The 288,358-nt window shown below is 37.1% G+C and overlaps 1 protein-coding gene across 1 annotated transcript; it reads right to left on the reverse strand.

Moving 5' to 3' along the window:
• Positions 1–46,784: 46,784 nt before the first annotated feature.
• Positions 46,785–186,212, reverse strand: ADGRL4 (adhesion G protein-coupled receptor L4). The gene is made up of 15 exons (XM_004002105.6): positions 186,103–186,212; positions 184,583–184,732; positions 111,312–111,464; positions 99,773–99,843; positions 98,815–98,988; positions 98,527–98,710; positions 96,657–96,773; positions 92,863–93,065; positions 86,208–86,381; positions 84,749–84,952; positions 81,784–82,004; positions 81,588–81,654; positions 50,068–50,159; positions 48,544–48,712; positions 46,785–48,183 (listed from the first exon to the last, which is right to left on the reverse strand). The coding sequence occupies exons 1-15, from the start codon at positions 186,122–186,124 to the stop codon at positions 48,121–48,123; spliced, it is 2,064 nt and encodes a 687-aa protein (XP_004002154.1). The 5' UTR covers positions 186,125–186,212; the 3' UTR covers positions 46,785–48,120.
• Between the last annotated feature and the right edge of the window lie 102,146 nt (positions 186,213–288,358).

Consider the following 288,358-nt stretch of genomic DNA (forward strand, 5'->3'; position numbering starts at 1 on the left):
GTCCCCAAAACAAAACTAAGAGACTTTTGACAAACTGGAAACATCTACAAAACAATTTTACTGTATTTAGAGCTCTATTTACACACACACACACACATACACACACACACACACATGCACACACACACATCACCTACAATTTGGTAAGAGGACACCTGACCTTCCTAAGGCAGATATCACTAGTGGCCCATCCATTCGTCTTTCTTCCTTCTCATTTCCTCTATGCCAGTGTAGTCAAGTTCCCACCACAGAGGCTGAAATCTTCCCCAAACCATTCTTAAAAGCATCCCTACAGCAAGACTAAAAGAATGTGACTCAGGTCTGGTCAGTGGGATTTGAGTTGATACCTTGTAACTTCCTAAGATTTGCTTTTCCCTGGAAAAGAGGCTCAGAATAAGAAACACCCCTTTCATTTTTAGCTAAACATTGTTATGTCTGCCTTGGAGCAGGACTTTGCTACATATGAGGGGTAAGCCAAAAGTTTCAAATCTGAAGACTAAGTTTATATGCTAAGAAATTCAACTTCATATTTTGTTTTTGTTTTTATTGGAAGATAATTGTGTTATAATATTGTGCTAATTTCTGCCATACATCAGCATGAACCAGTCACAGGTATACATATGTCCCCTCCTTCCTGAATCTCCCTCCCATCTCCCACCCCATCCCACCCTCCTGGGTTGTCACAGAGCACTGGGTCACAGGGCAAATTCCCACTTGCTGTCTATTTTGCATATGGTAATGTATACATTTCCATGCTATTCTCCCAATTCATCCCACACTCTCCTTCCCTCACTCTGTCCATGAGCCTGTTCTCTATATCTGTGTCTCCACTTTGAAAAGTAACTAATCATGCCAAAAATAGAACATAATTTCATAATTTATCATTTTCTTAAATGTCCACATCACCTTTCTTCTTTAATCTAGAAGCCTAGGCAAGTACCCCCCTGGAGAAGGGCATAGCAACCCACTCCAGTATTCTTGCTGGAGAATCCAATGGAGAGAGGAGCCTGTTGGGTTACAGTCCATGGGGTCACAAAGAGTGGGACATGACTGAGTGACTAACACACACACAGGCAAATACATCTACCAATAACCGCTGACATCTTTTTAAAGCATGAATCTGCCAAATATTTGAATTAACTATCATTCTGAAAGCATAGAGACTGAACTGACTGTCTGTGGGTCTATACATTGTGTACAGTTGACAGGCTTAGTGTTTTCTAACAGTCAAACCACATGATATGCAGTATTCCAGGCATCTGAGACTCTTATTAGCCAGTTGTTATTGTTGCTCAGATGTCAAGTTCTGTCCCACTCTTCACCATCCCATGCAGCATGCCAGGCTTCTCTGTCCCTCACCATCTCCTGGAGTTTGCCCATGTCCATTGAATGATGTCCATTGAATCAGTAATGCCATCCAACCATCTCATCCTTTGTTCCCTTCTTCTCCTTCTGCCTTCAATCTCTCCAAGCATCAAGGTCTTTTCCAATGAGTCAGCTGTTCACATCAGGTGGCCAAAGTATTGGAGCTTTAGCTTCAGCATCAGTCCTCCCAAAGAGTATTCAGGGTTGTTTTCCTTTAGGATTGACTGGTTTGATCTCCCTGCTTTCCAAGGGACTCTCAAGAGTCTTCTCTAGGACCACAGTTTGAAAGCATCAAAGGAGAATTGATGTTTTCCTATTAGCCAAGGCAGATGATAAAATAACATTATTTTTCTTCAACAAGATTGTTGTGTCTAACTCTGCACATTTCTGATCTCTGTTTTCATCAGGTAAAGACCCCAGCCCACTGTTTCTCTGGTCGATTTGTTCTCTGATGTTCCATGTTCTTTGTAATACTCTACACTACTTTGCCTTTGGGCTGTGATTTTGCACCTTCTAAACCATCCACATCCTCTGGAGTTCTCTCCCATAATAGGCAAACTCTACTGTATCCTCCTCTGTCCATGGGATTCTTTGAGCAAGAATAATAGAGTGGGTTGCTATGCCCTCCTCCAGGGGATCTTCCTGACCCAGGTCAGGTATCAAACCTGTATCTCCTATGTCTCCTGCATTGGCAGAGGGGTTCCTTACCACTAGCGCCTACAGTCCATAGGGTCACAAAGAGTTGGACATGACTGAAGTGACATGTAGGCATGCAAGCACTGTATCCTCAGTGGACATCTTGATGTTCACTCCAATGTCATGTCTTAACAGAGTACTGCGTCCCCGCAGACATCACTTCTGCCCTTGGCTGTTTGCTCTTGGTCATAATTCATGACCAAGAATTAGGCTTTGATATCCCTTTTTATCTCCATTATTACATCCTGCCCATTACTCTGCTCATCTCTTGTAATAAATTCTTTTTCCCCAAGTCAGTGTATTGAAAACTGTTGACCAGTTTACTATTGTCACTTTGTATATTTTTCACTGCTCACGAGAGGAACCCTTCAGTGTCCTGGATTCCCAGTGCTTTGATTTTTTTAACTCCAGTGACTTTTTCTTGTACTTCACTTTAACTCCTGTGATTGTCCCTAACATCATGCCATCATCCCTGATATCTTTTCCTCTAAAACAAGTAACCTAAACCTCACATTTTTTGTCATGTCATTTTATGTGTGTGTGCTCAGTCACCCAATTGTGCCTGACTCTTTTTGACCTCATGGACTGCAGCCTGCCAGGCTCCTCTGTCCATGGAATTTTCCAGGCATGAATACTGGATTGGGTTGCCATTTCCTATTCCAGGGGATATTCCCAACTCAGGGATCAAATCGCCGTCTCTTGCATCTCCTGCATTGTCAGGCGGCTTCTTTACCACTGCACCACCTCATGTGCTCATATATGAGCTTGTATGCTCATATATGTTCAGCTAACTTATTCCACAGTTCTTTCTCAGCTATTCAGTACACTGTCTATATCACTTATTCATTCTTACCCATTCATTACTTTCTTTGTCAGATACGTTTCATACCTTGTCATCCAGTTTAAATTTTATGATCCATCATTTCAACAACACTCTTAACTAACATCTTAAACTTTTTATGTTTTTTTCCTTATCGCATTGACCTGGAAATGTCCCCAATTCATATCAGCTTGACTGTTTAATTTTTTCCTGTTCTCACTGCATTAACCATTACCTGCTTCTAGCTTCATGCCCTCTCCCACTTACCATCCTAAAAGTTTATTATCTAAATTTCTCAACATAATTGCCTAAAATTTTCCATTTCCTTCCCTCTAATTTACTCACTTATTTAGTCCTGTCAGCATTTTCACCTCATCTTTCCACCAAAACAATACATGTTAAGACTGCAAATATCCAAATCTTTCTAAATTTTTCAGACAATTATCAGTAATTTACTTGAACTTCCATTAGGATTCACCCTTCCTAAAATAACTCTCTCTCTTTTTTTTTTTTTTTTTGCTTCCATATCATAATATGCTTTACTTCATTCTTCTCAGGTCACTTACCCTGTTTCTTTTAGGAGATTCACTCTTCTCTACTTACGCAAGGAACACTGACACTGCCAGGCTCAGTATTAAGTAAACTCCTCTAATATTACATTATACATCAAAGTCAAAGTGAAAGTGAAGTCGCTCAGTCGTGTCCAACTCTTCGCAACCCTGTGGACTGTAGCCCACCAAGCTCCTCCGTCCATGGGATTCTCCAGGCAAGAATACTGGAGTGGGTTGCCATTTCCTTCTCCAGGGGATCTTCCCGACCCAGGGATTGAACCCAGGTCTCCCACATTGGAGGCAGACGCTTTAACCTCTGAGCCACCAGGGAAGCCCAAGATCTTTAGTTGTGGCATGCAAACTCTTAGTATGACATGTGGGATCTAGTTCCCTGCCCAGGAATCAAACCCAGGTCCCCTGAGTTGGGAGCCTGGGGTTAGAGCCACTGCACCACCCGGAAAGTCCAAAGCCTTTATTATTAAAAACAATGGATTAAATTTTTCTCAATATGTGAATGATTCTGAAATATATGTCTCTAGATTTAGCTACCTTCCACAATGTCACGGTCCAGGTGTGGGTTGGAAAAGATTTTCCAGACATGAGACAGAATGAGAGGGAAATAAAGTTTACTAGAATGGGAGATGCTGTTAGAATAGCGGGCCAGCTCAAGGGAGAACTGACGTTGAACAGGGGTCCTTAGTCCACTTTTATACCCAGGGTAAAGGAGTGGGATAGGGTTTGTGGGTCATTTGCTGATTGGATGAGGCACGTATACTAGGTGGGGGAAGAGCAGGGCAAATACCTTCTTCTTATGGGGGTAGGAGGGGAGACAGGTTATACTGTTCCATTAATAGTTACAACACAGGGGAAGGAAGGACGATAAGGGTCTGTTTTTTCTGTTCCTGCATTCCAAGACCCTCCTTAGTTTTATCTGCTCTTTCATTTTTGAGTTCCCACACATAGTTGCTTACAAGTATATGCAGGTGCTAGTTAATAGTGTCTTTTAGATATAATAAAAGCACAGTAAAAGAAATATGGCTAAATTTAAACAAATGACTTCTACCTATCTCCCCAGAAAAACAACCAAAAATATGTATAACACAGGTCCTCTTCCAGTGACACATCCTGTCTGTTTAGCTGTATGCATTAGAAATGTTCCAAGTCTTGTTCATAATCAAATCCTATCAATTTCAATTTCCACAAATCTAGGATGCCAACATTTCTGTCCGGGAATATTATTCTGGTGTCATAACTTCCTCCTGCCCTTCTTCTAGCTTGTGCCTGTCCCACTCAGCATGGTTTCCACATAAACCCAAGTATGTTAACTCACTCTACAACAATGGCTTTCTCTTACTTTAATTAAAAATGGTTTAAGTGGTCTACAATTATCTTGTGTGTATATCCAATATCTCCTTTTGAGCTTCATTGTACACTTATCTTCCAAAAAGAAAGAGTCAATGGTAACTCAAAGATTTGCCCTAAAAAATATTCATGGATAACATTGATATTTCCTGAGACAGAGAAGAGAGGCAGAGGCAATTGCCATTATTTTGTGGTTGCTGTCATTGTTTGTAGCGGTGGAAATTTTTTGCAAGTACTTATTTAACATCAAAAAGATGTTAGGTAGGCAATTTAATAGATTATTTGGGCAATTAAAGAAGTGTCAATGGATCTGTTAATTTGGGAGTCATTTTATGAAATTACCTATGCTGCTGCTGCTAAGTCGCTTCAGTCGTGTCCAACTCTGTGTGACCCCATAGACGGCAGCCCACCAGGCTCCGCTGTCCCTGGGATGCTCCAGGCAAGAACACTGGAGTGGGTTGCCATTTCCTTCTCCAATGCATGAAAGTGAAAAAGTGAAAGTGAAGTCGCTCAGTCATGTCCGACTCTTAGCGACCTCATGGATTACCTATAAATGAATGTTAATAGAGAAAAGGCTCAAAGACTGAGCTCTCGCACAGTGTCCTGGCTTCTCAAGCAGGGAATCAATCTGGAATCTGGGTGAAAAGAGGGATCCAGCAAAGAAGAAAACTAGGGAGTGGTCAGTGTGAGAAGCGAGAAGAAGAGTAATGGTGTTCCAGAAACTAAGCGAAGAAAGGGTAACAGTGTCAAAAATGCTGACTATTCCATCTTTCAGTATTTAATTGTCTTTCATACGTCTTAGAAAAGGTGCAAAATATAACTTAAGAACAAATAAAACCCAACACATTTTGGAAGAGGTTTTTTTTTTTTTTTTTTTTTTTTTTTAATGTCAAGATATAAACAGGTAGAAAGCTCTTGAGATACAGCACAGAAGAGTAGAAATCAATCATTTGTTTAACTCAGTATAATAATATCCTCTTGGGACTTTGCTTACAAGGTGATGTAAAGACAAATATGAGAATCTACTTAGGATCTTCACATTTCCAGCCAATTTCAGAAATGACTATGGAAGAACTGGAAAGATATGCTACAGCTAGATGACATGGAAGAGGAGTAGAGATGGAGTTCAGACATTATCATTTAGGCTTTATCTGTTAAAGTGGCTTTGTTCACATCCATTGGCTCATAAGGCTAGGCAAAAACGTATAATCACACGCTCACACACACGAAAGACAGCATGTGTTGTTTGATGATAGAGATGTATAATGTAGACACATCCGTTAGGTGTTAAACTGCTGTTTCTTATCTTCTCTTAAACCAATTTGAACTGGTGATGGCTTGAAGGCCATCTCCTTGTTCTTCGTCCATAAAATCTGAAGACAGACCAATCTGTTTTCATGAGGTGCATTAGTGAAAATATAATCCATTTTAATGCACGGCTAAAGCACATCAGGAAAATCGTATCCTCTGTCCCTGTGTGTGGTGTGAAAGCTGCTCAGGGCTACGGGGCACTCAGGATGTGTACGTGGAGCCACCATTAGTGTTTAATAGGAGCTGGGCATGTGCATCCTGAAGATAATATTATAGTGCCTGAGAATGTGGAAAGAGCTATATAACATTAGGGCTTTTTTGTGCAATAGACATAAAAATGATTGAAATCCTGGTTTAAGGAAAAGAATGTATTCACTTTAACTGTCTTCTTTGGTGGTATTTATAGAAACAGCTTTTATTCTTCTCCAATAGCTTTCCTAACGGTGGAAAAAATAAGTCATTTCAATATGATGCAGTATAATCTATAAACCCTTAGCCCACAATTGTTCCATGTACCATTGAAGTACAAATAATCATCTGGCTGGAATCTGGAAGGCAGTTGACAGGGCCTACCTAAAAATTTGCTTTAAATTGAGGACAGAATTAAAAGATTCTTTTGCGTGTTTCTGTGCATATATGTGTGCATGTATGTGTGGAATGATTCTGCACACATTATGATATGGAAGTAAAACAATGAATGGTCTAATTCAAATAAGAAATGTTTCATTTTCTAAATGTTGATTTGCTCAAAGAGACTTTTTCAAGGTTGTTAGCTTAAAAAATTTAAAACACTGCGTGCTTCTAGCCTTTCTTCCTAAATTTCATCTTTCCAGTCATAGGAAGATAAAAATACTTTATTAAAAAAATATCCTAATAAGCCTGTGACTGATTAAAATGGGGAAATTTAAAAAGCTGTAATTATCTTTCCACAATTATTATTAAGCTTCACATGATGAGACTTACTGGCCTCCATTACATTTTTTAAATCGACTGTCCCAGATCCTAAGATTCAAATTAAATAAGCACTTCTTGTTTGAAGTAGAACTGCATTCCTGTGGACTGTTTCCTTAGGAGAGATCTCTAAATAAAAAAGGGTGTTTTCCCTTCTTTTTTGTCTTAGGAGGTGGTGGGTGGGGATGCAGGGCTGGGTGGCCTTATAAGCCACAATGTCTAGAGGCTGAACGGCTTATCAGATAGTTTATAATACTCACCTGAGAAGCATGACCTTTTGGCAATTGTGTCTTTAGATTCTCCATGCACTTTGTTAGCAGCTGTATTGTTAAATTTAGATAAATCAACACTTGCTTCTCCTGAGGACTGTGTCTTTGCATTTTGCTCTATATCAAGTTCAAGGTAATTAAATTTTTAAAATTTAATTTTCTTTCTCAAACACCATATGTGCTCTTTTGATTGTGTTTCTGTGAGAGAATTGTGTTTCTAAAAAGTCAGTCCTATTATTATTTAAAATCTATTTGAATTTTACAACTGCAGGTTACTTATATTGGAACTCTTTAGTAAATCCTAAATGAATGACCTTGTCCATTTATATTTCTGTGATTTGTAAGGTAATCCATCCTGAATACATATTTCATTCTTATGTATGCACCATAAACTGGAGTTTGGGGGGAGATTTTGTAAAATAAAAAATGTGGCCATTAAAATATGTTAAAATGTAACAACAAAAACAAAAACCACGTTTGCATCAGACTAACATCTATTCATTCTTCCTATGATTGATTCCTTCCAATTTTGTTCTCTCTTTATCCTTACAAACAACAAACAAACAAAAAACCTTTATTTTCTTCTTTTTTTTTCTTTTACTATTTGTGCATCTTTCAATATGGGAAATACATATTTACTCCATGTTCTGAGTGTAAACTATTTTAGTTACATAGTAGCCAACCAGGTGTTCCATTCGTATCTTTAAGAATGGTTACTGAGGATACATTCCAGCAATGAGTTCTGTTTAAAATAATCCCAGTTGACAGAATTTTGCTGATTATTCTAGCGTTAGAACCTTCACTGTCTGCCTAGCACTCCATGAAATCTGTGACTCACAAACACGGGCATGTTTCATAGCAGCAAAGAGCAGGTGAAGAGCTGTTCCTAGTTGTGTTCTGCAGGCCCATACAAGCCCCGTCACTCCCTTTATTTTCTTTGACCAGTTCTCTTTTCTCATTCATCTTCATTAAAAAAAAAAAAAAAAACCTTTTATTTTCCTTTGTAACTATTAGTAGACGCGCTCAGCTCATCATTTCTTGGCTTGGAAAATGTAGGTTCATTCGATGTCTGAATCTCTTGCTTTTAGAATTTTATCCAGCAGGTGGCACTAAAACACTGTAAAAAGAATCACAGCCCCCAGTATGAAACTATCACCTGAAAAAAAAAAACTTCTGATGGGTCATGAAGTTGGTACATATAAAAAACGTATGGTTGCAAACAAAGTACATTTTGCACTTGAAAAATCTTAACATTGCATGCATTTAAACTACTACCAATAATTTAGCCAAACCTTCTCCTCATCTGTACGAAAGAAATCAATATTCTTACAGAAATGATAGGAGTGTGTAGGAACTTGTTTGTCTCTGCTGGGGAGAATTAATTGAGACAGTTTTTGTCTCCAAAGAGTTGCTAAGTGTTGTATAAAATATTATGTTAAATCTGCATAAAATCAGAATTAAAAATGTATTTATTAGTATCCATATGGTTATGTTCTCATTTCAACACAAGGGAATCGGTGTGCATACTCTAACACCTATTAGTATTAATGGGAATTATATGTGTAAATCCCCAAGTCCCAGTGCACTGAGATGAAAATCTCCAAAAGGATTTTAAATTCTGTATTTGTATTGCTTTCAGTTATGAAGAAACTCAAAGTGTGGAAGTTGGTCTTATATCTTTAAACTTAGTCAGGATAAGCTGCACCTGAAATAACAGACTTTGCAATGTTATTTATTCCAGTTAAACATTCAGTTTTAGTGCAGTGATCAATTCAGAGCCAAAAACTAGAGAGGTTTCTCAGATTGCCAACCCCAAGTCTGGAACTCAGCCATTCCCAAAGAGCTACCACAGCTGTTCCCATAGTAGCAGAGGTTGCTCCTGGGTCTGGCTTCCAAGAAGAAATATCTTCCTTTCCTTGCCAGTGTGAACACATGAGAAGCAGCGAAGCTTTCTTCTCATTCCCAATGCTTATCTCTGCGGCTGCTTCTGCCTCACCCAGCAGGGATGCCCAATCTCTCTTGCACCTGCGACTCCCAGGCTCTTCAGAACAGCACCTGGATTTGTGCTGGTCCCCAGTGACCCTGTAGAAGTAGATTCTCTCCGGAATGTTCCAGGCACAGGGAGCAGAGGAGGAATGTCAGCTGCTTTGCCGCCACCAGCCCTTATTGACTGACGCTTCTGGTTTGGCGCTGAACCAGGAGAGTAAAGAGAGGGTTTTGACAGCCGGGAGATCTTCTGCCTTACAGACCTAGAAGATTCCTGTGCCAAAAAAGAAACCCTTCCTTGCAGGAATGCAGAGAGTCAGCCAGTCTTTTTCTCAACTGACTGTCTTGCCTAGCTCTGCTTTACTGAGCTTCACCCTGCCTCGATGACTAACAATAAATCCAGTCTTTGAAGAATCTGTGTGGTCTCCATCCCACTGCATTATTTTCCTCCCATGGTCCCAGAGGCTTTCTGGCCTTTGTTAAAAGCCCTTCTGCCCTTGACAATATACTTCCAGTAGCAGGAGACTTCAGGTTCTGTTACTGGATGAGTTGACTAGCCAACATTTATTGAGTACTGATGATATGGCCAGGACGATTTTATGCTGATTATATGACGGACAGGAGAAATATTCTTTTTCCATGTTTCAACCCTCTTGATTCTGACTACCTGGCTTTGAAGTAAAATATCCTCTCTTTTCTTTCCTTCTTCTAGGTGGGCTATGTCTACCATTCCTGTCTCTGCTTGCTGTATTTGCCAAGGTGATAGCTGTCACAAAGTTACTGGCCTTTTGTATTTAATGAGTGGGTTTTAAAAGAAATCATTAGAGACAATGTATGCTATGGAGAGATAATTACCTCTGGTTTTAGGAAAAGATAAAAATGAGTCTTTTATGTTAGCTTGAGAACTCACCCTCATTTATATCTTGTTGTTTTTTAATTCCTTGTGTAAAAGGAAATATTTTTTCTTCTCTATTTTTGCTCAGGACAGGATGGAGAACTCTAACATGGGTGCCGTGCATTTGGTAATAATTTGCTTCACTGATAGAGCAAATTGGTTGTTGATAATGGTTGACTGCAACTGACACTGCCTAATAGAGGAAAGAGGCATTTTATTGATTAAAAGACAAACGTACCTAAACTGGGTTTTGTCCCTTTAAAAGTATTGACTATAAAATGAAGATCTTGCACCTTTTAGATTTGAATTCAATTTGATATTGCAATTACTTTTACTATCACCCCTTTCATGTTTTCTGAAAGGGCATACACATTTACTCACAAGGAAAAAAAATACTACCCCTTAGCAGATTCCTTGCTGAGGAATATTTACACACACCCACATGCAAAGAAAAATTGAAAGCAAGAGATAAATGCACTCTAATTTTAAGGAGCAATCTGAGGTCATTGCTAAAAATGCTTGATTTGAAGTCAGTTCTTCCAAGTTGAATATAACATTATTTCTTTAGCAGAGGATCCTTCATTCATATCTCATTTACCGTATTTAAATCCTTAAACCTCTAACATCAATTAAAATAACAGTCCACTTACCAGCTTCAACTTTTGGGTCACTGTTCAATGAGAAGTGACAGGCAGTAAAACAGAAGACTTAATGGCAGGTGGGTAACAGATGTTGAAGAAAGCCTGCATGACTCGTAAATAGCCAGAGTTTATAAATTATCTATTACACAATTATTTTCTGAGCACTGTGCAAGGCAATAGGGGCAGTGGCCAAGATAATCACCATTCTTAAGAGTAATCACTGTTCTCAAGACACTCATGGTCTGGCAAGACAGACTGATATGAAGGAAACTACAGGAGCTAATAACTGCCATAAACAAGGTGATTCTAAACATGGCATACTTGCTCAGTTCATTCGCTCAGTCATGCCTGACTCTGTGACCCCATGGACCGCAGCATGGCAGGCTTCCCTTTCCATCACCAACTCCCAGAGCCTACTCAAACTCATGTCCATCAAGTCAGTGATGCCATCCAAACATCTCATCCTCTGTTGTCCTCTTTTCCTCCTGCTTCCTATCTTTCCTAGCAACAGGGTCTTTTCAAATGAGTCAATTCTTTGCATCAGGTGACCAAAGTATTGGAGTTTCAGCTTCAGTATCAGTCCTTCCAATGAATATTCAGGACTGATTTCCCTATGGCAGAAAGTGAAGAGCTAAAGAGCCTCTTGATGAAAGTGAAAGAGGAGACTGAAAAAGTTGGCTTAAAGCTCAACATTCAGAAAACTAAGATCATGACATCTGGTCCCATCACTTCATGGCAAATAGATGGGGAAACAGTGGAAACAGTGGCTGACTTTATTTTGGGGGGCTCCAGCATCACTGCAGATGGTGACTGCAGCCATGAAATTTAAAGATGCTTACTCCATGGAAGGAAAGTTATGACCAACCTAGACAGCATATTAAAATGCAGAGATATTACTTTGTCAACAAAGGTCCATCTAGTCAAGGCTATGGTTTTTCCAATGGTCATGTATGGATGTGAGAGTTGGACTATAAAGAAAGCTGAGCACCGAAGAACTGATGCTTTTGAACTGTGTTGTTGGAGAAGACTCTTGAGAGTCCCTTGGACTGCAAGGAGATCCAACCAGTCCATCCTAAAGGAGATCAGTCCTGGGTGTTCATTGGAAGGATTGATGTTGAAGCTGAAACTCCAATATTTTGGCCACCTGATGTGAAGAGCTGACTCATTGGAAAAGACCCTGATGCTGGGAAAGATTGAGGGCAGGAAGAGAAGGGGTCGACAGAGGACGAGATGGTTGGATGGCATCACCGACTCAATGGATATGAGTTTCGGTAAACTCTGGGAGTTGGTGATGGACAGGGAAGCCTGGTGTGCTGCGGTTCATGGGGTCGCCAAGAGTCAGACATGACTGAAAGACTGAACTGAACTGAACTGATTTCCTTTAGGATTGACTGGATCTCCCTGTAGTCCAAGAGACTCTCAAGAGTCTTCTCCAACACCGCAGTTCAAAAACATCAGTTCTTTAGTACTCAGCTTTCCTTGCAGTTCAGCTCTCACATCCATACATGACTACTGGAAAAACCATAGCTTTATCTAGATGGACCTTTGTTAGTAAGGTAATGCACTGTCTAGCCTGGTCATAGCTTTTCTTCCAAGGACCAAGTGTCTTTTAATTTCATGGATGCAGTCATCATCTGCAGTGATTTTGGAGCCCCTAAAAAGTCTCTCACTATTTCCTTTGTTTCCCCATCTATTTGCCATGAAGTGGTGGGACCAGATGCCATGATCTTAGTTTTCTGAATGTTGAGTTTTAAGCCAAATTTTTCACTCTCTTCTTTCACTTTCATCAAGAGGCTCTTTAGTTCTTTTTCGCTTTTTACCATCAAGGTGGTGTCATCTGTGTATCTGAGTTATTGATGTTTCTCCCTGCAATCTTGATTCCAGCATGTGTTTCATCTAGCCCAGCATTTTGCATGATGTACTCTGCATATAAATTAAATAAACAGAGTGACAATATACAATCTTGACACTGAATACATATCTTCTTGCTAATCTTCACACCCCTTTATGGAATATATTATTATCTGAATTTTACCAAAGAGATGATTAAGGCTCAAAAAGATTACATTAGATAACCAAAGTGTACCTTATTCTGTTTTCAAACTTTAAACTTTTTATTTTGTATTGGGGTATAGCCAATTAAAAATATTGCAATAGTTTCATGTGAACAGTGAGGGAACTCAGCCATAATATACATGTATCCATTCTCCCCCCAAACCCCATTCCCATCCAGGCTGGCACATAACATTGAGACGAGTTCCAGGTGCTATACAATAAGTCTTGGTTGGCTATCCATTTTGAATATACAGTGCGTACATACATGACCTTCCCAAATGTCCTAACTGTCCCTTCCCCCAGCAATCATAAGCTCGTTGTCATACTGAGTGAAGTAAGTCAGAGAGAGAAGGCAAAATATTGTAGGGCATCCCTTATATGTGGAATCTAAAAAGGAATGATACAAATGAACTTGCAAAACAGAAAGAGACTCACAGACTTAAGTGTACCTCATTAAGTGATATCATGTGAACCCAGACTTCCCAGGTGGTGCAGTGATAGGGAATCCACCTGGCAATGCAGGAGACCCAGGTTCGATGGATCCCTGGGTGGGGAAGCTACCCTGGAGAAGGAAATGGCAACCCACTCCAGTATTCTTGCCTGGAGAATCCCACGGACAGAGGAACCTGGTGGGCTACAGTCCACGGGGTGGCAAAGAATTGGACGTGACTGAACAGTTAACACACCACACACACACACACACACACATGCACACACACATGTGCGCACACATACGCGTGTGCACACATGCACACACGCACGCGCACACACACACACACATTTGAACTCAGCATTATCAGACTCCTGATGCTGAGGTCTTTCTCCCCATCTTGCTATTTCTCTCTCTTCAGAATACTCATGATCAAGGCAAATTTTCTTCCAGGAACACTGATCGTGATAAACAGGTAAGACTTCATAGAGCAGGCTTCTCTTGGGACTGCAGAATATATTTTCTTGGCACATTTCATTAGTTAATTTTAAAAAAAGTGTTGGACTGTTGCTAGGTAGTTTATATTTTATTCTATTTCAAGTTGGGAAAATACCTCACTTCAAAGCTTTGTTTTTGGTATATATTCTTTGTGGGGTGGATCACATTGTAGGCAATTTGGAGAAAATGTTTATAGCTATGCAGGCTGAGAATCTGGTCCTTCCCCAACACATATTTCAGCATATAGCAAAACAGCCACCATATAGTCCTGCTGTTCATGAAGCAAAGTTTGATTCTGGGACATATAAGCAGGAGTATAACTATAGCAAACATGAGTTAATCCTCTCACAATCCTCAGCATTTATAAAGCTTTTTTCAGAGCCTCCGGTTTAGAGCTGACCAAAGCATTTTAAGCAAATATGTGTAGCCTGGAGAGAATCCCGAGGAGGAAGTCCAGAATAATGTAAAGACTCTCCAGCCTGCCTTGTGCAAGAAAAGAAAGCAATTCGACAAACATTCCTGGGCAGGGAACCCCAGAGGGAAAGCACAGTCCAAAGAGATCCACGTCTGTTGTATTAATTAATACGTCCATGGTTCTTTGCCTCATTCTGGGTACAAAGAAGCACTTCAGTCCGTATGTGATGAATTGAATCAAGGGCCTTAGAGCTTGACTGGGATGTAAACCTGAGACCGTCAATAGAAGGAATAGGAGATAAGTGATATAATAAATGTATAAAGAAGGAGGGAAGAAAGCGATTCTCTTTGACTAGATAATCACTGAAGGCTTCATGGAGGAGGCTAGTGTTTGAGATAGGCTTTGGACTATGGGGGTGTTTTCTATAGGTTATAGAGGGAATATGCACTCGTGGGTGTAGAGTCAGTCTGTCAAAAGACATAGCAGTAAAGACTTTATGCTGTACTGATGGAATGGGGAATGTGAAACACAGGAAGCAAGACTGGAAATGGAGCCGATGTCAGGCTACCAAAGGCTCGGATTTTGCGGTAAGGATTTTGTTATTTTATTCCTTAGGCAATGGAGAAAATGAGAGTTAACATTTATTGAACTATGGTTCTCAAGTTTAATAGTGGGTAAATATACAATTTACAAACATTATCTTACTTAATCCTCAAAACCTCACTGAGACTTAGAAGAAAATTGAAGTAATATTCCCAAAGTCACCTATCTGGCTGATAGCATATCTGTCTGAATCTTGATATGACTCCAGAGCCAAGACTATTAACTATTACATTAAGCTGACTTTTGTCAAAAGCTTTTGGAGGAGGAAGTGACACGATTAGGACCATACCATCACTTTGACATATGCATTAAAGATATGAGAGAGTAGGAGTGAAACCGCTCTGGTAAAACTAGTTAGATTATTGCCACAGTCCAAGCAAACTATCAATTAAAGCATAGCTCTAGAAATGGTGGTTCAGGGAAAATGGGATATAAAAGTAACATAAAAAGTAAACTAAAAGGACTCAATTATGTTGAATTTGGAGATGTGGTTATTGTTAGTGTGCTGTGCTTAGTCCCTCAGTCGTGTCTGACTCTTTGTGACCCCCATGGACTGTAGCCCGCCAGGCTCCTTTGTCCATGGGGATTCTCCAGGCAAAAATATTGGAGTGGGTTGCCATGCCCTCCTCCAGGGGATCTTCCCAACCCAGGTCTCCTTCACTACAGGCAGATTTTTTACCATCTGAGCCACCAGGTAAGCCCTGTTATTAGTACTATTTGTCAAAAAATTCCATTCCTTTCTTTTTCCAGATGCAATAAGGGCCCTTTCTGTCTTTCTGTAGTTGGGTGGGGTCATGTGGTTAATTTGCGACAAAAAGTTTTGCATGGAAGTGAAGTGTGTAATTTCTGCCCTAATATTTAATCACCAATGTACGACCCACCCCCCACCCCACCCCCGCCAAGAGCTCTTGGTTTTCCTCTTTTCATTGTGACTTACACTATTTGAGAAGGTGATTTCTCTTTCAGCCTGGTCCTTGAATGCTTAAGAGGAGCAGAGTCTGTTGATCCATAAGAAGCATGATCTGTGAATGACAAAGAAACCTCTGTTGCTGTTAACAGCTGAGATATTAGGTTTATTTGTTACTGCAGCAAACCTAGTCTGTCTTGACTACTACAGAGGAGGCAGAAACTGCTGCTGCTGTTCAGTTGCTAAGTCGTGTTCAACTCTTGGCAATTCTATGGACTGTAGCCTGCCAGGTTCCTCTGTCCGTGGGATTTCCCAGGCAAGAATACTGGAGTGGGTTCTCATTTGCCTCTCCAGGGGATCTTCCCCGCCCCGGAACCAGGCCTTCATCTCCTGATTGGAAAATGGATTCTTTAGCACTGACATCTGGGAAGCCTGGCAACTAGCTGACATTTATCAAGCATTTACATTGTGGTATGCTCTGTTCATATTAATTACCTTATTTGGTTCTTAAAAGGAAATCTACTATAATATAAACGTAAATTTTATAATATGAAAGCAAGCTATAAAAGCAAAAAAGGTTACTGTGTTTGAAGGTGAGAAATGAGAGACAAGTACAGCAGGGAAAAAGGAGAGGAGGGATGCTCTCGAGGTAGGCAGTTGCAAATTCCAAATGAAGCCATGAACGTGAGGGCATGGACCATGTGAATATGTGGTAAGGGGCGGACAGAGTTTTTGTGTCAGGGAATACAGGCAGTGTGTGTGTATAATACACACACACACACACACACACACATATATGCATATATATATATATACATATATATATATGCATATGTATCCCCTGCCCCCCCGCCAAAGCTCCCTGGTAACAGTCCTAAGCATAAAGCCAATTGCAATGAGCAGGTTTACAGCTCACTGGAGTCACAGGGGAATTTACATGGTACACAGATCTGAAACGATACACAGATCTGAAAATTCAGCATTGAAAATAGAAAAGCACAGGCCCCCAAGCTACTCTTCAGATTTTAAGCCATTGTTGTGCTTGCCTGTGTTTAGAACCTGAGTGTTACTGTGGGTGATACACTTTTTGTTGTTGTTGTCCATTGTGAGTTAATTATTTTGAAAAACTCTTAAGCTTATGAGAAAGTCTTTCTTTGATTGCTGATAAACTGACTGTTGTTTTCCTCAGGTCAAATAGGCAAAATTATCCAAGTTAGTTTGATTGCCTGATTGAAGGCTACTGGTTCAACTAATACGTTCTTTATATTACAGAAAGGAAAGAAAGGAAAAAAGAAGGAAGGGAGGGAGGGAGGGAGGGAGGGAATCAAAAGAGGAAACCAAAGAAAACTGTCTCTCACTTTTTAAAAATTGGAACATAAGCCTTTCTTATTGTCCCCCACACAAATGTTTATCTAGTTATCTGTGGATCAATTGGAGAATTGGCTGATGATGGTCAGTTCATCACATTCATATTTCTTCCTCACTTCTATTACCTTAGTCTCGAGCTCTGCTGCTCCCCAGTCTAGCTTGCTTACATTTTGTAATATATTCCTAGTGGTTCTCTTTGCTTTTCTGTTTCTTGGGCCAAGATTCAGCAGTGCTGCCTGATAAATATTCCTCAGGTATCACTTTCATGATGCCATTGTGTTAGTTAGGCTTCCGGAGCCAAAGAATGGAGTTTTGCTCTGATTGCCTTACATACAAGGAGACTGTTGGGGGCAATTGTCCACTCTTAGGACTGTGATTTCATGATGTGATTCAGCTACAGATTTCCTCTTTATAACTCTTCTTCTCCATTGAACTGTCCCTTTTGCAATCGATCTGATTGCTTTAACTTATAATAATCATCATTATTCACACTGGGTAGATCTTTATCCCTGGGCTGGGTACCCACTCTGACTCAGGTAGTTATCAGTTCAGTGCCAAGAATTGTCTATCTTTACTTCCTGAAACAGCGCCTCTGGCTGAGGGTAACTGTAACTTTCCTGCTCAAGAACCTAAAGTGATTCTCTGCTATGACCATAAAAACGTTTGAACTTTCTCTAGATTTCAGTTCCCCTGAAAACAGGATGCTTCTCTAACTTGTCAATTTTATTGTTGACTACTCTAATGTGTGCTAACTGCCCTAGGGAGGCCAGTACTCACTTCCAAGGTGGGACTGTGTGTGGTCCCACCTTGACACCCTAGTCCAAAATGCTTATTCCACAAAAGCCATGCACCTCGTTCATTTTCCTCTGTTGACACCTTTCCCTGGTAGCTCAGATGGTAAAGAATCTGCCTGCAGTGCAGGAGACCTGGGTTTGACCCCTGGGTTGGGAAGATCTCCTGGAGGAGGGCATGACAATCCACTCCAGTATTCTTGCCTGGAGAATCCCATGGACAGAGGAGCCTGGTGGGCTTCTGTCCATGGGGTGCAAAGAGTCGGACACGACTGAGCAACTAAGCACAACACAGCACAATCATTCTACTGGCTTTCCAGGTGGCTTAGTGGTGAAGAATCCTTCTTCCTATCTGGAGACATAGGAGACACAGGTTCGATCCCTGGATTGGGAAGATCCCCTGGTGGAGGGCATGGCTATCCACTCCAGTATTCTTGTGTGGGAAATCCCATGGACAGAGGAGCCTGGCAGGTTAAGCCCATGGGATGGTGAAGAGTAGGACTTGACTTATCAACTAAACCACTACCACTACCACTCATTCTACAAGAATCATGTTCTATCACCTTTATTCAGCCTCTCTGAGAATTTGTCCTATGTTGATACTCTGTTTTTGTCATCTTTTTAAACATTATAAATATTATGTCCTATTATTTATGACTTATTATTCAGTTTCTTTATTTCATGTGTTTTTCACACAATAATTTGCTTTCTACTTGGCGTCTCTATGTTGTACTGCTTAGTACCGTCCTTCTGTTTAGTAGGGGCATATACTACTATGCTTGTGTGACATAGTGCCCAATCCGTTCTAGGCACCTAAACAGTGCTCAAATAACCATTATATAGACAATATGAAACAGAATAGGCAACTGTTAAGCAGGAAGTTCCCTAAATGATTCCTACAGGAGTGATAATTAGTCATTTTTCTCAGAAAATATCATGTATTTGGTCAACAGGAAACCTGTTTTTTCATGAATTAATCATTGATTCAGTTCAGTTTAGTCACTCAGTTGTATCCGACTCTTTGCGACCCCATGGACTGCAGCACACCAGGACTCCCTGTCCATCACCAACTCCCATTTTACTCAAACTCATGTCCATTGAGTCAGTGATCCCCTCCAACCATCTCATCCTCTGTCTACCACTTCGCCTCCTGCCTTCAATCTTTCCCAGCATCAGGGTCTTTTCCAATGAGTCCGTTTTTCACATCAGGTGGCCAAAGTGTTGGAGTTTCAGCTTCAGCATCAGTCCTTCTAATGAATATTCAGGGCTGATTTCCTTTAGGATTGACTGGTTGAATCTCCTTGCAGTCCTAGGGACTCTCAAAAGTCTTCTCCAGCACCGCAGTTCAAAAGCATCAATTCCTTAGTGCTCAGCTTTCTTTATAGTCCAAATCTCACATCCATACATGGCTACTGGAAAAACCATAGCTTTGACTAGATGGACCTTTGTCAGCAAAGTAATGTCTCTGCTTTTTAATATGCTGTGTAGGTTGGTCATAACTTTTCTTCCAAGGAGCAAATGTCTTTAATTTCATAGCTACAGTCACCATCTGCAGTGATTTTGGAGCCGCCCAAAATAAAGTCTGTCACCGTTTCTAGTGTTTCCCCATTTACTTGCCATGAAGTGATGGGACCAGATGTCATGATCTCAGTTTTCTGAATGTTGAGGGTTTTTTTTTTTTTTTACTTTACTTTATAATACTGTATTGGTTTTGTCATACATTGACATGAATCCGCCATGGGTGTATATGCACTCCCAATCCTGAACCCCTCTCCCACCTCCCACCCTATATCATCTCTCTGGATCATCCCCATGCACCAGCCCCAAGCATCCTGTATCTTGTATCAAACATAGACTGGCCCTTTGTTTCTTACATGATAGTATACATGTTTCAATGCCATTCTCCCAAATCATCCCACCCTCTCCCTCTCCCTCATAGTCCAAAAGTCCGTTCTATACATCTGTGTCTCTTTTGCTGTCTCACATACAGGGTCATCATTACCATCTTTCTAAATTCCATATATATGTGTCAGTATACTGTATTGGTGTTTTCCTTTCTGACTTACTTCACTCTGTATAATCGGCTCCAGTTTCATCCATCTCATTAGAACTGATTCAAATGTATTCTTTTTAATGGCTGAGTAATACTCCATTGTGAATGTTGAGTTTTAAGCCAGCTTTTTCACTCTCCTCTTTCACTTTCATCAAGAGGCTCTTTAGTTCTTCTTCACTTTCTGCCACTAATTAGTGATTCTTTATGTTGCTTCAGTTGTGTTTGACTCTTTGCGGCCCCATGGACTGTAACCCATCAGGCTCCTCTGTATATGGGATTTTCTAGGCAAGAATACTGGAGTGAGTTGCCATTCCCTTCTCCAAGGAATCTGTCCAACCCAAGGATGGAACCTGTGTCTCCTGTGTCTCCAGCTTTGACAGATGGGTTCTTTACCACTAGCACCACCTGGGAAGCCATTTAACTAAAGAAAGGATTTTAAAAATAGTTCTTCACCAATGAACCTCAGAAAGAAATCTTGATCTTATTCAAGTCTAGAAACTAGAAAGTTCTTTGAATGACGTTGAGAAAAGAAATAGGGAGAAAAAGGTATTAGGACATAGAACATGGCTTAAACCAAAGCATGGAAACAAAGACATTTATAATGTGATCTGGAGTTCAGTTTTACTGAAGCAGAAGTAACATCCATGCCCATCACTCCCACCTGCAGACTGGATGACGTGGAATTTACTCTGCACAACTTTGACTCTTCTGTGTTTAACACAGTAGCTGGCATATGGGATGTACTCGCTAAACATTTGTTGAAAGATTACTCAGGTTAGAATGAAGAAGTGTTGAAAGATGAAGATAAAATATGCTATAGAGCATCCTGTCTGAATGTAAAACATCCATAAAAATATAAAGGAATGTGTGCATATTGTTCAGTATTACAACCACATTGCCTAGTGAAGAAAGTGATCTGATCATTTGAAAGCAAGCAATTAAAAAGTCTCAGTAATGAGGACAGTAAAGCAAATATGGGTTCTTCTAGCACCAAATGCTATGGAGTGAAATGTCTACCCAGTATAGGAAAATTGAACAATAGGCCTGTGATATGAGTACATAAAAAGTAACCTAGGTTTAATTAATTCAAAAAAATTTTTTTCTCAATTTAAAATTTTATTGGCTTTTGGGAACAGATACAACAATGTTCAGAAAATCTTGAGTAAAAAATACTAAAATATCTACAGAGATGGGTATATGGAACATATGATTATTATTGTTTTTTACCTTACAATATTGTATTGGTTTTGCCATATCAACATGTATCTGCCACAACTGTACATGTGTTCTCCATCCTGAACCCCCTTCCCTCCTCCCTCCCTGTACCATCCCTCTAGGTCATCCCAGTGCACCAGCCCTGAGCATCCTGTATCCTGCATCGAACCTGGACTGGCGATTCATTTCACATATGAAAATATACATGTCTCAATGCCATTCTCCCAAATCATCCCACCTCTCCCTCTCCCACAGAGTCCAAAAGACTGTTCTATACATCTGTGTCTCTTTTGCTGTCTCACATACAGGGTTATCATTACCATCTTTCTAAATTCCATATATATGTGTTAGTATACTGTATTGGTGTTTTCCTTTCTGACTTACTTCACTCTGTATAATCGGCTCCAGTTTCATCCATCTCATTAGAACTGATTCAGATGTATTCTTTTTAATGGCTGAGTAATAGTCCATTGTGTATATGTACCACAGCTTTCTTATCCATTCGTCTGCTGATGGACATCTAGGTTGCTTCCATGTCCTGGCTATTATAAACAATGCTGCAATGAACATTGGGGTACATGTGTCTCTTTCAATTCTGGTTTCCTTGGTATGTATGCCCAGCAGTGGGATTGCTGGGTCATAAGGTAGTTCTATTTGCAATTTTTTAAGGAATCTCCACACTGTTCTCCATAGTGGCTGTACTAGTTTGCATTCCCACCAACAGTGTAAGAGGGTTCCCTTTTCTTCACTTGGGAAAGAAACTCAAAATTTTTCTCTTGACTTTCCTTGCCAAGATTTCTTACCAGTTTCTATGTAGACAGATTGACATTGTAATTCATGTTGTTGCATTCAAAATTGTTTTGTTAATTTGTGCCTTGGTCGTCTATATCAGAATTTCTTTTGCTCTAAGTGTTTCATTTCACATGAACATTTTCTGTTGAATGCTATTCCTTGTTAAAGATTTTCTTTCAAGTATTCTTATACATTGGGCTTCCTTGGGGGCACAGTGGTAAAGAATCTACCTGCCAATGCAGGAGACACAAGAGACTTGGGTTCAATTCATGGGTTGGGAAGATCCCCTGGAAAAAGAAATGGCAATGGACTACAATATTCTTGCCTGGGGAATCCTGTGGATGGAGTAGTCTGGCAGATTGTAGTCCATGGGTTTGCAAAAGTGTCAGACACAACTGAGTGATTAAATGCACACAGAAACACACAGACACACACAGACACACACACACACATTCTTATACATAGATTACATAGTAGGTGAACATTACTCAAATCAGCAGAGTTTTGTCAGCACAGGTCCTGGAAATTCAATTTAAATACCATAAAAAAAGTAACTTACTGGTCTGGGTAACCTAGAAATCAGGCGTAGATCTAGATTCATGCACATTAAAACCCAGGGCTCTAGTAAGGTTATCAGGCCTTTATCTTCACCCCTCAGCTCTGCTTCTTGCTGTGTGTCATTTTAATTTTTTTCTACTCATGATGAGCTTTTCACATGTGGTTTTTAAGGAGGCTTGTGGAGGGACCAGTTATCCCTGTTTCCAGTATAATAGCACTAAAGGAGGTAATTGAAAAGTGAAAGTGTTAGTCACCCAGTCTTTTCTGACTCTGTGATCCAGTGGAACCCACCAGGCTCCTCTGTTCATGGAATTCTCTAGGCAAGAATACTGGAGTGGGTTGCCATTTCCTATGCCAGAAAATCTCCTCAACCCAAGGACTGAACCCACAGCTCCCATATTGCATGCAGAGTCTTTATCATCATAGCCACCAGGGAAGCCCCATAGATATTATCTCTCTAATGTTTGTCCTCAGAAAACACTGACTGGTCCAGCAAGCCATGCAGTTCTCAGGAATGATTTGCAAAGCTGGGTTTTATGATTAGCTTGGTTTTTGGATTAGCTTGGAAGATCATGTCCCTTTCCTCTCTGACTCCCCAACTTTCAGTGGCCTAGGTGTGTTTGGCACCCTATGTAATATCACTGCAAGAATACAGGTATTGAAGGAAGAATTCTCAGATGGAAAGTGTTGTTGGACATTCAATATATGACTACAATTATGACCTAACAGTGGAGATTATGTTTCCTAGATTGGAAACAATGAGGTAAGCAGTATACATCCTGACAAGGAATGCCATCTGAATAAAATTTATTTTTGCCTTGGGATAATTTTTAATACTTTAACCTACAAAGATGGTTGAAACCAATCTACCTCACATGTTTTCTTCAATATTATCTTAACCACTTTCTGATCAAGAGGTGAGGTCTAACTCCTCCGTCTGTCCCTAAATCTGGATTGTGACTAATAAGAAATGGCAGAAGTGATGCTGCAGGGCTTCTGAAGCCAGGTTAAAAGCAGTATTGTGTTTCTGCCATGGTCTCTTGGAATACTGTGCTTGGGATGATCCCTCTTAAAGCCCAGGAGACACACTGACTTGGCTGTGTGTAGATGTTCTTACCAGCAGTTCTAGCTAAGCTCAGCCTTTGAGTCACCCCAGCCCAGGAACCAGACATGCCAGTAAATTAACTGTCTTGGAAGTATATTCTACAGCTCCAGCTGTTTCAGTTCCCAGACACTTGTATCACTCACAGAGGAGGCTGTAGACATACAGGAGGAAAGACAAGCCACACCACTATGTCCTGGTAGAATTTCTGACTCCCCAAATTAGATGGCACAATAAAGAAAAAAAATCAGGTGTTATGACCACTACTAAATTTGGTTGGTTTGTAATGAAGCCATAAACAACTAGAGCATAATCCATGCTCTCAGTGCTCAGCATGGGTTTTAGAAGAGGACAGAGAACATATTTTTTCCCTGACATGATCACTCCAGATGAAAAACGTATTCTGAAAATAAGATTGTCAGAGAGGGATTTGACTGATAGTGTAAAGACAATCAAATACATTATTTAAAAGAGGTGCATTTTGAGATCTTGAAGTTGATGAAAGATATTAATTAAGGGAGAGAAGTATGAAATAAAATCCAGGGATAGAGAGTTTAGTGATCAGCACCTACTTGGGATAATAAGAAATTGACGATTGGAATATATAGGAGGAAGTCGAGATGAATTTCAAAGCAGGATAATTTGTTGGGGTCTTGAATGGTCTGCAAAGTCTAGATTTAGATAAAGACTAATAAGAGGGTGTTAAAATGTATTCTATTTGAAAATTTTGTGCCCCAAATGGTAAATTTGTTGTCATGATCATGTTTCAGATGAAAGCATGAGTAACAATCGCATGATGCAGTGACCAGAGAGTCTGGCAGAAAACACGGAAACATGTAGAAATGGCGGAAAATAAATAGCAGAATTGTGTGACCAATTATAATCGGGGGTTAAGTGTAAATCCTTGCTTCCTATAAATGACTAATCCCCCAAATAATTCCAAAAAATGACTATAGTTTGTAGTGAGGGACAGTGGAGAAAAGAAGTTTATTTTGAGAGATTTTCAAGTGTTACTCATTAGTATAGAGATGTAGTTTTCAAAAATAACAGTGGAAAAAATCTGTTTTCATGTGGCATATTTGTGATCTAAGAATTTTCACATTAGTCTTGTCAATCATAGGTCTTAAACCAGACTAACAGAACATGTTGTACCTGCTGTGTGTACTTGTGGTTTAATACTCAAAATCTCAGTCAGTAACTGTGGGATTTAGAGCAAGTAACATTCCTAGAACTTACTTCTAACATTGGGAAACTATTATTTGACTTTGAGTTTGTGGAAGAATCAGATGAATAAATATATGTGGAAATGATTTTGTACACTATCAAATTGTACACACGTTCTTGAAATGAAACTAGAGTAGGCTGCTACTGCTGCTGCTAAGTCGCTTCAGTTGTGTCCAACTCTGTGCGACTCCATAGATGGCAGCCCATCAGGCTCCCCCATCCCTGGGATTCTCCAGGCAAGAACACTGGAGTGGGTTGCCATTTCCTTCTCCAACGCATGAAAGTGAAAAGTGAAAGTGAAGTCTCTCAGTCGTGTCCGACTCTCAGCGACCCCATGGACTACAGCCCACCAGGCTCCTCCTTCCATGGGATTTTCCAGCCAAGAGTAATGGAATGGGGTGCCAGAATGTTACAATTGTAGCAAAGGAGTACGTTATAGGGTAAAGCCCCTGAGAGGTATATACACACTGGGCTGGTGTCTTGGATTCTGTGTGCAATGTGTAATGCGCTCAGTTGCTCAGTCATGTCCTACTCTTTGTGGCCCCATAGACTGTAACCCACCCAGGACCCTCTGTCCATTAAATTTTCCAGGCAAAAATTCTGGAGTGGAGTTGCATTTTCGACTTCAGGGGATCTTCCCAACCTAAGGATTGAACCCCGGGTCTCTTGCATTTCCTACATTGGAAGATGGTTTTTTTTTTTTGTTTTTTTTTTTGTTGTTGTTTTTTACCATAGCACCACTTGGGAAACCTTTGGATTCTATATAGGGCTACAAAAGGAATAGTTCAACCCAGACTGAAGATTGGGGAACACAATTGGATACTGGGTCAGAATAGACTCATACTATAGGGCAAGGTGCCAGAAATGGGTGTGGAGGTGAGTCTGAAGGTGAGAAATGAGAAGTCAATGAGATGAATCAGAGAAACATGTTTAAATAGTCCAGGAAGTCAGAAAAATATCAAAGGGCATCCGTAGGAGGAACAGAGACATTGGTATAATCAGTTTTCTCTGTTGATGGTTCTCTTAATGTGGGGCTTCTTCCACAAGGGTTTAATGAGGGATTCTCACATAGGATTACTTAATAAGGACTGCATCCTCTTCATTCTTTCAGTTCTCAGAATTGCTATACCTAATACTTCAGCTTAGACAATTCCTATTCATGTCTCAAGCTAGACTTTGAAAGCTAAGAAATATAGGAACTGTTGTCCTAGCTGGATCAGACTCCTCATCATTGATAGTGCTCTCCAAATACAAGGGCAGGTGACACTAAAAGCACCCATAATATAGAGCCTTTATTTTGTATCTGGACTCCCAAAAGCCCCTGCTATAATTTCCCATTTCCCTTTTGAAATTCTGTTGCCTCAGAAATTGTTCTACCACCTTGCCCATCTTCTTTGATTGTTCATTCTATTAGCTTGGATCTTCATTTTTTTCCTGACCTTAGAAAACATCCAGCATCTTTTGATTCCATGCCCCAGAGCCACAAGCCACTCTTGCTCTACTCTAGCATTTTAATTTAGTGTTTGTTGTCAGGGTCAAAACCTTAAAGAGATTGGTCAGACAGGGCAATTACATATTCTGTTAGGTAGATGTTAATATGGTCAGTTTTATTTCAGGTCAAACATTGAGGTTATCTTAGGTTCTCAGAAGTTATTTGAGTGATGGTGCAGAAATTTATCAGCACCAAGTAATGCTGTGTATTGGAAAGTAAACATTTCATTGTGGGTACAGCATGTAAATTAAAAAATGCGAAGCATGTCTTTTCCACTTGCAAATATATTTTCACTTTCTGATATGAGAATTTAATTATATTTCAAGGTGAATTTTTAAACATATTAAATGTTTAAAAGACTATTTTCTATTTTCAAAGAAAATTTTTTGATTTACAGAAAAATTGTGAAGATAGTACAGAGTTCCTAAATACCCAAAGTCAATACATTTGCCACAATCAATGAACAAACTCTGATGCAATTTTATTATATAAAGTTTGTAATTCAGCTTCCTTAGTTTTTATTTAATATCCTTTTTCTATTCCAGAATTCCATTGAGGGCACCATAATTCTATTTATTTATGGTCTCCTTAGCTCCAGTAACTATGTCAATAGATCAGATTTTCCATCTTTTTGATGACTTTTTGACAGTTTTGAGGAATTTCTGTGGAACGTCTTTCACTTGGGATGTGACTATGTTCTATGTTTTCCTCATTATTAGATTGGGACTATGGGCCTCCCCTGTGGCTCAGCTGGTAAAGATCCACCTGCAATGAGGAAGACCTGAGTTTGATCCCTGGGTTGAGAAGATCCCCTGGAGAAGGGAAAGGCTACCCACTCCAGTATTCTTGCCTGGAGAATTCCATGGACTGTATAGTCCACGGGGTTGCAAGGAGTCGGACACAACTGAGCGACTTTCACTTTCACTTTTTCATGGACTTTGGAAAGGAGGATCACAGAACAAAATTGACATTCTTATTCTATCAAGACATAAGCCACACCTGGCAGCATGCTTATCACTTCAGAAGTTGGTCTAGATCATCTGACTGAGGTAGTGCTTGTCAGTTTTCTCCAGAGTTACTCACTTTTTCCTCTTTTGTATAGTGTACTCTTTGGAAAGTGGTCACATAGCTACCATCCATAATTAAGTAGGGGAAATAAGGTGCACATTCTTAAGTGATGATATTCACATGCATTGTTATTTTGTGGAAGATTGGCTTACTCTCCTCCACTTATTTATTTATTTATATCCATCTTGACCCATGGATATTTATTTTGTACTTTGGGCTATAACTCAATACTTTAAGTATTGATTTAATAAAGTTCATTTCAAAAGAAAGTTTCAGGCTCACCATAAAGTTTAATGGAAAACACAGAGTTCCCACATACCCTCTGCCCTGACGTATGCACATCCTTTCCCATGACCAACATCACCCCCCAGAGAGATACATGCGTTACAATGAACCTACACTTGCGTATGGTTGTCTCTCAAAGTCCATTCTTTACATCATGGTTCACTTTGGGTGCTGTACATTCTCTAGGTTTTTTTAAACGCTTTATTTATTTATTGACTTGACCACATGGAGTGTAGGATCCTAATTCCCTGACCAGGGATCCCTGTAGTGGAAGCTTAGAGTCCTAACCACTGGGACCACCAGGAAAGTCCCCATTTTCTTAAGTTTTTATAAATGTATTACAAAATATCTGCACTATTATGGCACCATATGAATAGTATTACTGTCCTAAAAATTCTCTCTGTTCTGCATATTCGTCCCTTCTTCCAGCTAACCCCTGGCAACCACTGATCTTCTCACTGCCTCCATAGTTTTGCCTTTTCCATAATGTGCTATAGTTGGAATCAAACTGTATGTAGTCTGATCAGATTGGTTTCTTTCATTTAGTAATTAGCATTTAAATTTCTTTCATGTATTTTCCTGACCAGATAGCTCATTTCTCTTTAGTACTGAATAATACTTCACTGTCTGTATGTACCAAAGTTTAGTTATCCAACCACCTACTGAAGGATATCTTGGTTGTTTACAAGTTTTAGCAATTATGGATAAAAATGGTATAAATACCTGTGTGCAACTGTGTTTTGTAGACATAAGCTTTCATCTTCGTTAGGTAAATACTAAGCAGTGTGATTGTAGTATTGTTTGGTAAGATTATGTTTAGCTTTGTAAAAAACTACCAAACTGTCATCCAAAGTGGATGTGCTATTTTACATTCTGACCAGCAAAGAATGAGGGCCCTCCATATCCTCACCAGCATTTTCTGTTGTCAGTCTTCTGGATGTGCACAGTCTTCATAGTGGTATCTTATTATTTTAATTTGCATTTTCCTAATGCCATATGGTATGGAGCTTCTTTTCATATGCTTTTTTGTCATATGCATATCTTTTGATGATGAATCTGTTAGGTCTTTTCTCTATCTTCAATCAAATTGTTCATTTTCTTATTGTTGAGTTTTAAGAGTTCTTTATATATTCTTTAGAAAAGTCTTTTATCAGATGTGTCTTGCAAATATTTTCCCTAAGTCTGTACATTGTATTTTTAGTCTCTTAATACTGCCTTTTTCAGAGCAGAAATTTTTAAATTTTAATAAAGTCTAGCTTACCAATTATTTCTTTCATGAATCATGCTTTTGGTATTACCTAAAAAGCCACTGGTAAACCAAAGGTCAACTCGCATTTCTCCCTTGTTGTCTTCTAGGACTTTCATGGTTTAACACTTTACATTTACATAGCTCTAGTTTGAATTTTTGTGAGGGGTAAAGGTCTGCATGTGGATTCATTCTTTTTTTTTTTTTTGCATGTGGATATAGAGTTGTTCCAGTACCATTTTCTGAAAAGACTAATTTTCCTGCAGTGTATAGCCCTAGTGTGTGTGTTAGTCACTGAGTTGTGTCCAGTTTTTTGCGACCTTGTGGATTATAGCCTGCCAAGCTTCTCTGTTCATGGAATTCTTCAGGCAAGGATATGGAGTGGGTTGCATTCCTTTCTCCAGGGGATCTTCTCAACCTAGGGACTGAACCTGGGTCTCCTGCATTGCAGGCAGATTCCTTACCAACTGAGCTACTAGGGAAGCCCAATCTCTTTGTCAAAGATTAGTTGTGTTCTAGCTTTGACTATTGGGAGTTTCTTTCCATTAACCCTTTTGGTATATTTCCATCACTTAAAAAAAAAAATTGAGCACTTCTTTACTTTCTGGCACTACAAGATAGCCCAGGCTCATCTTGTATATCTCCTGCCCCATTCCTAGAATAGTCATTCCTTCAAGAAGCCCAGTTCCTTTCATTGGAGAATAATATTCAAAATCAAGATTTGAGTGTTAGATGTGCTCATTGTTTATCAGGTTATCATTTTAAATTCTCTCAGATGATAGAGCAATTAAATAGATGATGATCTACCAACCCATGTATATAAACATGCACAGCCCATGAACACATATACACACATTTCAATATGTGATCATCTCTATGTATATTAAAGAGTTCATACTGATAACACCAACTTTAATGCATTGCCTTATATATCATTCTAACCACCCCTGCTTGTTTAACTGAAAAATTTCACTCCAAAAGTGAGACATTTGGCTGAGAGCTTCCACCTTACTTTTACTTAATTGTTCAATTCCAGTATACATGTATAATGATTTCAGAATTATTAACCCATACACTCATAAGAAACAATTTTATCAGTTAGAATAGAGTGCAGATGTACATTTCTTTTTTTTTCCCCTTTAGTCCTATAGACTACTCATTTCCAGAGTTTCTTCACTTAGCATTCTTCACCCCGCCTTCTTTCAGTGAGGATGTATCTTATGTTTGCTGTACAGTTATATTCTTTTGCCACATTTCACGTTACATTCTGGAATCCCTCAACTTTCTAAGTGATTTTTAAAAAATTTGCATACTTTAGAATTTACTTTTTTGCTGTATCTTTCTATATTTTCTGACAAATGTGCAATATCATGTATCCACTATTACAGTATCATACAGGATAGTTTCACTGCACTAAAAAATCTATTGTATTGTAATATTTCCCCATGTATAGATCTATTTCCTTGCTTCTCCTGGGCAACCACTGATCTGTTCATTTTCTTTAAAATATTGACTTTTTGAGAATGTCATATATATGAAATTATACCATATATAGTTTTTTTTACTGCTGCCTTCTTTCACTTAGTAATATTCACTTAAACTTCATCCATGTCTTCTCAGGCTTTATAGTGCATTACTTTTTTTTCTTTAATTTATTTTTACTTTTTATTTTTAAATTTTAAAATCTTTAATTCTTACATGCATTCCCAAACATGAACCCCCCCTCCCACGTCCCTCCCCATAACATCTCTCTGGGTCATCCCCATGCACCAGCCCCAAGCATGCTGTATGCTGCATTAGACATAGACTGGCGATTTGATTCTTACATGATAGTATACATGTTAGAATGCCATTCTCCCAAATCATCCCACCCTCTCCCTCTCCCTCTGAGTCCAAAAGTCCGTTATACACATCTGTGTCTTTTTTGCTGTCTTGCATACAGGGTCGTCATTGCCATCTTTCTGAATTCCATATATATGTGTTAGTATACTGTATTGGTGTTTTTCTTTCTGACTTACTTCACTTTTAATCACCAAATGGCATTTCATTTCATGGATATCCTGCTGTTTGTTTATTAATTCACCTATTGAAGGACATCTTGGTTGTTAACATTTTTAGTTTTTATGAATAAAGCTTCTATAATATGTACAGGTTTATGTAGACATTAATTTCCAAGTTAATATCTAGGCGCATGATTACTGCATCAAATGATGACAGTGTTGAGTTTGTAAGAAACTGCCAAGCTGTCTTCTGGAGTGGTGGCATTGCATTCCTACTAGCAGTGAATAAGTTTCTGTTGCCCTACGTTCTTGTCAGCAATGGATATTGTCATGTTGTTGCTGTTGTTTAGATTTCAGTCCTGCTGATCAGCCCGTGGCGCTATTTCATTGTTGATTTAATTTGTATTTCTCCAATGACAAAGGGTGTTGAGTATGTTTTCATATGCTTATTTGCCATATGTATATCTGCTTTGGTGAAGTGTCCAGATCTTTTGCCCTTTTTAAAATTTTGTTGTTTGGTTTTTACTGTTCACTTTTAGACTTCTTGTGTATTTTGGGTATAAATGCTTTAACAGATATGTGATTTGCAAATATTTTCCCCAGCGTGTGACTTGTCATTATATTCTCTTGACAGTGTCATTGCAGAAGAGTTCTTAGTTAAAAAAAAAGTGGAAGTTATCAATTTTTCTTTCATAAACTATACTTTTGTTATATTTAAACTCTAGGTTATATAGATTTTTTCCTATGTTTTCTTGCCAAAGGGCTATAATTTAGCATTTTATATTTATGTCTATGATCTTAGTTTTTTTTTTTAATGTATGTGTATGACCTTTAGTCGCTATCCTTTTCATATTTTTTCACATGGACACATTTCTATTGAAATTATTGCTTTTTCTCCATTGCATTGTCTTGTGTTCTTGTTAAAAATCAGTTGCTATATTTATGTGTCTATGGGATTCCCTGGTGGCTCAGATGGTAAAGAATTTGACTGCAGCGCAGGAGACCAGGGTTTGATCTCTGGGTCAGGAAGATCCGTGGAGAAGGGAATGGCAACCCATTCCAATATTCTTGCCTGGAAAATTCCATGGACAGAAGCTCACCAGAGCCCTTGGTGTCCAGAGGTTTTATTGGCTTGATTATGTATTTTCTGCATAGCTGACCTTTAATCTCTAGCCTCCCTCCAAGACTGAACTAACACTTTAGCCTCCAGTTCCTTTGGAGGTCACAGCTAATGTGGTGTGGCCCAAATATCCCACCATAAATCATATGGTGAAGGTCATAGCCCCTAGGCCAGCAAAGACACTCCCATTGGGTCACAGATCCCAGGGACCTTGAGACCACCTTCCAGGAGTTGAGAGCAAAGTTCAGACCTCTCTTTGGGTAAGGCTAATTCTTCATTACACATCACACAGGACATAAAATTATATGGATTTTAAAGATAAAACAGAATTTAAATATACATGGTAGTGACAATACTTATCAGATTTTTGAAGAACTTGAGGTCTTTCCTTTCCTATCAGAAAGAAGGTTGTAAATTATAATATGTTTAAGTAGTTTAAAACCAACATTTTAATAAAGAATATTAAAAGTGGTCAATTTTTATACTTAGATAACTTAATTGTTGTAGTTTTCTGTATTATTATATGTTAATCTTTATAGTATGCTGTCTGTCTTTAACAATGTAGGAACAAGAATGTTTTACATGTTCTTCCCTCAGGGACACATTCTTTCAATAAGGGAGGCAATTCTTTTAAATTTAGCTATCATCCCTTGCTTATAAATCAATATTTTTTTGTCTGGTTTTCAGTGATCAGGTTACTGTCTACAGATCTTTTCATTGGTTTCCATTAGCATACAATACTTTTGGAATGTCACCTCTTAAAAATGAGTTTAACTAAAGCCAAGATAACTTTCTTCATTTCAAATATGCTAGTACCTGTAGTGCCACCAGAAGGCAATTATTGCTCACTTTGTGATTTAGCTTATTAGAGGCAGAGTGCTAAAGGAAACAGGCTAATTTTTTGGTGGTGGTAATTTTCTCTTTAAAAATGAGAAATGTTCGCTGTGGCAAAGGCCTCGTAATGATGTGTGCAGTGTTCATGGGCTGTGTTGCTTGAGTGGTTTCAGAGAAAAACACTTTTTGAGTATCAGATTTTTCACCCTTTCCCTATTATCTTCAGCTTCCCCTTCTCGGTCTATCAGGTGATTGTGTCTGATTCAGTAGTCAGTAACACCCTCATTGCACTTGGAAGTGTTGCATACAAACCACCCATTAAAAGGGTAGACAGGGAAGATATCATTGAATGTTATTTTCAGATTCGGTAGATGCTTTTTGAATTTTGTGTAGCTTCTGGAGAAGTACCCTTGCAAATTACTTTCCTTTAAAAAAATGTCTTTAATTTCCTTTCTAATTCATAAATTCATTTTTACTTAAACACAACTTCATTACTTCTCTTTCTCTTTTGTAAACTATCATAGTGAATCAGAGACTCAAAAGTTCTTTAATGTCTTGGGTAGCACCCATTTTATTTTTGAATCTCATTTTGAAAAAGTTCCACGACTTGATCTGGGTGAGATGAAATGCAATCTTGGTGTACAATCTGTTTCAGGTCATATCTTTTTTGACTCAGGTTGTCATGGAAAGAGAAAATAGGACATAGGTTAAGTTTGGTCTCAGTAAATATATCAAATTTTTGAAATAGATTCCTTGTATATGTAAACTTTCTAATTTTTCTCATATTAAATATTTGTCTTCTTTCTAGTCAGAGAACTATGTAGAAATATTATTCTGCAAATGCCATCAACTGCCTAAAGCAGAGCCACAACTGGATATGATTATATAACCTTAAAATACTTGAATATGGATAAACAACAAGGTCCTACAGAATAGCACTGGGAACTGTATTCAATATCTTATGATAAACCGTAACAGAAAAGAATGCAAGAAGAAAATACATACATGTATAGCTGAATCACTTTCCTGTACAGCAGAAATTAACACAACATTTTAAATCAACGATGCTTTAATAAAAAATACTTGAATATGCATTCATTTACTTACTAAATATTAGTTAACTCATGTTAGTTTAGAAAATACTACATTGTAACTAGTCACACAATGATTAAATTTAGAATGATAATTGTGGCTAATAAAAAATAACATGTGCCATCTTGCAAAAAGAAAATATATTCATCTAATTTTTAGGATAATATATTTTTTGAGAACTAAATATTTTTAAGTATGTTCTAAACTTGAAACTGCTATGACAATTATCAAGTGAGTGAAAGAAATATATGTATAGGTTTCACACTGACTTTGGATTTTACACTTATAACCTTGAAATTTAGTATTACGATCAATGTATTTGTAAAGTTCATTTAGCTTGATATTTGTCTGTATATTGGCCAGGGAGAACTTTAATTCTCACTACACCACAGGTAAGGAGTTGTCTGGGCTCTCAATTACCCAATCATTTGTGACATTGCATAAATAATATATGCCATTGGTATGTTACTTAATAAAGGTACTGAGTCTTCTTTTGTTATTGCTTTCACAGAAAAACATGTGTTTATGGTCAGTCACTCCGTCATGTCCAGCTCTCTGTAGCTGCTGAACTGTAGCTCTTTGTAGCTCTTCAGGCTCCTCTGTCCATGGAGTTTTCAAGGAAAGAATACTGGAGTGGTTTGTCATTTCCTCCGCCAGGGGATCTTCCTGACCCAGGTACCAAACCCACATCTCTTGCATCTCCTGTATGACTGAAAAAGCTGGTTTAGCCATTATGGAGAACAATGTGGATAGTCCTTAAAAAATTAGAAATAGAACTGCCATATGACCCAGCAATCCCACTGCTGGGCATACACACCAAGGAAACCAGAATTGAAAGAGACACATGTACCCCAATGTTCATCACAGCACTGTTAATAGCCAGGACGTGGAAGCAACCTAGATCAGCAACCATTCGTCAGCAGATGAATGGATAAGAAAGCTGTGGTACCTATACACAATGGAGTATTACTCAGCCATTAAAAAGAATACATCTGAATCAGTTCTAATGAGGTGGATGAAACTGGAGCCTATTATACAGAGTGAAATAAGCCAGAAAGGAAAACACCAATACAGTATACTAATGCATATATATGGAATTTAGAAAGATGGTAATGATAACCCTGTATGCAAGACAGCAAAAGAGACACAGATGTATAGAACAGTCTTTTGGACTTTGCGGGAGAGGGCAAGGGTGGGATGATTTGGGAGAATGGCACTGAGACATATATATTACCATATGTGAAACAAATCACCAGTTCAGGTTCAATGCAGGATACAGGATGCTCAGGGCTGGTGCACTAGGATAACCCAGAGGGATGGGATGAGGAGGGAGGTGGGAGCGGGGTTCAGGATGGGGAATACATGTACACCTGTGGTGGATTCATATCAACATATAGCAAAACTAATACAATATTGTAAAGTAATTAGTCTCCAATTAAAATAAATAAATTTATAAAAAAAAGACGTTAAAAAATCCTTCAACATTTGGAAAAAACCCCACAAAACTATGGCATGCAGTCCCATTAGTTCAGTTCAGTTCAGTCACTCAGTCGTGTCTGACTCTTTGTGACCCCATGAATTGCAGCACGCCAGGCCTCCCTGTCCATCACCAACTCCTGGAGTTCACTCAAACACGTCCATCGAGTCGGTGATGCCATCCAGCCATCTCATCCTCTGTTGTCCCCTTCTCCTCCTGTCCCCAATCCCTCCCAGCATCAGAGTCTTTTCCAATGAGTAAACTCTTCGCATAGGGTGGCCAAAGTACTGGAGTTTCAGCTTTAGCATCAGTCCTTCCAAAGAAATCCCAGGGCTGATCTCCTTCAGAATGGACTGGTTGGATCTCCTTGCAGTCCAAGGGACTCTCAAGAGTCTTCTCCAACACCACAGTTCAAAATCCTCAATTCTTCAGCGCCCAGCTTTCTTCACAGTCCAACTCTCACATCCATACATGACCACTGGAAAAACCACAGTCCCATCACTTCATGGCAAATAGAAGGGGAAATGTGAAGAACTGACAGATTTTGTATTTTTGGGCTCCAAAATCACTTCAGACAGTGACTGCTGCCATGAAATTAAAAGATGCTTACTCCTTGGAAGGAAAGCTATGACCAACTTGGGCAGCATATTAAAAAGCAGAGGCATCAACTTGCAGCAAAGTTCCCATAGTCAAAGTTGATGGTTTTCACAGTAGTCATGTATGGATGTGAGAGTTGGACCATAAAGAAGACTGAGTGCTGAAGAATTAATGCTGTTGATTGTGATGCTGGAGAATACTCTTGAGAGTCCTTTGGACTGCAAGGAGATCAACCAGTTAGTCCTAAAGGAAGTCAAGCCTGAATATTCATTGAAAGGACTGAGTCTGAAACTTCAATACTCTGGTCACCCGATGTGAAGAGCTGGTTCGTTGGAAAACCCTAAAGCAACTCTGAATACCCTGATTTAAAAAAGAAGGTATGGGAAACTGTGTTAAGCATAAATCAACGTGTGTGTGTGTGTGTGTGTGTGTGTGTGTGTGTGTGTGTGTGTGTTTAAACAGCAGTAATTCATATATTTGAAAAGAATTGACAGGCTGACTCAGTCAGTGGTAGAGCTGGTTAGGGGTTGTAGGTGAGCCATGCAGGCTTTTACAAGAATTTTTACTTATGGAGTACCTATATTATTTTATTTTTTCAAATAGGATCCTATTAACTTTAATCAGAATACTCATTGGACTTCCTTGGTGGCTCAGACAGTAAAGTGTCTGCCTGCAATGCGGGAGACCTGGGTTCCATCCCTGGGTCGGGAAGATCCTGTTGAGAAGGAAATGGCAACCCACTCCAGTACTCTTGCCTGGAAAATTCCATGAACTGAGGAGCCTGATAGGCTATAGTCCATGGGGTAGCAAAGAGTTGGACATGACTGAGTGTCTTCACTTTCACTTTTCACTTTCTGGTTTCAGTTCAGGTCAGTTGAGTTCAGTTGCTCAGTCGTGTCTGACTCTTTGAGATCCCATGAAAGCCTGCAGCACACCAGGCTTCCCTATCCATCACCAACTCCCAGAGCTTACTCAAACTCAAGTCCATTGAGTCAGTGATGCCATCCAACCATCTCATCCTCTGTTGTCTGAAGTTATTGATGTTTCTCCCTGCAGTCTTGATTCCAGCTTGTGCTTCAGTCCAGCCCAGCATTTTGCATCATGTACTCTGCATAAAAGTTACATAAGCAGGGTGACAATATACAATCTTGATACACTCCTTTCCTGACTTGGAACCAGTCTTTTGTTCCATGTCCAGTTCTAACTGTTGCTTCTTGACCTACATACCGATTTCTCAGGAAGCAAGCAAGGTGGTATGGTAGTCCCATCTCTTGAAGAATTTTCCACAGTTTGTTGTGATCCACATATTCAAAGGTTTTGGCATAATTAATAAAGCAGAAGTGGATGTTTTTCTGGAACTCTCTTGCTTTTCAATGATCCAATGAATACTGGCAATTTGATCTCTGGTTTCTCTGCCTTTTCTAAATCCAGTTTGAACATCTGGACTTTCACGGCTCAAGTATAATATCTGGATTCAGATATAACAAAGCATAGTTATCTGAGTCATGCCATTTGGTACTTTTATGGCTTTTATTGCTCTTAATGAATTGTTGTTTGGTGTGACTTCATCAGATTATACTCTGGGATATTTCGGGAAGCAATCCTATTAAATTCATTGTTTTGTCTAATGAAAAGATATTATTGTAATACATGAAAGTAAAAGTCTCTCAGTCATGTCTAACTCTTTGTGATCCCATTGACCAACCAGTCCATGGAATTCTCCAGGCCAGAATACTGGAGTGAGTAGCCATTCCCTTCTTCAGGAAATCTTCCCAACCTGGGGATCTTCCCAACCTAGGAATTGAACCCAGGTCTCATGCATTCCAGGTGGATTCTTTATCAGCTGAGGCACCCAGGGAAGCCCAAGAAAACTGGAGTGGTTAGCCTATCCCTTCTCCACTGGATCTTCCTGACCCAGGAATTGACTGGAGTCTCCTGCACTGCAGGTGGATTCTTTACCAGCTGAGCTACCAGGGAAACTCAACACATATTAGCAAGAGCATAAAAGTCATGGCAGATTATAGTTTCCCAAAATGACCTCAATGATATTTCCCTGTTCCATATACTTTTATGCATGTGACTTTGTCACTCAATTAAAAGATGGATCGTTTTCTCCAACCCCTTAAATCTGGGTGGACCATTTTAGTAGAAGTAAACTTTATACCTTCAGAGGCCAGGTGGTAAGAAGCCTTTCAGCCTCTACCAGGGAATGTTGGATGTTTGCTTTGGAGATGCTGCCACAAGGACCCCAGAGTCCATGCTATGTGAAAAACCCAAATAACATGGAGAGACCATGAATGATGCTTGGCTGGCAGTCCTTGTGGAGATTGTAGTGAGTGGCCATGTCAGATGGCTGTAGCACCAATGAATATCTGACTGTATTTTCATGAGAAACCATGGGTGAAAGGTACCCTCTGAAGCCCAATTAACCAGCAAAAATGTGAGAAACAGTAATAAATTATTTTTCTAAGGCACCAGGTTTTGGAATGATGTGGTTACATAAGCAACAGGTAACAGGCCAGAACCTGGATGAATAAAGCACTTGAGTTTTAAGTTCATTTTATGGCTGTACCCTTATTTCTGATTTGACTCAATTCTTGTATGTGTTTTGCATTAGTAATATCTAGTTGGTATATTTATTTTGTAAGAAGGTGAATGTACATAATGCTTCGTGTATAAAATCACATTATGTCCAAGTGCAAGAGTACATATTAATCCAATTACCTTTTGTGAGATTTGTGAAGAAAACAGAAGGATACTAAGAAATAACATTATATTCTTGCTTCTCAAGAAAATAAGAGATTTGATGAGCATGAGCAAGTCTCTTACTCTACTTGTCCCAACAAGTAAAGAAAAAATGTTTGCTTATGTAGAGTTATTCAGCTTCCAAGCTATGCATGCAAATCTACTTGAGAAAAAAGATCACACAATGCTAAACATGTCTTATACTTTAGCACATAAAAGATTAAAGCACTATGTTTCTGACCTCAGAGGCATTCTTCATCAGAATGATGAGGTATGCAGGTGAAGGTGACAGATAAAACAAAATGCATGAATTCTTAAATTAGTAACTAATAGAATTTCTGGTTCATTTATCTCAAAAATTTGCAATATCTAGCTTACTAAATATGGAAACTATAAACTGCTCATATATAATAACAAAGACATCTTATTGTTCAGGAAACAATGCTGGAAACTTAAATAGGACAAAAATAGGTAAAAACAAATGCATTTTACATATAAGCAAGTCTTTATTAAAGAATATTTCTTCCTTTCTGCTGAAGATTCCTTTTTATTTTTTTCTCAAGTATTAAAATAGCTCATTTGCTTTTGCCTTTAAACAAATTAAGAGTGTGTTTTAAAAAGCATGGTTTCTATGGTTTTACATTCAGTTCAGTTCAGTTGCTCAGTCATGTCCGACTCTGCAACCCCATGGACTGCAGCACACCAGGCTTCCCTGTCCATCACCAACTCCCAGAGCTTACTCAAACTCATGTCCATCAAGTCGATGAGGCCATCCAGCCATCTCATCCTCTGTCATCCCCTTTTCCTCCCGCCTTCAATTTTTCCCAGCATCAGGTTCTTTTCCAGTGAGTCAGTTATATGCTTCAGGTGGCCAAAGTATTGGAGTTTCAGCTTCAGCATCAGTCCTGCCAGTGAATATTCGGGACTGATTTCCTTTAGGATGGATTGATTGGATCTCCTTGAGGTCCAAGGGACTCTCAAGAGTCTTCTCCAACACTACAGTTCAAAAGCATCAATTCTTCGGTGCTCAGCTTTCTTTATAGTCCAACTCTCACATCCATGGTTTTACATTAGGTAAGAGCAAATGAAATTACTACAAATTGTCCTGCACAAAGGAGATAAGTACCCAAATGATGCCAGTATGAATTTCTTGGTCTTTTGAAGGAACATATGGAAAGTTGAGAAAACCAAATTATCTTTGCTTATCAGTACTGTTTAAAGAAGAGATTATATTTTTTAAGTTCATGTAAGTGCTCATAGTTGTTGTTCAACTGCTACATCATGTCCAACTCCTTACAACCCCATAGACTGTAGGTCACCAGGCTTCTCTGTCCATGGGGTTCTCCTGGCAAGAATACTGGAGTGGGTTCCCATTTCTTTCTCCAGGGGTAGTGCTCACGGTATGTATATTTAAATAAGAGTATATCAATGCACCTTTGTGTAGGTAAACAATTTTAATTAAATTGTAGGACATTTAGCCTTACAGGGGCAGGGATTTTATTTGTTTGGAGCAGTGATGGGGCCTTGGCTGCACCCCTGCTCCAAAGGGTGTGTCAGCAGTGTTGAACATTTAACATTCTTTCTGACATTCTACTAGTTTTACAGTGGAAGGCAGTGAAATTTGACGTTTCGAATGAGGCAGGGTAGAGATGGAGTATAGGTTGGGAGGTGGTAGAAAATAAAGAAGGTGAACCTACAATTTGACTTCATGATTACTGATTTTTATTTTTACTGTTTCCTCAGCTGTTTCAGACATAAGTTGCTGATAAATCAATAACATGGAAATCCTCACTTTATACAATAAATGCTTGTCTTTTTAAAATTATTTGGATTTTTATTAGTGAATTCCACCACATACCTATAACAGTTCCTGACAATTAAGGTGTATAGTCAATAGCTGTTGACCCACATGGAAATAATCATAGCTAATCTATCACCTTTGATATCATTTGCTGTATGCTAAGCACTGTAGTAACTATCTTCCATATACTAATTGATTGAATTTTGACAGAAATGTGATGAAGTAGGTTTTGTTATCTTCTTTCGACATGAGAAACGGTTACAAGAATAACTGGCCTGAGACCGCATTTCTCCCTGTAAGTTGGAAAGATATTTCTGACTGTAGAGTGACCCACCAAACCGTGCTGCCTCTCTGAAAGTAAAGTTCTAAGATATGAGAGGTGGCTGTTTATTTACATGTTCCTTTAGGAGAACCTGAGAGATTGATCTGAGAAGGAAGATCAAATTGGGGAGCATTTAGGTGATTCTGCAGAGCAGTGGGTGGAACTTGAGGAACAAGAAGCGATGTTGTTTTGAATAATTACTTTCCTCACTCAGGTCATAGAAGGTCTTGCAGGAAAGCCTCCTGCACTAGATTGAGTGAAAGATGTAGTTGTCATGATTACCGAGTGGGCTGAAGTGACAGAATAAATGACCTCACTGGAGCAGTGCTGCTCTCCAGGAGCCTGATGCACAGAAAACCAGGGGGAATTTTAGGGTAATTTGAACAATATTTGCAGAGGTGGCAGCACAACACTCTTTCTTCACAGCAGGCAGCAGTAGTGGGGGGTCTTTTTTAGGGCTCTGTTCTTATCACCTAAAACTTGCAAAGCTTAACTGACTGCCAGGATAATTAACCCCCCTGTATACTGGAGCTTCTTTTAGACCCACTTCCGATACATTAAGGAAAAGAAAGAAAATAATCATTTTCAGGTTGAGCAGCCTGGCCCTTGGACGCTGATACACGGCAAATTGTAGCCCAATAGGAAATGAAACCATATTCCTGAAGAACAATTTTGCAAGAAACCTATTATTTTTCCCCTTATTTTTGAGTGTATAAAATTGTAATATACTTTTTAGATTTTATTATTTACAATGCCTCAAAATGTTGGTGGGGTTGATATTAGAATTGTGGTACATTGGCACCGAAAGAGATCCATTGCAACTAAACCAACCCTCTCATTTTATATTAATCATAACTACCATACAAACCTAGGATGTATAAGGTTTGAATGGAATAATAAGCAAACTGTTCTGTACTTTCAGATTGCCTACTGATCGTAATGCTTGCTCAAGCCTTCCATCTAGGGTAACTAATTCAAACCCTTTTCACTTAAATGAAAATGCTCAAGGAGCTTTGTGGATCTCAAACACATGGCATGATTTTCACCGAATAGTTGCAAGAAATAAACAACCTCTATATCAATGAAAGGCTTATAGTGCTTTGGCTTGTCAACATGGGTCCACATCCATCATAAGAAAAAAAATAACTTGACATTTGGTATTTTTAACAATAAAACCAAGCCATATAACATGGAGACCATTACTCCTGAAAGATACTGAAGTCTTCTAAAGTATTACTGCATTAATCCAGATTACATACCAGCTGTGAAATTTATGGTCCATCCTTAATATGAAATATTATTCATCATTTAAAAGGAATGAATGAAATATATACATTAGCTCTCCATGTGATAAGAGGTATTTTTTAAATGTGATTGCATACAACCATTTGAATATGATGCTATGAACAGGAAGAAAAAAATGGAAGAATATATACCAGGTAGTTAAAATAAATGGCCTGGTTGAGAGTGTAAGTGGGGATGGGAGGATAGGAATAAATGTGCAGAGAAAGGGCAGCAAAGAGAAGAGAAAAGAAGAAAAATACTTCACCTTAAAACATATCAAATAAACACTTCTAATTGCATATGTATATAGAAAATACATGTTTAAAAAGCACGCCACACTCCTCCAGACCCAAAAGAACATAATTATAAACAGGGATATTATCCTTGCACTATATGAGTCTACAGCTATGAAAGAGTGGAATATGCTCTAGACTGAGAGGCAGAAACGGGTATGAATCCAATCACTTTGACTTCCTATTTGAGGGCATCTGAACAAGTTCCTCAGAGTTTCCATGGGGAAGCAGAAGGAGCCATAACTTTCAGTTTAAACGCTAAATTTGCAATTTCCTAGCTGTGTGACTGAGAGCTTTTCACACTGAAAAATGATGACAAAATTGCATATGTTACTGTAAGAATTAAATGAGATGTGCAATTTAACAAATTGAAATCAAATTTCAAGAAAAAGTCCTTTCTTCTCCTTTCTACGCCATTTCTGAGTTAATTCTCTTATATCTGTAGTCTAAAACTTGAAGTTTTAAAGTTTGAACACAGTGATGTCTTAACAACCCCTATTAAGTGCTATGTTATTCTGTACACCTTGCAAGTGCTATAGTTGTAGTGACTGGGGAAATTAATAAGAACTAAATTAATTTATCTGAGAGGCTTCATAATAGGGGTCTTGAATGATGGGTAGAGTTTGCGTGGGTGAAGACCTTCTAGGCAGCAGAAAAATCTGAACAACAGGTACTCTTTTTGGATCAACACTGAATCAATAATTCATGCACTCCTCAAAGATTTCATGCCAGAAAAATTAGAGAATAATCTTGATACATAGAAAAAGCTCATGTTTTATATCATTAAAGATGGAGTAATAACTTTAAGTATATGGAAAATTAAGAAGTACAGGGTTAATGTTTAACTTGGGGGGCATTGAATTAAAAAGGACTGAAAAAATGATGCCATCATCAAATGAGTATATATAGTTGGTTGGTTATGCCTAGCATGAAGATTGTAGAGTATTTGCTTATAGACTTTCTCATAGATTTTTTGTTATGCTGTGTGTAAACGTATTTTTCCTGATCACAGTGTAAGCAATCAACAGATTTTTTTAATAAGGGGATTATAGTGTCTCTGGTATTGGAGAAGGAAATGGCAACCCACTCCAGTGTTCTTGCTTGGAGAACCCCAGGGACAGCAGAGCCTGGTGGGCTGCCGTCTATGCGGTCGCACAGAATCGAACACGACTGATGCGACTTAGCAGCAGCAGCAGTGTCTCTGGTTAATAGTAAGGTTTTACTCAGTCAGGGATTTTATCTTATACTTCTTTGGTGTCCATTCATCTCATTGTTTGAAGCGCATCTTAAAGTACTAATTTCTTTGATTGAATCCCCTGAAATACTATAAACATTCTATCTCCATTTGCTCATGAAGAGTTTGCAAATTAATATTTATTAATGAATTTGTGATATGTTTTAGAGGTTGAAGAGATTGAAATCTCAAATCCTAGTATTTATTCCTCTCACCATCAAGTGAAAAAGTGGTGTGTATGTGTGTGTGTGTGTGTGTGTGTGTGTGTGTGTCTTTAGCTGCTCAGTTGTGTCTGACTCTTTGCAACCCTTTGGACTGTAGCCTGCCAGGCTTGTCATTTCCTCCTCAGGAGATCTTCTAGACCCAGAGATCAAACCTGCACTGGGATCCCTGGGTGGATCCCATGCAGATTCTTTACCCACTGAGCCATCAGGGAGCCCAAATAATTAATACAGGAGAAATAATTGCCAAATGGAAAATGAAGCATTACTTAGTTGTTTGGCAAGCTTCTTACAAATTCCCAAAGATCTTCCCTGGAAAAACAGTTGAAGCTACACTGTGAACTTAGGCTATATCGATAGCCTAATTCCTCTTCACCAATTTGAGATTGCTGGGCCATTGTTTTTCACCTAATGACATTTAGAGATAGGCGTGGAGGGCTTTACCTGAGAAAGCTGGCCATCCAATGGGCTTCCAAAATAGGATAGCTAAAGCAAACCAGCCAAAGCCAGACAGTTTGGAGGGCCCAGACTCTCTTGTTCCATCAACCACGTGGTCACAAAACAGAAGAAAGCTGTACCATTGCTTCATGAAGCAAAAAAGAGAAGGTGCCTTAAAGGAAGAACAAAACTTGGTATAATAAATATCTTGAGCTTGGACTAAATAACTGCAATACAGTGAGACAGATATTAAAATAGGTAAGTGGTGGATGAGTGATCGACACAGGTGGAAGTGATAAATTCCTTGTGTGAACCCAGAAAGGCCTCATAGAGAAAGACACATGAGAGGTAAGCAGATGTTTGTCAGAATAATGATGATAACAAGGAGGAGGCTCCAGAAATTTGGGATTTGGTAAACTATAGAAAGTCTTGGGAAAACTGAAGAAACTCATAGGGCAAATGTGAGAACCAGGGAGGCAGTGTGTCTTTATCTCACAGACTTTGAGTGCTTTTAAAGTTTTTTTATGTTAATTAAGCATGTGGTGTGTGGGAATCTGGAGGCATGGGGGATGTCCACGAGATGGGACAGTGTCGCTCTGGGATAAGGGTGAGGCCTCTGACAGCGGGTCACCCTGGGTCCTGCTGAGGCTGAGCTACTGGGCCTCAGGGGACAGGGCTTCACTGCAAGTCCAAAGTGTGTTGCCAGCAGCTGTGTGTACTATTGTATGGCCTTTGTATGTCCTTTTGAATTCAGCATCTTAACACATTCCTGTCATCGTAATGTTCAAGTTTGTATTTTTAAAAACTGAGCACAGTGAAAAACTTTTTTGAATCATTTTTATTTTGGATTATAAAATCAGGGGGCAAATGCTAGGAGGCATTTAATGCAATGAACATATATGTATACATGTGCACACACCCATTTAACAAAAAAAAAGAGAGATCCTTTAGTTCAGTTCAGTTCAGTTCAGTCGTTCAGTCCTGTCCAACTCTTTGCGACCTCATGAATCACAGCACGCCAGGCCTCCCTGTCCATCACCAACTCCCGGAGTTCACTCAAACTCACGTCCATCGAGTCAGTGATGCCATCCAGCCATCTCATCCTCTGTCATCCCCTTCTCCTCCTGGCCCCAATCCCTCCCAGCATCAGAGTCTTTTCCAATGAGTCAACTCTTTGCATAAGGTGGCCAAAGTACTGGAGTTTCAGCTTTAGCATCATTCCTTCTGAAGAACACCCAGGGCTGATCTCCTTTAGAATGGACTGGTTGGATCTCCTTGCAGTCCAAGGAGAGATCCTTACTTATCTAATAAAAAGGTAAGCAAGCAGATATGAAATCTCATGCTAAAGGACAGAAGCTTCATCCAGTGATGTCTATGACAGGGTTATGAAAACAAGATACAGAATTTAAGGTTTTTCTAATGATATAAATACTTGCTTAGCTCTAAAGATGTCATCACATACATATTTCCATAATATTAGCTCCCTATAGTTGCTTTGAAAAAATTATGAAAATTATCAACAAACTTGGTGGCTTAAAATAATATACATTTATTATTTTCTTTTTATTTGATTCACAAGCAGCACATTTATTCCTAGGATATAAACAAAAATAAACCCAATGTAGACCTTCACTTTTGTTTTCCTGTTTCATAGCCTCTCTGAATTATATCTGCTCTTCATTGATGATAAATCAAGCACTTGTGACAATGGATGTTATTGAGTGGCATTTATTATTTTACAGTTCTGGAGATTAGAAGTTGGAACTGAGTTTCTCCAGGCTAAAATGAAGGTTCACCAGAGCTGCCTTCCTTCTAGAAGGTCTAGGGGAGAGTCCTTGTTCTTGCCTTTTTCAGTTTATAGGCTGCCTGCCTGCATATTGTGGCTCCTGGACTGTTTCCATTTCCCAAGCCAGCAATGTGCGGCTGAGGACGTCTCATGTTGCATTGCTTCTGCCTCTCTCTATCTTTCGTTTATAAGGAACCTTGTAATTACATGGGGCCCACTTGGATAATCCAGGATAATTTCCTCATGCCAAGATTAGCTGATAGCTATTAGCTGGTTAATTCTTCTCTCCATGTAACCTAACATATTCATGTATTCTAAAGATTAGGATGGGAGCATTTTGGGAGGGCCATTATTCTGTCCACGACACATAATTTGTATACACTGATTGAACTGATTACTTTTTCAGTATCCTATTCCAATAGCACTGTCCTATAGCGATAATTATAATGATAACAACAGGTTATAGGCTAACCATATAAGAGATCAAAAGATCAAATAAAAAGTTATTATCACAGATCTTCTAAAAATGTTTAAGACATTGGCAGGTAGCTTATCTTTCTTGAGAAATGACTCAGCCAAGCAGTAGAAGGATTCATTTAGATAACATTTTATTTGTTAGAGCAAGATTTGACAGACTTCATTTTAACAGCTGGAGAAATTAAGTTAAAATCTCAACATTTGGTGTATTGGCATACTTTTACAGGTAAGTGCAGACCAATTACATATATTTTGAAATAAAATCCCTGCTTCTATATTTTAATTTGAAGATTGGAAGGTAGAAGACTTACATTTTAGGAGATATATTTTACTAGTGGAAAACTGTCAGAAAATATATTCTTTGTGGAAGTTTATACAGTCAGTTCTCAATGATCTCTTTGTTATAAATAACATTTTTAATGTGTACTTTTCTGAACAGAAAAAAATAGCAATTCACTTTATGAATACTTTCATATTTACAGTGCCCTTTTAAAAATAGTAAGTTAAAAGGGAATATTGCAATGTGAACCATAATATTTCTAAAATATAAAGAACTCAAATATATGAGTCTAATGAGATACAGTATTTTTCACTGCACTGAAAGGTTATGGAATAGAGTACTTCAGGTTTATATACATGATTTTTACATTTACAGGCATGAACAATATTATATTCTGACACATTTATGTACTACTGAATAACCATTTGAAGTCACAATCTGTGAAATAAGTATAGAAAGAGCATATACTTCATTCTAATATTAACATAAAAACAGAACAGAAATGTTTAGTTTTTCCTTTTGTGAAGTTTTGTGTTTTCTATTGGAATAGAAAGTTGATGTAACAGGTACAAGTTGTTTCAGTAAAACTTGAAGTTCAGAACAACTCATGGAATTGTAAGATGTGCTTATTCAATTCTCATCTACTTTACAAAACACCAAGTCTGCTCAAAATACATCTCATTGTTATAACATTCACTCTCTTTTTACTGTTTCATATTCTACCCCTTCATTCTCTTATGTTTTACTTTCTGTAACAGAGCTCATTACCAAGGTGATAGAGGACTAGTTTCAAAGGCAACACGAGTCACAATAATATCAAGCCAGTGGGTTTCCTTCAGGACAGTCATACGTTTTTTTTGTGTTAGAAAGAAAATCTTTCCTTGGGTTCAGTGATATCATTCGGAAAAACTAATTACTTTCCAAATATCTGCAATACTATTTTTGACACAGCTAAGTAAGTCATGTAGAAAAGCTTACTACAGCTATATGGTACATAAATTTATTTTGTATTATCTACAGTTCCTACACAGTAAACAGAAAAATGGATTTAAAATATTTGATTATCTTGTAATTAATAATTGGACAATTTGTTTGAATCATATTTATACATTGGCCATCCACAGCTAGGCATTTTTATTTCTGCATAACAATAACCATCTATAGTTCTGTTTACCTCAAACATCCGAAACAACAAGGGACATTTTTGAATAATCTATAATATTCTTCTTGGATCTAAAAAAGAGAAAAAAATAAAGTAAGAAATGTGAAACATAATTGCAACAATCACATCAATTTATTTTCAAATCACATTAAACTTATATTTGGTTTATAAATTATTGTTGCTTTCTGATTATATGTCAGAACACACTCAAGTGAATGTAAGCTGTATTATTTATATTCCTACTAGCAAGTTTTTAAAAGCACATTTTGCTACAAACAACAGGTGTTCTGATTATTTCAATGCTAAGATGTACTGCATTTAGGCAATAAAGGCACAAGTCATAAATTTATGAAAATGAGAATTTTTATCAATTTGTTCACTGATGCTACATATCTATACTAGAAGGTTGACAAGAGTAACAAATCATTTACCTTTCTAGATAAGATACACAAGAATAAGAAGATGAACATCCCCTGGAAAGCATTGCTGACGGTGAAGAGATAAGCTGTCACCACCGATGCATGTACAACATGGAGAACGCCAAAGATCCAGGTGGTGCCAAGGAGGAAGAGGAGGGCAAGAGCTCCTCGGGCACAAGACCTAGAAGAAATTTGCAATGCTCCAGCTGAGAAAGCTGTGAAGACTTAACACATCCTCAAATCCCTTAAATTTTGTAGGCAGTTGGAATAACCCAGAAATCTTTGGTAAAGACCAACAAGAATTTTGAAACTGATAAACTGTGCCATAGTTACATGGGACAGGCTAGGGTATACTAGTGCACTGTGGCTGAGACATGTGTCCAAATTCAAGGCAGCATTATTAAAATCTGGTAGTTTTTGAGAAATTTCCTTAATCTTAAAATATGCTCATCTGGTATACTATAGTGTGTATGCTTTGATTTCAAAATCAATGTTGCAGGAACTCCTGGAGCTAAGACATATAGCTGTTAGGAAGTAGTCTCCCTAAGAAACCTTGAAAAATATACCATGTGGATTTAGGTCAGCACATAGGCAGGACATCAAAGGAAGCTTCTGCTTTCCTTTTAGGCTCAGTAGAGAAGAACATGTAAGATATAAAAGAACAATTTGGGGGGGAGGGGTTTCCAATACAGTTACTTCAAAGTAAATTCATGTTAGAATGCTGATTTCTTGAAAAACAAAACAAAACAAAACAAAACACAGGAACATACTCTCACATATTTTCAACTTACTGCCTCTGAGTTTTGGTAAAACATTCAATCCAGCTCACTGAGGATACTGCCTTGAAAATTAGGCAACTGATGCTTATTTTCTCATTCATTCTTAGTGCAATCATTCTTTACTGCAGAAGATATTTTTGCAGTGTACCACAGAAAATGAGTCATTTTCAACTTTACTAAAACCAGCAACTTACATGTTACTATGAATGGTGAGGAGTAAAAGAGTAATCAAACATTTGCTAAATTCTAACTATAAATCTTGTGCAAGATATTGAAACTACAGAAGTGTTCCCAAGCGACCCAAATGTCAGTTGTTTCTAATGTTCCCTACAGTACACTGCAGTTTTTCCTGAACAAACCACTTTCAAGATCTCAATAAATCAGTTTTAAAGGGCAGGAGGTGAGGAAAAATCATGGCAGCATGCAAACTAGGAATCACAAGAAAGAAACACAGCTACTAAGCTCTGAGAACTGCTTTGAGAAGATCTTAAGGCTGGCTTTTATCTTAAAATGTAGTCATTATCTTTTTTTTTTTTTTCCCAAAAGGGAGTATGTTCAAAAAAGATTACTTACCATTTGATCTGTGGTGATTACAGGCTTATTAAATATATTAAGTGCTATTTAGCAGTAACTATTTTAAATATGATGGGAGAAAATGTGAAAAAATAATTTAAAAACTGCCTTCCAAAAATTATTTGCACTTTAAGTTACTAAAGCTTTGAATTGCTAAAGAAAATACAATTGAAGAAATGCTTACCTTATGTTCTCATAGCAACTAACTTCTGGTTTCAACCCTGCAGTGTGACGAAAAACTTTGTATATGATAACTCCAAATGCCAAGAGATTAACCTGAGAAAATAATTTCAAGAGATAATTTTCATAACAAACTAGATACATATAAATAAAATAAACACGTGTCAAAGATATAAAATAAATAAAAACCAGCAAACCATGGCATTTTTATGTATATTAAGAAGTACAAATCCTCTGATAGACGTATGCAAACAAAGATGTGTTGATCTTTACAATACCACTGAAAATTGTCAGTACAAATCATAGTAGTACAATTCGCCAGATTGTATTAAGCACCTGTTCAAGAATTTCTTCAGATGTTACAATCATGTCTACAGATTGATGAATATCATCTTCTGCCAATAATATGGTTAATATACATATTAAGATAAATTTCGGTTTGAAAAACTTAATGTTTGAGAAATCAAATTTTTGTTCATTAAATTGTGTGCTATTTCTTTGAAATATAATATATAATAATATATAATTTTAGTGATAATTCTGTCAATCCTTTGAAAATTTTAACTGGAAAAGAGAATTTGAAAGGAAATTAGAAAAAACACTCTCAAGTTCTATCACTATAAAAAGTTTGAATAAACTTTGTTTTGTATGGTTCCTTTAGCTATCTCTTTTAATATTATGCTGAGATTTAATTTTCCTAAATTTAACCTCATAAACTTTCAAAATGAATGTTTCAATGAAATATATGTTTGTTTGAAGACATATACATTTTACTGATAAATATTTATATTCTATTATCTATATTCCCGAGTATTGGTTATACAGAATGCAGAGAATTTTTACCCCTTCTAAAATGACTTTATTATGAAAAATTTCCATTTCTTTTTTTTCCTTTTCCTGTATTCTTGGTGATTTGTAAGCCATATTTACAGTGTCAGAGGATTAATTGAGGGATATATTTTATTTTATTTTTAAAATATAAATTTATTTATACTGGATGCTTGAGGGATATATTTTAAATGTATATTTTTAAACAAAAGCATACTAATAATGTGAAATATTAAACTTACAAAAATAATTTGTAGATTAATCTTCTATTGAATATACTTTATTAACCCAAACAGATTTTTCAAAAGCATTTTATAACAGCAGTAGCAAAGTGCAATATTCTAATTTTTTGGCTAATTGTTATACTAGTATTTCAGAAACATAGAAAAATTATGTTTTTTCTTCCATATTCTAAAAATTTTACATAGCTTTTGAAAATCATAGGGGTTTCCTCGAAGGCTCAGTGGTAAAGAATCCACCTGCAATGCAGGAGCCACAGGAAGATCTCCTGGAGGAGGAAATGGCAACCCACTCCAGCATTCTTGTCTGGAAAATCTCATGGACAGAGGAGGTGGCAGGGTACAGTCCAAAGGGTCAGAAAGAGTAGGACAAAACTGAGCAACTGAGCACAAACACAGCACTGAAAATGGTATTTATTAGTTACTGATTCAAAAGCAGTATAAAATAATAGATCAGATAATTTCATATTGTCATGTCTCCATGGAGAGGTTCTTGAGAGAAACTCTTAAGAGGAATATGGATCTAGTCCCTTCTCCTGCTTCCAAATATTTATTGCTTCCAATTATATGATTAATAAATTCTTATTAAGTAAGGAGCCCATGCAAATAAAAGAATTCAGCAATTGTAGAGGAGAGATAAAATATATTTAAATTGATTCAGTTGACAAGTTTCATGCTCTGTTACATGCTCAAACAATTACACTGAATGACAATTTAATATTAATTTCATAAATAGTCTTTGCTATTTACGAAAGAGAGATGTTTAGTATTTTCTAGATTTCTATAGCTACAGCTTCTTTAAATAAATTTGGGAACAGTTGTATTTAATTTTATACATTTTTTAAAATAAGGAAAAGTATTAAAATTTGGTTAGTATAAATAATATACTCAAAACATTATTAGTTTGAAATCTTCAGAGAATTTTATGAGGTGTTTATATTGAACTTATCTCAACAAAAGAAGAGTTGTAAGATAAAATAATATTAAATTTTAAAATGATTTTTCACCAATGAAAGTTAGTGGTTAACATTTATAATCTTTATTAGAGTTTCTTAAAATTCTAATTTTGATAAAACACATTTGGAAAACAGTTGCTCTTACGGTTTCTCACAAATGCATATGCATTTTGGATATGCTTTTACATCATATGCTAAAATAATGAAGAATAAAATGGAACATTCTCTATGGGTGATCTAGTTATGGAAAGTACATGTTTTCTACATAAAAGGGAAAATGTTTACACATAAAATAGGTGCTACTATAGAAACAGGAGACTGATTCTTAGTCCATAAACATATTTTCCCAATTGTAAGATAAAACAGGTGAAAGCATTTTTATCAAAAAAGTGTTATGGTTTTATGCAATGAAAGCAATCAGAAATACATTGTATTATTCACATTTGATGACAATACCAGTTGCTCAGTGGTAAAAAATCTGCCTGCCAATATAGGAGAAACCGGAGATGTAGCTTCAATCCCTGAGTTGGAAAGACTCCTTGCAGGAGAAAATGACAACCCACTCCAGTGTTCTGGCCTGGGAAATCCCATGGACAGAGGATCCTGGTGGGCTACAGTCCATGGGGTCTCAAAAGAGTAGGACATAACTTATCGACTAATCAACAATGAAAGTATATGGAGCATTTTATTTGCATATATTTAAAACATCTTATAAAAGGTCCACTGAAACTCCAGTACTTTGGCCACCTTATGCAAAGAGTTGACTCACTGGAAAATACTCTTGATGCTGGGAGGGATTGGGGGGAGGAGGAGAAGGGGATGACAGAGGATGAGATGGCTGGATGGCATCGCTGACTCGATGGACGTTGAGTCTGAGTGAACTCCGGGAGTTGGTGATGGACAGGGAGGCCTGGCGTGCTGCGATTCATGGGGTCACAAAGAGTCGGACATGACTGAGCGACTGAACTGAACTGAAGTGTCTGGCATAGTGGTGAGGGCTGGGTACATTTAGCATTTAAACCAGGACTTGATCAGAAATGAGGGAGAAAGGCATTTCATGATAGAAAATGGCATTTTAAAAAAGCCATGAGACCTAAAAGAGTCAAGAATGTGGTATGTCTTTAAGGAAAACAAAGGGAAGAGGAGCAGGAGGCAAGACAGAAAGAGATAAAGAGTACTTAGATTTTATCTTGAAGGCAAAGGTTTTTATTCTTTCACTCAAGAATCACTTATGCACTACAGTCCCTTTCCAAAAGAAACTTGCAGTGTAATAGGGGAGATGGCCAGTCAACAGGCGTGTACAATTCTATTCAGGAAGGGCCATGCAGTTGTTTGCAGAGTAGAGAAGGACAGGGACGACACTCTAATGCATGATTTCTAGGCCAGTCTTGAGTGGCCAAAGGAGTACAACACAGAGAAAATAAGTGGTTTGTCTGGATCTCAGTCACTGGACCTATCTACGTATACTTACTTGCTCAGACTCAGTGGATTCAAATAAGATCCTTAGGCTCTGACTTTTTCACTTGGAAATCCAATGGACATGATGAATTAAAATGTCAAAAATTAAACTACTATTCTCCTAAAGAATCCATTTTCGCTGTAAACTTTACCAACTTATATCTCGTTTTTTAGCAGTAATCAAGTTTATTCATCAACAAATCTTTCATCTTTACCTTCAAAACATATTTGGAATATGACCACCGCATAACGTCTTTACATTTCCCTCTGGAAGAGGACACCGTCATCCCTCTCCTGGGCTAAAGCTTCCTAATTGGTCTCTCTGCTTGCGTCCTTGCCTTCCTACAGTCTTTTCTCGTTACAGAAGAAAGATTGACCTTTTAATAAAATGTACGTCAGATCATTTCTTTAGTCTGACCCCTCCCATAGGCTGCTATTTGAGTTAAACCTGAAAATCTCCCAACAAGGTCTGAAATGATATATTTCTTCCTTCAAATTCTACTTCTCTCTGCTTTGATCAGTTCACTCCACTCACATTGGGTTCTCTGTTCTTCCTCCAGCACACAAAGCATGCCTTCAGGTCACTGTCCTTGCAGGACCCTTAGATATCCCCTTAGCTCATTACCTCACCACCTCTGTTTAACACTACTCACCTACCTACAGACTCCCAGGGTAGCTTTGCGAAAAACTGAAACCCAAATGATAAAATCAAATCTGAGTTCAACTGCATGGAAATGCAGAGCATGATGGTATTTTTTACTGTTTTGGACAGTGCCAATTCTGTATGTTGACATGTTCTTCCCTGGCTTTCATCAGTAGGAAAGTGACAAAAACTTTCCTTAACTAAACTATAGTCAAGTTTCTATGAGCCCTCTTCTCATTCAGGCCTTGACCCTGGGCCTCAGTGCCATTTTTGCAGTGTCTAGTTTTAGCAGGAATTCTGTCGAGTCAGCTTACAGAGGATTTCCCCCTCCCCCCTTGATATGTGATCACTTTCAACGTTTAATCAAATTTTTCATCTCCCATCATTGATATCTGATCACCCTGGACTGCCATTCAGCAAGAAAGCTCTTAAAATAAGTTTAGCAAGAATTCTCCCTACATTTGATGTCTTAGTAATTTTCCATCCACAACCCCCACACATAACCTGTTCTCAGGCTATAAATCCCTGGTTGTTCTTATAGTATTCAGAGTTGTTCTTAATCCCTTATATATTGATAGTTTTGACACCTATCACAATAGTCCTGAATGAAGTCTTACTTACCATTTTAACAAGTGTTAAATATCTTTTTCCTTGACAAAACTCAAAGCCAAATCCAAGGTCATATTATAATTTTCAGCAAATTTGGGATAACTGGAAAAACCTACATTTATTCCTTTTACACTGCCTCATTCTCTTTTTATTCATAAATACATAAGCTACTTTAAATTCTTTTTCTAATAGAGTTAAGAATTAGTATCACCTAAAGGCACATGCAATGACAACCCACTCCAGTGCTCTTGCCTGGAAAATTCCATGGGCAGAGGAGCCTGGTAGGCTGCAGTCCATGGGGTCGTTAAGAGTCAGACACGACTGAGCGACTTCACTTTCACTTTTCACTTCCATGCATTGAAGAAAGAAGTGGCAACCCACTCCAGTGTTCTTGCCTGGAGAATCCCAGGGACGGGGGAGCCTGGTGGGCTGCCATCTATGGGATCACACAGAGTCGGACACGATGACTTAGCAGCAGCAGAGACATATGAGTTCATTTACTAAGAGGTGGAAATTAAGTTGAAACTCTATGCATGTTTACATGGTCCTGAAAGTATCTTCTGGGAGGGAATATTTTGTTAAATAAGCATGAACCGTGTGAGATGTGATAAAAACAATACTCAGAACAAGATTATATAGAATTAAAAAAAAAAACATTTCTAATAACAAGAAATAGTTTGCAATTATTCCAGAAGTAATTATTTTGAAAATTTATAGAGAAACATCTATATTTTAGATTAAATAATTGGAAAGATACTATTAACACTGTCAATAATAACAAACTTGAATGCTTCAGTAAAGCTTTAAAATATAATGTATTGTTCTTAGTCGCTCAGTTGTGTCTGACTCTTTGTGACCACATGGATTGTAGCCTTCCAGGCTCCTCTGTCCATGGGGATTCTCCAGAAAAGGATACTGGAGTGGGTTGCCATGCCCTCCTTCAGGGGATCTTCTCAACTCAGGCATGGAACCCAGGTCTCCTGCATTGCAGGCAGATTCTTTACCATCTGAGCCACCAGGCAAGTCTTTAAAAATATAATGGAAACAATTACTGTTAACCTTAATTAGGAAAATAGACCCTTTAAAATGATTCACACTTTTGCTCATTACTGTTTACCTATGTGTGCCGATTTTAAGAGCTGTTGTTCCTTTATTATTTATCTCTAATGCTAGCATCACAAAAGCAAAGGGGCTAATTAATGACTTGCAAATTAACAGTCATTCATTATCATTTCTGTCTCAATTTTTAAAACATAGTTTTAACTTATCAACCAGGAGTCCACAATACTTTTCTAGGAATAAACAAAACAAGGACACTACATGGTAAATATAAGAACTGTGAAATTCACTGCTATACTTTAGAATACAGAGTACAGAAAAGAATAAAAATAGCTGTGGAAAAAAATCTTTCAAAATAATTTCCTTTGCTTCATCTTAAGTGATATTTATCTATACAGATATCTGTTTCTTCAGTTTATTGATACATGCAATTAATTTAAAGTTTGGCACACATACTCTGATGTTTGACAGAAAGCATTAAATTTTTTTAAGTGGGTTAGGTTTTTTTTTTTTAACTAGAAATTTAAATAGATGCATTGGTGAGAGAGCAGCTGCTAATTCTTAAAGATTAAGGCTAACGGTACATTCAACCCAAGAGCTTCAAACTCAGACTTCAAAATGAAGCATTCCAATCAGTCATTTTTTTCTCTTTCTTAGTCTTTTTCTCAATAATTGATGAAGCCATCTATATGCTGATGTCAGATCTCACCAGAAAAAATGAGAAAATTTCTCTTACAGCACTTTTAGTCCCATGCTTTAATTTTTCACATATATCAAGTGTGATCTGGTTCATTTAAGAATGTGTCATGATCACAACCATAATATCCTTTCAGATAGTTTTATTACCTTTAAATTAACTGGACTAGAACAAAACTGCTTCTGCTATGGACGAAAGGTGCTTTTTACTGGCTTACCAAGAGGCTATAAAAAAAGAAGACCCATTCTCAATCCTTAGACCACTGCAGAGATGGCTAAGTAGTTCTTAATTTAAGCTTTAAAATGAAAAGATAATATATTAATACAAAAAATCTATTAGCTAGATTGGAATTAAGTGCTGAGAGTTTGATCTTCTGATTTTCTTTAAAAAAAAAATTTGGAATTGCTCTTTTACATGTCTTGCAGGGGGATGGGTTAGTTGCTAATTCATGTCCGACTCTTGCGACCCCATGGACTGTAGCCTGTCAGGCTCTTCTGTCCATAGGATTCTCTAGGCAAGAATACTGGAGTGGGTTGCCATTTCCTTCTACAGGGTATCTTCCTGACCCAGGAATCAAATCCAGGTCTCTGGAATTGCAGGCAGATTCTTTACCGACTGAGCTACGAGGAAGCTCATGCCTTAATTACATGCCTTAGTTACAGGATATTCACATAGTACTGGGTTATGTGATAAGTGGAATAATATGCCCCTCCAAAAAAATGTCTACACCCTAACATCTGGAACCCTGTGAGTACAGCAAAAGGGATTTTACAGATAGAATTAAGGTTATAGACTTTAGGATAAGAAAGTTATCCTGGATCAAAAAGGGCTCAATGTCAACATGTGAGCCCTTAACCAAAAAGGAAGGCAAAAGAGAGCCAGCAGAGAGATGCTGCAGAAGGCAGGAGAGATGGGGCAGAAGTGAAGGTCAGAAAGCAGAGAAGACCAAGTGGGCCATGAGGCAGGAAATGTGGGAGCCTCCACAAATAGAGTCTGCTGCTGCTGCTGTTGCTTCAATCGTGTCCGACTCTGTGCGCCCCCATAAACGGAAGCCCACCAGGCTCCCCCGTCCCTGGGATTCTCCAGGCAAGAACACTGGAGTGGGTTGCCATTTCCTTCTCCAATGCATGCAGTGAAAAGTGAAAGTGAAGTCGCTCAGTCTTGTCTGACTCTTTGTGACCCCATGGACTGCAGCCTACCAGGCTCCTCTGCCCATGGAATTTTCCAGGCAAGAGCACTGGAGTGGGTTGCCACTGCCTTCTCTGAAATGAAGTCTGACATCTGTCCAAAAGTCAGGAAAGAAATCAAATTGCATGAAGCTGAATTTGGCCAACAATCTGAATAAGCACAGAAATAAATTCTCCCCTAAAGTTTCCATGATGGCTTTTGTGTTGTTTTTAGCCCAGTGAGTCTCTGAGCAGAGGAGTCAGTTGAGCCTCTCTGTTTGCAGACCTCTGACCTCCCCTACTGTGAACTCACAGATTTGTGGCCAAGAAGTTTGTAATAATTTGTTATTACAGCATCAGTAAAACACCCTGTGTTAGTTTACTATCACTGATTACCTTGATATAGATATTAAATCCCACATAGTTACAGTATTTATTTTTAAAATAAAAATTTTAAATCCAGCTTAAAACCAATGCTAATGTATCAATAACTCATATTTATTATTGATGTTCTAGATATTTTGTGGGTAGTCAATTATATGAAAACATTTATTATTTGTGAAATCTGTCTCTGTGTTTCCTAAAGTAAAAAGATCAAGCCAAGTTATAACTTGTAAATTACTTCCTTTTCAGCAAATCATAAATGGTCTATACTTTCAAGTACTTGTCAAATTTTCTTCATTATAACATTAATACCTACCTTTATAGGTCTTTCTCGTAGTGTGGCCAGATTAGTAAATAAAAATATAGGATGCCAGTTAAATTTGAATTTCAGAAAAATGACAATGTAATTTTTTAGTGTAAGTGTATTCCATACAACATTGAGAATATACTTAAAAAATAATTTGTTGTTTATCTGAAAGTCAAAGCACATGAGCATTCTGTGGTTTGTATGACAATTCTCATTTCATAGCTTCCAAATTATTCTCTCATCTGATCCTTTTTATAATCTGAGGACACTGACTTCATAGTAGAAAACCCCAAGGACATTATCCTTTCAATGAAGGCTGATCTATAATTGTTTGAAAAGAGATCTCAAAGGAGGAGGGGGTGAATTTTCAGACATTGCAACCACTGTGGAACCTGAACATGTGTGAATGTACTGAGACTGATAAAATACCCTGATAAAATTACATTGTCATTTTTCTGAAATTCGAATTTAACTGGAATCCTATTTTTATTTACTAATCTGGCAACACTATGAGAAAGACCTGAAGGCATATAGCGGCTGAAAGCACATTTAAAATGTTTGAGCCCAGTAAAGAATACATGCAGGCTTGGCAGAACTCCCTCTGGAAATCCCAAGATCTGCGTGATGAAGCTGTGCCAGGAAGCAATTGATTGGGTTCAGATCAGTTCAGTTCAGTCGCTCGTCGTATCCGACTCTTTGCAACCCCATGAATTGCAGCACGCACCAGATAAACACCTTTTGCTAATAAAGTAATAGTCGTAAGACAAGCTGAACCCTGAGACCTTTAGTGCAGTGCAGCAAGGTATGCACCTGAACACACCCCTCCTCAAGCAACAAAATACAAAGAAACTATGTGGGACTAAAATTAAGTGTGGCCGATTCTGGACAAAAGATACAGAGAGACCAATAAACTCAACTAACACTTTTGAAGAACCTGGAGCAAAAGCAGGGCTCAGGAGCAAAAGCAGGGTACTGCACATGCCCCCTGCACACAACACCACCTAAGTGGTGGGCAAGCCACCTAAGCCATCCTTGTGGCCTGACCCCGGAACACATCCCTACCCTCACCCCATATATGGAACAAGTTCATCCTCTCAGGGAGCAAGCGGGCAAGGACACCTGTTGCTTGTTCTCGCCACCCCCCCAACCCCCCGCTGCAGCAGGGTCTCCAATAAAGCTTTGTTTGAATTTCTTGTCTGGTCTGTGATCAATTTCTACTGATTAAGGAGGCCAAGAACCCTGGTCAGTAATAGAAATGAATTTTTCAAAGTTTAGATGATAAATTGCATTAGTATAAACTTGGAGGAAACACAGAATTTGTGATGCCAATGAGTTTGTTGATCTTTTATTAGAACTGTGGAGTGGACTAACTTCCCCTACATTAGCTTCATGACACTGCTAGGAGACATTTCTTTCCCAGCATCACAAGCCTCATCTTTTTAAAATATTCCCTAGGCTCAGTATTGAGCAGCTTTGGGAATATCTAGAATATCCTCTCCTGAGGCTAACGCCTGGCACGTGAGAGAGCAAACTATGGAGAAATGGGAGTGCAGTTTATAACTATAGGAAAAGAATATTCAGCAATCTGAAATATACTGAAACATCTGCAAGAATCTGAAAATACAGTATATTTAAGTAGGTTTTAAATATCCAAAGAGGAGAGTATCCCTCACAGATTATTCTGGGATATTAACAGTGTATTAATGGACATGAACTTGAGCAAACTCCAGGAGATAGCAGAGGACAGGGAAGCCAGTCAGCCTGCTGAAGTTCATAGGGTCGCAAAGAGTCGGACATGACTTAGCAACTGAACAACATTAACAATATCCCTGATACTTGACAATCTCAAGATATACGCTTTAAAACACAGCAATACTCTCCCAACAGGCCTTTACTTCTTGGGTATACAACTGGATGAATTGTTCTACCATTTTTCATATACTCAATATCCAAAACAGAGACTCAGATCTTTAAAAAAAAATTATACTAATATTTATTGAGTGTTTTCTATGTGCCAGACACACTATTCTCAGCCTTCTTTATTTATTCATTTATTTAACCCTCATATGAACTTTATAGGATAAGTATTTATTCTTCTTAATATTATCATTACAGAGAGTCCCTCATTTTTGATTTAGGATTTCTTGACTTTACAGTGGTGGGAAAGTGATATGCATTCAGTAGAAACTGTATTTCAAATTTTGAATTTTGATTTTTCCCAGTCTTGTTATATGTGGTATGGTACTCTCTTGATGCTGGGTGGGGGGCAGCGAGCCTCAGCTCCCAGTCAGCCCCACGGTTGCCAGGGTAAACAACCAGGACACTGACAAATATCTGTACCCATACAACCACTCAGTTTTTCTCTTTCAGTATTCAAGAAATTACATGAGATATTCAATACTTTCTTACACAACAGGCTTTGTGTTAAAAGATTTGCTCAACTTTAGGCTAACATAATAATTCTGAGCATGTTTAAGGTAGGCTAGGCTTAGCTATGATGTTCTTAAAGTTAGCATTTCTACATGTATCTAATACATGGGGTTTATTTTTTTATTTTTTTAAAATTTTTACTTTATTTTACTTTACAATACTGTATTGGTTTTGCCATACATTGACGTGAATCCACCACGGGTGTACATGCATTTAGTCGAGCCATAACCCCACTGTAAGTTGAGTAAGATCTGTATCATTATATGTATTTCACATTTATGGCAACAGAAGCATAGGGAAGTTAAATACCTGGTTCAAAGTGAAACGATGTAACAGAGTCAAGATTCATATCTAGTAGACAAATTCTACAGTTAATGCTCCTAAGAACTCTGCAAAACTACCAAACTATAGATGGAGGATAAAGAGAAGTTAAACTGACATCTAAAAGTTCAAGAATTTAACTGTTCAGATGTTTATTTATTTTTGGCTGCTAACAGTAACTTTATTCTAGAAATGGTTAAAAGTAGAAAACATTAATGAGTAGCGATTTGGTTAGCTATTTGACATTGGTATTCATTGAGCTTAGTCAGTCACCAGTGACACTGAAAACGATGTAGTGTTTCACGCCAATGAACCCCTAAAGGAGACACATGCGTTCTTGATCTCTGCGGTCAAGTTTTTCCTGTGCTGCTGAACAATAGAGCTTTATATCCTTTAGAGTTCAAGTGTGGTTACTGGGTTCATGTCAGTGGTCTTATGTGGAATATAAAAATAATTTATTACTACACAGGAAGAACACATTAGAGTTCTTACTGATATTTTTCCAAGGAAAAATTGAAGTTTACTACTTAAAATATAGAGGACACTGGTGCCATCACTTTTCTGCATCACTTATTCACACGTCAAATGAAAGCCATTTGGAAAAAAATTAAAAAAAACCCATATATATATATATATATACACACAAGCCATTTGGAGAGACAAGGGACTGTTACTAAAGATAGAGAAGTCCTCCCCTCCTCCCCCAACCCTTTGTTATCTTTGAGCCTCTTGCAGGGTACAGTATGTGAGCCTGCCAGGTGGCTTTCCAGATCATATCACATAGTTTAATAAAGTAGCCCTGCCAAGTGGCTCCATGGTAAAGAATCTAACTGCCAATGCAGGAGACCCAAGAGATGCAGATTGGATTCCTGGGTTGTGAAGGTACCCTGGAGAAGGAAATAGCAACCTGCTCCAGTATTCTTGCCTGGACAATTTCCTGGATAGGGAAGTCTGGCAGGCTAGCATCCACGGGGTCACAAAGAGGCCAACACGACTGAGCACAGCAATAAATGAAAAAGTAAGACCTAAAGTCTCCAAGTGTACTTTGGATTAAACTTAATACTGATAAGTATACACGAAGAAGAAAGTGACACAACTGACTTTTCTTCCTATTCCTACACTGAGTTATCTGCCATACAAGCTGCAAGTCCTCATAAATCGGTCAAGTTAAAATCCACAAATAGATTCAAATTCCAGTTCCAGTTATTTATTTCTTTGTATTGCACTTTCCTTGTCTGTAAAATATGGATAATATTAGTACTTATTTCACAGGGTTTTTGCATGTATTAAATTACATAATAAAGTACTTGGAATAATGTTCAATATAAATGTTCCAAACAAACATCAATTATCACTAACAGTTATTGAATCATATGGAAAGACGTTCTTTCAAATTGTCTCAAATATTTGAAGTGTCTAACAATAAATAGAGTGTGTATTTATTAACAATTGGATAGACATTATTTTGTGTCATAGACTCACTGGACCTGTAAATAGCATCTTAAAATTTCAGAACTTATATCTGTCAGTCTTTATTTTAGGCAATACCTCTTCAATGTAAAATATAGATCTTTTTTTCCACTTTCAGGATTTTCCTCTAAAATAATATCAGCAAAATAAATACTTGAATAAGTTTAATTCAACAATAATTCTTTATTGTTCATCTAAACAATTTCTCATTTTTATTAAAACTTCTCTAGGGTAGAATTGAAATTTCGGGGTCAAAAATCTAACTATCTTTAAAATTTTTACAGAAAAGGAAAGAGAAACTGTATTTCAAAGAGCAATAAATATAAATAATTATTAGATATATTAATATAAGAAGAATATTCTTAATAAATGTAATATGATAATCTGGGGTATTTTATGGGAGAGGCTAGTTATCTTTTCTTACATTGCTCTAACACAGAAGAGGGATAAGCAAACTTTTTCTATCAAAGGCCAGACAGTAAATAGTTTAAACTTTGAGGACCATATGGTCTCTATCACAACTACTCAATTCTCCATACCATTAAAACAGACAATATGCAAACAAATGAATGTGTCTATCTATATTGCAAAAAATCTTTATTTATTAAAACATGCTGTGACTACTGTGGGCATCCCTAGTGGCTCAGATGGTAAGGAATCTGCCTGCAATTCGGAAGACCTGGGTTCCATCCCTAGGTTGGAAAGATCCACTGGAGGAGGGCATGGCAACCCGCTCCAGTATTCTTGCCTGGAGAATCCCCATTGATGGAGGAGTCTGCTGGGCTACAGTCCATGGGGTCACAAAGAGTCGACACGACTGAGCAACTAAGCACAGTAGTTTAGAATAAGATCCATAAAGATAAAGACTTTTTAATATTTTAGTCACTGATGTATTCCCAAGGCATAGTACAAAGTCTGACATATATTAATAAAAGATGCTTAACAAACATTTGTTGAATGACTAAGAGGATGAAGGGTGGTATATCCCAATCTTAGGTACCCTTAATGGTTTATGTAAAGGAACATTCAACTATTAAATTGACTAAACATTCTTAAATCTAAATTTTGCTTCCTCTCACATTCTGGCAATTTTGACAAAACAATATCATTCTAAATCTATTGTCTGTGGGTAGAAATACCAACGGAAACTGAAATAGTTTGCAAAATGAAATGACCCTCTAGGAATAATTTTGAGAAAAGCTATAAGAATGAAGTTTCACCTCCTTTATTTTATGAATGGATGCCTCAGGATATATGCAACATTTTGCATCTAATAGAAACCACAGACTCATGGACTTTATGATATGTATTCATTAATCAGACTTGGGCACACAAGCAGGCCACACAAAAGTCTTAATCAACAAGTGGGCAAAATACTGCCTCATTAGGAAAACATCTTCCCACATCCCCTGAGGTAATAGTTAAATAATTGCTCTATTTTATTATGGCTAAAATCCCACAGGAATATATAATCATAAATTAAAAAAATATTTGCACTTCATATTTCCACTAGGAATATTTTAATAGCTAGATTTTAATGTTTAAAAGAATAATTTACTAGCCTCCAAACAGAATTAAAAGGTGAAGAGAGCTAGAAATTTATAAACATGAACGATAAAGTGATCTCTGTGGGTGTAAGTGAATTTCAAGAGCTTATTTTTATGGTTGGTTTCAACTGTAGATGTTTATAAGCCATAGAAAGATGCTAGAAAGGGAACAAAGGTGAAGGAGGAAAACTATATGTGGAGTATTTACAACAATTATTCGATTTAATGTGACAATGAAAACTGAGTAATGAAATTTCTTTTGTTAAGATATAAGCAAGGAAAAATGTTATTTGTATGTATTTGCTGTATAAAATGAGGATAGAGATTATTAACAGTTAAATAAATTATACAAACATAAAATCATTCAATTGTTAATTAGCACTTAAGATAGAACTTGAACAATTAAATTAAAAGATATTGCTAAGGTTATCACAAATATAAAAGGTAAAAAGAGAAGAAGGACATAAGATTGTCCCCCAAATTATTGATACTTTTCCAAAATTTTAAAGAATTTAAAAAATCATTTTAATATCTTTTTTTTCTTTTTATACTAACTCTGTCTATAGGGCTGGCATCATCATCCTTATGTACATATTAGAAATCCAGGGCATAAAGAGGACACCAAATATGTGCTTTTGCTAATTATACTGCTTTGAAAAACTCTGACATTATTTGGCTAGGAACTCTGTGGCTCAGAGGATAAAGCGTCTCCTCAGTGAAGGAGGCTTGGGTTTGATCCATGGGTAGGGAAGATCCCATGGAGAAGGAAATCGCAACCCACTCCAGTATTCTTGCCTGGAGAATCCCATGGACAGAGGAGCCTGGTGGGCTACAGTCCACAGGGTTGCAAAGAGTCAGACATGACTGAGTGACTTCACTTTCACTTTCATTTTATTCAGTTAAACTGAAAATGCCAATGAAGACAGATATATAGATATAGCAATATGTCTAAGGTGAAAAGAAAGTAAAAAAAGAATGAAATAATGCTATCTGCAGCAATACACTAAGCGAAGTAAACCAGACAAATATATGATAGAAATTATGTGATGCGGAATCTAAAAAAGATACAGATGAACGTATTCACAAAACAGAAAAAGATACACATTGAAAACAAATTTATGGATAGAGGAGAATAAATTAGGAGGTTGGGATTAACCTATACACACTACTATACATAAGACAGATAATCAACAAGGGCCTACTATATAGTGCAGGGAACTATTATTTTGTGACAACCTAGAAAGGAAAAGAATCTGAATATATACATATGTGTGTGTGTGTGTGTGTGTGTGTGTGTGTAACTGAATCACTGTGCTGTAACACGGCATGTAAATCAACTATATTTCAATTAAAAAAGTGATATAGTGAATGCTTCACATGTTCTCTCTTCTGAGACATTCTTTCCGAAATAACTCATTTCCATGATGATGGTTTCTTTCTTTAAATTTCCTTTGGGGAAAAGAATGAACATTTTTGACTAACTACTGTACTTAGTGCATTATTTATTCATCCAATTGCATTACTTGAGTGTGTGTGTGCTCAGTTGCTCAGTTGTGTCCGACTCTTCCAACCCTACGGATTATAGCCTTCTTGGAAAACCTCAAGGATATAGTGAAAGAAAGTCCATAATGTTTCACTCTCAAAGGGCTTACAGTCTCCTGGAAGAGACAGATCTGAATCAGTTATGAATATGTTATTCAAATGAACATCTTTGTAATTATAAACAGAGGAAAGTCATCAACCATAAAAAAAGGCTTCTATGTAGGCATATAAAAAAATATTTTAAAAGACCAATGAGTCAAGGACAGCTTTCCTCAGAAAGTGTTTCTTGAACTGGTATCTGAAAGGAACTCACAGGATGAAGAACAGTCAGAGGAAAGCTATGAAGAGTGTTTTAGCGTAGAGGTACTGAGAAGGACAGGTTCAAAGAACTAGTGAGGAACTGTAGAGCAGTCAATGTTATTAAAACACAAAAGACGGGGCGGGGGGGAGATGAGGCTAATAGGCAGATGGAGGCCAGAACATGCCGTGCCTCCCAGGGCAAGGGTCCACTTTATTCTTATTTGCTGGGACCCAGGAGAACCCCAGGGACGGGGGAGCCTGATGGGCTGCCGTCTATAGGGTTGCACAGAGTCGGACCCGACTGAAGCAACTTAGCAGCAGCAGCAGTTGTTGTTACTTCTGTTACCAAGTGTTTTGCTCAATGTAGAATCTACTTGAGTCTTTTATTTGTTTACATTTTATTGAGATAGGCTCATACAGGTCTGGAAAGCTCCAGCTTCTGCCATGACTCCTGGGGTACCATGTGAGTCATGTGTAGTGACTCTTCTAATTGCAAATGTGCCTAAATACGGAAGATAACCAGCAACATCCTGCTTCTCTTCCCAGACCCTATCTAGAAATGATGTAAGCATCACCTTTCACTCAAATAGGTTCAGGCACAAGTGGCTAGGGAGAGCCACTCCCTTCATAACTCAGGGGTAGTGGAAGAAAGAAAAACATTTATCATTGTGAATCTATTATTACCATTCAAAAAGTCTATCAAGTGCATGGTGCTCTATTCCAAGTAAGTGTAGATACTCTGTAGAAAAAAAAAATTACTTTTGAATAGAGCTGTTTTATAGGTCCACCTTAGTCGGCAAAGTAATGTCTCTGCTTTTAAATATACTACCTAGGTTGGTCATAACTTTTCTTCCAAGGAGTAAGCGTCTTTTAATTTCATGGCTGCAATCACCATCTGCAGTGATTTTGGAGCCCCCCAAAATAAAGTCTGATGCTGTTTCCACAGTTTCCCCATCTATTTCCCATGAAGTGATGGGACCGGATGCCATGATCTTCGTTTTCTGAATGTTGAGCTTTGAGCCGGCTCTTGCAGCCGCCTGTGCTTAGTGAACCAGCTCTCGTAGCCGCCTGCACTTAGTGAGCCGGCACTCCCAGCCGCCAGATCTCTTCAAGAAAATTAGAGATACCAAGGGAACATTTCATGCAAAGATGGGCTCGATAAAGGACAGAAATGGTATGGACCTAACAGAAGCAGGAGATATTAAGAAGAGGTGGCGAGAATACACAGAAGAACTGTACAAAAAAGATCTTCACGACCCAGATAGTCATGATGATGTGATCACTAATCTAGAACGAGATATCTTGGAATGTGAAGTCAAGTGGGCCTTAGAAAGCATCACTACGAACAAAGCTAGTGGAGGTGATGGAATTCCAATTGAGCTGTTTCAAATCCTGAAGGATGATGCTGTGAAAGTGCTGCACTCAATATGCCAGCAAATTTGGAAAACTCAGCAGTGGCCACAGGACTGGAAAAGGTGTTTTCATTCCAATCCCGAAGAAAGGCAATGCCAAAGAATGCTCAAACTACCGCACAATTGCACTCATCTCACAGGCTAGTAAAGTAATGCTCAAAATTCTGCTAGCCAGGCTACAGCAATACGTGAACCATGAACTCCCTGACGTTCAAGCTGGTTTTAGAAAAGGCAGAGGAACCAGAGATCAAATTGCGAATATCCGCTGGATCATGGAAAAAGCAAGAGAGTTCCAGAAAAACATCTATTTCTGCTTTATTGACTATGCCAAAGCCTTTGACTGTGTGGATCACAATAAACTGTGGAAAATTCTGAAAGAGATGGAATACCAGACCACCTGACTTGCCTCTTGAGAAATCTGTATGCAGGTCAGGAAGCAACAGTTAAAACTGGACATGCAACAACAGACTGGTTCCAAATAGGAAAAAGAGTACGTCAAGGCTGTATATTGTCACCCTGCTTATTTAACTATATTATATGCAGAGTACATCATGAGAAACTCTGGACTGGAAGAAACACAAGCTGGTATCAAGATTACTGGGAGAAATCTCAATAACCTCAGACAGGCAGATGACACCACCCTTATGGCAGAAAGTGAAGAGGAGCTAAAAAGCCTCTTGATAAAAGTGAAAGAGGAGAGAGAAAAAGTTGGCCTAAAGCTCAACATTCAGAAAACGAAGATCACAGCATCCAGTCCCATCACTTCATGGGAAATAGATGGGGAAACAGGGGAAACAGTGGAAACAGTGTCAGACTTAATTTTTTGGGGCTCCAGAATCCCTGAAGATGGTGACTACAGCCATGAAATTAAAAGACGCTTACTCCTTGGAAGAAAAGTTATGACCAACCTAGATAGCATATTCAAAAGCAGAGACATTACTTTGCCGACTAAGGTCCGTCTAGTCAAGGCTATGGTTTTTCCAGTGGTCATGTATGGATGTAAGAGTTGGACTGTGAAGAAGGCTGAGCACTGAAGAATTGATGCTTTTGAACTGTGGTGTTGGAGAAGACTCTTGAGAGTCCCTTGGACTGCAAGGAGATCCAACCAGTCCATTCTGAAGGAGATCAACCCTGGGATTTCTTTGGAAGGAATGATGCTAAAGCTGAAGCTCCAGTACTTTGGCCACCTCATGCGAAGAGTTGACTCATTGGAAAAAACTGTGATGCTGGGAGGCATTGGGGGCAGGAAGAGAAGGGGACGACCGAGGATGAGATGGCTGGATGGCATCACTGACTCGATGGACATGAGTCTGAGTGAACTCCGGGAGATGGTGATGAATAGGGAAGCCTGGCGTACTGCGATTCATGGGGTCGCAAAGAGTCGGACATGACTGAGTGACTGAACTGAACTGAGCTTTAAGCCAACTTTTTCACTTTCCTCTTTCACTTTCATCAAGAGGCTTTTTAGTTCCTCTTCACTTTCTGCCATACGGGTGGTTCATCTGCATATCTGAGGTTATTGAAATTTCTCCCGGCAATCTTGATTCCAGCTTGTGTTACTACTTCCAGTCCAGCGTTTCTCTTGATGTACTCTGCATATAAGTTAAATAAGCAGGGTGACAATAGACAGCCTTGATGTACTCCTTTTCCTATTTGGAACCAGTCTGTTGTTCCATGTCCAGTTCTAACTGTTGCTTCCTGACCTGCATACAGATTTCTTAAGAGGCAGGTCAGGTGGACAGTATATTCAAAAGCAGAGACATTACTTTGCCAACTAAGGTCCATCTAATCAAGGCTATGGTTTTTCCTGTGGTCACGTATGGATGTGAGAGTTGGACTGTGAAGAAAGCTGATCACTGAAGAACTGATGCTTTTGAACTGTGGAGTTGGAGAAGACTCTTGAGAGTCCCTTGGACTGCAAGGAGATCCAACCAGTCCATTCTGAAGGAGATCAACCCTGGGATTTCTTTGGAAGGAATGATGCTAAAGCTGAAACTCCAGTACTTTGGCCACCTCATGCGAAGAGTTGACTCATTGGAAAAAACTCTGATGCGGGAGAGATTGGGGGCAGGAGGAGAAGGGGACGACTGAGGATGAGATGGCTGGATGGCATCACGGACTCAATGGACGTAAGTCTGGGTGAACTCCGGGAGTCGGTTATGGACAGGGAGGCCTGGCGTGCTGTGATTCATGGGGTCGCAAAGAGTCAGACATGACTGAACGACTGAACTGAACTGACTGATAGGTCCACCAATACAGTGAACTGTTCTGAAGCATTTTTATTACCTACTTTTCACTTCAAAAGGGTCCTTACTTTGACTACAGATAATCTAATTAACCTTATCATTGCCTTCCCTTAAAGCTTTAGACTTGACCCCAAGAACAATATGAAGCCAAAAAGACGTAAACGGAGTGAAGAAATGTTCTGATTTGCTTTTCCATGATTTTGTGGTGGTGGTCTAGTCACTTAGCTGTGTCAAACTCTGTGACCCCAAGGACTGTAGCCTGACAGGCTCCTCTGTCCATGGGATTTCACAGGCAAGAATACTGGAATGGTTTGCCATTTCCTTTTCCAGGGGATCTTGCTGACCCAGGGATCGAACCAGGTCTTTTGCATTCCAGGCAGATTCTTTACTGTCTGAGGTACCATGATGTTACCTCAAGCTTACAGATGTGTTGTCTTTGAGTTGTTCCTGTGTATATGTCCACCTGATACATTGTTTCGGGAGCAAGGTATTTCTATTCACACATTCTCAGTTCTTAGCACAGCCTTAGCTGGGGCTTTAATACTTGATAAAGTTTTGCCCTATTCTGAAATAGTCTAAGCATTGTACCTATTTTTTCCCAGGTTATTTGTTTCTTCCAATACTCCTTGCACTTTTATTTAGATTTAATACTACCTATATTGATAGTTTAAAAAATCATATAGATTCTTCAAAGAATTCAAAAAATCAAATTATTTTTTCTAAAGAAAACAAATCTTCTAATCGGAAGTATGGAATTGGGACTTACCTGATGATTCAGTGGTTAAGAACCCACCTTCCAATGCAGGGGACATGGGTTTGATCTCTGGTTGGGGAACTAAGATCCCACATGCCATGGGGCTACTGAGTCCCTGCATGGTTTAGAGCCTGCACTCCAACACTAGGGAAAGCCCATGTGCCACAATGGAAAAAGATCCCTCATGGTGCAACTAAGGCCCAACAGGACCAAAAAAAAACCCAAAAAACCAAAACCCATTAAAAAGAAAAAAAGAGAAGTATGGAATTAAGGACAATAAATAATGGCTGCAAGACTAAACTTACCTTTCAGCTTTTTCGAAATGTGAGAAAATGAAAAAGGAATTTGAGCAATCAGATGTCATACAGGGTACTGAAAATTGCTTACTGATGAATATCAATTAAAAGAAAAGTAAACATCCAAACTATATTCCATATACTGATCTACAGTCTGATATAGTTAGGATTTCTGGTAGGATATTTTGATTAGTTGCTAGATATGCTTGGCAAGTATTTAGAAAAAGTAATGTAAAATGGGGGAAGAGACATCTACAGTAGACAAGATTTCCCTCATTTTTGATAAGAAGAAAAGTACTTTATTTTGATATCTTCCCTATAAGAATTGAAAGCTTATGAATAATTTTTAGAAGGTCTGCGGTTGCTGGGTCTCTGACAACTCACCCTGAAACCAACTGTGGAATCTGGGAGACGGGAACAAGGTTTTCATGGATATAACAAAGATCAACCTTCAACCTCTTGGGCAAGGGAAGATGAAAGAATGTGTGATAGGGAAACAGCAGAGAATGTAAATTTGGAATCCTGAGTTTGCCTCTACCACTCAGTAGCTGGGTGATCTAAGTAAGTTGCTTAAACTCCCTTAAGATTTCACTTATTTAAAATATAGACAAAATGGTGGCTCTTACTCAAAGCGTGAATGAAACTCTAACGAAAAAAGGCTGTGCCCTAACACTGACAGACTTGGGCTCTCTTTCTCAACAGATACCATCAGGAGGCATGTTTTTTCATCAGAAGGAATTGTAAATGTTCCTTTTTTGGGAAGCCCTGAAACTAGACACAACATTTTTATGTGAGAAATAGAAATCAAGACAGAGCCACACGGAGGGTCCATTCTCTCAGAATATTTTATATTTTGCAGAGAATACTGAAGGAGACAGAGGAACATGATAAATACTTATAGGGAAGATTACACATTTTCAGATGTGTAGAACAAGAGCTCAGCAAATGCTAACAAAGATTGATTCAAAGAAGGGCTGTCTCTTGTTGCAAGCCAGCTTGGTTAAGGACTCTGTGTTACACTCAGAGGATGAGCAGAGGTAGAATGATCAGAATATGTAGTGTGCTCTTGCTAAGTTTAAGGATTTTTATGTATTCTAGTGAGTAGAAGCTTGAAGATTTCATCTGTTAGATACATAAGAATGTACATCATTTGCTTTAGTGTAATCAGTTCTTCTCAAGGCATTAGTATACTTCTTTAAAAAGCTATAAATAGCAGAATCCCCATAGGTATTTATAAATAGATAAGTCAAGATTATAGTTACTAGATCTAGCAAAAATCTAGTAATACATTATCTCTTATTACATGCTATTACTATCTTAATTTTGATATATTACTGAAGCTTTTGAGAAGATTAACTGAAATGCTAAAAGGGTTTTGTAAAGATTAAGAGATTAAACGAATGTAAAGTGAATAATAATTATAATGACTATCTTGCTGTACCAACATTCTTACTGTTTTCCTTTCACCATTTCATTACGTAATATCCCTCAATGTAAAGCTGCATTTACACAAAAGCACCAGTGATAAACTTCACTTTGGTAATTTCTAATTGGGCTTGAGAGACTCAAAGTTTTTCTTTTTCAATATTATTTTTGATCTCCAATTTTTATTCAGTTATTCAATTTTTATGAAATTTTCTAGAACAAGTAGCTAGTAGATTATCTGCAAAAGGTATTTCCGGTAAGAATATAACCCCCATGAATAGGAATACACTGAAAACTACAAATGTATTATTTATGTTGTTCTTTTAGCTCCACTTTTTCTTTTTAAAATTCTAGCTACCTGTTGTAAGAAGGTCAGAATAATACTAAAAAAATAGCTAAATGTTATAGGCTCTGAAGTTCTTAATAACACATAATATGGTGAAAATGATAGAATACTGAACCACAGAGGTCACTAAAAAATGCAGTTAACAAATATGATGCCATTAAATTAAAACATGTAATTAAAATGTTATCCCCACCATTTAAAATCTACAATGAATAGTGTTTCTAATATAGCTTCAATGGGGTCATCTAAAGGACATTGCCCAAGCTATGATTTCAATTCCTTTTCTTATATTTATGCCAATTAAAGAAAGCTGTAAATGCATTCCTATTAAAGAAACTTATAATCCAATGTAGGATAGTAGCTCCCAATCAGGAGAATGAGGAATACGGCCCTCAAAAGACATTTTGTTATTTCTGGAGACGATTTTGTTTGTCATACCTGGCTGGTATGTGAGCTGGTGCTACTGGCATCTGGTGAGTAGAAGTCAGAGATGCTACTAAACTTCTATAAAGCAAAGGCCCCAAAACAAAGATCTGGTCCTAAGTGTCAACAATGTCACTGTTACAGAATCTTGGTCTATCATAATTCATCCTTTCAGTTTATATATTCCAATATAGCCATAAAATAACCACAGTAGATAAAACGATCTAATATTGGCAAAATGTCAGAAAATGGCCATTCTTATAATTTGCCAATGAAAGTGGAATATCAATTGAAGTAAATGTTTTGGAGGCAATTTGTAACTTCAAAAATCTTCCTCTACTTGCCTTTGTACTTTTCTTTTTAACTTGAAGTTTAGCCGAATTACAATGTTACATTACTTTTGTTACAGGAAAGAACTCCGTTGGATCTGTTTCTTTTACTTTAATCTTGGCTTCTGGTTGCTTTTGTTCGCTAAAAGGATACTGTCCATACATAATGGCTTGTCTTGGGGAACCCAGTCCCTCTACGTGAATGTTAAACCAAAATGCTCTTGTATGGGACCTTGTCTACCTGTGGACGGCTACAGGAAGGAAGAAATTAACACATCCAATTCCAGAAATTGGCCATTCCAGGAGATATCTGCGAGAATAATGATCCTCTTACTTTTCTTCCTCACCCCACATCCCATACCTCTGTTCTATAAAAGAACCTGACATCCAGCACTGATAAAATAGTTATTTTGAGACATGAGTCTCCCACAGTCTCATTCAGTTGGCTTTCCAAATGAAGTCATATTCCTCGCCTTAACACTTTGTGTGTCGACTTACTGATCTGCCACGTGGCAAGCAGAGCAAGCTTGGACTCAGTAACCCTCTCAGGTGTACAACCAGCAATTTGATGATTTTGTATCTTAAGTACCATGCAAAGTTACTGTAGTATTATTGACTATATTCCTGTGCTGTACATTTTACTTCTAAGAAGCACTTCCTAACAAATTTATATAACGAGTATATGTAATTGTATTGAAATAGCCATTCTCTTGCACGAACAAGTGTTCAATAAGTAAGAAGTTAAATAAAAGAGGATACTCATAATAGGCAATGATAAAAAATGGTAGAACTGTATAGTCTAACAAGGAATGATGAATACGATATGTTACAGGTTATAAATAATTAAGGTTATATGAATTTATAATTCATATGTTTATAATTATATTTATAATCAAATTTATTACTTACATTTATACATATGTAGGTGCACATATATGTGTATATATATATATATTTATGTGTGCATGTATCCATAGCAAAAGTCAGGAAGGATAAAAAGTAAATATTAAGAAAAAGAAGAGTCAGTCATGGAGCATGTTTTGAAATGCTCACTTTTTACTTTAGAAAGTTTAATATTTACATTTCTTTCAAGTGTAGGAAATTTGTGAAATCTTAAAAAATGCAATAAGAATATATCACATAATAATAAGTACACATAGACACGGTCTATTTGTAAGGGCTATTTGAGGACTTCATTTCTGAGTAGGTTTTAATTAGTGTTTCCTCGTGAAAGGGAATTAAAGACAATCTGGAACAATTAGAGGAGACCACCACAAAAAACTGAGTGGAACTCTGGGCAACCTAAAGAGAAATGGGTAAAGTAGCAATGTAGAAACACTCAATTGTAAGAGTTGTGATTTAAATTCAAATGAAAGCTCTCTTTTTTTAAAAAAAAAGAAAATGCCTTAATTGGACACAGCTTAATTAGCATTTGCCTCAATCAAGCAAATTAAATTCTTCAATACGGAACATATCTATAGGAAACTTCAATTTCTACTTAAAAGTTAAATTATTTTACAAACTTTTTTTATATTTGTGTACTTGAATCTAATCATTTGCATAGTTTTAGTTAAAAGAATTCAGCATGAGAGATTAAAAATATTGAAGAAAGAAAATAAAATATGAAATTATCTTCAGTTTGCAGCTTGCCTTACAAAGATTTAGAAATCTCTTTCTTGTACAGCTCAGTCTTTCAAAAGCATGGCTAGGTCTTTTCATGTATAGTTATAACCTTAACATTGTAAAGGTAGCAATTCATAGATAGAATCATGGGGTCAGCAGTTCATACTTCAGAATTCTAAGATATCCTTAGTAATAATGAGTTAACACCTGAGGAAGTACATTCATCTGATCAATGCAGAAATGTTGCTGCTCAAATACCTAAGTAGTTAAAAAATAATATATCAAGGAGTAGAAAAATCCACCAGTGCTGAACTATACTTATTTACATATTGTCTTAAAGGTATTATTATTATAACCCCAAAACAGACATGCCCCAGGGCTCCATTCATAAAAATAAGCAAATATCATTTACTGGGAACCGTCTTCAGAAGAAATAAAAGCATTCCATGTAAGAATTAACGTCATTGTCAATTGTTCTATTAAAATGTTGTTTACAAGGGCAAGTTTTCCCAGATTTGTTCAGAGAAAGCTGTGAAAGCAATCTTATCTCCCATTTAAAGGCACGCACAGCCAAGTCACCACAAATTTTCTATTTAAATTTGAAGACTTCCTTATATTTTATCTTTATTCTGGAAAAAATATACTATTTATCCTATTAAATTTCTACTACTTTCTTTAAGATATTTCACATTTTATTTCATTTCAGTTATGTTTTCCAGTAGACTGTACTAGTGAATTTTAACCAAGTCCATATAACAAACACATTTATTACAATATAACATCTTGCTATAATCAGCCACTTCCCTGGTGGCTCAGAGGTTAAAGTGTCTGCCTTCAATGCGGGAGACCTGGGTTCAATCCCTGGGTTGGGAAGATCCCCTAGAGAAGGAAATGGCAATCCACTCCAGTACTCTTGCCTGGAGAATCCCATGGACGGAGAAGCCTAGTAGGTTACCGTCCACGGGGTCGCAAAGAGTCGGACACGACTGAGCGACTTCACCTTCACCTTCACCTTCAGATAATCAAACAAATGATGTCATATCTTCACCACTATTTAAAAATTAGTGGTGAATTATGCTTATCTATGGGCTTCCCTGGTGGCTCAGACAGTATAGAATTTACCTGAAATGCAGGAAAGCTGAGTTTGATCTCCAGGTCAGGAAGATCCCCTGGAGAAGGGCATGGCAACCCATTCCAGTATTTGCCTGGAGAATTCCATGGACAGAGGAGCCTGGTGGGCTATAGTCCATGGGGTTGCAAAGAGTCAGACACAACACTTTCACTTTCACATGCTTATGTATATGTATACACACACACACTATATTGGCCAAACATACATTTTGTGGCATACAGATTTTTGTTGTGCAAATGATGGTTTTAAAATCAGGGTTTTAATTTAATTTTTAATATAAAAGGTAAAGCTAAGAAAGTCCTCCAAATTATTGTGTGTTTTACTGTTTTAATTTTTAAAGAATAGATTGTTTTTCTAAAAATTTGTTTGGTATTTACTATATCTTTTTTTGTTGGACTGGCCATCATTATCTTCATTTTACATGGTAGGAATCCAGAATATATGTCTTAAGAAAGTCACAGGGTGTTTCTTCCTGCCTCTTTTATTATCATGGTCTTTATTAATGAATCAATTAAACTAGATAATTATTAAGGACTTCCTACCTTCTGTGTTCTGTAGTAACCAAAGAGAGGGCTGACAGTTTTACAGTGTAGAGTCCAATCATGCATAGAATGTAGTGTGAATGTTGCTCCCTAGAGAATTCATTTGCAACTCACTGGGCTGTGGGCCCTAAGGTCATGCAACCAGTGGCACTGATTATTGAACAAGTTATGGTTAGTGAACTAAGAGACTCACAGCTCTTTGCTTGGGTGTTTGGATGTTGGAGATGAGAAGCGTAATGCACAGAGAAAGTTACCATGTGAAATCAAACAAAGCATTAAAAGTACTCTTTAGGAACTGAGTCAAAGTTCTGTGGTATCATGTTGAAGAAAGGATCAAGCTGATTTCAGGCATCACAAGGTGGTAGGATTATTGACTGAAAAGAATCAAGGAAATAGCCAAGGAACAGTAAATATTCTAAAGAGGATAATGTTTTTATAAGAGTTGTTCAGTGGAGACATGCAGTGTGAAAAAGGACAGAATACACAGGGCTCGGCTAAACTACTGATAACATTATATACCAGTCTATGGTATTTGAAACATGTGGTGGTGGTTTAGTTGCTAAAGTCGTGTCCAACTGTTTTGCAACCCCATGGACTGTAGCCTGCCAGGCTTCTCTGTCCATTGGATTTCTCAAGCAAGAATACTGGAGTGGGTTGCCACTTCCTTCTCCAGCGGATCTTTCCAACCCAGGGATCAAACCCATGTCTCCTGCACTGCTGGCAGATTCTTTACTGCTGAGCCACAGGGAAGCCCTATTTGAACTATGCTGCTGCTTCTGCTAAGTCGCTTCAGTCGTGTCCGACTCTGCGACCCCATAGACAGCAGCCCACCAGGCTCCGAACTATAGGTCAAGGGAAACTATCGGCACTGAGATGAAGAAAGTAGGACATGGATTCAAATTCATGAACCTGAGTTCCTGCTTTATGTACTTAGTGGCTATTTGGCCAATTGTGTAACCACTCAATACTTCAATTTCTCCAACTTGAAAATAAAATGCATCACACACATGCATTTCTGAGTTGTTAAAGGATTAGACTAACACACTTATTGCCAGGAATAAATGAGCTTAATATTAATGTTCTTATTTTTCTTATTAATAGTTCCCACTATGTGACCTGAGTTTGGGCCAGTTGATTATGAATAGATTAAAATGAAATGGGACAGAATGGCATCAGAATGTCAGATTAGAAGGCAATTGCAAAAGTGGCAAGTTAAAATTAATACAGAACTAGTTTCAAGTTCTAGCCTTATTTATTTGTAGTGTCTTGGGACCAATCACTTAGCATTTTGAATCAAATTCTACTTTTCATTAACTATAAAATGGGACAATAACAATGTGGGTGGATGATTTAAGGAGACTGAATATTAAAATATTAGCTGTCTTTTTAAAGTTAGTAGCTGCTCAATAAATTGTAAATTTAAAATTCTGATTATTGTTATTAATACTATAATCTTAGGAGCAGCAGTGACTCAATAGGATAACAAATGTCTGATTATGAAAGTAGAGAAGAAATGGATAAGTTCAAGGTGGGAAATTTCATAATTAATGACACATAGACTTAAGAAGTGATGTAGCTATGAAAATATGATTATTGAATATTTTTAATAACATAATTCTGTGATTTCTGGGATTCTTTAGCAACTATTTTGTCTGTGCCCTTTGTTTTCCTTCAGAAGGAATCTGGCAAGCTTACAGGCTGCTTAGAGGACACTTAAGTTCACACTAAGAATCCAGTGTATGTAGAGTAGACTCTGTTTCTCACCCATCCACAAATGAGTTTCTCATCTCACTGATGTGGTCCAGACCATGTTGGTGTCTCTCAGATCTCACCAGTTACCACTCATATTTAATTATATGTTATGCTTTGCATTTGTTTCAACTTGCTTTCTCCTCACTGATACTATAGCGGACAGAGCATAGTTCTTATATTTCCTTTGTTTTCCCATCATGCCCAGATCACTCAATCAAGATAGCAAACTTAATGATATGGCTTGGCATCCTTTCCTACCAGAATATCCCCCAACATAGGATGATAATTTTCAATTCAGTAATTCTGTGTAGATGACTGTTAGAGTGGCATGGTTGGTTCTAGGATGTGTTCCTCCATTCATAAAGCTCAGCTTCTCTGCTGCAGGGGGCTAGAAGGGTTTGATCAGCTCTTGGTGATGGAGAGAGCTTCATGACATCACTCTGGTTTAGTTTGGTTCTTATTACTGTTGGTAGTCTTGGTGTGCTTCCCCTGTGGCTCAGGGATATAGAATCTGCCTGCCAATGCAGGAGACATGGGTTCAATCCCTGGGTCAGGAAGATCCCCTGGAGGAGGAAATGGCAACCCACTCCAGTATTCTTGCCTGGGAAATACCATGGACAGGGAGCCTGAGGGGCTACAGTCCATGGAGTCGCAGAAGAATTGGACATGACTTAGTGATTCAACAACAACAATCTTGGTTTATGTGTTGGCCTCCACTTAGATGGTAAGTTTGATCTTAGTGTTTATAGTATTTTATTTCCATTTAACCCCTTCTATTTTCAGAGTGCTAGCCATGCTACCATTCAACATTCCTGTCCTCAACCTATTCTGTTGTTGTCTGTAACTTCACTTGACCTGACAACATTCTGTGTACCCCTACAACTTTTCCTTGTCTAAATTTTCTGTACCTATAAGATAGCTGAAACCTTTGTGTGTTACCCCCATCATTTTATTTCCAGGCACACTCTACAATATCCTTTTCCTCCCTGCTGTCAAGGGAATGGACAATAAGCATGCAATCTGCAGGGAACCAAAAGCAACTCTATGTTCTATGTTCACCCTTGACCCAAAGTGAGGGGAATATGTCAAGGTGTCATAAACACTGTTCATACTCTGCTCCTGTATATCAAGGAGACATTAAAATTCCCCTGGCATTCAATCTGGGGTCAGGATGAGAGCCTTTACTCTTTCACCATTTCCAATGCCATTGTCTATAGACATTTTACAGTACTCCTCTACAACTCGTCTTCAAGGAGAACTGGGGGGAGCACTTATTTCTTTCCACTGGTAAGGTAAGGAAAATCTTTACACAAATAACAATGCCCTCCCTTACAGGCCAAAGACTCCTAATTCCAAGTCATGACTCTCTCGCCCCCACCACCCCCCAAATCTCCTTACTGGTTTATAGCTCATCCTACTCTCTTTGTAAGACCCCTGGAAAGTGTCAGGTCCAAACTATTGGGGCTCTTTTTAAAATATCTGGTGCTTAATATTTCTTTTACTCATTGAACTCAATACTATTCTAGGACAACAGGAAAAGTTTTACTTAATGTATCATACTGCTTAATAATAATATGCCAGCATTAGCACAAAAAGTGAGATAACTAAAGGAATTCACTTTCATTCAATAATTATTTAAAGAATTTCTGCTGTTTTAAATATATATAAAAGATAAACAGTATTCAGTTTTAGAGTAAAACTAAGGGGCCTTATCCATTTCTTAAATAGTTGACCCTCTAGTTAAATGGAATGATTAATATACAGAAACTGTACGGAAGACACATTGGTTCATTGATTTCAGACTAGGACAGTGTGACCCTGTTCATTTAGGTCTCTAGGAAAGTTTACAGGACTCATTTTTGGATATCCTTTCTAAAGTCCATCCATCTTACCATAAGAGAATCCAGTTATCTCTCCCCTTATAGCAGCAAGAGTAAAAATATAATTTCAGGGAACACTTTCCATTTCTTACTTTAGAGAAGCACGCTTGTTATTTTGTCCTGTTTTCAGAAAATTCCTAACTCATACGTTCCTCTAAACTCTAAGGATCACTGATCCACAGAACTTTCACGTGTACAAAACAGTATCAGAGATGGTCCACTCTGTAGAGAAGGAATAAGTACAATAAGAATATATAGATAGGGCCTACACACAAAATACCCATATCAGGGAAAGGCATGAAAATACATGGATGGGACTTATTCAACCTGTATTCTCACACAGTTGAAAATTTTGCAATTCTAAATAAACTCTGAAACTGTTTTAGCTGAAATCTTGCCAATGTTTTCTTTTTCTATTGCTAGACTCATTGTCAGAATTATAAGCAATTTTTCTGCAATGTTTAGGAAATATAGTCTCTAAATGGACTTTCAATCATGCCATTAAAAAATAAAACTTGATACAAATCCTCTGCTTTGCATTTCAAGTCTTTTTCCATTTAGCAGCTTCCTCACAACCATAAAAACACATGGGGAAAGACTGAGAGGAAAAAAATTCAAAAAGATATCTAACTTATGGTCAAAACATATGGGACAAAGTTGTCCAAAATATTGTCACAACTCCTCCATTAACAATTCATTCTATTGTAGAGCACTGTCAGACCTCCCAGATTCACTGACAGACTATTATATTCAGAATGGCTTTGAAAACTTACGGCACTTAGAAATGCTCTGGAGACATATAAAAATGTCTTTATTTAGAATGGAACATATAACAGCTGCCAAATTTGTAGGTTTGAAACCACTTCCAATAAGAATTAAAAGGCCTTCTTCCCAACTGAAATAGGGCTATCAATACATGACTTGTCTGCTCATGGGAAATAGTGGGTTCTTGTCTCTGATGTTGCAATTTAGTTTGAAATCACTTTCGTGATGACAGGGTACATAAGGATGATAAAACTATAAAGATGACAGTCTAATCTTCAAAGATCACTGATCATTGATAAAAGATTAAATAACGTAAACATCTGAAATGCCAGATTATCAGCTGGTTGGCACACTCTCAGTACTGAAGTATGCTGAGATACTACTGATAAGCGAAAAATGCTTTTCTTACAAGTAATGCAAAAATACATCCTCCCAAGAGGTGCAAGTGAACTGGAATAGCTTTGAGTTTAAGATGTCTATGTTTTCTTATTAGTGAAGCAATATTTATAGTGTTAATAAGTGATTTATAGTAAAGTGCTCAAATAAATTTTCCTCTCAAAGTAAAGACTGATTGCTGAGAATTTCAAGCACTATTAAATCAACACTTTTCCGAATTCTAACCACAGTTTTAAAATATACTTACAAGAATGATTAGACAGGCTGGTCCTATAAAACTCCAGATAAAGTTGTTTTCTGTGCTAAGCCAACATCTGAAAAGTAAATAATAGATAAAATCTATACTTATGTTTGTATGTACTTCGACAAAGCAAGAGTTTCAATGATATACACAGCTTATTCAGAATTGCATATCAAATATTTATGAGAACATCTTAACTTACACTTTGGTGGTGCCATAATATCTGTATCCTAATGATGCTGAAAATCCAACTACCACAGCTGGGCTGAGATAGCCAAAAATATAAAAATTCTTGTGCAAAAATCCTTTGTTATAGATGACTCCTACAACAATGAGATAGAGGTGGATGCCTTCAATGCACATCCATGCAAAGGCAGCTAAAAAGAAGTAGTGCAGCAGCCCAGCAACGATGGAACAGAAGAGCTAGACCATAAAGAAAGAACGAAACCATAAGCAATGCTTATTTTAACATTATTGTAGCAAAAAAAATCTTGACTTTCTCTATAAATTATACTATTTTATATAATGCTTGATCACAGTAAAATATCCTTGTCAAATGTCAAGCTTTTTAATTGTACCACTTCCACCTGATTTAAGAGAACTGTGCTTCATCAATGTGCAACACTCATCAGTCCTGTAATAGAATTAAGTTGCTAGTCTTGTCTAGAGATTTATACTTTTTATACACTTATGTGATAAACTGTGGATTGGTCACATGCAACCATGATTATCTCGGTGACTATGTTATGATTTGAGCTGATTTCTGTTCTGGAGATGTCTTTATTTTAATCGTGCTCAAAGAATGAAAACTATTGCTAACACTATGTTAAAACATAACAAATAAGAGAGAGTACTGAATTTATAAAACAAATGAATAAATGATGATATATTTTACAAAAATACCCATTATACATTCACTTTAAGTTACAAGATTAACAGGTACATTTGAGATAGATTTCAGTAAAATGTTATCTATTAGTACTGACTTCAAACTTAGAACTAGAGTTAGAAATAACAAATGCAGCAGTTACACATTTCTGTATTAACAGAACTAATATAATTGGGCTTCCCTGGTGGCTCTGATGGTAAAGAATCTGCCCGTAATGTGGAAGACCCAGGTTTGATGCCTGGGTCAGGAAGATTCCTTGGAGAAGGAAATGGCAACCCACTCCAGTATTCTTGACTGGAGAATTCCATGAACAGAGGAGCCTGGCAGGCTACAGTTTATGGGGTCACAAAGAGTCGCACATGACTGAGTGACTAACACACACACACACAACCCAATTACTGGTGAGATAACATAATAATATTTAGATACTTACTACACTTAATAGAATATAAGTCAACCATAAACAGATAACCCACTAAAATATATTTTAGAGCACTATATAAGGTTGGGGATGGTGATTAAAATCTGGGAACCACTTTAGTGCAGAAGTGAAATTTGAAATATGGCTTAAAAATGGGGAGAATTTGACAGTTGAAACACAGAACTGAAAAGAAAGACGGAAAAAAATAGTTTTGTGATGAGGATAATGATGGGATGAAGACGGGAATTATGCATTGGAGGATATTGGGGATACACAAAAATGAATGATGTTATAAATACCATTGAAAAACAAACAAAAACAGATATGGAGTTTACAATTTAGCATATATTATATTAAATAGGTGCTTTGTGGCATCTACTTCAGAAGAGAACATTGATTACTGATGGGTTACCTCCACTGTTTGGAAGATCACTAAAAAGAATGGAAATATGGAGGCAACTGAAGGTTCTGTGGTCATGTTGATGTATTTCTCTGGTCTCCTGCTGCAGAGTGGGCTTCAGCAGCTGCACAGGAAAGCCACTGATGTTCTCACGATTTCCGATGGCTGTTGTTGTTTTTCACTCGCTAAGTCATGTCAGACTTGGTGAGACCCCAAGGACTGCAGCATGTCAGGCTTCCCTTTCCTTCACTATCTCCCAGAGTTTGCTCAAATTCATATCCATTGAGTTGGTGATGCCATCCAAGCATCTCATCCTCTGCCGCCCTCTTCTCCTTTTGCCTTCAATCTTTCCTGGCATTAGAGTCTCTTACAATGAGTTGGCTCTTCACATCAGGTGGCCCAAGTATTGGGGCTTCACCTTCTGCATCAGTCCTTTCAATGAATATTCAGGGTTGATTTCCTTTAGGATTGACTGCTGGCAGCCATTGACTGAGCACAGCAAGACATTACTCTTCTTGAGAGATTTGCCATGTGACTTTGGTTGAGGGTCTTCTGAAAGGACTACTTCACAGGCAAGCTGAGCTTTCCTCAACTGCCCTGCTTTGTAATGTTTCTGTGCATGTGTGGTAAGTCACTTCAGTTGTGTCCAACTATCTGTGGCCTCATGGACTGTAATCCATCAGATTCCTCTGTGAAGGATCTCCTCCAGGGGATCTTTACCTCTCCATACCATCTCCTCCAGGGGATCTTTCCAACCCAGGGATCGAACTTGCATCTCTTAATCTCCTGCACTGCCAGGTGGGTTCTTTACCACTAGCACCACCTGGGAAGCCCGAGGTGCTTCTACGTCTACCACTAGTCCTTTCCTCTTTCTTTCCTCCTTCACTCAGGCTCAGACCTGCATCCTGGTCTGATGGCTCTCCATGTCTTTCTCTTCCCATCTTCTCTCAGAGTCATTTCACCTCATAAAGTTATTGCTTGTTTTATCTCACCTTAGGATGACCCAGTCTACATCAATATGGGAGATATTTGATAAGGCTCTAGATCATTAATGGTGGAAAATGGTTATTACAAAAGTGCAGTTACTAGGTGGAGCTAATTTATCAAATTTCAGCCTATGAATTCTAATCTCTTTTCTGTTCTGTCCCTGTCATACGATAAACATTGTTTTCTACTATTTTTCTCCCCTCCACTTTTGTTTAATGGCCATGTAGAAAGAAACCAAAACAAAACAAGGTTATTTCTTTTTACAACTCATCATGAGGGCCACTGTGGTTAATGGAATTAATCAGCAAGTTGCTAATATATGTTAGCATTTCAAACTTAGAAAAGCTTTAAGAACAAAGTATATAGTGTGCTTGCTCCACGGAGCCCTTAATGTCAACTCATGTTTCGATTACATATATATTTAGGAAAGTAAAAATTTAGAAAGCAGAGAGTAAGAGAGATCTACATACCTTATTAGAATTTGTATTTATCCCAACAAGAAAAACAAGTTCAGCAAGGAACAGGCTACAGCAGAGATTTTTGTGAATTGTTGTCCTCGTGCTTTGAATTTCACTGAAGAACCAGAAGGTAAAAATGCATAGAGCAAGGCAAATCAGTGAAATAATTATTCCTAGTTGAGTGATCCTTGTAAGAATATTATAATCTTTAATACCCTAAGGGAAAATAATAATACAGCTGTTAAGAGACTTAACTCAGTAGCTTGTCAAAGGAACTGCAACATATAATGAACTTTCTTTTTTGGTGAAACATTAATCAAACTGTTTCTAAAATGTAAAAATACAAATGTGCATTTAGATGAGAAAACTTTGTACTTCTGAATATGCTTAATAGTCACAGAAATCTGATATAAATCACATAGCACTTTAACAGTTCTGTAATTAGTGATTTTTTTTCTAAGCATAGTATATATTAGTATATGGTTTAACAATGTTACCACCATCGGTTTCTTGATATTAGCAAGGCAATTCATTATTGTAATGTGAAAATGGTTAATTAAAGCAGATTTATCAGTGACAAGAGTAAGTCTTATTTCTATGCAGTAATTCATTTAAACACATTAAATGAAGGTATCAGAAATGCTGCATAAATAGAATAACAAAATAGTATAGGTGAGAGACTTTGAAATGGGAAAGTTTGGTTTCGCTCTAACCAGATGGTTTTATATACATAACAGAGGCACCTTAGTTTATTTAACATTCAGAAAAAAATCACCTTTCATTCAGGAAAAAAAAAAAAAAAAACTTTATCACTGACATTACGGTTAGGAAGATTTATTTAGTCACAATAAGAATTTGGTGAATTCTAAGTTTTGTATAGAAATGAGACTGCAATCTAAAGATTACAAAATACAAAATAAAAAATTATACAATGTAAATGCAAGATATTATGATGTAAAATACATAATCTGAAGCTTTTCACTTTAGTGGGATTTTTCATGTCTAAAATTCTGTGGCATTCTACATTATTAAAAAACTGTATTTGTTACAGATGTGCTAACACTTATTGACCAGGTATCAGAGATTTAAATGAATCTGTCATCAATAAAATTAAACTTTCAATACAAAGGGAAAAGCCCTTAAAGTTCATGATCCTTTAAAATGTACAAATGGTTCCTAAAAGCAGCATTAAAAACTAAAGTCTGGATAGAAATCTGATATACAACCTATTAGTTATTATAGATTGGTAAGTCTTACACTAAAAACAATCAAAGATTTAAACTAGACATGTCATAGAACGCAGGTAAGAAAAGAAAGACTAAAAAAGGTAATGTTGAGATCACATCAATAAATTAAATATGCTATTTACATCCAAAGAACATATAGAAATTATTTATTCTCTTGAACAACATAAAAAACAAGAAAAAAAGCAAAGACAGATTTAGAAATATGAAGTAGGAAATTGCCTTACAATAGAAGAACCAGAGGACATCAAAATTGCAAAATGTGTCAGGTGGTTACAGCGGCACGAGGTGTGGGTATCATTCGAGTTTGTCAGCTCACAGCCCTCTGAAGACCAGCTGCCATTCATGGTGTCAGGTAAGTAGTTCCAGAATGCACATTGACTCTTATATTTATCTGTGGTCTGAAAAAGAGACGTTTTACTGATGAGAAAAGAGTCACACATACGATATCATTTCAGTTATATTTAAAATACTATTTTGCATAACAATATAATTAAAACCACGCCTAAAAGGTAAAGCATAAAATCAACACTAATAAGAGAGTGCTGCTGTTGTGTGAAAGAACTGAAGTTTATCCTACGATCATGCTATATTTTATCAATCCTGTTTCATGTAGTTGTGAGAATTATTATCAACTGAGATCATGTAGGGGCTTCCCAGGTGGCTCAGTGATAAAGAATCTGCTTGCTAATACAGGAAATGCAGGAGACCAGGGTTGAACTCCTGAGTCAGGAAGATCCCCTGGAGGAGGAAATGACAACCTATTCCAATGTTCTTACCTGGAAAATTCCATGGACTGAGGAGCCCGAAGGGCTACAGGCCATGGGGTCGCAAAGAGTCAGACACGACTGAGCACTATCATGTATCTTGTCTAGAATGGTGCAGGACTATCTTTATTATCTTCAACAAATATTTATTGAGTATGCACTAGCTGTTAGTCATTGATCCAGGGGCTAAAAATAAAACACTGAACAAAACAGAAAAAGTGTATTGCAAACAGAAAAAGTGTGTATAGAATATAAAAGTGAATTTATATTCTAATGAGAAGATGAGAAATTATTAAATAAACCAGGGAAGCAGGAACAGGATTAATCTTGAGGAGGCTTCTCACAGGAAAAGATGTTTAAGAAAATACTTCAATTAAGTGACAGTGTGAGCCCTAAAGACTTGGGAACAGAGGGTTCTGACAGTTGGAACGTAATACTGAAAAGCTCTGAAGTGAGACTCAACGAACGTTTTCCAGATATATTTAGAAGCCAATGCAGTTCCAGTAATGAATGAGGTAAAGTGTGGTGAGTGTAAGATCATAGATCACAGGGGCTGATCAAATAGACTACAGGATGATTGTTCAATATGTAGCAGAGTTCTCCTTATCATATATTAATATTAACTAATCACAGTACAATACCTGATGAATGCACTGTAAGTTTTAATAAGTTATTCATAGAATGCTATATATCTATGCTAGTTTATCTTATAGAAATAGAAACTATTTATAATTATATAACAATTTATAGTTAACCACGTGCTTTCTCACCCACTTTGTTTAATCTGATCCTCCAAAGAGCCTTGTGAAGAGGGTATTGTGTTAAGAGACTAAGATATGTCAAAATTGTATTTAAGACCTGGTGGCTCGGTGGTAAAGAATCCACCTGCCAAGCAGGAGATGTGGGTTCCATTTCTGAGTTTGGAAGATCCCCTGGAGAAGGAAAGGGCAACCCACTGCAGTATTCTTGCCTGGGAAATCCCCTGGACAGAGGAGCCTGGCAGACTATAGTCCATGGGGTTGCAAAAGAGTTGGCCATGACTTAGTGACTAAACAACAATAACAAATCATTGATAAGTGTAGTAATACAGAATCAAACATAAATCTTCAGATTAAATATTCATTAAAGAAAATATTGGTGGTGGTTTAGTCACTATTCTCTGTCCAAATCTTGCTATCCCATAGACTGAATCCCACCAGGCTCCTTTATCCTTGGGATTCTCCAGGCAAGAACACTGGAGAGGGTGGCCATTTCTTTCTCCAGAGGATCTTCCTGACCCAGGGATCAAATCCAGGTCTCCCCATTGCAGGCAGATTCTTTACTGAGTCAGTAGAGAAGCCCATATGTACACTACCATGCATGAAATAGTACTGGCTTCTCTGGTGGCTCAATCGGTAAGGAATATGCCTGCAATGCAGGAGACCCAGGTTTGATCCCTGGGTTCAGAAGAACCCCTGGAGAAGGAAATGGCAACCCCACAGTATTCTTGCCTGAGAAATCCCACAGAGGGAGGAGCCTGGCCATCTACGGTCAGGGTCACAAGAGCTGGACATGACTTAGTGACTAAACCAAACTAGCAACACATAGGCAAGAAAGAAACCAGAGATCAAATTGTCAATATGTGTTAGGTCACAGAAAACGCAAGAGAATTCCAGAAAAAAACATCTACTTCTGATTCATTGACTACACTGAAGTTTTGACTGTGTGGATCACAATAAACTGTTCAATTCAGTTCAGTTCAGTTCATTTCAGTTGATCAGTCGTGTCCGACTCTTTACGACCCCATGAACCAGGCACGCCAGGCCTCCCTGTCAATTATCAACTCCCGGAGTCTACCCAAACCCATGTCCATTGAGTAAGTGATGCCATCCAATCATCTTTCTCATCCTCTGTCATCCCCTTCTCCTCCTGCTCTCATTCTTTCCCAGCATCAGGGTGTTTTCAAACAAGTCAGCTCTTTGCATCAGGTGGCCAAAGTATTGGAGTTTCAGCTTCAACATCAGTCCTTCCAATGAACACCCAGGACTGATCTCCTTTAGTCCTGGTTGGATCTCCTTGCAGTCCAAGGACTCAAGAGTCTTCTCCAATACCAAAATTCAAAAGCATCAATTCTTCTGCGCTCAGCTTTCTTTACATGACCACTGGAAAAACCCATAGCCTTCACTAGACAGACCTTTGCTGGCAAAGTAATGTCTCTGCTTTTGAATATGCTATCTAGGTTGGTCATAACTTTCCTTCCAAGGAGTAAACGTCTTTTCATTTCATGGCTGCAATCACCATCTGCAGTGATTTTTGAGCCCAGAAAAATAAAGTCAGCCACTGTTTCCCCATCTATTTGGCATGAAGTGATGGGACTGGATACCATGATCTTAGTTTTCTGAATGATGAACTTTAAGCCAAATTTTTCAGTCTCCTCTTTCACTTTCATCAAGAGACTCTTTAGATCCTCTTCACTTTCTGCCATAAGGGTGGTGTCATCTGCATATTAGAGGCTATTGATACTTCTGGCAATCCTGATTTCAGCTTGAGTTTCCTCCAGCCCAGCGTTTCTCATGATGTACTCTGCATATAAGTTAAATAAGCAGGGTGACAATATACAGCCTTGACATACTCCTTTTCCTATTTGGAACCAATCTGTTGTTCCATGTCCAGTTCTAACTGTTGCTTCCTCACCTGCATATAGGTTTCTCGAGAGGTCTGGTATTCAGTTTATTGTGATCCACACAGGCAAAGGCTTTGGCATAGTTAATAAAGCAGAAAGAGATGTTTTTCTGGAACTCTCTTGCTTTTTCCATGATCCAGCGGATGTTGGCAATTTGATTTCTGGTTCTCTGCCTTTTCTAAAACCAGCTTGAACATCTGGAAGTTCACGGTTCACGTATTGCTGAAGCCTGTCTTGGAGAATTTTGAGCATTACTTTACTAGCCTGTGAGATGAGTGCAATTGTGCGGTAGTTTGAGCATTCTTTGGCATTGCCTTTCTTTGGGATTGGAATGAAAACTGACCTTTTCTAGTCCTGTGGCCACTGCTGAGTTTTCCAAAATGCTGGCATATTGAGTGCAGCACTTTCACAGCATCATCTTTCAGGATTTGAAATAGCTCAGCTGGAATTCCATCACCTCCACTAGCTTTGTTCATAGTGATGCTTCCTAAGGCTGTGGAAAATTCTTAAAGTGGTGGGAATATCAGACCACCTTACCTGCCTTCTGCAAAACCTGTTTGCAGGTCAAGAAGCAACAGCTGGAATCAGACATGGAACAATAGACTGGTTCCAAATTGAGAATGGAGTATGTCAATGCTGTATACTGTTACTCTGCTTATTTAACTTATATGCAGAGTATATCATGTGAAATACCGGGCTGGACAAAGCACAAGATTTCTGGGAGAAATATCAATAACCTCCAATATGCAGAAGACACCACCCTTGTGGCAGAAAATGAAGAATTAAAGAGCCTCATGATGAAGGTGAAAGAGGAGAGTAAAAGAGCTGGCTTAAAACTCAACATTCAGAAAGCTAAGATCAAGGTATCCTGTCCCATCATTTCATGACAAATAGATGGGGAAACAATGGAAATAGTGAGAGATTTTATTTTGGGGGGCTCCAAAATCACTGCAGATGGTTTTTGCAGCCATGAAATTAAAAGACGTTTGCTGCTTGGAAGAAAAGCTGAGCAACCTAGACAGCGTATTGAAAAGCAGAGACATTGCTTGGCCGACAAAGGTTCATCTCGTCAAAGCTATGGTTTTTCCAGTAGTCATTTACGATGTGAGAGTTGGACTATAAAGAAAGCTCAGTGCCGAAGAATTGATGATTTTGAACTGTGGTGTTGGTGAAGACTCTTGAGCGTCTCTTAGACAGCAAGGAGATCAAACCAGTCACTCCTAAAAGAAATAAACTCCGAATATTCATTGAAAGGACTGATACGGAAACTGAAGCTCCAGTACTTTGGCCACCTGATGTGAAGAACTCACTCATTAGAAAAGACCCTGATGCTGGGAAAAACTGAAGGCAGGCAAAGAAGGGGATGACAGCGGATGAGATGGCATCACCAACTCAATGGACATAAGTTTGAGCAAGCTCTGGGAGACAGTGAAGGACAGAGAAGCCTGTCATGATGCAGTCCATGGGGTTTCAAAGAGTCAGACATGCACCGAGTAACTGAACAATAACAACAAATATGTAAAATGGCTAGTGGGAAACCGCTGTATAGCACAGGGAGCTAAGCTGAATGCTTTGGATGACCTAGACGGGTAGGATGGGGGTGGGGTGGAAGGGAGCTTCAAGAGGGAGGGAAATTTATACACATATAGCTGATTCACTTCATTATACAGAAGAAACTAATACAATATTGTAAAGCAATTATACCCCAATTAAAACAGCATAGAAAAACCATGAGACCATGTAAAAGAACAATATTTTTTTTCCTAGGATCCAAAGGTCATTTGCATTTAGTATCTGAATATATCTAAACTTAATCCCCATTCTTAAAACATTTCACACCTTCTTTTTCCCCTCAACAGAATGCCTATCAATGTTTAGGTCTGAGCTACTAGTTATTTGGATCTTCTATACACACTTCAGTTTCTCTCCTCATTGGACATCTTTCTTTACAGTGCCACATCTGGACTGTATGTACGCATGTAGAGTGGTCCCCTGCTAGCCACAGGTGATTGATTCCAGGACTCCTGTGCATCCTGAAAACCACAGATGCTCAAGTGACTTCCGGAGAATAGTGTTTGCCTCTAATTTATGCACATCTTCTCATATATTTTAAATCATCTCTAGATTACTTATACAATAAAATGAAAATGCTATGTAAATAATTGATGGCCTGCAGTAAATTCAAGTTTTGCTTTTTGGAACTTTCTGGATTTTTTTCCCCTCACATATTTTCCATCTGTGTTTGGCTGAATTCATGGATGTGGAACCTGTGGATATGGAAGGCTGACTATATGTTCTTTGAGTCCCCTGTTTCCCATAAACATGCAAATACAATTTTCAATTTGCATGACAACCTTGCCCAGCTTCAAGGTTCTCTAAATGGAGCTTCTAAGGCACTTTAATCATGTACTAGGACTGAAATTCAATTGAAAGCCCAAGAAACCATCAACGGTATGCAGCAAACAATATGATTTCGTGTTTCCCCGTTCACTTTTAGGTCTATAAAAAACATAAATGCTTGGTTATTTTTAATCATATTTTTTTCATTGTATGGTTTTAATTATACATGGATTTGAAAAAAGATTTGGAATAATGATCAAAGAGTAAAGTGGTCTCAGATAATTTCTTTAGGAAAAAATATTATGAACTTCTCTATGATTTCACTGTAATCAAATCCCTCCAAATATTGTTTTATATGACAATTATTAACCAAACATTTCCCTCATTACAAAAGTAATATTCGTCTCTTTGATATATTTTTATAACTTATTCCTTGAAGGTACAGAGATTTCCAAAATGAACAATGTACTTTTAAAACTAAAATGTAGTTTAGTTTCAGAGATCAAATACATAAAATTCTTTGGTATTCATTAGAAAGTCTAAAAAGCACTGAAAGTACCAACCTATTTTTAGCTACACAGTTTTTTAATTGATATCATTTTATTTATTAATATTTTTGGCTGTGATGGATCTTCACTGCTGTGTGGGCTTTCTCTACTCTCAGCAAGCAGGGGCTATTCTTTAGCTGCCTTGCGTGGACTTCTCCTTGCAGTGGCTTCTTTAGTTGCAGAGCACGGGCTCTAGGATGTGGGCTTCAGTAGTTGGGAGCATGTGGGCTCAAGAGCTGCATTTCCTGGGCTCTAGAGCACAGCCTCAATAGTTGAGGTGCATGTGCTTGGGTGCTCTGTGGTATGTGGGATCTTCCCAGACCAGGGATTGAACCCTTGTCTCCTGTATTGGCAGACAAATTCTGAGCCACCGGGGGAGCCCCCAAAATATTTTATAGAAAAATTAGCTGAAGTCACTTTACTCTTTTAATTTGATTTTGAATTTGTAGGTTTAAACTCAAGAATTCACATACAATTAAAGTGACACAACCAAAAAAAAAAAAAAACACTCATTTCTTTGAATGTTTCACAATAATAATATATAGTCACTGGAATTTCAACTTACCTTTATGTGACTTAATGTAAATGTTACTTTTTCAAGTTCATATAATGTGGGTGGGTTTGAGCTAATTGAGAGTGAAATTACTGAAGAGATGACTCTTCCCTCTTCTTCAGCTTTATCATAACTTTGAGGTTCCAGTAAGTTGTCAGATGACGAAAACAGAGGACCAATGCTCTTATAATATAAAAATGCAACTGCAACACTGCCTGTCAATCAAATAAAGGTATTCAGAAAAATTCTTAAAATAAACATAAAAGAGGCAGTTATACACATTCCCACATACTGAAATGTGGGTCTTATTATATCTATGCTCACATCATCAAACGATATTAAAACAGGTTCTCTGACCTCTATGACTCTGATCATGGACTGTAGCATCTCTTTGGCACAAATTATAGATAGGAGAAATTTTGTCCTATATAAATTTACATCCAAGTGCTATGTAAGAACCAAGGTATTAAGTATACTTGAAAAATAAAATCTTGACTTATTACTTTGCTGGGCAAGTGTATGTATTAGAAAGATATTGGTAAAAAATTACAGTATAACAAAAAAGATTTATAGTGCTAAGAAAGTTTATAACTGAAGAGTTGTGAGATGCCACTGAGTTCAATCTCATGCCCACTGAAATGTTTTCTATTTAAATTGATGACATATACAGTCTCAGGGTAGGGAATTTATTGTCTTTCAAGGCAGCCATTTATCCGCACCCTCATACTCCCCAGATGCAGCACATCAGCACATAACCCAATACTAGGACTGTTACCAGATCAGTCCATACTATCTCATGACTATTTTTTCCTTAGCCTGGACTCTGTACCTACTTTACTGGATCTCAAATTGCCTCAGTTTTTGTGGCAGTTCATTATCACTGATATTAACTGTGTGAACAACTCAACATCAGCATCTATTGTCTTTTAAAATTCCTATTTTCACTTAGGTCATGTAACTTCTCTGCTGTATAGAATAATAGACAGTAAATTGAGGAATTTATATTTAGAATTTATTTATTTAGAAATAGAAGTTCTGGTTTTAGTCATTGCTTATACTTGTCTGTCCCCTGGGTAAACTTGAACATTCTCATGTAAAACATCATGAGTGAATAGTGATATTCCCCCTGGCTATTTACTTGGATAAAGTGGAGACCATGTACTGTCATTATATGAGAGAGCTGTCTGTAAAATTAAAAGATGCTATATTAAGATGATTATTGCATACTTATTAACTGGAAACATTATATGCTTGCTTTGATGCTTGAACAACTTAGGAATAACTCTATCATATTCATTTGTTTCCTCAAATTTGTGACACTAGCAAATAATCTGAAAAGCACAAAATAATCACAATCATTGATACAAATGTTGACAATGTCATAAAAAACAAAGGACTGTGATACAAAGCTGGAACTCTCCACATCACAATTTATTTAATATATTTATTAGTAAATAGTATTCTTTGGATATCATTATGTGAGCTAGAAGTTGCAAAAATATATCACTACGTTTTCTATCTCAGTCTAGAAAGGTACCAAAGACACCGCAAAGAGTCTTGCGGACATTCAGATACATTACATATTTTCCTAAACTGTCAGCTCAGAGAAATGTTAGTATACCATGTTTGAGCTAGTGAAATTGTGATGGCTCTAGGAGATTGGCAGCTAATCCAGCATTTGCTATGGACAGACCTTGATCAGAAACAGAACCTGGAAACCTCTTAGGTGAACCTGACCTAGTCCAGTTGATGAACAAGTTCATACAAAAGCAACTTCTCAGAGATTGCAGGAGGGGATGGTTCAAAATCAAATGAAGCAGCATAAAGGTAACATGGATTTAAAACTATGAATCACTCCAATCTTTTCTAAAGGAAACTATTTTTTAACATCAATTTTGAGTAAAAGAAAATGCATACCACATAGAACAGTTCAAAATACCTTTTTAATTTTTTTCTGAATATAGTTTCAATATTTGTTTATTTTTACCATTTGGAACCTATTTTAATTTTAATTTCCCACTAATTCTAGGCCTGATCTGGCTTTTAATTTTCATATCAGTTCAGCATCTATTTTTGTAAACTAGTTCATTCAGTAACGACAGACACCAAAATTCAGTACATAAAAAATACTAAAAATCCATCTGTGCCTCCTGTATTTTCCTACGGATGACATTATGCAGCTTTTAACTAACGCATGTTTTCATTAACGGATTTTGTCAATAAATGAATAATTGCATGTAGACATCATTGAATGGGTTTGATCAGTTTGTTACACTTGTCCTTCTTTTAAAGATTCAACCTTGAGGAAAACAAATTTTCTTCCTCTGCATTCTTGAGAGCCAGTATTACTGTCCCTTTCAAATGTCAGAGTTTGCATGCATGATTATGAAATGTAACAAACCTATCATACACTCAGACAGGATCTCTTTGAGATATTAATTCTATGACAATTTTATCATCTGTCACTATGATAAGTATTTTCAATGTCTTTATTCTCAGTTTCTAAATCCTACTCAAATTGTCTTTGAAAATACAACAGTTTAACACATTCTTTGGATTTGCTCCTAAATATTATGTGTGTGCTTGGTTAATTCGAATATGATATAATGGGGTAAGAACCATGGGTTCAATGGCAGTATGGCTTAGCTATTTTTGCTTTTTTATGGCCATCTGTTCCCTACTTTTGAATAAAAAATGACAAGAAAAAATTGAGAGGACAATATCAATGGATTAGAAAAACATTTCCCATTAGTGCTGTAAAAATTTTTTTTAAAGATATTTTTCTGAGAATGAAAGCACAAACTGCTTTTAAACAATAAAGACAATGTAATTTTTAAAAATAAAATGATGTCTATAAAGTGACATATGTGTATTATTACATATATTTTCCATTTTATGTATGATACTTGCTTTGAGAAAATATTATGATCATGCTTTTTTAGGTAATATATTTTGACCTATGTAAGAACAACAATATTTCTATTATCAGCAGGGTTGTTACTTTTTTTTTCTAAGTGCTTTGCACTGAGGACAGATAAATGGTTAAACTAGAATAGCAGCTGATAGCTTGTCTGGTTAGGTGACAAGGAAAACCTGTTCAGGGCTGATTTCTATGTTAACTCCTTCCCTTCAAGTTTTAGTTCTGTATTATCTGTTACATATATAGAGACAAATCCATTACCTTCTTGTGCTTTAGTTTTCTTGTCCATAAAGTGAGGATATTAGTTAGATAATTATAAAGCCATCTGCTAGTACTAGCGCTCTTGGATCACATTTCTTAAGAAACCCTGCCTTTAGTTTAGTTGAAGAGTTACTGTACAATGACTAAGAAATGAACAGAAGAGAAATTCAAGCTTAAACAATAACTTTCTGCCTTTTTTGAAAACTATTTCTATTCGTCTTCCTCACATAACCCCAAATTCAGGCTCACAGCGAGGAATATGAAGGATTTCTGAAGAAGAACTGTTAAAAGGATTTTATGAAAATTATAGCATCTACTGACTGCTGAAAAATGAGGAATAAAACGACAGTCCCTTTGTGTATTTCCACTGGGATCCTAACAATATTAGACAATTACAGATTCGGAGGGTCAAGGACAAGAAGGATCTAGATAATGAGCTAAAATCCTCCCCAGGTATTTTTATCATAATAAAAATATCAAATACAAATGCAGAATTTCTATGTATAAACATAACATATTTTTCTATAGAAAACCACACATGTTATAAGCACATATGATACAAGCAAATGTATGGTATTTATTGCAAAACATTGAAATATTGTTTATAAGCTTGTCAAAGTCCTACCATTTGAATCATATGCAGTTTTTCTCTTTGGAAATATCTTTATATTATCTCCGTCCATATTCATACAGGGCTGAATATATTTTATGTGATGTGAATCAAAAAAGAAAGTTTTGAGAGCTGAAACAAAAATATGAAAATAATAAATTCTCTGAAATTAGTTTAATTAATATATTTAGTTAGCGAGAACTTGATCTATCATTATTGTATTTCAACTCTTAATTACATCAGGTAGAATGAATGTATTCTGAACATGACGTCTAGACATTATAATTTGTATTTTAAAATTTGATTCAAGTTTATAGCTTTTTTATTACACTACAGCATTCATCGTTTAATTCTATCTCTATTAATAAAAGAAAATATGTATACAAAGGAACTATAAATCTTAATTACTAAAGCAGACAAGAAATTACAATGTATTAGAGGATTATATCTACAACATAATTTATTATATACAGAGTGACTGAATTAAATTCTTGAGTGATAATTTCCTTACCTGTGCCTAGTCACCTTTTTCATGAACAGATATAGAAATTTAAGCTTCTATATATGAGTCACAATGCTTGTTATCTTAATTTTGAGTAACTGGTAAATCCTGATGACGTAATGATTTTTGTATATCTACTACTCCACAGCAGGATGCTGCTACTGCTGCTGCTAAGTCGCTTCAGTCATGTCCGACTCTGTGCGACCCCATAGACGGCAGGCCACCAGGCTCCCCCGTCCCTGGGATTCTCCAGGCAAGTACACTGGAGTGGGTTGCCATTCCTTCTCCAATGCATGAAAATGAAAAGTGAAAGTGAAGACGCTCAGTCGTATTTGACTCTTAGCGACCCCATGGACTGCAGCCCACCAGGCTCCTCCATCCATGGGATTTTCCAGGCCAAGAGTACTGGAGTGGGGTGCCATTGCAGGATAGTATCCAGAAAATATAATAGGGGTGTATGCGATGATTATTTCAGAAAGTGTACCTTGCTGCCTCAGAACAACTTTACAGGCAACCTCATTTTGATACAGATTTTTAAAAGTGTCAAGCATGAGATTTCATAAAGCAGGTAACATTCTAATTTGCTATGTTAATTGCTTTATATTACCGAAAGGCAAAGGATTCCTAATGAGAAATTAAAATATACTATGTTCATGACAAACATATGTCCAAAGGATTTCAATGTTTAAAAATAATCAGATTATTGCAGAAATAATAAAAATTATGCTTGTGAAGTGGTGTTAGAAGTCAGGACGGCATTACCTTTAGGGGTCAGGGAGTGGTTGGCAAGGGGAGGTGAGGGATCTTCTGAGGTTCATTTTGTGAAAATTCATCAACTTATATTCATTTGATAAATACATTTGTCTTTATATGGGTTATAATTAAATAAAAGTTTGACTTTAAATTGGAGAAGGAAATGGCAACCCACTCCAGTACTCTTGCCTGGAGAATCCCATGGAGGGAGGAGCCTGGTAAGCTACAGTCCATGGGGTTGCAGAGTCGGACACGACTGAGCAACTTCACTTCACTTCACTTTGACTTTAAATATATTACATCCAGAAAATTTATTTATACTATCACTGGTCCAGACAGATCCTGCCAAGTCATGAGATGACAAGGAAGTAAGGTTCTCTGAGCATTTAAATGATAAACAGTTCAGAAATAGGAAAAGGTGAAAGTTGCAAGTAGGAGACAAATCTCATTGATTCATCCTTTTTATTCAAACTTCATTCATACCCACTCTTGTGATATGCATCATCATTCACGTCTGCACTGATAAACAACTGCCAATTTAATTAACAGCAGTTTAGATACTTTTCATCTCTTTTGAGCATGGCTTCTTTGGAAAACACTACTGCTGTGAATTTGACCTTGACTTCTTACCTATATCACTTGAATTAGTATCAAACTGAGTGGTCTTTTGAAAGTTCTGAGATATCCTTAAGGTAGCCTGCTCAGCAGTATGTATCAGTTTTGTAAGATGAGTTCTTCTCTGATTTGTAGACAACTTGTCCCAAACTGTAAATGTATCCTTTTGAACTAAATTATTCAGAGTTTTTACAAATTCCTGTTGAAAAAAAGTGTACCTTTTAAAAATGTTGGAATCTTACATTAATCACAGATGTGAGGAAACTTTTAAACTTATATTGAGTTAAAGCTCAACATACTTACAGTAAGAGTTGAATTAGAAGAGGTGTCCTTGGCTGAATTTGTGCTGTTTATGAATAATGGGGATGATTCAGCTAATACTTCTGTATATGTAATTATATCCATCGGTGAAAGATCTTTCAAAGAATTTCTATAGACTTCTCGTAGCAAAGCCACAGGTTCTTCTATGTGTCTAATCTGAACAAATACAAGTCCAGAAAAAGAAAATCAGCTTAAAGCACTACTGGATCTTTGCAAGAATAGAGGTTACACGTTAAATATACTGTTTTTCACTCCTACATGTAAGCTATCAGACTACAACCCTAACCTGAAGCAATGAAACCTGAAATTATTTACAAAGGATTAGCAAATAGCTTAAAAAGCATAGAAGTCACTTCATGAAGGCAATGTACATTTGAATTTATCATTTTAAATTAGCTTTTAAAATATATAATAAATTATGACTTAATTTGAATTAGGTTTTAGTAAACCAGAAAATTTTTTACATGATAAAATGGCAATTTGCTTTACCTGATTGCTAATGAGTCATGTTGAAACTCACTTCTAATCATAAGACAATAATTTCATGGACGTCTTCCTCTTTGAAACAGTATTACTTTGGTGTACAAAATCTATTTGCATACAACTATGTCTCCTAAAAATGTGGAAATGGCCTGTGATCAAAATGTGTTTTTACTATTTTATCCATCAAATTTCTTAACAGGTTGAAATAACTTGCCAGTGTACAGAATAGTGAAAAAGTAAGCTACATTAAATATATGTCTTCTTCAGTATTTGGGGGATTTTCAAATTAATCCTGTCTGACACCCAAACAAAATACTTGGTTCTCTGTATGTAAATATTTTCAACTCTACATGAAGATCAACTGTTTGTTACTCTTAAAAAATGTGCCTTTGGAAAGATTATAACTGAAACCAAAATGTCAAAACAGAATAAAATTTAATTCAACTCTTTTACTCACTTTTGTTAAAGTTTTATTAATATTTTCGGCAATACAGGCATTATCTAAATGGCAGTCTGGATTCACAATTTCTGTAGAAAAAAATAGTTATGTATTAAGTTTCAAAAAAATATTTTCCCTAAGATAATTATATTGATTCCAAAGATTTTGCTCACTTATTTAGACATTAATAGCACATTCTTAACATTTGAGTTTTATTTTTATTTATTCATGAAAGTTCATTTATTTAAAACATTTTTCATTATTATTTAAGTTTTACTCCTCATAAAAATTCACTTATTTTTATTTGTTAAAATGCAAACTATTTTATGGAAAATAGAAAATTATAGTTACTGAAAGGAAATAGGGTATACAGGATGAGTGGTAAAGAACCCGCCTACCAGTGCAGGAGATGGGGTTTGATTCCTGGGTTGGGAAGAGCCCTTGGAGAAAGAAATGACAACTCACTCCAGTGTTTTCACCTGGGAAACCCCATGGACAGAAGGAGTCTGGCAGGCTACAGCATGGAGTCACAAGAGTTGGACACGACTTAGTGACTAAACAACAATTACATAAAACACGTGATCTACATCTGCCATTAAATAAAACATCTTCCATTATTTCATTTTATAGATAAAGGACTATTGGCACGTTTCTTGAAAGGTGTAGCTCTTTGATACTTCACAACTATGCAGTCATATTTTATACGGTGCTTTAAGATTTTGTTTTTTGATGTGGACTATTTTTAAAGTCTTTATTGAATTTGTTACTGGTGGCTCAGCTGGTAAAGAATCCACCTACAATGCGGGAGACTTGGATTTGATCCCTCGGTTGGGAAGATCACCTGGAGAAGTGAAAGGCTACCCACTCCCGTATTCTGGCCTGGAGAATTCCATGGACTATACAGACCACGGGGTTGTAAAGAGTCAGACATGACTGAGTGACTTTCACTTTTTTGGCTGTGAGGCATGTGGGATCTTAGTTTCTCAACCAGGAATTGAACTTGCACCCCCTGTATTGGAAGGTGAAGTATTAGCCACTGGACTGCCAGAGAAGTCCCCATAGTGCTTTGATAACATATAAAATTAAGTAGTATATTTATTTTGGCAATAAATGCTATCAATAAGTGTAAACAGTGATTTCCTGTGGATGTCTGATAACCTTCCCTGCAGGAACAGTTAGAGCCACCATTAATTTTTTTACACACTGCATGATCACCACAGGCAAATGATTCACTGTCCTCATCAATATCTGGAAATATTTGAAAAATAAAGATTTTAATTTAGTGCTCATATAGTTGCTACTTTGTTGATAATAGTATTACATATTGTTAGTAATTTCATATCAAATTACATAAGAATGCAAGAAAAGTGCCATCATCTGGAAAAGGACAGGGCAAACTTAAGTTGCATATATTTTCAGCTTTCTTTTGGTCAATCCATTTTGACAGTATATTGAAAATGTTATTCATAGACCAACACTTGAATTGCTTTCTGAACAGCAAGATTCATCAGAAAAATTATTGTCATAATTTCCGTCATTGATGATGCAATGTTTATTCCTAATAAATAAAAATCTAATTTCAAAAACACATTTAGAAACAAACATTTTTTGTTTTCTAGTGTTAAACTGATTGTACAACTCAGTTTAGAATAATCTAGAGAGCAAAAAAAAAGAGTAGCCCATTTTCTTTCCAAAGCCTCATTTTTCCATATGTGCATGCTAAGTTGCTTCAGTTCAGTTCAGTCACTCAGTTGTGTCCAACTCTTTGTGACCCCATGAACCATAGCACACCAGGCCTCCCTGTCCATCACCAACTCCCGGAGTCCACCCAAACTCCATCGAGTCGGTGATGCCATTTAACCATCTTATACTCTGTTGTCCCCTTCTCTTCCTGCCCTCAATCTTTCCCCGCATCAGGGTCTTTTCCAATGAGTCAGCTCTTTGCATCAGGTGGCCAAAGTATTGGAGTTTCACCTTCAACATCAGTCCTTCCAATGAACACACAGGATTGATATCCTTTAGGATGAACTGGTTGGATTTCCTTGCAGTCCAAGGGACTCCCAAGAGTCTTCTCCAACACCACAGTTCAAAAGCATCAATTCTTTGGTGCTCAGCTTTCCTTATAGTCCAGCTCTCACATCCATACATGACCACTGGAAAAAACATAACCTTGACTAGATGGACCTTTGTTGGCAAATAAAGTCTGACACTGTTTCCACTGTTTCCCCATCTATTTACCATGAAGTGATGGGACCAGATGCCATCTTAGTTTTCTGAATATTGAGCTTTAAGCCAACTTTTTTACTCTCCTCTTTCAGTTTCATCAAGAGGTTCTTTAGTTCTTCTTCACTTTCTGCCATAAGGGTGGTGTCATCTGCATATCTGAGATTATTGATATTTCTCCTGGCAATCTTGATTCCAGCTTGTGCTTCATCCAGCCCAGCATGTCTCATGGTGTACTCTGCATATAAGTTAAATAAGCAGAGTGACAATATACAGCCTTGACATACTCCTTTTCCTATCTGAAACCAGTCTGTTGTTTCATGCCCAGTTCTAACTGTTGCTTCCTGACCTGCATACAGGTTTCTCAAGAGGCAGGTCAGGTGGTCTGGTATTCCCATCTCTTGAAGAATTTTCTACAATTTATTGTGATCCACAGAGTCAAAGGTTTTGGCATAGTTAATAAAGCAGATATAGATGGTTTTCTGGAACTCGCTTGCTTGCTTTTTCAATGATCCAGTGGATGTTGGCAATTTGATCTCTGGTTCCTCTGCCTTTTCTAAAACCAGCTTGAACATCTGGAAGTTCACAGTTCACGTATTGCTGAAGCCTGGCTTGGAGAATTTTGAGCATTACTTTACTAGCATGTGAGATGAGTGCACTTGTGTGGTTGTTTGGACATTCTTTGGCATTGCCTTTCTTTGAGATTGAAATGAAAACTGACCTTTTCCACTCCTGTGGCCACTGCTGAGTTTTCCAGATTTTTGGCATATTGAGTGCAGCACTTTCATAGCGTCATCTTTCAGGATTTGAAATAGCTCAACTGGAATTCCATCACTTCCACTAGCTTTGTTCGTAGTGATGCTTCCTAAGGCCCCTTGACTTCACATTCCAGGATGTCTGGCTCTAGGTGAGTGATCACACCATCGTGATTATCTGGGTCATGAAGATCTTTTTTGTACAGCTCTTCTGTGTATTCTTGCTACCTCTTCTTAATATCTTCTGCTTCTGTTAGGTCCCTACCATTTCTGTCCTTAATTGAGCCCACCTTTGCATGAAATGCTCCCTTGGTGTCTCTAATTTTCTTGAAGAGATCTCTAGTCTTTCCCATTCTATTGTTTTCCTCTATTTCTTTGCATTGATCTCTGAGGAAGGCTTTCTTATCTCTTCTTGCTATTCTTTGGAACTCAAAGCATTCAAATGGGTATATATTTCCTTTTCTCCTTTCTTTTCGCTTCCTTTCTTTTCACAGCTATTTGTAAGGCCTCCTCAGACAGCCATTTTGCTTTTTTGCATTCTTTTTTCTTGGGGATGGTCTTTATTCCTGTCTCCTGTACAATATCAGGTACCTCCATCCATAGTTCATCAGCCACTCTGTCTATCAGATCTAGTTCCTTAAATCTATTTCTCACTTCCACTGTATAGTCATAAGGGATTTGTGTCCAACTCTTTCCGACTCTATGGACTGCAGCCCTACAGGCTCCTCAGTCCATGGGATTCTTCAGGCTAGAATCCTGGAATGAGTTGCCATTTCATACTCCAGGAGATCTTCCCAACCCAGGGGTTGAACCCATATCTCTTATGCCTCCTGCATTGGCAAGGAGGTTTCTTTACCACTAGCATCATCTGGGAAGCCCCTCATTTTTTCCGTATAAGTTAACTGAAAAAATTAAGATGTAGCAGAATGTGTGATTCAGTGCCCTTAAAATCTTATTAAAACTTATAACTTTAGTTCAGGGTATATTTTGCCATCATTCTTAATATACAGTCATCATGGATAAAGTAACAAATTATACAGAATTAAGTCTTAGATTTTCAGTATATATCAAAGCTACAATAAAAGTGGTAGGTTATAAACTCACATAATTTATATTCTTAATTTAAAATTTTACATACTATAGTGAAGAGTGAAATATATCTTAAAATTATAAATATAGTATAAATACTCTGCTAGTAGGCAAAGTTCCAATATGGAATGATTCCAAGGGACTGAATAGTCCAGATAATTACCTTAAACTAATGCAGAAATTTCTGTGCTCCTAAGTCTAGCTCTGACATCTTAGAGCTACTCCATGTTAGAGAATAAGTCTGTAATTCTGAATATATAATTTGATTTTTTAAAAACTAATAGAGTGGCACAATACTGTTAGCCTTTTTATAAAGGGGGAGTGCTCAAGATCCAATTAAAATGTCATCTCACTAGATATATAAAATGTAGCTGATCCAAATTTTTCATTTTAAAAATGCAAAAATGGTATAAACACCACCCCCTCACCCCCATTAAACCTCACACCGCCAGGCAGTAAGTCTCGTCTGTTCTTTAAGAAATTTCCACTTGCTAAAAAGGTGATGGTACTGGATTTAAGAAGATGATTAGCGGGCCAGGAAAAGCAGTAGGAAATGCCTCTTCTGTCAAGGCCATATGGCCATGCTCTGTGTGTGCTCACTCAGTCAGTCAGGCTGACTTTTGGCAGCCACGTGGACTGTAACCCACCAAGCTCCTCTGTCCATGGAATATTCCAGATAAGAACACTGGAGTGGGTTGCCATTCCCTCCTCCAGGGGGTCTTCCAGACCTAGGGACTGACTCACATCTCCTGCATCTCCTGCTTTGGCAGGCAGCTTCTTTACCACTCTGCCACCTCAAAGTCCCCAGCCATGACCTGTATTACCCAGCTATCCAAGTCCTCTACTTTTAAAGGAATAAATGCTGCCCTAGCACCTTCACTCTCTTCCTGAATTTCTATACACATGTAATCATAAGCTGTCCCTTCACACACACACACACACACACACACACACACACACACACACACCAGAAATAAAGGAGGGAGTGACAGCTGTTGGCTCTTGAGAATCATTAGGGAAAACTTTCCAGTTTGGGCTGAAGTAAAGATGCTAGTGGACAGCAGACTAGAATTAATATTTTTCATGAAATCAAGAAGTGAGAAAAAATAAAAGAAAGCAAAAGACTAGTCTTTTTTGGAGCAGTGTTGAATAAATTACTTGCATAGCACCCAAATGAGGATAGTATCCCAATGAAGGTGTGAAAAGATTCATGAAGTATCATAAACAGAACAATTCATTTCATGGGAAAGAAAGCTATGTTCTCTGAATACCCTTATTTCACATTTTCAGATGCCATCTACGGTTAATTGGAAACAAAGTGTTGATTTCTCTCAATTTCAAAATCATTTAGAAAGACTTTTCTTGGGAACTTTATCCCAAATCCAATCTCTGAACAACATACTGATTTTAACTTTGCAAATGCCGTTTTCATCCTCCCTCATGCCTTTGGACATAAGTGTACAAAGTCTTGGAGTTCCCTGGAGGCTCAGACAGTATCATTGCTCTTGACGGTTTCAGCTTTCCCCCGTGTATTCTCTACACCCTGTGGTCCTTATTTTGGGTTCTCTGCTATGGTTTCAGCTCTCCCAGCACCCACTCAGCTGTTTGCTATCCCAGCATGTCAGCCTTGGACCAACTGAAGCATTTCAACTTCTGAATTCACCAAGTGACAGAATGTTAATCTTAAAAATAATGAGGTCATACCCTTGGAGATGAATATTTGAAGTTAGGATTATGTAAATTTTATATTCTGACTCCAAATATTCTAGAATATTAATCACCCTACCAAAGATATGTTTTTCAAACCTTCGTTACCCCATTAAAGACATTTTTTCTGAACTATTTATACTTTCCTTGTTTACATTATTGTTCCCCTAGCTTTTTACTAAAATGTAGATATTAAGTTTGCTATCCTTCTCACTCTGGGCCTCAGTAGTAGAACCTACTGAGTTTAACATAGTGATGGAGTGTGTGACCCCTACAACTGGCTGTGTGACAGGATAGTCAAGGAGCTTCCACTATCCTTAGAATATCACTCTATACCTCCTTGCTACCTAGTAGTATGAAAAGATTCACAAAATACTGAAAAAGTATCTCATGCTCAAATAGGATAAAACTGGCTTGGACAAAATAAGTGTGACTGCCATCTTACATCACGGTCCACAATAATATCTCTTGCAATTTCTTCCGGGACCTAGGATCTAATAAAACCAGTATGTATCCTCCTTCCTACAGGTAAAGGTCCTGTGGAAGACCTTAATTCAAATACTGACTCTAATATTCATTAGCTCTATGACCCTGGGTGGTACCATAAAATACCCTTAACTCAAAAGGGTTCTTTTTCGTAACAAATGAGGAAATGTATGTAAAGGTGTTTGGAGGGGTGCCTAAGATACAGTAGGTGCCTGATATTGTAACTGAGAATCAGGTTCAGTGATTCTATTCAGATTGTGCGTTTTCTTAATGGCATAAACCCTGTGAGTATGTAGGTTTAGAGAAAACACAATGATAATGACTGTCTTGTTAAATTGCCATGTTTTGGTACTCCCTAGAGCTGTAAAAGAGAAAAAGCACCCTTTCCCCCATTTTAATGAAGGATAAATTGCTGCCATATAATTATTTCAACTTGGCTAGAACTGACAAGCTGTATTTAATAAGTGATCCACGTTTTCCATTACCAAACTAACACTCAGCTTAACACCAATAACTTGATTTCACTAAATGTAAGTATGTCATAATATGCACTTGCTTGTTCTGCAAATCAAAAAATTCATTTGCTTTTTCATTAATACAATTATGCTTGTTTTTCTTGTCTACAATGAGCCAAACCAGCAGCATTTTATCATAATTGTCTTTCAAAGCATGATTGTATGATTGCTTTAATTTTCATAATTTTCATCAATACCTGAATTTTCTAATGTTGTGTAACTCACAGACTGCAAAAAAAAAGATAAAGTGTTCAATTACTGGAAGTAATCTGCAAAGACAAAATTGAATTTTAATATTATTCAAAGCCAGAAAAAAAACTATCAGAGTACCTAAGACAACAGGACATAAAAAAATGACAAGTAGTAAAAACTGCTCTTACGAACACAGAAAACATGAAGTCCTTGGGTTCTACTCATTTGGTTTTGGAAGGTCATACTACTGAATGCTTCAGCTTCCCCACTTGTCAACAATGTCTCTGGGGAACTGGGCACCAGAAGTTCTATTTTACTGTGATTCCAAGGAGAAGAAAAATAGGAATGATGCTCAATCTCACTCAAAGCCTTCTCCAACAAGATTATTCATCTGTTTAAAAAAATATTTCAAAAGACTAAAGATAAAGAATTTTGCTTGGGTAATTTTTTGTCCTGTACTGGAGGTTTTCCTTATATATTTACAGATGTTCTTAATGACTATAATTGGGCTTCCCAGGTGGCACTAGTGGTAAAGAACTCACCTACCAATGCAGGAGATGCAATCCCTGGGTCAGGAAGATCCCCTGGGGTTGGCATAGCAACCCACTCCAGTATTCTTGCCTGGAGAATCCACATGGACAGAGGAGCCTGGTGGGCTAAGAGCTGGACACAACTGAAGTGACTTAGCAAGCATGCAATCACTATAATTACCAGATATGTCAAATTCAAGGATTAGCTAAATTTTCAAATCATAAGCAATACACTACAAGGTGAAACACTAAGGTAAAAAGAAAACAGAATTATGCTTCTCTGTTCAAATTACCTGAAGATTATCATAGTTAACAATGAAAATTACTACAGGACTGGAAAAAAAAAACAGAAAAGAAACAGTTTCTTTGCTTCTGAGAAAAGCTTAATCTTTGAGGACAACAAAATTGGTGAGAATAACAATTTTGCAGAGAAAGATTTTTTTCAGAGAAAGATTTTTTTCATTGAATGATCCGTCAAACAAAACAGGTGGAAACTGGAGGACTCAATATTGGATGGCATGCATGGTAAGTTGCTTTAATTGTGTCCAACTCTGTGGCCCTATGAACTGTAGCTCACAGGATATTGGATATTGAGTTTTAATCTAAGTTATAGTGTTTACTGAGATCTTAAAAGAGCTAAAAGGAGAATTAGCAAAAATATAGGGCTCTTCCATAGTATCTCAATAAACTGAGTATTGGGAGGAAGTCTTAAATTACCAATGTATTCAGTTTAGTCACTCAGTCGTGTCCAACTCTTTGGAATCCCATGGACTGCAACATGCAGGACAGGGAAGCCTGCAGGCTCCTGGAGTTCACCCCAACTCATGTCCGTTGAGTCGGTGATGCCATCCAACTTCTCATCCTCTGTTGTCCCCTTCTCCTCCTGCCTTCAAACTTTTCCAGCATCAGGGTCTTTTCCAATGAGTTGGTTCTTCTCATCAGGTGGCCAAAGTATTGGAGTTTCAGCTTCAACATCAGTCCTTCCAATGAATATTCAGGACTGATTTCCTTTAGGATGGACTGGTTGGATCTCCTTGCAGTTCAAGGGACTCTCAAGAGTCTTCTCCAACACCACAGTTCAAAAGCATCAATTCTTTGGCACTCAGCTTTCTTCACAGTCCAAATCTCACATCCATACATGACTGCTGGAAAAATCATAGCTTTGACTATATATATGGACCTTTGTTGGCAAAGTAATGTTTCTGCTTTTTTAAAATGCTGTCTAGGTTGGTCATAACTTTTCTTCCAAGGAGCAAGCGTCCTTTAACTTCGTGGCTGTAGTCACCATCTGCAGTGATTTTGGAGCCCCCAAAAATAAAGTCTCTCACTGTTTCCATTGTTTCCCCATCTATTTGCAATGAAGTGATGGGACCGAATGCCATGATCTTAGCTTTCTGAACGTTGAGTTTTAACTTTTTCACTCTCCTCTTTCACTTTCATCAAGAGCCTCGTCAGTTCTTCTTCACTTTCTGCCATAGGGTGATGTCATCTGTGTATCTGGGGTTATTGGTATTTCTCCTGGCAATCTTGATTCCAGCCTGTGCTTCATCCATCCTGGCAGTTCGCATGATGTACTTTGCATATAAGGTAAATAACGCAGGAAGAAAATATGCAGACTTGACGTACTACTTTCCTGATTTGGAACCAGTCTGTTGTTCCATGTTCAGTTCTAACTGTTGCTTCTTGACCTGCATACGGATTTCTCAGGGTCTTAGGAAGCATTACTACAAACAAAGCTCATGGAGGTGATGGAATTCCAGTTCAGCTATTTCAAATCCTAAACGAAGATGCTGTGAAAGTGCTGCACTCAATATGCCAGCAAATTTGGAAAACTGAGCAGCAGCCACAGGACTGCGAAAGGTCAGTTTTCATTCCAATCCCAAAGAAAGGCAATGCCAAAGAATGTTCAAAGTACTGCACAATTTCATCATCTCACAGGCTAGCAAAGTAATGCTCAAAATTCACCAAGCCAGGCTTCAACAATACATGAACCATGAACTTCCAGATGTTCAAGCTGGATTTAGAAAAGGCAGAGGAACCAGAGATCAAATTGCCAACATCCACTGGATCATTGAAAAAGCAAGAGAGTTCCAGAAAAACATCTACTTTCGCTTTACTGACTACACCAAAGCCTTTGACTGTGTGGATCACAAATGTATTACTCTTCTATAAAATGTTGGCTTTCGGTCATCTTTGTGTGTGTGTTCTCTGTGCCTATGATTAATTTTTCTCTAAATAAGAATTCTTTACATTTAAGGGATACAGATAGAGAACTATATATCCCTCTGTGGACTGAGGTGTATCAAAAGTAAACATAATCAGATGAAAAGACAAATGTCTTGTAGAGACAAGAGGGAATGATAGCTCAAATTGTATTAAATTTCAGTAACTAAGGTGTTTCAAGTTAGGTTTCTTCATTAACTGAAATTTTTCTAGTTATATAGCTACAAAGTTAGAACTTTACTAAAGGTAAATATATGTACACATTATATAACATTCTAAGACTAGAAACATGAGTTTAGGTTTGAGAGGAACAAACAGCAAGGCACTATACATTTTCTGGGAGGTTTTAATTTCTTGAATATATTGTAATGATATAATCCAATAAAAATTTTTGCTGCAAACAATCCAGATAAAATTATAGTTCAACAGAAACAGAGTTATTTTCTCATATTTTACATCATTTATGGCCTTGTAAAGTTTGATTCACTATATTTGCATGATCCAGATTCATGTGTGGGATTTAAATGGTCACATTTGAGATTCCTGTGGAAATATCAGTGGCATTCTAGGTTGAAGACTGTGATTTTAACCTTCCCTTTATCCTAAATGTGTGACTCTGGAATAGCCGTTCACTTCCCTTGGTTATAATAGGAGAATATAATCTTACTTAATTAGGTAAAAGAGAAAACACTGTGAACTCTAGGTATGTAAGACAGGATAATTTCTTTGATACAGACATTTCAATGAGAAATTCTCTTTGAACATTATCTCCTGACTTATCATGTGTGTTAATAATAACATTTCTAGACTTCTCCTTAGCTCACTGATGAGAACTTTACTGGGGCTGATCTAAAGCTTTAGTGTGATTGGATGTCTCTCATTTAACTATGAAAGGTAGAAGCAGTACCTTACCCCTGCCCATGTTGCCTGTTCAGTCCTGAGCTCATCTCATATCTAGTCCCGGCTATGTGATCAAACTCTCAGGGCCTCAATTCATCCATTAATTTTATACTTAATTATCAATTATAGTCATACTAGCTACTGGTAAACTAGACAAATTTTAGAAACCATGATTAAGATAATTCATAATTTGTTTTCAAAGTTAAAGTCTTTGGTTCCAGAGAAAACTCTGTCTCTGAAAACTGTTCATCTTTTGAAATTTCTACAGTTTTCTATAATTTTTTTCTCAAACTATAGTATCTGATAAATCAAATGTGTGACCAAAATACAATAGAATGACATTAAAAAATCTAGATACTCTCTCACAATATTTTACTTAGGAATTGAACTGCAATTACTTTTATCCCTCCAGAAGACATTGTAGTTACTTCTAAATAGGTCGGGGTTCAAAAAAACTGAATGCAGATCTTAAATGTGACAAACTTTCGGTGGGCAGCAGCAGTGTTGCCTAGAGTGAACATTACTAGTGTTCACAAGCAATGCCTATCTGAACACTTTCCAGGAAAACATGGGAGCCCTCTCAGAGTGCATATTTATAAAAGCATTACTGTCTGGTGATACTAATGGTAATTTTCTGGAGTGAATATATCACTTTAAAGTGTAAGCATTTATTCTGTTATTTGCCACCTTGCTAGATCTCATAACATCACAATTTTTTTTTTTTTGTAAACTGATATTCTTCATCTTATATTCTTGGATAAATATACCATAGTAACTGATACCATATTGGAGAATTAAAAGAATTAATGAAGATTCTGAAAGTATTAACAACGGGGGTACAATCGACCGACAGAATTTGATTTGGATATTATTTAATCTGTGGAGGTATACGCAATAAACGATAGGTACAAATTTTAAGATAGGTAGCTGAACTTACCTATGCAGGTGGTTCCATCATTAGTAATAAACTTGTCCTCGTTGCTGCTGGATCTGAAACCAGGTGCACACATACAGTAATAACTTCCCTGTGTGTTCGTACAGTTAGCATTTTCACCACAGGATTGTGTTAAATTTCCACACTCATTATCATCTGTGGACATATCAATTTTAAACATTATTTTTGTAGAATTGAGATGAATTCCTAACATTTTCCATCAGTTTTGGGGAATTTTCCCTGTTAAATAGTATAAGGTATGTGATATTATTTCTAAGAAAAGTTAATAAGAATTCACATTACATACTTGATTAGTCTTGTTTAAATGTAAAACCTTTGAAGTTACAGAGCAAGGTAGAAATTCTTACTGCAAAAGCACTAAACATAGCTATTGAATTTTATTGGATTATTTTTCAAATGTTTACATAGAATTTAAATATCACAATGTTAATGAATATCTTATTGGTGAACTCACAATACTCAGTCAATAATCAGTCACAATAATACTCACAATAATCAGTCACAATAATACTCACAATAATCAGTCAAAAGCATACCATAAGTTAAAAATGAAAAATCAGAGATTAGGCATTGATTTTTTAAATCATATATCTTCTTTTTTATTTTTTTTAATTTTAATATCTTTAATTCTTATGATTTATTTTTGCTACTTACTCTCCAGAAGAATTTTGTGTTATCAGGTTTGTATCCTTTCATTTGTTAATATATGTATTTGTTACCATATACATTGTGTGATATATGAAAGAGTACACAAACAGAAAAAAATAACATCATGATCCATAGCCCTTACCCTTAGATTCTTATAATGTAATTTATCAGAGAAGATACATAGGTTCATAAACCTTTTTTTTTTAATTAGAAAGCAGATTCATATTACCTGTCCAATGAACGAAATAAAAAATAAATGGTTCTCAGAAGTAATTACGATTGGTTGGAGGAGACATTAGATCCCCTCATGTGCTGAATTGTGTGTCCCAAAAAGATATACTCAAGTCCTAATCTCCAGTATCTGTGAGTGTGACCTCACTGGGAAATGGGGCTTCTGCAGATATAATCAAGTTAAGATGAGGGTATACTAAATTAGGTGGGGCCCAAGAGTGGTGTCCTTATAATACATTATAATATAATATAATATAATGGTGTCCTTAGAAAATTCAGAAATGGTGCCACAGAGGACAAGGCTATGTGAAAACAGTGGCAGAGACTGAAGTAATGTAGATGCAAGCCAAGGACTCCCAAGGACAGCTAGCTAGAAGCTAGAAAGACATAAGCAAAGATTCTTCTCTAGGCCCTACAGAGAGTGTGGAGCTTCCAACCCCAGGATGTCAGACTTCTTTCCAGAACTAGAGAGGACAAACCTGTGTTGTTTCAAATCACGGAGTTTGTGCTAATTTCTTACTGCAGCCCTAGGGGACTAATAGACCCAAACTGGCTAGTCTCCAAGATAGATAAGTACTGATTAGACAGAGAGAAGCAAAGTAATTAAAAGGAAGGTAAAATCAGGGGCAAACATTCAAACATAAGGGTGACTGAGATATTTCTGAAGGCTGAGGGAAGCCTAATCAGTGGGCTCAGGGAGAAGTCATAGGGGAACAGTTGTATGACTTGAGTTTGGAAAATGTCTTGAATTTTTATTCTCCATTTTAATTAAACCAAGGTTAATTTGGGGGCTTCCCCGGTAACTCAGCTGGTAAAGAATCTGCCTGCAATGCAGGAGACGCCAGTTCAATTCCTGGGGCGGGAAGATCCCCTGGAGAAGGGACAGGCTACCCATGCCAATATTTTTGGGCTTCCTTGGTGGCTCAGACAGCAAAGAATCTTCCTGCAATGCAGGAGACCTGAGTTCTATCCCTAGGGTGGGAAGATCCCCTGGAGGAAGGCATGGCAACCCACTCCAGTATTCTTGCCTGGAGAATCCCCATGGACAGAGGAGCCTGGCAGGATACAGTCCATGGGGTTGCAAAGAGTCAGATTTGACTAAGCACAGCACAAGGTTAATTTATTTTTAAAGAATGATTTATATAACATTTAATTTATACACAGGTTATTGAACACATATATTGATAACTAAGAGTTGGAGATTTTCCTAAATATTTTATAAATATTACTTCACTTGTTGTTCACATACATTCCAAGAAGCAGGTGCCGTTATTACTCTCTTTAACTGATGAGGAAAATAAGCCATAGAGAAGAAATGTTAACTTGTCAAGGTCACTTTAGTTATAGCTAATTAGTTAGAGCCTAGTAGTCTGGTCCAAAGCCTGTTTGCTGCTCCATCCTGTTGCCTCTGCAAGGATAATTTTACAAAGCAAATATATAAGGCCAGAATGTATCTGACGGATTATGGGTCTATTTTGAGAGAGGACAAGATATTGAGATAGAGATTTCAGAAGAAAAATAGAAACTTTATTTGTAGTCTGTCTCTCACTTAAATTTTATTTCCACTTAGTCCTTTTCAAACATTACAGATATAAGTACAGAAGTTACCTACCATATGACAGACAACTAAATGTGAAGTCCTCTTTTTTTTTCAAAAATTACTACTATGGTCACAGCAGGTAAGATTTAGAAACCCTATTTTTTTTTTAAGATATTCAACCGATGAGGCTCTATTACACAATTTTATTTTATTATCTATATGTTTTATCACTTTGACTTAGTATATTATTTATAATAGGCCAACTGCTACAAATATACCCAAACATATAACAATTCAACACAATAAAAGATTATTTGCTGCTCTAGTCAGAAGCCAAGATTAGTGTTCCGGCTGATGGTGTAGCTTCTTCCATAATGGTTCAAGGACCCAGACTTGCTTCATCTAATGGCTCCACCACCCCCATCGGGCCTCCACACTGTCTATATTCATCCTGGTGGGGAGCTGGGTTCAAACAGAGCATAAGAGAGTAATAAGCCACAGCTATAAATGGCACCCATCACTTTTATCCACATTCTATTTACCAGAATTCATTCAAATGTCCACACCTAACCACAGGGAAGCTGATGGCTGTAGGCCAGCTGTGCAGAATAAGAAAGAAGACATTTTGAACAGCTAAAGTTCTCTGCCATACTTATTCCTTCACAACTACGTGCTTGGTTGCTTCAGTCGTGTCTGACTCCCTGTGACCCTATGGACTGTAGCCTGGTGCTTCCCTAGAGGCTCAGCAGTGAAGAATCTGCCTGCAATGCAGGAGCCACAGGAGCTGTGGGTTACATCCCTGGGTCGGGACGATCCCCTGGAGGAGGGCTCATATACACATACAACGTGCCTATGAGGCAGGCATTATTGCTATTTTCAAATAAAAAAACCTAAAGTATAAAAAGCTAGATTAACGTGATCAATGGCACACAGATCAGTGGCAAATTTTGACTAAAGCCTTAGGTATTCTGACTGTCAAAGAGATCTCATTCTTAAGTACTATCCTATAAAAAGAGTTCATAATAGCTATTATTTATCGAGTGTTTGTTGTGTGCTAGACACTGTGATCGGAGAAGGCAATGGCACCCCACTCCAGTACTCTTGCCTGGAAAATCCCATGGATGGAGAAGCCTGGAAGGCTGCAGTCCATGGGGTCGCTGAGGGTCGGGCATGACTGAGCGACTGCAGTTTCACTTTTCACTTTCATGCATTGGAGAAGGAAATGGCAACCCACTCCAGTGTTCTTGCCTGGAGAAACCCAGGGACAGGGGAGCCTGGTGGGCTGCCCTCTATGGGGTCACACAGAGTCGGACACGACTGAAGTGACTTAGCAGCAGACACTGTGATAGGAAGATTACCATAAAATGGAAATACATTGTGACCACCTCAAAAGGTTGTTAAGAGATTACAAGGAGTTCATGAGCAGACGGTGCTTACAGCAGTGCTTCGCATGTAGTATGCAATATACAGGTATACTATTTTCTATATACTGTTATTATTATTTAAGTTACTAGAAATATGATCTAGTTACACTCCACTTAAAATTCTTAATAGCTACTCAGCCTTTGATATGTAACATAAGTCCTTCATAAGTGACAGAGACTTACCCCTTCTCATGAAGAAGTGAGTTTCCAAAGTCTGGAAATAAGTTTAAGTTGCTTATCCTTAGATATGTATAATAAAAAATATATCCTTAAAGAATCTATAACAAAGATCTCAAAAAGTACAAATTCCATTAGTATATGGATAGAATATATCCATACTAAATACAAAGAAGAAAGATCAAAATTTGTTTCCTTATAACATTTTTACAAATTCCAATAATCCAGTTCACGATAATTTATTTAAAAGCCACTGGAAAAAATAAAATAAAACCTATTTGTAATTTTATTACATGAAGATAACCACTCATTCTTTGAGGCACCTCCATTTTAAAGATAATTCAGATTATGTAGACTCTCCACTTCTTTTGTATATGGCTTTATATAGTAGTTTATTTTAAAGTTTTAATATAAACTTTATTTTGCTAAAAAATATTCCATGTTCTTAAAAGTCATTCAAAACATCAATAAAATGATATTATTTCATTTTGACATAGAAAAAAATGCAATTTACTTATAATATATCTCTGAAATAGACTTTCAAATATTTGAGACCTGACCTTGACTGTTACCCATGAGGTTCCAAGCTTAACAAGTGTAACACCTTTATTACTCTGAGAATGACCTTCAATTCAGGCCTATCTCCTACAGTGAACTGTAGGACCCTGTGTCAAATTCATTTCCTAGGCCTGAGGCAGGCCTGTCTCTACAACAAAAGTGGCAGGCTCTTTGCTCCGAACATAGGCCTGAATCTCTACTTTCCTCACAGGACCATTTCATTTGTGTATAACCAGTTAATAAGAAAAACTCGTCAAGTCTATGAGAAGCAAGATCATTCTCTCCAAAGCCTAGAGAAAAGCTAGGCCAGGCCTCACACCTAGTATGTTCTTCATGTTAAGACTTCAGGCCTCTTTTAATTTCTCGATAGGCACCTCTCTGATTTTGGGTTCAATACCATTGTTTCCTTGAAAGTTCTAATTTTCAGTATGTGGTCTGATTTACTCTAAAGTGAGTAAAAAGCTAGAGTACCAAGAGAAGAGTTTTGAGCTCCCCCTAGAAGCTTCCCTGGTGGCTCAGATGATAAAGCATCTGCCTCCAATGCAGGAGACCTGGGTTTGATCCCTGGTTTGGGAAGATCCTCTGGAGAAAGAAATGGTAACCCATTTCAGTACTCTCGCCTGAAAAATCCCATGGATGGAGGAACCTGGTAGGCTGCAGTCCATGGGGTCACAAAGAGTTGGACACGACTGAGCAACTTCTCTTTCTTTCTTTCTTTAGAGGCCAACAACTTGGAGACATGTAAATACAAAGACTGAGTTCTCAGAAGCTTGGTTAGGCCAGGCAGGTGAGAGACTTAAAGTCTGACTCCATCAGGAGCCAGACAATAGAAGGAAGTATGGCTTATGATACAGGGAAGCACACAAATCTCCTAAAGGATTTAAATTTTCAAAAATTTGACAATCATATTTAAATTTTTTTTCAGATTTAGCATTTGGCTAGGCATTTGTCACCCCTAAATTAAAGCATATAAATGTTAAGGGAGTTAAGTAAATTTGCTGAAAATATGATAATAAAGTAAGAGAAATAGAAAGGCCATCATACAAAATGTTGAAGAGTTAATACTTTATTAACATGTGTGTATTAGTTATTAATTTATCTATTCTGTACACAGATGTATTGTATAACTTAAGATGACTATATGCACACATATACTCAGAAAGAAAACATATATGTCTATAAATTCATTCAAAATAAATTAGGCTAGTTTATTAAAATTACCTGAGAGCATGTCACAAATTGATATAGAAGTATCTAAATCAACTTGAAGAAAACTACTTCATACACATTGGATTTGACTCAATCATTCAGTTACTCAAATATTTATGGAACTTCCCAGTTCCCAAATGTGAATATGTCCACATTGGGAAATAAGTAAAAATTAATCAAAAAGTCAGGATCTGTGCCCTGCTGTCAGAGTTCACATTCTAAAGCAAGTTAACATAGAAGCATGTAATTGAGTTCTTATTAAAATAAAAGTTTCAATTTTTATCTCAAAATTTGACTCCTTTCACAGCATACTGGGAAAAGTTTATATTAACTTTAAAAGGAATTGTGCTCTCGGATCAGTTATTGGTAATATAGAAAATGATGAAGATTGCATCCCCTGTGGTCTATAGCTGCAAAAATGATATGCAAAAGTACAGAGGAAAAGGATTCACTAGGTCTGAGTTATTGGTCAGAGTCCAAGAAAATGAGCCACTTTATACCACCTGATTGTTTCTGAAAACAAATTAATGTACCAATATATTATTTGATTTCAATTTATTTTCAAGTTTTGGGTAACACATTAACCAGAAGAAAAAAACAAAACCAAATAAAAAACAAAGATTCACACTGATTTTTGTGTTTCTCCCTAATATGTAGTCTTGAGCACTTGACCTCTTATTCTTATCAAGAATTTGGAAATAAAAACAGTTTCTAATCTATCTCCCAATCTTCTGGGCTGGATATACGATATAGGCGAATTCCCTAAATGGTCTGATTCCAATCTTGTTCCTTGAAATACCACTTATCTGAAAGTAACCTCTTCTCTTCCCCCAAGAGAGTAGAGGTGGGCAAAAAATTATCTTTGTGAAGTAATATATAAATTTGAATTATTTAAATAGCTTTAAACTTCCAGTTGTCTAACATAACAAAAATTAAGTTTCAAGGAGAAAACTTATTTGAATGAGTATTATATAAGAAAATATACAACTGTTTCTTTTGTACTCTTATCTCCATTGTTTATATCAATATATCAGTTTAGTCACTCTCTGTGATGCTATATCTAATTTCTTGCGGGATTATAAAATAAATATTTAGGTTAGGATGTCACTTGAAAAATTCATTTTAACACCATTATAGAGAAGACACATTATATAAAAATGATAAAAAAATGTTAATAAGGAGAAATATTTGGCATTCTTTCAGCAGAAATTCTTACTGGCTCACGTTTAACACAGCAAGCTGAGCACTACAAGAACAAAGACACACACCTAACATATAACAACACGATCCATGGCTGCTGGAGCAGACAGACAAAACCTCAAATTATTAGCATGTGTTATATATAGCAAATTAACAAGGTATTTAGCCATATACTGGTAACTCAGAGGAGCAATGGTTTCCTTAGCAAGTTTTCAGGATAAAAGGGGGAAGGTTATTCTCAGAGAAGGTTTAGAAAAGCAACAGATGATTAAGCAAGGCATTGAAGTATAAGAATTAACACAAACAAAAGCGGCTCCAACAATCCATTCAGAAGAAGGAAAGAACTCACGCAAATGCCTGAAGCCTGCAGAAGAGAACAACTATCAGGCTGCCCAGGTGGCTCAGTGTTTAAAAATCTGTTTACCAATTCACGAGAATCAAGAAAGATGGGTTCGATCCCGGGTTTGGGAAAATCCCCTGGAGAAGGAAATGGCAACCCACTCCTGTATTTTTGCCTGGGAAATCCCATGGACAGAGGAGCCTGGCAGGCTACAGTCCATGGGGTTGCAAAAGGGTTGAACAGCGAATAAAGAACATATTGTGGAACACTGGGTATGATGGTAGAGACTGTAGGGCAAGATTCTATGCAGATATGTATGGTCTCAAGCAGGAAAATGCTTGCTAAATATTTTGGACTAAATTCAGTGGGTAAAGGATGAACATCAGCAGATTTTATGTGGTAGAGAAATTTTATTTGATTTGATCTCAAAACAATTTTTGAAACAAGGAAAATGAGGTAAGACCCAGGTAAATCTGCTAAAACACTGAAGATATGAAAAAAAAAAACATGGTCAAGAAGAAATTAGTAAAGTGGTTAGATCAGATACGTTTAAGTGTTAAAAGTCAGTCATCTGGGGATGGAAAGGAAAGTGGGTAGGATTCAGCTAGATTAGGCATACACTGGAAACTATCATCTGGATGACTACCATCTGATCTTCATATTCTTTTTTTTACTTATGTGACTTCAAAATTTTTCACAGTAAAATAATTTTAAACTATTAGTGCGGCTTGGAGACTAACTGGATATGAGTTAGTTGGACAGAGGAAGCAAGGATGATCCGCAGGTTCTGATTTGGAGGGATCTGGCGGGTATATTGATTCACGAGGACAGAGAGAAGCATAGGAGGAGAAGCTTTGTGGCTAAGAGCAAGTTCATTTTTGGACGGGCGAGACTGAGTTGCCATTAGGACATCTGGATGGGAGTATCCACAACTGGGTACTCAACAGTGAAGCCATAACTTGCTTAATCACAAGCTGGAGCTAAAGACTCCCTACTTTTCTTCTAGAGGATGGGTCAGAAGCAGGAGTCTGGCAATTACTGGCTCCAGCACTCTAGCCTGGAAAATCCCATGGACAGAGGAGCCTGGGAGGCTGCATGCAGTTCATGGGGTCGCTAAGAGTCGGACATGACTGAGTGACTTCACTTTCACTTTTCACTTTCATGCATTGGAGAAGGAAATGGCAACCCACTCCAGTGTTTTTGCCTGGAGAATCCCAGGGACGGGGGAGGCTGGTGGGCTGCTGTCTATGGGGTCGCACAGAGTTGGACACGACTGACGAAACTTAGCAGCAGCAGCAGCAGCAGCAGTGCAGGCAGCAAGCTTGCTGTCTCCTTTGCACTCATCTCTAGATGGATCCTTTCTCCTGACTCCTCCTGCTTTGATCTCAGTAGTTTCAATGAACTCTGCCTTGGCATTATCACACTCCCTTGTTGTCCTTTTTTCTTTCTTCTGTTGTCGCTGTTGTTGTTGCTGTGTTTTTGCATGCATCTACTTACTTGAGTTTGCTTCCTTAGGATGTGAGAGTAGGTAAAAAGGACTAAGGGAGTCCCTTAACCTGTGTTTGGTCTCAGTGTTGACTAGAAAATTCCTTGGGGTTTCACATGATTCAATCCAGCCTATCAGAAAACTACATAGGGCTTTAACATAACGGATAACCATCAACCATAGGTTAGTTGAGTGCTAACTAAGCTTCCCGAAAACATATGCCAGAAATATCTCCTCTCAATATGTTTTTGGGAAGCTTACTTAGCATTCAACTAACCTATGGTTGATGGCTAGTTACTTGTTTATTGTGGACTTATATTAAAAACTAGATCAGCATGATTTGTACCTCATAATCTTAAAGAAGAGAGAAAATGTTTTTCAAGTATTCTGTTAGATAGCTCATTTTAGTTTATTTAATAATTATAATAACACAATGATTGATATGATCCTCATTCTACGTACTAGAAAATTAAAGCTGAGATGGGTTAAATCATGCTAGTTTAGAGAATGTGCTGTACACGGTTTTTATATTAATATTTAAGATTGCCTGAATCTAAAAACCAAGCTATATCTTTGTATTGTAAGGTGAGGTGTATTTTGTAAAGTGTACTTCTAAACAAGTCATAAGTAATGGGTATCTAATTCTCTAAATTCAAGAGTGATACTGTAGGAATGACACATTTGGGGCAACAACCATACAATTATATTACTTCTGTATAATAAAGTGGAATTTTACTGGTTTTATAAGTCACTGGCATTACAGAATGTGAACAAGATTTTAGTTTATATTCCATTTTTCAATCAACTGACCATGGGGTGGGGGGTAATTTAGCAAGTGAAAATATTCCCCTTTCTTTTTCTAGCACTTGAAATATGATTGGCTGGGCTCAAATTGATTATAACAACTTGAAAGCCAGAGAACTTTTAACAGCAGCATCCCTCTTACACACATTTTCCCTCTGGACACGATTGCCAGGATTGCTCTGTAAATTTGAACACTAAAATGACTATAACCATTATGTGATTTCTTGTGAAACAGGCCCTCTAAGTCAAAGGTGGAGCAATGCAGAAGCTTTCTTCCCCCCCTATTTCTCCCAAAGGCAGCCTACTGGGCTCATTTGTTTTCAGTAACACTGGTAATTCTCTTCTCATATCTAGCACTCTCTAATGAACTTAGAAAAATCTTCCTTACGAGTCCCCTCAATTATAGACTTTCTACAGTTTATATTTTTCTGGGGAATATGAAGGTAAACATATAGTTATGAGCTAAGGGGGAGGAAAAGGTCAGAAGAAGAGAAAGGAAAAGAGCAGAGCTGCAAAGAAACTAGAATGAGTTCAGTCAGTCAAGAAAAGTAATGGAGCTATTGTTTTCACACTGGAACTGTCATTACCAACCATTCTACAAGACAAGGAAAGGGATCAAAGAAGAGACATGGAATTATACCTTTTTCCCCTCTGGGAATTTCTTCTGCACCTGAACCTTAAGTGCAGCCCAGACTACAAGTATGATATACACATAAACCACCCCTCCACATGAACATACTGATATTTGCAGAATAGTTAAGAAGACTGAGAAAAAAAATAAATTCAATACTGAAGATATACTTCAGTGCATTACTTTACCACTGTTGACTATAAAACACATAGTATAAAATGTACATTTCCCATAGTCATAAAATTAGTAAGTCTGATTTACTAAAAGGAAAGTCAGATACATCAACTTCAAAATATTAGAATTTATCATGGTAAAGACAGTAGAATTACACAAAAATAAAGTGTTCATGATGGGTATTTAGTATTAAAAACAAATATTCAGTAGAAATGTGTTTGTTAAATTGTTTGAAGCAAGAAGTATCGCTTGAAAATTTTCTGAAAGGAAAAGTGTGCCTTTGACTATGGATCATATTTTGCAAAGGCTATATAAACCAGAAAAGAAAGATATGCAGGAGGGTCTCTGTTGCTCTTTTTGCATTTACTTATTTTCTGAGGGAAAGAACTTAAGAAAATATTCTAATTTGATACTACTGTCATCTTTTCTGTCCTCTCTTTCCCAGAATTGTTAAAACACACATTTTAGAACAAACAAGCAAAACTGAGTATAAGAAGAATAGGCAAATAGGAGAAAAACAAACCATTTTATTTCTCTAGACACTGGAAACCACTTCTCTTGTTCATTTGATACAAATGGTGGGATGAAAATCCTCATACATGTATTTCAAATTATAAATCAATTATTTTGAAGTTTTTTCATTTCACTGTATCTATCAATTCTAATAGTAAAAATGAATGATACTCACATATAGTCCTTCTGGTGCAGTTGTGATGGTTATGAAACACTTTTAAAGAAAATAGCTTTATTGATTTTTGTTTCTAATCATTAAATAATATATATTCAAGGGGAAAATCAAATCCATGACAGAAATATCTTGCAAACTTGAAACTGAGTCCCCTCAAAACTGAGTTCCCCTGCAGAATTTGCAATAAATCTCTCTATCCCCCTTCTCTATAACACTGTCTTGTTCTGCCCCTGTTCTCCTTAGGATTGACATGTATAAAAGAAAAGAGGGAATGTGAACCAAGAAGGACTGTGCAGGGGGCCTTTTTAGGTATAGCAGCCCGCAGTATCCCTGTTTCTTTTTGTAGAGAGAAGGTTTTAGTCTCCTAGTTCTTCCCCAAGTTCTAAGGAGCAGATTCAAGCACTTAATGATACAACAATAAGTCATAGGACTTAGTTCCTCCAGAACGGACACAGACAATAATGTGAATCTTACCTTTGAGTGGTTCTGCAGAAACTAAGACCTTCCACCCATCGGAGGATGGTGACTGCCTGCTGACTACAGAACATAGACCCAGACTGGTTCTGACCGAAGGGCTGGTGATTAAGATTCCTGAAACATCACCCTGCCACCTCACCACCAACCAAGCAGAAGAAGGTTCATGAGCTGAGCACGCATCCCTGTTCTCCTTGGTTGGTGCCCTTCAATAAATGCTGTACTTTCTTTCACCATAAGTTAGTAGACCGGCTTTGCTGCACTTTAGGTAAGCAGATCTAAGTTTGGTTCAGTAACAAGCTCTCAGTTGCTAAAGAATTTACCAGTTTACAAAGAAAAACAATTAGAATAGCATCAGAATCTTGCTAATGTGGTTGAGAGACTGTAAAGTACTATGTGCAAGTCACTGAGATAAAATGACTGCGAGACCAGTTCTGTAATTCTCTAACCAGACAAGTAAATCTGAAAACATTTATAAAAACATGGATTCAAAGAGTAGGTCACCCACACATTCTGTGAAGAAAGCATTCAAGATACCTCCTGAATCAAATAACAATGAATTTAGAAGACAGATGTCAACAAGGGAAAGTGAGATGGAGGTGTAACAATGCCGTAGACAATGAATTCTGCAATATGTAAATTCAAATGAATGATGATCATGATTATGAATGTGTAATATAAAAGATAATAAGGATTCTTATAAAAATTTACTGAAAGAAAACCTAATAAATAGCCGGGATATAGTGGGTTCATAGAATACATATTACTTTGGTCAGATTGAGTACAATAACAAGTAAAACACCCTGTAAAAAGAAAGTTTTGTTACCTGATTTTGGTAAAGTGCAATAATGTGAGTTTGATTGTGAGTAAGAACAGGAAATGGACTGAAAATTTGCAACTGAATTTTCATAAAAGAAAAAGTAAACTGATTAAATAAAAATTAAAAGAATGAATGAAACTATAAGTAAAAATAGCTAATAGAAATAATTTTGATGACATAAAAATATCGATCAAAAATATCAACTGCTATGCTAAGTGGAAAAGACTAATATTTCCCCATTAAAAGATACAGCTTGTTAGATTAGTTTCCAGATGAAATCCAGATCTATTCTGCTAATAATAAACACACAGTTTAAAGCAACCTTGAAAATAAATCGGAGGACAAAGAAAATAGGGATGGTACTTTTAATACCCCAAATACCCACATTACTAACAGTCTAATTTAATTCTTAATGAAACCTGATTTCCTTAATTTTAAGACATCATACATTTTATAACACTTTATTGATGTAATAAAATATTTGGGGGAAAAATTATCTTATCTACACTTACTGAAAGTTCAAAGTTCATTTATCACACAGATACATAGACCTCTATCATAAAATTAGCTCTAATCCTTTTTAACATTATATTCTAATGTAATTTGTAGTCACCTTTGGAATCCAACAGTACATATGTTATGATAATGTGATGTCTTCCTTAGGTTGATCTCTGTATTTACTGCATTAACGTGGCAGAAGTTATTAAAATACAAAAGCTGTCAAGAGGTTTGTCTGCTTTTTCTTTTTAGCTAAAGTAGGCTATTTTTTGTTTCTTATTTCAATGTATTGAATAGCATTGAAAATTACATAACTTCTCAGCACTCAGCTTTGGTCTCTGACAGACAAGACTCCCCACGCCTGAGGAATATTTGTTCCTAATCCCCATGTTGGTTACATCAGCTTTCCTGAGCCTTGCTTATTTTACTATTGATTGCTAAAGATATGACTGTTACTATCTGAGCAAGAAATGGCAACAGACTTGAAATTTATTTCCCTATCAACTAGTTTATCTTGATGTCAAATTAACAATGAAAGATAGTATTTGTCTAAATTTCATGTCTATCTTACCTTTTAATTTGGGCGAAGGCAAGAGTTTAATGCTCATTTTTCAAAATTTTCAATCTAATATACTTCTCCCTTATTTTTCAATTTTTTCATGCTAAATTAGGTTTCCTTATTATTATTTTTCATAATATATAATATAAAATAGTATTGCTGACAACAGTGAATTAAATTAGTTATCAACAGCATTAAATACTAACAAAATTTTTTAATGAAAATTATCCAAAGTTTTAGAAAACAAAACAAATTAAAACCAAAAACTTATAAATAATCCATAAGACAGAAGGAACCAGAAAGTTTAAGAAAAATTTTGTACCTTTTTCATAGTGGAAATGAGTACATAATTCACAAAAGAAACTCAAAATATATGATTTCAAATAAATATTTATCCATACTAATAAAGAAACTCAAAATAGCAAATGCAAGGTCAATTATCATCTTTAAAATGTGCAAGATATCTATAAAAATTCTTACCTTTTTTTATTAAAGTTAGAGATTTGTTGTTATTTTGTGATCAATACATAGTTCTTAGTCATTGGTTATGACATTATCCCATGCTATATTCTTTATCTGTTACTAATAAAGTTTTGTAACCAGGACTGGGGCACAGGGTGGAAAAAGCAAAGACACATGAACATCTCCCATAAAATCGTACTCCAATCCTGCCTTCACTCTCACTTTAGGATATGTTTTTATCTTGGGGAAAATGTCAGAACAGTCTTTGAATTGGTGGGCAACCTGGTATCACGATTTTTTTTTTTAATCACAATTTACAGAAGTAATGGAATTCAACTGGTACTTCCTTTGATCTTATTGGTCTGAACTCATTTTGCATTACTTGAATACTTCAACTTTTAAATTTCCCGTAACTGTAAATGAGAAAATAGAGGAACTTACAAGAATTCCTAACCAGAGTTGGTTGTTATAGGAGCACTCACATATCCTGCTAATGGAAATACATTCAGTGTTAAATCAAGAGCCTGAAGAATGGCCAAATTTTTGCCTCAAGCATCTTCTTTGTAGGTGTTTATTCAAAGGTTCAAAGATACGGCTAAAGTTAGTTCAAGAATATTCACTGAAGACATATAATGGTAAGAATAAGCAAGCACCTAAACGTCAATGCAGGAGACATGAGTTTGAGACACAAGTTCAATCCCTGGGTCAGGAAGATTCCCTGGAGGGAATCTTTTCAGTATTCTTGCCTGGGAAATCCCATGGACAGAGAATCCTCGCAGGCTATAGTCCATGGGGTCATAAAAGAGTCAGATACAACTTAGCAACTAAACAGCAACAACAACAACAAAATACCCACTACAAACCTTTTGAATTATCTGATAATTTACAGCCATTCAAAATAGTGTTTAAAGAACACTGGCTAACTTTAGATAACATTCATAGTTTAGTAAGTGAACCATCCTGAAAAACACAATGATGAATCCTAACTCCTGTTGCTTATTAGTAAGTTGAAATATTTCTGATATTTTTTAAGAAAGATGCTTACCTAGAGGTATATCCTTATATGAATTATTTCACTGAAATAAAGATGTGGCTTTTTTTTTTAAGTATCTGCTTGTACCATGATTTTTTCCAAAACTTTACAAAAGTTATTCAGATTTTTTTAAAACTATACCTGTGCCCATGAGCACTTTATGATTTTACATATTATATGCTGTAAATAATATCAGAGTTTAAAATTATCACACAAATGCCATAATAAGTATTTAAATCAGGCTCCTGGAAACCATAAACCTTTGGAACAGATCATAAATCTCACAATGATACCTTGCTACTGAAACATCAGTTATTGCCCTGACACCCTTATTGAGTGATCTAACATATTTGCCTCTATCCCAGACCATATACGTTGAAAAGCCAACTATGAATGGGGTGCAGAGTTAAATTTTGATATTGTCATAACTCTTCTACTTACTACTTTCTTCTTAAATTATGCAATTTTTTTCTTTTTTTTGCAGCCACCTATCCATGACTAGATATATTTATAAATATAGCAAAACAACATTTAATTAAAAACAATTTACCCTTCTCATTTACTGTGATTTGATATTTTTAATTCTGTATGATTTCAGTATGTTTTACAAAGCTGGTCATGATCTACTCCATTGATTTTGTGGCCCTTTAACTACATAAACTACAGTCTGAAAAAGCACAGATGGCTCAAGTCACTTGATTCTGTTTAGCGTAAGTTCCACATTTCCTGACACCATGTACTGATGACCTACTGTATGCCAAAGGCCAAGCAATGTTTTTTACTGGCAGTCACAACAACCCTGGAGCCAGGCTGGGGCTGCAGATATGGCCTTTCTATGGCACCACTGTATATACACCTTTGATATGGTGCCATGGTACGTATTAGAAAGATGTGCCCTCCCCAGACAGACACATCTTGGTAGGCGTGAGAGTAGGTGAGTATCCAAACCTTTTGCAGCAATTTGTAAAAAGCATCCCCTTTCTGTATGAAAGCAGCCCTACATCTTGAACAGGGCCTGGATAGCAGAACATGGGCAGGACTTTAGATGACAGTGCAATCAACATCTAATGCATCCCTAAAGTGCCTCAGTCAGCAAGCGGCCTTTGTCCTTCTCCCTGGAAATCACATTCACTCTCTATGACATGCTTACATTTTTTTTCTCCTACATCTTTGATTCTTCTCTGAATTGTAATTCAATAGCTACTAAATAGTCCTACATCTCTCTCAGCATTTCCCTATAGTAAATATAGAATATTTTCATTCATTATCTCCTTTTTCAAAGACAAGAACCATTCTACCTCCCTCAAGTTCTTGAAATCTGCACTACTGTTTCAGAAGTGCTCCTGCAGACCTATGCTGAAGACAACTTTGATTCTTTTCTATCCCCTGTCTTCTCAATCCAAGCATAAACTTTGTCATGACAATGTCTGTCTAGATTACATTTTTTATTTAAATATTTCCATAAATCATACTGAACATTCTTCAAAAATATGTCATTTATATATACATATAAAACATATATATGTGTGTATAGTATACATAGTTTTTATTTTCTGAAAGAAAGAATATACAAATTTTATTTTAATAATATTTCCACCTTTCTGGTAACATATCCTTTCAAATCTGACTGATAACTCACTACATACAAAATAAAGTACAATAATGGTAAGGACATCATAAATCTAAGGCTAATAGAACAAATAAAATAACAAATTTTAAATAATACAAAATATGATGCCAATATATTTTTCATGGGAAAAATGCCCACTTAAGCTTACCTTTTCTAAACAAAACTTGATATGCAAAACATGGCTTACATAAAAGCTTGTTTTTATATTTTATTATTATTAAAATATGGTTTCTGTATTTTATTATTGTAAGTTGATGAACCATCTACAAATATGTTGCCTGCTTTAAACTGTAAGATTCTCAAGGAAAGAGACCATGTTTTTGATACTTATATTTTCAGTCAAGTGTACATATCTGGCGTATAGTAGACGCACATTAGACGCTTGCTCAATTAGGAGATCACAATATTGAGTCTTCTTGCTTGCTCCCAAATCAGAGTATGTCATACACCTTTTATTGGCAAACTGTTGAAAACTTAGTATGTGATTTGTAAGAGGTATAAATCACACCAGTGCCCACCCTGAAACAGATAGGTGTTGCTTGCTAGGCAACTCTTGATGCATGAGCTTTGCTCCAACCCCTCTCTGCTCCTTTGTATACCTCTGTCTGCCTTTCCTATCTGATCTCCAAATCCTAAGAGCCAGAAAAAAGGTAAGGACACTCTGCCTAGTTAGGCGTATTCTCACTCCCAGGGTGCTGCTGCCAAGATTATCTTCCTCTGCCTTTTGAAATCTCTTTAGTGAAATGGAAACCTCTAATTGAATTTGGATATTTGAAGTCTACTTTGGGATTGTGGAAAATGAACCTTGCACTCCTAGCCTTCATATTAGCAGGATTAAATATGACATTTGTTTATATTTTAAGACAAATCTGCCTTTATCCTGAAGCATGCTACAAAATGATTATCTTGTCTGGCTGGTCTCAAATCATCAGTCAGTTAACTGTTTTACAGGATTTCTTAGTAAAAATGATAAAAATAAATTTACACATGATAAAATCTAAGGCCCAAAGAAATAATTAGAGTGTCTAAAGAAACACTGTTTTATGGTGCATATGATAAACATATAGACATTTCTTCAATTCTTAAAAGAGTTCATTGATTTAAGAAATTGTTGCTATTCAAAAAAAGGTAATAGTAATTTACGGCTATTTAAGTTGAAATGATACTAGGTGTAATCAAACATCACACTTCCAACCTTAACATAAATGCCTTAAGGGTCAGTTAAAAATTGCTTTCCACCATCAGTTTTGCAGCCTGAATACCACTGTTTAGGTACACTGAGCTGTGTGAAGATGTTTTAGCTAATAGCGCAGACCCTAGGAAAAGATGTGATGCCTTATTTTCCAGACCAGTGATCTGACCCAACATGGGATGGTAAAACTGATTCTATAACTTGAGATACGAATACTTGAGAGCAAAGGAGACTGATTCAAAAACTTTGTTCTACTTGGAAATAAATGTTCAAGATCAGAGTGATCCTCATATTATTATATAATGTACATTACTTTATCCCTCTAGTGCCTTTCTCGCTCAGAGTATGCAGTTACTGAATTTTCTTAGGTTTAATAACATCTTTTTATGACAAGCCACTGAAGTCTTAGAGGTATCTTATTTTTATTTTAGACACTATTTCTGGTCAAAGTATAAAGCAGAAAAGGTTGCAACAATAACCTTAGAATTAAGTTGTTTACATCCTCTTATATGATGCAAGAGTAAATGAAAACAGGAAGGACATTCTAGGCTGTTGGGATTAGGTTGCGTCCTTACTATCTACTTAAAATGTTTGTTTTCATGTTTATTTTTCTCCTACCACTACTGTTAGCAATGCCATTTCAAAAGCTAATAAATCTTTCATTTAAGTCCCTTCTTTTCTTTCTAAAATATTTCATCAATCATAGTACAACTGTGCTCTATCATGGGGTAGTTGCAAATTGGTATGCAAAAAAAAGGATCTGCATGTTATCCCCCTTATCTCAACCTGGGGAAAAGATGACAGCCAATTTATTAGTTGAGATATTGTTAAGCTCATCAAATAAAATACTGCTTTCCGCATCTGTGATGTTTTATGTAACAGTATCAAAATTGTCTCTTTCAAAGCCCACTTAAAGATAGTTGTGATAGCAGTTAGTTATGCCTAATGCCTTTGTTGTATAGACGTTGAAAATGGGGACTGCTCAGTTCTGGCTAAATGATTCCTGCTAGATATTCTGGAAGACAAAAGACATATAATCAGAATGCAATTTTGTTTGTTGATGTTAAAAAGTATGAAGAGTTTTCGGGAAGATAGACCTTATTTACAACCAGTTGTTTATTTCAGTCAGGTCATTTAGTTCTATTTTGTGTATCCGTTTTCTCGCATGCAAGCTGGTGATATTAATATTGATCCTTTTAAAATTTCTGTAGAATATTTTCAGCAATAAATGGGAGAGTGACTGTAATGGGACTTGAATAAGTTAAACTGTGAAGCTATTTTACTTCCAGCATTTTAATCTTTGAAAATGGAAATTCACTTAAGTCATAATACAGAAACCTAATTGATGCTTATAACAGTATAGTCCAGAGTTCCAATTAAATTTAAATATATATTTTTAGACATTCCTTTTTAATGTAAGAGCAAAATTTTTAAATTTCTAAAATAATCACTCTTAAATAAGACTACAAACCCTATAATTTGAATATTGCTTTGTTATAAGAATAAAATGTAACTGAAATATTAACTGATGATTTAATTTTAACTATGCTAGTAAAGGAGATATTTGGAGACTAACTCCTTGTACTGTCTTGTTAATAGCTGGCAAAACGTGCTGGCTAACATAAAAATAAACAATATAGAACAACATGCTAACATTTCAGTTTTTATAGTATTCTTCGAGAAACCCAAAAATAAAATGTTCATTTAAGGAAAAAATGGAGCACTCCCTTATCTCACAACCCAACATTTTTATAGCAAACAATAAAATGATTCCCAAGAATAAGTATAACCAGAATTTCTCCTAAAATAATGCTCTCTAAAAACCAATAGCTGGAAAGAACAAAAGATTGTAAGCATTAAACTTACTGTACCCATTTACACCACTCTCTTCTAATAATGACAGTGTGTGTGTGTGCTAAATTGCTAAAACTCTTTGAGACCCCATGGATTGCAGCCCCTCAGGCTTCTCTGTCTGTGGGATTGTCCAAGCAAGAATACTAGAGTGGGTTACCATTTCCTCGTAAAGGGGATCTTTCCCACTCAGGGACTGAATCCATGTCTTCTGAGTCTCCTGAATTGGCACGTAGATTCTTTACCACTGAACCAAAGAATGACTACACAATGATATATATACTTGCTGCTAAGTCACTTCAGTCGTGTCCAACTCTGTGCGACCCCACAGACGGCAGCCCACCAGGCTCCCCCATTCCTGGGTTTCTCCAGGCAAGAACATTGGAGTGGGTTGCCATTTCCTTCTCTAATGCATGAAAGTAAAAAGTGAAAGTGAAGTCGCTCAGTCTGACTCTCAGCAACCCCATGGACTGCAGCCTTCCAGGCTCCTCCGTCCATGGGATTTTCCAGGCAAGAGTACCGGAGTGGGGCGGCATTGCCTTCTCCGGATATATAGTGGTTATATTCTAATAATGATATTATAATAATGATTAAGCTCTTACTGGAAGAGGTCAATTTTCATTCCAATCCCAAAGAAAGGCAATGCCAAAGAATGTTCAAACTACCGCACAATTGCACTCATCTCACATGCTAGTAAAGTAATGCTCAAAATTCTCCAAGCCAGGCTTCAGCAATATATGAACCATGAACTCCCAGATGTTCAAGCTGGTTTTAGAAAAGGCAGAGGAACCAGAGATCAAATTGCCAACATCCACTGGGTCATCGAAAAAGCAAGAGATTTTCAGAAAAAACATCTATTTCTGCTTTATTGACTATGCCAAAGCCTTTGACTGTGTGGATCACAATAAACTGTGGAAAATTCTGAAAGAGATGGGAATACCAGACCACCTAACCTGCCTCTTGAGAAACCTGTATGCAGGTCAGGAAGCAACAGTTAGAACTGGACATGGAACAACAGACTGGTTCCAAATAGGAAAAGGAGTATGTCAAGGCTGTATGTTGTCACCCGGCTAATTTAACTGATATGCAGAGTATAACATGAGATACTCTGGGCTGGATGAAGCAGAAGCTAGAATCAAGATTGCCAGAGAAATATCAATAACCTCACAAATGCAGATGACACCACCCCTATGGCAGAAAGTGAAGAAGAACTAAAGAGCCTCTTGATGAAAGTGAAAGAGGAGAGTGAATAAAGTTGGCTTAAGGCTCAACATTCAGAAAACTAAGATCATGACATCCAGTCCCATCACTTCATGGAAAATATATGGGGAAACAGTGGAAACAGTGGCTAACTTTATTTTGGGGGGCTCCAAAATCACTGCAGATGGTGACTGCAGCCATGAAATTAAAAGATGCTTACTCCTTGGAAGGAAAGTTATGACCAACCTAGACAGCATATTAAAAAGCAGAGACATTACTTTGCCAACAAAGGTCCATCTAGTCAAAGCTATGGTTTTTCCAGTAGTCATGTATGGATGTGAGAGTTGGACTATAAAGAAAGCTGAGCACTGAAAAATTGATGCTTTTGAACTGTGGTGTTGCAGAAGACTCTCAAGAGTCCCTTGAACTGCAAGGAGATTCAACCAGTCCATCCTAAAGGAGATCAGTCCTGAGTGTTCATTGGAAGGACTGATGTTGAAACTGAAACTGAAACTCCAATACTTCTGCCACCTGATGAGAGGAGCTGATTCATCTGAAAAGGCCCTGGTGCTGGGAAAGATTGAAGGCAGGATGAGAAGCAGATGACAGAGGATGAGATGGTTGGCTGACATCACCAACTTAATGGACATAAGTTTGGGTAAATTCTGGGAGTTGGTGATGGACAGGGAGGCCTGGTGTGCTCAAGTCCATGGGGTTGCAAGGAGTCAGACATGACTGAGCAACTGAACTGAAGCAGTTACCATATGCTAAGCAATTACAGTAACTGCCATTCAAATATTAAAACATCCCTTTGAAAAGTACTGTCCCCATTTTATAGATGCAAATTCTGAAAGCACAGAGAGGGTAAGAAGCAGGCTGAAGGAGACCACACTGTAGTGTCAGAACTGGGTTTTAAATATGATAGTTGAGCTGACACTCTAAAATATTAAGCAAAGTTTATATTATCAACCTGAAACCAAAAGAATTATTCTCCAATTAGAAAGTGAATTTTATTTCAGTTTAAAAGTGATGATGTGTTCATGCTCATTTATAACTTGAGTATGACTCTTCAACCCCATGGACTGTAGCCTACCAGGCTCCTCTGTCCATGGGATTTTCCAGGCAAGAATACTGGAGTAAGATGCCATTTCCTCCTCCAGTGATATTCCTGACACAGCAATTCAATCCTCTGTCTCCTGCATCTCCTGCATTGGCAAGCGGATTCTTGACCACTGAGCCACCGGGGAAGCCCCAGAAGTGATAAAAGCCCAGAGCTAAAATGAAGCTGTTAATGTATCTGGAATCTTGGCTGAAAGAGCCATCATAAGACTGAGAAAAAACACAGACTGAAGACTCAGATAGACCTAAGTTTGATTTCTATGTGACATGCCTGTATTGTAATTTCTCCATCAGCGAAACGGAATTACTAATGTCCACTGAAAGGGTTACTGTAAGCATTAAACATCCATTGCAGTTGGGAGAAGGGATGAACAGGCCAAGCACAGAGGATTTTTAGGGCAGTGAAAAGAGTCTGTATGATAATGTAGTGGTAGAGACATTTCATCATTTATGTTTTCAAACTCATAGAATAACAACGCCAAGAGTAAACCCTAGCATAAAGTCATGGACTCTGGATGACGGTGATGTGTCAGTGCAGGTTCACCAATTATAACAAACGTCCCACTCTGCTGGGGGTGTCAATAATGAAGAAAGCTATCGTAGTATTGGCTTAGGGGGTATAGAGAATATCTCTGTATCTTTCTCTCAATTTGCTATGAATCTAAAACTTCTTTAAAATAAAGACTTTAAAAATAAAACGGCAAATGCCCTCAGGGAGGACTTGGTACTTTAAAGGTGCTATACAAATACTATGTATAACAAAGCATACTAACTTCTGAGTAAACATGTAGGAAAGTAAATTATTTTTAGCCCACCACTTAGGTTATAGAATCCTATCTCTCCTTTTGTAAAGCTTGTTTTTATTACCATACTGTATATACTGTATCAACAGGATAAGAAATCTGACTGGATTTTATATCAACATGAATGCTAAGGTCAAATATTATGGTCAAATCATCATTAAGAGAGTAAACAGAAACACATTACCATGCAATTCTAAGATTAGAATCAGTAAGTTTCTTTGTAAACTTTATTGACTCTTAAGGTTTCTAACGCAGCATATTTAGAACAAATGGAGATTGCAAATATGTTAAAAGAATAAAATCCAAAACATAAGGAGCCTGCATAAAAAAATAGTTTCACTCCTATAGCAAACTTTAACATGTAAGGAATGAATATACTCACAACTAGCACATTGACAAGAGTTTGCTGAATTAGAAAGGGAACATGTTGGGAAATAAAATTTATTATTTGAAGACGAGGAGGATGGTGTTGGCTATTTGGTTTCACAAATGTAGTCTTATTGCCAAATCTTTCTCAAATTGTCTGAAACGGTTCTGTTTTTTGATTCATTTCTCAAATTGCAAGACCTTTCACATAGTTTCATGGCCAGCATACATCTGCACATGTTTCCTCCCAAATGTTTTTTGTTCCACAACGACACTCCATCTGTTGTTGCTGCTTCACTCCTGCTACACCAAAAGTGTGGGAAGTCTGGCTGAGGAGTAAGATTACCAGTGGACTCTGCTCCCACCAGGTGTGGGCCTCTCAGATTTGAATGTCAGATTGAATTCATCTGCAAAGCACATATTTCTGCGGTTTTAAAGGAATCCAGACAGGTCGCATGCATCCTTAGACTACTGCTAGCATTTGCATCTTCAGATATCCAGTTTGTTCCACTTTATTCCTTTGACTTTCAGATTTACTCTTCTTTTCCCTCCTTATGAGCTGGTTTCAAAGCATTTTTAAAAACAGCTGCTTTAATTTTGGTTCAAATCTTAGAGTTAAACCAGGAACTCTCTTTACCACGTAATTTACATGTCTTTTTAAAAATGAGTATATTTCTACTCCATGTAACAGAGCAAATGTCTAGTAACTCCTTTCATATATGTGTAGGTATTATATATCAGCTATATACAGAGAGAGACAGCCTACATTTCTAAAGAAATGAAAGATTCTGAGTGACTGTTATGCTTATAATTAAAAATATTTTAAAACCTATCGTGCAAACATACATGGCTTTATTTTTTATGCATAAATTTATTTTAATTGGAGGTTAATTACTTTACAGTATTGTATTGGTTTTGCCATACATCAACATGAATCCGCCACAGGTATACACGTGTTCCTCATCCTGAACCCCCCTTCCTCCTCCCTCCTCAAACCATCCCTTTAAAAGGTATTATGACTACGTTTGAAGTTTCAAATAAGGGATATTTTATAAGCAAGTATAACATATTGAAAATACAATTTGAATAAAATGTAACATATATCAATTTCTCCTAAGTGATGTGAGATAAAACGGTTAAATGTCAAATAGAAATAGTTAAAGAAGGAAGTCTATCTATATAATGTTAACACATTTTTCAACAAATTTTGCCATCTAAAATCTTTATGATAAATTGACCTGTTATTCTTTTCCACTTGTAAAATGTGCAAAAATATCCATTATTTCTAAAGGCTTTTTGTTTTATGTTGTTTTCCTCATGTACATTCATATTTTACAATACTCCTTTTCAACAACTGCAAGAAGGCTTCTAACTAATTTGCATAAAAATTAAGGTTAGGACAACTGAAAAAATCTTTAAGTAGTTATCCACAAGCTTTACCTTTGATTTATTATTTAATCATTGAAATACACTGACAACAATTTTTAGAGAAAAATACATCCTCTTTTTTTGATCAGTACATTGAAAACATACACATACTTTTGAGGTAAGTATTCTGATTTAAATTAGAATTTAATAATTACCTACAAGATAGGGGTAAAAATCACCACCCTGTGTTATGTCCCCCTGTGGATACAGGGGAATTTCAGTATTTTGGTGGCATGATCTATTTTCTATTTTTCCAGGTATTTCTTGACAACCCAATTGTGCTCTTTGGTTTTGAAAATTCTTTTATAGTGTCTCTTCCTGTGAGGTTAAAAAAAAGAAAAAAAAAATGTACTCATGCTTTTCACTTGTATACAATATTATACTCAAGGAAACATACTCAGTTACTGTATTAATTTCCTATTGCTGCTAGAACAAGTTACCTCATGCTTGGTGGCTGTAAACAATATGAATCTATTATCTTACAGTTTCAGTGGGAGTTTAAAATGGATCTCTCCTGGGCTAAAATGTGTTGCTGGGGCTGAATTCTCCTTAGAAAGCTCTAGCAGAGAATCTACTTTCTTGCCTTTTCTGACTTTTGGAGGCCACCAGCATTCCTTAGCTCATGGCCCACATCCACTGTCACAGCCAGAAATGGCTAGTTGAGTCTGTCTCTCATCTTATCATCATGACACTGACCCTTCTGCCTTCCTCTTACACATTTTGGGACATTTGTGAGCTCACATTGGGCCCGCTTAGATAATACAGGATAATTGTCCTACTTTAAGATCACATGATTAGCAGCCTTAATTTCACATTCCAACCTTACTTTCTTCTTGCCATGTAATATAACCTATTTACAGGTTTCAGAGGACAACAGAGGATGAGATGGTTGGAGGGTATCACTGACTCAATGGATCTGAATTTGAGCAAGCTCCAGGAGTTGGTAATGTATAGGGAAGCCTGGTGTGCTGCAGTTCATGGGGTTGCAAAGAGTCGGACATGCCTGAGCCACTGAACTGAACTGAACAGGTTTAAAGGGTAAGGGCATAGATACCTTTGTAGGCCATCATTCTAACCATATTCACCTATTTAATACGTTGAAGAAATACCAACAAGACTAGCAAAATAGACTGCAGAGGGCTACATTTGTTTTTCAGGTCCTATTATAAAAATACAATCACAGAGAGAAAAAAAATGAATAAATAGATCAACTTTTCTCTCTAGCACAAAATTGAAACTGAGAGTTCTTTTATGTGATTGTAAAGCAATACTAATTCTTAACTATTATATGTCTGGAAATCCCTTATGAATAGGACCAAAATGGTTTCTGGGTTGTAACTATGATGAAGGAACCACAAATGATTGCTTAGAATACATATCTCATGATAAATTAATGATATGACAATTATAGAAATGATGATAGTGAAACATTTTATTATATGAATATTCCTCAACTGAGTTATATACTCTACTGATGTTAGTCAGTTGGATTGTCTGCAGTTTTAAATATTAGAAATATTGCTGCTATGAGTATTTTTATGCCTTTTGGTGCATAAGTAGTAGAATTGCTGGGTTACAGGTTATGCTTATTTTCAAGTGTACTAGATAATGCCAAACTGTTTTTCAAGGTGATTATATCAATTTAATTTCATATCAGCAGTGATGAAGGTTTCCATTGTTCAAACAATCTTTAAACATTTTACCCATCCTGGTAGATGTGTAGTATTAACTTGTTTACTTTTAATATTTGTGACTATTAATAAGGATGAGCATCTTTTCTTGGGCTCACAATACATCTGAATATCTTCTTTCACAGGCTGCCCACTCAAGTCTATCGTACATTTTCTATTGGATTTTTTGCCCTATTATTATGGAGACATTCTTTACATATCTGATGTAAAAGTTACCAATAGATTACACATGTTGCATATATTTTCTCCCACTATATGGTATGCTTTTTCATTAATTAGGTCATTTGAAGGAAAAAAATAGATTTAATTTCATATAATTTCATTTACCTTTACTTTTATGGTTACTAATATTTTGTCCTGTTGAAGAACTCATTTCCTAACCTCCTCTTAATCTTCCACAAGCTGTTTCTTTTCTTATAAAGGTTAAAATTCAATTGGAGCTAATTATTATATATGATGTAAACAGAAGGTATGCATTTCGTTTTCCACATGGATATTTAATGTTTCATCACATTTTACTGAAAAGAGCATTCTTTCTTCATTTTTAGTACTATCTCTGTTACGGTAAATCAGAATATAAGTACAAAAATTAATATAAAATATAAAAGTAACTATCAAAGAAATTGAATCTTTAATTAAAAATAAACAAAACACCAGACCTGTATGGTGCACCATGTGAATAATATAATGAAATAATGCCATTTCAAAAATTCTTTCAGAGAAGAGAAGAGATGAAATAATATCCAACTAATTCTAAGAAGCCAGAAAAACATAAAAGTCTGAAAGACTGATGAGGACATTATGAGAAAGAAAAATGGTAGACCAACCTAATTTGTAAACAATAATGACAAAATGCAAATAGCAGCAATCTAATCCAGTAAAATTCAGAAATGGATAATAGGTGATAGCTAACTATGATTTATTCCCAGAATACAAAGATGGCTTAACATTTAAAAATCAATGTAATTGCCAACTAGTAGCCATGAAATTAAAAGACGCTTACTCCTTGGAAGAAAAGTTATGACCAACCTAGACAGCATATTGAAAAGTAGAGAAATTACTTTGCCAACAAAGGTCCATCTAGTCAAAGCTATGGTTTTTCCAGTGGTCATGTATGGATGTGAGAGTTGGACTGTGAAGAAAGCTGAGTGCCGAAGAACTGATGCTTTTGAACTGTGGTGTTGGAGAAGACTCTTGAGAGTCCCTTGGACTGCAAGGACATCCAACCAGTCCATTCTGAAGGAGATCAACCCTGGGATTTCTTTGTAAGGAATGATGCTAAAGCTGAAACTCCAGTACTTTGGCCACCTCATGCGAAGAGTTGACTCATTGGAAAAGACTCTGATGCTGGGAGGGATTGGGGGCAGGAGGAAAAGGGGATGACAGAGGATGAGATGGCTGGATGGCATCACTGACTCGATGGACGTGAGTCTGAGTGAACTCCGGGAGCTGGTGATGGACAGGGAGGCCTGGCATGCTGCGATTCATGGGGTCGCAAAGAGTTGGACAAGACTGAGCGACTGAACTGAACTGAACCGAATATTAAAAATAAACAAGATCATCTTAATAAAAAAGCATAACAACTTTATCAAATTCATCTATTCCTGATGAAACTTTCTGTAAATAATAAAAGGGTTAATAAAGTAAACAAAATTTAACAGCAAAAAGAAAGAGCAGAACAGAAACGAAACAAAGATGCCTGCTTTTAACGCATCTATTCATCACTCTACTGGTGATACAGCAAGGCAATTAAAATAAAAGAAAGGCCAACAAAGGTAAATATATTCAAAGCTATAGTTTTTCCAGTAATCATCTATGGATGTGAGAGTTAGATGACAAAAATGGCTGAGCACCAAAGAACTGATACTTTCAAACTGTGGTGCTGGAAAAGACTCTCGAGAGTCCCTTGGACAGCAAGGAGATCAAAACAGTCAATCCTAAAGGAAATCAATCCTGAATATTCATTGGAAGGACTGATGCTGAAGCTGAAGCTCCATTACTTTGGCCCTTTGATTCAAAGAGCTGACTCACTGGAAAAGACCCTGATGCTGGGAAAGACTGAAGGCAAAGGAGAAGAGGATGGTGGAGGATGAGAGAGTATCGCCGATCAATCGACATGAATGTGAGCAAATTCCAGGAGAGAGTGAAGGACAAAGGTACCTGGCGTGCTACAGTCCATGGGGTTGCAAAGAGCAGACACGACTTAACAACTGAACAACAGCAGCAACAACATAAATATTAAAAGAGAAACATAAAATAGTAGATGATTTGATAAGTTATCAGAAATATAGATAAATAACAGCAAGTTCAGTATAAAACATCAAGATAAAAAATCTTTGCATTTCTTTTCTATGCAAATACACAGTAAGGTCAAAATATCATTTAAAATACAAACAAGTAACAGATGTCCACAAGGTCGCAAAGAGTCGGGTGTGACTGAGTGACTGGACTGAACTGATGTCTAGAAATAAATCTAAAATATTTGCAAATCTACTACAAATATTAATCACTACTAATAAATTATTATATGGTTGGCATATACCATATCAATGGGTTGGTTACTCCAACATTACCAAAATACTCATTTCTAGGAATATTTAGAATCACTAAATCCTAAAACAAAATTCTGACCCATCTAAATCAGTTTTTGTAGAACTAGTTATGGTGTTTTTTCCAACAACACAGAAAAACACAGAAATACAGAAAATACAATACAGAAAAGCACAAAGGGCTGGATATGAATATCAGAGATTGCCTTATTCCCCTGCCAGAAATATTCAACATTAACAACACAACAACAAAAGAGAAAAAGTATATGACAAAATGATTTTCAAGACACTGGACAATGGATATCGAAATATATTAATCCCTGTGATGTGAGTAAAACAAAATGAAGTAAATTACTGCCTTGAAAATTTCTTGGCCATGACCCAAAGGCAGGCTGATGAATTTTCCGAATTGAGCAGATAGGCTAATAGGGCCAGAAGATCAAGGTGGCTAGAGTTTGCTGAACAGAAAAAAAAAAAAAAAAAAAGCTGCAGAGAGAGAATCCTAAAGAACTGCAAAGTCCCTGTTGAGGATTTAGCAAAGTACTGAAAAACGGCTGCATGTGAAGAAAGAACCATCTCAATGAATGAGAGAACAGTACTCCCTGCTCCCATGCAACAGTTCTTATGGAAATGTTGGAAGCCAGATGGAAAATAGCACATTAGGTAGAATGTTCAAAAGTGTTGGGCTTCAAAAGTTCCTCCCATATGTTCAAAAATTATGTATAGATATAGAATATCTTGAAAATTCTCAAAATAAAATCTTCAATATCTGAAGTGAAAAATACACTTCATATTTGTTTTTATTTTAATTTAGTTTTGTTTGTATTGCCCATGAGTCGAGGATAGTTTTATAATCTAAAGTGGGCACATGTTAAATAATTATATAAGTACTATTCATACATAAACGCCTTCATTTTGTCCTGTGTAATTTAAAATATTTACTTTCTGGTCATTATAAAAAGGTTTATCAAACCTTGACTTAGATAAAATGGAAAACTCACTAAGAAGATAATCTGACTAGTTTTGTATCTACTGTTGAAGTCGAGTTTATACTTAGAAGTTTTCTCAGAAAGCCAACTCCAGGCCTAAATGGCTTCAGTGTTATTCTGAAAATGTAAGAAATAAATATCAATACTATACAAAATCTATAGAAAATACTATAGAAAATGCCGGGAGCCAGTGTGAGGAATTCCACCCGTGACAAGGTCATGTGGCAGAGCTCTGATGGCAAGGCTAATCAGACCTCAGGTTTTCCCCCTGGAATTTCCTGAGCATCCACCCCCCGCCCCCCAAAATAAGAATCTGCCTGCTTTTCCACTCTTCTGATATTCTCTGGAAAAAGTCAAATTGGGGCTTTAGTCTTCTGCATTTGAAAGGGATGTTTCAGCTCAAACCCCCTCTGATAGCTCTCTAGCTTGCCTAACAGGTTCTCCGGACTTCTTCAGTTCAGTTCAGTTCGGTTCAGTCGCTCAGTCGTGCCGACTCTTTGCGACCCCATGAATTGCAGCACGCCAGGCCTCCCTGTCCATCACCATCTCCCGGAGTTCACTCAGACTCATGTCCATCGAGTCCGTGGTGCCATCCAGCCATCCCATCCTCGGTCGTCCCCTTCTCCCTCTGCCCCTAATCCCTCCCAGCATCAGAGTCTTTTCCAATGAGTCAACTCTTCACATGAGGTGGCCAAAGTACTGGAGTTTCAGCTTCAGCATCATTCCCTCCAAAGAAATCCCAGGGTTGATCTCCTTCAGAATGGACTAGTTGGATGTCCTTGCAGTCCAAGGGACTCTCAAGAGTCTTCTCCAACACCACAGTTCAAAAGCATCAATTCTTCGGCACTCAGCCTTCTTCATAGTCCAACTCTCACATCTATACATGACCACAGGAAAAGCCATAGCCTTGACGAGACAGACCTTAGTCGGCAAAGTAATGTCCCTGCTTTTGAATATGCTATCTAGGTTGGTCATAACTTTTCTTCCAAGGAGTAAGTGTCTTTTAATTTCATGGCTGCAGTCACCATCTGCGGTGATTTTGGAGCCCCCCAAAATAAAGTCTGACACTGTTTCCACTGTTTCCCCATCTATTTCCCATGAAGTGATGGGACCGGATGCCATGATCTTTGTTTTCTTTTTTTTTGGTCTTCGTTTTCTGAATGTTGAGCTTTAGCTTGTGAATTGCTTACAGCCCCCTAATCCCGAGAGGCACAAAGCTTAAAAGCATCTTAAAGATACAGAGCCCTTTCTAAAGAGCTAAAAATCATATTGGTGACAGGATTTCACTGTTGACTCAATGATTACTGCCAAGCCTCCATATTCTTTATCTTTTAGGCACCTGGGAGGATGTTAATCAATCTAAATGGGATATGGAAAAAGATCTATAATAGTTTTGATGTTAGCAACTCTAGACTTTTGAGTTAATTACTTTTCTCTTCGTAATATATCACTGCACTCCTCTTGTGTCCTTGCTATGTAAGAATGTAACTTTATTTAGTGCTTTCTGAGAGTGGCACCAGACTTTGGGAAGATCATCACAAATAAGCCTTCTGGTTGACAAACCCTTATCAGAAAAAGGCTGTAAAATGTTAATTGGCCCTTTTGGCCGGAAGATGATGTAAATCACCTAAGACTTGTGTATACAACTAGGTACGCAGAGAGAAAAGCCTGGTTTTGATAAGAGTCTGGGCTGCTAACACTGCATAATTTTGTATTACCCATTGATCTCTATGTACAATCAAAAAGGTATAAAAGGCCTTTCTAGACAATAGAGGCCGGGGCCAGTTGCTGGACTGGTTTCCCCGTGTCTCCTCTCTAATTTCTGGCTGAATTCCCATCTGGGGCATGGAGGCTCACCATGTATACTTACTTGTCCCGGCTTTTAAGATCCACACGAGGGGGAGCCCAAGGCGGGGCGATATTCAAGATATTCAAGAGGACGCCGGTGGCCTAACGTAGATGGTGCAAGCTCCTTGTCTGGAACTTTATTGGCTTCCCACGTAAACCAAGTTATTCAGCATTCTTTCTCCACTTAATTTTCCTACTACACTATTTCTTCACAATCTAATCTTATATTAATAAATAAGTTTTCCTCGCTGACTCTGTCCACCCTTTGAATTCCCTGGATCCACCGGGGCTGGACCCCGGCAAGAAAATCCAAGTAAAGGAAATCTTTTCCAATTTATCCTAGTTCACCATTACCCAGATACAAAAATCAGATAAAGGCATTACAAGAAAATTACATACCAACATACCTCATAAAAACAGATGTAAAAATTCTAAACACCATTATAGAAAATTTAATTCTAATACATACAAAGCATAATACATCATGACAGCTGAATTTATCCCAGGAATGAAAGCATTGCCTAATCTTTGAAAAACAATATTATTAACCAACTAAAAAAGAAAGAAAAAGAATCTGATTATCTCTATGAATGCAGATAAAGCATTTGACAAAATTTAAAATCTATTCCTGATAAGCTAGCCTTCAGCAAACTGGAAACTGAAGAAAGCTTCTTCAATCTCATAAAGCAGTTTACCAAAAAATTTAAAATTATAGTTAATGGTGAAAAACTGAATGGTTTTCTTTAAGGTGAATAAGAAAATAAGGATATCTGTTGTCATTACTTTTATTCAACATTAAATTACAGCTTTTAGCCAGTACAATAAGGCAGAAAAGAAAAAAAAAAAAGGCACTTAGATTGGGAATAAAAAGAAGTAAAAGGAAGTACAATAAGTGAAGAAGTCATACTTTTTAATTGCAGGGTAGTCTTTTTGAAATTGGAAGTTAGAAATATCAAGGGACTACTTCACTCAATGATGGGCACAATAAACAACAGAAACCACAGAGATTTAGTAGACACTGAAGAGATCAAAGAGATGGAAAGAACACACGGAATAACTGTACACAAAAGATCTTAATGAACCAGATTACTACAATGGTGTGGTCATTCACCCAGAGCCAGACATTCTGGAGTGCAAAGTCACATAGGCCTTAGGAAACACTGCTGTTAATAAAGATAGTGGATGTGATGGAATTGCAATAGAGCTATTTCAAAACCCTAACGGATGATGCCATCAAGGTGTTGCATTCAATATGTCAGCAAATCTGGAAGACCCAGCAGTAGCCACAGGACTGAAAAAGGTCAATCCTCATCCCAATTCCTGAGAAGGGTAGTACTTAAGAATGTGCTAACTATCAGATAATTGTACTCATCTCCCATGCAAAACCTGTATGCAGGTCAAGAAGCAACAGTTAGAACCAGATATGGAACAACGGACTGGTTCAAAATTGGGAAAGGAGTATATCAAAGCTGTATATTGTCACCCTGCTTATTTAACTTATATGCAGAGTACATCATGCAAAATGCTGAGCTGGATGAAGCACAAGGTGGAATAAAGATTTCTTGGAGAAATATCAATAACCTCAGATATGCAGATGACATCACCATTATGGCAGAAAGTGAAGAGCTTCTTGATGAAGGAGAGTGAAAGAGCTGGCTGAAAACTCAACATTCAAAAAATGAAGATCAAGGCCTCTGGTCCCATCACTTCATGGCAAATACATGGGGAAACAATGGAAACAATGACAGACTTCATTTTCATTCCAAAATCACTGTGGATGGTGACTGCAGCCATGAAATTGAAAAATGCTTGCTCCATGGAAGAAAAGCAATGAGAAACCTTGACGCGTGTTAAAAAGCAGAGACATTACTTTGCCAACAAAGGTCTGTATAGTCAAAACTATGGTTTTTCCAGTAGTCATGTATGGATGGGACAGCTAGACAATAAAAAAGGCTGAGTGCTAAAGAACTGATGTCTTCAAACTGTGGAGTTAAACAAGACTCTTGGGAGCCCCTTGGACTGTAAGGAGTTCAAACCAGTCAATCCTAAAGAAAATCAACCCTGAATATTCACTAGAAGGACTGATGCTGAAGCTGAAGTTCCAAATACTTGGGCCACCTGATGCAAAGAGCTGACTCATTGGAAAAGACCCTAATACTGGAAGAGACTGAAGACATGCTGAGAAGGGGACAACAGAGGATGAGATGGTTGGATGGCACCATCGACCCAATGGACATGAGTTAGAGCAAACTCCGGGAGATGGTGAAGAACAGGGAACCCTGGATGCTGCAGCCCATGGGGTCACAAAGAGTCAGACACAACTGAGTGACTGACCAACAACCCATGCTAGTAAGGCCATGCTTAAAGTCTTGCATGTTAAGCTTCAGCATTATGTAAACCATGAACTTCCAAATGTCCAAGCTTCATTTAAAAGAGGAAGAGGAACCAGAGATCAAATTCCCAACATTCACTAGATCATAGAGAAAGCAAGGGAATTCCAGAATATCTCCCTCTGTTTTATTGGTGACACCAAAGTCTTTGACTGTATGGATCATAAAAGACTGTGGATAGCTCTTAAAGTGATGAGAATACCAAACCAATTTACCTGTCTCCTGAGAAACCTGTACGCAGGTCAAGAAGCAACAGTTAGAACCCTATATGGAACAAGTAATTGGTTCAAGATGAGAAAGGAGTATGACAGGGCTGTCTGCTGTCACCCTGTTTGTTTAACCTATAAGCTGAGCACATCATGAGAAATGCTGGGCTGGATGAGTTACAAGCTGGAATCAAGATAGGCTAGAGAAACATCAAGAAGCTAAGACATGCAGACTGATAGCACTCTAATGGCAGAAAACGAAGAGGAACTAAAGACCCTCTCAATTATGGTGAAGGAGAAGAGTGAAAGTGCCAGCTTAAAACTAAACATTAAAAAAAACTAAGATCATGGCAACTGGCTACATTGTGCTCAGTTGCTCAGTTGTGTATGACTCTTTACAACCCCATGGACCATAACTGGCCTGGCTGTTCTGTCCATGGGGATTTTCCAGGCAAGAATACTGGAGTGCAAGAATACTGGAGTGGGTTGTCATGCCCCCCTGCAAGGGATCTTCCCAACCCAGGGATAGAACCCACATCTTCCACATTGCAGGCAGACTCTTTACTGTCTGAGCCACCACGGTAGCCCAAGAATACTGCAGTGGGTAGCCTATTCTTTCTCTAGGGTATTGTGCTGACCCAGGAATCGAATCAGGGTCTCCTGCATTGTAGGTGAATTCTACTGGCTCCCCATTACTTCATGGCAAAGAGAAGGGGAGAAGGTGGAAGTAGTGATAGATTTTCTCTTCTTGGGCTCTAAAATCACTGCAGATGATGACTGCAGCCACGGAATCAGAATACAGTTGTTTCTTGGTAGAAAAGTGATGACAAATCTAGACAGCCTATTGAAAAGCAGAGACATTACTCTGCTGACAAAGGTCCATATAGTCAGGGCAACAGTCTTCCCAGTGGTCACATATGGCTGAGAATTGGACTGTAAACAAGACAGAATGCCAAAGAACTGATGCCTTCAAACTGTGGTGCTAGAAAAGGCTCCTGAAAGTCCCTTGCATAGGAAGGAGATAAAACAAGTCAATCTTAGGAAAATCAACCCTGAATATTCACTGGAAGAACTGATGCTGAAGCTGAAGCTCCAGTATTTTGGTCAATTGATGCAAACAGTTGACTCATTGAACCAGTCCCTGATTCTGGGAAAGACTGAGGGCAGAAGGAGAAGGAGTAGAGGATGAGATGGCCAGATGTAATGGACATGAATTAATGGCTGGATGCAATGGAAACAGATGCAATGGACATGAACTTGGGCAATCTTTGGGAGATGGTGAGGGACAGGGAAGCCTAGCATGCTGCAGTCCCTGTGGTTGCAGAGTCACATGAGAGGGCAGATGAACAGAACAACTTTTGAAGAGGATAGTCTTTTTAGCAAATGTGACAGAATAGTTGAATATTGATATGTTAAAAAAAAAAAACTTTAATCCTTACCTCACAGCACATATAAAAAGTATCTCAAAGCAGACCACAGTGTAAAATATAGGCTGAATTTTTGTGGCTTGAATTATAAAATTTTTTTTTAGATACAGCACAAAGAGCAAAATCAATAAATGATCAAATTGATAAGTTCATCAAAAATTTAAACATCTGCTCTTTGAAATACACTGTTAAGATAAAGTCACAGGAGAAAATATTCCCAAAGAATATATCTTAGAAAAGACTTAATAACAATCCACAATATATTTAAAAACTCAAAATACAATAATAAGTGAAAAAAACAATAATATTACAACTAACAGACACTTGGTAAGTATATGTTTATAAGAAACTGACAAGATGTTTTCAAAATAACTGGACCATTAGCTTTCCTGTAGCTAATGTGTGAGAGGTGCAGTTGTTTCACATCTTCATCGACATTTGCTATTGGTCAATCATTTAATGTAACTTTTCTATTAGGTGGGTAATGATAGCGCATTGTGGTTTTAATTTGCATTCCTCCAGGTTACTAATGATGTTGAAGATCTTTTTATATGCTTCTTGGCAATCCCCATCTTTGCTTAAGTGTCTGTTAGTTGCAATATTATTTTTCTTCACTTATTATCGTGTTTTGAGCTTTTATAATTCAAGTCACAAAAATCCAGCCTATATCTACAGAAGTCCCATTTTTCAGGTGGTCCTAGTAAAACTTAGTTACAGACTATTTATACTACTGATTACATTTTATAGTCAGTCAGTTCAGTCGCTCAGTCGTGTCCGACCGACTCTTTGCGACCCCATGAATCGCAGCACGCCAGGCCTCCCTGTCCATCACCAACTCCTGGAGTTCACTCAGACTCACGTGCATCAAGTCAGTGATGCCGTACAACCACCTCATCCTCTGTTGTCCCCTTCTCCTCCTGCCCCCAAAACAACACAGGTATAATCTTTACTTGGAATTAATTAGCAAAGTGTAACACAATCAAAATAGTGGACAGTCACCCTTATCATGATTTGTGGTAGAAAATATTAGCAAAGAAATACAACCCACTGGACAAGAACAAAAAAATTTAATAAATCAGAAATTAACAAATAACAAATAGTATTCAGTTCAGTTCAGTAGAGTCCCTCAGTCGTGTCCCACTCTTTGCGACCCCATGAATCGCAGCACGCCAGGCCTCCCTGTTCATCACCATCTCCCGGAGTTCACTCAGACTCACGTCCATAGAGTCCGTGATACCATCCAGCCATCTGATGAGATCGTCCCCATCTCTGTCGTCCCCTTCTCCTCCTGCCCCCAATCCCTCCCAGCATCAGAGTCTTTTCCAATGAGTCAACTCTTCGCATGAGGTGGCCAAAGTACTGGAGCTTCAGCTTTAGCATCATTGGTTCCAAAGAAATCCCAGGGCTGATCTCCTTCAGAATGGACTGGTTGGATCTCCTTGCAGTTCAAGGAACTCTCAAGAGTCATCTCCAACTCCACAGTTCAAAAGCATCAATTCTTCGGCACTCAGCCTTCTTCACAGTCCAACTCTCACATCCATACATGACCACAGGAAAAACCATAGCCTTGACTAGACAGACCTTAGTCGGCAAAGTAATGTCTCTTCTTTTGAATAGGCTATCTAGGTTAGTCATAATTTTTCTTCCAAGGAGTAAGCGTCTTTTAATTTCATGGCTGCAGTCACCATCTGCAGTGATTTTGGAGCCCAAAAAAATAAAGTCTGACACTGTTTCCACAGTTTCCCCATCTATTTCCCATGAAGTGATGGGACTGGATGCCATGATCTTCGTTTTCTAAATGTTGAGCTTTAAGCCAGCTTTTTCACTCTCCTCTTGCACTTTAATCAAGAGGCTTTTTAGTTCCTCTTCACTTTCTGCCATAAGGATGGTGTCATCTGCATATCTGAGGTTATTGATATTTCTCCTGGCAATCTTGATTCCAGCTTGTGTTTCTTCCAGTCCAGCATTTCTCATGATGTACTCTTCATATAAGTTAAATAAGCAGGGTGACAATATACAGCCTCGATGTATGCCTTTTCCTGTTTGGAACCAGTCTGTTGTTCCATGTCCAATTCTAACTGTTGCTTCCTGACCTGCATACAGATTTCTCAAGAGGCAGGTCAGGTGGTCTGGTATTCCAATCTCTTTCAGAATTTTCCACAGATTATTGCGATCCACACAGTCAAAGGCTTTAGCATAGTCAATGAAGCAGAAATAGATGTTTTTCTGGAACTCTCTTGCTTTTTCCATGATCCAGCAGATGTTGGCAATTTGATCTCTGGTTCCTCTGCCTTTTCTAAAACCAGCTTGAACGTCAGGAATTTCATGGTTCACATATTGCTGAAGCCTGGCTTGGAGCATTTTGTGCATTACTTTGCTAGCATGTGAGATGAATGTAATTGTGTGGTAATCTGAGCATTCTTTACCATTGCCTTTCTTTGGGACTGGAATGAAAACTGACCTTTTCCAGTCCTGTGGCCACTGCTGAGTTTTCCAAATTTGCTGGCATATTGAGTGCATCATTTTCACAGCATCATCTTTCAGGATTTGAAACAGCTCAACTTGAATTCCATCACCTCCACTAGCTTTGTTCCTAGTGATGCTTTCTAAGGCCCACTTGACTTCACATCCCAAGATGTCTGGCTCTAGATGAGTGATCACATCATCATGATTATCTGGGTCATGAAGATCTTTTTTGTATCATTCTTCCATGTATTCTTGCCACCTCTTCTTAATATCTTCTTCTTCTGTTAGGTCCATACCACTTCTGTCCTTTATCGAGCCCATCTTTGCATGAAATGTTCTCTTAGTATCTCTAATTTTCTTGAAGAGATTTCTAGTTTTTCCCATTCTGTTGTTTTCCTCTATTCCTTTGCATTGATCACTGAGGAAGGCTTTCTTATCTCTTCTTGCTATTCTTTGGAACTCGCATTCAGATGCTTATATCTTTCCTTTTCTCCTTGGCTTTTCACCTCTCTTCTTTTCACAGCTGTTTGTAAGGCCTCCCCAGACAGCCATTTTGCTTTTTTGCTTTTCTTTTCCATGGGGATGGTCTTGATCCCTGTCTCCTGTACAATGTCATGAACCTCATTCCATAGTTCATCAGGCACTCTATCTATCAGATCTAGGCCCTTAAATCTATTTCTCACTTCTACTGTATAATCATAAGGGATTTGATTTCGGTCATATCTGAATGGTCTACTGGTTTTCCCTACTTTCTTCAATTTAAGTCTGAATTTGGCAATAAGGAGTTCATGATCTGAGCCACAGTCAGCTCCTGGTCTTGTTTTTGTTGACTGTATAGAGCTTCTCCATCTTTGGCTGCATAGAATATAATCAATCTGATTTCGGTGTTGACCATCTGGTGATGTCCATGTGTAGAGTCTTCTCTTGTGTTGTTGGAAGAGGGGGTTTGCTATGACCAGTGCATTTTCTTGGCAAAACTCTATTAGTCTTTGCCCTGCTTCATTCTGCATTCCAAGGCCAAATTTGCCTGTTACTCCAGGTGTTTCTTGACTTCCTACTTTTGCATTCCAGGCCCCTATAATGAAAAGGACATCTTTTTTGGGTATTAGTTCTAAAAGGTCTTGTAGGTCTTCATAAAACCGTTCAACTTCAGTTTCTTCAGCATTACTGGTTGGGGCATAGACTTGGGTAACTGTGATATTGAATGGTTTGCCTTGGAGATGAATAGAGATCATTCTGTCGTTTTGAGACTGCATCCAAGTACTGCATTTTGGACTCTTTTGTTGACCATGATGGCTACTCCATTTCTTCTGAGGGATTCCTGCCTGTAGTAGTAGATATAATGGTCATCTGAGTTAAATTCCCCCATTCCAGTCCATTTTAGTTTGTTGATTCCTAGAATGTTGATGTTCACCCTTGCCATCTCTTGTTTGACCACTTCCAGTTTGCCTTGATTCATGGACCTGACATTCCAGGTTCCTATGCAATATTGCTCTTTACAGCATCGGATCTTGATTCTATCACCAGTCACATCCACAACTGGGTATTGTTTTTGCTTTGGCTCCATCTCTTCATTCTTCCTGGAGTTATTTCTCCACTGCTCTCCAGTGGCATGTTGGGCACCTACTGACCTGGGGAATTCCTCTTTTGGTATCCTATCATTTTGACTTTTCATACTGTTCATTGGGTTCTCAAGGCAAGAATACTGAAGTGGTTTGTCATTCCCTTCTCCAGTAACCTCACGAAATTTTGCAACATTATAAATTTTCATAGTAAATCCCCACTCTACTCTACATTCTCTATTACAATGGCTGTGTGAAAAAGGTTGAGACCAGCTTCTTTGGTACCCAGAATAGTAAGATTTTCACTTGGCTCTTAGATCCTAAAATCACACATCAAATCATCGGCATTCCAGTTCTCTTCAAGTTTAAAAGTAGTCAATGGGATCTATATTTGTCACTCTAATCTGTGTGCCTATTATCAGGTTCTAGATTTCTGGAGCTTGGGTTACTCTGGGGAATTTTCTTGCCCTCTACAAAGGATCAGTGCAGATCATCTTCTGACACCATGGGTTCTGTTACCTACACAACTATTTTTGTTTTAAAAATGTATTCCCTTAACTACAGCTAACACTGTAAAAGTGAAAGGCACTATCTTTACCACAAGAACATGGAAGACAAAAAGCTACAATTTCCAAGGTAAAAGCTGCCTGCAATAATCAATGGTTCAGTTTCTTTCTCATGTAGTTTTTCAAGACACTCTTGCCAAATATTTCTGTCTTTATTATCATTTTTTTCTCATAACTTTACTCTTCAACATATACAATAATATATAATATAATAAATATATAATAATATAATAAATATAATAATATATAATATATAATAATGATAATTTATAAATGATTAACCTAATCCAAAAAGAAAGGCAATACCAAGAACGCTTAAAGTAACACACAATTGCACTCATCTAACATGCTAGTAAAGTAATGCTCAAAATTCTCCAAGCCAGGCTTCAGTAATATGTGAACCGTGAACTTCCTGATGTTCAAGCTGGTTTTTGAAAAGGCAGAGGAACCAGAGATCAAATTGCCAACATCTGCTGGATCATGGAAAAAGCAAGAGAGTTCCAGAAAAACATCTATTTCTGCTTTATTGACTATGCCAAAGCCTTTGACTGTGTGGATCATAATAAACTGTGGAAAATTCTGAAAGAGATGGGAATACAGACCACCTGACCTGCCTCTTGAGAAATCTGTATGCAGGTCAGGAAGCAACAGTTAGAACTGGACATGGAACAACAAATTGGTTCCAAATAGGAAAAGGCGTACATCAAGGCTGTATATTGTCACCCTGCTCATTTAACTTCTATTCAGAGTAAATCATGAGAAACACTGGACTGGGAAGAAACACAAGCTGGAATCAAGATTGCCAGGAGAAATATCAATAACCTCAGATATGCAGATGACACCATCCTTATGGCAGAAAGTGAAGAGGAACTAAAATGCCTCTTGATTAAAGTGCAAGAGGAGAGTGAAAAAGCTGGCTTAAAGCTCAACATTTAGAAAACGAAGATCATGGCATTCAGTCCCATCACTTCATGGGAAATAGATGGGGAAACTGTGGAAACAGTGTCAGACTTTATTTTTTTGGGCTCCAAAATCACTGCAGATGGTGACTGCAGCCATGAAATTAAAAGACGCTTACTCCTTGGAAGAAAAATTATGACTAACCTAGATAGCCTATTCAAAAGAAGAGACATTACTTTGCCGACTAAGGTCTGTCTAGTCAAGGCTATGGTTTTTCCTGTGGTCATGTATGGATGTGAGAGTTGGACTGTGAAGAAGGCTGAGTGCCGAAGAATTGATGCTTTTGAACTGTGGAGTTGGAGATGACTCTTGAGAGTTCCTTGAACTGCAAGGAGATCCAACCAGTCCATTCTGAAGGAGATCAGCCCTGGGATTTCTTTGGAACCAATGATGCTAAAGCTGAAACTCCAGTACTTTGGCCACCTCATGTGAAGAGTTGACTCATTGGAAAAGACTCTGATGCTGGGAGGGATTGGGGGCAGGAGGAGAAGGGGATGCCTGAGGGTGAGATGGCTGGATGGCATCACGGACTCTATGGACGTGAGTCTGAGTGAACTCCGGGAGATGGTGATGAACAGGGAGGCCTGGCGTACTGCGATTCATGGGGTTGCAAAGAGTCAGACGCAACTGAGCTACTGAACTGAACTGAATACAGACAAAGATCATTTACAATGAAGACATGATGATATCATGCCCATTCACTTCATGATGTCTCAAGAAATTATTTTGTGTCAATTAATTCTACTACTGATTCAAGTGTAAAAGTTAAACTATAACTATTTTTTCACCCATAAAATTGTTACAGTAAGAAAGCCTACTGATATTGATGATGTAAGTGAAATGAAAGCTATTGTATTAAGTGATCAGTAACTGTTAGTAGTTATTATTATTAATATTCATAGTACTATTAATCATCTTTTACTCTCTTTAAACATATGTTTAAAAATATCTAGGGATATTGTCTTAGAGAAACAAATAAAAGTCCTGGTTTCCTTGGTTTTATAAATGTGGCTATGGGAATTATTAAAATGTCTCTTTCTTGTGTTATGAATTATGTCTATATAATAATGAATATAAAACAAAAGTTAATGAAATTTAATTGTTAAACCATTGCATAAACGTTTTATGTCCTTTAATGTCCTTAATACTTTGGCCACCTCATGCAAAGAGTCGACTCATTGGAAAAGACCCTGATGCTGGGAGGAATTAGGGGCAGGAGGAGAAGGGGACGATAGAGGATGAGATGGCTGGATGGCATCACTGACTCGATGCACATGAGTTTGGGTGAACTCCGGGAGTTGGTGATGGACAGGGAGGCCTGGCATGCTGAGATTCATGGGGTCGCAAAGAGTCGGATATGACTGAGCGACTGAACTGAACTGAATGTCCTTAATGTAATTATAGAGGATTTCACTATTTTCACTTTGTATTCCAAGCATATTATAATTCATTTTGGACTCTCGTCTTTTTCCTGTTTCAGTCTTCTTTGCAATCTGCCTCATCTGTCTATTTTGCTTTCTCTTGAGTTCTGGATCTTCTAAGAAAACTATGGTATAATTTCCTTCTTTAAGCTTTATACAAAGTTTGCATTCACATAATTAAATTTTATGTTTTGAATATTTTTCTGATTTGTTTTGTAATCCTAAATATAAGCTTGAGAGTGGTTTACTGTGAAAATCTCACTTATAGTTTCCATATTTGCAAGCACCATTTCAGAATATGTGTGTCTTTCAAAATGTGTGTGCCATTTCTGTTAGAGCCAGACACCCTTTGCTTTAACATTCTTTAGTGAAAGGTAAGGCAACAGCTCATACCAATACAGCTTTACAACCAAGGCACAGGTGAGGAGGGTTGAGAAACCAAAGCAAGCAAACTGATCAAAGATCATGTAAGGTGCTTCTGACTGTAAGTATCAGAAAACCCATTTCAAAGTGACTTAGACCATAAGGTAATTAATTATCTCATAAAAGGAAAAGTACAGCAGTAGAGTGACTACAGGGTTGATTAATTTACCAGCACAGCCACGCCATCAAGGTTATTTCCTCTGTCTGTTCCATCATCCACAGTGTTAATGCTTTTCCCCCTCAGGCTAGCTTTCTTCACAGTCATAAGATGCCTTACAAAGAATTCTGAATTTTTATTCTAAATACATAAAGACTAGATAATCTTAATATCTTTCTCCAACAATAGAAATACTAGATAAACTAAATAAAATAAATGTACTCTTAAAGATAAAACTGAGCAAACTAAAAAATACAAGAAACCTTCAAAGACAAAAATAAAGAGAAAGATACAATTAGGGTGTAAAAATAAGCCTGAAAAGACTTTTTAGGTGTGATAATTTTCAATGACTTCTCTGGGAGGAAAGGACTGAACATGTGCAAGGTGAAGCAAGGACTAAAACCGTCACTTAAAGTCAGGACCATCAAAGGACTGCACACACAGTGATAGGATGGACTTACAAAGGTCTTCACCAGGGAAAAGAGGTGACACAAAAATGATCTATCTTGGCCTAGGCAATATACAGGGGTCAAAAGGCATTTCAGAATCTGTAGCTACACGCCTGTGGCTCCTGCAATGGTAACCTGACAAATTAGTGGAAAGTGACTTTGAGGTAGTTAAGCAGGCATGGTAGCTGCAAGAAGCAAATGAATATTCTTCCTCCTTAGAAAGATCTTTGACACAGGCATCACAGGATCGCCCATATAATAACTGGCTGAAATAAATTCTACAACTAAAACTAAACACACACACACACACACACCAGTTTTGAGGATCAGCAGAAACAACAAGTAAGAAATTTAGGATCTTTTACAAATGAAATTATTGAATACCTATATAAAATAACTATGTTTAAAACATTTAAGTTATGACATCTGTAGTATGTGAAAGCAAATAAAATGTTTCCATTATGGACTCTAGAATTTTAAAGAATCAGGTAGAAGTTCTAGAATTAAAAATTAATAGTTGGAGTTAATAATTTAGCAGACTGTTACAAAAGAGACTAACTACAGCTGTAAAAGTTGGCTTAAAGCTCAACATTCAGAAAACGTAGATCATGGCATCCAGTCCCATCACTTCATGGGAAATAGATGGGGAAAAAGTGGAAACAGTGTCAGACTTTATCTTTTGGGGCTCCAAAATCACTGCAGATGGTGACTGCAGCCATGAAATTAAAAGACGCTTACTCCTTGGAAGAAAAGTTATGACCAACCTAGATAGTATATTCAAAAGCAGAGACATTACTTTGCCGACTAAAGTCCGTTTAGTCAAGGCTATGGTTTTCCTGTGGTCATGTATGGATGCGAGAGTTGGACTGTGAAGAAGGCTGAGCGCCAAAGAATTGATGCTTTTGAACTGTGGTGTTGGAGAAGACTCTTGAGAGTCCCTTGGACTGCAAGGAGATCCAACCAGTCCATCCTAAAGGAAATCAGTCCTGGGTGTTCATTGGAAGGACTGATGTTGAAGCTGAAACTCCAATATTTTGGCCACCTGATGCAAAGAGCTGACTCATTTGAAAAGACCCTGATGCTCGGAAAGATTGAGGGCAGGAGGAGAAGGGGACGACGGAGGATGAGACGATTGGACGGCATCAACGACTCAATGGAAGTGGGTTTGGGTGGACTCCGGGAGTTGGTGATGGACAGGGAGGCCTGATGTGTGGTGGTCACGGGGTCGCAAAGAGTCGGACATGACTGAGCAACTGAACTGAACTGAATGATTATATTTGGCTTGTTTTGTTAATCATGCAAGCTAAAGATTAAGGATACTACTAAACAAAAATACAGAGAAATGAAAATGTTTTTCATCACAGAATTTGGACAAATTCTGAATATATGCATCTAAACAGAAAAAGCATGTCATCTATGAGAGGCTAAATATCATGCTAGCTTGAATGTTTGGCATGAGAGCAGTCAATGCCAGAAGATATAAAAAACTATACAAAGTTATAAAGAAAAGACAACCTGGCTTAAACACAATATGTCCAGACAAGATTTTCAACTATGAAAGAATCTATTAGACATTTTTAAGTATAGTGGAACATATCAAACACCGTGTTCAGAAACATTCCTTGAAAAAAAATTCAATAATAAAATTCAGCTAATCAGATAAGACATTTTTTAATTCCCAGAAATGGAGTATCAGTAGTGAAAATTACTCAGGGAAAGCACTAACTGCTTTTAAACATAAAAGTAAGACTAAACTTCTATGGGAATCATAGTAGAACAGAATTATCAACAGAATAAGCCCTGATAAATTAAAAAATAGAATAAGCAACAAAAACCAGGTTAAAAAGGAAAGGAAGGGAGAAGTTTTACTATGATAATCAATTAGTCTTTTATAGCAACAGGCAAACCAGCATTGTTTAAAATTAAAATGAGTGGTTAGAAAAATTATCTCAGTACTCTGAATCTATTTATAATTTTTCTTATCTGTACAGTTAATTTAAAATTTCTCTTGTGTTAAACAAAGAAATCTGCAATTCTTTCACTTTCATTTTCTCCTGTTAAATTCTAGTAAAGTGAAAGTCAGTATCTTTCCATATTAGTATATTATATGCTTTCAGTTATAACAGTATATTCTTTTTCTTCTGTTAAATGTAGTAAAATGAGACTGAGCATCTTTCAGTAAAATAATAACACATCTGCTACCATTATTTGTCTGTCTATCACTTGTCGATTATTTCCCTTATCTATCATGTGCTTTTATAGGTATCTATAGAAAGATCTCCAGAATAGTGTTCATTAAGTATCTAAAAGATGGCTTGGGGGGCTGGGGACTTTACTGATGTCTTGCTTTCTCCTCTTACTTTTTAAATGGCTTGACATTTTTATAATGAGTATATATATATATATATATCACTTTTATAAAACAAAATAATATTCATAAACAAAATATTAGAGCTTGTTCCTGATTTGATAAATTTAACAACAGTATCTTGTTTTTGATTTTTCAATTGTTTTGCACAACTAACATAATATGCTTCTTCCGACGGTAATTTCAGAAGGTTGACAACTATCATACAAAATGTTTCATTTCCCATGTAAACAAAGATGAAAAACAAAAATTACATATAATAAAATCCTCTTAGATGGCAGAAAACATGAGTGGCAAAGCTTAAGCATAATGTAAAAAAAAGATAGATATTTAAATTTTTATATGACAGAAATATGATTAAATGTGACTTTTTTGGCAATGAGGTCTGCAACAAAAATATTAATTTTTTAAAGTGATAGTCATCTTTTTTCTTCTGTTATTCAAACTTTGAAAAGATGTTATATGACACAACATTTGCAACTAATAAAATACAATTCAAATCTAAATTCAAACTAGGTTTCTACTCAAATTCAAATATTTTCCAAGTTGTTGACTCATCATAACTAAAAGCAGCTGGAGTCCTTTTCAAAATAATTGTAAACAATTTAAGTTAGCACCTGAAAGATTATCAAAACAGAAAAAAAATGTATTTTGCAAAAGATATTGGATAGAAAGTCTAAAAAATGTATTTGACCATAAAGGAGGTGTTCTATAGCAATAAGATGCTTTGAAGAGAATTTAATCTCAATGCATGGGTCACAGAACAAAAGTAGATAAATCATGGCATGATGGTATCATTTTAAAGGGATATTTTGGAAGGAGGTGTCAGTGCTACTTTTAATAGAAAAGTTTTCAATCTCAGATGAATTTTTTATTACCTAAAACATTAGTTAAAAGTAACTTCAAATCTCAATATCTAAATCAATCTCTAACAGAAATCACAATAATAAAGAATTTCCATGGCTGACTTCAGAGAGTTAAATACCATATATAAAATAGCTGACCATGGTATATTTGTCAAAGAGGACCTCATCAGTACCAGTTGTTTCCAAATTACAGCGGGGGAAATGTACCCCAAAGCATGTGCAAAGTAATCCACTGATATACAGGAAAAGTGTTAAAATTTCTTTATTTATTTATATTTTTTCCTTTCTGCATTTCAGTATTGATTGTAATATAGAAGGCTATAAATAAAATTTATAAATAAATGTACATATATTGGATGTGCAGTCTGAAAAACTCTAATTTACAGCATGAAAACAGAACCAAAAAAACAATAATCTCCATCATTAGTTAGAATAAGATCAATTTCTATGTCAATTTTAATTATCTAGTAGTTATTAGTACACTATTCTGAGAAAATTCCAAGGCGAATTCAGTCAATGTTGGTAAGGGATACTGCTATGGATTGAATATTTATATCTTCCCCAAAATCCATATATTGAAGCCCCAATCCCAATTTTGGGGGAGATAATTAGGTCATGAGGGTGGAGCTCTCATGAATGGGATTAATGCCTTTTTAAGTGGATGAAGGGAGAAGAGTGTTCTCTCTCTGTCCTGTACATGTACCAAGAGAAAATGGCCACCAGTAAAGCAGGAAGAGTGTTCTCTTCAGCCATCTACTCTGCTGGCACACTGATGTTGGATTTTCCAGGCTCCAGAACTATGTGACATAAATGTTTGATGTTTAAGTCACTCAGTGTATGGTATTTGTTACAGCACCAGAATTGATTAAGACAGAAATCATATATATGGGAGAAGACAGAAAACATGACATTGTTGAAACAGTAATCTGGCATCTTGCTCCAGGTCTGGCAAACAATACTGCTTATTTATTTTATCTGGATGATTTATTTGTTTCTATCTTTTCCAATATTTCAAGACTCCTGTCATTTTCCTAGACAAGCCACATTTATTCCCTGTTGTGTCCCCCAGCACTCAAGGATTTGAAATGACATGTGGGGATGCTCTAGATAATAAACCTGTGCCTGTGTGAATAAGTAAACTAGAATTCCCTGTTCTAAACCCTCACTTAGCCTCACTTTTCCTGTGTTCAAAATCCTATCCACTTTGCCTTCATTGAACTTATACTTTCTTCTAAACTTTTCTCTCATTTTCTACTTGATTCTTTCTATAACCTTTATAGTTGGTCAATTTCCACACTGACTTTTTTGTTTACTTTCCTAGCTCTACCACTTAAAACAATCTCTTTACTTTTCAGGCTCTACTCAACCCATTCTAGATTGGATTTAGTCACCAAAATTTCACCAAAGTAGTTCTTGCCAATGCCACCACTGATCTCTATATTAAAACAGCTATTGATTGTTTTTTGATTTTTCTGGGCCTTTCAGTAGCATTTGAAACTTGAACTCTTCTTTCTTGAAAAATGCATTCCCTTAGCTTTAATGATAACACACAAGTTCTCCCTTCATGTAAGGCCACATTTCTAAATCCTTTATGTCAATTTTCCTTTCTCTGAAGATTTGAGCTTAGTTCTTCATTTTCATTCTATGATCTCTTTTTACATAGTCACTATAGGTAAGCATGTCTGCTTCCATGGTTTCCATTAACACCAATATTCTGCTGATGACTCAAAAATTTTTCTCTCTATTCAAGACTTCTCTCAGTTCCAGATCAACATGCAGTGTTATCACCACTTATATATATGAATGGCATGACAATGACACCATATCCAAAACAGAGCTAATGACTTCTCCATCTATATTTCCTTTTTTTCCATCAAATGCACCAGTATCCACCTATTAGTTCACACTACAGATCTAAGAGATATCCTTCACATCTTCCTGTCTCTTACTTGTAACATCATCCAATCATCATTAAGACGTATAAATCTCTACATTTTATATGTCATTCCCTTCTAATTTCTTCCATCTTTTTGGTCACTAATCTTGACTAAGCCAACATTCACTCTCCGTGACTCATGAGACAGCATCCACCTGATGAACCTGTATCCATACTTTGTTGGCCTTCAATTTATTTACTTTGTATAGAATAAAAAGTGAATTTCTGAAAGCAGAATTATTTTTTTTTCCTATGGATAACATCAGTACTTTACATAGCATGGCTACTGACCTATGTTTTAGATACATGTTCTACAATTGCAGCGTTTCACTTCAGCAACTTATTTTGGTTGTTAGAATTTGTATTTCTTTCTCATTCATTAGTGCTTTCATAAGTACATATGATGATCATTCCTACCTGCCATATCTATCCTCAAGCATATGCTTCATTAAGCAAATTTCCAGCTCAACCATCACTTTAAACATTGTCTCCTTATGAAGTTTCCATGATTACTTGGGCTGCTCAAAGGATTACTCATTTGTGTAATTGTGATTTAAATGTTTCTTTGTCCTTCTAGAATCCACAACAGCCACGTATACTTATCCAGTACTTTATATTTAATTCTACAAAGAAGAACCTGATCACAACATAGGTGCTCAACAAGTTTTTGAGTGAATGAATACATGAATCAAAATAAACGCTAAATTATGCAAAAGAGCCCCTGATCTGATTCAAAATTATTGCTCTATTGTTAAAAAATAATCTATACTAATTACAGAATGGATTTTTAAGTGTATTATAAGCTATTATTTCTTGCATTATTTAAAATATTTTCAATAGCAGCTTATTTTTGTGTCTCTGTAATTTAGGAATATTGAAAAATTAGAATGAAAGTTGTAAAATATGTTAGAATTTAAAATTTAAAACTTTACATATAGCTAATTCATGTTGCCATACATCAGAAATTAACAAACATTTTAAAGCAATTATACTCCAATTAAAAATAATAAATAAAATTCTAAAATTGAAGAAATATAAGACATAACCTAGTATTTTCTTGCCCAGTTATAAAATAAATCAAAAAGCAAATGCTATTATACTAAGGGTTTAAGGATTATCTTTCCTTGATAGTAATTTTGAAATGACAAGTTGAAAAGAATAGAGAGGAGCAAATTTAGAGTCTGATATGGATTTTCACCACTGGCCTAGTGCTAAGAAGTTCGTTTTGACTTTAAAAAATGTTTAGTTGAGATTTAGTTTCAAAACAATGATTTTTTATTCTTCATCAAATGAATTTATATTTATCTTTCTTTTCATTTACCAGAAAGTTTTCCAAGAAGTACAGATGGTTCAAATGCAGTGAATAAATATTTGATCATCTTGCGGTGACATGAGTTAAACCATAACTCAGAAATGTTGCTGAACTGAATAAAGGTGTCGATATATTTCCACTCAAATCTATCCTTATTCAGAATGTACTATTACATTGATGAATGCTTGAACAACCACAGAAGAGCAGAATCATGACAGAGTAATTCCAATCATTACTCTCAACCAGTTCTTGTCAATGAACATATGTTGTTTCTCCAAGGCACTGAAAATCCTGATAGGTGCTTTCCAGGAGGTTATTCTATGGACCTGTGATTGGTGGCTAGGGCAGTAAAGCATCTGTCTGCAATGCAGGAGACCCGGGGTTCGATTCCTGGGTTGGGAAGGTACCCTGGAGAAGGAAATGGCAGCCCACTCCAGTATTCTGACCTGGAAAATCCCATGGATGGCAGAGCCTGGTAGGCTACTGTGCATGGGGTCGCAAAGAGTCAGACATGACTGAGTGACTTCACTTTCACTTTCTAGAGATTATACTGAAATTCTCATCCTTGAAACAAAGTTGTACCAAATACTCATCTTTTCACTCTGCAAAATTATTGTATTTATATTTTTCTCAGAATGGTCTCATTCAACGGCAAATGAATTGCATTATCATATATAAGCATATATGGGTTTCCAAAGAGCTACAGTGATAAAGAATCCACCTGCTTAGAGACAAAAGATATGCAGGTTCAATCCCTGGGTTGGAAAGATCCCTTGCAGAAGAAAACGGCAACCCGCTCCAGCATTCTTGTCTGAAAAATTCCATGGAAAGAGGAGCCAGGTGTCTACAATCCACAGGGCTGCAAAGAGTCGGACATGACTGAGCCACAGCACACACACAGAGAAGCATTTATATGGTAATCTTGTATATAATGATCTTATTATTTATACACACACAAACACATACATATGTGTGTATATACATATACTTCTCTGTTCTAAGTTTATGTCAAAGTATCTTGCAGGTCTTTTTTTAAAAATTGCATAATAATAATTTTAAAAACCTCATATAGAGAAATATATATCTGTTTTTTGTATATCTATCAATCTTCATTTTGTTTTGTTAATTTTTATTGAGATATAGTTGATGTATAATCTTTGCATACTTTTAAATAGCTAATTTCAATAGGAGATTTGCCAAAGAAAATTATTAGTTTCATAATATGTAGATTTTATCCAAGGTTTCTTATAACTCCTGTGTTTTCAAGCAATATTAATATATTTATTAATAAATTATGATAAATATTCATAGTAAGTGGAATAAACTGTTTTCTGAGAATTTGCATTCTTTAAAGGTGTCCTACTGTACTCTATATCCTCCACTAGGTACCACATCTTCGATGCTAAATATTAAAAAAAAAAACTCACTGGCATATATATATGTGTGTGTATAAAATCTGGAACCAGTTAGTTCCTAAATATTCTTTTTAAATATGCTTCCTTTTTTAATTTTTATTTTTACTTTATTTTACTTTACAATACTGTATTGGTTTTGTCTAAATATGCTTCTTTAAATTCAGCTTCCACCAAGCTAATCAGGTGACTGGAACAAAGGTAATTAAATGAAAATCAGTCTTCAAAGAAAGATTAGGAGTAAGTGAGTGATTAATTTTTTTTTTCCTTCAGACACAGGAAGCCTAAAATTTCAGTTAAGGATTAATAAACTATTAACAAGTGAGGGGTAATCTACCTATATTCTAGGTGTATGACTAAGTGCTTATATGTGTTGCTGTTCATGGAATTTGGTAAAAGCAGAAGAGCACTTCATTGTTATAACCTAGCTGCCTACATGATCTTAATCTGATTTTCCGGATGGTTGGGAAAGTAGACAAAGAATGAACCTACCAAAAAAAAAATTTGGCAGAAAGTGACTGACAGATTTACATTAGTAATAGTTCAATAGAAATAGTAATAGTTACCGAGGCCTCTCTATATGGCCAGTATCATACTTAAGTGCTATACTTTTATTATCTTCTTGTATCTGCATAAGATATTTTGAGGTTGATAAGACTATTTATAAACTAAAGACATAGAAACTGGTCCAAATATGACAGCTAGTAAATGACAGAACCAGGATTTGATCCCAAGTGAGGCTTCCTCAGCACCTCTGCTTCTTCTATAGCCCTGTTTCCCCAAATAAGCTGTAAATCACATTTGATCAATCTTGGTCTAAACTGTTAATACTATCTGATTCTAAAACGCTGAGGTACAGATTTTCAAAGCGGGTCTCCATTAAAATGCTTCCTGTGCTGAAATCTACTTTGAAACAAACAATACCCATTTTTCCCTTCTATATTTATTATTTGTACTCAGTATTCTAGATTTGAATACTAACCATATGTCAAATTTTAATTTAAATTATATTCTCTAAGCGTTTCATATTTCTACATGGGTCCTTCAGTTTTAATACTGTCATAAGGGCAATTTCTTTTCAATTATAAAGGAATTGATCTCCAAATATTAAGGTATCATTTAGTAGAAAGTCCTTTGATCACAATGTATGAATTGATGGATTCTTTTTTAAAAGTTGTATCTCCAATAATTGATAAAACTTAAGTTTTCTCAACAGAGTAAGGAAAGTGTATTATGAGTTATAATCTAAAACTTTGCTTAAATTCAGATTAACTTCACAATTCTTTATTCTTAAATTGGCCATCAGACTGTTTAAAAGGATAAGTAGAAAGAGATTATTGACTATAAACCAATTAATGCCTCTATTGAAAATTTTCTGATATATTTATTTACTAATAAACTGAAATCAAAGTCAAAAACATATTTAAAAACATTCTTCTCCACATGGTATTCCATTATGAAACTGCTGCAGTGAGTATTACATTTGTTGAACAAACATAGCACTATAATCAAGCATCTGCTTGCTTTCCTGCATTGTATATACAACAGAGATTTGCTGCACTTTTTTAGTATTCTCAATAGGTTTCTGTGTTTATAAAGGTCCAGAAATGATCTTTAGAACATATCCTCCATATGGCACCAGGAAACCTAGCATAAGAACCTTTCCTACACAAAGGATATAGAATTGTCTCATTTCAAAATATCAACATTTTTCTAGAAACACAAAGCTACCAAGTAAGTGTTAGAACCATCTCAACTTCTGTTCAACTTTGTTCAAATTGATTTAGTCATCTGCACATGCCAACTTTAATTATCAAAAATACACAAATAAACAGCAGATTCCTTTCGCAAGTTCTAAATGTTAACTATAACTCTAATGAAATTTTTAATAATAAATTCTTTAATACTCAGAATGTGTTTTTCATCAGCAGAGGGCCATTTCAGCATGATGTCACTAAAGAACCATGACCTAAATTTTAGTTCTGAGGTTTTATCCACAAAAGAGAAATAAAGTAGAGATGCTCACTTTTCTGGATAATTATTGCATATATAACTGATTTGATTAGTCAAGCCAAATAATCTCAAAACATTTTGGTGTTCTTTGGGAAGACTACAAATTTTACAATTTGTTTTAACTCTCCTCTGCAATTCAGGTTTTCCTCTGTAAACACATCTTAATATCTGCTAAATAAGCTAAGATTTAAGACACGCAGAACACTGATAACCACCTTCATTCTACTGTAACTTTTTAAAAACTACATTTTAAAATTTAACAAATAATTTAAATAATAGTCTTTATGTCTAAGTGGGCTAATGTATGCACACTTTAATATTTTTTGTTTTATAAATATAACCTTTAAGATAATCGAGAATACAAAATACCATACTGCTCAGTAAGAATAACACTATTAAAGGACTCCACCTTCAATATCGTGAAACAACTAAATATAATGTCAATTACATAAATCCCACTTATTATGCCAGAGAGGGAGATTATTCAGACCTCACATGAAAATTAGTTTCTTTCTTTATAATGGTAACAGTGATTAACTAGTAAGTTTAACATGAAGAAATGATGTAATTCCAAGTGTCTACAGTTCCTTAAACCACTTCAAGATATACTGGCGGATGTTTCAATTAATGTGTAGCAAGGTCACAAAATCAATTTCTTATCAGCTAAAAACACTCATACAGTAAATTTTATTTTCAAACCATAATCTCTAAATTAAATCTGTGTCCCTAAAAAATACAGTTCAAAAAATCAGTCATTGGGTTTTCTCCCTGATAACGTTTTCACAAATGGCACAAGGCTTTGTATGCTATATATAGCCTACAATGTTTGGTTAGATTCTAATCTTCCTAGAGAATGTCATTATCTTTTTCCATGGCAAATAAAGGACCAAAGTGTTAATTTCCTCCTTAAACTAAGTACAAGGTTTGAACACATCTGGAATTCTATCTTCTAGCAATTTGTTCAGGAACTTTTAAACAATTATAAAGAGAATCTCTGAAACTGTATACTAATCTGGATTTCTTGGTAATATAAATTATCTGAACATAAAATTGCGGGAAAAATCAAGTTAACATGGAAAATAGCATAACCATGCGGTAAATTCCGTGTAAAAGGACTTAGCAGGAATTGAACTTTGCAGACCAATGACACTCAAGATAATCACATTTTTAATGCAAATTCATTGACTTGAATGTAAACTACCATCATGTATTATATTCACGTGCTGGAGTTGTTTCTCTATATTCTAATTTCTTTAAAAAAAAATGTTTTTCCTCCTAATAACTGATTCTCATCCTACTCACAACTCCACACGAAACGACACTAATGTAAGTCTTTGTACCTTTTCTCTCAATGGCAATGGACTAAACAGTTAAAGGAGCTGAAACATATCAATAATATTGCCTTAATGTTTAATATTCATAAAATTACAATTTTCATGGTAGACAAAAATTATTTGTTCATTTTTTAACATTCAAAATGCATGATCATGATACCTTTATACAAATGCTGTATAATGTACATTACCAGTGGTATCATCTCATACAGCCACTAACAAATTATAAAAATTTATTTATTGTAAATTCAGATTCTTGAGACCAGTTTGGTAGTTGATAAAATATGGGATATAAAATCATATCTCAAGAAGACAGGAAGAAAAAATTATCTGAGATAATACATTAGAGCTTTTCAAAGCATTTTTTCCACATACTCCTAAACATATACTATTTTAGTTGATTTCACCACTGCTAGACAGAATGAAAAGAATGTTTTCTAAAGCAAGAAGGTGAATAACTCTGAGGAAGGGTTAAAACACATTTACAAAAATTAAACACAACTTTTTTGTGGATGAAGACAATATTTCCTTCATAATCTTTATATATTACAAGTATTAAAATTGTAATAAAGTATTGTACAGAGAGTATTTTATTTCTTCCCACTTCATTCATGTTATAATCTATTCAATTTTAATCAAATTTAGAGCTTGATTAATAAACAAAGCAAAATTTGTTTTAATAACAGTCTTACTTTGTACATATTAATGCAAAAAGGACAAAAGTTCATCCTAAGTAGGTAACTGAAGAATACATACAGCTTTGTGTAATGCTGTACTTAGAAAGATTAGTTCATTGTAAAAAGTGATAAATGTGAGACAGATATTTTCAATGACAGAAAAATTATTTTCTGAAATTAAAGAACAATTGTTATGATTAGAAGTGAAAATAGTTTTTTGAAGTGCCAAAAATTTCACAATTCCTATGATTTCTATGAAAACAGCATATTTTACACATAAGATGCAGAAAAAAATACCACAGTTAATGTGACAACTGGGACTCTGAAGATTAGGGCCAGAGTGCTTCAAAAACAGGAGGTCATCACAAAGCATTATTGCCATTATGGGAAACAACCCTGCCTTAGGACATACTGCTTCTTAATTCATGAAAATGTTCAAAAGAGCAACAGATAAGTTAATGGAAATTCAGTCCTGCATAGCTGATCACTCAAAATGAAACAGGGAAAGGCATTTTGGAGAAAACCAATGTAAAGTTTATTAAGCGAACTGATCATTCATATACATTTTCCATCTGGTTATAATGGATCGTCTTTATTTATAGAAAAATACTTGGGATGGGATTATGCATAAGGTAATCTTGCTGTATGGGTCTTGTTACAATGTAGAGAATTCAAGCAAACCTGAGTGTGGATCCATGCAAGCAGGAATATCATACATAATATCTTAGTAAATTTAGCACAGACATGGAATAGTAAGAATAGGGCACCAACCAATCAGAATAACCACTCAAAAAACAATCCATGTATTTTACAGACTGTATCCAGGAATTTTGATAGTTTCCAAGGATGCAGTCAAAAATAAGAATTAGTCACTGTTTTCAAACAGCAGTCACTGTTGGGATTCCCCAAGCACCATTAAAAAGCAGGCAGATTCCATCAACACTTATTCCAATATTAATGAATTAATACAAAAATAAAAAGGAATTAGGAAAAGATGAAAAAGCAAACAATCATTCTGAACATATAAGAATAAAAAAGGCCTTGCAAACTGATGTAAGTATTGAGTCTTAGACATTAAGTCAAAGCTTATAATAGTCCCAACATTTAAAGTGCCTTATTTCTCTCCTGAGCACCCACACAATTGATTATTCCGTCCCATTTATTGTCTGACAAAGTATTTTGATGCCTGGAAATACATGAAATCCTCAGAACGGAGAAATTTACATATAGGTTTCCAGCTGAGAAGACTGCCCCTCTGATCAAGTCTACTCTCAAACTCCCTGGCTCATTACACTTATAAATAAACGATTATCAATGTTCCTTTGAAGTTGCAACACAAGGACAAGTTCCATTTTGTAGCATTTTGTTCCAGATTGTTCGTTAAATGGTACTTATAAATTCACACGAATCATAACCCTCCTCTCCACAAAATGAATACGTGTACTATTTTATTCAAAAGGGGTACTCTCAACCACATACAACAGTGACTAAACCTTTCCCAGAAGGGAGCAACTATAAAAATCAAGGTTTATAGCCTTTTTGTTTCTTCCGAATGGTTCAAGTGACTCTGATACAGCACTTCTCTTGCTGATCATATTAGATAATATTTAATTCCCTACTTTTTAGCACTGTAATACAGGGGGTTCACTGAAGATTGGCCCAGAATTTTTTTTTTTCCACAGGAGAAAGTCACTCAGGAAACAGGTTTTCATGCTGGAAATAATGGAAAATACGTTTTGTTTATTTGGTGACCTCTATGGATGTGTAATGTATGTCTGAAGAACTTTGACGTCACATCTTGGTTTAGTAGGAAAAAAAATATATCATCATAGTGTTATGGCCATGAACAGGGAGAAGTGAGCACAAGCAGTAGATGGAAAGCCTCACCTGCACTGGTCAGCTCCAGAGATCAGGGTAAAAAGCAGTGTGGTACAGTGGAAAGAGCACTAGTTTAGAGACAAGAGACAAAAATCCATATCTGGTTTGCTTTCATGTTCCAAACTGAGCTGAAAATCCATTAGTTACTAAAAAAGATGACATTTAAATTGACAAAAGTTCAAATAAAAGTCTCACAATAACAGAATCAGAAGTTTAAAGCTGAGAGAGACATTAACAACCATTATCATAAGAGTCTCAGTTGAACAGGACGTGTGTGTGTGCGTGTGTGTGTGCGCGTGTGTATGTGCGTGTGTGTGCGTGCGTGCGTGTGTGTGTGCGTGTGTGTGCGTGTGCGTGTGTGTGCACGTGCGTGTGTGTGCACGTGCGTGCGTGTGTGTGCGTGCGTGTGTGTGCGTGTGTGCGTGTGTGCGTGCGTGTGTGTGCGTGTGTGTGTGCGTGTGTGTATGCACGTGCATGCACACACACACACGTGTGAAGTGAAAGTTGCTTAGTCAAGTCCGACTCTTTCCGACTCCATGGACTGGGGCCTATAAGGCTCCTCTGTCCATGGAGTTCTCCAGGCAAGAATACTGGAGTGGGTGGCCATTCCCCTTCTCCAGAGGACCTTCCCAATCCATGGAACCCAGATCTCTCACATTGCAGGAAGATTGTATATACTAGTCCATATAAATAATAAGAGAGACCTTAGATATCTTGGCACAGTTATATGAGATATTATCAAAGAATCTAGTTACTAGGGCATGACATACTAGGAGAGGTTAAGTTACAAGGCTGGGTCTTAGTTAGTAATAAGGATATAAAAAAAGGATCTAATAATGGAATACTTAGGCCACCTGATGCGAAGAACTGACTCATTTGAAAAGACCCTGATGCTGGGAAAGAGCGAAGGCGGGAGGAGAAGGGGATGGCAGAGGATGAGATGGTTGGATGGTATCACCGACTCAGTGGACATGAGTTTGAGTAAACTCCAGGAGTTGGTGATGGACAGGGAGGCCTGGTGTGCTGCAGTCTATGGGGTCACAAAGAGTTGGACATCACTGAGTGACTGAAATGAACTGAACTGAACTGAATAATGGAAACCTGGAAGACAAAACTTTGGAGTAGTAATTATTTTAAGATGACAGGGTAATACTGCAAGATTTCTAAAACATACCCTTCCTCTCTTAAGCTATAATTAGTATTAGAAATGGAGAAGGCAATGGCACCCCACTCCAGTACTCTTGCCTGGAAAATCCCATGGACGGAGGAGCCTGGTATGCTGCAATCCATGGGGTCACTAAGAGTCAGACACGACTAAGCGACTTCACTTTGACTTTTCACTTTCATGCATCAGAGAAGGAAATGGCAACTCACTCCAGTATTCTTGCCTGGAGACTTCCAGGGATGGGGGAGCCTGGTGGGCTGCCATCTATGGGGTCGCACAGAGTCAGACACGACTGAAGCGACTTAGCAGCAGCAGCAGCAGTATCAGAAAAGGGCTTAAATGAAGTAGAAGTTAAGTGGAAGTAGATGAATATAGACACGGCGGCCTAAAGGACTGACAGAAAAGCTTCTTGTAGTGGTCATGGATACATCTTGGCTGCTTGGCCTCTGCTCACTCTCCCGATTGTAAGAGTCACTCAAATGTCATTTTGTAAAGCACTTTTTGTCACTATAATTTGAGTAGGTTTTCAACTATGCTATATGAATGAAGAAGCCTACATATTCTATTATTTAGGTGCATAGAGGTAATAAACATCTTGCCTGTATAAATAAAAATGACAGATCATAAAGTAAACTATACTCCTCTTTTATAGCAAGATATCAACAGAGGTATTCCTTAAACAAAAGCTGAAATGTTTGGCACAAACATATTGTGCAAAAGACAGGTGAATATTGGAGGATACTTTAAATGAAGACTCCTGTGTTTCTTAAGCTTTAGGAAATTGTCTTATATCTTTTATTTCTTTTGCTAAATCTTGCCTGACCCCTCTTCAATAAGACTTTGATTGGATGGGTATTCGGTTCTCTGTGTTTGGTTTCTCAGTTTTGTTCTCATAGTTTCCATCTTTGCCTTTTAGTTTTTCAGTCTCTGAGTATTATTTTTCTGCTCCTCTATTGTATATTATTGCCTTAATCTGGGAATAATATAGATCAGAAGATAAATATATTTCATTGGAGCAGAAAAATAGATTTTTTTTGGGTAGTAACTATCAAGTATATTAGCCAGTGAATTCAGGAAATCACTCAAGGAAAACAAACAACATAGGTTGGAAACTGCAGGTAATTGCACTATTATAACCACAGAAGTTATAAGTGGATCAAAAATAAATCTTGAGTTCAGTTAAATGGAGCAGGGACTTTTCAACAATGCTTGGAGAAGGAAATGGCAACCCACTCCAGCATTCTTGCCAGGGACAGAGGAGCCTGGTGGGCTGCCATCTATGGGGTCTCACAGAGTCAGACACCACTGAAGCGACTTAGCGGCAACAGCAGCAGCACTTTTCTTAGGTACCAAGTATGGGCTCTATCCCAATACTAGTGATATCACAATGTGAAAAGTCATCAGTAGGTCATGGAATTAGGATCAGAAAACATACTGACTACCCTGTTTCACCTTTAGGATAAAGTAGGGAAGGGATTTGGGAGAGATGTAGCAAGGGGATGAAAGTGGGCTATTATAAAAAGGCAGATTGTATTGAACTGATGAATTTAAGAATATTTTGACTTACGCAGTCCACAGGTATCCTCAACTGATGTGTAAGCAAATTTGAAATTTGTAGCTTCCCTGTTCTATGTGTGATCATTTCTATAGGAGAGAAAACCCAAGAATAGAGACTTCTGTCTCAATCTTCTCTTTTTAAGAATTGCTTGCATTACTGACAATTTTACCAGCTTAATGTCTTGAGGGATTGCTACAAAAGGAGATGAAGAAAAGGAAAAACAAAGCACAAGGAATTGAGTAGCACAAAGGTTATAGAATACACTAAAGAAGAAAGTGTTTTTTGGTATGACACCTTTTTCATACACACAAGCATATTTTATTTGTTTTGTTTGGATGTAAACTTTCTGAGAATCTCTTTGAGGGTATCAACTAGAATTTTTCCTTCAACCTCATTCCTCTCCTCAGAAAGTATCTTTCTTAGGCCAGTTGTTCTGTTTATTTATCTTTGTGTTTGTATTTTTGGCTTTTCTCCAATGATTGGTTATCCTTAAATGACTGTCATGTTTATAACTAAAGAACAATGTTGATTATCACAGGTATTTTGGCCTACATTCTGTCTGCCAGACAATTGCAAATTCTTCAGCACTAGAGCTCTGAGTTTCCTGTATATGTGGGTGTGCCATAGGAAGTTTCCAGCATCATTCCAGTTAGCATAGGTGGGGAATGGGCAGAAAGATGGCATTAATTTTCAACTTCAGTGATGGCAGGCAGGTGAAAAAGTTTTCTTTGAGAGTATTTTCTTGGCTTCATTTGGGAGCAAACATCAGTGGGTAAGAGACCAATCTGCATAGCCTTAGGAAAATAATGTCAACCAATCACTTAAGTTTCTACTCCTTTTCTGGGCAAGAGAAAGAAGATGACTACCACAGGGAAAAGACACCATCTTCACTGAAGCCTGCTCTGTGTACACTGAACTATTCCACTTGTAGCACAAGATTCTGCTTTGAGAAGTTTGTTCTTAATTTGTAGACTTCTCATGAATCCTCTCTGATTTCACTTATTGTCAATTCACTGGGCTTTAAAGCCATAGATAAACAGGAGTCAAATAACTGTTCCTGGTCTACAAATTTCATCAAATATTAAAGCTTGTAGATAGTTTTAACTTCCCTGCACTTATTCCTAAAGTGTCATAAATGTATACCCCTCACATTTTTTTAAATTTTTATCAGTAGTTTTGATAATGTTGCGAGAAAAAAAGCAGAATCAAGGTGGGAGGGGAAAAACCACAATAATTCATTTTTTATTAATGAGATTCAATTTCATTATTTGCAGATTTACCTCACACAGTAGTTTGAGGATCATACGAGGCGACTGTTTGAATGTGTTTCCTCTGGGAAAATTACTTAATCTATAAATTGAGGATAATATGAGCTTTTATTTCAGAGTTGTTATGAAGATTAAATTTATAAATTCATGTAAAGTGCTTAGAATAGAAGGTGGCTCAGAGAAAGCACTCAAATTAACATCAGTATTATTACTCTTTTTGTGAATAAGCTGTAAATCTGAAGTTACTTATTGAAGCACTAAAGAGACCAAATAAGGAAGAAGAGAAATAATGGGAAAATGGATAATCTGGTTAATTTGCTTCCAAATGACTGGGATTTGGCCATAATGTGTGCTGGGGCCTTATTAAAACTGGGACTGTAGAAAATTGACATTCCAAGAACAAAAGAAATATCATCAATTTTGCAAAATGAAATTGGCAATTTAAAAATACTGACAAATAGGGAACTATAATAAACAAAACAAAAAAATTGAGACTCAGTCAGTCACTTTGTGATGTTAAGGGTGCTAACTCCAAATTTCTTAGTTCTTTACACTAATATTTTCTTGAAAAGCAAAAGAAGTTTACAATATATGAAAATCCCACATCTAGAGTACAATTTTCACTTAAATTTCCTGTGGGTATGTGTACTAAGTTGCTCTAATCATGTCCAACTCTTTGTGACCCTATGGACAGTAGTCTGCCAGGCTCCTCTGTCCATGGGATTCTCCAGGCAAGAATACTGGAGTGGGTTGCTGTTTCCCCCTCCAGGGGATCTTCCCTATCCAGGTATCAAACTCTTATCTCTTATGTCTCCTGCACTGGAGGACAGTTTCTTTACTACTAGCATCACCTGCAAAGCCCTTTAAATTTCTTCTGCCATGCTCAGTCACTCAGTTGTGTCCAACTCTTTGTGATCCCACGGACTATGGCCCATCAAGCTCCTCTGTCCATGGAGGCTAGAATACTGGAGTGGGTTGCCATGCCCTTCTCAAAGATCTCTTTTTAACCCGTGGATTAAACCCAGGTCTTCTTCATTGCATGTGGATTCTTCATTGTCTGAGCCACCTTAAATTTCCTAGAATTTCCTAAAGATATAACTGAACAGAAAGTATAAGATGGTAGAACTGTCTTATTCACTTAGCATGCAAAAAATGAATACTGATCTAATTTTATTGCTGTTGATGCTTTATCATCAGTAGCACATATTATAAGAGCATGTGTGTGTGTGTGTGCATGTGTGCATATGCTCAGTTGCTCACTGAGTGTCTGACTCTTTGTGACCCCATGAAATGTAGCCTGCCAGGCTCCTCTGTCCATGGGATTCTCCAGGCAAGAATACTGGAGTGGGTTGCCATTTACTCCTCCAGAGGATCTTCTCAACCCAGGGATTGAACTCAGTCTCCTGTGTCTCCTGCAATGGAAGGTGGACATATTATGGCTGACCCACCTAGGAAGTCAGTAAGTCATTGTGTATATATATATATATATATATATATATATATATATATATATATTTCACAGGTAAATACCACGTAGGATTCGAAGCTGAGTGGGGAGACCCCAGTGGATTTCTAGTCCATCTCCTTAACCACTCGGCCACAACTACACTAAGAAGGAATTATTTCACAGGTAACTACCCTGCTTATTTAACTTCTATGCAGAGTACATCATGAGAAACGCTGGGCTGGAAGAAGCACAACCTGGAGTCAAAATTGCCAGGAGAAATATAAATAACCTCAGATATGCAGATGACATTACCCTTATGGCAGAAAGTGAAGAGAAACTGAAGAGCCTCTTGATGAAAGTGAAAGAGGAGACTGAAAAAGTTGGCTTAAAGCTCAACATTCAGAAAACTAAGATCATGGCATCTGGTCCCATCACTTCACGGGAAATAGAGGGGGAAATAGTGGAAACAGTGTGACTTTATTACTGGGGGCTCCAAAATCACTTCAGATGATGACTGCAGCCATTAAATTAAAAGATGCTTACTCCTTGGAAGGAAAGTTATGACAAACCTAGACAGCATATTAAGAAGCAAAGACATTACTTTGTCAACAAAGGTCTGTCTAGTCAAGGCTAGTTTTTCCAGTAGTCATGTATGGATGTGAGAGTGGAACTATAAAGAAAGCTGAGTGCCAAAGAATTGATGCTTTTGAACTGTGGTGTTGGAGAAGACTCTTGAGAGTCCCTTGGACTGCAAGGAGATCCAACTAGTCCATCCTAAAGAGATCAGTCCTGGATGTTCACTGGAATGACTGATGCCAAAGCTGAACCTCCAATACTCTGGCCACCTCATGTGAAGAGCTGACTCATTTGAAAAGACCATGATGTTGGTAAAGATTGAGGGCAGGAGGAGAAGGGGACAACAGAGGATGAGATGATTGGATGGCAGCACCAACTCAATGGACATGAGTTTGGGTGGACTCCAGGATTTGGTGATGGACAGGGAGGCCTGGTGTGCTGCGATTCATGGGGTCGCAAAGAGTCGGACATTATTGAGTGACTGAACTGAACTGATATATATATATATATATATAAAGAATCAACATTTTAACCTGCAGTAAGAACAAAGAAAATGATAGTCTTCACTTGGAAAAAAAAGTCAATACTTTGATAATGTTAACTCAGATAGTAAGTCTTATCTAGGATTGATTTAACATAGAAATCTGAATAAGTCTTTTTGATTACTAATATTCAAACTCAGAAGTTCTGCCTTGACTTTTACTATTTCTGTTTAATTCTCTGTGCCATTAGTTATCTGATATTACTTTTCTGATTCTAAATATGCAATGAATCCATCTAGCTAATACCGATTAAAAAGTAATTAAAAACAAATGAGTCTTCTACATGAAGAAACATTTTCATATTTCATTATAAATTGGTCGGGAAAATCCAAAATCATATATCCATGTTAAACTCTTCTTTAAGGTCTCAGATTACTTCTTAGTTTGTGTCTCATTCATTCTCATAATTGTCCTCTGAGATAAACATGAAACAGGATGACGTAGAAAAATGATTCCTGAACAATGACACTGTCAAATTAGACTAGAGAACTTTTCAGATTTAAAACTGTGGAGCTGATCAGCAAAACTCAAGTGACATAAGTCCTTTTTTCCTTCTCTTTTTAAAAATAAAATATTAGCTTAAAGTTTTTATAATGGTTTATTCCTTTATTTTTCTCTTTTTATACAGTAAAAGAATTTGTAATCTTGGAGAGTGGATGTTTTAAGGACATTCTACCTAATTATCGTGCTTGAGTTGTTTTCTCTATCGTGTGACCTTACTTGACACCAGATGAAAGAGGTCATACTTCTAGTTACAAGGAAAAGAATTTCTGAAATTGGCAAAGGTGTTTTATTTATTTGGATGAAGTTCACAGAAAGCATGCATCCTGGAATGTAAGCCTTGGGTTAATTTAGACCCTCAGTTTTTAATAGGTTACATTTTCCATTTAGCACAAGAAGTCACAAGGAAATAGGCACCTCATTTTAAAAAAACTTGTTGCACAGCTATCTAGAAGCACAGTAGAGTTCATACATTTTCAATTTTGCATTATTATTCATTTCCTAAGAAATTTCTTTGGAGTGTATAAAAGTATATTTGTTTTACAAAAATTTTACTTCCTCAAAAATTTTTAGTAATATTTTACATATGAAAGAAAATGTGGATGTAATATTATTGAGACATAGATTTCTAAATCTTCAAATATTCTTTAAATATTACTTAAAAGCCGTACCGGAGATCAAACTGCCAACATTTAATGGATCATAGAGAGCTAGGGAATTCCAGAAAAACATCTACCCGTTACATTGACTATGCCAAAGCCTTTGACTGTGTGGATCATAATAAACTGTGGAAAGCTCTTAAAGAGATGGGACAGACCATCTTACCTTTCTTCTGAGAAACCTGTGTGCAGGTCAAGAAGCAACAGTTGGAACTCTGTATGGAACAAACGACTGGTTCAAGATCAAGAAAGGAGTACTTCAGGGCTGTCTGCTGTCACCCTGTTTGTTTAATCTATACACTGAGTGCATCATGAGAAAGGCCAGACTGGATGAGTTACAGGCTGGAATCAAGATAGGCAGGAGAAACATCAACAACCTCAGATATGCAGATGATACCACTCTAACGGTAGGAAGCAGAGAAACTAAAGAGCCTCTTGATGAGTGTGAAGGAGGACAGTGAAAGAGCTGGCTTAAAAGTGAATATTAAAAAAATGAAGATCATGGCACCCGGCCCCATTACTGCATGGCAAATAGAAGGAGCAAATGTGAAAGCAGTAATAGATTTCCTCTTCTTTGGGCTCTAAAATCACCGCAGATGGTGACTGCAGCCATAAAATAAGAAGACGTTTGCTTCTTGTCTGGAAAGCAATGACAAACCTAGACAGTGTGTTGAAAAGCAGAGCCATTCTTCTGCTGACAAAGGTTTGTATAGTCAAGATTATGGTCTTCCTAATGGTCACATACAGTTGTGTGAACTGGACCATAAATAACACGGACCACCAAAGAATTGATACCTTTGACCTGTGGTGCTGGAGAAGACTCCTGAGAGTCCCTTGTACAGCAAGGAGATTAAACCAATCAATCTTAAGGGAGATCAACTCTGAATACTCAGTGGAATGACTGACGCTGAAGCTGAAACTCCACTATTTTGGTCATCTGATACGAACAGCTGACTCACTGGAAAAGTCCCTGATGCTGGGAAAGATTGAGGGTAGAAGGAGAAGAGGGCATTGAAGGATGACATGGCCTCATGGAAGCAATGGACATGACCTTGTGCAAACTTTGGGAAACGGCGAGGGACAGGGAGGCCTGGCGTGCTGCAGTTCATGGGACCACAAAGAGCTGGACATGACTGGGTGACTGAACAATGACAAAAATCATAAGGCATCTCCTTCCAAGGACTGGAGAAAAGGAAAGATAGGAAGGTAGAGAAGGGGGGCAAAGAGGGGAAAAAAGAGAAAGAGAAAGGAAGAAATGAAAGAAAACGCTGGCACTGGCTGCTACTAAATTCTCTACTCCTAAGCTCAAATATCACAAAAGGTGGTGATGGTGGTGGTTTAGTCACTAAGTTGCGTCTGACCCTTGTGACCCCATGGACTACAGCCTGCCATTTCCATCTCCAGGGGTTCTTCCTGACCCAGGAACTGAACACGGGTCACCTGCACTGAAGTCGGATTCTTTACCGACTGAGCTACAAATAATAAGTATAAAAGGATAAGAAAAGTTGCAGATAAACCACCAGAAGTGCTGATTACGCCAAATGAGAAATGAAAATCAAATATTCAAAAGATATCCATTTTCACCCTTAAGACAAAAAAGACAAGATTCAGAATCTGCTGTGAAAAAGCACTTCTCTAGTGGAAACTGATCCAGGCAATTTTGATCCACTGTACCTTCTGGGTTTGTAACTCCACAGAAGACAAATATGGGTATATTTTAAAGATTAATTTTCTTTGTTTTTGTTCCAAACCGACTTAATAAATACTCACTTAGGTAGCCAGACTTTTTAATTGGCCTCATCATGGCAAAACTAAACTGACAGACCATCTTTTTTGGTAAGATAAATAGAATGTCAGTATATTAAATGATTAAGTGTATCAATTTTTAAACTTTCAAAACTATAACAAGTTTCAAAAATGACAGGGACAAAATGAATATTCTAACTGCTGGAATGAGGAAATCATTTTGCTTTTTTCTCAGTCATTTAAAAAGTAATGATGATGCTTTATCATATATGAAAATGCTTGCTCTGTTTCCCCAAAAATGCTCTGACACATTTTATGACATTTTGTCCTACACTGTAATGTTTATTTTATAAAATATTTGTATCAGTGAAAACATTTTTAAATAAGTTGATACAGAATCTAGTTCATCAGTATATTAGACTTATCTTTGTTACATTTGCCCTTTGGAATTATATTCATGAAGAACAGATAATGTTTATGAATTGAATGCATGAATATGATATATCTATATTTAAGCAAATAACAACATAAGCATCCTAATGAAAATTAACAACTTGAATGTCGGTATATTTATTCACAGTGATCTTGCAATTATTACATGCAATATCAAAATATATCAAAATCAAAAAAGTTTCATTCCATACTACTCATGAAAAATATTTCACCACACATTAATTTATAACCACACACCATTTTCTTAACATCATTTTGGCAATTAATCTACTTTACCCATCCGATTTGGCTAAAAGTTACCCATCAGATTTTGAAAATTAAACAAAAATCTCTCAAAATCTCACTGCCATTGAGGATAGGAAAATATATATATTTTTTTTAATAATTTAAATTCAATTTATGTCATATATAAATTATAAATTAAAGTCCGAGAACAGTTTTGAGCACCAATAGCATCATTTTCATAAATGAACCATCTTACAATGATATTTACTTGGGTGAGAAATGAATGACACCCATTAGCTTGTTCAGCATGTTTGTTCTTAAAAATCACTTACATGCAGAATATAATTATACTTCATAAAAGACAAAAGATATATGTGTATATATATACACACATCATAGAGCCATGACTATGTGTATGTATCATTATTAAATATGAAATATCATTGAGATGTGAGCAAAGAAGAGCTATTTTTCTGGTCACATTTCTATTACAGACATTATTACTTCATTAAATATTTATAACTACAGTTATTATTTGCAGGACATAGTTTAGAGTATACCTAATTGTGTTAACCGATGTGCTTGTACACGACATACACATTTTTGCATGCTTTGTATCTGTCTTGATGACTGTTGCTTTGCCTATTTTGATTAGTCTCCTCTTTATTACTGAAAAAAAATTGTTATGGAAGCAATTACATGTTCTCAGCACTTCTATTTTATCCTGGGTAGATTCATGTTAGTGGACCATTTTAATTAATATTTCTCCCACATTCTGCTCTTAGATAGCTACTGTCACACTGTTCTCTCTACCTTTACCAGCCTGATACTGCTCTCTAGTTTATTATGATATTCTTCCAGTTGAATTTTACAAGCATACATATGGTTATTAGATAATAATGAAAAACTACTTTTTAATCATACAGTGTCTCCTTGAGTTAGGCACCAAGACTTCATTATTTTCTGTAAAGTGCCTGTGATGTGGTTCATAATAGCATGTCTTGAGCTGTGAAAAAATTTTATACATGCATACAAGCAGCCAATTACATCCTTCCTGACTCTTCCTCTTCCTACCTGGGGCAAGTGTTTTCCTCCTACCCATTCTGACTACACGAAACTTCCAAAAATATTGCCCTACTTAGTGAGCTGATACGAGAGTAGAGACTATTTTCTTACCCCAACCCCATCCTTTCACCCAAACATGCGCTGAACTGCATCCTCCACCTTGCTCCTGCTTCTTACTTCTCACAGCTCAGTTTATTCCAACTCAAGCAATAGTGTTTTAGGTGTACCCAAAGATTATTTCAGCCATTCCTACCTTCTTCCCTTTTATAACATCATTACCTGGGAGAGGAGGGATCTTTAACTTCCTATATTTGTAAACTACTGTGCACTAGAAGGTAACCAAAAATGTACTGAGAACCATAAGGAATAGTAATAATAATATATATTTAAAGAATTAAAATCACCTACATTTTAGAGTTAAATTTCAAAAATTTCAATAGCCTTTAAACATACCCCAAAATTTCTACACAATCTTTTTCACCTCCTATCTTAAAATGTACTTACATGTCAGCATAAAGATAAGTGTATAAATAAATTATCATTAATACTTCAATAAAGTGGTAATAAATAAACTCTCGTTAAAATTATACTGTTCCAACAATTTGATTTAAAAATCTGTACTGCCTGGATTATGTCAGGTGACTGATAATACACTGACATTTTTGGTAATCTAGAGAAGGCTGAGATTCCAGGGTTTGAGTCCTAGGTTTACCACATTACCCTTGGGATCTTGGAAAACTCACTCAAGCTTTCAGAGTCCTACTTCTCTCATATGTAAAGGCTGTAGCATGGAGCTCAACAGAAGCTATTAATAGCTATAATCAGTTATATTGGTGTTTGTCAGTAAAAGATAGCATCTGTAGTTTATATTTCAAAAGCTTGATATAAGAATAAAGATACACTGGGTAGAAGCAGTATAAACTATAATGAACTGTACAAATATACAGTATTATTGGTTTTACGGGTTGGGTAAGTGACCTCTTGTGGGTTGACCCTCACTAATCCATTCTTACTCTACCTAAGGGAGTCATCTTTCTAATATCAACACTCTTATCATTGTAATTCAGCTACTTAATATCTACCAGTGGTTCCTTTTTGGTTAACAGAACAAAGTCCACACCTTTGACATCTTGACTTAATTTCCACTGATCCCTCAACTAATATATATTGTGATATATAGTCAGCATGAAATAATTGGAGCTCCTTAAAACAAAACAAAAAAGCAAACAAAATACATGTTCAACTTCTAGGCCTTTGTTACTGCTGATTCCTTTTGCCTGACTTCTCTTGGTCACTTTGTTGATCTTAATGTGGGTGTTTTTCCTGTTCTGCTCCTTGTGACCCTATGGACTGTAGCCGATCAGGCTCCTCTGTCCATGGAATTCTCCAGGTAAGAATATGGAATGGGTTGAAGTATCCTTCTCCAGGAGATCATCCCAACCCAGGGATCGAACCTGGGTCTACTGCACTGCAGGAAGATGCTTTATCCCTGAGCCACCAGGGAAGCTCACCTTAATAAGTCGATCTTTATTAAGTTGATCTTAATAAAACAAATTTATTCTCAATTCTGAGTATAAACGTCACCTCCACTCGCAAAGTTCCTTGTAGTTGACTGGACAGTTCAAATTTACCTCTTCTAATACCTTTTATAACATTGTGTCAAATTATTAATATAATTCTGTGACTGACCCCAGATATACTAGAAATCAAGGCCAATTTCCTATTTATAATTTTAACCCAAGGGCAGAACAGTATCTGATAAGCAGAGGCCTTATGGTCAAACACAGTGAGTAATAATATAGGCACTGGATGAGATAGACTTGGGTTCAAATCCTGGCTCCTCTACTTATTTGTTTTGTCACTTGAGATTTTCACTTTACCTTCTTAAGATTCTATTTCCTTGTAGATATAATGGGAATAATAATGGATGAAAGTGTTATGCTAACTAATATAGTGGACTAAGTGCAGAGTAGATATTAACTATCCTAATGATGATGGTGATAATGATAATGATGATGAACATAATAAGTACTTGTTTAATAAAAAGATAATTAATGAGACAAAATCACTACTATTAAAACTTGTTTCTATGGGACTGTGTAATCCAAAGTCTAAATAACTTATTCAAAACTAACTCTTAGAACAGATTACATTTAGTAAGGTTGGGTTATTATCATGATATTTATTTGGGAGGTCTTTGAGGGAGACAAATTTTATAAAGATAATGAAAGTGAAAATCAGTTGTGTCCGATTCTTTGTGATCTCATGGACTATACAATCCATGGAATTCTCCAGGCCAGAAAACTGAAGTGGATAGCCTTTCCCTTCTCCAGGGGATCCTTCCAACCCAGGTCTCCAGCATTGCAGGTGGATTCTTTACCAGCTGAGCCACAAAGGAAGCCCAAGAATACTTGAGTGGGTAGACTATCCCTTCTCCAGTGGATCTTCTCAACCCAGGAGTCAAACTGGGATCTCCTGCATTGCAGGCATATTCTTTACCAACTGAGATATCAGGGAATGAAGATGGTATTTATAATTCCAAAAAAAAAAAACAATTTTCATTGCTCAAAATGTAGGCATCCTCTGTAACAAAAATTCTGCCCAGTGATTTCATAGTGGTCTACTAACAATCTTAGAGAAAAGTAGGAAAGATGAGAAGCTCTTTAGAGATGAGAAAAAGGCAACAAGATTATTCATGCCCAAAATATAACCTAGATGATTCAGAAGTTAAAAATGTTTTAATTCCAAAAATCAGAGTAAACGTATTTACTGAAAAAAAGTGTCAAATCTGTCAGTGAATTAATAAAAGGTGAAAAAGATGAAAATCACTGATTGAACAATTTAAGAGGATATTATAAACCTCAAATAGTGAATATCAACACAAGTGAATATGTACCATTCTTTAAATGAGAAGGGAATTTAAGAAGAATTTTAAAAGAAAAAAATTCCCATTAAAAACTGTGTTATGTTTAAAAATGAAGTGCAGTGCCAAAGGTCTTGAAATATTTTTATTTTTCAATGGAAAATATTTTCTCCCCTTCAGCTGGCTACTGACTTAACTGCAGGGGGAAAAAACAACTGCATTGGATAATGGAAGATGTATTTTCAAAAGAAATCATTAAAAACATGATTAGGAACTAGTTGACTGATGAGGGTCCAAATTGTGAAAAATTACTGATGTTAATGATGGTAATCATGATAGTTGAAAAGTATCTAAAGAACAAAAAGGCAACACTGCTTATAAAGTACTCTGGTATAATTTGCAATGATTAGTGGAAAAACACACTAATATATCTGATGCCATATTTTGAAGGTCACTCAACTATCAACTTGCCATAATGCCATTCAATTAAATACACAATAAAAATTCAAGATTATTTATGGAAAGAGTTTTGTAGTGCTTGTACAATAGTAAATTACAAATCTTGGCTGTATATACAAGGAGAAATGCCTGATCTAATGCACCATTAAGCAACTGTAGCTTTGCTCCACATTTTTTAAACATTAAACTAATTATGATGAGGTCTGGCCTTACTATATACTGCATATTTAATCTTTTTAAAAGCCTATCAAATTGAATCATAAGATGCAACTTGTTTATGCTATATGCAAACACACACAATATTAACAATGTACAATATGCTGGCTTAATTAGAAAAAGTTCATGTTATCTTAAATACATTTACGAGTGTAATACTACAAAGTTCTAATCTGAACTTGCCATTTAATTATATTTTAAAACTAATTTATCTAAGTTGGAACTTTTTTTTCTTGCTTTCTCCTACAGAGAATTTTGCCCTATTGACCTAGTTAAACTAGATTCTACTAAAAATGAAAGAGAGAATAAAGATTCAGTAAAGACTGAGGAAAGAAGAGGCATGATAATGATGGAGATGACAGATAAGAAATCACTTAAATTTGATTATCAGATGGTGTTCTGTTCATCAAGCCAACGGGCTAAATTGTAACCTCAAAGGAACTTTCCTGGAGTTCTTTCTCCAGGGTCTAGCCTAAAGTTCCATAAACAAGATCTACTATTTCAGAACAGAATATATTTCAAAATTTTCTCTCTCTCTCTCTCCAGGGTATATGTTCAGAGTACACAGAAGAAAAAATTTGAATTTCTTAATGATATTCTCAAATTTAGATACTCAAGTACTAAGGAAGGTTTCTAAATGCATCACATATGGATATAGCCTGGTCGTCATGAATTCTCTGTGCTTTTTTCCCTGAAAGTATTGACTTTGCTCTCTGCAACCTAGTTTTCCAGCTTAAGTTCAAGGGCAATCTACCCAAACTATTGGATTGGCCAAGAGTTCATTCAAATATTTCCATGCCATTTTATGGAACTACTTTCTAACTAACCCAATAAGATATGCATGGAATCACCAAAAATCCATAATCAAGTATAAAGTTTGACCTGTGAAGTTCAAATTTATTGTTTAGTTAATTAAGCTTTCTTTCTTTCTTTTTTTTTTTAACCAATAGCATGAAATCAAGCAGTATAAAGTAAGACAACTTAATTTTTAGATTAGAAAAAAAGCATTCATATCAGAACTTCATATTAAAATACACAACAAAAGAGGTAATAAACATTGTTTACCTTCACAAATTGTGACACCATTTCCTGAATATCCAGTGTTGCAATAGCAGCCTTCAGCTCCATTCCGAATTTCACATTTTGCATTTGGGTGACAAGGCGTCTTGGTACAGTTTTGAGTGCAGCAACAATTCAGCAAAGTGGAAAAACCCACTAAGGAAAGTTGAGAATACACCTTTTCAAAAATAAAAACCTTCTTCCATTGTTGAATTAGACAATATATACATTAATATCCTTCTTTTTTTTTTTCCCATCTAGATACTTTATGAGAATTCCCTAAAGGAGAATTAAGGTAAATAACAGGACACAAGCAGGAATTAACACTTTTCTTCATTCTCAACATTTATCAAGTAAACCTCAACCAAGTTGAAACATAGTAATCAACCTGGCTTTATAAAGAAAACAGTATTCTGTTATCATTGGACCTTTCACCCAGAGGTGAGATACTTTTAAATGCAGTTGCATGACTGTAAAACAATATCCATACCCTGGGAATGACTCTGTGCAGAAAGAAATCAAGGTGAACTGAGTATCTGGGTCTTTTCAAAAAAGTCAAATCTGTTGTTTTAAGATGAAAAGCAATGTATCATATCATCGAGCAGGACAAACGCAATTAATGTTTTTTTTTTTTTTTCTTTTTCCTGTGTTCTAAAGACCTTTCAAAATTCTGTCTTTTCCATAATAAAGTTTATTTTATATTTTCTTCCATTAGAAGGGGACAAAAAAAAAAAAAAAAACCCCTCCATGTACTTGTCAAAGACTGAGCTTCCAGAAATGGGACACCATTCAAACATGACCAACAACTTGCAGCGTGAGAGAGTACAAGCCTTCATTTCAGAGTTCTTGTAAACAAAGTTGGCAATGGTATTTTGTGGACTGTTAGGAAAAGATAAAGAAAAGCAGGAGGACGTTCCTTTTTTATTGTTGTCCTAGTCCTTCTCAAGACAAGCCTGCTTGAGATGGGCAGTTATGAATCATGCAAGTCATTATTCTGAAAACTGTCATCCAAGATAAATTGGCCTTATCTGGTAACAAGAGATTCTTAAACATTCAATTATAAATCCCAGCTTCACATAGGGCTGTATATAGTGTCTAAATCAGAATTAATTTGGCTTCAAAGATGTGATTTATTATTTTTCTACACAGTATCATCAAAATGTTGATTTTTAAGAAATTCAAAGTCTGGGCCAGCAGTCTCCCTTGAAACAAGGCCAGGAAACCTCTCACAAGTGTTAATGGTTTGAAGTTCCCAGATTTTTTGAGGGACAATCCGAAGAAAGGTCAAAGTCTGGGACTTTGGGGACTTGGTCAGCAGGAACAAAGAGATGACTTAGTCCCTGGGTGCTGAATATCGAACCCCAGCGTTGAAAGGCCAAAGAGAAAAACATCCTGGGAAGGGCTTTTTCAGTTCTCCCAGGAGTCTTGGCGAAATGCACTTGGCCCGTGAGTACCACCTTAGAAATACCATACTCCCTACAGGTGCTGGTCCGGGCAGCCTTGGCCGCCGGGCACCTGGCACTTACCTAGAAGCGGGAGGAGTCTCATTGGCGGCGCCGCGGTGGTGGCGGTGGCGGTGGCGGTGGCGGTGGCGGAGGCGCGGGCGGAGCGATGGGACCAGCGGGCCGAGTACCTGGGACGCGGCGGGGCGGGCGCGCCAGACTCCTGGCTACGGCCCGCGTGACGCGGCCGCTTCCTCCCGCCACTTTCCGGCCTCTTTTGTGTGAGTGCGTGTGTCCAGCGCTGAGTCTGCAGGCCATGTCCGGACCTGACCCCTACGCCACTCTCACCTCCTCCCGGCCGCGGGGCTGCCAACCCCGTGAGCTCCGCGGAGTCTGCGGAGGGATTTTGCCCCGTCCCCGGGAGCAGGGTTCAGGGGGCAGACCTTCAAGTCAATGCGCTCCCGGTGTTTTTGGAGCGTACCCCCGAAAGAACTTCCAGAACTGCCTAGATCTCAGGGGCGCCATCCTACAACCTCAATTCCCAGGGCACGTCTTTTCTTTTTTTTTTTCTCCTCCCTTCACTAATACTTTTCCCTAAAGAACTGTCGGTCCAGATTCATGTTGATGTATGGCAAAACCAATACAATATTGTAAAGTAATTAACCTCCAATTAAAATAAATAATTTAAAAAAATAGAAGTAGACTGGAAACTTAGCTCCGAACGACAGGGCCTGGATTTCCAGCTTTCATTCTGCACCTTGTGGGAACTCAGGGTTCCATAGTGAAGAATAAAAAGTACTCTATCTTGCTTACAGGTTAGGCTTGTGCCTAAAATGAGTAAAAACCAAGTAAAGTAATGTCTCTGCTTTTTAACATGCTAAGTTGGTCATAGCTTTTCTTCCAAGGAGCAAGTGTCGGTTAGTTTCATGGCTGTGGTCACCATCTGCAGTGGTTTTGGAGCCCCCCAAAATAAAAGTCTGCCACTGTTCCCACTGTTTCTCCATCTATTTGCCATAAAGTGATGGGACCGGATGCCATGATCTTCGTTTTCTGAATGTTGAGATTTATGCCAACTTTTTTCACTTTCCTCTTTCACTTTCATCAAGGGGCTCTTTAGTTCTTCTTCACTTTGTGTCATAAGGGTGGTGTCATCTGCGTATCTGAGGTTATTGATATTTCTCCCAGCAATCTTGATTCCAGCTTGTGCTTCTTCCAGCCCAGCATTTCTCATGATGTACTCTGCAAATAAGTTAAATAAAAAGAGTGACAATATACAGCTTTGATGTACTCCTTTTCCTATTTGGAACCAGTCTGTTCCATGTCCAGTTGAGCTGCCTCCTGAGAAATCTGTATGCAGCGCAACCAATACTTTGCCAATAAAGGTTGTATAGTCAAGGCTATGGTTTTCCAGTAGTCATGTATGGATATGAGAGTTGGACTATAAAGAAAGCTGATCACTGAAGAATTGATGCTTTTGAACTGTGGTTTTGGAGAAGACTCTTTAGAGTCCCTTGGACTGCAAGGAGATCCAACCAATCCATCCTAAAGATCAATCCTAAATGTTTATTGGAAGCACTGATGTTGAAGCTGAAACTCCAATACTTTGGCCACCTGATGCGAAGAGCTGACTTATTTTAAAAGACCCTTATACTGGGAAAGATTGAAGGCAGGAGGAGAAGGGGATGATAGTGGATGAGATGGTAGGGTGGCATCACCAACTCAATGGACATGAGTTTAAGTAAACTCCTGGAGTTGGTGATGGATTGAGAGGCCTGGCATGCTGAAGTCCATGGGGTTGCAAAGAGTCAGACATAACAGAGCGACTGAACTATATACTACTATACTATATATAGACATTTTCTTGACTTTCAGTTCTTTTTCTGAACCCTCTTCTAGCTTAATTCTATTCCTACAAAATGCTCTTGAGGAACAGAAGTGTTGTATGATTTGCTTCAAATTACACACAGCGTCTTAAGTGACTGGTTAGAGTCAACCCCAGGCTCTCTTGTTTCTGAACCAGTCACGCTGCTATATTCTATATGTGGTGGTATCACCCTGAGAAGGCTACTGCAAAATGAGGAGTCATCAGTTCCTGTTACTCAGGGAGACTGGAAAGGTGTTTTAAATGCCCTAAATATCACGAAAAATAACTTTTGAACTTTATTCTGCTGTTAATTCATTTTCTTTGAAGATTCCTTCCCCACCCCCCCCACCCCCCACTTTTTAAAGCTAGGCAGTGATTCAGTGAATAAAACTCTGGCAGCAGTCTGAATGAGGGATGTTATGGAGACATCAAAGGCTGAGAAGCCAGAGTATTCCAGGAAATAGACTACAACTGCCTTAACCAGGATAGGAATATTCAGGTGGGGGAGATTGGGACAGATTGGAGAAAGAATTAAAGGAAATTGACATCTGGTGAACTTGCTAAGGCTGAAGGATAAGTTTAAGACAGAGTATGAATGTCCTCTAGACGTCTGAACAGAAACAGAAACCACAGCTGAAATTCACAAAAAGAAGAAAGATAGGATGAAGAGTGGCTTTGAAGGGGAAAAAGTAACAAACCTGGTTTTATAAGATAAAATTTGAGCTATTCCAATGACGCAATCCATTGGTGGAAAGCTAGTTTTTCCAAAGTCATTGCATCATACTTATCATATGCAGTCACTGAGTGTACTCATCATTTCAAAGACGTAAATGTGTAAATATATTATTTCCAGAGACAAGTTGTGTACTGAAACACAGTACTTGCTTCTAAAAATCACTATCATAAATTAGTTTACTCCATAGATCATCTGCACATGCTTACTCTTAATTTTTATACTAAAGATAATAGAAGGCAGCTGATTTTAAAAAATATTATTTTTCTCTATGTATTGCTTACAATTAATAAAAATTAGCTAAAATGCAATTAAAATATTCTCCAAACTATTCCTTTACATGTGCTTTTAATTAAAAAATGTTTATTCATTTACTTTTTATCAAGAAAATACAAGTGAGCAAAAAGGAAGCATGAAGTACTTAATGATGCTCATAGTTTTAAGATTATTCTTTTTAATCAAATTAAAATTTAATACTTGGAAAAGTCTATATCCATAAGAAATAAATATGATAACTGAATAATTTTGGATCTGTTGTCTTTATGTTAATGAAAAATATTTAGAATTTTCAATCCACATATTTTAATTGTGAGAGAAAATCATAGTTTAAAGAAGTATTCTCAAAGAAATACAGGACCTTAAGCTTAAGCTTTTATCAGCACTCTTTATTTGGGTACCACTGAGACACGTCTAGTTTTTCGAAAATTTAACAATCCCTTAGAGCTTGATTTTGGCCTAAATATAACACATGGAAGTAAAATCATTTTAAGCTGCCTACCTGATTGTGGTTTTAATACACTAGTACAAACATTCATCCTCACAATGTGAGATCTTATCAAATCCATGATTAGTTCTATCTTGGGTCTGTCTGTAAGGTGCCAAATTAAACAGGATTTCCTTGAAAAGTTCTTGGTCAGGTTGAAGCTTGCTGTGGATAGTATTTACTGTGGAAGACCTGGGTTTAGTTCTAACTTTTATCATGAGTAGAGTAGATTGTTTAACCTATTTGGGGACTAGTTTACCCACTGTTACATGGAAATAACAATGCTTGCCTTAGTAGATCATAGTGGGTTGCTAAAGTCATTAACATACATTTCAGAACTATTGGGTATTTGATACCTTTAATATTTAAAGCATCAAATATAGGAAAATATTACACAACTGAAATGAAGTCCTTTCCCATAAATGTATTTATGGTACCCACAGAGACTAATACAAGAAATACATCCAGCTTCTGGTCCCCCTTCATGAGACCCCTGGGATACTGATTCCTCACCTGGGTGTTGATAGTGTGACTGAATTCTAAGTGTTGGGCCAGCTCTGTGGCTATTTCTTAGAATAGCACCATTACTTACATCACTGAATTTTCTCAACTATGGAAACTTTGTCAACAATTATTAATTTAAGTGTTTCCTCATTTCTTAGTATCTGTATTCCCATAGGACCCTCAGTAGGATTACAATTTACCAGATATGTTTTTCTACCACAAGTCAACTTTCTTTTTTTCAAATCTAGAATTAAAAATGTGCAATTGGGAAAATGCTGTAAAAGGTTTAAAAGAAAAAAGAAAAATTGAGTTACGTGTAAAGTTGGAAAGAGTAATCAGATGGCAATATACTCAATGTTTAAACCAAGAAAAACTTTACCAAAGTGGAACATGAATTTCTCACTGTAAGGAAACTTCCACAAGTGGATAAGGATTGAGTTTCCACAATGTGAACCTGTCTGTTAATGATTCTTAACCTGGTCTCTTAGAACTGACAGTAAGAAATCTAACTAATTTTCCCTCTATGACACCTCACACAATAGCTTGAGGAAAAAGATATATAATTGTAAAAGTGATGACTGGATGAATAAATAAATCAATAAGTACTTAGAATGGTGTGTAGTCAAGTCTATTACAATAAAAATCTTTTACTTTGTAGTTTGTTTGCCTCAGATGTCTTTTAGGTCTCCAGATGCATTTTGTGTTATCGTTGTTGTTGCTGCTGTGTTAGTCGCTCAGTCGTGTCTAACTCTTTGCAACCCCATCGACTGTAGCCAGGCTCCTCTGTCCATGGGATTCTCCAGGCAAGAATACTGGAGTGAATAGCCATTCCCTTTTCCAAAGGGTCTTCCCAGCAGGGGACTGAACCTGGATTTCTTTCTTGCATTGTAGGCAGATTCTTTAACATCTGAGCCACCAGGAAAGCCCAGTTTCATGGGTATATAGCCTATCTCTATGACTTGCATTTAAATTTAAAGTCAGGAAAACCCTTAGTTAATTGTATCTATATTTCCCAAACTGTGAGGAACATTTTTTGGTCTCAGTTCAGTTCAGTCACTCAGTGGTGTCTGACTCTTTGTGACCCCATGAATCGCAGCACGCCAGACCTCCCTGTCCGTCACCAACTCCTGGAGTCCACCCAAACCCACGTCCGTTGAGTCGGTAATGCCACCCAGCTATCTCATCCTCTGTCGTCCCCTTCTCCTCTTGCCCCCAATCCCTCCCAGCATCAGAGTCTTTTCCAATGAATCAACTCTTCGCATGAGGTGGCCAAAGTACTGGAGTTTCACCTTTAGTATCAGTCCTTCCAATGAACACCCAGGGCTGATCTCCTTTAGAATGGACTGGTTGGATCTCCTTGCAGTCCAAGGGACTCTCAAGAGTCTTCTCCAACACCACAGTTCAAAAGCATTAGTTCTTCTGTTAAACTAATGATCTTAAATAGTCAGAGTAGAGATGCTACAACTTCTGAAACTAGTTACCTGGATATTTGTGACTTTCTAATCTATACTGAGTCTATCAAATGTCCATCTTGTATCAAATATAATTTTTAATGTTTTAGTACACATTTCCACAAAGCACTTTTAACAACTTAATTTTCTAATTATAATACTCAAGTTACTTTAAAAAACTTTTTTAAATTGCGTTTCAAAAACTAGAAACAGAAACACTTCACTAGCTTTTGTGCTACAAAGAGGGTGCAAAAAGCATCTAGTAGTTTTCAACCTTGGCTGGAAGGGAGGAGATCCGAGTTCCTTCCCAGTCTGGTTGTTCGATTGTTTTGTGGCCTTCAGAAAACTCACTAAATCGTTCCATTATTCTGTTTAACATTTGCAAATGTCTCTGCTTTATATGTGTTTTTCTGTTCTATGGTTTATAAAGATTTATAGATTAGCACCCACACTTTAGGAACTGACATTTTTAAGCCAGGCGTTAGCCAAAAAAATAGAAGTATGTGCATTATTCTGGTTGTATTGTAACTGACTTCTACATTATCTTATTAATGTATTTTCCTTTGTTTGAACCTTTTCCATGTTACAAGAATATGAAACTGACCTCACCTTTTAAAAATGGCAATACTTCTAAAATAGAAACCATGCTACAATCATCATCTAATTTAATATTGTTATACTTTTTAGCCATGCTTTTAACATGTTGTAGCATTGATTTATCTGTAGTTGATTGCTCTTTTTCATTAAATTGTCCAAAATAATATCCTGACAGGTTGCAGAGTCCATCAGGATGTGCAAGTAATTTAAATTATTTCTTAAGGTATGTAATACTTTGTGCTTTACATTTCTTTTACCTTTGTGTTCTTTAATCACCAGTTTATTATACTTTCTTAAAATTCTCCATTTCCCTCAATTTTTTACCAAAATTAAGTATTATAATTACATACTATCAGCATATTTCAGCTTCTTGTTCTTCACTGTCATCTATTAGTTTTAACATGTATATTGAGGATACAAGCTACTGATTCAAATCTCCAGGGGACATCATTATTAAAGTCCTACCACTTTTAGAATTATCTTTTTATTCTTGCTCATTCCTTCCTGTTTTGTCAGAAATCTTTAATCTCAGACAAGGTTTAGTTTTCTTATTGTAATTTATTTTATTAATATCCTTCTGTGAGAAGGGATTGGCTTAAAAATTAAAAACCTGTCTGGAAGTCTAAATAAGATACATTAGCTTATAGTCATTTGTGATTGATCTCATTAAAAAAATTGTTAAAGATAGGCATCATACCGTTCATTTTCCCCTTATCTCTATCTGCAATCACAAATAAATATAAATGTACTATCTCTAGTCAACCAATTGTGAAAATAATTGTGCTTACCCAGAAATAATTAGACAGATTTAAACGGAACATACTCAAAATTATGGTAGCATAAAGGCATCATTGACACATAACTTGTATATTAACAGGATTTCCCTGGTGGCTCAGACGGTAAAGCGTCTTGCTTACAATGCGGAAGACCTGGGTTCGATCCCTGGGTCAGGAAGATCCTCTGGAGAAGGAAAAGGCAACCCACTCCAGTACTCTTGCCTGGAAAATCCCATGGACAGAGGAGCATGGTGGGCTACAGTCCACGGGGTCGCAAAGAGTCGGACATGACTAAATAACTTCACTTTCACTTTCACTTTGTATATTAACATTATTAAACAAGGGCTAAGATAGCAGAGTTTATTTCTCATTTATGTCTTAAAAATTATTCACAAACAATTTATCTTCCCAAATTCTGAAATGTTATTGATGTTTTTCAAATTTTGTACCAAGTATTAATATTTTATTATTTAATATTTATTTATACCAAGTATTAATATTTTTTCAATGAAAAATTTTAAATGTATGAGTAAAATAGACTCCTTTGTCATATGAAAGTATATAAATGCCATTTATTTTTATTCAGTGACTTACAAGAAAGTTATGGGAACCTAGAATGATGATCAGTTAGTGATAATTTCAGAAACATTTCTTTCCATGAATGGACTTCCACAAAGAGAAAACATACTCAAAATGATGTCTTTTGGAAGTTGAAACTTGCTTGTAAAGTGTAAACAAGATTATTTATCATGTGAAGAGTAATGATGTGAAAAAAATTCTCACATTATTTTATTTTTGTGATGACTATGACTGCTGAGTCCAGAACACTGAATGATCAAGAGGTTTTATTTTTGTTTTTCATTAATGGGTATCCAAGTATTTATAGGTAACTTTTATAATATAAACACAGGTTTAAAATTAAAAGAATTCTAAACTATAATTGTAATAACATTTTTAGGTGTGAAATTATCTCACTGAAAAAGAAGTTTCAGTTAAATTATTATGTACATAATTGATCCTTTAATCATAAGGTTGATATCTTACTTCAAAGCGCTTTTTCACTTTGCCTCCTTAAATCAGAAAATAAAAATAAGCTTTCTGTGTAAGCAGGTAATTTAACGTAGGCACTTCCTAAATGTCCGTCATTGCCTTCGTATTTGTGAGAACTGAAGAGTTTTATTTATACTTGCAAGAAAGTACTTTTAAAAACAGTGCCTATTACTGTCTTCTTTTTGAAGCCTGAAATTAACATTATGTATTGTTTATACTTTCAGTGCTAAAATTAAGGTTGATGTATACAATTTTTTAAGTGATGTGTCTTGTTTACAATGTCTTGTGGTCCATTACTATAGCATTTGAGAGGAACCACATAATTATGGTCTTATAGGTTGTCCTGTAAATATACTAATTTTGTTCCATTTCTCTACTATCCTTGTCAACAGAATGGCTAAATCTCATTTTTCTCATTTTTAATTTTTTTTCTTTTAAGGAACTTATAAGGCTGTCAACAAAAATGGATTAATTTTGTGCTTCTGTCACCATAAATTGTTCGATAATAACAGAATCATCCTTGAATTGTACCTCATACTTTCACTGTGCAAAAAGTTTACTGAAAGATAATATTCCAACATACTCTATTCTTATCAGATACTTTAAATGTAAATATCCTGGTTCATGTTAGATGCCACGGAGCACTGAAGAAATATGTATATGGTCAAATAACTTTTCCAGATGCAACTTTTAATGTATATTTTGTAAGACTGAACCTATTAATCTGTACTTAGAGTACCAAAAGTCTCTAACACTGAGTCATCTCCAAATATCATTACCCAATAGAAGAAATAGTCTGTATAGTGTGTCTGGTAATTAACTGCTGCTGCTGCTGCTGCTGCTGCTAAGTTTCATCAGTCGTGTCCGACTCTGTGCGACCCCATAGACGGCAGCCCACCAGGCTCCGCTGTCCCTGGGATTCTCCAGGCAAGAACACTGGAGTGGGTTGCCATTTCCTTCTCCAATGCATGAAAGTGAAAAGTGAAAGTGAAGTCGCTCAGTCGTGTCTGACTCTTAACGACCCCATGGACTGTAGCTTACCAGGCTCCTCTGTCTGTGGGATTCTCCAGGCAAGAGTACTGGAGTGGGTTGCCATTGCCTTCTCCACTGCTAATTAACTAAGCCACTAGAAACAACAGAATATAATCTGTGAACTGTCCTGCTTTATCTGGAGAATTGTGCCCCTGATCCTATTTGTCACTGCTAAGACCACATTCTCATTGGCTTCCAATGACAACATATAACCAGGAGTTGTCAAACTTCTTTATCTTCCAAAGCCAAAGGTGTTCCTTTAGCTGCCTGTTCTGATCAGTTCAGTTCAGTTCAGTTGCTCAATCATGCCCAGCTCTTTGTGATCCCATGGGCTGCAGCATGCCAGGCTTCCCTGTCCATCACCAACTCCCAGAGTGTGCTCAAACTCATGTCCATTGAGCCAGTGATGCGATCCAACCTGGCCTGATAATTCTATTTGAACAGGAAACTCAGTCCTGGCCATGCCTTCCTGCTCCTTCATGTGCCTTCCAATCAGTGGAAGTGGTCTATTTATCCTTCCAGTTCTCAGTGAGAAATTGTTTTTTGATGAGTACTTTTTTCTTTTATGATTAAAGGAAGTATTCAATTAGGTGATTGGAATCAAAAGAACATTCTGATGAGCAATATCCAAGATAAAGCATTACTCCAGTCAGGCTCACTCTGTATTTCCCTTGATAGATTTGTAGAAAGGTTTGATCTTTCATGAGAATTGGTTAGCAAATAAAGATGATTTTATTTTTTTTTTCATTTAAAGAAAGAACAAATAATTTAAGTTTTAGTGTATTTCTCAGTGTTGTTTTCAAGTTTAGCATCAGATATCCTCTATAAATTCATTCCTTTTCCAGCTAACATGACTGAGTGTCTGCTGCTGCTGCTGCTAAGTTGCTTCATTCGTGTCCAACTCTGTGCAACCCCATAGACGGCAGCCCACCAGGCTCTGCCGTCCCTGGGATTCTCCAGGCAAGAACACTGGAGTGGGTTGCCATTTCCTTCTCCAATGCATGAAAGTGAAAAGTGAAAGTGAAGTCGCTCAGTTGTGTCTGACTCTTAGTGACCCCATGGACTGCAGCCTACCATGCTCCTCTGTCCATGGATTTTGCAGGCAAGAATACTTGAGTGGGGGACTGAGTGTCTACTGAATTGCAAATTCTGTGTGATAGTCTGTAGAGTCAAGATTATAGTGTAAAAATCAGAAATACCCCAAGATGATCTGTGGGGCTCATTCTGGGTTTCCTAACCTGGGTCTGGAGATGCTCTTCTGCTTTCTTTATTAGGAGAATCTGTGCCAGACTTGGCTTCCCATGGGGTCCCAAGGTGACCAGGTAGTTTCTCAGACATCTCTCTTATCAACATCTCATATCAAAAGTCAGACTTCTAGGCACCCAAATTGACCAATAAATCTTTTCTATGCAACTGACAAGATTGATCTCCTATTGATCCCATCCAAAGGAAAAGCAAAGCCCTCTCCACTAGAAGGTATATCAGTACTTAATGTACAGCATAAAAGCTTTGACCAGTTAACTCTCCCATGGGGATGGTGGGAAGATTGCAGGACTTGAACTTTCTTTTCTGTTTCTGACCTTGGGCTTGTAAATTTCCCTGGATAGCTGCTTTGCTGCACAACTTGTTATGTTTGAAGTCTAGTGAAGGGGACTTGGCCTTCTGTTCTACCTTTTTATAAGGCAAGCCTAAGAAAATGGCTTTTTCGGAGGGTAGCAGATTCCTAGGAACCAAGAAATCTGGCTTTAAGGACAAGCTGCCTAACACCAAGGACTATATGACCTTCAGGAGATTAGACCTCCTCCTGTGAGTGGCTGGGACAGAAGAGAAAACTGCCTCCTAATGGAAAAAGAAGAAATCCGAATCCAAACTATCTTGATAGGCAACCCAGCATGAATCTTTGGACAGTCCTATTCCTATACCATATAACTTTATATATATCATATAACATGTTCCTGACTTCATTAAAGGTGGAGTTAAGCAAGGATAAATCAAAAAATAAATTCATACTAAGAAATAATAGTCAATAAAGGTATAAGAACATAGACTGTTATACGGGTGTGGCAGGGATTGCTGGTGGTTTTCTCAACAATTATCTTTTTCTGTCTTTCCTGATAATGCTCCCAGTGTTTGAAGCTGTGAATTTGGCCTCTTCTTTTCTAGTCTACTTTGCAGCTAGGAGTGCTGAAACTGAGTACTGGCCACTGAGGTATAAGCACAAGCTTTGGATTTCACTTCTAGAAACCTTCTCTAAATAGGCTAATTTTTCTCACTTCTTCTTCCTTTCTGATGCTTTTGACACAGTGGTAAAAAATCACAACTCTAGCCATTATCTTATACCAGGAGAAAGAGCTGAGGCCTCTCTTGGTGCAGTGATAAAGTAGTTCGATCCCTGAGGATAGTGGATACAGTGCTGCCTCTTAGAACTGGCAGAATTAGCTGCCCTTGTCTTCCTTAATGTAAAGAAAATAACCTGCTATCTTGCTTGATCCATTGTTATATTGGAATTTACTCTCAAGCCTAGGTAAACCTAATCCCAGCTGATGTTTTCTGAACTAGCAATGATTTAGATTTGAGAGAGCTGGATATGAGGACAAAGATGTGATAGACATACCAGGACAAAGGCGTGACTACCATGGCAGTCTGCAACTATACTTTGTACCAACGTAATGCCAGGCCTCCACCTAATTTGCTCTTGACTCCCATAAGGTAATGATCAGAGACTGTCAGTGAAGGAAACTGAGGCTTAGGCAGAAAATAAGCTGGATTTAGAAAAGGCAGAGGAATGAGATAAAGTTGCTAACATCTGTTGGGTCATAGTAAAAGCAAGAAAGTTCCAGAAAAAACATCTACTTCTGTTTTATTGATTACACCAAAGTGAAACACAACAAACTATGTGGCTCACAACAAACTGTGGGAAATTCTTCAAGAGATGGGAATAGCAGACCACTTTACCTGCCTCCTGAGAAACCTGTGTGCAGATCAAGAAGCAACAGTTAGAACTAGACATGGAATAATGGACTGGTTCCAAATTGGCAAAGGAGTACGTCAAGGCTGTATATTGTCACCCTGCTTGTTTACCTTATATGCAGCGGACATCATGTGAAATGCCAGGCTGAATGTAGCGCAAGCTGGAATCAAGAGTGCTAGGAGAAATGTCACTAACCTCAAATAGGCAGATGACACCACCACTGTGGCAGAAAGCAAAGAGGAACTAAAGAGCTTCTGATGAAAGTGAAAGAGAGTGAAAAAGCTGGCTTAAAATTCAAAGTTCGAAAAACTAAGATCATGGTATCCGATCCCATCCCTTCATGGCAATTAGATGGGGAAACAATGGAAACAGTGACAGACTTTATTTTCTGGGCTCTAAAATCACTGCAGATGGTGACTGCAGCCATGAAACAAAAGACACTTGGTCCTTGGTAGAAAACTATGACCAAACTAGATAGCATATTAAAAAGTAGAGACATTACCTTGCCAACAAAGTTCTGTCTAGTCAAAGCTATGGTTTTTCCAGTAGTCATGTATGGATGTGAGAGTTGGACCATAAAGAAAATTGACTCTTGAGAGTCCCTTGGACTGCAAGGAGATCAAACCAGTCAATCCTAAAGGAAATCAATCCTGAATATTCATTGGAAGGACTGATGCTGAAGCTGAAACTTCAATATTTTGGCCACGTGATGTGAAGAACTGACTCATTAGAAAAGACCTTGATGTTGGGAAAGACTGAAGGCAGGAGAAAGGGACAACACAGGATGAGATGGTTGGATGGCATCACCAACTCGATGGACATGAGTGTGAGCAAACTCTGGTAGTTGGTGATGGACAGGGAAGCCTGGCATGCTGCAGTCCATGGGGTCACAAAAAATCAGACAAAACTGAGTGACTGTACTGAACTAAAGAACATTATGATAAGTCATGGCTGCCACATGGACCTGAACTTCAGTTTAGGGAATTATACATACACATACATACACATAAAAATATATGCATATGTGTATTTATACATATGGATGTGAGAGTTGGACCATAAAGAAAACTGACTCTTGAGAGTCATAAATATAAGTCATGTGTATAAATATATATGTATTTAGTGTATATTCATCTGTATATAAATTTCCACATAGACACAAATATAGTAACTACTTAAAATATGACTGCTTTTTATACATCAGTACAACAAAAATATCCAAAATTAGAATCTTTATTTTCAGATTCCTTTTTTTTTACACTTATTTATTGAGTCCAGGGATTAAAAAAAAATTAGGACAAAATAAATGGTTTTTCAATATTTATTGTGAAATAATATATTTAATGTTAAATCTCTCTTTATCCCTATTCTTTGAGCATTAATAGCTTATAATAATAGATCCTTAAGTTGTAAATTCAGTGTGTCTGCCCTCTGATGGCCTCTTGATGATGTGATCACTAATCTAGAGCCAGACATCTTGGAATGTGAAGTCAAGTGGGCCTTAGAAAGCATCACTATGAACAAAGCTACTGGAGGTGATGGAATTCCAGTTGAGCTGTTTCAAATCCTGAAAGATGATGCTGTGAAAGTGCTGCACTCAATATGCCAGCAAATTTGGAAAACTCAGCAGGGGCCACAGGACTGGAAAAGGTCAGTTTTCATTCCAATTCCAAAGAAAGGAAATGCCAAAGAATGCTCAAACTACCGCACAATTGCACTCATCTCACATGCTAGTAAAGTAATGCTCAAAATTCTCCAAGCCAGGCTTCAGCAATACGTGAGCCATGAACTTCCAGATGTTCAAGCTGGTTTTAGAAAAGGCAGAGGAATGAGAGATCAAATTGCCAACATCCGCTGGATCATGGAAAAAGCAAGAGAGTTCCAGAAAACATCTATTTCTGCTTTATTGACTATGCCCAAGCCTTTGACTGTGTGGATCACAATAAACTGTGGAAAATTCTGAAAGAGATGGGAATACCAGACCACCTAACCTGCCTCTTGAGAAATCTGTATGCCGGACAGGAAGCAACAGTTAGAACTGGACATGGAACAACAGACTGGTTCCACATAGGAAAAGGGGTACGTCAAGGCTATATATTGTCACCCTGCTTATTTAACTTATATGCAGAGTACATCGTGAGAAACTCTGGACTGGAAGAAACACAAGCTGGAATCAAGATTGCCAGGAGAAATGTCAATAACCTCAGATATGCAGATGACACCACTCTTATGGCAGAAAGTGAAGAGGAGCTAAAAAGCCTCTTGATGAAAGTGAAAGAGGACAGTGAAAAAGTTGGCTTAAAGCTCAACATTCAGAAAACGAAGATCATGGCATCTGGTCCCATCACTTCATGGCAAATAGATGGGGAAACAGTGGAAACAGTGTCAGACTTTATTTTTCTGGGCTCCAAAATCACTGCAGATGGTGACTGCAGCGATGAAATTAAAAGACGCTTACTACTTCGAAGAAAAGTTATGACCAACCTAGATAGTATATTCAAAAGCAGAGACATTACTTTGCCGACTAAGGTCCAGCTAGTCAAGGCTATGGTTTTTCCTGTGGTCATGTATGGATGTGAGAGTTGGGCTGTGAAGAAGGCTGAGCGCCAAAGAATTGATGCTTTTGAACTGTGGTGTTGGAGAAGACTCTTGAGAGTTCCTTGGACTGCAAGGAGATCCAACCAGTCCATTCTGAAGGAGATCAACCCTGGGATTTCTTTGGAAGGAATGATGCTAAAGCTGAAACTCCAGTACTTTGGCCACCTCATGTGAAGGGTTGACTCATTGGAAAAGACTCTGATGCTGGGAGGGACTGGGGGCAGGAGGAGAAGGGGCGACAGAGGATGAGATGGATGGATGGCATCATGGACTGGATGGACGTGAGTCTGAGTGAACTCTCGGAGTTGGTGATGGAGAGGGAGGCCTGGCGTGCTGCGATTCATGGGGTCACAAAGAATTGGACATGACTGAGCGACTGAACTGAACTAAGTTGTAAATTAAATTAAAGAGATCATCCCTGATTAAAATATGAATGTGACATGAAAGCACCTCAGTGTGTGTGGCAAACTCAAATCCAAGTGATTTAACTGCTCATGTCTCCAACATCTGAGCATTTTGCTTATTCCATTAAAAATAATGACAGACCTCCAGGATTTCAAAGAATTACATAAGGATTTTGTTCAATCAAAGGGTTAATGAAACATTTCTAGAGAGTTGACAAAATGACTTTAATAGATTATGAAGACAGTCACTAAAAAATGAGATAGTATTTATCAGAGTAACATGAAAAAAGCATCCCAGTGTGCTGTATTGATAATGGGAATTTTTAATTAATTTATATCACATGGTGTTCCTGTAACCTAATCCAGGGCTTTGGGAATGAAGTAATTGTGGTTTATTGAGAAAGTTTTTGGTTTCTAAGTCATTGACATCTTAAGTGCCATGTTAGAATTAATAAGTTTGATAGTACAGTTGTTGGTTATGGTTTTACTGTCAAGTGCAATTATTAGATAATATTCATTTGCAGATATTGGTGAATTTGCATCCTGGAGTCAAAAAGGATAAAATTTAGATCCCTGATAAGTAGTCATTTTATAGTTTTTATCAAGCGTCCTAAATACTTTTCTAAATATCAACATTTTGCATGATCAGATGACACCACATTTATGGCAGAAAGTGAAGAGGAACTAAAAAGCCTCTTGATGAAAGTGAAAGAGGAGAGTGGAAAAGTTGGCTTAAAGCTTAACATTCAGAAAACTAAAATCATGGCATCTGGTCCCATCACTTCATGGGAAATGGATGGGGAAACAGTGGAAGCAGTGACAGACTTATTTTTTGCAGGGGGTGGCGGGGGGCAGAGGTCGGAGCCCCAAAATCACTGCAGATGGTGATTGTAGCCATGAAATTAAAAGATGCTTACTCCTTGGAAGGAAAGTATGACCAACCTAGAGAGCATATTAAAACGCAGAGACATTACTTTGCCAACAAATGTCCATCTAGTCAAGGCTATGGTTTTTCCAGTTGTCATGTATGGATGTGAGAGTTAGACTGTGAAGAAAGCTGAGTGCCGAAGAACTGATGCTTTTGAACTGTGGTGTTGGAGAAGACTCTTGAGAGTTGCTTGGACTGCAAGGAGATCCAACTAGTCCATTCTAAAGGAGATTAGGCCTGGGTGTTCGTTGGAAAGATTGATGTTGAAGCTGAAACTCCAGTACTCTGGCCACCTCATGCAAAGAGTTGACTCATTGGAAAGGACTCTGATGCTGGGAGGGATTGGGGGCAGGAGGAGAAAGGGATGACAGAGGATGAGATGGCTGGATGGCATCACCGACTCAATGGACATGAGTTTGGGTGAACTCCGGGAGTTGGTGATGGACAGGGAGGCCTGGCCTGCTGCGATTCATGGGGTCGCAAACAGTCGGACACGACTGAGGGACTGAACGGAACTGAAACTCTTATTTTATAATTCATATTATCTTAAAAATGTGTTGATACTATTAAGATACATTGAAAAATAAATTTGGGGAGAAAACGTGGGAAAATTTGAAGTACCTTTCTCTGTTATAAATAAAATGCAGATTCAGGGTAATGGTCCATTAAGGAACAAAATAAGAATAGTCTATAAAGTTTTTTTGCATTATAAGCACATGTTAGGAATGAGGGGCACCTTTCAATTTGTGATTGGTGATTTTTTTATGAAATTTAATTTTTAAAAATTTTCCATGTAACTTGAATTTACTTCCTTACTTTAACTCTTACCGTGATCTATCTCAGTATTGTTCCTTACATGTGAGTAGAATGCCGCACATCAGACTATAAGTTCCCTCAGGGACAAATTCTGTGTTGTTTAGCTCTAGTATGCAGTTTTGAGTCACATACTATGCTTACCATTGCTGTCCATTGTGAAAATCGATCCCGTAAAATCCATCCTGTGGGTATTACAGCAATAATGCCTAAGAATGTCTTGACACGAGTGGCCTCCTACTCAAATTCTCTGCAGTTGTTAGTTAATTACTTAAACAAAGAAAAAAAAAACCACACACAAACACCTAAACTGATTTGGAGAGTGATTGTTTAATGTTTATCAAAAGCCTTAAAAATATTGTCATCTTTTGACTCAGTGGTTCCTGTCTTTTACAAATATTCTAAAAAAATAAACACAGAAAGAACTCCTTTAGACAATTTTTAAGCATCAAAATATGTATAGCCACTTTATTAATAACATTCAAATATTGGAAACAATTTAAAAACTCAACAAGAGGGAAATAATTAAGGAAACTGTGGCAAATTAGTGTTACAGGGTCATATAAAACTAGTGATAGTAATTTCAAAATGTGCTTATCAGTGCTATTTTTTAATTTAAAAAGAAAAAAGGTATGAATTCCCAAAAGGAAATGATAGTAAATATCTGATCCATTTCAAATGCAATAAACTATAGTATATAATAAATCATGAAGTAGAATTGTCAATTTATATTTTTCATTCAAATATAAATTAACATAATAATTTCTGATAATCAAAAATACTATAAAGTAAAAAATATATTTAGATATGAACTATTTAAAACAAAGTGATTTTGATCTCTTTTTAGAAAATGCTGTATTTAAAAATGTCACCATTGTTAATGTTGACTCATGAGTATATTTTTATGTAAATTAGTTCCTTCTGCTGAAGAAGCTCTTTTTGACTTTATATTACTCAAAAGAATGATGTAGGGATAGACTATAAAATAATTCCAAATACTTCATTCTAAATATTTTATCCTATATAATACATCTCTGGGCTTCTGTGGAAGCTCAGTGGTAAAGAATCCATCTGTAATTGCAGAAGACGCAGGTTCAGTCACTGGGTTGGGAAGATCCCCTGGAGAAGGAAATGGCAACCCACTCCAGTATTCTTGCCTGGGAAATCCCATGGACAGAGGAGCCTGGTGGGCCACACTCCATGGGGTTGCAAAGTGTCAGGCATGACTTACTGACTAAACAACAATATATCCTCTAGATAACTTTGAAGAGATTATTTAAAATAAGATTTTAGTTTTTTATTCCTGGCTTTGCAAACTTTTGGTGGCTCAGAGGGTAAAGTGTCTGCCTGTAATGCAGGAGAGCTGTGTGGGAAAGATCCCCTGGAGAAGGAAATGGCAACCCACTCCAGTATTCTTGCCTGGAAAACTCCATGGATGGAGAAGCCTGGTGGGCTACAGTCCATGGAGTCGCAAAGAGTCAGACATGACTGAGTAACTTCACTTTCACTTGCAAACTTTTTATTTATTTATTTTATTTTATATTGGGATATAGTTGACTTACAATGTTGTATTAGTTTCAGGAATGTAGCAAAGTGATCCAGTTGTACATATACTTCTCTGGTGGCCCAGCTGGTAAAGAATCTGTCTGCAATGTGGGAGACCTGGGTTTGATCTCTGGGTTGGGAAGATCCCCTGGAAATGAGAACAGGTACCTACTCCAGTATTCTGGCCTGGAGAAATCCACGGACTGTATATTCCATGGGTCACAAAGAGTCTGACATGACTGAGTGACTTTCACTTTCGTATATATATTCATTATTTTTCAGGTTCTTTTTTTCAAATAGGTTATTATAAAAGAGTTCTTTGTGCTATACCGTAGGTCCATGTTGATTATCTATTTTATATATAGTAGTGTGTATATGTTAATCCCAAACTCCTAATTTATCCCCTCTCTCAACTTTTCCCCTTTGGTAACCATAATTTTGTTTTCCATGTCTCTGAGTCTCTTTCTGTTTTTAAATAAGTTCATTTGTTACATCTTTTCAGATTGATTGTAAACTACATATTTTGGTTTTGTTACAAAGAATGGTTTCCTGGTTTGTCCTTTTCTTTGATTTTATCATGGATAAATGAAAGTGTTGATGTAGACTTATCGAATAACTATACTTGCAATACTATTATGTTCATATTTCATTTATTTGGAATCTCTTTGAAGTAGAGTAAGGATTGTTACTGAAAAAGATTTGCAATGTCATAATGTATTTGCCTACTTAGACTCACTGTCACAGAACTGGCAAGATTTGTAAATTAGTAACTGATTTGTCTTTTCTCATTAATTGTATAACAGTGATCTTCATTTAGATAAAGTAAATGATCTTAGATTTTTTCAATGCCAAACCTAATGACGTAATGCTAACAAAAGATACCAATGTACTGATTCTTAAAAACAATCCTGAATACTGGGAAAACTGAATACAATAAGTACGACAAATGCAATTTCAAATGTTACTTATAAAGACTATTCAGTGAAATGGAAGATCAGTATAAGTCTAAGTAAAGAACAGAAAGAAAATTTCTAAAATTTTTATGTAATCTACAAAATAGCATACCCAGTAATATTAACAGTAAAAACTAATACCTACTGTCTAGTATCTGTTTGTTATGCTCCAGTCACTTTAAAGCATTGGTAGATAAAAGTTCATGTATATTTGAGATAACTCCATGAACTAAATACTGTTAGTCAAATTGAGATCTCAGGCTTAGGAAGAATAAAATGTGTCCAGTGTCATCCCCAGTGACTCGGAGAGTAAAGAATCTGCTTGCTGTGCAGGGGACACAGGAGTTGCAGGTTTGATCCCTGGGTTGGGAAGATCCCCTGAAGGAGGAAATGGTGACCTACAGCAGTATTCTTGCCTAGAAAATCCCATTGAGAGAGGAGCCTGACAAGCTACAGTCCATGGGGTCGCAAAGAGTTAGACACAACCAAAATAACTAAACACAGTACATTAAATCTACTGACGAGTATTAGTATCAGGATCCCATCTCATGGTTCATGGTTTCACCTGTCACATCAGTGTTTTAAAATTGGTTTACCTGTAATCCATAATAAGAGGTTTGTTTATAGCACTGCAAACTCAACATGTGGACACACACACATATAAACACACACATAAGTTTAAATAGATATGTAACTTCAAAGAATAACATATATTAATACCAACACACTCATTCTTTTTTGCTTGTTTCTTAACAATTTGGTTCTGCAGTTTGATGAAGTAGACCCACCTTTTCCTGTCAGAGCAACAGGAAAACAAACTTCCTCTTTCCAGAAGTGGCTACAGGAAGTAGCCAAATACTTTGGCCAATTATTGTCAGAAAAACATTTGACTATCGATTATGGAAAATTCACAGTTATTGTTTTACACAAAATGACTTGGTATTCTAATAGATAAAACTAAGTTGTGTTCACTTTAACTCGTTCACTTATCTGGAAGTCTATTTTCTGACTAATGTCCTAGTCATGTGGATAACACTGTTCAAAATCAAACATGTTATAGGAAGCAAGTTGCTTGAATGATGGAGGTCAGAAACAAATAGATCTGGCTTTTCATTCTGAGGCAACTGCTTACCCTATCCTCAAGAACTCCTGCTGCATAACTCCCATAAAGGAAAATTGATGGGAAAATTTGAGATGTTTATACTAAAACATTTGTCCCTGCATGTCTTGAATATTTGTTAATATTGCACTTAAGTGCAATGTATTATACATGGCCTTGGAGAAGTAACAATGAATATGATGAAATTTGACCAGACTCATGTCTTGGTTGTTTACACTTGCCACATTTAAACCATACCCCTAGCAGCACATAAAATTATTTACTTGAATGCCTGAAGCAGTTTTCAAAAGTTAAACATCCCCTGTTCTCCTTTGCCTCCTCCCTCAAAATATCTAAAAGCTGTGTTTACCTGAAAATTTAAGTTAAGGACGATGCCATTGTGATACTTGAAACATAGTCCTTGGAATCACTATTGACTCATCAACTCAGTTAAGTTCAGTTCAGTCACTCAGTCATGTCCAACTCTTTGCGACCCCATGGACTGCAGCACACTAGGTTCCCCTGTCCATCACCAACTTCCAGAGCCTACTCAAACTCATGCCCATCGCGTCAGTGATGTGATCCAACTATCTCATCCTCTGTTGTCCCCTTCTCTTCCCGCCTTCAATCCTTCCCAGCATCAGGGTCTTTTCCAATGAGTAGATTCTTTGCATCACATGGCCAAAGTATTGGAGTTTCAGCTTCAGCATCAGTCCTTCCAATGAATATTCAGGACTGATTTCCTTTAGGATTAACAGGTTGGATCTCCTTGCAGTCCAAGGGATTCTCAAGAGTCTTCTCCGCCAACACAGCTCAAAAGCATCGCTTCTTTGGCAGTCAGCTTTCTTTATAGTCCAACTCTCAAATCCATACATGACTACTGGGTAAACCATAGCTATGACTAGATGGACCTTTGTTGGTAAAGTAATGTCTCTGCTTTTTAATACACTGTCTAGGTTGGTCATAGCTTTTCTTCCAAGAAGCAAGCATCTTTTAATTTCATGGCTGCAGTCGCCATCTGGAGTGATTTCAAAGCCTCCAAAACCTCTCACAGTTTCCATTGTTTCCCCATTTATTTACCATGAACTGATGGGACCAGATGCCATGATCTTAGTGTTTTGAATGCTGAGTTTTAAGCCAACTTTTTCACTCTCCTCTTTCACTTTCATCAAGAGGCTCATTAGTTTGTCTTCACTTTCTGTCACAAGGGTAGTCTCATCTGCAGTTATCTGAGGTTACTGATATTTTACCTGACAATCTTGATTCCAGCTTGTGCTTCATCCAGCCTGACATTTCACATGATGTACTCTGAATATAAATTAAACAAGCAGAGTGACAATATACAGCCTTGACATACTCCTTTCCCAATTTGGAACAGTCTGTTGTTCCATGTCCAGTTCTAACTATTGCTTCTTTATCTGCATACAGATTTCTCAGGAGGCAGATCAGGTGGTCTGGTATTCCCATCTCTTATCCACAATGTAATTCATCCCCAAATCATGTGAGCTCTACATTCAGGATCTGTTCAGAATCACTTCTCTTTGCACTGCCACCGCCTCCTTGACCCTGGTGCAAGCCACCATTATCTCTCTCCTGGATCTCTCCATAAGTATCCTAACTGAACTTTTCTATTCTCACTTTTTACCCTATAGGAATCCACACTCAATACTGCTATCAGAGTAATCTGATTAAAATGTAAGTTGTACCATGACACTCCTCTGACAAAACCATCTAATGACAATCTATTTTCATTCAGAATTTTAGCCCAGATACTTCCACTGACCACAGGACCTTACATAACCTATATCCACTTTCACTTCTCTAACTTCACTTCCTATAATTCTTCTCTCACAATCCCCCATTCAACACCATTATTGTTCAGTTGCTCAGTTATGTCTGGCTCTTTGCAACCCCATGGAATGCTCTAGGCCAGATTTCCCTATCCTTGACTATTTCCTGGAGTTTGTTCAAACTCATGTCCACTAAGTGATGGACATGATGCCATCCAACAGTCTCATCCTCTGTCATCCACTTCTCATCCTGCCTTCAATCTTCTCCAGCATCAGGATCTTTTCCAATGAGCTGGTTCTTCACGTCAGGTGGCCAAAGTATTGGAGCTTCAGCTTCAGTGTCCGTCCTTCCAATGAATATTCAAGGTTGATTTCCTTTAGGATTGACTGGCTTGATCTCCTTGCAGTCCAGGGGACTCTTAAGGATTAATTACACACAACAAACAGCTGACTTTCAGTTCAGTACATTTCACACCTGACCTTTTTATTAGATTTCAGATATTTCTTAAATTAGCTACCTTTAAACTAGAAATTAAGGGCTTTCCAGGTGGTACTAGTGGTAAAGAACACCCTTGCAAATGCAGGAGACACAAGGGATGTGGGTTTGATCCATGGGGCAGGGTAGATCCCCTGGAGAAGACATTCCAACCCACTCCAGTATTCTTACTTGGAGCATCCAATAGACAGAGGATCCTGGTGGGCTACATTTCATAGAGTTGCAAAGAATCAGGCATGACTAAAGCCACTTAGCATGCACAAACTAGGATTTACAATGTGCTTAATGAATATTAGCACACTGGTTCTTAAAGAGAGGCTATTAATATTACTATCCTAACAAATTTTGAAACATTCATTTTTATAAATGAGTATAATTGGGAGAGTATTAGTCATCAGGTGTTATAAGAGTGTTTTCAGGTATTTTTTTGACTGGATTACTAATCCATGCAAATATTAGTTTGCACTCAGTTGAAAAAGCAGTGTTAACATTTCTTGGCAAGAACATTTGATATGTTTGTATGATAAAAAATGTCTGATGCAGGATACAGCATGCTTGGGGCTGGTGCACAGGGATGACCCAGAGGGATGTTGTGAGGAGGGAGGTGGGAGAGGGGTTCATGTTTGGGATCGCATGTACACCCATGGTGGATTCATGTCAATGTATGGCAAAACCAATACAGTATCATAAAGTAAAATAAAGTAAAAATAAAGATTTAAAAAAGCAAAAAGCAAAAAAAAAATTTAGAAACAGTGCAATAAAGTACTTCAATTTTCAAAAATAGAACACTGAAATAATTTATCTCTAGGTTGCCATGGGGTCACACAGAGTCGGACACAACTGAAGCGACTTAGCAGCAGCAGCAACAGCAGAGTAAACATGTGCCACACCCAGTAGCTAATTATTGCACATTTCTTTCTAGAAGCCATCTATAATATGTAGTGGTTAAGAGCCCTGGTTTGGCATTCAGAAACCCTGGGTTTGAATCTTGCTCTGAAAGTGAAAGTTGCTCAGTTGTGTTCCACTCTTTGCAACCCCATGGACTATATAGTCCATGAAATTCTCCAGGCCAGAAATTCTCCAGGCCAGAATACTGGAGTAGGTAACCTTTCCCTTCTCCAGGGGATCTTCCCAAGCCAGGGATCAAACACAGGTCTGCTGCATTGCAGGTAGATTCTTTACCACCTGAGCCACAAGAGAAGCCCAGATCTTTCTCTAGACACTGACGAATTCTGTGGCTTTGGTCAACTGAGTCTTGCTTTTATTTAGGAATTTAAAGACTGCGTCAGTCTTGTGATTTTGCTGCTGCTGCTGCTAAGTTGCTTCAGTCGTGGGATAATATACATCAAACATAATTCCTGCCTGTAGTAATTTCTAATAATGGCAGTGATTTGTGATTATTATTTCATAATAGACCTGCAAATACTGACTATGAAATACTTCTAACTGTCCTTCTGTAGACAGTTCAGTTCAGTTCAGTTCAGTCACTCAGTCGTGTCCGACTCTTTGCAACCCCATGAACCGAAGCATGCCAGGCCTTCCTGTCCATCACCAACTCCTAGAGTCCACCTAAACCCATGTCCATTGAGTCGGTGATGTCATCCAACCATCTCATCCTCTGTCGTCCCTTTCTCCTCCTGCCCTCAGTCTTTCCCAGCATCAGGGTCTTTTCAAATGAGTCAGCTCTTCGCATGAGGTAGCCAAAGTATTGGAGTTTTAGCTTCAACATCAGTCCTTCCAATGAACACCCAGGACTGATTTCCTTTAGCATGGACTGGATGGACTTCCCTACAGCCCAAGGAACTCTCAGGAGTCTTCTCCAATACCACAGTTCAAAAGCATCAATTCTTTGGTGCTCAGCCTTCTTTATAGACCAACACTCACATCCATGTATGACCACTGGAAAAACCATAGCCTTGACTAGATGGAACTTTGTAGACGTGATTAATAAGTAAATATAAAAGCCATACTTGATATAAAATATATCTTTCTGGAATGAAATAGAATTTATCTTGAAGACTGTGTTTAGGATGAGAGCTAGATGAAATTACAATGCAGGCAAATTTGGACTCTATTCCAACTTCACTTCTACTTATGACATCCTTTTGGTTTGAAACCTTAATAGATACCCTGTCCAGTCCTCTCCCAAACATCAACCATCTTCTCCCCATCTGACCCTACATTATTGCATCATGTAACAATAGTGTCATGTAACAATAGACAGAATACACATTGTTATATTAGTTAATAATAACTGAGCTTATGCATACATATTAAGCTTTTGTATGAAGACCTAAGAGAGTGAATCAGGCTTCCCTGGTGACTCAGATGGTAAATAATCCTCTTGCAATGTGGGAAACATGGGTTCAATCCCTGTGTTGGAAAGATCCCTTGGAGGAGGGCATGGCAACCCACTCCGTAGGTATTTTTGCCTGGAGAATCCCCATGGACAGAGAAGCCTGGTGGGTACAGTCCACGGGGTTGCAAAAAGTTGGACATGACTGAAAGACTAAGATATACCAAGAGAGTGAATCACTTAAGATGGAATTTTGGGACTAAATAGATGGTACAGAATAGGTTCTTCAAGCTGCCTGCTCTATCTCCCACTTTGCCTTTGTGCTGATGGTAAGATAAGTAGTTTATATATCTATTTATCTATTCCCGTGTTTGACTCTTTTGTATTCTCTCAATTGGTTAGGAAAGCTATGCTATTTTGCTTGCAGATGCAAAATGTACCTGAATAAATTTCAGATTGTGTTCAGTTCAACTGACCTCCCTCATTATTTCTTTCTTATTTCTCCTTAGAGTAACAGAACTATGACAGCTATTAGCATCATCCCTTCTCACAGCATGTGCAAAGGCAGGAAGAGGAAGTCTGTCTTTGTGTGTTCATTTTTAGTTTTTTTCTAAACTTTTTTTCAGGGCTTCCCTAGTGGCTCAGATGGTAAAGAATCTGACTGCGGTGCAGGAGACCTTGGCTCAATCCCTGGTCTGGAAGATCCCCTGGAGAAGGGAATGGCTATCCATTCTAGCATTCTTGCCTACAGAATTCTAGGGATGAAGGAGCCTGGAGGGTTCCATGGGGTCACGAAGAGTTGGACACAACTGAATGACTAACACTTCTTTTTCACTTTCAAACTTCTTTAGAACTCTGCTGCCTACATATTCCTCCCTGTTGCTGTCCAATATCATTTCATGGAGCAGGTCCTAAAGCCATGACTGCTCAGAAGCCTGGAAGTACCTTGTCTGGCTAGATTCACCCTTCCAGATAGAGAGACAGAGCTGGTTTCTACTATGGGAGATCTTGTATGTCCTGCCACCCTCTAAACTCCAGATCACCTGCTTTAGGCAGCATTTTCTGGGGATTTCTCATAGACTGAAGTGCTCTGTTTATGTTTCTCCCCTGACATATTAAACACAATTTATGACATCATGTCTACACTGTATTCAAATTGAATATCAACTGTCTTGTCAATAAAGTGTGAGCTCCTGAGAGCTTGGTCTGTGACTTTCATATTTTTGTACTCCCAGAGTCTGACAGAGGTTCATCACTTCTAATGAAATGAGTGGGAAACTTAGAGATTGAATGTTTCTCCCTGACCAAAGTATGTTTCCATTCTGAAATTCTGTCATTTGTTAAAATGTACTATGTACATCTATCTGTAGAGATCTTTTTGAACAAAAATGGCCTTCAAATAGCTCTTCCTGAATAGATGTTAGTAATAATAGATGTTAATAATAATAATTATATAAAACCAAATAGAATTAAAATTAGAATTCTCTGTTGTTTAAGCATTTTTACTTTGAACGTAGCAGTTTAATTTATTTCTAAAATGTTTGAGCAGAAATCATGGAAATTTTAACCAGTGTCTCAGGTGGTTGGAAGAATCAGTTTTTCCCACAAAATCAATCAAATGATTAAAAAAAATGTAGGTAGACAAATGAAGAGTGAAAAATGCAAGCAATTACTGACTAAATCAGCATTAAACTGCTTTCCTCTCTCTTACCAGAAGTATTCTGATAACTGTGTATTCTACTTCTTCACTTTTGAAATGACATTTGATTTCAAAATATTAAAATAAATAATGAAAGTGCTTACCAGTTGTGCAGTTATAATTTTGAATTTGCTAACTTCCTTTGTAATATATACTGTAGTTCAAATATTTCCTCTTAAATAATTATCTGGTTCATGATAAATTGCTGTGATAAAAGTGTTTCATCTGGTGGGAAGAAGTGACTCTTTGTTTTGCTAATGTACTTCACATCTGTCATTTTCACTCCCAAAATACTTCGTCACAGTAAAGAATATAAACCTTACCAAGTAGGTCTACAAAGTATGTTTTCATTTTAAAAATCACTATCTGTGATGTAATTTGGAATACTGAAATGATTAGATCAGTCTTTTTTTTTTCTTTTTCCTTTTTATCACCACTAAAGAATAAGCATGCTAACTATAGAAATGTCAGCTTTCATATTCCCTGATAAAATTACTTCCAGGATTTATTCTAAACTCAGTTTTTGAGGGTGGGGACTGATTCTTATGTGAGCATTTATACAGAGTTAAGTAATTCTTTGCAGTTGATAAGCACTAGCTATTTTCTACTGTTTAGGAGATATGTGTATTTGCAGTAGGAAAAAAAAAGCTGCCAGAGGAAATTTGGGTGGTACTGTTAATTCAATTAATTTAAAACTGAGAGTTATTATATAAAGGGAGGAAACAGATATCAACTGTTGAAAAAGGAATCTGCAGTACCTAGCAGAGTACTGTACAAATAAATAATATAATAAGTATTGAAATATTTTAGTGAGTAAATTTGAGAAATGGGTCACATAAAATAGGATCTTTGTTTTTCAGAAAAGAAAATTTCTCTTATCACAGTGAAAAAAATTTGGCAGGGAAAAGCCAAAAGAGAATACATTTGTCATTAAAAAACAACAACAAAAAAATTTTCTTTAATTCTTTCTATTAAATGACACAGACAAAAAAAAGATCTAAATAAGATGTCACTTGAGTGAAATAGGAGTCAGAAAGCCATCTTAAATCTTTTCAGTGAAGTGCATATTTGTGTACTCAATCTAGGAAATATTTAAATAAGCCAAGATGAAAGTATTTATATTTAGTTAAGGTTGACCATGACTAAAGATATTTAAATATATGTATTAGAAATACACATGTAAGGGTAGTTTTGTTTTCAGCATCCCTCTGAAGAAATTCCTGTGTAGGCAAGATTCTGACCATTAAGGAGTCTGATTGATTAGCCAGCTTTGAGATTCTTAATAATCATAATCCAATATGGTGTAAGTCCCTGGGGTAGGAAATGGCACCCCATTTCGTTTTCTTTCCTGGAAAGTTCCATGCACAAAGGAGCTTGGCGGGCTCCATGGGAGCCCATGGGATCATGGGATCACAAAGAGTCAGGCATGTCTAAGAGACTGAGCATGCATATATGATGTATGTACATGTGTGTGTATATATATATATTTATATATAACCAGTATACGTATAAATAAGTGTTATATAATCTGCAGTTTTGCAAGTGGGGTATTAATACTTGTACTATGAATCACTTTAAGAGGTAAAAACAGTGACATATTTAATAATATCTGACAAAAATTTAGCCAAAAAATAAAGGACACATTTTAAAGCAAAGTTTTACATACTATATTATCATTGATTATGAATAATACCCAAGAATATAGGTAATTGTACTCTGAGTCATATCAATAAGGAGGCAGTTAAATATTATTCACTGCAACTTTATTTTGTATTTTCAAAATCTTCTTTTGAATATGTTAATATATATGTGTATGGGAGATACCAAAAAGGTAATGGACATATGGATTTAATGATACAATTTTGAAGGCAACTGATAGACTATAGAGATCTGATGGCGCTTCAGAACCTCAGAGGGCTTTTGAAGAGACATCAGGAAGCCTTAAAACTTCCTGAAACTGTATGCAACTAAGTGTATGTGCTGACTTGTATGTTTCTAAAGAGAGTCTGCAGAACTGTCGTGACATTATCATGGAAACAGTGACTTAATTTTACTTAAAAGCAGCCACATGTTATCAATTCCTTATGGATTTAGGCTGAAGAATATTTAAATGTATTGAAAACAAATATTTGGGATGTGTTAAGATGTCTGGATACATTTTTAATAAATTGGGTTTATTGCAAAAAATATGCCTTCATAGAATGATATAGGTTGCAAAAATATATAATTATGGCAATTGGCAGAAATGTGTTAAATAACAGGTGTGTGACAACTGATAGCTGAAATGATATTTAATAGAAATTCATGTGGTAGAATTTCATTTTTTCTTTTCCATTTAGTCATCAAAAATACCTGATAGTATAAAATGAAAACAGATGAAATGAATTTTCACAAATTTCATCTTCTCTGTGAGTTCTTAGGAAGTCCAGAAACTATTCCTGTGAGGATAACTGGAATCTGCAGAATCTATACATTACTTCATTCTGCCACTGACACACTGCTCACTGTAATGGAATATGAGGCAATGGAAGGCAGTTTGTTTATTTAGTCTTCAGGGTTATTTTTCCCCTCACTTTTCCCTTCCCTTGCCCTCCACTCTCATTTTCTTTCCTCTCTCTGCTCCTCCCCTTATTTATCAATTCACTTCATGACTTAAAAAATTAAAATGCTCTCAAAAGCTATTATTATGACATTTTATTTTCATAAACTTTGTAAAAAGTAGACCTCAAAATGTAATAAATGTCAGTCTATCTGTGTTGAAAAGTCATTTCTGTCAACTAAAACAAGGAATGGAATCTACCTAGAAAAAAAATTTAAAGATATATTTATTTTTTAGCAAATCAAAAATAGTTTCTCTTTAGTCTATCTGCTAATAACCTTTTGGCAGTTATATACTGCTGCTTACTATCACTCCACTAAAAAAGAAAAACTACAAGTTGTCATGAACCATCTACCAAATGAACTGACTGAAGGAAGTAAATAAGTTTCACTGTGTCCTAATTTGTCATATTTATTCTTCTACCTGAAATCCATTATAATACATTATTTTCACCAGGAAATCAGTACTAGAAATGAAAGAACATTTCTAAGAGTTAATATTCAAGTGTCTTGGACATGTACATGATACACAGGCTGTATCTCTGAGTTTCAGATTTTATGAACCAAATCAAAACTGATAGCAAATTATTTAAAGCATAATCATTTCTTGAGGTTGCTTTTAGATACCATGTAAATAAATATTTTAGAGAAATGACTGTGATTGAATCACAGAAATCTTAATGTTAGTTATCTAAAAGCAATTGGTATTAATAGCTTATGTACATTTATATTTAGTGAATTAATTGGTTTTAAAATTAATGTGACTAAACTTGATTCTAACCAGCCCTAGAGGTTTTAAATATAATTCATTTACTCATACTTAAATCCAGAGAAAAATAAGTAGTTTTGAACTTCATATTAACTGTATTTTTCAGTTTTCATATACTGTTTGAAATGCAAGTACAGCTTACTAAGGTGAAGTACCCAACACTTATAAACTTAAATTATCATTTTCCTCTACTATTTCCTAAAAATATTTGATGAAGCATAAAAAATAGGGTTAGTTTTCTTGCTTTTACATACTATTATATGTATGGAATAGAACATTTCAGTTTTCATGTATTTTAATCTATGACATTTTAATTAAAATACATTTCATATACTTTAATCTTCCCTTAACCCATGGGAAGTTTAATTTTTAACAGAAATCAAAATGCTCTGCAATCAGTGATTTCTTTAAAATTTTTGAGAAAATATTTCATAAGAATCCTAAAATACTTTTGTTCTCTTGGAATGAAAAACATCTGAACTTTATCCGCAGATAGATATTTTATGTTTCCATCCATAGCACATTAAACAATCTAATTTAGTCTTGGTTTGTAAAATGGGGGTAGTTTCCCTGGTGGCTCAGAGGTTAAATGATCTGCTTGCAATGCTGGAGACCTGGGTTCAATCCCTGGGTCGGGAAGATCCCCTGGAGAAGGAATTGGCAACTCACTCCAATACTCTTGCCTGGAGAATCCCATGGAGGGAGGAGCCTGGTAGGCTACAGTCCACAAGGTTGCAAAGAGTCGGACACGACTGAGCGACTTCACTTTCACTTTATGACAGGGAAGCCTGGTGTGCTGCAGTTCATGGGGTGGCAAAGAGTCGGACACAACCTAGGGACTGAACAACAATGACAAGATAGTAGTGTCTGTTCTGGCTCCCTCATAGCACAGTTTTGAAAGTTGGGATGAGGATCATCTGGGGTACAGATATGAAATAATGTTTGACCCCCCAAAGTACAATTTGCTGTAAGTATTCATATGCTGTTAGTGATCTATAAAACATTGTTGATGTCTGATTCTGACCATTCACATGGAACTGTATTCCTGGCTAGAAAATTGGGAACCTATAATCCAATTCATATATTTTACAGATCAAGAGAAACCCAGTCCATGATTTGTGGAGTGACTAGATCTCAAAATTCCTGACATTTCAATACTACTGTTTTATTAAACACATCAACATGTATATTATATTCATTGTCCTATTATTGTCAAGAGATTTCCATTAAGGTTCAATTCTCTAATAAATAGAGATTTTTATCTGGTTTCTGCAGGCTTATTTAACTATCAGAAATACATTAAGTTTGAATGAAAATGCATCTGGCTAAATTGGCCAAAAGTATTAATCATCATCAGCAGCATAGTAATCCACTATATTAATGTAGAGTTTTATTTGACAGTGCACTTTACATGTATAACTTTGATCAATAGCATAAATAGTATAAGCATAAATAGTACATGGCATAAAAGATAGAGGAAATTTCATTTCATTTTAGATAGTGTTAAAACTTTATCCAAAATCCTTCATCCAGAAAAATGTTTTCTGATGTTGAATTTACTGATTTATACGATAAATTAACAGCTTTGTAGATTCCACACAAATGAATTTGCATTGTTGTTTTGAAATGTTAGAACATTACTTAACAGAAACACTGTATTCTAATTAAAACATTATTCAGTCCTGCCCAGAATCCAGTAGTGTCTTTTCTAGCTTAATTTCTTAGAAGTTGTTCTTAATTCTTAAGCTATGATCAGTTCTGGCATGTCATGTTGGACCCTTAAGTAAGGATTATGCATTGTTCCTAAAGAACATGGCAGTATAGAAACAAAGATTCTGTCTGAAACCCATAGAGACTTAATTTTTGGAAAAACCTTGGGATTTGAATCTGTTTTTATTCTTTTATTAAATCAATAATACCTATCAAGTAGCCTGGATTGAGTTCTCGAATGTTGCTTTTGACTCATGTTTTATAAAGTGTTGACTTTACAGTAAGTGGAGTAGTATTAGGGAAACTCTACTGGCTCTTTTTGTGATTTATTAGGACAACTGAGAAAATCTGCTGCCCGTTTTCAGATACATATTATTTGTGCTTTTCTGCTACCAAGAATCATTTTGGCTGTGTAATAAGAGATATACAATTGTTCTTCTGTATCCATGGGGAAAAAGCCAAACAAACGACAGGTATGACACTAAATAAATATTCACAGCATTTGAGTCATAAATTATTTATTTTTTGAGTAACAATTGAGTTATGTTGTCAAAAGAAGTGTCATTCTGCAATGATGAATTGTTAATCTTTGATTCTCTTCTAAATCCCTTCCTTTTCAACCTGAATTCTAACTTAAAGAGATTTTAAAATGTGAATAGAAATGTGTTCAAATTTCTTATCAGGGGACTATGTTTCACACAATTTTCTGAGGTAAGTTGTTATTAGAGTTTGAAATGTTAGTAGAAAATAATTTTCTCTTTTCTATTGCATAAAGAAGTCAAAATATTACTTGTTATAACAAAATCCCACCAGTATAACCAATAACATTACATTATATCTAATTGTTTTGCTCTCCTCCTGTGAATAAGTTTTGGGGTTATGGATAAAATAATTGCTTAATTAACTCTTCAAAAAAATAAAACCAAAACCAACTATCTTCTTTAGAAAATCTCTCTCTTTATGATTTTTAACATGAGTTTGATCACTACTCTAATTATTTCATAAAACATCTTTGAGATATTAGACACTTTTACAATTGGATATAATAACTTCATGAGAAATTACCCCATATATATCCATGAAGGAACAAGATACATTTATAGTAATAACTAACTAGTTTTCTTTAGTCAAGTTTCACAGCATGTACAGTAAAAACAAAATATATTTTGATCATTTGTCTAGGTTATAGACTGTAATTTTGTTTTGTTTCTTTTTATAAAACTCAGCTTACTTGCAGCTTTTAAAGGATAGGAGAGAACACATTTTTAGAAGCATGTACATTGTACTAATAGGTATTCTTTATTAAAAGACACTACTTTTACTCAGTACTTTCCAAAGAAATAACATAATATATTTTTGTGGAGATGAAATAGACTCTGAGTGAGCAAGAAGATGCTGCATATGGTGGTGTCTGAAATGGAAAATCTTGTAGGGAGATGTTGTTAAAAAGGAGCCACAGCTTACATTTTAAAGTCTTTTCAGACACAGCTGAGAATATTCTCAGAAATATCTCATTTTTACAGTTCTGAGAAAGTGTTGTTACTAGTCCTTAGGGAGAAGCTATCATCCTAATTCCACTTGGAATTAAACTTGTCAAACTACTCTTGTAGAACACACACACACAATTTCAAAAACTTTAAATGCTGATTATCATCAAAAATTGTTAGGCAAAAGACTTTGTTGGGTTACACAAAAAACCCATGATGCTCTTTTCTTAGGCATACAGTCTAGAAAGATATAAACAATCAGGATTTTAAAACATTTTGAGAAACAGCAAAGATGGATTTTATTAATTTTTTTAAAGTTTATAGTAATAACAAGGGATGGATGGTATAATTTACTATATAATTATAATAATGTATGTTTATAAATTCTATTATGGTTTTCATGCTTTTTTTCCTAATCTGGGATCTCATAACAGTGTTGTAAAACACAAGACTTTTTTTGGGGGGAGGGGCTTATTTCAGAAGAACAAGCTATGTTCAAAAATTAGCCCGAGTTAAACTAAAACATAAACCCAGATCAGAGTTTGGTACTTTTACTTATTTTGTTGTTGTTATAGTACGCTCATTCACACACATGATTCTGTTCCTTTTCAGGAAGAATGAACCTGTGGAGTGGCCCCAGGTCCAGCCAGCCCCCTGTTCACTGAAAAACAAACAAACAAACAAACGTGCTTGATCTCAGGGGCCTTGTCTGTAAAAGAGAGGGTTGAATTTTACGTTCTTCTTTAGCTACTCCCTATCCTACCCCCTAAGATGTGAAAATGATTTTTAAACTGAAAGACAAGCCACATATATAATCAAGGGGTATTATACATAGAATACAGAGAGAAGACTAAGATAAAGGGCTCTCTGTATGTTACAGTCTTTGAAGACTCACATTGCCTACAAATAAAAAATAATGGAGGTGTAAAATCATGACTGCTGCCTTGAGCTCTCTTGGAGAATGAGAATTGCAAAATATTGAGGACAGGTGTTCTCATGGTCAGAAAGAAATTTAGAGAACTCTTAAGTCAGTTGATTTTGAAAAATAGTGTTGGGAAGAAAATATTTAGGGAACATTTAGATAAAAAGGCGGTGATAATGGGGCCAGAAGAGATCCTTTCCCAGCAAGGCATGTTAACTTTTGTATTACAGTACTACATTGGTATTAATTTATAAGTGTATGTCACCATAGGATGAGTTCTTGATATTTTTGTGGTGAAGATAAAGAAACCAGTGCACACTTAGATCAAAATCAGGTTAGATGGATTTTTAGGAAAATAAACAACCTGAAAGAATTTGACTGATGGTTCAAATTAGCCTGGCAAGTGGTCTCTAAGGATTGGCCATATGCTGCTATGATTAACCATTTTTTTAGTGTATATTTTTATCTGTTACTTAGAGATCTGCTCTAATAGTGCCATATGTCTTTCAAAAACTCAGACTTCTGTTCCACTTTTTGTTTAATGAAGAATTAAAATACTAAAATGTTGGCCTATGTGTTCTAACATTCTAATTGTTAGTTTTTGCTATTAAATCAGTATATTCTCTTTAAAACAACCAATAAATTGTGCTACCTACATCCTTGCCTCCAAAATGGATCTGTAAGTTAGAACTGAGAGGTCTTTGATTACTGTCACTAAATGTTTCTGTAGTATAAATGTATTGTCACTATTTGTTGTTGTTAATTATTAAGTCATGTCCAACTCTTTATGACCTCATGGACTGTAGAATGCTAAGTTCCTCTGTCCTTCAGTATCTGCCAGAGTTTGCTCAAATTCATGTTCATAGAGCCAGTGACGCTATCCAACCGTCTCATCCTCTGCTGCCCTTTTCTCCTTTTGCCTTTAGTCTTTCCCAGCATTAGAGTCTTTTCCAATGAGTAGGCTTTTCTCAACACGTGGCCAAAGTATCAACTTCAGCAACAGTCCTTCCAATGAACATTCAGGGTTGTTTTCCTTTAGGATTGACTGGTTTGATCTCCTTGGACTATAAAGAGATTGTCACTAACCATGCATTTAATTTGGTAGTAAATTTACTGTCCTCATTCCCCAAACAAACAAAATATTCCATTTCTTTAAGTATAATTTCCTTTTCACAAAATATGTTTAAAAAAAATTTTCCAATTAATAATGGTATTTTTTTTATCGTATATTGTGTGCAAAGCTGAAGCTCTAATACTTTGACCAACTCATGGAAAGAGCTGTCTCATTGGAAAAGACCCTAATGATGAAAGACTGAAGGCAAAAAGAGAAGGGAGCAGCAGAAAATGGGATGGTTAGATAACATCATCTGCACAATGTATGTGAATTTGAGCAAATTTCAGGAGATAATGGAAGACAGACGAGCCTGGTGTGCTGCAGTCCATGGGATCACAAAAATTCGGACAAGACTTTAATGACTGAACAACAATGATGTAACTTTGTTTTAGCAATTTTTCCAAATGAAATTATATTTTGCATATTTGAATTACTGAAGACTTAAAAATTGGGACATAGACTTTCAATAGCGAAGCGGTTGGTATAGACAACTTGCAATGTTTCTATAGATTAATATAAGATGGCAAGATGCATCCAAAAAAAGTTTTCCACCAGGCCAAGATTTTCACTTTTGTAATGCTATATACATGGCATTGGAAACTATTTTTCACAAAGATAGCATATATTCTTTTAAGGATATTGCTATGAATGTTTTACTGACTTATGGGGAATAGTCAGTAGCTACATTAAAATTGATAAGCTGACATAAATGTACCACATTCTATGTTATTTGCTATCTGTAACATTGAATCTAAATAACAGTAACTGATAGTAAGGACAGATAATTAAAATATTTTGAATTTATTCAAAAGTTCAACAAATATTTTAGTTGCAGTAGATAACAACTAAGAAACCAATTAGAAAAGTAAAATGTGAAGTTTACTGGTCTAGCAATACTTGCGCAACTCAGTGATTTAAATTTAGCATTAACTTTGCCACTTTTGATTTACCTTGAATCCTTAACTAAAGTATATGTTGTTTCTGAAACATTCTTAACATATAAAGGTATAAAAGCACATAGTCAGTATTATTAAATTTTAGTTTAGAGTGGATTTCTTACATACTCTATTTTACATAGTAGCAACTTCTTTTTTCAAAGGAGAAATTGGTAAACATCTATTTCAATATCAGGGTCTACCAACATAGTACAATACCTCAATATTAGCCTAGCTTATATTACCATATCTTTTGCTGCATGAGCTTCTATTTTTAGTGGCTGATCAAAATTAATGTGGTTCTTCTACCCAATGGCATTTATTTTGGTTATAAGATTAGAAATGTAAATTTGCAATAAAAAAAGAAAATAAGCTGGTTTTAATGAATATTTTACACATGACTAATTAACAGAATCCCCTACAGGAATTTGGAAGTAATAAGGAATTGACTGCAAATAAATTAAAAATTAATAAAGGAGTCTCCAAACAACTTTGTTTATGAACATTTAACAGTTTCTTTCTTAGTTATGAATATTTCAAGCTGTTTTGTTATTCAGCATGTATTATTCTTGTAGAGTTCATAATTTTAGAGGTGATTATACAAAAAGGGAGTAACACACAAAACAAAATGTCTTAAAATGATAAAAACCCACCTTGGGAAAACTGGCTAATGTAAAAATAATGGCTTAATATTCATGGTTTTTGTCTAACAATACCTGCAAAATAGAGTCTGAATCCATGGAAGGATCAAGACCCTTAAAAGGAGCTAAAGAAAACCCAGGAGCTTGATTTCCATGAGCAATAAAAATGCTTTTAGAGAAGAAATTTTTGAGTTGAAGATAATGCCAAATGTTTTGAAAATTAGTTTAAATGATATAGATTCATTCTCGCATGTAAATTGGTGAGAACATCTTCCCAAAAGGAATATTATCACAGCATCTTTTTTCAAGTATATTTAATCTTAATTTATTCAGGCAACTGAATATTTATGGGCACTTTCCTTCAGTGTTTGCAAACTAAAGACATAAGTTGAAGAACTGTAGCGAAAATGTGTCAAGAACCAAATTTTTAAGCAACTTTAATTTTTTCCCCAAATTAAAATGGAATCAACAAATAGACTGAGTGACAATGATTCCTTTTACTTATCTCCTCTCAGTGAAAACAACACTGGTAACTTCAGTTGTGATTGGGACATAAATGATGAGATATGTTTGGAAAATATGTTACATAAAAAGTTTTTTTACATACAACATTTGAATACATATGAAGAACAAGTTTATTTCATATGAACAGAAAACATTTATAATAAATAGACACAAATGATAGCAGATTGTATTATTTAGTAAAAAGAAGAGGTTGTAAAGTTACTCAAGTATAGGTCATAAATACCTTGCAATATTGGATCTCTTCCAGAAATATTTTATAATGAAATAACAGACATATATGAGTGTTATAATTTTGAAAGCATTTCAAAAGAAAAAAATGTCAGGTTCCCAAATTTAGGTTTATTGATATCCCATTTTTCTCCCAAATTGGAAACACAGTAATAAAAAAAAAAAACTTATTAAAACACTACAAACCTTTTAATAGGAAAGAAGTTTTCCATGTCACCTACAAAGTTTACTGCTCAGTTGTTCAGTGTGTTCTACTTTTTGTGACCTGCCAGGACTGTAACCTGCCAGGCTCCCCTGACCATGTGATTCCCTGGCAAGAATACTGGATATCCTCCTCCAGCCAAATTCTAGAATCAAACTGAATTATAAATGTTCTGATGTAAAGTGTGCTCATTACTATCTGTCCTTCTGTAAGTCTACCTTCAAGATAAGCTTTTCACTTTAAAGGAAAAAAAAAAATCCATTACTTGGTATTGGTGATCAAAATCAGAATCACTAATGACTTGTGTATTTCTTACTGTAGTTTGGGCATTCAACTGTAGAATGCTTTTTTTTTTTTTTTCTGGAAAGATAAAGAAGCAGAAAGACTTAAGTCAGCATGCTATTGTGCTTCAGATGGATAGATTGCATTTTGTTAAAAAAGGAGGAAATATAAATGTTGAAGGAAGAGAAAAGAGAAAACCAAGAGAAACAAAACAGTGATATGAGACAAGGAGGGAAGGAGGAAAGGTGTCTGACCTTCATCCAATAGTACTTAGGTATTATATGTGTCATGGTCAGAGTTCCTTGTAAATACATGCCTTAAAAATACATAATTTGCTTAGCTTTCCTTCCTTTAGCCAAACAAAATACATCCGAAAGAGACACTGATCTTTCAGTTCAGTTCAGTTCAGCCGCTTAGTCATGTCCAACTCTTTGCAACCCCGCGGACTGCAGCATGCCAGACTTCCCTGTCCATCACAAACTCCTGGAGCTTGCTCAAACTTAACGTTCATCGTGTCAGTGATGCAATCCAGCTATCTCATCCTCTGTCATCCACTTCTCCTGCCTTCAATCTTTCCCAACATCATGGTCTTTTCCAATGTGTCTGTTCTTTGCATCAGGTGGCCAGAGTATTGGAGTTTCAGCTTCATCATCGATCCTTCCAATGAATATTCAGGACTGATTTCCTTAAGGACTGACTGGTTTGATCTCTTTCCAGTCCAAGGGACTCTCAAGTGTCTTCTCCAATACCACAATTCAAAAGCACCAATTATTCAGTGCTCAGCTTTCTTTATATCCTGACTCTCACATCCATACATGACTATTGGAAAAACCATAGTTTTACTAGACTGACATTTGTCGGCAAAGTAATCTCTCTGTTTTTTAATATGCTGTCTAGATATGCTATAGCTTTTCTTCCAAGGAGCAAGCTTCTTTTAATTTCATTACCGCAGTTACAATCTGCAGTGATTCTGGAGCTCAAGAAAGCAACATATGTCATTGTTTCCATTGTCTCTCCATCTATTTGCCATGGAGTGATAGGACCGAATGTCATTATCTTCTTTTTGAATGTTGAGTTTAACCCAGCTTTTTCACTCTCTCCTTTCACTTTCATCAAGAGGCTCTTTAGTTCCTCTTCACTTTCTGCCATAAGGGTGGTGTCATCTGCATATCTGAGGTTATTGATATTTCTCCCGGCAATCTTGATTCCAGCTTGTGCTTCTTCCAGCCCAGTGTTTCTCATGATGTACTCTGCATATAAGTTAAATAAGCAGGGTGACAATATACAGCCTTGATGTACTCCTTTTCCTATTTGGAACCAGTCTGTTGTTCCATGTCCAGTTCTAACTGTTGCTTCCTGACCTGCATACAGATTTTTCAGGAGGCATGTCAGGTGGTCTGGTATTCCCATCTCTTTCAGAATTTTCCATAGTTTCTTGTGATCCACACAGTCAAAGGCTTTGGCATAGTCAATAAAGCAGAAGTAGATATTTTTCTGGAACTCTCTTGCTTTTTCGACGATCCAGTGGATGTTGGCAATTTGATCTCTGGTTCCTCTGCCTTTTCTAAAACCAGCTTGAACATATGGAAGTTCATGGTTTATATAATGTTGATGCCTGGCTTGGAGAATTTTGAGCATTACTTTGCTAGCCTGTGAGATGAATGCAATTTTGCCATAGTTTGAGCATTCTTTGGCATTGCCTAACTTTGGGACTGGAATGATAACTGGCCTTTTCCAGTCCTGCAACTGTTGAGTTTTCCAAATTTGCTGGCATACTGAGTGCAGCACTTTCACAGCATCATCTTTCAGGATTTGAAACAGCTCAACTGGAATTCCATCACCTAAACTATCTTTGTTCATAGTGATGCTTTCTAAGGCCCACTTGACTTCACATTCCAGGATGTCTGACTCTAGGTGAGTGGTCACACCATCGTGATTATCAGCGTCATGAGGATCTTTTTCGCATAGTACTTCTGTGTCTTCTTGCCACCTCTTAATCTTTCCATTTCTCCTTTGCCTTTAGTTTATCTTCTTTTCTCAGCTATTTGCAAGGCCTCCTCCAACAGTCACTTTGCCTTTTTGCATTTCTTTTTGTTGGGATGTTTTTGATCACTGCCTCCTGTACAATGTTTCTCTCTAGTGATCATCTATTCACACCCCTTCTGCTCCCTTCCTCTTCTTATCTCCCCCTCCTCTTCCTCCTCAGGTCCCTCCTTCCCTCTTCCTTCTCCTTTTTCTTCTTCTCTCTGTCATTCCTGCTCTTGCGCTCCCTGCTTCATTTCCTCACTCTCCTTATCTTTCTTCTTGCATATTCCTTAACTCAGAGAAGTATAATTTATAAATAAAACTATAGAAAAAATGTTATATTTTGGACTATAAGTACATGATTATAGGCCCTATGTTCTTAGTAATATTACTACTATGAGTTGCTTTTGTCTAAAACTTCAATAAAATAGCCAAGACATTTTACTTTACTTTTCATATTCTCATAGGCAAAACAAATGTTTGACTTTATCAGAATATCAGCAACACATGGATAAAATTTATATCAGCACTAAATAAAATTTGCTTCAAGGATCTAAATGGTTGCAACTAAATGATTAAGTAACGATACTACAGTTGAGTTCAGATACTCATTTTGATCTCAAAAATAGTAACAATATAAGAATGTATTTACCTACCCACTTTTTATTAGTTCTACTGCCAGACAGTCCTATTTTGTTATTTGCAGATAAGATTTGAACACTGAGAGAAATTTATCCTTTATTAATAGATACATAATGTAATCTAAAATAAAAAACTTAAAACTCTGAAATTGCAAGTTTGTCATTGCTATCACTGTCAGTTATGCCTTCTTTGAAAATTCATACGGATAAGTTAGAGAGTGTATAGAACATGTGAGGTTACAATCATTTGCCTTGACTTCCAAGCAAACAACAAATACATGCATTCAATTAAAGTTAAGTTTATTTACAAAGTTAAAGATAATTTCTGATTCTAATATGATCCAAAGTCTATAAAATACTTGATGGATGTAAACTCTTCATTCTATTAACTATTTCAGGGTGTTAATGTCACAGCTGGCAAGCTGTTTCTTCCTGAGAATTTAAATTATATCTTTGTGCCCTGAAAGAATTAATGATCCTTTTCAGTTACGGATACATTAGGCACCCTAGCGAAATAATTGTCCAAACACTGTCTCAAGAGTCAGGAAATTCAGAATGCAGTTTTAATACTATTTCTAATGGAAATCTGTCATACTGAATAATTCGGTTAAGAGAGAGTATCCTAGTACTTCAGTCCCCTCACTGGAAAAGCAATTGCTTTGATATTTTAAAATAACATCCTTCAATAATTATTGTATAATAATGAGAATAGGAAAAGAACTGCAACAGTTTTTTATGACTTTTGTTTAAAGATGCTACTGAAGAATTCCCTGTGAACCAGTGGAAAATGTTCTGTCTTTAATATTTGGAAATTTCTGTTCTAGAGGTGAAAGTTAGGTAAACAACTTTCACTGCTTATATTTGTCTCAAATGGACTAAAAAAAAAAAGTCGAACAATTAATTTTTTCCCATGCTTCCAGCAATATCAAAGGCCAAGGAATACAAAAATAGCTATTTTTTTCAGCAATCTATTTATGCTTATTTTTGAAACTTATGATTGGTTCTCTATGAGCAGAATTTTTCCCATTCTGCCTACGTGTGCATGCTCAGTCACTAAGCCATGTCTGACTCTTTGAGACCCCATGGACTCCTCTGTCCCATGGGACTTCTCAGGCCAGAATGCTGGAAGGAGTTGTCTTCCCTTTTCCAGGGGATCTTCCCTACACAGGGATAGAACCCTCATCTCCTCTGTCTCTTGCATTGGCAGGCAGACTCTTTACCACTGAGCCATGCGGGAAGACCTATAGATATTTATATTTTGGTGTGTGTGTGTGTTAGTCACTCAGTTGTGTCTGACTCTTTGTGACCCTATGGACTGTAGCCTGCTGGGCTCCTCTGTCTATGGGATTCTCCAGGTAAGAATACTGGAGTGGGTTGTCATTCCCATCTCCACAGGATCTTCATGACCCAGGGATCAAACCCTTGTCTCCTGCTTATATTCTGGAAGAGCTACTAAATTACGAAGCTATACTTTTGAAACATAGAGTCTTTTAAAAAAATACTACTTGAATACCTTCCAACTAAGCTATTTATGTGCATAGGATATATAATATGTGTTTATATGCCTAATTCATTTTAAAGATAAAGAAGTTGCTACTCATCTTAATTTACATATAACAGATTGCCATTTATGAAATGCTGCTGCTGCTAAGTCGCTTCAGTCGTGTCTGACTCTGTGCGACCCCATAGACGGCAGCCCACCAGGCTCCCCTATCCCTGGGATTCTCTAGGCAAGAACACTGGAGTGGGTTGCTATTTCCTTCTCCAATGCATGAAAGTGAAAAGTCAAAGTGAAGTCGCTCAGCTGTGTACGACTCTTAGCGACCCCATGGATTGCAGCCCACCAGGCTCCTCCATCCATGGGATTTTCCACGCAAGAGTACTGGAGTGGGGTGCCATTGCCTTCTCCTACATTTTCAAGATTAAATTGAGTTATTATAAAATCAATGGTAAAAATAATCTATCATTCATCTATAGTATTAGAGAATTTGAATTAAAAGTAGATTTCTTAGTCTCTGCAACATTTATATATGTGATAACTGGCAGAGTTTTTAGCATTTTGAGTTTGATCAGAATATGTTGAGCCCTACATTTCTGTTATTGGTGGGGACGGGGAGTGAGAAGAGGATGGCCAAGGGATCAGAAATATTCACCTTACAGAAAGAAAGTGTTGGACTTCAAGTATGAAAGAAAATTCTCTGATTCCACATGGTAACATTTTAGAACAAGAATTTGAGTAATCATTAACACAATTAACTGAAAATAGTGAAGACATTTTCTGTGAGAATTTAAAACAGAAGTATTTGTTTTATAAGTTTGGTCTACATAAGACAAAGCTGCTAATTGAACTTCAGTTAAACCAATATTTCACTGAGGAGATATTTGTAAAACATATTCTCTATACTTATGAGACTAAGGCTCAAGTGGTGCAGTGGGGATTGGGTTTGAGAAAGAGCTGTGTAAATAATGATATGACTGGAAATAATAAATGGAATAAAAGAGTGGGTATATCTTTAAAGAAATATTGCTTAGTTGGGGTAAGTAGGCCACAGATCAGAGGCTGATGAGTTTAGCTCACTATTTCTTTCCACCAGCTTGCACATTATATACTATTAATCATTCTTCTAGTTTTGAGTTGATAATGTGTTTCTTTCAATATAAACAGGTAGAAGGTATTTGACTTATTTCCTTTTTCAATACAGATCCAAATATGTTATTTCCCATTTGAAAGTGACCTCTATACCAAGAATTCTATTTTAAAAAAAGATATCATACTTATGTTCATTTATGAGTACAAACAAATCAAATAAATAGCTAAAATCTAAAAAAGAAGGCCAATATCTGAAATTCAAAAATCACACCAAAATCCAAATGGAATCTAGAAATCCATATAGAAGTGAAATTCTACGGCTATTGCTTCGTTAATGAGCGATACATCAGATTTAAGCTATAACACTTGACACTGTATTCTTAGTAAACTGAATCTATAGTCTTTAGATCCAAAGAAACATACATCCAGAGAAAAAGAAATGTTGGGTACTGGAAAGAATATTCAATTTGATGACAAGAAATGGAGACCTGCTGATGTGGAAAAAATGGCAAATTGCTGGTTACAAAGTTTATGTATTACATTAGATAATATTATCTTATTGAAATTTGAGGGCTATAAAGCAAAATATAATCGTCAAAGATATCTAGATTTTAAAGTAAGCCATTGCATATTTTTCTTTCACATTTTCAAAAGTCTGTTGAATTACTCAATCTTGTAATCATCCATTTACCACAATTATTAGCCAGTGTTTAAAATAAATGTTCTTTGCAAATTTAAACATTATATATTACTGCTTTGCTTTTAGTATGAAAATTTACTCCTTTTCCATTTCCTGAAATAAAGCTGTTAAATACCCTTTACCCAGTGATTTATAAATTCAATTTGTTTTTAAATAAAAGTACAGTGGTACAGTGATACAAATTAGTATCACTGAAGCTTTTAATTAAAGTCTAAAATATGTATGTTACTGTTAAAGAAATTAAAATTTTCAGAGCTTTAATAAAAAAAGCTATTTTTAAGGGGTCCTGAAGCAATTGTGCTTTTGAAGATAAGTCCTAAAACAGCTTCAGTCTGGCATTTTGCTTTCATTCTATTTAATCTTTGAGTCTTGCTTTCATAGATATTTTCTCCATTTGTGTGTGTGTGTGTGCGCGTGTGTGTGTGCGCGCGCGCAAGAAAGCACCAAGAACGTATGTGCCTAGAAGGGAGAACTTTTTGCAAAACTTAGGAAGCAAACAAGGTTTCAGTTGAAAATGTGGAGAGTTGCCCCAGAAACTTTGGCAGTGATTCTGAAAAAAACATGAATTTTTAAAAAGAATCTTAAGGGATTTTGTGCATTAAACTGTAGTATAAAAGGAATGATTTTGTATGGACTCATCAGGGGTGCAGGGTAACTGGCAGTATTAATAGGGACTCTATGCTACAAGAACCCGCAGGTAGTGGATGAACAGCTGGGGAACAGTTTGACTCACAGATGCTTCCATGTTGGTAGAAGGCCTGTGGTGAAATTCATGGATGTTTTACAAATAACAGATCCATTGCCATTCCAGCTGTGCATTCTCAAGCTGCAGGTAATAGTGGAGGATCTTTATGCCAAGTGCCCCCAGAACTAAAACAGAATTGCTTGTATAACACAAAGCCCTTACTGGATAATAACTCTTCCTCAAGAGTCAGATCATTCATCTGTCAATACTGAAAGCCAAGGTTCTTATTTAACATCGCAGTGAACTGGCAAAGTACATGGGAAGCAAATAGGAACCTTGCATTCACTTAAATTTCTGCTTTACCTTCCATATTTATCAGGTCCGCTTCCTGAATATTTAAATATGCAGAGATCTCCAGTCATCTCTAGCCTCATCCCTTGGCAATTTGTTAAGGCTTAGGGTCTCAGGATAGATTTTCTTCACTGAATAAAGCCTTGTGGAAATGTGGACTGTGCCAGTTAAGTGAGTCCAGCAAGAAATAACCAGGCAGTATGAAAACCATTATGATGTTAAGGTTCTGGCGGCAACTCTGAATTATTCATCACCCTTCCTTCTTCTACCCAGCCAACATATGGTGCTGTCTGGGTGTTACTTTTATTGAAAACTGGAAAATTCTACTAAAATACAAGGTTTGCTTTGGTGTTTTTCATCTTTTTCAAATATCTATGTTAATTTAAAAAAATATGCTCAGTCCTTCATCAAAAATATAAGATATCTCATTGTTGCTTATCATTAAGAAATTTCTGATGATTTGTTTTTTTTTTATGAATGCAAAAAAGGAGGTGTTGGACCTCTGAACCAGTTGGGTTGAGTCAGTGACTTGTCAAGCAAAATTCTCCAAAATAGTGTTAATGTTTAAAGACTGTAAATCTTGCTAAAGTTTGTATTATTCTCATAAATGATATTAACATTTTATAAAATTTGTAAAAGTGATGATGGTTTTTAAATGTCATGAATAATCTTAAAAATGTGTCCTATTGTTTCCTCCAATTGTACTTGCAAAAAAATTATTTTGTTTAAAACATTTGCTACTTAGTTTTATCCATGTACTCACAGGTATATTAGTCAATGAGTATTATTACTTGTATCCAGGAAGGCAATTCAATCATTTGAGGGTGATTTATTTTACTTGGGGTTAATTTGTAGGCAGCTCTAGAGATATATGGCTTTAAGAAGTTACTGAAGGTGACAAAATGAAAATTAACAGCTTTAGTCCTGTATTACTATATTATAAGGCTGAAATTGAACAAGGTAGAAATAAAAGGCCATTGCAATCCCAAAGATGGACTTGGCTTGAAGCATGTCAGTGTGCTTTGGGTTTTAGTGTCACCACCGGCGGCTATTTTTATGCAAGGAGATCACAAGAAGCTTGTGAACTTAAAACATATGGGTAAAATGATTTTCCTGGAAACAATTTTTTACAATTGGCCATGTTGGGCAAGTAATTATGCATTAGCATTTAAAACTGCAAGCACTTTGCTGATTCTAAGATTATATATAATTTGTGTCTTACTGTTACTTATTATTATTCCCATTTTACAGTTGAAGACATTGTGGTCCAGAGGAGTTAAGTGACTACCAAGTGATGAGGTGAGTCAGTTTTAGTCAATTCACAGAGGAAGACCAATTTAAGTTAGCTTTTCCTTCATAGACATAGAAATAGTGAGATTAATGTGTGGCCTTTGCAGTGATCCAAGCTAGAACTAACTAATGGGAACTTGAGCAAAGAGTGTGTTGCAGAAAATAAAAGCACAGAGGTGAAAATCAAGGCATCGGTGACTGACTGGATAAAAGAATGAAATGAAAATGACTCTGACATTTCAAGTCATTAGCTATGATAATAACAATATAGGGAACAGTTTCTTAAATTAACTCTTTTGCTTTGAGATAAATTTAAATTTACAGAGGAGTTGCAAACTTACCAGAAAGAGTTTCTGTTTTCCTTTTCCTTAACTTTCCTTAATTAACATCTATCAAAATCAAGAAATTTACATTATTCCAAACTACTTACTAAACTATAAAAGCCATTCACAAATGTACATAAGTGATAATCAATTTTCATTATTTGAATAAATGTGTCTCGATCACCATATCATTGTTTTTGTTTGCATTTCAACAAAACACTAAAGATTGCTTAACAAACTCTAGACATAAATCATCACTTTGCTATTGATTGATTCTTACTGAGGAAAACTCTATTTTTAAAACACGAAGTTGTTATGGTGAGGATACCAATATGACTCTGATGTACTTCAGCTAATTACATTTGATTGCACATCAAAGTTGGATACTGTGATGACTTTAGCTCAACTCATCACCATTTTCAAAAGAGTTTGATAGTTATTTCAAAGGATTTATTTCAGCCTTCTGCTTCTGGCCTGAAATGAATAGATGGAGTAACAGTGACAAGGTTTACCTTTATGCTTGAAAGGCACAAAAAATGGATAAATATATGAAACATTGGTTTTCAAGACACTATGTTTCATGAGGAGAGGTATTGCTCCATCCCAGATTCCTGCCCATGGAAGTCAGCTCCAGTACTGGCAGGTGCAGCAAGGAGCTGATTGTCTGTTATCTGTCTAGCAGATGCGTGTGCTATCCCAATTCCCCCGCCAGGATAATGTCCCTGGGGTCTTGGGGCTAGCTAGCCTCAATGCCACACCCAGAAGCAAAGAGACTAAAGAGGCAGTGCAATTACTGCTGATCATCACTAGAATTCACATCACCTTCCTCCATGGTGGTGGGGAGATGACATTCTACCCTACCTTACATCAATAAAATAAAACCACATAGCACAAGTAAATGCTAGTATGTATTTCACTTCCTTCCCACCCTGTGTCTGAAACCCAGTGGAGAGCTGAACTTTCATATTCACCAGAAAACAACTACGTAAGCAGTTAGGGGCAGGGCTAAGCACACCCTTGTTTCTGCATACAGCTCCCCCATTCCCGGTGTGGACTGCTGAACATCCCCCTCAGGAGGCACAAGGAGGTAATGGAAGTGGGATTGGTTGACAGTCTACTTGCCCCACCTCCTTTCTCCTGGTGTCTGGGGGTCCCAGTGGAGTTGAGCTTCTGCCTCCAACCTGCAAGAATAAGGCAGTTTAGTCCTGATCCCTTCACTTCCCACATCCTTGGGTCAGTGAGATCAATGGAAAGCTGATCTTACCCATCCACACGGAGGTAATAAGGTGGTATGAATAGGTGCCCTATTTTTAATGGGAAGGTATCATCAGGGTCAAGGAGAAGCTTATGTTCTTCCCCAACTGTCTGCAATGCAGCAGTGTGAGTCAGTGCCCAAAAATGTGGGAGCAGTGTCAGTGGGGCACAGTGGGAGTGAGCAGGCACACCCAATTGCCTAGTGGTAATCCGTCCCAAGGGACTGCCCTCTCAAAAGGTTAAAAAAAATTGAGAGTCTCATAGTATAACATTAACTCCTTGTAGAATCAGGAGAATCACAACATGAGAAAATATAATCAACAGATGCTAACATCAAGATGAATCAGATGTTGATTTTATCTGACAAGATTTTTAAAAAACCATCCAAAAATGCTTCAGCAAGCAATTACAACTTCTTTTGAACAAATGGAAACATTAAAAAATAACAACAAAGAAATAGAAGTCATAAATGGACCAAACAGAAATTATAAAACTGAAAAATCTAGTAACTAAAAAATGTCACTGAATAGTTTCAATACTAGAATGAAGATGATGGGATAGAATCAGTGAGCTTGAAGAGAAATCAATGAAGTTTACCCAAGCTCAATAACAGAAAGAAAGTAGGCTAAAGAAATGAGTTAGAAAAATAAAAAGAGCTAATATCCATATCACTGAAGTCCCGAAGGTGAGGAGAGTACTCAAAGTATTTGAAAAAGTCTTTGGATGAAATAATACCTAAAAACTTCCGAAAGCTGATGAAAGACATAAACCTACAGTTTCAAAAAATTAAATAAAGCCACAGATGGACAAACTCAAATAAATCCATGTCAGGAAACTTAACCAAAGTTATGAAAATGAAGCACAAAGAAAAACAACAGCAACACACACACACACACACACACACACTATATAAAGCAGCCATAGCCATTGCTTCAAGAGTCAAGTCAATTTATTCATTTATTTATTTTTTGTTGTTGCTATACAAACATTCTTGATTTTATTTTATTTTTTTTAGTAAGTAGCGGGGGAAATGGCATTTTCTATTTTTTTCCTTTATTTTTTTAAAAAAATTTAAATTTATTTATTTTAATTGGAGGCTAATTACTTTACAATATTGTATTGGTTTTGCCATACATCAACATGAATCCACCACGGGTGTACACGTGTTCCCCATCCTGAACCCCCATCCCACCTCCCTCCCCATACCATCCCAACAGTAAAGTCAATTTAAATTACAGTGTTTTCTCATGTGAAATCACAGAGGCAAGAAGGAGGTGACAAAACATTTTTCAAATACTGAAAGAGGCAAACCGCTAATGTCGTTTTAAATCCTGCAAATATGTCCTTCAAGAATAAAGAGGATATGAATATATTTTGAGGAAAGAAAGGTTAAAAGACTTTGTTGTAGAGAAAACTATGCTTGCATGAGTGCTGAGTCACTTCAGTTGTGCCCAGGTCTTTGCTACCTTATGGACGGTAGCCAGCCAGGCTTCTCTGTCCAAGGGATTTCCAGGCATGAGTACTGGAGTGGGTTGACATACTCTCCTCCGGAGGATCTTCCTGACCCAGAGATTGGACTTGCTTCTCTTACATCTCCAAGGATAGCTAAAGTAAAAAAAGTTCTCTAAAGAGAAAGCAAACAATAACAGAGGAAAGCTTGGCACTTCTGAGAGAACGGAAGAACATCAGAGTGAATAAAGTAGAATGTTGACAGACTATACTGCTTTTTATTGTGTTTCTTAAATCTTAATCTACGGTTGAAGGAAAAAATTTTAACCCCATAAACTGTAACCAATATATAGAGAGTAAACACTTAGGCTAATTATTTTTCTTTCTTTCTTTTTTTTTTTAGGCTAGTTATTTTTCAAAGGTGGGAAGGGTAAAGGTCCTAAGTTGAAGTAAGATTTCTACATTTCAATCAAAGCAGTAAATCGATGATCTGTATATACTGTGAGTATTATATATGTGTATACATATATATATACCTTTATTCAAAGAGACGGGAATACCACATCACCTGACCTGCCTCTTGAGAAACCTATATGCAGGTCAGGAAGCAACAGTTAGAACTGGACATGGAACAATGGACAGGTTCCAAATAGAAAAGGAGTAAATCAAGGCTGTATATTGTCACACTGCATATTCAATTTATATGCAGACTCAGTACAGTTCAGTTCAGTCACTCAGTCATGTCCGACTCTTTGCGACTTCATGAATAGCAGCACGCCAGGCCTACCTGTACATCACCAACTCCCGGAGTTCACTCAGATTCACATCCATCGAGTCTGTGATGCCATCCAGCCATCTCATCCTATGTTTTCCCCTTCTCCAGCCCCTAATCCCTCCCAGCATCAAAGTCTTTTCCAGTGAGTCAAATCTTCGCATGAGGTGGCCAAAGTACTGGAGCTTCAGCTTTAGCATCATTCCTTCCATAGAAATCCCAGGGTTGATCTCCTTCAGAATGGACTGGTTAGATTGCCTAGCAGTCCAAGGGACTCTCAAGAGTCTTCCCCAACATCACAGTTCAAAAGCATCAATTCTTTGGTGCTCAGCCTTCTTCACAGCCCAACTCTCACATCCATACATGACCACAAGAAAAACCATAGCCTTGACTAGACGGACCTTAGTCGGCAAAGTAATGTCTCTGCTTTTGAATATGCTATCTAGATTGGTCATAACTTTTCTTCCAAGGAGTAAGCATCTTTGAATTTCATGGCTGCAGTCACCATTTGCAGTGATTTTGGAGCCCCCCAAAATAAAGTCTGACACTGTTTCCACTGTTTCAACATATATTTGCCATGAAATGATAGGACTAGATGCCATGATCTTTGTTTTCTGAATGTTGAGCTTTAAGTCAACTTTTTCACTCTCCTCTTTCACTTTCATCAAGAGGCTTTTTAGTTCTTCTTCACATTCTGCCATAAGGGTGGTATCATCTGCATATCTGAGGTGATTGATATTTCTCCCGGAAATCTTGATTCCAGCTTGTGTTTCTTCCAGTCCAGCGTTTCTCATGATGCATTCTGCATATAAGTTAAATAAGCAGGGTGACAATATAAAGCCTTGACGTACTCCTTTTCATATTTGGAACCAGTCTGTTGTTAAACGTCCAGTTCTAACTGTTGCTTCCTGACCCGCATATAGGTTTCTCAAGATGGTATTCCCATCTCCCTCGAATTGTCCACAGTTTATTGTGATCCACACAGTCAAAGGCTTGGGCATAGTCAATAAAGCAGAAATAGATGTTTTTCCAGAACTCTCTTGCTTTTTCCATGAACCAGTGGATGTTGGCAATTTGATCTCTGGTTCCTCTGCCTTTCCTAAAACTAGTTTGAACATCAGTAAGTTCACGGTTCACGTATTGCTGAAGCCTGGCTTGGAGAATTTAGAGCATTACTTTACTAGCATGTGAGATGAGTGCAATTGTGCTGTAGTTTGAGCAGTCTTTGGCATTGCCTTTCTTTGGGATTGGAATGAAAACTGACCTTTTCCGGTCCTGTGGCCACTGCTGAGATTTCCACATTTGCTGGCATATTGAGTGCGACACTTTCACAGCATTATCTTTCAGGATTTGAGTTAGCTCAACTGGAATTCCATCACTTCCACTAACTTTGTTAGTAGTGATGCTTTCTAAGGCCCACTTGACTTCACATTCCAGGATGTCTGGCTCTAGATGAGTGATCACACCATCGTGATTACCCGGGTTGTGAAGATCTGTTTTGTACAGTTCTTCTGTGTATTCTTGCCACCTCTTCTTAATATCTTCTGCTTCTGTTAGGTCCATACCATTTCTGTCCTTTATCGAGCCCACCTTTCCATGAAATGTTCCCTTGATATCTCTAATTTTCTTGAAGAGATCTCTAGTCTTTCCCATTCTGTTCTTTTCCTCTATTTCTTTGCATTGATCACTGAAGAAGGCTTTCTTATCTCTTGTTGCTATTCTTTGGAACTCTGCATTCAGATGGTTATATCTTTTGTTTTCTCCTTTGCTTTTCACTTCTCTTCTTTTCACAGCTATTTGTAAGGCCTCCCCAGACAGCCATTTTGCTTTTTTGCTTTTCTTTTCCATGGGGTTGGTCTTGATCCCTGTCTCCTGTACAGTGTCATGAACCTCATTCCACAGTTCATCAGGCACTCTATCTATCAGATCTAGGCCCTGAAATCTATTTCTCACTTCCATTGTATAATCATAAGGGATTTGATTTAGGTCATACCTGAATGGTCTAGTGGTTTTCCCTACTTTCTTCAGTTTAAGTCTGAATTTGGTAATAAGGAGTTCATGATCTGAGCCACAGTCAGCTCCTGGTCTTGTTTTTGTTGACTGTATAGAGCTTCTCCATCTTTGACTGCAAAGAATATAATCAATCTGATTTCGGAGTTGACCATCTGGTGATGTCCATGTGTAGAGTCTTCTCTTGTGTTGTTGGAAGAGGGTGTTTGCTATGACCAGTGCATCTTCTTGGAAAAACTCTATTCATTTTTGCCCTGCTTCATTCTGCATTCCAAGGCCAAATTTACCTGTTACTCCAGGTGTTTCTTGACTTCCTACTTTTGCTTTCCAGTCCCCTATAATCAAAAGGACATCTTTTTGGGGTGTTAGTTCTAAAAGGTCTTGTAGGTCTTCATAGAACTGTTCAACTTCAGCTTCTTCAGCGTTACTGGTTGGGGCATAGACTTGGATTACTCTGATATTGAATGGTTTGTCTTGGAGATGAACAGAGATCATTCTGTCATTTCTGAGATTGCATCCAAGTAACCTCAGATATGGAGATGATACCACCCTGATGGCAGAAAGTGAAGAAGAACTAAAAAGCCTCTTGATGAAAGTGAAAGAGGAGAGTGAAAAAGTTGGCTTAAAGCTCAACATACAGAAAACGAAGATCATGGCATCTGGTCCCATCACTTCATGTAGATGGGGAAACAGTGGAAGCAGTGTCAGAGTTTTTTTCTTTTTTTTTGGGGGGGGGGCTCCAAAATCACTGAAGATGGTGATTGCAGCCATGAAATTAAAAGATGATTACTCCTTGGAAGGAAAGTTATGACCAACCTAGACAGCATATTAAAAAGCAGAGACATTACTTTTTCAACAAAGGTCCATCTCGTCAAGGATATGGTTTCTCCAGTGGTCATGTATGGATGTGAGAGTTGGACTATAAAGAAGGCTGAACGCTGAAGAATTTTGCTTTTGAACTGTGGTGTTGGAGAAGACACTTTAGAGTCCCTTGGGCTGCAAAGAGATCCAGCTACTCCATCCTAAAGGAGATCAGTCCTGGGCATTCATTGGTAGGACTGATGTTGAAGCGTAAACTCCAATACTTTGGCCACCTCATGCGAAAAGCTGACTCATTTGAAAGGACCATGATGCTGGGAAAGACTGAGGGCAGGAGAAGAAGGGCCCGACAGGGGATGAGATGTTTGGGTGACATCAGCAACTAAGTGGTCATGGGTTTGGGTGGACTCTGGGAGTTGGTGATGGACAAGGAGGCCTGGTGTGCTGCTGTTCATGGAGTCACAAAGAGTCAGACATGACTGAGTGAACTGAACTGAACTGAACTGATATATTAGTATTTGGAATAACCACTCTACCCTCTGTATCATATAAAGGTATATATTCCAATACATTCTAAATGAATCCAGATGAAATCTTTTCCTGGGAAGCCAAGGAAAGAGAAACAAAAGAATAAGAAGCAAATAAAACAAATAAACAATGATATGAAGGTATATGTGTCTATAAAACGATGACAAGAGGGATCCTTGTGGGGTGGAAATGTTCTATACCTTGACTGTATCAGTGTCAGTATCCTGACTGCATATTATTTTATATTTTTCAAGATGTCATTATTGGGGAACCTCGGTAATGGGTTTTGGCATTTCTTTATATTGTTTCTTACAACTGCATGTGAGTTAATTATTTTGAAAGAAAAGGTTAATTAAAAATATACACTACTACTGTGAGATACCATGATATACCTCTTAGAATGCAAAAAATTTAAGAATGATTATACCAAGTGTTGGCAATTATTTGAAGTAACTATAACTCTCTTACTGTTGGTCAAAGTATAAAATTATGCAGCCACTTTGGGAAAGAGTGTTTGCTTATTTCCTGAAAATATTTAACCATACACCTGCCAAATTACTTAGCCACTCTATACCTTCATATTTACTGAAGCATATATTCATGGGATGGTTTGTTCAAGAATGCTCATAGCAGTACAACCAAGATGTCCTTTCATTGGTGAAAGGACAAACAAATTTTTGAATAATAACATACTAGAACATAGCTTTGCAGTAGAAGAGATGAACTACAGATGTTCACAATAACATAGATGAAATAAAATGATGATTAACTGAGTCAATGAAAAAGAAGAGAACATGATGTATGATTGCATTGATAGAAACCTTTAGAAAATGCAAGGTAATCTATTGAGACAAAAACACATTAGTGATTGCATAGAACCTGGAAGTGACAGAGGGAGTTATACTAATTGAATTCTGTCAAGACAATGCACTAGTCATAACAAATACCTTTTTTCAACAACACAAGAAACGACTCTACACATGGACATCACCGAATGGTCAATACCAAAATCAATTGGATTACACTAATTGTAGCTGTAGATGGAGAAGCTGTATACAGTCAGCAAAAAGAAGACCTGGAACTGACTGTGGCTCAGATCATCAGCTTATTATAGGAAAATTCAGGCTTATACTAAAGAAAACCTGGAAAAACCCTAGGCCAGCCAGTATGATTTAATATCCCATATGAATTTGCAATAGAGGTAATGAATAGATTCAAGGGACTAGATCTACTTAACGTGTGCCTGAACAACTATGGACAGAACTCCATAATATTGTACAGGAGGCAGCAAATGAAACCATGCCAAAGGAAAAGAAAAGCAAGAAGGCAACACAGTTATCTGAAGAGGCTTTGTAAACAGCAGAAGAATGAGAGAAGTGAAAAGGAAGGGAGAGAGGGAAAGACACATCCAATTAAATGCAGAGTTCCAAAGAATATCTAGGAGAGACAAGAAAGACTTCTTCAATGAACAGTGCTTAATGATAGAAGAAAACAGCAAAAGAGGAAAGATTAGAGATCTCTTCAGGAAAACTGGAAACATCAAGGGAGCATTTTGCCCAAGATGGGCATCAGTTCAGTTCAGTCACTCAGTCATGTCCTACTCTTTGTGACCCCATGAATCACAGCACGCCAGGCCTACCTGTCCGTCACCAACTCCTGGAGTTCACTCAGGTTCATGACCATCGAGTCCGTGATGCCATACAGCCATCTCATCCTCGGTCGTCCCCTTCTCCTCCTGCCCCCAATCCCTGCCAGCATCAGAGTCTTTTCCAGTGAGTCAACTCTTCTCATGAGGTGGTCAAAGCATTGGAGTTTCAGCTTTAGCATCATTCCTTCCAAAGAAATCTCAGGGCTGATCTCCTTCAGAATGGACTGGTTGGATCTCCTTGCAGTTCAAGGGACTCTCAAGAGTCTTCTCCAAAACCACAGTTCAAAAGCATCAATTCTTTGGCGCTCAGCCTTCTTCACAGCCCAACTCTCACATCCATACATGACCACAAGAAAAACCATAGCCTTGACTAGACGGACCTTAGTCGGCAAAGTAATGTCTCTGCTTTTGAATATGCTATCTAGGTTGGTCATAACTTTTCTTCCAAGGAGTAAACATCTTTGAATTTCATGGCTGCAGCCACCATCTGCAGTGATTTTGGAGCACCCAAAATTAAGTCTGACACTGTTTTCAGTGTTTCAACATCTATTTGCCATGAAGTGATGGGACCGGATGCCGTGATCTTTGTTTTCTGAATGTTGAGCTTTAAGCCAACTTTTTCACTCTCCTCTTTCACTTTCATCAAGAGGCTTTTTAGTTCCTGTTCACTTTCTGAAATAAGGGTGGTATCATCTGCATACCTGAGGTGATTGATATTTCTCCCTGCAATCTTGATTCCAGCTTGTGTTTCTTCCAGTCCAGCATTTCTCATGATGTACTCTGCATATGTGGTCCACTGGAGAAGGGAATGGCAAACCACTTCAGTAGTCTTGCCTTGAGAACCCCATTAACAGTATGAAAAGGCAAAATGATAGGACACCAAAAGAGGAACTCCCCAGGTCAGTAGGTGCCCAATATGCTACTGGAGATCAGTGGAGAAATAACTCCAGAAAGAATGAAGGGATGGAGCCAAAGCAAAAACAATATCCAGCTGTGGAGGTAACTGGTGATAGAAGCAAGGTCTGATGCTGTAAAGAGCAATATTGCATAGGAACTTGGAATGTCAGGTCCATGAATCAAGGCAAATTGGAAGTGGTCAAACAAGAGATGGCAAGAGTGAATGTCGACGTTCTAGGAATCAGCGAACTAAAATGGACTGGAATGGGGGAATTGAACTCAGATGACTGTTATATCTACTACTGTGGGCAGGAATCCCTCAGAGGAAATGGAGTAGCCATCATGGTCAACAAAAGAGTCTGAAATGTAGTACTTCGATGCAATCTTAAAAACGTCAGAATGATCTCTGTTCGTCTCCAAGGCAAACCATTTAATATCACAGTTATCCAAGTCTACACCCCAACCAGTAACGCTGAAGAAGCTGAAGTTGAACAGTTCTATGAAGACCTACAAGACCTTTTAGAACTAACACCCAAAACAGATGTCCTTTTCATTATAGGGGACAGGAATGCAAAAGTAGGAAGTCAAGAATCACCTGGAGTAACAGGCAAATTTGGCCTTGGAATGTAGAATGAAGCAGGGCAAAGACTAATAGAGTTTTTCCAAGAAGATGCACTGGTCATAGCAAACACCCTCTTCCAACAACACAAGAGAAGACTCTACACATGGACATCACCAGATGGTCAACTCCGAAATCAGATTGATTATATTCTTTGCAGTCAAAGATGGAGAAGCTCTATACAGTCAACAAAAACAAGACCGGGAGCTGACTGTGGCTCAGATCATGAACTCCTTATTACCAAATTCAGACTTAAACTGAAGAAAGCAGGGAAAACCGCTAGACCATTCAGGTATGACCTAAATCAAATCCCTTATGATTATACAATGGAAGTGAGAAATAGATTTCAGGGCCTAGATCTAATAGATAGAGTGCCTGATGAACTATGGAATGAGGTTCATGACATTGTACAGGAGACAGGGATCAAGACCAACCCCATGGAAAAGAAAAGCAAAAAAGCAAAATGGCTGTCTGGGGAGGCCTTACAAATAGCTGTGAAAGGAAGAGAAGCAAAAAGCAAAGGAGAAAAGGAAAGATATAAGTATCTGAATGCAGAGTTCCAAAGAATAGCAAGAAGAGATAAGAAAGCCTTCCTCAGTGATCAATGCAAAGAAATAGAGGAAAAGAACAGAATGGGAAAGACTAGAGATCTCTTCAAGAATATTAGAGATATCAAGGGAACATTTCATGGAAAGGTGGGCTCGATAAAGGACAGAAATGGTATGGACCTAACAGAAGCAGAAGATATTAAGAAGAGGTGGCAAGAATACACAGAAGAACTGTACAAAACAGATCTTCACAACCCGGGTAATCACGATGGTGTGATCACTCATCTAGAGCCAGACATCCTGGAATGTGAAGTCAAGTGGGCCTTAGAAAGCATCACTATGAACAAAGCTAGTGGAGGTGATGGAATTCCAGTTGAGCTGTTTCAAATCCTGAAAGATGATGCTGTGAAAGTGCTGCACTCAATATGCCAGCAAATTTGGAATACTCAGCAGTGGCCACAGGACTGGAATAGGTCGGTTTTTATTCCAATCCCAAAGAAAGGCAATGCCAAAGACTGCTCAAACTACAGCACAATTGCAGTCATCTCACATGCTAGGAGAGTAATGCTCAAAATTCTCCAAGCCAGGCTTCAGCGATACGTGAACCGTGAAATTCCTGATGTTCAAGCTGGTTTTAGAAAAGGCAGAGGAATGAGAGATCAAATTGCCAACATCCACTGGATCATGGAAAAGGAAGAGAGTTCCAGAAAAACATCTATTTCTGCTTTATTGACTATGCCCAAGCCTTTGACTGTGTGGATCACAATAAACTGTGGAAAATTCTGAGAGAGATAGGAAAAGATGGGCATAATAAAGGATAAAAATGGTAGAGACCTAGTAGACACTGAAGAGATCAAAACAGATGGAAAGAATACATGAAGCAACTGTATAAAGAAGATCTTAATGAACTGGGTTAGTACGATGGTGTGGTTAGTCACCCAGAGCCAGACGTTCTGGAGTACAAAGTCAAGTGGGCCTTAAGAATCACTGCTGTTAATATAGCAAGTGGATGCGATTAACTTACAGCAAAACTATCTGAATCCCCAAAGAATTAAGCCATTATGATTTTGTAGTCATTATGTCAGCAGATCTGGAAGACCCAGCAGTGGCCACAGGGCAGGACAAGGTCAATCCTCATCCTAATTCCCAAGAAGGGTAGACCAAAGAATGTGCCAGCCATTGGACAATAGCATTTATCTCCCATGCTAGTAAAGTCATGCTTAAAATCTTGCACGCTATGTTTCACCTTATATGAACCAAGAACTTTCAGGTGTCCAAGCTGCATTTCGAAAAGGAAAAGGAACTAGAGATCAAATTGTCAACATTTGCTGCATTATAGAGAAAACAAGGGAATTTCAGAAAAACAACTATCTCTGTTTCATCAACTATACTAAAGCCTTTGACTGTGTGGATCATGACAAACTGTGGAAAGCTCTTAGAGAAATGGGTATACCAGACACCAGACAATCTTATCTGTCTCCTGAGAAACCTATATGTAGGTCAAGAAGCAACAGTTAGAACCCTGTATGGAACAACTGATTGGTTCAAGATCGAGAAAGGAGTACAGCAAGGCTGTCTGCTGTCACCCTGTTTGTTTAACCTGTATGCTGAGCACATCATGAGAAATGCCAGACTGGATGAGTTACAAGCCGAAATCAAGATAGGCAGAAACATCAGCAACCTCAGATATGTGGATGATACCACTCTACTGGCAGAAAGTGAAGAGGAATTAAAAGAACCTCTTGATGAGAGTGAAGGAGGAGAGTGAAAGAGCCGACTTAAGGCTAAATATTAAAAAAAAAAAAAAAAAAAAACAAACTAAGACCATGGCATCTGGCCTCATTGCTGCATGGCAAATTGAAGGGGAAAAGGTGGAAGTAGTGACAAATTTCCTCTTCTTGGGCTTTAAAATTACTGCGGATGGTGACTGCAACCATGAAATTAGAAGATGATTGCTTCTTGGAAGGAAAATGATGACAAACCTAGACAGTATGTTGAAAAGCATAGACATCACTCTGTTGACAAAGATCTGTATAGTCAAAGATATGGTCTGCCCAGGGCTCATGTACAATTGTGAGAGCTGGACCATAAAGAATGCAGAATTGATGCCTTTGAACTATGGTGCTGGAGAAGACTCCTGAAAGTCCCCTGGACAGCAAGGAGATCAAACCAGTCTATCTTAAAGGGAGTCAATGCTGAATATTCACTGGAAGGACTGATGGCTGAAGCTGAAGCTCCAGTATTTTGGCCATCTGATGTGAACAGAAGACTCATTGGAATAGTCCCTGATGCTGGTAAAGATTGATGGCAGAAGGACAAGAGGGTGTCAGAGGATGAGATGGCTGGATGACATCACCGATGCAAGGGACATGAACTTGGGCAATCTTTGGGAGATGGTGAGGGACAGGGAGGCCTGGTGTGCTGCAGTCCATGGGGTCTGCCAAGAGTCGGACATGACTGGGGGACTGAAAAACAGCAAATACATACATACATACATATATATATACATATATATATATATATATATATGATGTGGTTAAATAAAGAAAATATCTATGTGAATTTTATTAATTTTTAACCACATTTAATATATATTTGTGCATATGTGCTCAGTCACTGAGTCATGTCTGAGTCTTTGTGACCCCAAGAACTGTAGCCCACTGGGCTCCTCTGTCCATGGGATTCTCCAGGGAACAATACTGGAGTGGGTTGCCATGCTCACCTTGAGGGGATCTTCCCGTATATACTTAAGCTTATTTAATAACTCTTTTAATAATAAGTAAAATAATAAGTTTAATATTCATTTTGACTACAATGCTCTGAAAAGACAGCGATTAAGCTAAAAAAAATTCACACAACTATCTTCCTTTCACATTTCAAACATTTAACTTTATAAATCACAAAATCATAAAGAATAAATAGAAAATCATGCAGATGGAAAGAAACATCAAACATCTCTCCTTTCCCCACCTCTCTCTCTTTCGTGAAACAAGAAAAGGAAGCCAATTCCTTGAAATCAGCACATGACTTCTGTGAAAGACACAGGGGTCAGGTTTTGTATTTCTCACAAACCAGAGCCACTTATGTAGAAAGATTCCTTTGAGGTTCTCTTAATGTAAGAAAACACTACTCTGATTTGAATATTGTCTTTGTAGCTCTAAAAAGGCAGGAAGTTCTCCAAATCATTTTTGAAGCTTTTAAAACTTTTATCTCAAAAACCAACAAATTAAAGCTACCAAAAAATAAAAGCAGCTTTGGGAGCTGAGTGTTTGTATAGTTCCTGTAGTCTTCATGACACCGTTAGAAAGGTTTTATTACAAATGTTTCATTATGAAACCAAAACAAAACCACAACCCTCTGTGGGTTCTCATGGTGTCTGGAATTGTAACAGGAATGAAATAACAAGCTGAAATTGTAACAGGAATGAAATAGTGAATGCTAAAATAATAAAAAAAAAAACCTGCTAATAAAAGAAAAATTTATTCTTTCTAATCATTTTGAATTTTATAGTTGCTCTAACCAAATCTCGTTTTCTTTATTCCAGTAAAAACCATGAACATGCAATATGAAACTTATATTTGATCATAGGGCAAGTACCATGTAGTATAAAAAACCCTGGAGAACAGAGCGAGATGTAAGAATGAGTGAGGAAAAACTTTCTATAGTAATTGAGAGGTCATTCTTACAGATAAATGAGAATTAGAAATACTCCCAAAGAAAAAGAACAAGTAAGGGGAAAATACAGTGCCAGATATTTGAGGGGAAATTGGAGGTGTCTTAGCTGGTTGGATGGCAAGAGGTAGATATGGGGATGGGGAAAACAACAGAAAAATATGACAACATTTTAAAGACAGTTAAATAGTTTATTGAAAGACTTTCTCCAAAAAATTAACTTGACCAACTGTGAGCTTTTGGGGAAAAGAGTGTCTTTTCGAAGGGCTAAGTGCAGACAAAGAAGCTAGACAAGTTCTAGATATCAACATTCCAAGACAAATTAAATATTGGGTTTTGCAAATGGAAAAGGGAAAATTTCAGAAACAGACTCTACACAACTTAAACGACTGTGGATGAGAAGAAGGAAGGAAGCAGGAAGTGGAGGGTGATTCCTTGGGTGACTGGGTGTAAGTAGAGATAGGTGGTCACTGTTCAAATGGAAACAGACTCTCGAGAAGGTTTCAGGGAGAGATTAAGGAGCTGAGTCTGGACATTTTCAGTTTGATGTGTCTGTGTGAAAATTAGAAAATATCTGGTAGGTATTGGGTGCATTTTATTATGTGATAGGATATGGGATAAATGGTGAAAATTAGAAAAACAAAACCAAAATTGACATATTCTAGCCCTCATGGAGTTCTTATCTATGGAAAAAGTAGAGTTAACACTTACAAAAATTAATATTAATCAGTGCCATCTTAGTATTTTGCAGTGTGGCAGAGAATGAATGTAATAATTGGTTCTAACAAGTGGTGCAGTGGTAAAGAATCTGCCTGCCGATGCAGGAGACTCAAGATAGGTGGGTTCAATCCCTGGGTAGGGAAGATCCCCTGGAAAAGGAAATGGCAACTCACTCCAGTATGCTTGCTTGGGAAATCCCATGGACTGGGGAGCCTGGAAGTCTATAGTCCATGGGGTCGTAAAGAGTCAGACAAGACAGCACACGCCACAGGAGGATATAACCACAGTATCTTCACTTTATAGTGATGGTTACACTTCATTTGGTTCCAACGATGAATGGAGGTTGGCAAAGTGATGAAGGATGAGGGGATAGTTCTCTATGCAACAGAGAAGGCACAGAGACAGAAGAAACCGTGAGATGTTTACAGAATGAAGGTGGGAAAGTTAAGCCTTATAGCAACGTGGACTGAGTTCTGTGAGCTGTGAGAAAAATGTGGGGGAGTGAAAAAAAGAGTGTGATGTGACATAGAGGTCTAGAGCTCAGAAATACTAGCAGTCCAGTCACGGACTGTTATTTTTATTTTCAAAATGAGAATGTTAAAAGTAGTTCTGTCATGTGTTTGGGTGAAGTTAAATATCAGACATATATAAAAAGTGCCTGTTAATAAAGGAAGGGCTCAATATATGTTTTTTCATTATTATTATTTTAGTATATACATATACTTCAGAGAAGCTTATCCATTAGACTATCATTTAATATAACTTTAAAGTAAGTTAGTTTATCAGATCACTTCCCATATTCAAGATAGTTTCAAGATAGGAAGCAGAATCTTAAGTCAATTTGCTAAGAAGATGAAGAGGTGTTCAGCATTGGCTTCCTATGCTGTCACTGGAACCAACATAGATAGTTTTATCTAGTAAAATCCAAACTTCAGCTAGGGCATGGAGAATTTCCTCATAGAAGGAGTATATTTAGCAGAAAGTCAAAGTCTCCAGAAATGGTTCTCTGGAATGGTGTCTTTCACTTTTATTCCAAGAAATAGTCTTATTAATACTGAAGACAATCAGAGGTGTATGTATCTGTAAATATACATTCCTATATATGTATATATATCATGGTGCTGAGTCGCTTCAGTCGTGCCCGACTCTGCGCGACCCCATCGATGGCAGCCCACCAGGCTTCCCCGTCCCTGGGATTCGCCAGGCAAGAACACTGGAGTGGGTTGCCATTTCCTTCTCCAATGCATGAAAGTGAAAAGTCAAAGTGAAGTCGCTCAGTCGTGTCTGACTCTTCACCACCTCATGGACTGTAGCCTACCAGGCCCCTCCATCCGTGGGATTTTCCACGCTGGAAAAGTACTGGAGTGGGGTGCCATTGCCTTCTCCATATATATATAATACATACATCTGTTTTTCATATTCAGTATAGACCACAGTCTCTCAAAGTGGAAATTATCATCATCCTCATCTACTCCTGATGAATCAGTGTCTCTGGAAAAAGAAAACTTCTCAAAGTCTCACCACTTAGAACTGCAGGATTCTACCAGTTTGTAAGGTCTTGTAATGATATGTGCATGTGTACCAGACCTTTTCAGTTCTGATTTCTGCTTGTCCCCATCCTGTCTAGTCTCCTCTTCCATATTATCCTATACCTGATGCTGTCTCAACTCTTAATCCTTCCCCATAGTACCACAACCATCAGAGCGTGTATGTTTAGTGGGGGATGGAAGGGGTGAGGGCTTTACTGAAGTTCAAAGATATGCAGGTGTTTCAATAAAGTGTGCTAGAATTATACGATTTTCAAATGTTCCTCAGATATTTCTCCAACCAGAAACTTGTCACTAACTTGCCTTGACTCAGAACCTAATTGGGCTCCTGCCTCTTGTTTTTCAGTCTCACCTTTCATCACCTCCACTAGGCCCCAGTTCCCAACCTTGAAAGCAACAGGGTAATTGATCCTAAATTTTCTTTTTCCTTTCCAGAATACTGAAGCCATGTTCACCATGGTTTTAAAAAATAAAGAGCCTCACAGAGATGGGCTCCAAATCTCATATACAGATCTTTCTTGACTTAAAATGGGATTGTATTCTGACAAATTCATTGTAAATTGAAAATATCATTAAGTAAAAAATACATTTAATACATCTAACCAAGCTAGGTATATTATAGCTAAGCCTAACCTACCTTAAATCTGCTCAGAACTTAAAGTAGCCAATTTGGATACTGTGCAGAAAGTGAAAAGCACAATAACTGCGTATCTACAGAGGGAAGAAATTTGTCTTTTTTTAATATTAGTTATTCAGTCACTAAGACGTTTCAGACTCTTTGTGAATCTGTGGACTGCAACACAGATACAAGCACTTAAATTAGTCCCTGTCACAAAGTAAGAGGTTGTCTCTTGATAACTTTAAAAACTGCAACAAAGAAACTTAAAGATAATGACTATCCTTTACCAGCTGAGCCACAAGGGAAGCCCAAGAATGCTGGAGTGGGTAGCCTATTCCTTCTCCAGCAGATCTTCCTGACCCAGGAATTGCACCAGGGTCTCCTCATTGCAGGCAGATTCTTTACAAACTGAGCTATCAGGGAAGCCCATTGACCACCCTAAAAATCTTTAATTCCACCCTTCCATCCTTACCTCAACTCTTCTCCCACACGTAGGAACACATGAGAAAGTGATAGTGACTTTGTTATAGGAACAAAGTTCAAGTGGCTCCAAGTTACACTTTAAAAAGTTAATTATGTGAAAAATTGAAGGTCATTTTCACATACCTTCGCAAGAGATTTTAATACCTGATATTTGAATAGCACTTTGAAATGCAGACACAATTTTCACATCTATTGCCCTGTGTGAACTTAGACTATCATTATCTTCAGTTTGTTTTAATACCATGGTTTAAAGCCAGTAGAGTGAGATGCCTATCTTTAAATAGCTGGTGAGGAATGGAGAAGAGTCAGGACCGAGGTCTTCTGCTGTTTGGCTGGATGTTCTCTCTCCTACTTAACATGAACCCAGCAGGAATTGGAGGGGATAGATTGTTGGAAAGTTTTAATGAGTTAATTTGTAAACGTGTCTAGCAGTCTTTATTATAAGAAGAGTTGAATACAGATGGTCTCCAAGTTAAGATGATTAAATTTAAGATTTTTCTACTCTCAGTTCAATTCAGTTCAGTCGCTCAGTCATGTCTGACTCTTTGTGACCCCATGAATCGCAGCACACCAGGCCTCCCTGTCCATCACCAACTCTTGGAGTTCACCCAAACTCATGTGCATCGAGTTGATGATGCCATTTAGCCGTCTCATCTTCTATCATCCCCTTCTCCTCCTACCCCTAATCCCTCCGAGCTTCAGGGTCTTTTCCAACAAGTCAGCTCTTTGCATGAGGTGGCCAAAGTATTGGAGCTTCAGCCTCAGCATCAGTCCTTCCAGTGAACACCCTGGACTGGTCTCCTTTAGGATGGACTAGTTGGATCTCCTTGCAGTCCAAGGGACTCTCAAGAGTCTTCTCCAGCACCACAGTTCAAAAGCATCAATTTTTCTACTCTACAATGATGCAAAAGCCATATGCATTCAGTAGAGACAATACCTCAAATTATGAATTTTGATATTTTCCTGGGCCAGCAATACACCATATGGATACTTTGCTGACAATAGGCAGACAATAGCCCCAGCTCCCAGTCAGGCCCTTGATCACCAAAGATAAACAACCGACACACTGACAACCATTCTGTAACTGTACCATCATTGTGATTTTCACTTTCTGGACAGTACTCAAATTTGTTAAAGTAAGTTCTGAGCAGATTTAAAGTAGGTTGCTGCTGCAGCTGCTGCTAAGTCACTTCAGTCGTGTCTGACTCTGCAGGACCCCATAGATGGCAGCCCACCAGGCTCCCCCATCCCTGAGATTCTCCAGGAAAGAACACTGGAATGGGTTGCCATTTCCTTCTCCAATACATGAAAGTGAAAGTCAAAGTGAAGTTGCTCAGTTGTGTCCGACTCTTAGCCACCAGTGCACAACCCCATCATAAGTCAAGGAAGATCTGAATATGAGATTTTGATCCCATTTCTGTGAGCCTCTTTATTTAAATTCAGTTCAGTAGCTCAGTTGTGTCCAACTCTTTGCAACCTCATGAACTGCAGCATGCCAGGCTTCCCTGTCCCTCACCAATTCCCTGAGTTTATTCAAACTCATGTCCATTGAGTCAGGGATGCCATCCAACCATCTCATCCTCTGTCTTCCCCTTCCACCTTTAATCTTTCCCAGCATCAGGGTCTTTTCTTATGAGTCGGTTCTTCACATCAGGTGGCCAAAGTATTGGAGTTTCAGCTTCAGCATCAGTCCTTCCAATGAATATTCAGGACTGATTTCCTTTAGGATGGACTGCTTTGATCTCCTTGCAGTCCAAGGGACTCTCAAGAGTCTTCTCCAACACCGCAGTTCAAAAGCCTCAGTTCTTCAGTGCTCAGCTTTCTTTATAGTCCAACTCTCACATCCATACATGACTACTAGAAAAACCATAGCTTTGATTAGATGGACCTTTGTAGGCGAAGTAATATTTCTGCTTTTTAATATGCTCTCTAGGTTGTCTTTATTTAAATGTTAAGTTTAATGTTGTGTTGAATGTGCACATGAATGAATAAGAAAATGGCTGCTAACTGATTGATCAAAGGTTGGAATCAAAATTTTTAAATTTTTAAACAATTACCAAGAGAAAAGTATATAAGGGAAAAGTGTAATCCCTAAAAACAAACCAAATTTATGACACTGCTTTTAGCACAATACTAGAAAGAAGGGAGTAAAAAAGGAAATGGGAAGCAGGCAAGCAGACAGACAGACAAGGGAGGACTGGGAAAATCTTTTGAACAGGGTACTGGGAAGAGAGTGATCTTTCAGCTGAATCCTTGAATGATGGACAGACATGGGTAGGCAATGGAAGATAAACAACTTATACCCTGACAACTACTTCTCTAGCAGAGGAGAGGAATAAGACTGAAAATAGGAATACTGGAGTTAAAATGGATACTCAGGAGGTAAATGGAGTCCTCCTGAAATAAATGTAATATAAATTTAAATAAAATGATATTTATAGCCATTGTAGAGACTCCTGACCTATATTTACCCTGTAATCTATGTTATGCAGAGTATCTTGTCCCCTCTATGATTCCATAGGTAATGTCACTTCTTTATCATGAATAATTCATTACCAATACTTCAATACTTCCTGAGATCGTTTTAAGAAGTGACCTTACAAGTGAAACTAATTTTAAAACCATATAAGTAAATCCATTGGAATTCCACTTTTCAGCACTCATGGACTCTACTCTTTCATCAGTTACTCTCTAAACTCATTGCAACCTAATCTTTCCCTTCTAAGAGTTTCTAAATGCTGACACTGTGGGATGTTGACTGTGGAATTCTTATTGAGAGGTAAAATTCCCATGATAAGCACACTTCCTGTTAACCAGACTTAAGATATTTAAAATATTTTCCTTTATGCAGTTTGTGCTGTGCTGTGCTGTTCTTAGTCACTCAGTTATATCAGATTCTTTGTGATCCCGTGGACTGTAGCCTGCCAGGCTCAACTCTCCATGGGGATTTTCCAGGCAAGAACACTGGAGTGGGTTGCAGTGCCCTCCTCCAGGGCATCTTCCCAACCAGGGGTGGAACCCAGGTCTCCCGCATTGCAGTGGATTCTTTCCAAATATATTCACATGGATTCTAGAAAAACTTGGTGTAGCTGAAACAACACTCAGACAAGAGTCTTGCTATTAATAAAATATTCAGGGAATACCCCAGAAAAACTAACATTAAAGAGGTTTAAAATGTAAGCTTTTCTATTACAATGACCTAATATGTTCCAATTACAAGTCTTCCTATTATTTAAACAGCTGAACTGGCAGCTTTAATACCCTTTAAAAGTTAATAGTGGAATTTCAGTGAGACTCTTAAGTCCATATGTGATTTATGGATGTTTTAATTGCAATATTTTATACTTGTTCCTATATGTGCTTAGGATTATGTGTTTATAACTATCTATATAAGTTACATTATTGTAAATCCTTATATTTAGCTTTTTGTGATTGAAATAGCATTGTATTTCATTTTCTGTTATTTTTCAGAATGTCTGTAATGTTTTCAGTGGTACAATATACAATATTTTCACAGCTTTCTGAGTTCACATAAAGAGTCTTTCCAAACACTATTCGCAAAGTGATTTGCCAACTCATTTTAAATAAAATGGTCACTTCCCTTCTTTTCCTTTTAGGGCCTTATGCTTTCCATCTCGTGTATTTCGACTTGAAAGAGAAAAAAAGAAATCATGTTAGAAATGTTTCAGCCATTTTATTTGAGTTTCTTAATAGATTCATTCACTGTCTATTGCATGTAAAGCTCTGACTGACTTTAACAAAAGTTGTTTTCAATTTGGGATAGTTTCTGTACTATATACATATATATATATATATAGTACATATACATACATATATATATAATTTTGTTTTTTAGTGGTAGATTTGGGCTTTGCAGGTGGCACTAGTAGTACTCTCCTGCCAATGTAGAAGATGTAAGAGATTTGGGTTCTATACCTGGCGTGGAAAGATCCCCTGGAGAAGGAAATGGGAACCCACTGCAGTATTGTCTGGAGATTCCCATGGACAGAGGGGCCTGGTGGGCTACAGTCCATGGGCTTGCAAAGAGTCAGACATGACTGTGTGAATAAGCATACTTGCATGCAATCATACTACTAAGATTGTATGGGAAAGTTATGAGCTATTTTTGTTTGGTTTCTCCCTTTCTCCTTTTCTTCTTTCTTTCTTTCTTTCCTCTCTTGTCCCTTTCTTCCTTTTCTTCTTTCATTCCTTCATCCCCATCTTTCTTCCTTCCTAGTTTGAAATAACAGCTGATAAAATTGACCCTATATTCTTTAGATTTATTTATCCCTGCATCTGGAAATCAAGTCAGAAATTTTCGGATTCAATCGTCAGAAAATTTGAAACTTACTATCACCATAAAGTGATAAGTAGAAGAATAGTTTTAGCAAAGGCCTATAAAGCAGCATACTAACTATATCTTTTTATAAGATAGGTTCAGTCTATAAGTTCTGATTATGGTGTTCAATATCAAAATATTTAATTAGTAGTGATCTGATGTTGATATAACTACAGGTATCATGCTTTGGAAAAGCTGTGGTTAAAAAGGAACTTTTAAAGTATGGTAGCTATGTAATAAATACTTTAAGTGCATTTAGTCAGTTGCTGTATTATGAAATCTGACAAAATACATTTTAACAAATGTATAAAATATAAATGTGTCTTTTTAATCACATAGATAAAGGGCTAGAAACCATCTCTCATGTAAGGAAAAACCAAAAGCTGTGATAATGAGAGGATGGGACACGTTCACTACATGTTGAAAGAAAGTACTTAACATACTTTTTCAACATGACTTCCAGAATATGAAACATTGAAGAATTAAAAATGCATTCAAATTACCTTAATGAACTTGGAATCTAGTCATTGAGATTTGAATACTGATGCATTTGAAACCAGAGGTGCATCCAAGTGTATTTATCAACCTCAAAATAATTTTTAAAAGGACAACTCAGATTTCAAATAACAAAAATCCTACAGAGAGCATTAGGCTCTGAGTTCCATTTCCTAAAAAACGATGCAACTATTACATATCAGTGTGCCAAGGGAAAGGAGTCAGTGGAGAGGCCTGGGAGATGTTGTTGAAGAGGGTGCTGACTTAAGCCTTATCAGCTTCTAAAGATTGTTTGGCCTGTTCTTCTGGTTCCTTCCTCAGGAAGCTGAGATATGTGTGGCTGCCTCTTGGGTGAATCATCAGCAAGCTCTGTTGTGGAGTTGTCTGGAAGAAGTCTATCAGGAACTCTGAGACACTTAATGACCTAGCTGCCTGTCTATGGCTGGTAAGCACAGTAAGCATATTACCTCTACGTGTAATGAAGTCAAGGCTTTGATCCTTGTGTGGGCCAGTTAGATTGTTTTGATACATGATCACAAACTGCATAGCTAATGCTGGCCACTCAGATGTCTTACACATATGAACCGTTCATAACAGAGTGGACAAGTTACTATTCATATATAGTAACACTACATATACATAACGAGAGAGAGAGATCACATTTTTCTCAGTCCTAGGAAAACAAGCATATTGCCAACTTGTTAGCACCAATTTCATTTGTTAGTAGACCTGATCAAATTCTTTAGAAAATTAAAGTCATTTTTCAGATGGAATTATTACTTTCAATAAAATAAATATTTTAAAAAGTCATGTTGTTAAACTTGTGCTCAAAATAGTGGCTTTTGGGCCTAATTTCAGGGAGAATTATGGTAATAACTAATACTTTCCTCACATAAACTACTCCTTTAAATTAGATAAAATAAAGGTACCAAAACATTAAAAGAATAATCTTCAAAACTACAAGCATGCATGTTAAATCACTTCAGTCATGTCTGACTCTTTGTGACCCCGTGGCTCCTCTGTCTATGAGATTCTCCAGACAAGATACTAGAGCGGGTTGCCTTGCCCTCCTCTGGGGGATCTTCCCCACTCAAGGATTTAACAAGGGTCTCCTGCTTAGTAGGCAGATTTTTTATCACTAATATCAGCTGGGAAGCCCCTAAAACTACAAGAGACCATTATAAATAGCTTAGACATTCCTTGAAGAATTGTAATGCTGCTGACATTTCGTGACTAAAATATGTCTTAAAAAGTTGTCTGGGAGTTCCCTGGTGGTCTAGTGATCAGATTTCAGTGCCCTCACTGTCATGGCCTGGGTTCCAACCCTAGCTGGGAACCTTAAACTAAGTGGCAGGCTCAAAACTAAAAAAAAGAAGAAGAACTGGATTTTTCTCAGGTAAAATTGTGTAGTATCTCAAGTAAGTTGTGCAAATAATGCTTGTGTTTTCCTTTGGGAAATTACTTCTCTGCTTTTAACCTACACCTTAATGTAAGGTGATGTCACTTCTGAGATCTAGGAGAAGCCCCAGAATTCATGTCTGGCCAGTGAAATATAATCAATGACTTTTTGAAAATTGTTGGAAAAGAGATTTTCCTCTGCCTTGGTTATTTAGGTAGCAAGAAGGAATTTGGGAGCTTCCAGGACCACTAGAAACAAAGGACTTACTTTAAAATGAGACTAATATGGAGAAAAGCAGGGCCATGCTGGAGGGAAGGGGAGTGGTAGTGAAAAAAAAGAGTCATGAAGACTTTTTCAACTCCTGGATGTAACCATACTGGAAGGTAAAATTCAGGACTTTGTAGTTTTAAGTATTACATCAATAATTTGCACTCTGCTATTTCTGCTTGGTTCTATTTGATTATGTTTCTATAAATTGCAAACTTAAAATAGCTAATAGAAAAGAACCAGAATTTTTAATCTAACACATATTTACTGAACACTTACTTTGGACTTTAGATTTCATTACTCAGCTCTGGTTTTTACAGAATCTGATATAATAATATTTTCATATTATATATGCTGCAAATAAGAGTAGTATATATAAAACAGCACATGTTCAGAAAAAAAGTGACAAAATTAGAATTCATTTAAATAGTTAGTGTTGTATATTAATTAGTGACAAAATTAGAATTCATTTAAATAGTGCTGTGTATTAATTAGATTAATTTTCCTTCTGTTCTTGAAACTATAGTTGGGCATTTTTGTTTTAAGGACCTAAAATATTAACAAAGGCAGCAAAGTGCTTTAAAATTGAAATGTAAAATTATTCATTGAATATTGAAACAATGAGGCTGGAGGACTGGGTGCTTTTGAAAAGATATCTTCTGTAATATTGGATCAGCCATGGCAGCCAAGCTTAAATGAAGCAGTAAATCTCAGTGCACTCAGTTATGTTGGATATCACATCTGTTGCAAACATATTACATATCATTACTGGTACTTCATGTTTCACTGATTTTCACTGTGCTGTGTGAATCCATCAGTTAGTTCATAAAGACATAGGTCACACTATAGAAAATATTTTAATTTAAGCAATAAATCATGTAATGTCCTTGGTGTTTTCCAGTCATCAACATTTTACAATATCAACATTATCTGATCATTACAATGGGTCAATAATATCGAAGACTATCAGGATTAAATATCAAAATCAATTCAAACTTAGGGGAATATACAGCTATCTTTATGAGGCATTAACATTCTTATAGCTGTTTAAAAAGACTAAGCTTCAATTCTAGATTCTCTCTCCTTTTTACCCTGGCTTTCTAAAACACATCAACTTTGTTATGAAAACCACGAAAACATTAAGGGATGAGGTACAGTGCAAATGGGTGAATGGCTATAATACAGTCAGAATTGAGTATACTTTTGATGTTGCCTTTTGAAAGTAAAGTAGCTCAGTCGTGTCCAACTCTTCGTGGATTGTAGCCTAACAGGCTTCTCCCTCGGAGAAGGCGATGGCACCCCACTCCAGTACTCTTGCCTGGAAGATCCCATGGACAGAGGAGCCTGGTAGGCTGCAGTTCATGGAGTCGCAAAGACTCAGACACTACTGAGCGACTTCACTTTCACTTTTCACTTTAATGCATTGAAGAAGGAAATGGCAACCCACTCCAGCGTTCTTGCCTGGAGAGTCCCAGGGACGGGGGAGCCTGGTGGGCTGCCGTCTATGGGGTCACACAGAATTGGACAAGACTGAAGCGACTTAGCAGTAGCAGCAGCTGCTGCAGCAGCGGCAGGCTCCTCCCTCCATGGGATTCTCCAGGCAAGAATACTAGGGTGGGTTGCCATTTCCTTCTCCAGGGTATCTTCCCAATCCAGGGATCGAACCTGGGTCTTCCGCAATGCGGGCAGATGCTTTAGCCTCTGAGCCACCAGGGAAGTCCTATGTTGCCTTTTAAACAATGTTATTCTTTCTTCAACATCTCTTCATATGAATGAGAACTCTTAATAGAGAATAAAATGCCATCTTTTTTTTTTTTTTTTATGGAGTCTCTCCCTTCCAATTCTACATTATGGCACATGCCACATTCCCTTTCAGATTTCCCTGTAGACTTGAATAGTTAGTAATGCAGAAGGTTGATTCATATGGCTGCTAATGGGGGAGCAGGGTCATAATTCAGATATTATGTTTTTCTTTGGATCAGTGCACAACTTTCTCACCTATCTAACAAAAAACAGACAACTCTAGATCAGAAGGGTTAAGATCAAACTCAAACATCCTAAATGGATGAGTTTCCTTTTTCCTCTTACAAAAGAGGAAATACCACTTCCCCACCCTTCCTCTGAAATTGCATGACCTGTCCCTTTCCCCCAGGGATTTTGAGAGGATCTGGAGGGCAGGACACAGAGTTCATCCACCTGGTCATGGTGTTTTGTATGCCTGAATAACATGTTTCTTGATCTCACTGATAACCTTAAAGAAAGATTTAAATCCATTTCCTCAAGTTTCAAATCAGGTGCTTTTGTCTAAAATAAATCCCAAAATACTAAAGGATAAAAAGAAAATTCTTCACACATAAACAAAAAATGAAAACAGTGAGTGTGAAATCTTGTAAATAGAACGAATTTTGTCCAATTATCAAGGACCTGTATGACTGTGTGTTAGTTTTGACACTTTCCTGTCTTTGATAGATGCAATCTGATGCAAAGAACTGACTCATTGCAAAAAACCCTGATTCTGGGAAAGACTGAAGGCAGAAAGAGAAGGGGACAATTGAGGATGAGATAGTTGGATGGCATCACTGGCTTAATGGACTTGAGTTTGAGCAAGCTCTGGGATTGGTGGTGAACAGGGAGGCCTGGTGTGCTGAGTTGGGCACAACTGAGAGACTAAACTGAACTGACCTGAACTGATTTGCCTATTAAAATTACTATTGTCATTCAGTCGCTAAGTCATGTTCAACTCTTTGTGGCCACATGAGCTACAGCACACCAGGCTTCCTTGTCCTTCACTATCTCCCTGAGTTTGCTTGAACTCATGTCCATTAAGTCAGTGATATCATCCAACCATCTCATCCTCTGTCACCTCCTTTCCTCTTCTGTCACCTCCTTTTCCTCCTCTGTCACCCTCTTCTCAATCTTGCCCAGCATCAAAATCTTTTCCAATAAGCTGACACTTTGCACCAAGTGGCCAAAGTATCGGAGCTTCAGCTTCAGCATCAGTCCTTCCAATACATATTCAGGGTTGATTTCCTTTAGAAATGACTGGTTTGGTCTCCTTGCTGTCCAACGGACTCTCAAGAGTCTTCTCCTGCACCACACTTTGAAAGCATCAATTCTTTGGTGCTCAACTTTATGTTCCAAATCTAGCACCCGTAAATGACTACTGGAAAAACCATAGCTTTGACAATATGAATCTTTGCTGGCAAAGTGGTGTCTCTGTTTTTTAATACATTGTCTAAGTTAGTCATAGCTTTTCTTCCAAGAAGCTAGCATCTTTTAATTTTGTGGCTGCAGTCACTGTCCACACTGATTTCAGAGCCCAAGAAAATAAAGTCTGTCACTGTTTTTACTTTTTCCCCATCTACTTACCATGAAGTGATGGGACCAGATGCCACGAACTTCATTTTTAAAATTTTGAGCTCTAAGCCAGCTTTCTTACTCTCCTCTCTCACCCTCATCAACAGACTCTTTAGCTCCTCTTCACTTTCTTCCATTAATGTGGTATCATCTGCATATGTGAGGTTGCTAACATATCTTCTAGCAATCTTGATTGCATTTTGTGCTTCATCTAGCCTGGTATTTTGCATGATGTACTAATAACTAACTACAGTGATACTACAAAACTATCTTTTCACAAAACTTCTATGTTGCTGACTACTTGGTTCACTACTTTGTTTAGATGGGAGTGATAATTAGTTTTAACCCAATTTCCAGTCACCATATTGGTTTTTCCTTCCATGTGAACTTTGTTTTGTGATAGTATGACTGTAAAAATGACAGCTTATTATTTCCTGTTTAAGTCTTCTTATTTCTTCAATCCTTGTCACCGCAACAATAAAACTGCACTACGAGCAACTCAATGAACAAAAGACACACATCTCTGGTGTACAGTTTAGAAGATAGAGATCCGTTTAGAAATAGACAAGCCTGCAGTTGACTCCCCAGTTCCCCATTTATTGAAGATATGAGTTTCTTCCTTTCTAAAAGTGGTGAAAAGAAATTAAGTGGTTGATGAGGTAGAGTTATGAAAACCTAATACCCATAACAAATACATACAGAAGATGTTAGTTCTTTGCAATTTAACTTGAAAACATTTTTGAAATGTTTTTGAAAATCTCCTATATGCCAGATACAAAGCCTTGCAGAGGGTGTTGGATGGGTCAGAAGTCGAATGCTGTCCGTTAGAGCAACTGGCCTAAGCAGAAGCCTGGCCCAAGGAGGGCATTCTCAACTCTTCAGAAATCATAGCAGTTGTGCCTACTCCCTCTCTGAGGCCTATTTTTCTTTTAAATGAAGTCTTTCCTTAAGACTCTGCTCTTCATCATCTTCTCTGTCACATTTTGCCCCTTCTGTGGTAATCTCATTTATTCCAATCACAACACTATGAAGCTGGCTATTTTCCAATATCAAAATGGGAGTTTTCTCCACCTCTTTAAGCCAACTCCTTGAGTATCATGTCAAATCCTGTCATATGAAATATGGAAATATGAATTCATATGAAGAATATATGAATATTCTTCTCTGCCCAGAGAATTTCCTCCTTCTGATATCTATGCTTTTATTAATGACTGCACCATTCACATCATTCTCCCAGAAGAAAGTGAGAGAAGTGTGGTGCAGTGTTTAAGAGAAGCTTTATGGAGTGAGGCTACCCAGGTCCAACCCAGCTCTGTCACTGGAATAATAAAAGCATATTAACCCTTTACCCTCATGCTGGTGTTGTATGTGTTAATTATATTTTATTAAATTTTCAATAATACTGAACTATGTATTTGAAAGTTGTTAAGGGAATAACTAAAAATTTCTCATCAAAATAAAAAAAATCATAATTGTGTATTGTGATGGATGTTAGACTCAGTATAATTATATACATAGAAGGAGAAGAGGGCAACAGAAGATGATATGGTTAGATAACATCACCAATTCATTGGACATGAATCTGAGCAAACCTTGGGAGATAGTGAAGGACAGGGAAAACCTGGTGTGCTGCAGTCCATGGGGTTGCAAAGAGTCAGTCATGACGTAGCGACTGACGAACAACATAGTCATCCACGTGAAAATAATGGGCTTATATATTTATTATATATCAGTAAAATAAATTATATAATAAATGTATAGTTATCAGATAGTGCATAGCACAGAGTTAGTCCTGTTGATCAGCAAACGCATCAATTTATTTGCTTATTTGAAAGAAAGTGAAAGTGAAGTAGCTCAGTTGTGTCTGACTCTTTGCGAGTCTGTGGATTGCAGCCTACCAGGCTCCTCCCTCCATGGGATTCTCCAGGCGAGAATATTGGAGTGGGTTTTGCCATTTCCTTCTCCAGGAGATCTTCCCAACCCAGGGATCGAACCTGGGTCTCCAGCATTGCAGGCAGACGCTGTAACCTCTGAGCCACCAGGGAAGCCCAACTAAATGCAAGCTTTTTCTTCTTTCACTCCCATGAGATTTAATACCTCTTGACAAGTAATTTCTTCTTTATATTAACACTTTTTGTATACTAAAAGTATTCCTCACTTGATTAGTAAGATCTTAAGGTCAAGAAACTGTTTATTACTCTGTTTTTGAATCCTCAAAACAAAAACTTATTCATTGGCAGGGGCTGGGATTTAAACTGCTTGAACTGAATTACAAATATACTTCATAAAATATTGGAATTGCTAGCCCTGTACAATGTACTAGTTATATGTCTATGTGTTGTTGAAGCTGTGTGTCTCATTTCCAAGTTTCTATTTCTCTGTAGGTTTAAACTGAGGACAAGATCACCCTGAGATAATTGGTCACTAAGTTGTGCTAGCAATGTGTAAATTGGATATTCTGCAATTTCTTTTAGTTTTAGTTGAATAATTTATATGAAAAAAGCTATTGGGGATTTTGCTATGCTATTGTGAGTGAATATTACTTATCTGAGAATCTGTAATAAATTGACACAATGAGCTATTAAGGTAGGGTTCTGAGCCATTCATGCGGAGGTGCTGATGAGTTACTTAATCTATCAATTTCATGGTCCTCCCCAAACCCCTCTCCAGAATAAGAATACTTCATAACTGGTGACTTGGATTCTTTGATTAAAATATTTGATGGTAAATTTAATAGAGAAGATATCCTGCTGACTGATGTGTTTTGCCTTGGTATAACTTCTATCATATATTTTTAAAGTCAATACATGATTATTAGGGCAGGGGAAATTAGGAATACCGCAATGTAAGATCTGCAATCAGAGTGACATTAGGGAGAATGGAGGAGTGACCAGCAGGGGGATGACAGAAGACATAGAACACAATCTGGTCAGACATAACTTTTCTGGGATTGGAATGTAGGGAATACGTATTAACAAAGCTTTCACTAACACTTTCACTCGGGATTGTATATCAGGGATTGTATATCATCAGAGACAGTAACAGGCAAATTGGGGGAGGGGTGGAAGTTATTTATTTTAAAATATCCTCATCCTGCATTTTGGTTTCTGACACAGCTTCTTACCCAATGTTGGAGTGATCTGATTCTTTTTTTTTTTTTTTTTTCTGCTCGTGGCTATTATCAAGTCATCCATTCATTATTTTGCTAATTCCTTTTTCCAATGTATTTTAAGCACCCACATCATCATACATAGCAGTAGGTAGTAGTAATAGAATGATTAATGAAATGAGATCCTTGCCTTCATAGACTTAGAGATAAGATTAATTTTAATTAATTAAAGACAAGATTAATTTGAAAATTCTGAGATAATATCTCTCCTATTTCCAAAGTAATTATACTTTTTATTCATCTAGAAATATGAAAACTAGTGACTTTTACTTTATGATTGAGCCTCATGGTTCTGTGGATGCTGTGTTGGCCTTTAGCTCTAGACTTTGCAAATATTGTCAGAGATTCTTAGATGAATGGAATATATCATCTCATTTTTTTTCATTAACTGATTTAAAATCCAATAGTTTTTTGAAAATCAATATTTTTCCACATTCAGAAATCTAAAAATCTCAATATAGTAACAAGGGCACTGAATAATGCATTTTTCTTTGATTTGGGTAATAAGTGTCTCAGGATCTGCCCATGGAAATGAGGTCTTGGTGCAGGCAGTGGAGAGTTTTGAAAGTAACATATTTAGCCTCAACTTTATGGATGTACTCTTCCTTTGACAAGAGGTAGCTGTTTGGGTACCTGAAGTGGCTCTTAATAGCATGCCAATTATTTTGCTAAAAGTTCTCAAAGGATATGATAATTTAACTTTCTTAAAAGAGGGGTGGAAAGAAATGTTTCATAGTAGATCTTCTGAAAGCACCACAAAAGGTATCTTGATGCTGTGATTGGCATTCAGTAGCCACAGATCTGGTCATACAAATCTGTTGCACTTATGATTCAATAAGTACCTTTGTTTAAGCAATAATACCTGCTAATCCAGAAGATGAAAGAGAAAGGATACTTCAACCAAATGGAAAAAGCAGAAAAATAAAACATATAATGGCTGAACTACTTAAAGGGAAGCTGAGAAACACACCTAGCCTTATTTCCCACACTTTCAAACAACCAGCTGAAAAAAAACACAAAACATAATTTACCCAAAGAAGTTATTTCAGGTAAAACAACTGCACAGTATAGTATAAAGAGTGTAAAATTTAGAGTGGAACAGAATCAGATTTAAATTTTGCTCTCCTGCTGGCTCTTCATGTTGGATGAAGCTTGTAGACTTTCCATTTCCTTAACTATAAAGTTAGAAAATATAATCATATTTGTTTATTATAAGCCTTAAATTACAATATGTCTGTAATATACTTACCACAGTATCAAATGCATTCGATCAACTAGTCTTTATCCCCCAATAAATGAAAATACATATATATATGTATACACACAAATGAAAAGAAAACATCTTTAACAAATATAATACTTTTTCTATTGAGATAAATAAAATCATTATTTGTGAAGATACAGCTTTTGAAAATCTCTGCCAAAAATTAAATAAGGAAAACAGTCTTTCTTACTCATTTCTAACTCTGTTCTAGATTTGACTTTTGAGTGACAACATAGCATTTATTCTACCCTCCTCTCCACTGGAATAGGAACTCTTTTAAATGCATCTTGGTGGTCATAAGTTGTTTCTTCTCTTTCATGAGCCAAAAGATTACTGTTTTCATTCAGGCAAACAAAACAAAGACTTATTAAAATCTTTCAGTTATTATGTCATATCCAAGAGCTTACTGGTTTCTTTTCAACTAATATGCATCTGTTGTGGATTACAGAAGGAGCATTCAGGTTAAATATAGCTCTGTCTATAAAGGATTCATCTGAAAATTGAATACATTGTGGTTAACGGTGACCAAACCTTCAGTTTGCTATTCAATATGAATTTCAGTGAAACTTAATATATAGTAAGACCTCCATAGAGAAATCAGTTCTTTAAATGTATCCCATCAAGGCTCTCCTAATGATGATCCCTATTTGAAAAACTTGAAGAGCTTTATCTTCAGATTTTCCAGTCTAGAGAGCAAAAGAAGAAAATAATAGTAGATACTTTTTAAATCAGGGAAAAGTACACATATGTGCCTCTTGTCATAATCTTGACATGGAATCTTTTTAAAAGACCTCACTAGATATATAAATATATAATCACATTTTTCATATTAGAATAATTTTTGAAATTGTATCATTTGTTTCTGGATTAGAGCATCATTACCAGTACTTTCATGACAGTAAAAGTTTATATAGCCCTTACTATGTGCCATACTCTGACTATACAAAGCAATTTATACACAGTACTTCATTTAATTCTCTTCTAACCCTAAGAAAATATTATCAGTTTCATTACTGTTTGAATGCAGAGTCAACTGAGACACAGATAAGTAGCTGTTTTAAGGTCATTGATCTGGTGTGGTTCCTGGTCCAAGTCTTTAATCATTCTTTTGTTTCAAACTATGTTGTCTAAATGGTGCTTGATTTTTTTTTTTCTTTTTGTATCTTTAATATTTCTTTTTTACTTTTTTAAGTTATGAAAGTATAAAAACACATTTACAGGAAACTTGGAAATTATGAAACAAAGTTACATATAGTTCTATTATATATTGCGATTACTTTTTAAGTAGATAAGTTAAGATTTTTACTTGGAGTTTCAATATCAAACTCTCAAATTATTGGAATGAATAGAGAGAAAAGTAGAAGGCTATAGTAGATCTGGAAGGCACTATGAACCAATTTAACATAATTAAGATTTATACAATCTTCACACAACAGCAGGATACAAATTCTGTTCAAGTTCCCATAGACTATAAACCAGAAACATTGGAACATATCTGGGGACATAAAACAAGGTGCAAAAATTTCATGGTCTAAAGTTATTGAAATCATACAGAGTCTGTTATCTTATTACTGTGGAATTATTGTAGAAATCAGTATCAAAAGATATTTGAAGATAACCCAAATATTTTCAAGAGCAACGTGACATTTACCAAGAGAGATCTTTCATTTAGCCATTGAAAACCTCAATAAAGTTAAAAGACTGAAAAAAAACACAGATGGTAATTGCAGAGAGAAAACATTTAAAATGAGAAATTAATATCAAATGTACTTTCAAAACCCCATGTATTTGGAAATTAAATGTCCATTTTAAATGGTGGGTTTATCTGAGAAGTCATAACAAAAAATTAGAAAATATTTGTAACAGAATAAAAGTGAAAAGAGAATTTATTAGAATTTGTTACATGCAGTTGAAGCCGCTCAGTGCAACTAACTACAATTGTGAAATCTTGTATAATGTATGAAAAGAAATAATGGACACTAGCATAAAACTTTGTGAAATTTGAACGAAATCTGGTGCTTGAATTTAACACTGAAAACAAACAAAAAAGCTAAGTGAAACACTCTTCTAATTACTAGATAGAATGTTGTACCCAGGATGTCCCTTCTGTGCTTATTCTACTGGTATGGAAAGTGTTGAAAGACGAGATAGCTGTTATGTGGGGAACATTAGACCAAGTCTCCAATTGCCACCCTTCTTATCAGATGCAGTTTGCAGATTGGCTGCCAAAATTGTAAATCCTTCTCAAATTTGTAAAGTAATTAACCTCCAATTAAAATAAATAAATTTATATTAAAAAATAGCTAAAGAAAGACTTACTGAATATTAGGACATTGAAGCATCTGTGCATTCAGCACATAGTGATTCAGTTTATTTTACATATAGACATGAAGGAATTTATCAAATGGGTAGAAATTGGTTAATCCTGAAGTGTTTTAAGAAAATGCACTGTTGACTAATAGAAAATGTGTCTGCAATCCTTGAGGGGTATGACGACAGACTGGAAGCCCTGCTGTGGACACCGCTACTGCTGCTGCTAAGTCGCTTCAGTTGTGTCCGACTCTGTGCGACCCCACAGACGGTAGCCCACCAGGCTCCCTGATCCCTGGGATTCTCCAGGCAAGAACACTGGAGTGGGTTGCCAATTCCTTCTCCAATGCATGAAAGTGAAAAGTGAAAGTGAAGTCGCTCAGTCGTGTCCTACTCTTAGCGACCCCATGGACTGCAGCTTACCAGGCTCCTCTGTCCATGGGATTTTCCAGGAAAGAGTGCTGGAGTGGGATGCCATTGCCTTCTCCAATAGAATGGATGCTGCTGCTGCTGCTAAGTCGCTTCAGTCGTGTCCGACTCTGTGCGACCCCACAGATGGCAGCCCACCAGGCTCCTCCGTCCCTGGTATTCTCCAGGCAACAACACTGGAGTGGGTTGCCATTTCCTTCTCCAATGCGTGAAACTGAAAAGTGAAAGTGAAGTCGCTCAGTCGTGTCCGACTCCTAGCGACCCCACGGACTGCAGCCCACCAGGCTCCTCTATCCATGGGATTTTCCAGGCAAGAGTACTGGAGTGGGTGGACACCACCGCACCAATCTATTCTGATGGCACAGGGGGAGATGAACAGGGGTTTTGGCTTAGGGTGCAGTTTAGAATCTGAATGAGGAGGGGGAAAATAAATTGAAGGAGAGCCTATTTAAATGCTTTTAGAGAACACTAACTGTTTAAGGGACTTGCAGCCCACTCCAGTATTCTTGCCTGGAGAATTACATGGACAGAGGAACCTGGCTGGCTACAGTCCACGGGGTTGCAAAGAGCTGGACATGACTGAGTCACATACTGAGCAACTAACACACACAGAACACCAATAAAGGGAAAATGGCTTACAGTATGACAAAACAGGGATGTGAGAATTTTTGATAGTGTCACCAAAAAGTTAACCTTATCAAGTCTTCCTACTCAAATACAAATACACGTTGTATGTTGTAATTTTGAGTCTGACAACAATGTGAGCTAAGGTGGATCCATGTTCTCTGATGCTAAAGTGACATGACTCTGATTATTTTCCTTTCATTGCTACTTTAAAAAATACTCTTGCAAATATATAAAAATCATATATATCATTTGCAATATTTTTCATTTGCAAATTCTTATTTCTCCCTAATATTTCAAGCATTCTGATCTCCTGTTCCATAAGCCATTCTGAGACTCCCTATACCAGAGCAAATTTTTGCTCTATTTTACTTCCTCTGATGGGAATATTTTTATGCATTTTTATGTTGGAAATTGCAGTTCATTTTCAACTCCCATTAACTATTTTCAGAGAATTCATTTAGGGTTTGTTCCTAGTTGGGATTTCCAATTAGTCTTTGAAGTTGGTTTGAGATACTTCTTTTCCTTTAAAAAGACCAAACCAGTAACAATCAGAACTGGGAAAATTGTTTTGGGGTGTCACTGAGAGGTGTACTCTGATCTGTGCATACCATTCAGGATAGTATTTCAACACTGTGTTTCTAAGCCTGGCTCATATATTTTGAGGAATTGCTCTTTACAATGAATATAAGATTAATTCACTTCATTTTACCACACTATGTTCATATTTTATATTCAAATTGTTTTATCATTTTGAATCTTTGCATGCCATTGGAGTAGCGTTGCTGTTGCAGCTGTATTCGACATCATCCCATATCGACATATCACCTCAATGAAAGGCAAACCTTTACAAACCAGCCAATTTAATGATGCCATGAATGTTTTATAGACTCTTAAATAGTTTCTGTTCTGATTTATAAAAGTTATATAAATGAAGGGAATAGCTTTTGCATACTGTTCAATTTTGACCTATATATATATATTACTTCCCTTTTTTGCCCTTTCAATACTTGGAGAGTAACTTCTCCAAAAGCAGAACTTTTACTGTCATAGAAAAAAATATGCATAAAATACAACATGATTATTATACAGCTTGATTTCTATGATAAATATGCAGCAAATGGCAATTCATTGTTGGGCAAAAAAGATTTTGGAGATATGTTAAGGGGTGATTTTCATACAAATTTGATGCTATTTTTAATTTCAGAAGTTATGGACAGTGGTAAGTTGGATCATGTCTGACAGGGAACCATAGATTGTTGACAGGTTTGGATAATTAAGATAAAAAGTGAAGAAACTTGATTAAGAGAGAATAGCCATAGCAATTGTATCAGAATGACTCAATTCAAACCAAAGTGTTTCCTCAAATCCTATATAGAATTCACTCATTAATCTATTTATTTAACAGTCATTATTGAACACCTGCTAAGGTTTAGGCATTGTGCTAACAGACAGAGATAAAGTATTGGCTAGAAGAAAAACATTATCTGCCCTCAGAGAACTTATAACCTAGAACTACTGTAATTGCTGATTCATGAGATTTCCAGACCTCCGGCTGCTGCTGCTGCTGCTGCTGCTAAGTTGCTTCAGTCATGTCTGACTCTGTGCGACCCCATAGACAACCCCATAGATGACCCCACCAGGCTCCCTCATCCCTTGGATTCTCCAGGCACCTATCTACCTATAAATTCACAGGGCTAGAGTGCTGTGAATCAGAGGAATAAAAATATTCACTGGAAAATTCAATTAACACTGGAAAATTGGAGGGCCACGATTTATAAATAGAAACACAATGTGCCAGTACATATTCTGGAAAACTTCATAAGTCTAAAATTAGAGCCATCCCCAAGATCAGCAAGCTAAAGGTAACTTCCGCAGTACCTATGCATTAGGGGCTTAGAATCACAGTAGTAATTTGAGGATTCAGCTGATAGAGAAAGGAGTAACTACATCATCTGAAATTTAAAAAAGAAAATAACAGCAATGCTCAAACTCTTTTTTTGTACAGTTCTTCTCTGTATTCTTGACACCTCTTCTTAATATCTTCTGCTTCTGTTAGGTCCATACCATTTCTGTCCTTTATTGAGCCCATCTTTGCATGAAATGTTCCCTTGGTATCTCTAATTTTCTTGAAAAGATCTCTAGTCTTTCCCATTCTGTTTTTCCCCTATTTCTTTGCAATGATCACTGAGGAAGGCTTTCTTATCTTTCCTTGCTATTCATTGGAACACTTCTACATTCAGATGCTTATATCTTTCCTTTTCTCCTTTGCTTTTCACTTCTCTCCTAGTCACAGCTATAAGGCCTCCTCAGATGGCCATGTTGCTTTTTCGCATTTCTTTTTCTTGGAGATGGTCTTGATCCCTGTCTCCTGTACAATGTCATGAACCTCTGTCCATAGTTCATCAGGCATTCTATCTATCAGATCTAGTCCCTTAAATCTATTTCTCACTTCCACTGTATAATCATAAGGGATTTGATTTAGGTCATACCTGAATGGTCTAGTGTTTTTCCCTACTTTCTTCAATTTCATTCTGAATTTGGCAATAAGAGTTTATGATCTGAGCCACAGTCAGCTCCCAGTCTTGTTTTTTTGCTGATTGTATAGAGCTTCTCCATCTTTGGCTGCAAAGAATATAATCAACCTGATTTTGGTGTTGATCACCTGGTGATGTCCATATGTAGAGTTTTCTCTTGTGTTTTTGGAAGAGGGTGTTTGTTATGACCAGTGCGTTCTGTTGGCAAAACTCTATTAGCCTTTGCCCTGCTTCATTCTGCATTCCAAGGCCAAATTTGCCTGTTACCCCAGGTGTTTCTTGACTTCCTACTTTTGCATTCCAGTCACCTATAATGAATAGGACATCTTTTTTGGGTATTAGTTCTAAAAGGTCTTGTAGGTCTTCATAGGATTCAATTTCAGGTTTTGGGACCAATAATAACAAGTATTCACCTCTGTGACATCAGAGAAAGAATATGCATGCAGGCACTGCTCTTCTCGTCTATACTCAAGGCTCATATGCTAAAAGCAAGAGAAAAGCAGGAAGGTACAGCGTTTCTCTTTTGCAGTGATTTAACTTTATCGTTGTTACAGTTGCTGAGACCAGTGCTTTGTATGTAGTAGCAAACAGATATAGTGTGGTTTGTTTAGAGCAGTGGTTCTTAATCGGACGTACAATCCCTTAGAAGTTCTTTGGGAAATAGAAACGTGTTGGGGCATTTGCTGTCGTGACCAGTGGGGAGACTCTGCTGTCATTTAATAGGCAATTGTTAGGAACGCTGTGTGCTCTGAGTGTGTAGAAAGTCTCGCACAACGGCTGATTCTATGGCACTGCATGACTTGTTAATGTTCTGCTGAGTAACCATGTAAGTGAAAGACCTGTTTATAAATGAGCCTAGTAAAATCAAGTATTTTTGTGAATAGTTTTAGTACACACAGATTTTTTCCAGTAATGCAACAACTGTGTAACTTTAGGAAAGGTTATACTTTGTTAAGAACTTTACCAAGAGTGACTCATCATTTCTCAGAATCACACTGTAATTTCTCTGATTCTCGAGGCAGCAACACAATGAAATGAGTCCATTTGCATTTTTATCTGTACATTCACAATGATGTTACCTATAGGAATGCACACCTACCTAATTCATTATGCTTACTAGCATAGTTATGTCTAAAATGTAAGTATTAATATAGAGTATATTGTTATAAATCAATTTATTGTCTCCATCATAGAACAGTTAATGATCTCTGTTTTAAATTGGCCATTGATTCATGATATTACTTGTGAATATTGTATTGAGAGAATAAAAGTGATATTATAAAGATATTTGTTGCATAAGGGAAGCATTTGAGTCTGCTGGGATTGAGAACCAATCGTCTGGAGGCTTGTACCCAAAAGGATAGTTCTGGATAGTAAAAGTTTCTAGGAATAGTTCTACTTGTAACACGTTTCTGTTTTTTTTGCAGAATAATATGTTCCAGACTTTTCTTATCACTAATTCTCATCTCATTTGTGTGTGTGTGTGTGCATTTCCAATGGCAGAAAGTCAGTGAGGCAATTAAAGATTTCAACAATTTAATTTATTGCACACACTATATGTTTTGTCTTTGTTGTCTTTCAGCAACAAATAAACTAATAAAAATACCAAGTATTAAAGTAATTTATTGATTGGTATATACTTGAGTTTTTAGTTAATTTAAGAATACCATTAGAGATGCAGGTTTGTTGACTAACTGCAACAGGCAAAAACCTACTTATTTACTGAGGTCATTTGGTATCTGTAGTAAGTCTGCTTTACAATAACAATATTCCATCAGAAAACAGCCATCTTTCAACTCTCTGATTATTTTGTCGTGTTTTTACAGACTGCCCTGAAAAAATTCTAAATTTAAATCTTTGCAGTGATATGGAAAACTCTACACATGCATTTATATTTTCAATTCCTATAATAGTTCTATAAATGAAAACAAAGGCAATAAAACCAGCCATAGAATGTTATGAAGCAATCATTACAGAACTATGAAAAATTGATTATATAGAACATCAAAACATTTTAGAATTGACTTTATAAGGAAAATCTTATTAAAAACACTATTGGCAAAAGGAGGAATATGAAAACAATAGGAATATACATGACAACTAGTGAAATAGAAAATGGAATATAAATGTCATATTAAAATGTGAACTAATAAAATGCAATATCACTTGTTTATATTGCTATATGAGTATCTTAATGGAGAGAAAAATCTTGAAATGGCAAGGAGATGAACTGGATGCCTCTGATTCAATTTCTGTGATTATTAATGAATAATTATATTTCTTTTCAGAACCATTTCTTCCTAAATATTCACGTGCTATGTGCCCTTTCTCCAGTAAGGTATTTCCCAGCAATGTACACGTGTGTGTGTGTGTGTGTGTGTGTGTGTGTGTGTGTGTTTTGGGGATGGTTGCAGTATGTTTGATGGGATATGGATGGAGGGGGACTGCAGTCTTTTGGAATTAGAAGTTAAAATAATGTAGAACACCAAGTAGTACATTGTAGAGTAAATATGGATGGCACATATCAGGTTATTTCAAGAACTTGGGATAGATCTGGAAATAATTCTACTTTGAAATTTTGTAAATGATACTTTTATAGATTCAGGTGGAGACTTAAAAAAATAGATTCTATTTGTTTCATGAACTCCTAACATGCCTTGGAAAGCAATTTGCTTTTTAAGGGAATCATGAAGACAGTGGAGGAGTAACAATGCATAGTTGTCAGGAAAGGGATCCTATTCAAAGTGGATATTCTGCCTTTTGGATTACTGGGGTCTAGTTGTAGCTCTCTATTTTTCACAGACCCTCAAATGGGTTTTTGATGTCCTGTCCTCTCTTCCCATCTTGTGGATTTGGGCATTATTTCAAGTTACTTTCAGCTTCTCTATTTTTTCATTTTCTTTCTCCCTTCTCCATAGATTTGTATAGTATTTTATTGAGATAAATTTTATGTAGGATAAAATGTACAAATCTTAAGTACTACATAATGGTTTTGAATATATACAACCTCATGAAAACCCCAAGATCTGAATACTAAACGTACTCACCACCAGTTTCCCCATTTCCTTTCCCAGTCAGGCTTCATCTCTGCCTTCACCCTCCAGACTCACCCTGCAGAAACCATTCTTTTGATTCACTGTTGCTGACTCGCCCTGTAGAAACCATTCTTTTGATTCACTGTTGCTTAGTTTTGTCTGCTCTGAAAAATTATGTCACATAATATGTATTTCTAGTCTGTTTGCTTAACAGATGCTTTTGAGCTTCATCCATGTTGCTGTGTATCAGTCCTTATTTATATATCAAGAGAAGAATGGTTTAAACAGCCTCTACTCCAATCTTGAATCCCCAAGATCCTATAGCTAGTAAGTGAACAAACTACATTTCAAATTGATGCCTTCTGGTTCCAAGTTCAGTGTGGATTTTTTCTATCTTTGTTGTCCCCATAGTGAGTGTCCATGGGAACTGGAAGTCATATGAAAATGCAGGTAGAAGAATAATTCTAGAATTAGATTTTCATTCAATGAATCTCATTTTTTGTTTATTTTACCATAAGGTACATCAAGTCTTAAAAACAACAGGATTCAAAATCATAGACTTGGGGCTGGCAAGTGACAAAATCTAGCAAATTCTAAATTGATTGAAATTAAGAGAACATCTATATTTTCAGACATCTTAAGTTTTGGCCCCCACAATATTTTATTTGTTTTAAATAATAATTGTTATCTTTACTGTTTTCTATCCTTATTAAAACTTCTGTCAATAATTCAAGTTGGATTTCATGTATTAAAAAGCAGAGATGTTACTTTGCTGACAAATGTCTGTCTGTATAGTCAAAGCTTTGGTTATTCCAGTAGTCATGTATGGATGCGAGAGCGGGACCATAAAGAAGGCTGAGTGCCAAAGAATTGATATTTTTGAACTGTGTTGCTGGAGAAGATTCTTGAGAGTCCCTTGGACTGCAAGGAGTCCCAACCAGTAAATCCTAAGGGAAATCAACCCTGAATATTCACTGGAAGGACTGATGCTGAAGCTCTAATACTTTGGCGACCTAATGCAAAGGGCTGACTCATTAGAAAAGACCCTGATGCTGGGAAGGATCGAAGACAGGAGGAGAAGGGGACAATGGAGCATGAGATGGTTGGATGGTATCACTGATTCAGTAGGCATGAGTTTGAGCAAGTTCCAAGAGATGCAAAGGACAGGGAAGGCTGACGTGCTGCAGTCCAAGAGCAAGACACAACTGAGTGACTTAACCACAGCAATGAATGGAACACAATATCTGTCTTTGTTTGACTTACTTCACTTAGTATGATAAAATCTAGGTTCTCCCAAGCTGTTGTAAATAACACTACTTTACTCTTTTTTATGCCCGAGTAATATTCTGTTGTATATATGCACCGCATCTTCTTTATCCATTAAGTGTTACAACTGAACTTATTTACAAAAGAGAAATAGACTCACAGGCATAGAAAACAAATTTATGTTACTGGAGGTGAAAGGGGACAGAGGAGATCAAATAGGAATTGGGGATTAACAGATGCACATTACTGTATATAAACTAGGTAAACAGCAAAGACACACACACAGGGAACTATAGTCAATATCTTGTAATAACCTATAATGGAAAAGAAACTGAAAAATAATATATATATATGTATATAATATGTATAAAACTGAATCATGCTATATACCTGACATTGTAAATCAACTCTAGTTCAATAAATTCTTATAGAAAAAAAGTCATTGTTATTGCTAAATACAGTAAAGCTGAATTGAAAAAAAAAATAATTCAGCTTAAAAAAAATAAAGTCCTGTAATATGTGACAACATGGATGAATCTTGAGGACATAATGTTAAATTAAATAAGCCAGTTATAAAAGAACAAATACTTTTAGGTATATATAAGTTCGCTTACATGAGATGTCTGCTCACAGAAGCAGATAGCAATAGTTGAACTCACAGCACCAAAGCTTTGAAATATGGCTGCTAGAGGCTGGGATAAGTGCAAAACACAGAGCCACTAACCAACAGGAATAAAATTTCAGTTTTGCAGAGTGTGCCTATAGATAAAAATACTGTATTATATACTTAGTCTGTTAGGAGTATAGACCTCATGTTGCGTTGTTTCCACAATGAAGGATAAAATTCCATGAACCACTTACATTTCAATAGAAACTCATTAAAAATGTAAATTCAAGTATGTTCTTTTAGTCAATGATGAAATCTCAGGAAAAGAGCAACAGAAAATCCAGTTGATAACTTCAGTAATGCATAGTGAATAAAGTCTCTTCAATCAATCAACCAAAAAGGAAAAGAATATAAAATAATGATAAAACAAGGTTTCAGTTTTAGACTACTTCACAGTTGAGTTGCTCCTGATTGTACACAATTACCGGCTTCCTAGGTGGCACGGTGATAAAGAACCTGTCTGCCAAAGCAGGACAGGTTTGATTTCTGAGACACAGGTTTGATCTCTGAGTCAGGAAGATCCCCTGGAGGTGGGCATGGCAACCCACTCTAGTATTCTTGCCTGGAAAATTTCATGGACAGAGGGGCCTGGCAAACTACAGTTCATGGGGTCGCACAGAGTTAGACATTACTGAAGCAATATAGTGCGCATGCTTTTATACGATTAAAGTGAAATGATTCAAGCAATAATTCAGATATTATATTTTGTGCTCTAGTAAATGTAAAGAAAAAATCATATAGGCTTATTTTACTGACTTTGAAAATATTAGAAGTGCTTTAGGGATTAAAAATGTAATTTACTATGTTATATCACTGTAGATTACTGTATTGATTGTTGTAATTTTGGATCCTCTGAAAAAATAGTCATTAAATGTTATATTTTATCTCCTTATGTAATTTCTCATCTGGCCAATCCTCCTCTTTCTCCTTCCTTCTCTTCCTCTCCAATTTCAGCATTCCTACTCTAACCTCACAAACTTAGCTAGCTAATTATCTGAATTTATTTAATCCTCGTGATAGAACTTAAGAAAAAAAAAATAAATGTCTGCAAAAATGCCTAAAGAAAAAGGACACAGAATTTTTCCAAAGCAAGCCTCTTCTTCTGATACCCTACTGCTCAAATTTAAGGTCAGCAACCCAGCAGGAATTAGAGGAACTCAATCCTTCTAAATGTGTTTGAGCAATCTACGGTGACCAAACAGCCAGCTGTATTTGCTCACATTTTCTGCTGCACTGAGACCCAATTGCACTCTCCTTAGGTCAGGAGGAAAGCTCTGATTGACCTCATTGGGAGTTTTGCCAGTAAAAGGACAATAGTATTGGGCTCCTGACAGCAAGTGAAGCTTTTACAGGATAGCCAAGAATCAGATTACATCTTCAGCTCCTACTGTAGGCAAGGAAGAGAATAAAAATAAAGTGGGTATAAAAACAAACAGAAACAAAAAAAGCTACAAACAAACAAGACAGGTGCCTGTTTTAGAAGAATGATTTTCTATGCAAATATTTAGTTGCTATAAAGAATTGATCCTCCTTTATATTCAGTTCAGTCCAGTTCAGTCACTCAGCCATGTCTGACTCTTTGCGACCCCATGAACTGCAGCATGCCAGGCCACCCTATCTATCACCAACTGCCAGAGTCTACCCAAACCCATGTCCATTGAGTTAGCAATGCCATCCAAACATCTCATCCTCTGCCGTCCCCTTCTCCTCCTGCCCTCAATCTTTCTCAGCATCAGGGTCTTTTCAAATGAGTCAGCTCTTCGCATCAGGTGGCCAAAGTATTGGAGTTTCAGCTTCAACATCCGTCCTTCCAATGAAAACCCAGGATCAAAGTAAATGTGTTAAGAAGATGAAAAGTTATGGGAACCAAGTAGTACTTTAGAAGTTTTATATTTAAAAAAAAATATCACTATTTGAAGACAATTTAATTTATAAAGGTGTGTGGGCATGGTGTATGTGTTCAGGACATGGTTAGAAACTTTTATCTTTCACTTTTGTACTATGGATATATGAACATCTCCATTCTTCATCCCTGTTGGGAAAGTGTCACCATACCCACTGCTGCTGGTTATTATTTGGTCGAGCTGGTTCCTCTTCTTCATGGCCCATGGCATACCACACTACCTTTTTATTCTTATGAAGTGGAAAGAGGCATAGTGAGAGGAGAGAGACTATTCGGTCCCACAACTAGAATAATGCTTGACATTTCATGGGTTCTAACAAGTGTATCATAACTATTGATGGCTGTTCAGCTATTTACTTGTTCAGGAATTAACATGAAAGGAGCATCGAAGTAACTTTACTTCTTTCAAGAATCAATATTTCAGACTACCTGAGGTTCCTCTAATTTTTATTATTACATGTTCAAACACATGTAATCTAAACTCCTTGGAAGGAAAGTTATGACCAACCTAGATAGCATATTAAAAGCAGAGACATTACTTTGCCGACAAAGGTCCGTCTAGTCAAGGCTATGGTTTTTCCCGTGGTCGTGTATGGATGTGAGAGTTGGATTATAAAGAGGGCTGAGCGCAGAAGAATTGATGGTTTTGAACTGTGGTGTTGGAGAAGACTCTTGAGAGTCCCTTGGACTGCAGGAGATACAACCAGTCCATTCTAAAGGAGATCGGTCCTGGGTGTTCTTTGGAAGTAATGATGCTAAAGCTGAAACTCCAGTACTTTGGCCACCTCATGCAAAGAGTTGACTCATTGGAAAAGACTCTGATGCTCGGAGGGATTGGGAGCAGGAGGAGAAGGGGACGACAGAGGATGAGATGGCTGGATGGAATCACTGACTCGATGGACGTGAGTTTGAGTGAACTCTGGGAGTTGGTGATGGACAGGGAGGCCTGGTGTGCTGCAGTGGACATGACTGAGCGACTGAACTGAACTGACTGAACCTTATAAAAATGCAACATTTAGACTGAATAATATATATAATCGCAACTTTTAAAAGGAAGTTTTTATTATTCTTTTTCTATTTCATCTCTCCTCTTCTTTCCACTTTTCTGCATCACTTCTAAACTTCTATTTATCAGTTGACCTATCTATTCTTTTAATAATTATTTATTGGCAGTCATATAGAAGTTCAGTTCAGTTCAGTAGCTCAGTCCTGTTTGAGTCTCCGACACCATGGACTGCAGCACACCAGGCCTTCCTGTCCATCATCAACTCCCAGAGTTTACTCAAACTTATGTTCACCGAGTCAGCGGTGCCACTCAACCATCTCATCCTCTGTCATCCCCTTCTCCTTCAGCCTTCAATCTTTCCCAGCATCAGGGTATTTTCAAATTAATCACTTCTTTGTATCAGGTGGCCAAAGTATTGAAGTTTCAGCTTCAGCATCAGTTCTTCCAAAGTATAATCAGGACTGATTTCCTTTAGGATGGAATGGTTGGATCTCCTTGCAATCCAAGGGACTCTCAAGAGTCTTCTCCAACACCACAGTTCAAAAGCATCAATTCTTTGGTGCTCAGCTTTCTTCACAGTCCAACTCTCACATCTATACATGACCACTGGAAAAACCACAGCGTTGACTAGATGGACCTTTGTTGGCAAAGTAATGTCTCTGGTTTTTAACATACTGTCTAGATTGGTCATAGCTTTTCTTCCAAGGAGAAAGTGTCTTTTAATTTCAGAGTTGCAGTCACCATCTGCAATGATTTTGGAGCCCAAAAAAATAACTTCTGTCACTGTTTCTCCATATATATTTGCCCTGAAGTGATAAGAGCAGATGCCATGATCTTAGTTTTCTGAATGTTGAGTTTTAAACCAACATTTTCACTCTCCTCTTTCACATTCATCAAGTGGCTCTTTAGTTCTTCTTCACTTTCTGCCATATGGGTGGTGTCATTTGCATATCTGAGGTTATTAATATTTCTCCCAGCATCTTGATTCCAGCATGTTCTTGATCCAGTCCAACATTTCTCATGATGTACACTGCATATGAGTTAAATAAGCAGGGTGACAATATACAGCCTTGACGTACTCCTTTCCTGATTTGGAACCAATCTGTTGTTCCATGTCCAGTTCTAACTGTTGCTTTCTGACCTGCATACAGATATGATGGTTACTCCATTTCTGCTAAGGGATTCTTGCCCACAGTAGTAAATATAATGGTCATCTAAGTTAATTTCCCCCATTCCAGTCCATTTTAGTTCGCTGATTCCTAAAATGTTGACGTCACTCTTGCCATCTCCTGTTTGACCACTTCCAATTTGCCTAGAGTCATAGACCTAACATTCCAGGTTCCTATGCAATATTGCTCTTTACAGCATCAGACTTTACTTCCATCACCAGTCACATCCACTACTGGGTGTTGTTTTTGCTTTGGTTTCATTGCTTCATTCTTTCTGGAGTTATTTCCCCACTGATCTCCATTGGCATATTGGGCATTTCCCCATCTGGGGAGCTCATCTTTCAGTGTCCTGTATTTTTCCTTTTCATACTGTTCTTGGTGTTCTCAAGGCAAGAATACTGAAGTGATTTGCCATTGCCTTCTCCAGTGGACCACGTTTTGTCAGAACTCTCCACCATGATCTGTCTGTCTTAGGTGGCCCTATATGACATGGCTCATAGTTTTATTGAGTTAGATAAGGCTGTGGTCCATGTGATCAGATTGGTCAGTTTTCTGTGATGTGGTTTTCACTCTGTCTGCCCTCTGATGGAGAAGGATAAGAGACTTATGGAAGCTTCCTAATGGGAGAGACTGACTGAGGGGGAAACTGGGTCTTGTTCTGATGAGTGGGGCCATGCTCAGTAACTCTTTAATCCAATTTTCTGTTGATGGGTGGAGCTGTGTTCCCTCCCTTTTATTTGCCTGGGGCCAAACTATGGTGGATGTAATGATGATTATAGGGACCTCCTTCGAAAGGTCCCATGCAGGGACTGCTACACTCAGTGCCCCCAACCAGGCAGCAGGCCACAGCCTACCCATGCCTCCACTGGAGACTCTTGGCCCCTCACAGGCAAGTCTGGGTCAGTTTTGTGGGGTCACTGCTCCTTTCTCCTGCGTCCTGATGCACACAAGGTTCTGTTTGTCCCCTCCAAGCGTCTGTTTCCCCAGTCCTGTGTAAGTTCTGGCGCCACTATGGTGGGCTTAATGGTGACCTCCTCCAAGAGGGCTTATGCCATATCCAGGTCTACTGCACCCAGAGCCTCTCCCCTGCAGCCGTCCACTGCTGACCCGTGCCTCCACAGGAGACACTCAAACAACGTGCTGTCTCAGTCTCTGTGGGGCCTTTGGGTCCTGGTGTGCACAGGGTTAGTTTGAGTCCTCTGAGGGCCTCTGGCGGGTATGGGGTTTGATGCTAAACTCGATTTTGCCACTCCTACCATCTTCCTGGGACTTCTTTGCCCTTGGATGTGTGGTGTCTCCTCACAGTCGCTCCAGCACTGGGCCATGCAGCCATCAATTAAGGTCCATGGGGCTACAGACAAGAGGCCCCAAAAGAGTCGGAGATGACTGAGCAACAGAGCTGCCCTTATTGCGTGCAGCTCTTTCCGGGTTTACCTCGGTGCTCTTCCACACATACTTTGTTTCTCCCATATGTACTCGCCTCCATTTTAGACAGATTTTGTCATTATTTTACAAAAATGGATCTCTTTACACACATTTTTTAGTGTCTTACTCTTTCTCAGGGGTAATGCGAAACCTCCCATTTCAAACCACACCACGTAAGAGGGAGTGGGTGGTGTAAAGCACAGTGGCCCTGTAGAGGAAAGCTCATCTACTCTTTTTCACTGATGTCCTTGGCAGCAGATGTGGGGTTGTTTGAGACTCTTCTAATTAGTAAATTTGGCTTCAAGGTATCTACCACTCACAGTGCTTTTGCTGGGGACTGAGCTCACTGTTTCATTTATACATCGAGAAACCAGTTAATCTTGTTTTGACTACACTTTCCCCAAAATGCCTGAGTCCTGGTGTTTGGGCTTCCCCTTGTCTCTTGGCAGAGCCCCCGTCCTCTGTTCCTGGGCTTCTGCACTATGCTGGACATTGGCAGACCTCTTTTATAATCACCACTTTGAAAGAAGAGGTTTAATTAACATAATACAGCCTGGCAGTAGTGAACAGCATATGGAAAGCTGAAAATTCCCACTAAGCTCAGCCTGTTCAATGTCCTCAGCCTCACTCTTGATCAGTGTAGGGGCAGAAACAAGTCCTTCTGGCTGAAGCTGCATGGGGGCCTGTATCGTGCCTGTGTTCAGTGCTATAAGATCCACACTTCTGGCAGTCTATCCTCTCCCTAGGTTCTTTGCCCCTTTCCCATAATGGTTTTCTTCTCTTTGGTGCACTCTTAGCAGAATAAACCAATCTCTCAATTAACCTGAAATTGGAAACAGACATCACTACTCTTCTTTCCTCTTTCACTGTGTCTTTCTCAAGCGGAAAAACTGCAATAACAACAAAAACCTTGAGCTCTTGTTGGAAGATACCAGCAAAGCTCCTGCGGTTCTCAGTTACTAAACTTTTTACTCCCTTCTAAGGATAGGTCCAACAAAGCCTCTACAATTATCACAGCTTACAGCAACATATATTATGTCAATTTCCTTTCTGCTAAACACATGGTTGTACCTCTTCCAGGTAAGAGGAGGGGAGCAATTATAAGAACCAAACTACCTACCCTCCTACACTATTTTAGACATCAGAAAAAGAACACAAGGCAAATTTAGAATCAAAATGTAGAGAAGCTGTAATAGGATGCCACTGAAAGGTAAAAACTAATGCAGAGAACTGGGACCCATTGCCTTTAGAGGTAAGATTACATTTAAAGAGAAGTTAAAATCAGAAGACAGCATTAAAATAATGCTGAAAACATCCAAGTGTTGGCAGAAATATGAATCTGTCAACATGATAAAAGAGCCTTTCATTGCTAATCATAGCCCAGCGACATTAGCACTCCTGCTCTGAGGACTTGGGTGGCCCATGGTGAACTTGACAGCACCTTAGATTTTTCCCTTTCTTCCTTAGATTTAAAGATTTTCGTTTACAAAGTCTTTCTTTGTTCTCTTTAAAGCTGACTAGTCCCTTTGAACTACAGGTCAGAAATGTGTGTTCACAGCCTGATCTATTTTGCACACTCAGAGACTAATTCTCATTTGAGCTATACAGAACTTCAGTGCTTTGGAAGGGCTTACACTGCATCTAGAGATTACTGCACAGTTTTGTTGAAATGGAACAGCTCCATATCCACCCACCTAAATACGTTTGTTCATAATAAATTACCTGGCAGAGATCTCAATATAGTCTAATGAACAACCTGAAGATCTTGTAGTATTCCCCTTCGCCTTCCAAATATATTTTTATAAATATATATGTAAATTAAAAAATATAGCTGTTTAATAATGCTTTTAAATTTACTCATTTTCAATCTTCTTTCCTATTTAAATTCTGATGACATCTATGATGACAGATGGTAACCAGACTTATCACTTGTGATTTGTAGAAATATTGAATCACTGTATTGTACACCAAAAACTAACATAGTGTCGTGGGCAGGTTATACTTCAAAAATCAACCAACCAAATAAACAAACACATCGAAAAAAGAGGTCAGATTTTTGGCTACCATAGGTGAGGGGTTTTTTTGTCTTTTCATACTGTTCCTGGGGTTCTTGCAGTGAGAATACTGGAGTGGTTTGCTATTTCCTCCTCCAGTGGACCACACTTTGTCAGAACTCTTCACTATGACCAATGTGTCTTGAGTGGCCCTGAATGGCATGGCTTACAGTCTCACTCAGTTACACAAGCTCCTCATGGCAAATAGAAAGGAAAAAAGTGGGATCAGTGACAATATTATTTTCTTGAGCTCCAAAATCACTGTGGATGATGACTGCAGCCATTAAGAGAAATTTTAGTGACTGCAGAAATTAATAGATGCTTAATCCTTGAAAGGAAAGCTATGGCAAACTTAAAAAACAGAGACATCACATTGCCTATAAAGGTCCATATAGTCAAAGCCATGGTTTTTCCAGTAGTCATTCACATATGTGAAAGTTGGGCCCTAAAGAAGGCTGACCAACGAAAGAATTTATGCTTTCAAATTGTAGTGCCTTGGACTGCAAGGAGATCAAATCAGTCAATCCTAAAGGATATCAATCCTGTATATATTCTTTGGAAGGACTGTTGCTGAAGCTGAGGCTCCAATATTTTGGGGCCATGTGATGCAAAGAGCCAATTCATTGGAAAAGACCCTGCTGCTGGGAAAGATTGAAGGCAAAAGGAGAAGGGGATGGCTAAAGACAAAATGGTTAGATAGCATCACTGACTTGGTGGACATGAATTTGAGCAACTCAGGGATATAGTGAAGGACAGGGAAGCCTGGTGTGCTGCAGTCAGTGGGGTTGGAAAGAGTAAGACATGATTTAGTACCTTTAAAACAACAACAACAATAATAAGAGGTGAATGTGTAGAAGAAGGGGAAATTAAGGTGATCAAAAGATGCAAGTCAAGAAAATCAAGTTCTGATATTAAATTTAACAAAGGTAGTGGAGGTGATAGAATTCCAGCTGAGCTATTTCCTACAAGATGATGCTGTGAAAGTGCTGCACTCAGTATGCCAGCAAATTTGGAAAACTCAGCAGTGGCCACAGGAGTGCAAAGGTCAGTTTTCTTTCCAATCCCAAAGAAAGGCAATGCCAAAGAATATTCAAGCTACCACGCAATTGCACTTATCTCACATGCTAGTAAAGTAATGCTCAAAATTTGCCGCACCAGGCTTCAACAGTGTGAGAACCATGAACTTCCAGATGCTCAAGCTGGATTTAGAAAAGACAGAGGAACCAGATATAAAATTGCAGACACCCATTGTATCATCAAAAAAGCAACAGAGTTCCAGAAAAATATCTACTTCTGCTTTACTGACTATGCCAAAGACTTTGACTGTGTGGATCACAACAAACTGAAAAATTCTGAAAGAGAAGGAAATACCAGACCACCTGACCTGCCTCAGGAGAAATCTGTATGCAGGTCAAGAATTAACAGTTAGAACTAGACATGGAACAACAGACTGGTTCCAAATCAGGAAAGGAATATGTCAAGGCTGTACATTTGTCACCCTGCTTATTTAACTTATATGCAGTGTATATCATGAGAATTGCTGGAATCAAGATTGCTGAGAGAAACATCAATAACCTCAGATATGCAGATGACACCACCCTTATAGAAGAAAGTGAAGAAGAACTAAAGAGCCTCTTGATGAAAGTGATGGAGAAGAGTGAAAATGTTGGCTTAAAACTCAACATTCAGAAAACTTAGATTATGGCATCTGGTCCCATCACTTCATGGCAGATAGATGGGGAAAGAGTGGAAACAGTGAGAGACTATTTCTGGGGGGCTCCAAAATCACTGCAGATAGTTTTTGCAGCCATTAAATTAAAAGACACTTGCTCTTTGGAAGAAAAGTTATGACCAATCTAGACAGTATATTAAAAATCAGAGACATTACTTTGCCAACAAAGGTCCATCTAGTCAAAGCTATGGTTTTTCCAGTAGTCATGTATGGATGTGAGAGTTGACTATAAAGAAAGCTGAGCACCGAATGATTGATGATTTTGAACTGAGGTGCTGGTGAAGACTCTTGAGAGTCCCTTGGACAGCTAGGCAATCCAACCAGTCCATCATAAAGGAAATCAGTCCTGAATATTCATTGGAAGGACTGGTGCTGAAGCTGAAAATCCAGTACTTTGGCCACCTGATGCAAAGAACTGACTCATTTGAAAGAACCTTGATGCTCGGAACGATTGAAGGCAGGAGGAGAAGTGGACAATAGAGGATAAGATGGTTGGATGACATCACTGACTCAATGGATATGAGTTTGAGTAAACTCCGGGAGTTGGTGATGAACAGGGAGGCCTGGCATGCTGCAGTCATGGGGTCACAAAGAGTTGGACATGACTGAGCGACTGAAATGAACTGAACTGAATTGAATTTAGTTAATATTTTTAAAGATTATCTGTTTTGAAAGGGAGAAAATGTTGAGGGTGTTTAGATGGGAAAAGAAGGGGCAGAATTAAAGCATTTCTTAGAATAGAATTTTAATATTATCACAAATTCTCCCCATACAGGTCCTCCCCTTTGAATATGCACTGGCCTTCAAATTGTGTTTGGGGCTTCCCCTGTAGCTCAGCTGGTAAAGAATCCCCCTGCAGTTCAGGAGACCCTGGTTCAATTCCTGGGTCAGGAAGTTCCCCTGCAGAAGGGACAGGTTACCCAATCCAGTATTCATAGACTTCTTTGGTGACTCAGATACTAAAGAATCCGCTTGCAATGCAGGACACCTGAGTTCGATCCCTGGGTTGGGATGATCCCTTGGAGGAGGGCATTGCAAAAGAGACAGTATTCTTGTCTGGAGAATCCTCATGAACAGAGGATCCTGGCAGACTACAGTTCATGAGGTGGCAAAGAGTTGGACGTGACTGAGGAATTAAGCATAGCATAGCATAGACTTGTGTTAACAAATATAATCTAGCAGATGTGAATTTGTTTAACTTAAGATCTAAGGCTCTAAGAAATTCTGTAGCTTCCTCTCTTGCCCTTTTTGAGGGCTGGTTTCTGAGCATGCATCCTGTGCAGTCTTACAGAGCACCAGACTTAGAAGGACCTACGTTGATTAAATACTGTTATTAATATAACAAATTATGAAGCTGGCCCAGCCCTTTTGACACTCTGAGATCACCAGAATCTAAATAAATCAAAGGAGCTTCCTTAGGAATGAAAGACCAGTTGGGGAAAATGATCCTACTATCTCGGCCATTCTTTCTGATATTAACCACTGGTTGACCTGTAGTTGAATGCAAAACTTTGAGTGAGTACAGGAGGACCCAAAAGAAATATTGCTCAGGAAACTTATGAAATTGTGAGGGGAAAAAAAAAAAACCCACAAGATTATGTTAAGCCAATATATTTTGGATTGACTTTTTTTGTGTAGCAATATACAACTGAAAGAGCCTCAAATATGGTAGAGATGTCTAAAGAATAGACTTGAATGAAAATATGAAGACTTTTGTTCACTGGTTTAAACTCTTAGATTTTGTTTGCTGACGACTATTAATCTATTGATTATGAAAGCATTTTAAGTTTAGCTTTTAAGTGGAGATCATTGCCTAAAAATATGTAAAGACTTTAGCTTGAGGGTTTATGGCTGACTGAATGCTTAATTATTTGCGATACAATTCAGACACATTATTATATTGAAATTTGTAGATGGCACCTCATTTCATAATGTTGCTAATTTAGAATTTTTAACGTACAGTTTATAGCAATAGGAATTCAAGATAAAACAAGGAAAATTTTTATAAAAATATTTGCTGCCTAGATGAGTGAAAGGAAATGGATTGCTCTAAAATTGTAATAATTTGAACAGACAAAGTGTAGCAAGTTGGCACAATTACACATTACTCAAGCACTGTAAAATCTAAATGTTTATAAAGACTTGTCTTTGAACAGTAAATAATAGATCATTGCTATTTTAAAAATATTTTTGAAGAAAAAGTTTTGATAATTACTTAATATCAACTATTTACTCTGTTCTGTGGACCTTGAAGTGTTATAAATCATATTATCGTGATAGGAATAGAAACTGTTCTTGTTATTATAAGTAAAGACTGTTAAATAAGATCAGTCTTTGGCCTAGTAAAAATATTTACGAGTCTTGATTTTTTCTAACAATGTTTTTTGAGACATAAGAAGTAATCTATATGATTCTTTAATATGTGCCTGTCTAGACATTTAGATTTTCTCATGTTCAAAAATCAAGTTCCTCTTAATAGTGAATGAAATGGAGTGTACAGATTTTCAACATAAGTATTTTGATATTGCAATAAGGTCAACATTTTGCAGCACCAACATCAACAGGAGCACATGCCCCCAAATTCCATTGAATATACTGCCTTTAATGTTTCTGAACTTATCCAAATAATGGCTTCCCTCGGTACCCAAGCACTGGTTTGTAAAAATAATATTTGTGTCTATTTAGGACAAACAAGCCCCATATAGAATCACTAAGAGATATTCTGGAAAATAAAATGTGTTTAATTTTATTTACAGTTCTTCATTACTATCTTTCTTGAAAGCACTTATTGCACCCTTAAAACTCCCAATACTGCCTTCTCACTACAGAATATTAACCAATCACACATAAAATACTTTTCTGTATTCTTATTTGCACTTAGAGCAATGATCTCCAAGCCAGGACTAAAAAGTAAATTGCCAAGGAGTCTGTTTTGACCCCTCTAAACTGTGAGCAAATAATGCAATTTTTTTTCTAGGATTGATTAAATATTGAATAAGTCTATACAGGATAGTAAAATTTATATTATTTTTTAAAAATTGCTTGCTGTTCCTGGTGGTTAAGGCAATCTAGGTTATGTGAACTTTGCTGGCTTTGCAGAGTTGTGATGTATGGAATATGTCAACATGAGCAGTATTACATTTGATGTTTCTTAGCTGAATACACAAGGCAAATCCTGAAGCATGAATAAAATATATGCTGGTTTAAGAACTTTTCATTGCTTTTAGTAGCTCAGAACAGTAGGATATAAAATTTAAAACCAAAGTCTTATATGCAGTCAATATACAAAATGGTGTCTGATGTCCTAACATGATAATAACATAATGTCCATATGGAGGAAATGCTTTAGTAAATTGTAGCACAGCCACATAAAGTAATGAAACACAATAGTGAAAACAGTTGAACTGGTGTAATGTGTTTTGAAATGGCAAAAACTAAAAATATATAATAATGAACATAAAAAGCCATTGCAGATGATAATATTACTATCACATAATTAAAAAAAATGGAAAGTAATATTATATTTTGTTTTCAGAAAAACTGTCGACTTACTAGAATTATAAAAAATGTGAGGATAATTAAAAAAAAACTTAAATCACTGTTATCTCTGGGATATAGGAAAGAAAGATAATTTAATGATTAGTTACACATAGATGCTTCAAATGAATTCAGAATGTTTATTTCTTAATCTGGTTAGATATATTGCTCTTAATTTTAGCAGTATCAATATTTTTGTTTGCCCGAAATATTTCATAAAAAGTTTTACAAATATCTACTGCCATAAAATACTAAATAGCAACTCTAAATTGCAATGTCTTCAAATGATTAAGCATTTACTAAATGGACAAGTGCAAGAGGTCACTTTCAGTGAATTTATCTAGTTAACTTTTAGATCTTAACTAGGCTCATTCAGCTATCTGGGGTTGAG

This window comes from Ovis aries, chromosome 1 (genome assembly GCF_016772045.2).
Source record: "Ovis aries strain OAR_USU_Benz2616 breed Rambouillet chromosome 1, ARS-UI_Ramb_v3.0, whole genome shotgun sequence".
Taxonomy (NCBI): domain Eukaryota; kingdom Metazoa; phylum Chordata; class Mammalia; order Artiodactyla; family Bovidae; genus Ovis; species Ovis aries.

What these genes read in the sequence shown, in the direction of transcription:
- ADGRL4 (XM_004002105.6), bottom strand. Translation starts at nt 186,124, where the DNA reads ATGAGACTCCTCCCGCTTCTAG. An exon ending in TTACATTAAGTCACATAAAG is followed by an intron (nt 86,382 to 92,862) that starts GTAAGTTGAAAT and finishes TCTCTTTTTCAG; the next exon opens with ACCACAGATAAATATAAGAG. An exon ending in CAGCCTGTCTAATCATTCTT is followed by an intron (nt 50,160 to 81,587) that starts GTAAGTATATTT and finishes TTATTTTCTCAG; the next exon opens with GTTAATCTCTTGGCATTTGG.